The 288358-nt window shown below is 40.7% G+C and overlaps 1 protein-coding gene across 2 annotated transcripts; it reads right to left on the reverse strand.

Annotated features, from left to right (window-relative positions):
- Positions 1-7907: 7907 nt before the first annotated feature.
- Positions 7908-225302, reverse strand: SEMA3A (semaphorin 3A). 2 transcript variants are annotated; one of them, XM_050936850.1, is made up of 17 exons: positions 224693-225302; positions 162148-162305; positions 158265-158327; positions 134182-134301; positions 100671-100764; positions 92297-92416; positions 56496-56638; positions 55183-55297; positions 55008-55077; positions 53468-53612; positions 44980-45199; positions 38536-38627; positions 35620-35661; positions 29517-29674; positions 25235-25302; positions 18173-18315; positions 7908-12359 (listed from the first exon to the last, which is right to left on the reverse strand). In XM_050936850.1, exons 1-17 carry the CDS (start codon positions 224928-224930, stop codon positions 11904-11906), a joined length of 2445 nt encoding a protein of 814 aa, XP_050792807.1. In that variant the 5' UTR covers positions 224931-225302; the 3' UTR covers positions 7908-11903. The 2 variants fall into 2 exon arrangements, with proteins under 2 accessions (XP_050792807.1, XP_050792808.1); XM_050936851.1 differs by lacking the exons at positions 158265-158327; positions 162148-162305; positions 224693-225302 and adding an exon at positions 144805-144882.
- Positions 225303-288358: the final 63056 nt, after the last annotated feature.

Consider the following 288358-nt stretch of genomic DNA (forward strand, 5'->3'; position numbering starts at 1 on the left):
TTGGTATTTGCATGAATATAAGTGCTGGAGTGCTTTGATTTGTATTCTTTTGGAATAAGGCTGTTTATTCAATATTCTTTTAAGCAATTGACCCTGTGTTGTATCATCTAATACAGAGAGAACATTTGTACTTATTTTTCTTTCTTTTTATATAAAGCTTTCTTTTAAGACCTGTTGGAGTTTTTCTTTACTTCAGGGAAATTGAGTCTGTACTCACCAGGGAATTGGTGGGAGGAAGGAATCGGGGAGATCTGTGTGTTGGATTGCTAGCCTGATGTTGCATTCCCTCTGAGGGAATAGGAAAATACTTTTTGTTTCCAGGATTGGGAACAGAGAGGGAGATTCACTCTGTTTGGATTCACAGAGCTGGTGTCTGTGTATCTCTCCAGGAGCACCTGGAGGGGGGAAGGGAAAAAGGATTATTTCCCTTTGTTGTGAGACTCAAGGGATTTGGGTCTTGGGGTCCCCAGGGAAGGTTTTTCAGAGGGACCAGAGTGCCCCAAAACACTCTAATTTTTTGGGTGGTGGCAGCAGGTACCAGGTCCAAGCTGGTAACTAAGCTTGGAGGTTTTCATGCTAACCCCCATATTTTGGACGCTAAGGTCCAAATCTGGGACCAAGGTTATTACACAGGGCCAGAAGGATAATATGATAAATAGAACTGTTTTAGTCGAACCAACATGTACAAGGTGAGAGGCGGCACCTTACTGCATAGAGGGGTTGTACCTTGCTGTGTAGCAGGGTTGCACTTCAATAGGTCAGGAGTGATATGTAACTTGTTTGTACCTCTGTATAAGAATGCACCTCTGAGTGAATGTTTTTGTCCAGCTTAGGGGGCAGTGGAAAGTCCTGCCACTGACTGAGCTGAGTCCATTGTCAGGGAGCACATTATGTACTGGCTAGCAGCACTTTAGCAGCACCTTGGACTTTGTTTGTGCAGGAGCTGGAGACTGTGTTTCTCTTCGACAATAAACCTGGCCGACGTGCCTTCGTACCTTACTAGAGTCTGTGGTCATTGAGGGTTCTTTCAGGATCTGCTGTGTCAGCTATCTGCGCAGAGCTGGGGCAGCACACAGATGGAACACACGCACGCAGCTGATTGATATCAACATTGAACAGAGCAGAGCACCACACCAGTAGCGTCTGACAACAGTTATCAAAAAAGGGGTCTTGATAATCATTTGCCAGCAATTCTCTACTTTATCTGCAAAATATGTCTGACGGTTACCTGAATGTTAGTAACACAAGCAAACCATGAAGGAGGGGAAGGTTCAATCATTGGCATAGTATTTACCGTATATAGTATGAATGTTTTAAATGTTGCCATCAGCAAGTCCTAACCGCAGAGTCTTTATTTGGCACCAAAGAGTTTGGGCTACCTGTCAAACTGCACATTTGGTATTTGAAAAATATATGTTGGGAGAGGTGTTATGTTTTTTACTTTAGCTGCAGAGGATGATTGCAAATGATCGCATCACAAGCCTCTATTTTGCCCTGGCGCACTAAGCGTAGACTCGTTTATCAGCCATCCCTTCTCACAAAGAAGGGCTCCAGGTGTTGTGGCTCCATCTGGCAGGGAGAACAGGGATTATTTTTTATCATTTTGATCACATGCATAGTAAGCAGCAATTTTCATAGACTCATAGACTCATAGGTCAGAAAGGACCAATATGATCATCTAGTCTGACCTCCTGCACAAGGCAGGCCACAGAACCCTACCCATCCACTTTTATAACAACCCCTAACCCAGGACTGAGTTATTGAAATCCTCAAAATTGGTTTGAAGACCTCAAGCTGCAGAGAATCCACCAGCAAGCGACTCATGCCCCACGCTGCAGAGGAAGGCGAAAAACCTCCAGGGCCCCTGCCAATCCGCCCTGGAGGAAAATTCCTTCCCGACCCCAAATATGGCGATCAGCTAAACCCTGAGCATGTGGGCAAGACTCACCAGCCAGCACCCAAGAAGGAATTCTCTGCAGTAACTCAGTTCCATTCCCATCCAACATCTCCCCGCAGACCATTGAGCAGACTTATCTGGTGATAATCCAAGATCAATTGCCCAAATTAAACTATCCTATCATAACATCCCCTCCATATACTTATCAAGCTTAGTCTTAAAGCCAGATAAGTCTTTGCCCCCACTACTTCCCTCGGAAGGCTGTTCCAGAACTTCACTTCCCTAATGGTTAGAAACCTTCGTCTAATTTCAAGTCTAAACTTCCTAATATCCAGTTTGTACCCATTCGTCCTAGTGCCTACATTAGTACTAAACTTAAATAATTCCTCTCCCTCCCTAACGTTAACCCCCCTGATATATTTATATAGAGCAAGCATATCCCCCCGCAGCCTTCTTTTGGCCAGGCTAAACAAGCCAAGCTCTTTGAGTCTCCTTTCATAAGGCAGGTTTTCCATTCCTTGGATCATCCTAGTAGCCCGTCTCTGGACCTGTTCCAGTTTGAATTCATCCTTCTTGAACATGGGACACCAGAACTGCACACAATATTCCAGATGGGGTCTCACCAGCGCCTTATATAATGGTACTAACACCTCCTTATCCTTGCTGGAAATACCTCGCCTGATGCATCCTAAAATCGCATTTGCTTTTTTAACAGCCATATCACATTGGCGGCTCATAGTCATCCTGCTATCAACCAATACCCCAAGGTCCTTCTCCTCCTCTGTTGCTTCCAACTGATGCGTCCCCAACGTATATCTAAAATTCGTATTATTAATCCCTAAGTGCATGACCTTGCACTTTTTACTATTGTCTTTCATCCTATTACTATTACTCCAGTTTACAAGGTGGTCCAGATCTTCCTGAATAGTATCCCTGTCCTTCTCCGTGTTAGCAATACCCCCCAGCTTTGTGTCATCCGCAAACTTTATTAGCACATTCCCGCTCTTTGTGCCACGGTCAGTAATAAAAAGGTTAAATAAGATCGGTCCCAAAACCGATCCTTGAGGGACTCCACTAGTGACCTCCTTCCAGCCTGACAGTTCACCCTTCAATACGACCCGCTGGAGTCTCCCCTTTAACCAGTTCCTTATCCACCTTACAACTTTCATATTCATCCCCATCGTTTCCAATTTAACTAACAGTTCCCCATGTGGAACTGTGTCAAACGCCTTACTGAAATCGAGGTAAATTAGATCTACCACATTTCCTTTATCTAAGTAATCCGTCACCTTCTCAAAGAAGGAGATCAGATTGGTTTGGCACGATCTACCTTTAGTAAATCCATGTTGCAATTCGTCCCAATTACCATTGGCCTCTATGTCCTTAACTACTTTCTCCCTTAAAATTTTTTCCAAGACCTTACATACTACAGACGTCAAGCTAACAGGCCTATAATTACCTGGGTCACTTTTATTCCCTTTCTTAAAAATAGGAACTACGTTAGCAATCCTCCAGTAGTACGGCACAACCCCCGAGTTAATCGATTGCTTAAAAATTCTCGCTAACAGGCTCGCAATTTCATGCGCCAGTTCCTTTAATATCCTCGGATGGAGATTGTCCGGGCCCTCCGATTTTGTCCCATTAAGCTGTTCAAGTTTGGCCTCTACCTCAGTTGCGGTAATATCCACCTCCATATCCACATTCCCGTTTATCATCCCTCCATCATCGCTAAACTCCTCACTAGTCTTATTAAAAACTGAGGCAAAGTACTTATTTAGATATTGGGCCATGCCTAGGTTATCCTTAACCTCCATTGCACTTAAAAGGCTCTCATCAGTCAGAATGCTGCGCCCAGTTCTGGCGTTCATGCTATAAAAACGGATGCTGAAAAACTAAAAAAGTTTCAGAGAAGAGCTACAGGAATGATTTGGGGTCTGGAAACCTGATTTATGATGAGAGACTCAAGGATCTCAACCTGTTTAGATTACACAAGAGAAAGTTAAAAGGTGGCTTGATCAAAGTCTGCAAATACCTACACAGGAAAAAATAGTAGAAGAGATCTGTATAATAGACAAAGGCATAACAAGGGGCATATAAGTAAGCACAGCCAGTTATGGAAAGAAGCATGTCTTATATTTCTTTGTAGCCTGGCAATCCAGAGGTTTAAGAAACTGGGGACTTTCCATTGATAGCCACCAGAGGGCACTGTAGGCTAACTGTTGAAAAACACACCAATGGCAGTAAAATGGGTAGACAGTATAATAGGTCTTTCCTTTCTCTCTCTATTCCATACCCAATTCACTTGTCTGGCTCCTTGTTAAACAATCTGATGCAATGGGCCTTCCATAATTGAGTGCATCTCCCTGACAGGACGTTCTGCACTGGTGACTAGAACACTTGAAACACCATTGAGCTATTCCAATTCTAGGCCAAATTACTTTCCCTCTGGATGAACTCTTGGGTTTATCACTGTCATTCATGCTTTATAAACAGTTTCAATATACACAATAGCCAATGTTTAAAAACAATAATTGACTAAAATTACACTCCTAATTCCATATTTAGGCACCTAAACAAATGGCTCGTTTTTCAAATACTTACCAAAGCAATGTTAACTCATTCCCAAAAAATCATGTTCATCTATGTGTCTAATACTGTTTTTCCTTACTAGGGTTTCAACCAGTTTGCCTGGCACTGAGAGCCCCAGGAATGTACATAGCTGGTCCAGGGTCAGCAACGAGTTCCAGAGGCGACAAACAGTGGCCTGAGTAAACTGTCAGGGCCTGTAATGTGGGTTGTCTGCACTACCGGTTGGAGCCTGGAGCCTGGAGTAGAGTTGCTGTTGTGATTCGGAGTGACACCAAGAATCACAGCTGGAGTGAAAGTCCGAAGCCACCCGAAGGTTAAACCAGAGTCCAAGTTACACGAAGCATCAAGCTGGAGTCAGTAACTGGAGTTAGCACAAGGAAGCAGGACTAGGAACAAGGAACAAGGTGAGGTGACAAGAATAAGGAGGAGGAACCAGGCAAGAAGCAGCAACTTAGTCTCAGCAGCAGGCCTAGTGTTGCTCAGACAAGGGTATGGCAGGAACAGGAAACTTTATGCTAAGAGGTGGCCAATCCGCAGTCTGTGGCTAGTCAGTTGATCCCACTGAGTCCGTGGGTGTAGCCCCGGTTTGTGGGGTGTCAGCTGCAACTCCCTTGTCCGGCCTTGCAGCACACTGGCACAGACCCACAGCTCCTGACACTATGTAGGGCTCTCACAGTTCTTGATTTGAGGTCTCTACAGATTGGAAACTGGTTGGATGGTGTCCTGACTTGCAAGGCCTTCTGACTGCTGTCACTGCGCGTGATGCTTAAATGAGAGATTCATTACCAAGTCTTGTGGTGGATTCTCCATCCCTGACAATTTTAAACTCAAGAATGGGTGATTTTCTAAAAGAGCTGCTCTAGGAATTATTTTGGGGCAGTTCTATGGCCTGCATTAGACAGGAGGTCAGACTAGATGATCCCAGTGATTCCCATCTGGTCTTGGGATCTATGAATTTGGGAGAAATAATCTTTTCAGTTTCTGCTCTGCAGCAAGCTAGGATAAATTAGCTGGGCTCTTACACTGCATGTAGGCACTTGATGGGGAGTTCAGTGAATATAACCAGGAAGGAAACCGCAAATTGTGTTTCTGTCTTCATAAAGGAAAAATGGCCAAATAGATCAAACACATGTTCTTCAGAGAGAGGTGCCCTGGAATTACATCACGCATTGGCAATAAATCCCCAGGATAATCTTGGAAACAGGACATTTCATATCCATAGAAACAGTTAAATCTTTTAAAGAATATTAATAATAAGCATTAAAACCAAACCCTTCCCTCTTCTTGATGGGAATGGAAGGCATCCCTAAGTACTGCATGGGATGATGCCAGGAGGCTATGTAGAGAGGCTGGATTTCTCCATGTGTTACGGAACACAACTCCATGGTGGTACTGCAAGAATTTTTATCTCTCTAGGCCGATCTGATCAGAAGATCTCAGGGAGCCTTACAGTTTACCTCCCGCTGAGTCCAGTTTTTAAACCCATCTATCCGAGCTGACCCCAAATGAATAACACACGCACAAATGTAAAACAACCAACAACGCTTTATTTGCTAAGGGGAGAGGAAGGAAGGGAAAGGGGAATGGATTAATGATTCTGGAGATTCGGAATAACACACAGACACGCACGCACTTATAATTCATGATGTTTTTCCACCTTTACAGACGCCACCAGGGAAGAGGCTGCAGGATTTGGATTACTGAAGCCAGCAACGGACACCGACGATGATGACAGATGTAACACACGGGTAAGTAACCCTAACTTAACTCCCATCGTATCCCGCTGTCGTCTGTGGGTGCACGATTGATCTAACTAATCGGACCAGGTCTGTGTATGCAAGTTTGTTTCCCAAAACAACAAACAAACAACCCCAACTTAATTAGTAAGTAACTATTGCAGGCCAGTAGTCTGTGCCAAGATTGTACCACACTACGAGAGAGAGCGAGACACCTGAACCTCTGACAGTTCAAAAGCTCAAGAGCCAGTGCCCCTGGCCCCTCCCCTCATTGGTCTTTATAGGGAGCTGTTGCTGGGTAAGGTCAGATTCCTGCTCTTTCCATTTTCCCGCCTTTTCTGAGAAACAAGAACCTGACCCAAAGTGGAGGTCGCCTTGTCCTTTTACTAAAACAAAATGGTCTTTTGATTTACAGAACTTATTTTAACTTTTATAAATAATAATTTGGCAAACATGTAAACTGAAATTAACAGTACCAAGGGCTGTGGTGCACAGTTGCTCTGCGTGAGGAAGGCAGGCAGGAGATAGGGCAAATACACTGATCTTCCACCCCACAGTGGAATGGCACAAGCCCTGAAGAGGCCACTGCAGCCCTTAGATTGGAGAAGCGGCTGCAATGTGGATACACTGTAGCTCTGCTGCCTTCTCCTCTCCCATTGTGTCTGTAGAGATTCACAGCCTGTAGCTGCGTTATTTGATGTGGGAAGGCAGGTAGGAGGTGGGCACTGGGGCTTATGTGGGGTTTCAGCTTCAACAGGCTTTACTGACATTAAAAAATCTTCAGCATCCCTGTGAAGTGGGTGACTGATTCTCTGCCTACTTCACAGATGGGAAAACAGAAGCAGTGTGCTTCAGACAGAAAGGTGTGGACTCAGGAGGTCTGAGTTCAGTTCCTGATTCTGCTACAGACTTCTGTTTGATCTTGGGCAAGTTTCTTATCTTCTCTATAACTCAGTTGCCTATCTGTAAAATGGGGCTAATGACACTTTCCTTCCCTCATCTTTTGTCTTGTCTACTTAGGGCTTGTTTACACTTAAAATGCTACAGCCCCACAGCTGCACCTGCACCTCTGTTGTGCTTCAGATTAGACACTATTTACACCAATGGAAGGGGCTTCTTCTGTCAGCATAGGTAATCTACATCTCCAAGAGGCGGTAGCAAGGTCGACTGTCTGCATGGGAACTTAGGTCGGCTTAACTACATCACTCTGGGGTGTGGATTTTTTGCACCTCTGACCAATGTAGTTCAACTGACCGAATTGTCTAGTGTAGACCAGACTTCAGACTGTAAGATCTTCAGAATAGTTCAGGTCTCTTACTATGTTTGTGCAGTGTTTAGTACAATGGGAACATGATCCTGGTTAGTACCTGTAAGCCCTACTGCAAAACTTCTCTAAGCCAGCAGAGGGAGACAGAATGAGGCTAAGAGTTCTTGGCTCTTGTTTCATCATTACTAGACCTCTAAGCAGAATCAATATACACCTTAAAAACAAAAAATGGTTCTAGCCTGGAAAACAGAGTTAATATAATATGATAGCATTCTGCTGCCAATAATTCATTCCATACCTCCGTGAAGTTTACAAGGAACATATCATGTAAACAGTAAAGACAGCCAATGTCAACTCTTTTGAAGAAATGTTTATTTAACAACTGAATACATGCTAAAAGAAATAATTTACAGCAGCAGTTTCATTACATTTTTCTCTCCAGTTTTCTAGTTCCCGTCTGAATTGCAGTGATAAATACGGAAGTAGAATTATTTACTACCCAGTGAGGAATGTGCTTACGAAGTGGCACATAACTTTGGCACCGAAATAGCAAATAAACCACCCTATAAACTGTGTGACAAAACCTTGCATTTTAGTCTTGTGTTGAACATATTGAAATGGAGTACCTCTAGATAGCAGTACTTTATACTGTACCTCCTTACCCTAGTCAAAAATATTTACATCTCTCTTGGCTAATGTGTAGGAAGCAAAAACTGAACTATTAAACACATACCATTGATATTCACTAAATAATACATATAAAAGGATCCATAAATGCGCATTCACATGCATTTTAATTTTTTTTTACATAGTGACTTCATTTGGGCCATCAAAGGTTAACTCTGTTCTGCAAATATGCAGTTTCTTAGCTTGATACTGTAGTTTAACCTAACCATACAGTCATTATGGGCTATTGAACTCCCATCTGCAGCAGTCCATGCAAATGCCAAGGGTAGTTTAGTAAGATGATATTCAAAAAAAAAAATCTTGCAAATTTCTATTTTTAAACATATTTCAGTGGTGTTTCCTGGTTATAAACAAAATCCTTTATTTCTCTCCACCTTAAATATAACCTTCTACTTGGTTCACCTAAAGCTTTGAACTGGAGGTTTAGAGATGTTTTTGTTGGTGATTTGAAGTGATGGTTTCCTTTTATTTGCAACATTGTGACATATTAAGAAAAAATATAAACAGGATGTGTGAGCTATACCGAAATTGTAGGTCATCCTTCTAAGCACAAATTTGTCACAGCCTATGGTCTTTGAAATCAGTTAATTTCAAATAGTATCAGATGCTGTTGTAACTCAGACAAATTCCTGTTTGTGGGCACTCTGGTTAACATCAACTGAAAATCAACTGTTTCATCTTTGGGTCTGATCGTTTCAGCCTTTCCTTATGCGAGTAGATGCACAGACTTAAGCGGACTGATTATGTCAGGAGTGTATGTGTAAGCTGAAATCTGCAGGGGCTGACCCTTTTATTTGTATAGTAAAACATTTATCATATGGCAAAACCGCATGGCTGCTGTAATTTTGCTCTTACAGAATGAATGATGTTTTACAGAGATTTTTTTTTCTGTGAAGGAATGCCAGTTTTCAAATGTAGTCTCTAATGAATCTTCTTTTCAATAGGCTGCTATAAAAGGGAACACAGTTGAGGGGAAAATAATAAGTGACAGTAACCATTAAACATACAAAGCAGCAGATTGGATAATTTGGGGCCTATTTAAGTCAGAGTTTTTTCCTCCTTTGGAAGTCCTCTTTGCTAAAGGGGAAAATGTTTAAAATAATTTTAATGACTTGGTGATACAAAGTAGCCTTAATAGGCTGAACAATGATCTATAAGTACAACAAAATACTTCAGCTGGTAGGCTGTGATGAATTTCAAACACTTAGCTGAGAAATTAATGCTCATGTAGGGTCCTGATACAAGAGAGCTTGTAAGTACATGCTTAAACACCTGCTTAAGTTCATCATATTCAGCACAGCATTTGCACATGTTGCTTAATTTTAAGCATGCTTAAGTCCCATAGAAGTCAAGTTAAGCATATACTTCAGTGCTATGCTTAAAAGAGAAGGATTTAAGTGCATACTTTCAAGTTTAACACATCAGTTCTTTGCTGAATCTGGGATTTAAATAGTTAAATAGTAGCAAATTTGGATGCTTTAGTACATTTAGCTCCAATGAGCCCTCCATGTTCACAACGTCTCTGAAACTGATTCAAGTTCCACACAGAAGGCTTTTAGGATCTGGCCCTTAATGAAAACCTCATTGCTATACATGTTAGAAACTATACTTCACTAATTAGGAAGAAGAATTACGTTTTTTTGTTTTGTTTTTTACTGAGTGGTAAAGAGACTTGGATCACACTGTGAGAGAGGCTGTGCCACAGCAGGTTGTGTTGCACTGTATGCGTGAATGCAGATAATATTGTGAATCATAAATGCAGCAGTGAGTAACAGTAAAAGAGGCTGGTTATTAACCTCAGAATAAGGGGAACTCTTTTATAAAGCTCTTATAGCAAACCAAGGATATCACATGGCCTCTAGTAATCTCCTCACCGACATGAATCAAAGTTATGGGGAGGGGAGGGATAGCTCAGTGGTTTGAGGATTGGCTTGCTAAATCCAGGGTTGTGCAGTTTAATCCTTGAGGGGGCCATTTAGGGATCAGGGGCAAAAATCTGTCTGGGGATTGGTCCTGCTTTGAGCAGGGGGTTGGACTAGATGACCTCCTGTGGTCCCCTCCAACCATAATATTCTATGATTCTATATGCCATGAGGAGTTTACAGACCATAGTGGGGTGAAATAAGAGAGAGAGGACAGCTGATAATGGACTTCAACAAAACTGGGACATATCTATACTGAGGTGAACCAAAACCATTATTCATAGATCCTTAAAATGGAGATACTTATAGTACAATTACACTGTATCTGACTTTATCCTGCAGCCCCATTGAATAGATACTGGTCCAAATTCTCCACTGCTGTAACCTCATATACTTCAATATGCCAATTTACAACAGCAGGGGACTCAACCCACAGGTGAAATGGACCCCTAGGGCCCCATGCAGAGAGGGCCTAAGAATCAGTTTTGGACAATATCCTACCACTTAGTTGTGAGTAAAGGTCCTTCTGAACTGAACAGGAGTTTTGCTCATGGATTAATGGCCGTGTATGAGCTACAGTATTTAGATGATTTTCTCTTCATTGGTTCAATCTATTCGTATCAAGATATTATTCAAGCCGAATTTTTTCATGTACACGGACCTCACTAGAACATGTGTCTATATAGCGCGAATTTGCATATAACATGGTTGCAGCCATGGATCCCAAATTTAATTACTTTAATTGCAATTAATGTTAACATAGTCCCCTCTATAACGCTGTCCCTGCATTAATGCGGTACCATGCATGGATCCCAAATCCCGCATTCTAGTGTGGGTCCGGTGTACTATATTTTTGGGGAGAGAGAATCCAAAAACTTCCATGCTATACAGAGACTTTCATGTTAAATAGCATAGAAGTTACTTGTCAAAAAGAATGTCAGGGGAGAGGCAAGAGGGTTAGCTGCAGTGTTACTGCCGTGAAAGAATTTCCAAACAAGAGAATAAAGCAGCTTGTCATTGGCTGTTGGTTTTTCTTCCCTTTAAACCAATAATTAGAAAGTACAATATTTCTAAGACAAAAAGCCTATTCTATTTTAGAAAAGAGCTAACGTTTACTGCATATTCGTCATGGTACATTTAAATTATAGTTTTAATAAAATACATCTTTAAATCAAAGATGAAAGAAGTCATCAGTAGTAGGCCAGTGTACTCCACTCTTTTTTTTCTTTTTTTCCCTCTGGATGCTGGCTGGTTCGTGCTGTTCAGATTTCCACAGACCATCTCATTCAGTATTGTTTTTACCTTTCCAGTACATATAAGCAAGAGACCTGGTAGGCCATAAAATAAAAAAAAGCCTTGCATCCATCTAAATGTTGGGATGGTGATCAGCTTAGCTAGTCCATGCAGTTTTTTCAGTTAAGTTCAGGAAAGGTAGCGCAGCTGATGAAAGGTGGGTTTTCTTTTATTTTCTTTTTAAATGGCAGCATGAAATATGACACTTTTCTATCTTGAGCAAAGGAGAAAGCAAAACCTTTCTGATGAATTCTTTGCAGAACTCGTTGAGCAATAAGCTAGGTCCAGGGTGAGTTTTCATCCTTGAAACTCTGTCTGGGGATTGGTGGGGGAAGGTCTGCTAGGAAAGTTAGAAATTGATTTTATTTAAATCTGGTGGAAATTGTTTGAACTTCCCACCCTTGTAAACATCCACATAATGCCATGAAAAAGTTCATGTATATTGCATTTTTTTTCCAGTTATCTGTCTATACAAGTTTTTACTTGGATGAGGTTCCTAGAGGTAATGCAGCTCAGACACTCCGTGGTGCCCTCTCAAATTCGTGGGTCCTCCTATTCCTACCTTTCTTATTTTCTTGTAGGTGCTTCCACTTATTAGTATTCACCTGGGCGTTGGCGGGTCTTTGCCGACGTTGTTTGCGGTCCCTTTTCCAAACCTGTTCGCAGAACTCATCCATTGTATTGAGGTTGGGGTGGTTGATTAACTGCATGAAGTCTCTATACCAGACTTTCTGACTAGGGGTCATGCTGTTGGAAATCTCTTTGACCTTGGAGCCATCACCATCGTCTTCTTTATGAAGCAGCTCTTCCAGGTGTTCAGTATCAATTACTTCCAGAGTCACTTTGAGCAGGGTTTGCAAGAAGCCATGCTCCACGGCATGACAAAAGTAAATGCCGGAGTCTTTCCGCTGAAGGGTCCGTAGCAGAAGGCCTTGTTCTGTCCTGATGAAATGATCATCCACTTTTATCTATGTTGGAGAAAAGGAAACATTTCAACAATTATCTCTTATAAATGTTCAGAACTATTCCCTAACCATCCCTAGTTCCCTGGCATATTACAGTAAAATTTGGCATAAAAAAGCATATTACAGGGAACGAGCACCTGGTCCCTCTTTAGCTGTGAAAGGTTCCCCAAACACATGGAAACACTATAGATCTGCTGCTCAGGAAGCCAGGGAGGAAGAAAGTTTATTCCACAATCCTGTGTGCTGCGAAGCTCTGTGTGCAGTGGAACCTCTGTTAGTGGGGTTTGTGAGCAGGCTATGGGAGATGCAAACTGTGCAGAATCAACAGACCTACCATGGATGATACTAGCCACCATGGACCAGGTGAACCATGGTCTCTGCTCTATGCCATTCCTCCAGGTTGGGAAGGTGAAATCTGACCCTTTAGCCCCCACCCTGGTGCTCCCTAGTACAAAGCCCTCAGGCAGAGGGAAGTGTGCTGCTAGAAGAGAGGAAGGTATGAGAAAAGAACTAGATATGAAGCTTAAAATTACAAAGTACAATAAGCAGGCTTGCAAAAACTCACATTTGTGCAAATGATTCGATAGGTATACAATTTGTGCATGTGTGTGTATGTGCGCGTGCAAGCACATGTACATGTGCCCATGCAGTTGTTAGAGAAAGTGTATCACACCCATTGTGTCATCCACTAAAATTGGATACTAAAGAATTAAATACTTAACCAGCTAAGCAAACAAAGCAAAGCAAACAATATAAAGCTTCTAATGTGACCAGATAGTCAGCATGCAGTTTGAAAATGTATAGTCCTTGGCTTCCTTGTTTGACTCAGGTTCTAAGTTGCCTATAATTTTCATTCTTCAAAAAAATGCACTGGAAGACATTATTTTTGTTCTCCAGCTTCAGTCAGAGCTGTCTAGTCAGCAGGGTAAAGGTTATTCCCTTAAAAATGATGTGATGATATGATCTGACTGTCTAAGAGGATGTCTGTGTTTCTACTAATCCCCTTGAGCACCTGGGCGTACTATATACTGTATATGAAACAATGTAATGTAGGTAACTACAGAAGGAGAAAAAACTCACTTTAAAAATGTCAGTGTTGTGTAGGAAGGGTTAGTCAACTCTTTGCCTCTGTGGACATTTCTTTAGGTGTGAAAAATGATATATTGAGCACCATAGTTTTTGTGAAAAAGCAAACTGCCAATGTAGTGGTCTCCATAAAGGCAACTGTTTTGAGATTCGTGGATAGTATGTGTTATGGAGGTCTAAACTAATGGCAATGCATTGTTTATTATTATTAATTATTATTATTCAGAAAGCTTCACAATTACTGTTATGTAGTTTGGATTCATGACCTGTTTTGTCTAATCATTTCTATTATGTATTAATTTATGAGCGCCAAAGAGAAGCCCACCAAATGTTAAGATGGTTGGAATAGATACAGTTTGAACCCAGCCTTCTGGTGAAATGTTAGTCAAGTGTAGTCAAGTGAGCAAAGAGGAGACATGTTTGAGAGCATCTAGGAAGGCAATTGGAATTTTGGAAAAGTTAAGGAAGCAGCTTGGGGAAGATAACTTCAGGAGGTAGCTTTGGAATTAGATCCAAAGTGCAGTTGGAAGAGTTTCCAAAGTTCTATCCACTCTGGTAAAAAAAACCCAACCTTTTAATAACAGTGACAATATAGAATAATATCTAGCACTGTTTCTTTATTTTTATGGACTCGGTTTTCCCTCAAAACTCCCATTGCTCTCAATAACAGTTCAGCACACAAAATGATGGCAGGACTGGGTAACATTTAGCTATTTGGTTGTTCTGCCGATGGAACATGAGCAGGTCTGTGCCTGTACATCCACAATATGAATTTATTGCATAATGATTACTATCGCTGTTGACAAACACTGATATTTTTTTTTGCATACTAATGGTAACGCATCTCTGATCTACTTAAACTCTACTGTTTGTGTACAAGTCTGTGCTATGGTTCTTAATGAAAAAACATTATGCTTTCCTAGCTAACATTATGCTTTCCTAGTCCACTAACAGGCTTCTGGTCCCTCTTCCTGACTCTCCATCTTACCTACTTCTAAAGAGCCTCACAAGATCCAACAAGTCTGATAATGTTCCTATTGGGTTGCCTGAATGCTGATCCAGTCAGATACTCTATGGGGACTCTGTATTTAGAGGAACACAATGAAGTCTTGGTGAAATTCACCCCTGTGGAGAGGGCAAGTACCAGACCGCTTCACAATCTTATTACCAATGAAGACTTATTGGATGGTATAAGTGGGGTTTAGGTGTGAACATGCTTTGTGCTTGCCTTCTTCTTCATAATGTTTTTTCATTAAGAACCATAGCACAGACTTGTACACAAACAGTAGAGTTTAAGTAGATCTGAGATGCGTTACCATTAGTATGCAAAAAAAAAAATCAGTGTTTGTCAACAGCGACAAATCATTAATATTGCCACCCTCTCAGGAACGAATCTGACTGGAAAAACTGACAGTGTGGTGAATGCACAAGCAGTGAGTGTTAGGAATCTGCAATATCTTGAAAGGTACTGATGCCTTCAAGAGGGGGTGTCTCTGAAGGGGAAACAAAGAGACAAAGTTCATCTCCTGATCTGAGCTCTTCCAAGGCTCAAGAGGGTTCAAAGCCAGGATGTCTGTTCAGCCCCATCTTGAGCTGGCAGTGTCTGCAGTAAGGACTGCAGGAGGAGGGATCTGGGAGGGCACTTTGGTCATTTAGGGTAAGCTATGTGGTGGGAGGGAAGAGACTGTGAAGGTTTCCTGTTGAGAAGCCAGAACAATCTTTTGAGGATTCATGGAATGAGGATAGCCTGGGGTAATAGAAGAGATGAGATATTTTGTTAGAGTGGGCTGAGAGACAGGGAAAGAGGCAAGGCTCCATTTGCAAATTAAAACAAAGGCTGGTCTTGTTTAGGTAAAGGGCTGGAATTCAGGTGGATTGTTATCTTCAATAACTCATGGAGGACAGGTGAGGTTTCAGAGGCCTGGAGAAGGGCAAACATAGTATCTAGCTTTAAAAAGGGAAACAAAAAGGACACAGGGAATTATCAACCCTACTCTGATGCCTTGAAAGATTCTGGAACAAATGATTAAATAATCAGGTTGCAAGCACCTACAGGATAATAGAGTTAGAAGTAATAGCCAACATGGATTTGTCAAGAACAAATCATGCCAAACCCAAGCTGTTTCCCTCCTATGACAGGGTTACTGGCTTAGTAGATAGAGGGCAAGCTATAAACGTGATATATCTTATTGTGGGTTTTTTTTTAGTATGGCTTTTGACACAGTCCCACGGAATATTCTCATAAGCAAAGTAGTGAAATGTGGTCTAGATAAAATTACTAAAATGTTGGTAGAAAAACTGCTTAAAAGACCATACTCAAAGGTTAGTTATCAGTGGTTCACTGTCAAATTGCGATTGCATATCTGGAATCCCAGAGGGATCTGTCCTGGATCTGATACTAATCAATATTTTCTTTAATGACACGGATAATAGATTGGAGAGCAGGATTATAAAAATTGCAAATGACGAGAACAAGCTGGAAGGGGTTGCAAGCACTTTGGAGGGCAACACTGGAGTTCAAAACAACTTTGACAAATTGGATAATTGGTCTAAAATTAACAAGATGAAATTCAATAATGACAAGTGCAAAGTTCTACACTTTGCAAGAAAAAATTAAACGTAAAACTACCAAATGGAGACTAACTGTCTAGGCAGTAGTACCGATTAAAAGAATCTGGGGGTTACAGTGGATCACAAACTGAATGAGTCTGAAGTGTGAAGTTGTGGCAAAAAATGCAAATATCATTTTGGGATGTATTAAGCAAAGTGTCATATTTGAGACACAGTAGGTAACTGTCCTGCTCTAGTAGGCATTGGTGAGTCCTCAACTAGAGTACTGTGTCCAGTTCTGAGTGCCACACTTTAAGAAAGATGAGGACAAATTGAGAGAATCCACAGGAGAGCAACAAAAATGATAAAGGTTTAGAAAACCTGGCCTATGAGGGAGGGCTAGCTTTAGGAACTGCAGGGCCCGATTCGAATACCCGGCAGCTGTCTGGGTCTTCGGCGGCACTTCGGTGGTGGGGGGTCCTTCACTCGTTCTGGATCTTCCGTGGCACTGAAGGACACCCTGCCACCAAAATCCTCCGAAGACCTGGAGCAAGTAAAGGACCCCTCGCCGCTGAAGTGCCGCCGAAGACCCGGACTGCCGCTGGGTGATTAAAAAAAGTTTAAAAGGCACCTAAGGCGTGGGGCCCAATTCAGGGGAATCAGCCTAAAGCTGGCCCTGCTATGAGGAAAGGGTTAAAAAACCCAGGCATGTTTAGTCTTCAGAAAAGAAGATGAGGGGAACCTGATAACAGTCTTCAAATATGGTAAGGGCTGTTATAAAGGAGATGGTGATCAATTGTTCTTGATATCTACCTAAGGTACTACAAGAAGTAATCAGCTTAAACTGCAGCAAGGGAGATTTAGGTTAGATATTACAAAATAAATGTCTAACTTTAAGGATAGTTAAGCACTGGAATAAGCTTCTAATGAAAGTTGTGGAGTCCCCATCACCAGAGATTTTTAAGAGCCAGTTAGACAGCCATATATCAGGGATGGTCTAAATATACTTGATGCAGGGAGCTGGACTAGATGACCTCTCAAGGTCCCTTCCAGCCGTATATTTCTATGATTCTATATTGCATGCTGTGATGCTGTATGATTGAAACACGACCATTTATATCATTAATATTGCCACTATTTGACAATTGCAAGAAATCTGCTACAAAGTATGTCATGTAAGTTATTAATGGACAAGTTACAATCTATCAAATTTATCTAATATGATTATCCCGTTTAAATCCATGTAACATCACTGTATCTGAAGTTATGAATATTGACTATATACCTGTATTTCAAAAGTGTTTGCTCTTGGCGTAACACCCATAAGGAAGTTTACATCCAATCTAGCTAGCACATTGTGAATGGACCATTCAAGTTGATGTCCCATTAAAGAACACTTAACTCTCTCATAGAAGAAGCTTGGCCCCACTCGATGAGCTTTCCAGTGGACACTTTAACCAGAATATTATGGCTGGTCCAAAGAGTCATCAAGCCATGTAAGGACACGTGACTTGCTCATGTGAACCTGGATTCCATTTTGTGCCTGTTATTTTCCACAAACCAAGACTGAGAGCACCTCGCCCACATGGGAGAAGGTATAAAGGATCTGGAAGCATCTCTATTTTGCCTCTTTCCTGCTCTGATCTCTGGCCTATGGATTTACACTAAAAGGAGCATATTGACTATGGACTGAGGACCAGAGACCGCACAAGCCAACCTGATCCAAGAACTTTGCAATGATTGTGTGTATATGATTTCTTTGACCATTTTAACGCTCCCCTCTTTGTTTTCTTTTATAATAAAACCTTTAGATATTAAGTATTAAAGGACTGGCAATAGCATGATTATTGGGTAAGATCTGAGTTATTGACCTGGCTATGTGGCTGATCTCTATGTGATGAAATTGGTTTTCAGAAACTACTCATCACAGAATCCAGTGTCTGGGTGATGAGACACATTCTGGAATGCCTAAGGAGATGGCATTTTTTACTTCTTTTTAACCAGTGTGGCGAGATAGAAGTTTACTTTTGTTACTGACTTAGTATAAGCTCATGATAGAATAACCACCAGTTTGGGGGTGAGTCTGCCCTATTTCTCAGCAATTTGACCTGAGTCTGGTATTTGCAGCTGTGACTTACTGGGGCATGGTGACACATGTATTTGAGTTCATGCTACCATACCTCTTCTTTTCGGTCCTCATTTTGCTTCTGGAATTGCCAGTAAACTCGAGCACGCTGAGATTTTGGACTGCACTCCAAGAAAGTGCTGCTGTTCTCTACTCCATAGATAATCTTTTCTTCCAGGCTCTGCCCACTTGGGTTATCTATAAGGCAAGAAAAGATGGAATAAAAGCCAATGCAAAAGAAAATGGTCAGCAAAGAAAATCCCAATTGCCATATTTATTTGCTCTTTTGGTAAATAATTTCACTGCTCCATCTTGGAAAGGTATTCCAGATTAGTAGATTGGTATAGGTGGCAACAATTAACCTGATCCTCCACAACTGAGCATCTTTCACAGATATTTACACTTATGTCTGGAATAAGAAAGCTTGTTGGGTTTGTATTAAGAGCTATAGCTCTGAACTGCAACATAATCTATGGTGTATAAGGATGCCAACATTTTGTGCCCACTTTGCATGGTGTAAATGACTATACAAGTTCCCCAGACAGCGGAGAATCAGATGCTATGACTGAATTAGAACTGGGTGTTAAACGTACAGCAAACAGCACTTGCACTCTGAAAATCAAGTCCCCTTATGGTGTCTCAAGTAGGCACCCTAAATCAATATCAGTTTGGAAAATATCACTGCATTTTATTTATTTATTTTTTAGTTGAGCCAAGTGTAAAAACCTCAGCATTTGAAGTTAAGAAATTTCACTGTGAATATTTTGCACAACCCTAGTTTTCAGACATTAAGAAAAAACATCTAGGTCACGACAAGCATTTTTTATGACAAAACTTATGTGATGAGAACATTTGGGGTGTAGTTTTAGAATGTATATAATGATGCCTCTTGGGCTTTATGATCACAATTCTTTGGAGCAAAGTAATAAAACATGAGACTTTTTACAAGTACTAATAATGTGTTTAGATTATATAGCATTGCAGTTTGTTGCAGCTGTTAATGACCAGGAATAATGTTTTTGAGGAAACAATCTTCAGTTAATCATTTCCTCTGGTGGTATAATTTATGGAAATGTAATGAGATGAATAAAACAGACATTATAGAAAAGGGGGAGAGAAAGAGAAAAGTTAAATAAATTACTTCCTTCTGTAACAATAATACTCCGTGATATCCACCAACTTGCTGGAAATATTACATTGCTATAGGACTTATATAGCATTTGATTCTCCTCCAATACCACAGAGGCAGTAAGGCATCATATTTCAATGCGCCACCTTAGCTCTTTAAAACGGCAATAGTACAATCATAATGGAGAATATATGGGGAGAAAGGGATTGATAAGCTATTTAACACCGTTGATCTCATGGGGTTTCCTGTCTTTTTTGCCATTGTTTGTGGTGGTTTCCATATTACCCTTTTGATCCTTAGTATAGCAAATCTTTACAGAATCTGATTTTTTTTTTAACCAGGGAAGAATGTATAATTAAAAACCTCTGCAGAGCAATCCTATGTCAAGGGTTGTTTGATTTCACAATATCTTTATCATGTTGGCTGTTTTATTTAGCAAACACAGTTTGTTTGAGGAACTGCTGAGCCAAAGGGAAGAAAGAAAACCATGGTCGGGGGGGCTTATGTTGATAACAGTAATCATATGTTTTTCCTTAATGACATTCAGCCCTCAAAATCCAAGTGGGGTAGGAGAGGAATTGATGTCTACCTAACTCTTCATAATGAAACATCAAATGGTCTATAAACACTAAACAGCTAAAAAGTGTATTGCTTTGCTTTTCTCTGCTGGATTGTGAACTTTTAGAGCAAGCAAATGGGATGCTATGTAAATACACGAGTGAGTGAAGCAACTTTTTGGCTTCATCTGGAAACTGCAGCATTATGGAGACTGTCAGATAGGCTTTGGGCTGGAGTGGTGGGGGATCACGATGTGAGAAAGCAAAGAAAAGGAAGGACTGGAAAAATCAAAGACAGCCAAAAACACTGTTGCAGAGCATTGGGTTGAATCTGGGAGAAGTATGTCAAGAAAGGGGAGGAATGAGTAGTCAAGTAGTACTGGGATAGACTGAATACAAGAAGGTGGGTGAAATGGTGGAGTAGCCAAGAAAGCAGGATGGAGGCCTAGAAGTGATGGAAAAGCCTGGAGAGAAGCTGGGAAGAAAAAATTAAAGGCTGGAAAGGTCAGAGGAGCAGTTAAAAGAATTGGAAGGCTTTGGAAGTCATGAAGTTGGCCATGAAATTCAAAGCCAAATCCTGTCAGAATGTCGCAAATCCCAGGGTGACTCTAATGACAGGATCGATTTACTATCCTGATAAATTGCCTTTAAATACATTACCTCTGACATAACAGAAGTGCTTAGAATGGGAAACTACTTACACAAAGGAGACTTTTCTGTATACTGATGCTTCTCTACATAATGATATTCCATGAGGTGCTGTGAGCCCCTGCAACTAGTATGAGGAAAATGCAGATCTTTGTGCCCATTTAATGGCAAATAATAATAAAAAAGAGATTAATGAATCCACTACAGATACCATTGCGGGACTTGTCCTTTAGCTCAAGCAGAAAGGTTCATGCGTTTAGAACTGTGAATCTGGATTCATACCTTAATATTTGACCAAGAGTGACTGGTTACATTGAGCATTAACAACTCCTTTTAATGAAAATGTTTTTTGTGGGTGTTTGGCATTTTTCAATATTTCGCTTACAGTGCTCATGTTCTATTGTGACTCTGAAATCAATTTCTCTATACACCCAAAAGATAAGGTTGGTGCATAAGCTATTTGTATCCTGCTCTACGCACATTCAAATGCCTAAAACACTAAGGGCTTGTCTACACTACCCACTAGATCGACAAGCAGCGATCAATTCAGCGGGGGTCAATTTATCGCGTCTAGTCTAGACATGATAAATTGACCACCAAGTTATCTCCCGTCGACTCCGGTACTCCACTGGGGTGAGAGGTGCAGGCGGAGTCAACGGGAAAGAGTCAGCTGTCAACTTACTGCAGTGAAGACACTGCGGTAAGCAGATCTAAATACGTCGACTTCAGCTACATGAATAACGTAGCTGAACTTGCGTAATTTATTTTTATTCCCCCTCCCCCAGTGTAGACCAGGCCTCAGAGGCCTCTTGGTGAAAGTTGCTCTGTACTGTCTTTGAAAAAGGGTAAAAGACTGTCCTTTTTAACACACACAAACATGTATCTCTTTGTGCAGTTCCCTGGCACAAGGAGGGAGAATGAACCAGTAGTGAATGCACAGGAATTCCTAGAGGTGCGACTGGGTGGAAGGACCACCAAAGCATGCAACTGCCATGCAGAAGAACCCCATCTGCATCTGAAACCCACCAGACTGCCATGTGCCACATGGAAAACAGCTTAGAAGGATTTTCCATAGGATCAAGTAGCTCAGTTGTACACTGTGTGACACGTTTCCAGCTGAAATAGTGAGTGCATCTGGTAACATTCCATAGTTTAAATTCAATGTGATTTTGTAATGTGACAACCTAAACGGAGTCAGAATTCAGGTGGAAGAAATTTCACTTTAGATCAAACAACTGAAGCTATCCAGTATGTGCATTATTTTGAACTCAGTGTCTTTAAGCTCTAATGCCTTGTGGAACTAAAGCTGGAGGGCATTGTCAAGACATTGCAACTGTTCTCTGAGTTAAAGGTGTTTCTAAGCACTTTCCACTTTGGTTTCTCATTGAATTTGACTTCATCAAGGGTATCTTGCCATCAGCCTTTATGCGTCTCCTGTTGATGTATTTGAAAAAGTGTTTATTAATTTGGCTTTGGATGATTAGAGTAGGTTTTCCAAATGAAAAATACAGAACCACATGATTGGTTTCTAGTAGGCTGCTAGAATGGAAACTTAGATGGTGTTTGCTAATGCCTTAGTTCACCATCTGGTAAAATGCATATCATAAAAAGTTACAAACCGTTATTGTCCATATAGTCTTGTGGACTAGGGGAAGTGTTGATGTGGTATATCTTGACTTGAGCAAGGTTTTAGATACTGTCTCACATGACAGTCTCATAAACAAACTAGGGAAATACAACCTAGATGGCGCTATACGGTGGGTGCATAACTGGTTGGAAAAACATTCCAAGAGAGTAATTATCAGTGGTTCACAGTCAAGCTGGAAGGGCATATTGAGTGGAGTCCCACAGGGATTCGTTCTGGTTCTGGTTCTGGTCAATATCTTCATCAATGATATAGATACTGGCATAGAGGGTACACTCATAAAGCCTGTGGAGGATATCAAGCTCAGAGGATATCAATCAGGCCTTAAATTCAGGTGGAGCTGTCCACAGTGGAGCTCCAGTAAAAATTTTCAACCCCTCCGTAGCTTTTATGGCATGTTAGAGGTGGTTTTGGAGGGGGCTCCGGAAAGTACTCTATTTAAGCCTGGGTTGCAAGAGCTTTGGAGGATAGAATAAACATTCAAAAAGATCTGGAGAAACTGGAGACATGGTCTGAAGTAAATAGGATGAAATTCAATAAGGACAAATGCAAAGTACTACACTTAGGAAGGAACACTCAATTGCCGGCATACAAAATGGGAAGTGACTACCTAGAAAGGAGTATTGCAGAAAGGGATCTGGGGGTCATAGTGGATCAAAAGCTAAATATGAGTCAAAAGTGTAACACTCTTGCAAAAAAAAAGTAAACATAATTCTGGGATGTATTAGCAAGAGTGTTGTAAGGAAGACACAAGTAATTCTTCTGCATTACTCCATGCTGATATGGCCTCAGCTGGAGTATTGTGTCCAGCCTGGGCACCACATTTCAGGAAAGGTGTGGACAAACTGGAGAAAGTCCAGAGGAGAGCAACAACAATGATTAAAATTCTAGAAAACATGACCTATGAGAAAAGATTGAAAAAACTCAGTTTGTTCAGTCTGTAGAAGAGAAGACTGAAGGGGGATCTGATAACAGGTTTTAAATACATAAAAGGTTGTTACAAGGAGGAGGAAGAAAAATTGTTCTCTTAAACCTCTGAGGATAGGAGAAGAAGCACTGGGATTAAACTGCAGCAAGGGAGATTTAGGTTGGACATTAGGAAAAACTTCCTAACTGTTAGGGTAGTTAAGCACAGGAATAAATTGCCTTACAAATGTGGTCTTGTGGGCGCTGAAGTTTTCCATTGTTTCATTTTTACTGCACTTTCATGATAAAGAGATTTAACTACAATACTTTTGTTCATCTTTTTTACAGTGCAAATATTTGTAATAAAAATAATATAAAGTGAGCATTGTACACTATGTATTCTGTGTTATAATTGAAATCAATGTATCTGAAAATGTAGAAAACATCCAAAATTATTTAAATAAATGGTATTCTAATATGAACAGTGAGATTAAAACTGTGATTAATCAAGATTTTTTAAAATCTTATGATTAATCACGATTGTTTTTATTGTTTGACAGTCCTAGAAATAAGCAGTGTTACTGAAATGTAATACAGCAATGTGAGCATAGATTAGTTGCTGTTATTATAAGGAGTTGAAGATACGTGGGATCCCAGGTATCTCCCTGTTCAGCCATCTCCACTTTGTATATCCCTGCAGTCTATTAATTGGTTTAACCAACAACAGCATCACTTATGTCACAAACCAACAGTGGTCAATTTTCTCCAGCAGAGGGAAGTATTGTCTTTGTGTTCTTTTTCATGTAGAGCAAAAAGTAAAGTTCTCATTCTCTGAATGAGAATGCTGTGAAGCATGTGACAGAAAATTGGGTTCCTGTGGGAAGACAGGTTTGTCTTCTGACATATAACCAGTTACTAAAACAAAAATCTGACCCCGGCAGAGGGAGAAGATTGGGGTAGAAATATCTGGGGGATAGGGTTAGGGACTGGAGTTAGGTGGATCAAAGGGAATGGAGGATGAGTCACAAAATTGAACTGCTGGGTGAGGTTGGTGCTTTTCTGTCCCACTCGCCCCTCCTCTATGTGCTAGCCCACCCTGGTGGCCAGGTTGGCCCCTTTGCCCCTGGGACTGAGCCAGCCCAACCTCACCCACACTGTTATGAAGAGATGGTGGTGGATTCGGGCTGCTGGGTGGGGACTACACAGGCTGCAGTGAAAAAGGCCTGGCAGTGGTAACACTGTTCCCCAGGTCACTATGGCACCCTCCCCAGAACCAGCTCCTTGGCATCCTCCCTTCCCCCCACAGTACCCCCAGAGCCAGAGCTCCTTGGTTTCCCCTGTCCCCCACAGGCAACATGCAGAGAGCCCTGGAAAGGCAGAATCACCCCCATGGGCTGGCAGCATTATCAGCCTGAGTTCTAGCACTGCTGCCATTGTCTATGGAAGGGGTCAGCAACCTTCGGCATGCGGCCCATTGGGTTAATCCATTGGTGGGCTGTGAGACATTTTGTTTACATTGACCATTCACAGGCACGCCCCCCACAGCTCTCAGTGGCCGTGGTTCACTGTTCCCGGCCAATGGGAGCTGCAGGAAGTAGCAGCCAGCATGTTCCAGTTGGGGGACAAAATTATACCAAATGTGTTCAGATGGGGAGGAGGGAGGGATTTGCCCATCTCTGTCTCCCCCTTGTGGCGCCTCTACAACCAGGAACAAAATAGAGGGATAAAGAAGTATAGGAATCTTATTCCATTTAAAAGTAGACCAGTCTGTTTATATTACAGGAAACAATCCTTGTCCCAAGAATGAACTAGCTGATATAACAGTTCTTTCCCACTACAAGCATATACAATTTTGTGCCAATATGTTTAGTTACATCACTCTATATAGCAGTGAGTTATGGTGTCACCTCTATGTAAAGCAACAGGTACATTGATGATAGCAATGATGATGGCCAACATGATAATTTCCCATACAATATGTAAAGCTTATTCCTATGTTACAATGTCAGGTGCATCAGAAACTTTAAAAAAGTTTGAATGTGTTATTAGCTTGCAAATAAGAGTATACTGAATCCTTGATCTGATTCTTACAGGCAATCAAAATTAGCTTAACAACCAAAGGCAAGTTAACTTTTCATGAGTGGGCAATACTTTTGCTTCCCATGGCAATCATGCACAGTCAGAACATGACATGCCTGCTGGTTGTATTGAAACAAAATATCTATTACTTACCATGATGCTGCAGGTCAGAACAGTGAGTGAGAGGATCTCCATTTCGGATATCTTGTCGTCTAGTACGCCTAAGAAAATCACATCAGAAAATGTTATACACTTTCTCAGAGATGAAATTAAGTATTTGTGTTAGATAAGCCAAAAACGAACGGCACTGTTATTTACTGTTACATAAGGCATGCAACATCACCTAGAACACAACAGGGTAAGGGAACTCATACTTCACTGTATTCTATAGCATTGTAGATAATAAACTTCTTCATGCTTCCAAATTAAGGCTTCAGTCATTGATAAATGCATGTGAACATATAGTAATCCCTCCTAAAAATACTGATTATGAGTAAATTCATCGGTCTTTTGAAATGTATATTAATAAGAGTCCAACATGTACAAAAAGTGCAGCCTGTTTAATGTTTATTGAAAATACAAGGAATTTAAAATGGCACCATCTTGCCTACAAAGTGAGATTACATTAAATAGCCTAGCTTTGTCGTTAGATTCTTCTAGATTATAGGCAAGAGGCTTATTTGGCAAACTAAAATGTTACTACTAGGGCTTAATATATTTAGAGATGGATAGAATAATGTTTAACTCAACTTTCTTCTGGTTTGACCACAACCTTGGATCTAAATCCATATGCAAGTTTTTGCAAGTGGCTTTCATCTTTAGTATGGGCTGAATTAAAATTCTGAATCAGAACATCCTTGAAAAATGGTCTATTCGAAGTCCAGATCTAAATTGTGTAGCTTGAGTCCCTCTCTAGTTCTTATCACAGTCCCATTTAATATAATTTTATATTCCCCTCCAATTTGCTCTGCACCTCTTCTCTTTGACAAAGCATTGATCTATTTGAAAAATGTTGTGTTTTACAGAAAAACAAAACATATTTTTCTATACAGTTCTCTTTGGTTTGCATTTGTTGTGCTTGCTTTGTCTGTTTCTTTTCTTACCTAAACAGCTGTGATACAAAACCCAATTCAGTCCATGAAAAGAAGTTTTATTTAAAAAAGAAGAAAAGAACAGGGCAAACAAAGATGTGTTTTGAGAACAAGCACTTTACTTGGGGAATAGGAGAAAACCAGAGGGAATGCAAAGTCAGGAGAGAGCAAAAAGGATTAGGTGGCCGAACAATATTGAGATGTCAGATTATGGCATCTATTGACGCACACACAAAAGTGAAGTATCCTTGTAAGAGCCACACTTGATCTCACTCTTCAGTTACAATGGTACAAATTAAGCCAATATAATGGTTTCTGCAATACAGAGATCATCTCTTACCCCTCCCATTGTTAGAGTGAAAATCAATTGGAACACAATTCATTAACAGCCCCAGAACTGATGGGGGAGACATGCAGTGGGTTCTCCATTAAGGGTTATCAGCTGTGGAATTTGATTCTGGATCTGAGTGGGAATTTTTTGACAATCTCTATGAAAAAATGCTGATTTGTTGAAATCAAAATTGTTTGTTAGAAGAAGGCAATTTCCACAAAATTCCCATTTTGGAAAGAACACCTAAATATCATTTTCAAAAGTGATTTAGTCAGAGAGAAGCCTAAGTTTCATTTATTTTTGAAAATGGGACTTATGAGCTATTGAACATTTCACCCAGCACTTATATAACTCTCTTCATCCATAGATTTCATGGTGCATCTCCTCACTATCTCCCGCCATGGGCATATCCAATTTTCACAATGCCCTGAATGAATAGATAGTCTCCTGGGTATGCTGCATAGCTTAACAAACTTTGACTGACGGGAGAAATGGGCTGGAAAATGGCTTTCCCATTCCATAATTCTTTTTTTTTCAGAAACGGGAATTTTGTGGAAATTGCCATCTTCTCACAGTTTTGATTTCAACAAATCATCATTTTTTTCTTGGAGAGATTGTCAAAAAATTCACATCCAGATCCAGAATCAAATTCCACAGCTGATACCCCTTAAGTCCCATTTTCAAAAGTGATTTTTAGGCACCGAGGAGACTAAGCTTCAATGTATTTCTGAAAATGGGATTTATGCAGTTTTGAATACTTCACCCTGGGTACATGAATTCCACTGTGGGACTTACATGCCTTAGACACTTCTGTCTACCACTATTACTATTATGTTTTCCAGTATAATGACACAACAAGATGCATGAAAGCATTTTAATAGAAGGCACCCTTCTGTGTTGAGGTGGAAGTTCTAAAGATACACTTCATCTCTCTCACGCTAGGCGTTTGCACTGTATTTTCCCCATGGAAAGCTAGTTGCAATATGGGTGACTCAGAACCACACCCAGACCCAAATGAGCTGCAAATGCAATTTTTGTCACTCCCTTCATAAATTCCACAGGCCAACTTATTTATAAAATTCTATTTGTAGGAATTAGGCCTAATTAGACTCCCATTAATGTCAGTGGATTTTGGATCAAGCATTTAGTTAGGATATCAAGCAAATGTCACACATTTCAGCATTAAGCCAGCATGGTGATCTATGAAACATGAGCTCCAAAGCATCTGCACAAGGCTGAGTCAAATGGTCATACTATAGGCTTTCTAAACTGTCATTTAGGCTCCTTAAAGATACACTGAGTGGGAAATATATAAAAGACAGAGAAATAAAGAAAATGACTATAAGCAAATCATCTCTACCCATGCACCAAGCCACAGCATTCCCAACACTTTTGGAATCTGGACTTGTAGAGATGCATTTAGTGGGAGGCCATGACATTTGAGTTCTTTCCAGGAATGCTCATTTTGTGACTGGTGTATTTAGTTTATCTTCTTTATCTACCCCGGGAAGAATTATTTTGTCTCAAATTATTTCAATATTCTGGTGCAAAAATAAGACTGCATGTTTCATAAGCAGCTTTCCCCCTCCTCCCCCAAGGGTTTGCTTAGGCTACACTGAGGTACAAAGCTTGACATTTCAATCCTCTCCAGCTGAAATATCTGTGGAGGAAACTCTCCCTATTGTCCCTTACATTATCTCATTCCTTCCAGCAGCCAGCCAGCCAACCAACACCCCGCCAACCGGAGTTAAATACATTTTGGAAGCATGAAATTCCTAACTGAAGTATTTGTAAACTTTAGCTTCAGAATGAAGTTTGCCTTTTCTGTACATAAATGCTTGGATCTCTCATGTCTTCTTTGGTGTAAGACACCTATGGCATATTCCCTTTTACATTATCACCATCTGCGCAAATTTTTTTTTTTTTTGCAATAATTTGTCTAAAATACTGATACTTAGAAGGTGATGATATGTTGACCATGGGCCAAATTCTGATCTGATTTGCAGCAATGTTTATCAATTAAGTTATTCCAGATTTAAACCTGAGTAATTAAGTATCGGGGGTAGCTGTGTTAGTCTGTATCCAAAAAAAGAACAAGAAGTCCAGTGGCACCTTAAAGACTAACGGATTTATTTGAGCATAAGCTTTTGTGGGTAAAAAAACCTCACTTCTTCAGATGAATGGAGTCTGAAGAAGTGAGGTTTTTTACCCACGAAAGCTTATGCCCAAATAAAACTGTTAGTCTTTAAAATGCCACCGGACTCCTTGTTGTTTATATCTGAGTAACTGACAGCAGATTATAGAACCAGGCCCAAAGTCAATTCTTAATATCGATAGACTTAAAGTTTATTTGGAGGCAGAAAATGCATGTTTTAAAAACGTTAAGCCAAACAGCTACTCTACAGTACTTAGAAACAATATAAATTTTTATTTTTCATGTACAGGGACTGATACTGCTTCACAATGCATCTCGTGTAATCATTTACATCCATGCAAAGAGAGTGTAAAATGCTACCAAATCAGAATGGCTACACCATTTTTTCACAAGTTGTGGTATCAATCTGTCAGTTTTCATTAAGCCCCAAATGTTTTCTCATTCAGTTAGCATCACAACAACTTTTGAAAGTGTAGGGCAATGATGTTACAGTTGTTAAATACCTGTATTCATAAGTGTGTAATGATTGCAGGACTGAGCTCTCGATGAATTTTCTCTCCATTTTTTTATTGTTGACATTTCTCATTGTATAACACAGCAGATTTCCATTTCAGAGATGGCACCGTTCTGAATGTTTGTTTGTTTTCTATCATGGACTTTCCAAGCCATCCCCAAAAGTAGCCATGTTAACTTACCAAGACTTGATATTGCTTGCAACTTTCACAAATATGTTTTCTTTGAAATAGAAAGGGCTCCAGTTAACCATCCCATGAAAAACCTCAAAACTCCACAGGTCACCTTTCAGATCATCAATTAAGGCAAGTAGTATATAATGCAGACATCTGCAATTATCCCTACCTCTTAGCAGTGGGGAAGTAACGTGAGCACGAAGAGCCGTCCCAAGCACAGTAAGGGTCTCTAGCAAGGCAGCATTCAGCACATGCTTTTCCGTAAACATCGCAGCGGTGCAAAGGAAGCTGTGAAACTCCAGCAGCTGAGCCAATGTAGAGTTGTTGCTGTGAAATAAGTGCAAGTTGGGAAATAATCAGGTTTCACTGGAAAGACATGCACAATACATCAAAAACATATACAATGAGGGCTGATTCTGATCTCATTTACATGGGTTTTACACCAGTGTGTCTAGAGTGACTTCAGTGATATTGCTCCTGATTTAGACACGTGAGCGAGAAGCAAATCAATCCCAATATTTTTTCAAAAAGTCCAAGAAAATTATTTCCTGTTTCTATGGGACAAATTCTGATGCTGATTTTTGAATGAAACCTTCACGGACGTCAATGGAATTGCCATAAGTGAAGCGAGGTAGACTATATTTCTAAGTTCCTATCTTTCAATACCATAAAAATGGCAAAATTGGGTCAGACCAAAGGACAATGTAGCCTAGTATCCTGTCTTCTGACAGCGGCCAGTGCCAGAGGCTTCAGCAGACGTGAACAGAACAAAGCAACTATCAAGTGACCCATCCCCGGTCATCCATTCCTAGCTTCTGGCAGTCAGAGGTTTAGGAACATCCAGAACATATGTTGCATCCTTGACCATCTTGGCTAACATCCATTGATGGACCTATTCTCCGTGCATCTATCTACCGGTAATTCTTTTTTTAATCCTGTTATACATTTGGCCTTCACAGCATCCCCTGGCAACAAGTTCCACATATTGATAGTGTGTTGTGTGAAGAAGTAGTTCCTTATATGTTTTCAGTCCTGCTGCCTATTAATTTCATCATGTGATCCCTGGTTCTTGTATTATGTGAAGGGGTAAATAACACTTCCCTATTCACTTTCTCCACCCATGAAGAGCCGGACTGACCTCAGTGGTAGAGCTAGTTGGAAAATCTGATTTTTAAGTTGAAATTTTTGAAGAAAACAACAAAATTTAATTTTTGTCAAACTTTTTCACAGAAAAGTTAGCCTTTTAGGTGGAATATCAATAATCAAAATATTTTCACTTGGAAGTGTTGGCCATGGTATCTCATGGGAGTTGTAGTTTGGGTGCCTCATACTCCTCTTTTCTATAGAACATGCTCCCTGGACAGACTACATCTTCTATAACTCACAACAGTCTCCCATCATGATGAAGGGTGGCGGCTGATTATAGTCCTTGGCTACAGTGCATCATGGGAGATGTAGTTTGGTTTCCTCATATCCCCATTTTCCTCTCTGGGCCCGGCTTCACAGCCAGACTGCAATTCTTAAGAAACCCTATAGCAGGATATCCAAATGAAAACAGTTTGGTTTTAGACTCCCCTTCCAATAATACCAACTGCTATGATGCAACACAGGAAATGTAATCCACCAGGGAAACCTGGTCCATAGAGGGTAATGGAGACAAGAGGAAGCAGAGTTACAACTCCCAAGAGGCATTATGGGAGCCTATCAAATAAAAATGTTTTTGTTTTAGGCTCTCCTCATGATAAAAAAATTCCTGACACATGTACAAAGTCACTGAAATGTAATTATCTGTGGGGTGGAAAACTCATGTTACAAAACTGAGGAAGCACAAAGACTTCAGGGCTATATCCCTCTCATTTTGAAAATGCCATGGGACTCTTAAAATCCCAAGTAAAGTAGCCAGGATCACAGTTTTTAAGGGCTCATGAAACAGATTTTCATTAGTTTTTCTGTTTCAGAGGATGAAAGGTTTGCATAAGAAGTTGTATTACTAGGGAGCCCATGGACCTAATTCACCTCCTGTGTTGTGATTCCATAAAGGTAAAGCTCATATGGGATTCAGTAATGCAAGCTGGCTGCAGTCACTACTTTGTTGAGATGCCCACAGCTGGCCAGTACAATCCCAAAAGGTGGCAGGGACAGATCACTTGCGCTATGTTAACACCTTTCCCAAGGAAACTTCCAACTCTTATGATGTCCTGGGTGGGATATAAAAGCTGCAGTGTCCTGGAGAAACCCCTTGATCACACAGGGATGTACATAGTACTATATGGGAAGCCTTAAGCTTACACAACTGCCATCAGCTAGGGGTATAGGTCAATTGCATGGAACAAGTGACTGGCAGCAGATATGACTGACTTTGAGTGATTAATCAGAAGTGTAATATATTACCGTAAAGTAGTAGGAATGTATATAACTGGGGCACTATTATATATAAACAATGTGGCATGTACCTTACTGCACATAGCATGTAACAATTAATTCAAGGATGTATATTGAAAAATCAACATCCAAACTGTAATAGGTTTCAAGTACAGCAATGTACCCATTTTTGATTAGTCAAAAATGATTTCTAATAAATCTCCCTAGAATGAGAGGCTCTGAACTGAAGCACAGAGAGTCATAGGAAATATTAAATAAATTAACTAAGATCAAAAGAAAGTTGCTTAAAGATTTTACTTCTTATGGGACAGTTCAGAATGTTCAATTGGTTAAGTATAATATATGATTTAGGAATCCTATAATCAAGAGGGTTTCCAAATCACTCTACTTGATTCTCTTTAAAGCAATATATTTAGAACCCAGCTGTTGACCATTATGCTGGACACTAATAATAAATAATTCCAGCCAATATGAAACTCAAAAAATGGTAATGGAGTCATCTCCACGAATGGCCTGACACTGCACCCTCAGAGGACAATTTGTGTATAATACATCAGCTGATTATGAGATCAAAATACAGCAAGAGACGCTGGCCATTGAAGAGATCTTTTCAAATTGCTAAGAGTCAAAATACATGGAAGCGGTCTCCATTTGCCATCACTTACCACACATTCATGTCTGAGATACAACTGTTTTTGCTATGGTTTGGAATAACAGATGTAAAATGCATCCCTGTACAGCAAGCCAGCACAAGGCCGGAAAAGTGGGGCATAGGTTTTGTATGGCTCTTCAGCACAGGACTGAATGTTATCCAGTATGAAAATATGCAGGAGCAGAAAGAGTGAGAACTGAATAAGATATAGTACTTCATACATGTATGCAAATAGACTGTAAGTTCTTTTTGAAGATTTAAGGGATTGTCTCTCTCTCTCTCCCCTCCCCTCCTCACCTTGAATGGAAATGTGGGTGGTGGGAACACAGAAATTCTTTGTCTCAGACAAAAAGTTTGTCAGTATCTACCCGTGATCTCCGTGCCCCATCTCACCCGTGGCTTCTATGAGCATAGGTGTTCATAAAACCCATAAATCTGAGCTGAAGAGGTACAAGGGGTGAGGGCTTGCACCACAGAATGCTACTTCCAGCTCCCCTACTCTGTTCTGTGAGTATTCGTAGCAGCAGCTGGGGAGGGGGATAGGTATGGGGGTACAAGGGATTTTCTGTGGTCTGTTCCTCCTCCTAAACTCAGGGAGCAATGAGGAGAAAGTTATTGTAGATTGAATCTGGGTAACTTTTCAGGTTTTTCCTCTGTACTCTGGAGCCCCATCTGAGGGAATTTCTGGGGGCAGTGCTGGCTCCTGCAGTAACAGTGGTTTTAAGGACCTGCAGGGAGTCGGAGGGGGGGCAAGGGGCTCTGCTCAGATGGCCTCCTGTTGCTGATCCACCAAGAACAGTGCAGATCTCAGGTATCAGTGGATTTAGGGGATGGAACACACGAGAGCCTTAGTGATGAACGCAAGATTTAACCTCTGTGAGCTAGAGAGGGACAGGAGGCACATCAAGGCTCACTCTGAATGCATTGTTAAGGGCTGATTAAGGGGTAAAATTCACCCCTGTGCGGAGGGCCAGCCAGCACTAGGCCTTAGCTAGACACCTAGTGGGGAATGCCAATTGAGTTGGCAAGACCGCCAGAGAGGTAGCAATGGTAAAGTTTGAAGTACGAGTAGATGGGACCCAGAGACCTAGTAAAGTATGCAAGAGTAAGCAGAATGGTCTGTATGCAGGGTTGTATGAATCACATCAACGCACTCCTAGTTTATATATATAGTGATGATTGCACTGAAACTATTGATAAAGCATGCTGATATTGTTTACATTTACACTTTTGCACTGTGCAGTGCCTAGAACAGGGGTGGGCAAACATTTTGGCCTGAGGGCCACATCTGGGAATAGAAATTGTATGGCAGGCCATGAATGCTCACAAAATTGGGGTTGGGGTGCAGGGGAGTGAGATCTCCAGTTGGGGTGTAGGAGAGTGCTCTGGGCTGGGATCGAGGGGTTTGGAGGGCAGGAGGGGGATCAGGGCTGGGGTAGGGGGTTGGGGCATGGGGAAAGGTTCAGTGGTGCAGGGTCCAGGCGGCACTTACCTCAAGCGGCTCCTGGAAGCAGCAGCATGTCCCTTCTCTGGCTCCTACGTGGAGGTGCAGCCAGCTGGCTCTGTATGCTGCCCCTTCCGCAGGCACCGCCCCTGCAGCTCCCATTGACAATAGTTCCTGGCCACTGGGAGCTGCGGGGTGGCACTTGGGGCAGGGGCAGCGTGCAGAGTGGACCCTTGGGCTACAACTATGTGTAGGAACCAGGAGGGGGGCCATCCTGCTGCTTCCAGGAGCCACGTGGAGCTGCCCTCATCTCTGCTCCTCGTCTGGAGGGCCAGAGAGGGGCAAACCCCAGACCCTGCTCCCCAGCGGGAGCTCAAGGGCTGGATTTAAATGGCTGACGGGCCAAATATGGTCCATGGGCTATAGTTTGCCCACCCTGGCCTAGAATTATTATGCTATTATGATGTTTATGTGAAACCCCACAACTTAAACACAATGAGTAATGTGTTTGAGATGGAAAACCTAGAATATCTTTTAATCATAACTATAGTGTTGAAGTATGCTGCCAAATACTTCTTTGGTACAAAGTCTCTGTGCCAAAAGCTTGTCATGCTGAATCATGAGTCTGTCATTTTTAATCCAAGGCTGGCTGATATTTCAAAAGCTTAATTTTGCCTGAATAACTCATACGGTGCTCTTTCCAGTTTTAGACAACATTAATATTGTAATTTGTTTTCTAATGACTTGGGGGAAATTGTAATCCCTTCTAAGTAAATAAAGATGCTTTGAAGAAGAAGTTATACTAAAATGCACAGTACAATCAGCTGTCTTAAAAGAATGTTCTTGTAAAAATAATCTAAAGCAGAGCATTTTGGTATGATGTGAACATATACACCACTTGACAGGTTTGTTTGTAAATGGTACATTCTTTTAAGCCACCGTTTTTGTTGATTTGGGAGATATGTCAGGGAAGTGGCCCCAAACAAAATGCTTTGTGTCAAATACTGCACTTTTTCAGGCAGGTTTCCAATATACAATGGATTCCTAGTTGCATTTTCACCATTTGAAATGGAGAGTTGAGCTTTGTTCATTAGAAAATACAATTTAGCCCTTTGAAGGATGCCCTCACAAAACCAATGCACCACTTAAGACCTATTTCAACAGGGCATAGGCCTCATTGTGACTCTTCCCTGAGAGGTGTTGTACACCATTATTAACGAACCCAATCCTGCAACAACTTACTATCAGCTATTACTACCAGAACTTCAATGGGAATACTCATGTTAGTAAGCAAGATACTTGTTTGTATTTTCAGAATCAGGCTCAAAAATCACTCTCTATTTTTATATATCTATAATATAAGGTATTATAAAGAATACCAGGGGTGACTGTGCTTCCACTTAAATCAATGAAGGGTTTTGTCACTAACTTCACAGGAAACAGCACTGAGTCCATATGTGTTTAGGGCCAAATTCAGACATGTTGTAAGTCAGTGCAATGTCTCTAAACTCAATAGCTTCTCAGTCACTGGAGCATTTAGTAATGTGGAATTTTTCTACAAGCAGCTGGTTAGTTTGTGTTTAGTTTACACCTTGCCAGTAAAGCACAAAACTAACTTTTTCCTTTCTCCACTGCCTGACACATTTTCCTTGAGAAACTGCTGATGTTTATGTAAAGGGATGGGATGTTGCTGGTATAATTAATATGCCTCTCCTAAGTGCCAAGTTACTGTCTCTGAAATATACAGGCCAATAAATATTTTAAAAAGTGATTTAAAGCTTGTGCATACAGTACCTGCTTTGTGGAAATCTTCATGGCCGAAATAACAGTAGGTTCCTAGAAAAAACATTAAAATGGGTTAAAGCATAAAACATGTTTTTTATAAACATGAAACTAGTACTAGAGGGTCATCTACCAGCTAAGAAACTCTTTGGATCCTTTGATGGCATTTCTTGCTGACTATTAAAATGAAATGTTTTTATTGTTATAGGTGAATTAGAATGCATATGCATTTGTGCCTGTGCATGTCTAAATTCAACATCACAATGTATCAATCATTTCTCATACTTCATTATTCCAGAGTTATTGGTTTTGTTGTTTGTTTCACTTTTTGAAATTTATTTCTGCTCATACTGTTAATTTAAATTTACAGGAATGTATCCACCTAGCACGCATAGAGAAAAGCCTAAGAATAAATATTAATATGATAAGGTACAAGTGATGGAACCCAAATGATCACTTGATCATTACCTGTTAGGTTCACTCCCTCTGGGACACCTGGCAGTGGCCACTGTAGGCAGATAGGATACTGGGCTGGATGGACCTTTGGTCTGACCCAGTATGGCTGTTCTTATGTAAATAAACCAATTACTTTTATAATACCTAGATGAAGACCCCAGTCCTGTAAACACTTATTCATGTGACTAGCTCTCCTCACCTAAGTAGTCCTCTTGAGTGTATTGGGATTTCTCATGCTTATGTTTATGGAATGTGGAGCTCATACTGGTAGTACGTTTTTATATGCTGAAGTATTTAATCAATATAATGGGCAAATTCTGCTCACCTTACTCAGGCACTGACTTCTATGGAACATTATGCCTGAGTAAAGTTAGCAGATTTTGGACCAATACATAGCTGTTTATATAAATTATTGTAGCTTTATAATCACATTAATAAAATAATGGATTTAGTCTTGAACCTAAAGCGTTTTTTGTTTTATTTTACATTGGTGGGGTAGTCCCAGTAACTTCAGTGGGATTAGTTATGTAAGTAAAAGCTACAGGACTGAGCCTTTAATGAGTAATTCTAACAAAGTTTAAGTTTCAGTGCAGTGTAAAACCTTATTACATGTCATGCGAAAGAGTACTACTAACTGACCCTCTGCATCATGTTTTTAGCAAGGTATATTAATATAGTTCACATTAAGCTTTCAACCTGCTGATCCTGGGAGAATTTGATATGGCTGAGTGGATGCTAAGCATGTGGACTCCTTTACAAATGGGTTAATAGACCTAGTATTAGAAAGCATCAATTACGAGTTACATTTGAATGAAAATTGAACTCATTTGCTTGTTTGCTCAGCTGTTCTGGGGAATATTTCACAATTCGGGTTAAAAAAGGCATTTGTTATCAAGGTAACAGATCTGGAAGGTTTTCGGTTTGGTGGATTTATAAATGAAAACCATTGTATTCATCATACTGTGACTCAAACAGGGAAATACATTCTTCATGACACAGAGGTAGCCTCTTCTGTAGCCAGTAAAAACTCAGATATAGTAGGTTCTGTTTAAAATTTATTGCAAAATTTCTATTCAAAGATCTAATTCTTGTTTACTTCAAGGCCTCCCTAAATATTAAACTAAGGAGGCTTTAATGTAAATGAGAATCAGGCCTAAACTATTTTTATATAATACAAAAGATGCACCAGGAAATTTAAAACCCAAATCCTAATCTGCCATTTAGTGTAGTGGTGCTGCAAATCCAGTGTGAAAAATAACATTGATTCAGTTTTTCCTAATTTACTGTCCTATTTCTTTGATCTCTTGGCAGTTCTGCTTTATTTAAGGAAGAAACTCCTATGCTATCAAAGTTGCCAGATTACCCTGCGGAGTACAGTACATAATAATCTTGCTACATGTTAAAGAGAGAAAAGCCAGAAGCCACAAATTACACTTCTTATTTTCCCTTCATAGCGTCTAATTTACATTTGTGTTAAAAAACCCCAAAACAACAAAAAACCCAAACCCACAAAAAATAAAACACAGCCTGACAATGACCAATATCTGGGCGGTGATTCTTGGGCAAACTTTGCCTGTGAAGCATAGAATGCTGAAAGTAAACATTTCTATAAGACCTGCCCAAATATGTTGTGTCTTCTGTCAAACCAAAGATATAGAGATGGTAACATAGGATGAAGAGAAGAATAATTCAGGAAACTCAAATGTTTTATTGCAGCACAGAAAACATGGAACATCCCCGGGGATCTATCTGACATGATTCAGAAAAAAGTTTGATTTATTTGAGCTAGATTTTCATAAAATGCTGAGCTCCCATACTCTTAAAATCAGGCCTTTTTAAGTGATCTTACATCAAGCATCTAACAATGGAGACACCCAAAGTTACTTCTGAAAATTTAGGCCCTCTGTTCCTTTTGGTTTTAAAGGCAACCGTAAATGGTACCAGACTTTAAAAAAAACAAAAACAAAAACAAAAAACAACTCTGGAAGCTAACATTTTGCCTAAGAGAGGTAAAATGTATATTTCATGTGTATTTGTTATGTTTTCACTGAGGTGTCACGGAAGCTCAGGGAATAAGACTGAAGAATCTCCTCCTACCCTGATAATCTGAATTGTTTCTAACAGCCACATATGTAGTTATTATTTTGTATAACCTTCTGGGAGAGGATGGGTGGGGAGATTCCAGAAAATACACATTGTTTAACTGTAACTGACAAGCACTTAAAGATTTAGTGATTCTAATTTACCATTGAAACAGCACAACAAAAATCAGGAATGTTATTTCTTTTATCATTAACCTCCAACTAGCATTGGAAGCTTCAAGGTTTATTTTGACTAGTGTCTGGGTGTATAATGGACAAGCTAATTAGAAGAGTATGCCAGGCTACTCCTTGGCTATCCTGCAACAAGTTAGGCTTGCAGCTGTCCTCAGAAAAATCTACAACCTGACACTTGAAATTCAGCAGCACTTACCCGAAAGACTGCCATTTCTTCCAGCAGGACTTCTTCTAAATCATGCCAAGTCTCCTTAGGAATTGAAACCACTTTAAGAACTGTCCCAATATCTTTAAAAGAAAAAAAAATGTTTTCAGGTGCTTAATAAGTAGACTCAATTTAAGGGCAACCAGAATTTCTTGATCTCTTGCAATATGCAATTATTTCCATACAAGGGTCCTGACACTACATATTGCTGAGAACTGAGTCCACACAATACCCACTGACATTTGAAATGAACTAGCAGGGTTTTGAATTTCTATAAGGCATTGTTCTGAAATTTCTTAATTGTGGAAGTTCAACAGAAAAATGATTCATTACTCTGCTTCAGCTGTTAAAGAATGAACAGGACAGCACAATATTATTAGATTGGTGTCATGAAATGTCAGCTGCCTCAGAGGTATTATTATAGATGGGAATGTGCTAAATTTACTCAGCCACATTTTATTAGCCATTCTGAAGTAGGAAGTTTTTCATACTTGTTTTAAAATACACGTGCAGATGTTATTAGAAGGCTCATTGTGGACACAGGGACAGCTGGAAGAATGTTGTCAAACTGATGAAGTTGTCAGTTCTTTTAAGTACATGCTGTCTTGGTGTCAAGCAAAAGTTCTAAGACTTATATGTCCCTAAAGACATCTGTATTTCTATTATGTGATGAATAGCATTAGCCTTGTTTCAGGATAAAACAACAATGGCCCAGTACAACTTGTATCTTTTAATTAGAGATAAGTTTGCACAAGGGCTCGATTCTACACCCATTTAGGTTACTGAGAGTTTTTCCACTGTCGTTAATGTGAGCAGGTCCAGGTTTCAAAACCCCAGCACTAAACACCCCCTCAAAGATGTGTGGAAGTCTGGCTTTGGAACTGAACTTTCTAACTTATGACCATCTCTCTATTTAAATTTTGAAGCATATATCTGTGCTTCATTTTGCATAAACCAGCGTTTCTGAAACAGTTGCGATTTTGCCAGCTTAATCCAAAACCTAGCATTTCTGGTTTGTCAAAGATTACCAAAGACTTTTAGCAGTAACAAGAAATGTGCATTATAATTTAATGTTTGAGGTCTGCTGAGCATGATGCAATACAATCACATTGTAGAAAGCTGCACCCTCTGAAAATCAAGCCCCTTTAGGGTGTCTCAAGATCAGCACCCACAATCACTAGTCACTTCGGAAAATTTAGGCTATTTTTAAAGCCATGCAGTAAAGGCATTAAGCATAATAAAAATAAAGAGAGTCAACATTCTTCCTAACACAAGGATTTCCCAAGAATAACTAGCAGATATGGTAAAAAATGCTCTGTTGGAAAATTCTCCATTTTTCCATCAGAAAATGCTGATTCAACTAAATCAAAATGTTTAGCAGGCAAGTATCTATTTTGACCAAAAAATTTCCACAGAAAAATATTGAAATAGTTTGTTTTGATAAGGTTGGAATGTTTCATTTCTACTTTATCATTTTGACATTATCATTCTGAATGTTATATTACATGTTACTTTACCATATCATATAAAAGTAGAAACAATAAAAGTCAAAATAAAACATTTGGATCCTACTGAAACAAAATATTTTGATTTCTATAGAAATGAAATGTTTTGATAAAGTAAAAACTATTTTTTTGCAATATTACATTCTGTAAAAATATTATAGTTATCAAGTTTGTATCTTGAATTGAGACAAAACAAAATTTCAAATTCTCATAAATTCCCATGAGACAGAAGTGCTCTTTCTTAACCAACTCTAATAATTGTCGTATGAAAAGGCTGAAATCTAAATATCTATGGCGAGGAGGTTTTTTCTTTTTTTTTTAAACAGAACATCTTTGTTTAATTTTTCCACAAAATGTCAATTGCAATCTAATCTCTTTCATGAACTCCAAATTTAGAGATGCAATTTTTAAAGGAAAATGAAAATAAAATAAACCTCTTAAAAGGAAGTTTTGCCTTTTATTTACAATACTGCACGTATGATTTTGTCTCATGAAAAATACTAGATGGACAGTTATGAAATCTTTGGTTAGTCACTATTATTATTACTATTATTTATAAATATTTACTTTGAGCAATATACTTAGAAGTCGCTTTACAGAACATCATAGAAAGAACAGAACATAAACTTAAAACAAAAACTCCTGAGCTTTCCAGAAAAACTAATAATTCATTATTAAGGTTATTAGCAATATGAGAATTGGAAACTGCCCTAGTTAACCTGGCTCCAATTTGGTAATTGTGGTTTGGAGAAAAACCTGCAAACATCAGAGAGAGGACTTCAAGCTCTCTCTTATTCAAGCTAATGAACATAACAGGGTGTCATGGTTTGTAGGGCTTTATACGGTATTAGTACAGGACTGTCATCAGTACCACATTTATAGTCTATTGAATGCTACATTTTGGAACGGCATAAATGGAGTTTTGATAAAGAGAAGCAAGTGGAGTTGTAGAATCTGAGCAGGGCAGATAGACACTGTAGCTCTAAGCATCACATTTTTTTAAATAAATGCGTTTCTTTTAAGAAGACCCTGCAATGATTATGGTAGCTTGGTACTGCAGAAAGCCCTTGAGGTCAAAGGTATAATATGTTAATCACTATGGCGACTCTGATCAGGCCTCAGGTACCAAAGTGGTGTTTTATCTGATTTCTAGATCAAGCTTTACAGAGTAGTATTTCAAACAATTTCACACAAATTGAATTGGGCTTCTCTTTTTGGATCAATGGGCTTTGGTGAGTAACTCAGTTTAGAAGATAAGATTACTGTTATTAATTCACTTTACTGACAGATGTACCTAGACTGTGCCAAATAATCCCCCACATCAGATATTCGGGATACACTTTAAATGGATACATTGGGATCTGTTTTTTCACAGACATATTTTCGGGCATTCCAATATAATTTTGTTTCCACTGTTGAGTAGCTAGGGGATAGTTATTGTTACAGTGACAATGAGAAAGAAACTGCTTGGAAGAAGATTTCACCAACAGGAAAGGAAAATATGACCATGCTGGATGGCCTGCTAATTATCCTGGGGTTAACTAGCACCAGTTATGTCAATACCAAAAAATGTCCTATTTTACTGAAGTTCTGCAGCCTGATTGCTACAATGCTAACGGCTATATATAATCCGATGGCACAGAACTGCAGAGAAATCCAGTCACACCATACAGGGCTAAATCATGGCATTGTCTCAAGTCCTGCTCAACAAGCCATAAATTAGATTGTGATGTGAGTCCACAATCTGATTCCTAGTATCAGAGGGGTAGCTGTGTTAGTCTGGATCTGTAAAAGCAGCAAAGAATCCTGTGGCACCTTATAGACTAACAGAAGTTTTGGAGCATGAGTTTTCGTGGTTGAATACCCACTTCGTCAGATGCATGTAGTGGAAATTTCCAGGGGCAGGTATATATATGCAGGCAAGCTAGAGATAATGAGGTAGTTCAATCAGGGAGGATGAGGCCCTGTTCTAGCAGTTGAGGTGTGAAAACCAAGGGAGGAGAAACTGGTTTTGTAATTGGCAAGCCATTCACAGTCTTTGTTTAATCCTGAGCTGATGGTGTCAAATTTGCAGATGAACTGAAGCTCAGCAGTTTCTCTTTGAAGTCTGGTCCTGAAGTTTTTTTGCTGCAGGATGGCCACCTTAAGGTCTGCTATAGTGTGGCCAGGGAGGCTGAAGTGTTCTCCTACAGAAATGGCAATATACAAAAAACTGTAGGAGAACACTTCAACCTCCCTGGCCACACTATAGCAGACCTTAAGGTGGCCATCCTGCAGCAAAAAGCTTCAGGACCAGACTTCAAAGAGAAACTGCTGAGCTTCAGTTCATCTGCAAATTTGACACCATCAGCTCAGGATTAAACAAAGACTGTGAATGGCTTGCCAATTACAAAACCAGTTTCTCCTCCCTTGGTTTTCACACCTCAACTGCTAGAAAGGGCCTCATCCTCCCTGATTGAACTACCTCATTATCTCTAGCTTGCCTGCATATATATACCTGCCCCTGGAAATTTCCACTATATGCATCTGACGAAGTGGGTATTCACCCACGAAAGCTCATGCTCCAAAACTTCTGTTAGTCTATAAGGTGCCACAGGATTCTTTGCTTCTTTCAATCTGATTCCTGGTTCCTTCTTTGCTCTGGGGATGGAGACAGAGGTGTCATGCCCTGTACCAGTCCCATCCATGGTGCTGATTCTTAATCCCAGTATGCTGGTTTAGCTGTGCTTGCAGGTATGATGAGGGAGAGCCTTGGTTGCCCATCTATTCCCTATCTGTGTGGAAATGAGATTAGCAGCTCCACAGAAGATTTTCTTCCCCCATATTACTAACCACATTCTAGCGAGTGCAGATGAGCAAGTGGGCACCTTACATCCCCTTACTCTCCTGCGCGTCCCTCATTTACTGTCCTTGTTGAGCAGCAGTTATCTTAGTCTGACAAACATAATATTGCAGAAAATAATAGCAATACTTTACAGTTACAGGGCTGCATTTTCAGTGCTGAGTTCTGTTTGGCAGGTGCATATTTTTGCTCACAATTTGTGGACACAAATATCTGCATTGCCTGTCTAACCACTGCACCTGTTTTCACCTAGAAATCTGAAATTTGCATCTGTAGTGAACAGCAGGGAGGAAATTGCTCCCCCCAAAATGGAGGTCAAGGTGAGGTCAGGTTTAAAACCAGACCCTCAGTATACAAGACCTCTCCTGAGGACCTCTAAGGGTTTTTCAAAAGTTAATTCAGCAAGTCTCGCAATATCCCTCTCTGATTGGCAGTTATATATCCACTTCACAAAGAGGTAAACTGAAGCACTGAGAAATTAAAGTCTTGTTCATGTACCACTAAATTCAATGAGTTTTACATCCATACCAGCAAGATCAGGATCAAATCATAAATGACTTGCAGACAGTCATATACTAGTGTGGCCTAATAGGCAGAGCAGTAACTGGAAACTCAGATGATTTGGGTTATATTCCTGGTTTAGTCTCTAAGTTGCTGAGTGACTGTAGGCAAGTTATTTAATTTCTCTGTGCCTCAGTTTCCCCATCAGTAAAATGGGCATAATGATGTTTCCTGCCTTTGTAAAGCCCTTTGAGGTCTACAGATGAAAAGTGCTGTATAAGAGCCATCTTTTTATTGCATCTGTCATTGCAAGATAGGCATACATTATCCAATTTTCCTTATGTGATGTAAAATATTTGTGGCACATAAAAGCAGATTTAAATATTGCTCCGAGTTTTAAACAATAACCCGTTATAGCACAAGCATGTCATAATTCTGGTCACAATTTCAAAGAGCTGGAGCACTTTCTTTATGGCTGCATTTTCTGCAGTAAATGTTTGGTACACATGCAATGCGTTTAGTATACAAAGCTTCAGCACAGGTCTCAGTTTACTCATGATTTATGTTAGGCATCAACATGAAGAGAGCCTTGAGATTTATTGCTTTGGAATCTGACTCCCAGCTATGGAGCTGTAGATTTGTAACTGGTGCCATTCAGAAACAGTATTCTTATGAGAAAGAAAGAGAAACAGACAGACAGAGAACCTGTTCATTTTTTAGAGCACTGCAGTGATGCAGTGGGAAAGTTCTTTGGTTTCTTTGATTTAACTTCCTAAGGCTAGTAATAAAATCACTATATTCAATACAAGATTGAAACATTAGTCAATCTAGTGGAAAATCATCAAAGATGAAAGGCCAGCTCTTCAGATGGTGCTAATCAATGTAGTTCCATGATGTCAATGGAGAAACAGGGCTGAGTGTCTGGCCCCTGGTGCTTTCATGTAAAACTTTTAGCAGTAGTAAAAATTGCTTTATTTACAAGAAAATCCCCCCTTTTGCCTGCTGGAAGAAAGATATAAAGCCCAAGCCATAAGATAGTACAAACACATTACCAGCAGCATTGTGCTTTAGCATAACTTTTTGTCCTTCCTAGGACCTCTTATAGATATCAGAAAACTGGGTGTGTGGAGGTAATGAAGCATTCTTGTGGCTGGTGGCCAGTTTAGATTAGCAAAATATGTTGTAAGAGGACACAAGAAATATCCCACAACTCAGACAAATACTGCTCGTTTTACTCATGTGACTAGTTCCTATGGAGTGAACTAAAAACAAAATTATAATTACAAGTGGGAAGATGCTTCTAATTAAAAAAACCCCCTCAATAATCAAGGTCTGTTCCTACTCCAACTGAAGTCAAAGGCAAAGCACCCACTGATGTCAAGTCCTACTCAAACAACATGTAACCCTTAAGTAACAACAAAGAAAAGAGCCTTGTGTTGTGTTGACCCTTGCCCTAAAGAATTGCACGGATATACTCCATAGTACACAAAAATAAGCTTGCTTTCTACCAATAACGAAAACCACTAATCTACTCTACTTCTCCATACTCCTTGTGAGAACATCAGATGTAGCGTGAAAGATTCTTACCTGTTCCAATGAACATGACATCATACTGGCCATCTTCTGCATCGACCCGGTCTACTACTATCTGTGTGAACTGATAATCCACATCTGTTTTGATCGTGATTGGACGATTATTGATAGGAAATACAGGGTTGTACATTGCTGGATGACTTCTTGCAAATGTGATGACTTCATCAGGAAGGTCCTTGGTAGAGTCAAAGCCTCCAAATGTTTTACTGGGACACTGAGAACAAGAAAGAGAATATTTTGCACCTTATAACTGAGCAATTAGATATATTAGTTTCTTTGAACTCCGTGTGAGTCTTCAATCCATAATAAAGCACAACCCAGGATATAATTGCTCCATGATGGACAATAACTGTACAGAGAGTTAATACTGGCACCAAAAGTCTTTGGAGAAATATTTTTCCTCATTGAAATCAATATAGCTCATACTATAGAATATTACCGTTTGTATACATTATCTTTCTTATCACTGTGCTGTGCAAATAATTGATTGTCAGTAATTTACTGACTACTATTATCTTTTTAATTGGCAGTACAAGACCATAGAGATGCTGAATATGCTAAAAATTACCGTACAAAAGACCCAGATTAAAGCATTCAGTTATCTATACAGTAGAAAACTAATTATCTGTAACAATCACCCCACTATCTAAGCATCTTCTTCTGGGACTCAAGTCAAAACTCATTCACTTCAAAGGACCTTGGATTAGGCTCCTAATGAGCTGCCAGTGTGACTCCCTGTTCTGTTTACCCCTGATTATCTAAACTGCTGATTATCTGGACATATCTGGCGTCATCCAAATGGTTCTGATGATGGGACTCCTGTTGTGTTGAATTATTCGTAGTGCGGGTGGTGAATAAAGTGCTTGTAGTGAGTTCAGGTTAGTTGCCTCAATATCCACTTGCAGTGAGCAGAGGGGAACAATACTTTCCATATAGAACTAGGCTGTCGCTAGGCCTCACACAGCAGCACAGGGGAGTAAAGATTCCATGTTCCATCTCATGTGGTCATGTTAGGACTAATTAGTCTTGGTTCTGGGTCCCATGCAATGAACAGGGGCTACACAGACACTGCTCCCTCTACCCATGAGTAAGTGGGTGAGGATGAGGGAAAGAGTGGGGAGGACAGCAGGCAAAGCCATGACTCATTCCCCCCCACAAGCATTCCCCTCTGCTTTCCCCACCCACAATACCTCCTGAGGGAAGTGCACTTATGCATCAGGACATGCTAAAGACTAGCCCTTACCTAATGAATTCTCTCTCAAAAACTCAAAATACTTTATGAACATCAGAGATTTTGACCTAACAACATCTCTCTGTAAACTGGGGAATTATTATTAGCCCCATTTTACGGATGAGGAGACTGAGGCATAAGGAACTTAAATGACTTGTCCTAGGTTTCACAGGAATTTTGAGAAGCCAATTTCAGGTGCCTGACCCTAACCCCTTAAACACAAGACATCCATCTCAGACATACAAAGCTATGAGGCAGATTTCACTATGCTTATGATTATGTTCACTGCATTTGATCTTGAAATATAAACACTCCCGTGATATAAAGCCAGAGGTAATGCATCTTTTATTCACATTGATAGAATATCCACCACTTAGAGTAAAAACTTTGAAACCAAAAAGTAATTAAACAGAAATCTGGATCTTGCTGGATTCTCAGTAGAAGAAATCAATTGTCTTTGACATCACCTTGATCCAGATTATTAATAATTCATCAGAAATGACATAAAGAAATCAATCTGGCCAAAAAGAGCAGTTGTTATTTGCAGCGGAGGGACACTTCAATGCAGTGGGAACATGGGGGGGTGTGAGAGATAGGTTTTCACTTTTTTGCATGTTTTCAAGGAAGCAAATTCCAGTATTCTCTTTCATTATATATTAGAGAAAGAAATAATTACTGATTAAAGCCCAATTAGCCAAATAAACAATAATTGTAAATATAGCAAGTTAGTCACCTATTCTTATCATCTCTACAGTCTAGCCTTAATTATTATTTCATATCCATATGTTCTTTTACTTGCAATTAGAAAAATACAATATACAACTAATACTAACCCTTTTATGATCTTTAGTGTTGCTGGAGTTAATCTGAAATTTTGAGTTTCTGCAGTGCAGTTCCAAAGTTTTCTTTATGCTTGGATTAATATTCCAACTAGAGTGCGATACTGATTACTTACATTAATCAACGCTTAATTAGATAATGTATGTAAAGTGCTTTGAACAGGAAAATCATTATATAAGTACTAAGTATTGTTAATTGCAGCTGGGCAAATACTGCAAAAATAAAATAAGATCCATGTATATTCATTTCAATTTTTATATTTCAGCTGTCCTTCAATCCTGTTTTTATTTATTTTCTACCAATATTTTAGCAAAGGAGTTTACTGGTAGCAATGTTCATCAAGACAACACATGTTAGGCATAATATTTACAGAAAGCCAATTTTAGATTTGTAATCATGAGCATTTGTTAGAGAAACCTAATTCCAAGGGTTAGGTTATGACTTGTACTCCATACTTGCACAGAGCAGTAAAAGAAAGTAAGAATCTCCCCTTTACACCTCTATGTGGGTTACCTGGACCTAGTGCTTGGGCATGCAAGAATACATGGAGATACATTCCTTCTCATTCCTTCCCCAGTGTAAGTGGGTAGGAAATGGATGGAGCCATGAATCCATATTCCCTGCTCGCTGGCCAGTGCAGCTGAGCCAGCACAGCATAAAAGTATACCAATTTGTTGCTGCTCTATACCCTCAGTAAATCTCTAACCCTCATGAGCAAGGGGGAAGAGATGGTGGAATTATGCTTTCCAGAGATATGTCTGCTTTATCCTGCATCCCCCAAGCTACTCCTGACGTGGGGCTGCTTCTGCCCCACCTCATGTTCAGAGCTCTGTCTAAAATCAAAACCTAGCCCTAAGAGTTACAATACAGGATAGAGAACACTGGATATCATGCAACCTCTGTGTACACTCAGTGCAGCCTGAATTTCAAATACTGAATTCTTACAATGAAGTCTCCCCTAATTGATTACAGACAAGCAATTATTTACAGAAATTACTGAGTGAATAAATCTGAGTCACAAAAAATGCAAATAATTCACATTCAGAAAAGGAAGTGAAACTTGTTGAATTTATTATTGGCCCAGGCCTACTGATATTTTTTTAAATAGTTTTTTCAAGAGTGTGGATTTAGAGAAATACATTCTGATTTGAAATTACTCAAAAATATTGCAGCCAGTGGCAGGGTCAGTTCCAGGTTTTCTGCCACCCCAAGCAGCGGGGGAAAAGAAAAAACGGCGATCGGCGGCGCTTCGCGGCAGCTCAATCAATAGTGAACAGAATACCGCCCCTTTGTATGGGCCGCCCCAAGCAACTGCTTCCTTAGTGGAAAAGTTGTCACTTTTACACATGTATTTATGTTGGATTTTTTTGCAGAGACTTCCAACTTCATAATGGCAGTACACAAAACAAAGACAGGGCCCAATACTCCTTAGAAGTTAATGGCAAGAATCTTTCTGACTTGGGAGGCCCTGATCCAACAATGCAGCCCAACAAAACATTTAAGCAAGCACCTGAGTAGTCCACAATGGGACTACTCGGATGCTTAAAGTTAAGTGCATGTTAGAGTGACTAGATGTCCAGATTTTATAGGGACAGTCCAGATATTCAGTGCTTTGTCTTATATAGGCATATATTACACCCCACCTCCTATCTCAATTTTTCACACTTGTTGTCTGGTCACCCTAGTGCATGTCTTTGTGATTTGCCGGTTGGGGGGAGCCATACTTCAGAACTACACCTAGTCAAGAGATTCTTCATCAGTGAAGAAAAATTCTAGGTCTCATCCTGGAGCTATCTATCTAGAGAGCCCAGTCTAGATGTACTGAACATCTCAATTCCCTTTGACTTCACTAGGAGTTGAAAATGTTCAGAGTCTTGCTGAATGCAAGCCAAAGACAGCAATAAAACTGGGATTTTGTAGTTCGAATATTTAAGGGTAAGATATGAATCAATTAGAAGGAACCTTTACTTTTCAGTGTAAAGAACTAAAGGTATGCTCTGTAATGTTTTCATATAGGTAAATTTCAAAACTGTGGATATGGAAAATATGAGAACAAAATCTTTGATTTTGTTGGGGAATCTGTATTTAGTCATGCTTTAGTGAAACTCTAGCTCAAAGGTTGAAATTCACCCCTGAGCGGAAGGACAGCACAAGACCTATGTAACATTTAAGCTCCATCTTCCTGTGGGGTGTACCTGTGGTTAGAGCACTGGCCTAGGCACTGGGAGATCTTAGTTCAAGTCACTGCTTTACTAAAGACTTCCTTTGTAACCTTTGGCAAGCCGCTTAGCTTCTCTTTACTTTAGTTCCCCATCTGTAAAACAGGGATAATAGCACTTTTCTGTCTCACAGAGTGTTGTGAAGATTGATACATTAAAGATTGCAAGGCACTCAGACACAATGTATTTGGGGCCACATAAGTACCTAAAACAGAGAAAGATTTTGACAGCTTCACTAGGATTGCAGGGCTGTTGTGCAGGTCCCCTACTCACCACTATTACAACAGGACTATTATGAAAAAGTGTCATTGTTCAGTATAATTTATTTTCATCGTGAAAACATCCAATGGTTTCTGATTTTTAATATTGCTATATTCATTCCTGTCAAAAAGAAGCTAATCAATCCTAAGACCAAATAGGAGTTCAAAAGAAATGTATTAAATTCAGAATAACATATTAAAAAGCCTACAGGGCTGGGATGGAGTTGTCATGAGTGGAGTTAGACAACAAATTCATTTGATTCTATATGAGGATGAGGATTTTCACCTAGGAACTACCAGGGTTACTCGGTGAAATACAAGACTAACCCTTTTCTCTCCCAATTTATCAAGCAGGCATATAGGGAAAATGACATTTTGCAACCTATCTCATACTGATACAGCTGGGTATATCTGTTGATTCTATCTTCCCAAAACGGATTAGAATAGAACAATTCTTTCTTCTGGACTTTTGGTTTATGATTTTTTTTGATCTTTTGACTTTTCATCTCAATTCATAATAGGAAAAATTTTCAAAATCTTGAAAAATTTCATAACATGTGAAAACTGTTTTCCATCCAACTCTAGAGTAAAACTATGCATTCTGTTAAAATAATCTATGATTCCATCCTGGGATTTTTTTAATTGCTTTCATCACCATCTCAGGAACAATATTCCCCTAAACACTGCAGCGCTTGAGACTTTTCTGTGAAGAAATCTGGTTATTCCTTAGCAATCACATCCACTGAATGAGGAGAATTATACAATCCCTTTGCTGAGAAATCATTCTTTTCTTTAACATAGGAAGCAGTTTTTGTTAGGCCAGACATTTATATCATTTAACCATTGTTTCACACATTTATCATGGAAGCCAGTTTTGAGAACAAGATAGAAAAGGTAGTTTAAAGGTTACTAACAATTAAAGAACAATTTATATGATAATAGAATCATAGAAATGCTCACATATGAATAATGCTCATGTGCTAGTCTTGTTTTTTTACTGCGCATTTGCTTGGATCTTTATAGTTTATTTGAGGCATAGATATATCTGAATAGGCTAAATCCTCAGCCTAGTGTACACAGGAGTCTCAATGGAACTAACCCGATTTATACTATCTGAAGATCTATCCTGATAGGTACAACCCAAACCTTTTCCTCTAACACATTCTACTGGAGAAAAGGCAGATGTATAGACAAAACTCAGCATCATTTCTGGGCTCTGACAATAACTGAGGTGGATGGGAAGTCATAAATAGTAGTTTCATATCAGGTATCAGAGGGGTAGCCGTGTTAGTCTGGATCTGTAAAAGCAGCAAAGAATCCTGTGGCACCTTATAGACTAACAGACGTTTTGGAGCATGAGCTTTCGTGGGTGAATACCCACTTCCTCAGATGCATGTAATGGAAATTTCCAGGGGCAGGTATATATATGCTAGCAAGCAAGCTAGAGATAACGAGGTCAGTTCAATCAGGGAGGATGAGGCCCTGTTCTAGCAGTTGAGGTGTGAAAACCAAGAGAGGAGAAACTGGTTCTGTAATTGGCAAGCCATTCACAGTCTTTGTTCAATCCTGAGCTGATGGTGTCAAATTTGCAGATGAACTGAAGCTCAGCAGTTTCTCTTTGAAGTCTGGTCCTGAATTTTTTTTGCTGCAGGATGGCCACCTTAAGGTCTGCTATAGTGTGGCCAGGGAGGTTGAAGTGCTGTCCTACAGGTTTTTGTATATTGCCATTCCTAATGTCTGATTTGTGTCCATTTATCCTTTTCCGTAGAGACTGTCCAGTTTGGCCGATGTACATAGCAGAGGGGCATTGCTGGCATATGATGGCATATATTACATTGGTGGATGTGCAAGTGAATGAACCAGTGATGGTGTGGCTGATCTGGTTAGGTCCTGTGATGGTGTCGCTGGTGTAGATATGTGGGCAGAGTTGGCATCGAGGTTTGTTGCATGGATTGGTTCCTGAGCTAGAGTTATTATGGTGCGGTGTGCAGTTACTGGTGAGAATATGTTTCAAGTTGGCAGGTTGTCTGTGGGCAAGGACTGGCCTGCCACCCAAGGCCTGTGAAAGTGTGGGATCATTGTCCAGGATGGGTTGTAGATCCTTGATGATGCGTTGGAGGGGTTTCAGCTGGGGGCTGTATGTGATGGCCAGTGGAGTCCTGTTGGTTTCTTTCTTGGGTTTGTCTTGCAGTAGGAGGCTTCTGGGTACACGTCTGGCTGTGTTGATCTGTTTCCTTATTTCCTCGTGCGGGTATTGTAGTTTTGAGAATGCTTGGTGGAGATTTTGTAGGTGTTGGTCTCTGTCTGAGGGGTTAGAGCAGATGCGGTTGTACCTCAGTGCTTGGCTGTAGACAATGGATCGTGTGATGTGCCCGGGATGGAAGCTGGAGGCATGAAGGTAGGCATAGCGGTCGGTAGGTTTTCGATATAGGGTGGTGTTAATGTGACCATCACTTATTTGCACCGTGGTGTCAAGAAAGTGGACCTCCCGTGTAGATTGGTCCAGGCTGAGGTTGATGGTGGGGTGGAAGCTGTTGAAATCGTGGTGGAATTTTTCCAGAGTCTCCTTCCCATGGGTCCAGATGATGATGATGTCATCAATGTAGCGTAGGTAGAGAAGGGGCGTGAGTGGACGAGAGCTGAGGAAGCGTTGTTCCAGGTCGGCCATAAAGATATTGGCATATTGTGGGGCCATGCGGGTGCCCATAGCAGTGCCACTGATCTGGAGATATATATTGTCATCAAATTTGAAATAGTTGTGTGTAAGTATAAAGGCACAGAGCTCAGCAGCCAGTTGTGCTGTGGCATCATCAGGGATAGTGTTTCTGACAGCTTGTATTCCATCTGTGTGTGGGATGTTTGTGTAGAGAGCCTCTACATCCATGGTGGCTAGGATGGTGTTTTCTGGAAGGTCACCAATGCATTGTAGTTTCCTCAGGAAATCAGTGGTGTCACGGAGATAGCTGGGAATGCTGGTGGCATAGGGTCTGAGTAGAGAGTCCATATATCCAGACCGTCCTTCAGTGAGAGTGCCAATGCCCGAGATGATGGGGCGTCCGGGATTTCCGGGTTTGTGGATCTTGGGTAGTAGATAGAATAACCCTGGTCGGGGCTCTAGGGGTATGTTGATTTCTTCTGGTGTTAGTGTAGGGAGTGTCCTGAGCAGATGCTGTAGTTTCTTAGTGTACTCCTCAATGGGATCTGAGGGAAGTGGCCTGTAGAATTTGGTATTGGAGAGTTGTCTGGCTGCCTCCTTTTGGTAGTCAGACCTGTTCATGATGACAACGGCACCTCCTTTATCAGCCTCTTTGATGATAATGTCAGGGTGGTTTCTGAGGCTGTGGATGGCATTGCGTTCTGCACGACTTAGGTTGTGAGGCAAGCGATGTGGAAGTGGGTATTCACCCACGAAAGCTCATGCTCCAAAACGTCTGTTAGTCTATAAGGTGCCACAGGATTCTTTGCTGCTTTTAGTAGTTTCATAGACACCACAGTGACTGAGGCATTAGAAAGAGACAAGAAAGTAGAATAACAGTTTAAAAATGCCTTTTGGAATTGGAAATTATTCCACTGGCTTCCCCGTCCATTGTGGAAATTGTTACCTTAAAGCTCTAAAGCGATGCAAATTATGAAAGGAAAGCTGCATTATTCCTTAACTACTTTACAAATACTCAGCAAAATCCTGCATGCCTGCTCCAGTCAAACTTCTCCTGAAGTCAACATGTTTTTTGCCTGACTGAGATTTACAGGATTAGGCTCACTGACAAGCCAGCTGCACATTGCAAATCAAGACAGCGAATTCTGAATTTGCAGCAACAGCTAGTTTGCTCTTACATTAGCCTGTCTTTCCCACTCATTCAGCTTCTTTTGCGTTATAAGTTCAAGTACAATGTAATGAGTGAAATCAGTATCAGATTTCCCAGTGCACTTACAGTTCCTGGCCGTGGATATGGTACACGTCCTTGGTAAGGCACCCATTGATAGTTGGGACCATCTCTATGAGCATATGGACCAAGGAACACCCTCCTTACATCTGTCATGCTGTACATACACACTGCTGACCCCTTGAAGATGTTGCTAAAAATGAGGCAGAGGGAAGAAAAATAAGTCAATTTCTTTAAATTATTTGTCAGTTTAAACACAGGAGACTGGTGGGATTAAAGGCTCTTTAATTAATTACATGCATTGATTTTCCAAACTCTAAACTGCTGTCTCAGCAAACCCAAACACGGTCCTTAGAAAGTTCAGTTTAACTGACACAAATCTCTCAGATGTTTTTCTAAACAGAATGGCTGCTGGCTACTACTTAAAACATATTGTTTATATATGTCCAGATCAGATTTCAGTGGGACTTTTCTTAGAGTAGGTACTACTCTATATGAGTAATACTTAGGATGGTTGAATCTGGCTCTTAATAGATAATAAGTGTTTTTCAGTTTTCCATCCCTGATTTTGAAACTGAACTGCTTCATAAATAAGGCAGGGGTGGAAACCTATTTGTAATAGCTGTCATTCGGCAAATGCAATTTATTGGTATAAATATGAAATAAAGAGGTCTCACGTGTTTTTCATAATGGTGACCTTCATGCAAAAGGGTCTGTAACCCATTACTCATCCTGTAGCTAACTAATCACTTAATATACCCTTGCTAATAGTCAGCATATCTGTTTTAGTTTTGCCCTTTCTTTCTCTCCCTCATTTCCCCCTTTTGACAACACACACTGAAACTGCATCGCTGTGCATTTCCTTGGGGTTTCTACAAGGATAGTAGATGCCACATGAGCCTCATTCTTGTGATGCCTAGAAACTTAAATTTAAAAACATATGCCTCCCTCCACGGTCATAGGTGGCTTTTCCCTCAGAGGCAAATTCAGTCCTTCATGAGACAAAAGCCTAGAGACAATTCCATCCTTGGTGTAAGCCCATTTGAGGGAAGCTCTACGGACTGAGTTATGCATGAGATCAAACTAGATGACCACAGTGATCCATTCTAGCTTTAGAATCTATGAGCTTATGAAGCCAATGGATTTACACCAAGGATGTACTGGACTCAGTTGAGGAGCGGTGGAAAAAATGTTCGCTGTTTTTTCTTAAAAAGCTTATTGATTGTCCAGAAGTTTTCCAAAATTCTAAATTTTGCTGATATTTATTTATTATTATTTTTAAAATTTTTCCTGCATTACTTTACCAGCTTTATCTGGCAAGAGATTTGACATTTCACCATCTTTAAAGCCAATTTTTCAGCAGGAAGAGGCTGAGAAACTGACACATTCTTTCAAACTTGCGTCAGGGCAATGATGTACATTGCTCATAAGAAAAGAAATTTAATTCATTACTTCTCACTTACACTGCCTTCGTGCAGTTCAAAGGTTAAGAAAACGCAGTGTTTTTTAAGAACATTTTAGCAAAGAGAACTCTTTAAAGCAACCAGCTACACAAGTTTCCATACAAGTAAAATGATATATTCTGTACCTGGAAGTTGTAAACACTCCATAGACTATTGGATTTTTAGGGTCTTTTGAGTTCATTAGAAACACATCCTCTGTAACAAAAACAACAAAAAAGGAAAAAAAGAAAACACATGGTCATTTCAGTAATGAAAATACCAGAACATGATTCTCCATTCAAATTCATTGTGGCTACTTACGTAGTTCATCAAAATGAGTATCAATGCCATTGGGCCCTGGCACAGAACAAATCAGGCGTGCTTTAAGGAAAGTTGTCCATTTATTAACAAGGCTTCTGTGTCCACCAAAGTCATTCTAATAGGAGAAATAGTGTATGTTAGTACATGATCATATTCCTGTTTGAGATGGGAATTGATATGAAAAAACTGACAGAACAGTGTATTAAATGTAACATCATAATCCACAGTTTTACATATTATCCTTTTTATTGTTTAGGAAATTATAAAATCCACCTCATTTTTCAAATATACCAATACTGAATCAATTTAAATTTGTCATGGTCATTACTATGAATTTAATATCATTTTCAGAAGAACTTATTCCTCGAAAAGCTTGAAATAGATTAAATAAGAAAAAGAAAGAAAGAAAGAAAGAAAGAAAGCATGCAAGCAATTGAGCAGATTGACAGTGTTTTGCTTCTGTGCAAGCTTACATGTTGCCAAGACTCAATAAAATTTAAACAGCTCATTATTCTTTACTGAATATCAACAAAGTAGCCCCACAAGTTGTACAAGATCAAAGTATAAAAGATGTTGTGGGGGGGTGGAATCAGATGTTTAATAGCAGGGCTGAGAGTGGGGGCAGATCAACGTCTCCGTAAGGGTGGGGCTATAATTCTCCAAGCTGCTATCTCATTTTTCAGAGATGGTGACTTGGAGTCCTGCCTACAGGAATAATGTGAAATTCTACTCTAAACATTATATTTACCAAAGCTATCAACGTTCATGGTGATCACTTAATTCATAGATATTTTCTCAAGGTCCCTCAGGAAAATATTTGGATATTTGTTGGGATGGATGAACCCGGTTGAGACCCTAGACACTGTTCATTTATAAAACTTAGCCTAACCAATTATTTTCATTTTTATATGCCTTTGCCTTTAGAAGTTTTACCTGGAATGGGAACCTTAGATGTCAAAAATAACCAAAGAAAGAAAATTTCTACAGAACATCTGGTCCACCTGGAAGCAGGAAGTACCATGTTTCTTGCACAAGACTCTTTCTCTCAGCCGCATTTTAAAACTCAGGAGATTCTGATCATTTTTGGATGATGCATTGTAAATTTGGGGTACTACTCCAAACAGAACAGAACAGAATATTGTACCTCTTTGATGTTTTCTCTTGACTATTGGTCATTCTAGAAGACCTCGGCATCACTACATTGCCAGTGTTACCACAGACTAATGTACAGCCAAGAAAGAGTAGTTGCTAATATCACTTTTATAGCTTTAACTGAGGGTATTCATTCTCATAAAATTAAGTCACCATATTACCTTACAGATCTGCCCTATTCTGGCATGGGTGGCTTTTCCAGAGTGCTCTCCATCAATTGCATTTTCACGGAAGAAGAAATAGATTTTGTCATCTTCTGGGTTATCACTCTCCGGTATTAGGTGGGCACTAACAAACCTGGGATCTGAGAAGAAAATGCCAATGTACATGTTACTACACAGCAAGTAAAATTTACATGAAAGGATTCTTCCATTCTGACTCGCACACATGAACTAATCCTTTCATCAAATAAGCAAATTTTCAACTTTTCTTCCTGGTGCTCCCACCCAAAGGAAATCCCTATCACAACTTGTTTCTGCTCTTTCAAGCTAGTACTAGGACAACACACACACACACACACATTCCCAACACTGCACACCAGCACACATCTATAGTTTATTTATCTAGTATATAGCAGTGCTTGCTATTCATACTCTGTAGTGATTCAGAAAAGCATATGAAGTAAAATAATACATATGAAATTGCTCTTTTAACTATAGTGTAACATTATAGCATAGCTTCCTAATTCCATGCATGGATTGTTCAGAGTTTCTTTCACATTCAGTCTTGCCCACTTCTCATTTCCTTGTTTATTTTGACTTTCTATACAGCAGAAATGAAAACTGCATAGGAAATCTAAAATAGAGGAAGAAGATGGTTTGTTCAGTAGCTAGGGTGTTTGGCTGAGAATTGGGAGAGATGTGTTCAAATCCCTGAACTGCATATATGTCCTCTGTGACCTTAATCAAGTCATTTAACCACTCTGTGTCTTAGTCCCCAGTGTATAAAATATAAGGGTGCTGTGAAGATAAATACACTAAAATTGGGAGGCCCTAAGCTTCTGTAGTAATAGGAACTATAGACAGAACACTCAAGAACAGGTTAAAAGTCATTCTATAAAACATTTTTGGATGAAAAATGGCCATTTTGTTTGAAATTTTCCATTGTTTTTCATCTACTAAAAACAAAAACAAAACAATGTTTTGAAAACCATTTTTTAATGGAAAAACAAAATCCATTTAGGTGGGAATGATTTTTAAAATGAGTTTTTCATTTTTATAGAAAATTTAACGAAAAATACTATTTTCTGACCAGCTCTATTGACATCATTATTCAGAGTACAAATTCCCCTTCCACACATATGTCTATATCTAGACAGTGATACAGTAGATATATAAAGCCTCAAGAGAGATTGATAAAACAAACAGTGGGCAAAGAAATTAGGACATATACTCAGGGGTGTAAATCAGCATAGCTTTACTGACTTCAATGAGGCTGTGCCAGTTTACACCAGAGGAAGATCTAGCCCAATATTGCATTTTTCATTCAAGTATTTCCGTTGGCCTTTTTGATCAGGGAAAAGGAGGTAAATCAAACAGAATTACCAAGCTGTTGTTCTTCCTACGACATTTGACATCCTGCTGGGATAATTCAGTGTGAACTATATTTAACTATTCAAAGAATCCTATCCCTATGTCAAATTATAAGCTGTTCTTGTATCATATATTAAAGTGTCATCTTAACACATCACCACATACTTAGGGAGGTAATGAGCCAGATTGCGCTATGCTGATTTTCACCAACTGAGGATCTGGCTTATTAAGATCACTACTTTATTTACTAAGGATCCTCCTCAGTTTATATGCTAACTAACTGCATACACTGTGTGTGATGAGCACTGTGTCATCAACTAATAGCACTTCTCATATAAGCAGATGTTTGACTTTGCTTTTTGCTTGAAGACATGCAAGGTTGAAGAGTTTTCCAACTGATCTTGCATGGAGATGTCCACACTTGGTGCTAGATGAGAAAACACGATGGTGCAGCAAAGAGAAAAATAAACTGAAGAGTGCTGGTGCCAAAACACATCCTTGTCCAACATCACTGTGAATTTCAAAGCTGTCAGATTGATCACACCATATTGAACAATAGCCTTCATGCCATTATGGAAGGATTGAATCAGACTGAGGATGATTGAGAGGCAATTAGTTCTCTCTCACTCACTCACTCATGCCCATCACCCCAATCGGGATATGGGCCGCCAACCACAGATCTCCAGAGTCCTCTATCCTGGGCCATTCGCTCTAGCTGGTTTCAGGTATTACCCATTTTTTGCTATCAGCCTGCAGGTCGCATCGCCAGGTGTTTCTTGGACGGCCTCTTTTCCGCTTGCCACCGCAGTGCCTGTCTGGTGATGTTAGTTGGCTGCTTACATAGTGTATGTCCTATCCAAACCCACCTTCTCCTTCTGATTTCTTCCTCTGCTGGGAGTTGACAGGTCCTCTCCAAGAAGTGGATGTTACTGATGGTGTCTGGCTAGCGGATCTGGAGAATCCTTCTGAGGTAGCTATTAATGAAGGTCTGGATCTTCCTGATGGTTGTTTTGGTTGTCCTCCAGGTTTCAGCTCCATACAGTAGGACTGATTTCACATTGGAGTTGAACAGTCGAATTTTTATTGCCAAAGACAGCTCTCTGGAGCTCCAGATGTTCTTGAGCTGTAAGAAGGCTGCTCTTGCCTTACCAATCCTTACTTTGATGTCTGAGTCTGTGCCACCCTGCTGGTCGATGATGCTACCTAGGTAGGTGAAGGACTGCACTTCTTCCAGGGGGCTTCCATTCAGTGTGACTGGGTCATTGCTGATGGAGTTAATCCTAAGGATCTTGGTCTTGTCCTTGTGAATGTTGAGGCCAACCTGTGATGACGTGGCTGCCACTACGTTGGTCTTCTCTTGCATCTGCTGTTTACTGTGCGAAAGGAGCACAAGGTCATCAGCAAAGTCCAGGTCATCAAGCTGGGTCCACAACATCCACTGGATTCCGTTCCTACGCTCGTAAGTGGATGTCTTCATAATCCAATCAATGACGAGCAGAAAGAGAAGTGGTGACAACAAGCATCCTTGCCTGACTCCAGTTTGCACCTGGAAGCTGTTAGTAAGCTGCCCTCCATGGATCACTCTACAGTGTATACCATCATATGAGTTCTTGATCAGGTTGACCACCTTTGCTGGGATGCCATAGTGCCGAAAGAGCTTCCAGAGGGTCTCTCGATCCAAGCTATCGAAAGCTTTCTCATAATCAACAAAGTTGATGTACAACGAGGAGTTCCACTCCATAGACTGCTCGACTATGATGCGAAGCGTTGCTATCTGGTCCGTGCATGATCTATTCTGCCGAAAACCTGCCTGTTCATCTTGTAGCTGTGGATCAATGGCATCCTTCATTCTCTCTAAGAGGACTCGGTTGAAGACCTTCCCTGGCACCGACAGGTGTGTGATTCCTCTATAATTGGCACAGTTGCTAAGATCTCCTTTCTTGGGGATTTTGATGAGATATCCCTCTTTCCAGTCTACCGGAATCACTTCTTCTTCAATTTGAAGATGCATGACACTGGGTGGTAAAAGCCGTGAGGAAGCCACTAAGCCGATTACCCTTCTTGCAACCAGGAGGATTACCATAGGCACATGGAACGTGAGGACCATGTACGAGTCAGGAAAGACGGTGCAGGTTGCAGCAGAGATGAGGAGCAACAACCTGACCCTATTAGGCATTAGCGAGACAAGATGGACGCAAGCGGGACAGAGACGACTGCTGACAGGAAAGCTGTTGCTGTATTCAGGACGTGAAGAGAGCGACGCACCCCACACACAGGGAGTAGGCTTCATGTTGTCCAAGCAGGCACAGAGAGCACTGATTGGTTGGGAGGCACATGGTCCCAGGATCATCACAGCATCCTTCAGAACTAAAATGAAGAGGATTAAGATGAATGTTGTTCAGTGCTGCGCTCCAACTAATGACAGCGAAGAGGAAGACAAAGATTATTTTTACAACAGACTCCAGAAAATATTAGAGATTCTCCCAGACAAAGACATCATCATCCTTATGGGAGACTTTAATGCCAAAATTGGACCTGACAACACAGGATACGAACAAGTCATGGGGACCCACGCTCTGGGAGAGATGAGTGAGAATGGAGAGAGATTTGTGGATCTGTGTGCACTTAACAACCTGGTCATAGGAAGTAGCATCTTTCCTCACAAGCGGATCCACAAGAGTACCTGGGTATCACCAGCAGGCACAACAGAAAATCAGATCGATCATGTCTGCATTAGCAAGAAGTTCAGAAGATCCTTGCAGGACGTTAGAGTTAGAAGAGGAGCAGACGCGGCGTCCGACCATCACTTAGTGGTGGCCAGATTGAAGCTGAAACTGAAAAAGAACTGGATAGACGCGTCAGACAGAAGAGTGAAGTACAACGTCAGACTTCTGAAGGACCATAAGACCAAGGAAGATTTTGGACTGACGCTGAAGAATAAGTTTTCAGTATTATAGGATCGGTCTGAGGAAGAGGAAGACAGTGTACTAAACAGATGGCAGAAAGTGAGAGAGACACTTAGGTCAGTATGCCAGGATGTGCTTGGAATTAAGAAACACCAGCAGAAAGAGTGGATCACAGCAGAGACCTTGATCAAGATAGAAGATAGAAAGAAGAAGAAGGCAGCAGTCAATAACAGCAGGACTAGAGCAGCAAAGGCCAAAGCTCAAAAAGAGTATGCTGAAGCCCATAGAGCAGTGAAGAGGAATATCAGGAAGGACAAGAGAAAGTATGTGGATGAACTGGCAGTAGAAGCAGAGCAGGCAGCATACAGCGGTAATACGAAACAGCTGTATGATACTACCAAGCGACTGTCTGGAAAGTTCAGCAAGCCAGAACGTCCCGTTAAAGACAAGCAGGGAAAGTCTATAACAGGAATAGAACACCAGATGAACAGATGGGCGGAGCACTTTGAGGAACTTCTGAACAGACCAGCACCACCAAATCCACCAGATATCAACCCAGCCAACAAGGACCTCCCAATTAATTGCAATAAACCGGCCAGAGATGAGATCAGAAAAGCCATCACCATGATGAAGAATAGGAAGGCGGCTGGACCTGATGACATCCCAGCAGAGGCCCTGAAAGCAGACCTGGATGCTTCAGTGGAAATGCTGAACCAGTTCTCTCTAGCAATTGAAAAAGATCCTTTCTGTTAAACAGGTCAAAAGCTTTTGTAAGATCTATGAAGGCCATGTATATAGGTTATCCTTATTTTTGAGACTTTTCTTGCAGTTGCTTTTGTGCAAAAATCATGTTGATGGTAGATCTACTAGCACAGAAGCCACACTGGCTCTCTGGATATGCACATTCAGCAAGAAGTTGCAGTCTTTTAAAAAATGACCCATGTAGCACTCATGAGAGGGATTCCTCTGTAGTTAAAATCACTCTAATCTTCTTTGTTTTTGTACAGTATTATGAAGTTGGCATCCTTCATGTTTTGTGGTACCCCCCTTCTCTCCAGCAGGCAAGCAAGACATTGTGCAAATATTTAAGCATTACCTGTCCTCCTTTTTTCAGTACTTCAGCTGGAATTCCATCTCTTTCTGCAGCCTTTCCTGGTGCTAGAAAGTGGTTTGTCTTTATAGATGGTTCTTTACCAAGCTCTTTGATGGTCTAGAGCCCCGAGGTCACAATTAGCACTATTTCAGAAACAGTGGATTCACATGAATAGAGTTTGTGATAGTGTTCCAACCAGTGTTTGCTTCTGTCAATGATGATGTCTCCATTATGATAGTTGAGTGGGATAGTCTTCTTAGATGAAGGATCTATTGCTTTCTTAATTGCATTAATCAGACCTCTTAGATCTCCATTCTCAAAGGACATTTGTATCTTTAGCACAGATCAAGCCAGTATAGTTGGCCACTCTTGGCCACTTTGAGGTTAGCATATGTCTCAGGAGAGTGGTGAATGCTGTGATGGAAATCTGAGGGTGCATTTTGTTTCAATAAGTGGAACTATTTCTTCAGGGTATGTTGCAAACTAGTTGTTATACTGTGTTCACTAAAAGCAAATGTTTCAGCTATATGGATATTCTGAATGTCTTCTATGCTGCATAAGCATTCAGGGTAGGTACAATCGCTTCCCTAAGATAAGTACTAAATTGGAAACACCTTCCTTGGTCTTTTGTGTTATTGATGTTAATGTGTGGGCAACAGTTCTGTTTGGTATGATGACATTTCCTTAATGAAAGCCTTATTTTGCAGCATACAAGTGTATAGTCTATATCACAGTCTCCACTGAGAAAATTGCAAGTATAGAGAGAAAACTTTAGGTCAGGGGTAGGCAACATGTGAGTTGATTTTCAGTGGCACTCACACTGCACCAATATGGGCGGGGGATCTGCATTTTAAATTTAATTTTTAATGAAACTTCTTAAACATTTTAAAAACCTTATTTACTTTACATACGGCAATACTTTAGTTATAAATTATAGACTTCTAGAAAGAGACCTTCTAAAAACATTAAAATGCATTGCTGGCAAGCGAAACCTTAAATTAGGGTGAACAAATGAAGACTCGGCACAGCACTTCTGAAAGGTTGCTGACCTCTGCTTTAGGTGTTTTCTACAGGTGACAATTAAATCTAGTTGGTGCTAGTATCCAGATCAGGGGTGTCTCCAGGAGACTTTCTGGTAATGCATGTGTTAGTAATACACAGTTGCTGGTGGGTGAAGAGCTCAAGTACTCTTTGACCATTGTTGTTAATTTTTCCCAGTCCATGGTGACCAGTGATTAGCAGCCACATCTCATGATGTGAGCTGACTTTAGCATTAAAGTCTCTCAACAGATAGAGTTTCTTGTCTGGTGGTAGCTTGCTGACGACACAGTGGAATTTCTGATAGAACAAGTCCTTCTCTACAGAGGTGAAGAAAAGTGTTGGCACATATGTACTAATGATGTTGGTAAATCCACCTGTGGTAGATATTCTTACTAATACGATACATTCTGATGTTGCAATGGGACATTCAACTAGAGATGTGAATGAATTTTTCACTGCAAAACCCACTCTGTCCTCCCAACTGTCTTGTTTGCTTTCTCTATGCCAAAAGAAGCAACATTGCATCTGAACTAAATCTGTAATTTAGTCCAGTCTCAGAGAGAGAGAGGCTATGTCAATGTTAAACCTCCCCGGCTCTCTGTCGATGATGGCAGTCTTCCTACAGTAATTGACTTCCTCAAGGTTGTTTGACATACCAGTCCATGTTGTCCTCATATTCCAACAAGCAAGTTTGAAGAGGGAGACCATCAAACCCAAATCTTTGGTGTTTACACCTATGCAGAAAAAAATAAGGAGGCAGAGGTTGAGCTTAGGATCACAGTCTCCCTCTTTGTGGTATTATCCAGGCCCAAAGACTCAGAAAATCAAGATGTTTAGAAGCCAGCGCAGTTGCAGGAGATGCTGGAAGGCAGAGCTGAATTGCAATGCCAACCACCTGACGCTTTCTTCACAGTGGGTTTAGTTCAAGGTTGTCTTCCCAAGTCTTTGCTCAACCAAGAGCAGGGCAGCAGTGCCACCTGGAATAACTCCTTTGTGGATATTATTTTTCATTCCAATGGGTATCTGGCATACCCTTCCCACCACTCAGTGGCGTGATTCCCAGTTTAGTCGATGAGCGCCCAACTTGTGGCTTGTTGTACGGGGTTATGTGATACCAGTAGCAGCCATGCACACTTTACCTGATCTGAGGAGTTTCAGCAACTTTGCAATAGTCTTGCCCTAGGTTGTGATGAATGTCTTGCCTGATGTCTGGAGCCTATTGCCCAAGAACTCTTGGGGGCCTGAGTTTGCCTAAATCCAGTCCTTCGGGGCCATGGTGATCCAGCCAGATAGTCACCTGTCAATCAACTTAGCACTCTCTGCAACCCTGGGTTGCAATTCTGTCTTTCTCTTCTTTCGGGGAAGGAGTGGCGATGATGCCTAAAAGTCAGGCACTTCATATACCCTGTTTTCCTACTAGTACACTCGTACAGCAAAAGGAAGTATGTTCCCCAGCATATCTGTTCAGCTGTTGAGACCAGGGATATAGCATCACCCTGAAAATTTTAGCTAGTTCAGTAACTTATCTTATTATCAAGAGTTCCAAAGGGAGAGTTTAAGATAATTCAGGCAGCACTGACATACTTCATATGTTCAGCACAGATACATAAGGAAGTTGATGACATATAGGAGAGAGGCTATGCTGGAATGAGCTAAAAGAACTTCCGTTGAATGGGAAGTGGAAGCAGGAGCCAAAAGGAGTAGAACCCACGATAGTACTCTGCAAGCTATTATCGATGGATATGACTACCTCAGATTGCCATGTACAAATTACTGGAGTCTATGTGATGCCAAAATGCGTCTACAACTATTAAGAAATACATGGTTCTTCTAATAATATAAGCAGTCACAACACCCTGTGGATCATATTCGTTTCCACATTCCAGGCCCATAAAACACCATTAGTGAAAAGGATTTAAGAAACACTTTGGGTTTAAACAGTTTACAAGGATTCCTTATGTTCAAAACTCAAGCAATCAATGTCAAAATGTGTTTTAAAAAGAAAACAAACATCAAAAGAACATGTCAGAAGTATATTTAAGCATGATCAAAGGAGGAATGAAACCACAATGTATATATGATAAACATTAATGGCAGAAACATTTCTCTAATCTCATAGCCAGTCCAAGCAGGTTAAAAATAGAAACGATGATTTAAAACAATCAGTGTCAAGAAGCAAATAATTAAGAAATGCATTTCAACTTTTTTCAATCTCCTTTTCTCAAGTCTCTTGACACTGGGCTACTTCTCATACCCTAACTGACACCTTCTGCTAGCTCCAATTTTGTATGGCCCTCTGGGATTACCAGTTCTATAGCAACTTCACTGGAAGCAGCCCATTAAACTGTCCTTCATGAGAAATCTACCACTTTATGAAAAAGACACCTTGGTCCAGCTGCCTTTATGATTAATATGCCATTGTTTGCTTAGTTAAGTAATGGAAACATGTTTTGCTTGTCTCAGCACTTTAGGTTCAGATAAAGCTAAAGAAAAATCAATCTTTATTTGCTCCTTCACAAGCATTATTCTTTAGCAATAATGACAAAAGAACAACAGCAAAAACAATAAAAGAAAGGAGATTGGATTCCTGAATGAATCATATTAGCATTTTAATGATGATCCATAAAGGAAACGGCACCAAAATTGCCTTTAGATATCAAGATGCACTAACTAAGCTGAGCAAACAGAAGTTAGGGTCATTCCTTCATAGAATCATAGAATCAGAGGGCTGGAAGGGACCTCGAGAGGTCATCTAGTCCAGTTCCCTGCACTCACTGCAGGACTAGACCATCCCTGACAAGCATTTGTCTAATCTTCTCTTAAAAATCTCCAATGATAGAGATTCGTCATTTCAAAGAAGAAAAAGGACAGTTCTCACAGGAGGCATTCTGTAAGAGGTTGAATCAGATGCTCCCGTTACAGGAGATTTGTGGTCAGAATGACAAATTTCCCCAGCTCACACCTAGAATATTCGAGGAAACTGTAGGGAAATGTTACACTCAGTAAGGTTGCAGTTGCTGTAATTTAATGAAAATTACTGAAGGGTAACTAGAACCCTGCGAAGAGGTAACGAGACAAGGGAATCTTACATTAAAAATTTAACAATAACAAAAATAGACAGCTTTTCAGACTTCATAAACACACAGTGCTTGTCAACAGAGACCCAGCACGTACAAAACAGCACGAACTGTCCTCAGAAAATCTGAACTTGAAAATCATAGCTAGCTTCATTGCCTTCTCAGAGGAAGACTTATAGCCTCAATCACAAATGTGCACAGCAAAGCTCGAAGTCCTCACTGCTTTCTGTAAGGTCAACAGGGGACAAAGCTTTTAATATGTGATGACAAGAGAGCTCACTTGTCTTATGCTCTTACGCACTTTACCATATTTTACAAACCTCATAATCTTTTAATGGTGTGCTTCTAAATCTCCCTCATTTAATCCTCACCTGTCAAACACCTTCTTTTGCCACTGAGTCAGTCAAACTTTGGACCTGAGTCTCACTTACAGGTAAGCCCCTTTGTGACCCTGGAAGCCCGTCAGTGCCAAATGGAAGAGGGTCCTCCATCCTGTAACTCAGGCCTGACACAACCATTGCCCCAATGCTTTGTTGCCATAATATGTATCTCAGAGGGGTCCTCTGAGGTATTCTATGTAAACTGGAGACACGCTGGTCCCAAAAATTATTGTGTGATGTAAGGACTAGTTGTGTACAAAGCATAGATGTGTGCTGAAACTATGTTCTTCACATGCACTTGGGAGACAATGCATAAATCTAGCCTGTCCTAGAAAAAGGAATATGTATTTACTTGTCTGATCAGCTTGCAGAATTCCTGACAGTGGACAATGAACATACATTTACATATATGGTAAACCGAGCCCCGAAGCTAAACAAGCAGGAGAGAAAACTGTTTAATAATCACACCAGGGGACAGAAGCTGCACCCCAAGAAGCCTCCCTGCCTCTTGAGGCACAGACAATGGACTTTGAGTAATACAACAGGAGCAAAAAGGCCTTTTAGTTATCCATCACCGACGGGACACAGGGTAAACCACTCTCTGAGCCTGTGAAAGTTGGATCCCCAATCTAGCAGGCTAGGGATGATGTGAACTAGCAGTAAGTAAGAAAACTGCTTAGGCAAAGATCATAACTAGCTAAAATTAAGTTTTAGTCACTAGAAGGCATGTTTTATTTTACTGTTTGTAACCATACCTGTCTCTTTTTTCTTTACTTAGTATCACTTATTTCTTGTTAAAGCAGCGAAGAGTCCTGTGGCACCTTATAGACTAACAGACGTATTGGAGCATGAGCTTTCGTGGGTGAATACCCACTTCATCGGATGACATGCATCTGACAAAGTGGGTATTCACTCACGAAAGCTCATGCTCCAATACGTCTGTTAGTTTATAAGGTGCCACAGAACTCTTCGCTGCTTTTACAGATCCAGACTAACACGGTTACCCCTCTGATACTATTTCTTGTTAATAAACCTATTCTGGTTTTATTACAAAACTATCTGAGTGCTGGGTATGAAGTGTGAGTCTCCAGCAAACCTTAGAGGCTAATCTGTGCTCTGTCTCTTTGGAGGCAGTGAACTTAATAATTTCTCTGAGCATCCCATGAGAGGGACTGGACAATGCAGGGAGACGTCTGTGGGGAACTCAGGAACTGGGGTTCACTGGTTGTTTCCTGCAAGGAAAGGTTTAGATTGGCAGAGTCCCGAAGAGCTTGCTGGCAGGGCAGACAAGTTGGTGTGTCAGGGAACTGATACAGTTTAGGAGCAGCAAAGCCCTTGCTCTTGCTAAGGCACAGGGTAACACAGTGGCTCACATTTCTGGGTGTCCTGAGCATGACATCACACCTTTTACAGCTCTCTGCTGGCATAAAGATTCCTCCAAGATGGTGAAAATGGCTCCCTGAGAATATCCCCTATACAAGGGAACTCCCTGGCTGTTAAAAGATAGTGTAAGGGTGTTATACCAGTCCTGTTCCCAGCCCTTAGCACAGGAGCTGTGTCAGGGCAGGCCCAGAGACAAAGAAAGAGTGTGGCTGAAGTGTGTTCTCGCTATTCTTTGTTTCTCAAGAGCCGTAGAGGACCTTGGGAAGCTTAGAGCAGAAGTAAAAGCAGCTGTGAGCCATCCATACTATTTCTGTATTCATATCATATCTGGTTGTGATATTAGCTGTTCTTGCAAGATAAGCAGAACTGGTTTTGGTCATTCATACTTTAATGGGAATCCTGCTCCTGGGAAAAATCAAGAATTCTCAAGATAATGGTACTTATGATTTGGTAGTTGGCACTTTTGTCTCTGAATTATTACTAAATCAGTACTCCAGAATGATCAGTACTTCTATGGTTTTATATGTAGTGCTTGTTGGATGTGAAATTAAACTAGGGTCTGATAAGAAATTAGAGATCTCATCATATTTTTTCAAAGTCTAGTGATACTGGCCTTAGTGTCATAGTGAAATTATAATACTGGATCATGTGTATTTAGTTTATCTAAAATCCTCCTGCAATTTCAATTGCATACAATATTTTTCACTTTTTGGACTAAAAACTTAGACTCATAGACTCATAGACTCTAGGACTGGAAGGGACCTCAAGAGGTCATCGAGTCCAGTCCCCTGCCCTCATGGCAGGACCAAATACTGTCTAAACCATCCCTAATAGACATTTATCTAACCTACTCTTAAATATCTCCAGAGAGGGAGATTCCACAACTTCCCTAGGCAATCTATTCCAGTGTTTAACTACCCTGACAGTTAGGAACTTTTTCCTAATGTCCAACCTAAATCTCCCTTGCTGCAGTTTAAGCCCATTGCTTCTTGTTCTATCATTGGAGGCTAAGGCGAACAAGTTTTCTCCCTCCTCCTGATGACACCCTTTTAGCAACAACTTGTGTAATGTTGCTCTGTGCTGTTAAATACCCACACTATTTCACTGTACAGGTGCCTGCATTTTGTCCATGAGTGAAGCAAAGTGTTTTGGGACATTTAAGGATGAAAGATGCTCCACGTGATATTAAGCTAGCACCTTTTTCAACGTTCCAATACAAGAAGATAGCACAGGAAGAAGGAAACACCTAGCAGAGGATGCTAATGAACTCACAATACTCTTCCACATCCAGCTTCTGTCCAGACCTCAATACTACTGTCACGCAATTGGCAACAGGAATCGAATCATACTAGGCAAGGATTTGCAATATTTTGGTTATCATCATCATCTAAGAGTAATTCTTATTGTAAGAAACCTTAAAACAAATCTGTCTTCTTTATTCAGGCTCTTTAGATCTGTGGGTTGAGGATGGACAAAAAAAGAAATGCTTGATTCTCATAACTATTCTGACACTTAGACTTCTGAAATAAAAACATCTCTGTACCTCAGGGTCTAAGCTGATGGTTGTGGGTTATATCTTTACATCTTTAGTTCTGTGGAATCTAGTTTGCCTTCTGATTAAAACTGCTCTCTGGATAAGAAGGAAAAAAAACCATTTTTTCTCTCTCTCCGTTTATACAAACTCCAAATGAACCAGAAGGGATGTTGTGGGCTCCAGCCCTGTGGACAGAATCTATTGGTTTAGGTGTGTGAAACTCACGCAGACTGAAACCAAACCCCCAACGGGGTTGTCACATATTGGCAAAGAAATGGCTCAGCATCAGTTCAGATTAGTTGAACAGCACCATTTGTATTCCAAGAACAGCATTCACCATAGGAAATCAGAAAATTAAAAAAGAAGAAAAAAAATCAACAACTGCAGGGATAGTTATAGGGAACGAAGAGATATTTAGGCTTGGTTGTGATTTGGCCCACAACAAGTGCTAAATGGTGCAAAGGGACCTTAGGATGAATGAGAGTCAGGCCCTAAGCTTCAGGGCATGTCTGCATTGCAATCATGGGAGGAGGAGGGGAGTGCATTTTGTGTAGACATACCTAAGCTAGCTCTAACCTAGCTCAGGTTTTGCAGCAGAGAAGCTGTGGCAATGTGCACTTCACTACAGGGTAGCCCCACAAGTAACTACCAGGATTTCAGGAAGGCTTGCATCCCACTCTGAAATGCACACTGCTGCAGCCTCACTGTTCTGGTACAGTAACTCCTCACTTAAAGTCATCCCGGTTAATTGCAGATCAATTAGAGAATATGCTTATTTAAAGTTGTGCAATGCTCCCTTATAACGTTGTCGTTTGGCAGCCGCCTGCTTTGTCCACTGTTTGTAGGAAGAGAAGCCCGTTGGAGTTAGCTGGTGGGGGCTTGGAACCAGGGTGGACCAGCAGCCCCTCTATCAGGTCGCTGCTCCCCAAAGTTCCCTGTGCAGCAGCTGCCAAGTAGCTATCAATTGCTGGCAGGTCAGCTGTCCCTCTCCCCCACTGCCATGTGCTGCTCCTGCTCTCTGCCTTGGAGCTGCTCCTGGGAGCCTCCTGCTTGCTGTGTGCGGGGAGGGAGAAAGGGGAGCTACTGTCAGGGTCTCCAACTCCCCCTGCTCCTGCACGCCGCTAACTCCATTTCCATAGAGCAGGGGACACACACGACAGGGCTCAGGACGGAGGGAGCTTCCTGGCAGCAGCTGCTGTCTCAGCTTGCTGATCAACTTAAAAAGGCAGTGTACTTGGAGTGTGGTCAGCATACTTAAAGGAGCAATGTATGTCTCTCTCTCACACACAGGGTGCATGTCTCTGTCTGCCATGCTGTCTCCCCTCCCTCCATTCATGCTGCCTTGTAGACTGTGAGGCTACATTAATAATGATGTGTTAACCTTTGTTCATCATTTAGCAGTAAGGCATTCCCTGGGAAATATTCCACCCTCTGACTTTACCACCTCAACCAAGCTTCACAATCATTATCACTGTGTACTAGTATTAAATTGTTTGTTTAAAACTTATACTCTCTCTCTCTCTCTCTGTGTATATAATATAGTCTTCTTGTCTGGTGAAAAAAATTTCCCTTATGGGGAAATTGTATTCACTTAACATCGTTTTGCTTAAAGTTGCATTTTTCAGGAACATAATTACAATGTTCATTAAGCGAGGCGTTACTGTACGTGAATTAGCTAGATTAAAGCTAGCTCAAGTACGTCTACACAAGCTGCAATCACATCCTGTGATTGCAATGTAGACATGCCCTTAGGCTTAGGGCCTGACTTTCATTTACCCTAAGGTTCCTTTACACCATTCCTCCAGTGTAAAGGAGTTTTAAAATGACAGTGAATTAAATGTATGCTTTCTTCAAGGCCACTTTTCACTGCCAAAGCAGTGAAAGTGGGCTTTAATGCCAATGAGAACCAGATCCAGGGTGCCTCTACAGATGCTGTGCAGGAGTATGATGAGAGATAGCTCTTGTTACCCCTTTAAAATTTGTAACAAGCTCCCCTCAGTCCCACATAACTTACTTCTTTGCATACGAGTGTGTGGTGTTGTCCTCTAGTGCATGAGCAACAGAAAGGATGCAAGACCTGCTGATTCTGTGATTGCAATAAAGACATACCCACAATCTCCAGGCACTGCCACTAGGGTGGAGTCGATCTTCCCCTCCCCTAGACTTTAGTTCTTAGTCTGAACATTTCTAATGAGCAATATTGTAGGCTGCATGGGAAGGAGAAAGAAAAAAAAATGTTGATCTGTGGAATAATTATCAGTTTCTGAGGCCTTTGTTCTTAAAGAGACAACAATAATTTTGATTCTCTATAATGAATAATTATATGGTGAAGAAAAGTGAACACAAAGGTTCAGTCAAATTATAGCATAATTCACAAAGTAAATTAGATTTCCCACAAAACAGACCTTCTGATCTACCCATCCTATTTAATCTGAAAGAGGTGATTATTATCTCTTTAAAGAACAACCACCAACATTTATGGGATGTCATTAGCACCTCTTTTCTGTGGCTGCCTATATCTGGAGGTGTTATATTTCTATCACCACTGTGTTAATTTTAAGATGATTAGGTTATTCCTGAAAGTCTAGCAGCCAGAAGACTGATGTCCTCCAAAAAAAAGAAATCTATATGATCTTATAGTTTGCAGCACACATATGATGGGGATTTGGAGAGGGAAATTACATGGATCAGGCATTAACAGCACGGTTAATGAAGGATACGTGCTGCCAAGGGAGGCCGTGGGATCTCCACCGTTGGAGGTTTTTAAGAACAGGTTAGACAAACACCTATCAAGGATGGTCTAATAACACTTAGGGGACTGGATTAGATGACATACCGAGGTTCCTGCCAGTCCTACATTTCTCTGATTCTATGAAGCTGTGAGCTGAGCAGCAGTGCAGAGGGTGCTGGATGGTGATCTGAGCCCTCCCCTCAAGCATCTCCTGAGATCTACGCATTTAGGATCCCCTAGTCAATTTTACAGGGAACACAAACACCTCACTGGCCAGACAAATTTTCTACTCATGTTGTTTCCTGTCACCTGTGTGTATTTTTTCTGCATAGCGGAGAATATGGCCCTTACCTCTGGGGTCTCAGTTCATCCATTTGCAAACTAGGAAGTATAATATTTATCTATTGTACCTCATAGGGGTGCGGTCAGGCTTAATCTATCAATGTCAGTGAACTGGTTAGAAGGTGCTACGTATAAGTACAAAAAGAACTGGATTGAGCCCCTCAATTCATTTCTTCGGGAATACTCATCAGATGATGATCACCAAACCAGTCCTATTCCAAAGTAGTGATCCAGCAGACAAACAATCCTGCAGAGATTCCCTAACCTTTCTAATCCTTGCACAATAATTTAATTCCTTTGCCAAGTCCTTCTGATGCAGCCACAAAGCTAGGTCATTTTGTCAGACTATGTAAAATAGCTTTGTTATTATAATTAACTTTTACAGCCAGTGTACAACAACTCGACACAAAATCCATTAAGGCAAGCTTAAAAAATGAAGGCAGTAGAGACTGAAATAAGCACCGGGTGAATGACGGTTTTTAACTAATCTCTCAATTTAGTGAAATAATGCAAAATCCAGCAAGGCATTTCAGCAACACTTGGGAGTGGAGACACAAATCCTCATTACTACTTTTGATATTCAGTGTGACAACATCAATTATGATGACCTCATTTAGTAGTCACATGGACATAATATGTAATTCCAACTTAATTTAGCATCAATCAGCACAAAAAGAATTACTAGGAGTTATAGCTCAATGGAAATAATTTACAGGCCTATCACTGATATGATATATTAACTCTGTTGGTATAAAAATAAAAAAAGGGGGAGGGATATTGGCATACGCTGTGACTACAATCGTGGATTCACTAGAGATGGAAAAGACCTACTAGGTTACCTGGTCCATCTCCCTGTTAATAGAGGATTGCTCATCGTCAATTATGTTTTAAGGGTCAAATCTTGCTCATTGTAGTCACACAAAGCATCTACTTCCATGTCTGCATACAGAGGTTCAGAAAGCTTTGAGGCATAATTACTGTAACTCCAGATTCTAAGAAGTTTTTGGGAATATTTTCAAGTCGTTGTCAGAAAGGGTTGTTCACCTGTATTTTAATGCTATTTTTCAGTGGGTATGGTGGGGTGCCTACAAGCACACATAAATACTGGAGGAGCTTAAACACCAAAGAGAGAAAATGATTTGGTCAGTGACAGAGGATAAAGGTATGAAATTTTAAAAAAATGAAAACTCAGGAAAAATATTCTCTCAGTAAAATGTATTCAGCTGTGGAACACTCTCTCAGGAGAAGCTTTCCACAGACAAGATTCTGGCAATTATGTCAAAAAATATAACTGAGCTATTCAAATTGCATATCACAGGGCTGGGTAGCAACAATACCAATCCCTATACACAGGCCAGTAAAAATCACTCACTGATTCACAGTGCAGCTCTCTGTTGCATAGTCTATACTCAGTCCATGTTCAGAGCTCTCATTGACCTCAATGGGAGTTCTGCACACAGAAATAGGGCAGAGTATACAACTGAGACCTGAAATGCAGATGAATGAAGAGAATTTTGCCTTTTCAGTGTTGATATCTGCTGTGGTACCACTGAGGAAACAGACATTGCCAATGAAAACGTCTTTTAAATTTCAGCTTTTAGAAGGTACAGAAACATTTTATTTCATTAAATTATATTATATGCAAGAACAAAACAGTGACTGCTTTCTCTTTCTAATGGGCCCACATCTGGAGTATCTAGGTATCATAAGGAAGCAAGTAAAGCATAATTCTGGCAAAAGGGACGGCACTCCCTTTCCTTCTCACATTTTATTCTTTAGTTTTTCTTGTTGCATGTATCTTGGATGCTGTACAGAATACAGATGATAGGTTATCCATCAAATTATGAAAGATCCGTAGTGATCAGGGTCAGCTGTCACCAGGCTTTCTATTTACAGTTCATCCATCTTACTGTTCAGTAATTGAAGATACATTTTAAAATATTAAGACAAACTGCACATAAGGAAATCACATATAATTCTCGCAAAGGTTTTACTAGACTCCTTTTTTGGCCTCTGTAGCAAATCTGTAAGCATCATTTTAAACACTTGCCTGGTTCTGTTGCTAGTTTTTGTTGACTCTCTCTTTTCTCCATGCTTGTAGATCTAATTTTAAACTCATTTTAAGAGACCTTTATTTGCTAGCTTTACAACACACTGTGTCTGCCTACTCCACAACTCCTCTTTTTACAGTTACAGTTTTTACAGTTATCTTTTAAAGTTTACTATTTCCTGTCTTGTAGTCTATGAAATCAAATCCTTCTTTCATCTCCTTTATTCCCAGGATTTTGCTTTCTTGCTTCAAACTTTTATGGGAAACTTCCACTCTCCCACCCCATCAAATAACATTCTTTAAATATTCACAAAGCATGTTAGCTCCAGTAAATGTCTCTACTACTTCCAGTGCCCACTATTCCCCAGTTACTTTGCTACAGCTTCCTTGGAGGTTCCATGGTTTCAGTAGCTTCATTTGAACTACTCTATAATTTTTCTTTGCATTAGCAATTCACTGCTCATGAACACATGCACATTCACAAAGACCCAAATCCTGATCCTATTGAAATCAATGGGAGTTTTGCAATTATTACAGTAGAACATGGATTTTACTCAAAGATAATTTAGTAACCAGTAAACACCAGGGATAATATAAGGACTACATACTCTGATTCCAATGTTGGCACATTTTTGCCAGTTTAAAGGAAAAGCCAAGCCAAGCCATGGCTTTGTCCTTGTTTATCTGAACCAAACCTTTACTAAACTACCGACAGGAAATTCAAGATTTATTTGTATGCTTATGTTATGAAAAGCACCTTCTCCATATCTTAGAGAGTGCCACTAATCTAATAAAAATACATACCAACCTGTCTCTAAAAAAAAAAGGAAAAGGAAACTTTTTTTGTATTGTTTATTTATTATCTGTTCTGTGGCAGCACTAGAAGCCCCAATTGTGGCCCAGGACACCATTGTGCTAGGCTTTGTACAATACAGAACAAAAATATGATCCCGGCCCCAAAAAACTTACAGTCTAAGACACTCTTCTACAGCAAATTATTCCTCCTCTGCCACTTTGTTGCACCTCAACTTCCTATGTGCAAAATGTCCACCATGCTACCATGGGGTGGGCAAATTTTTTGGCCCTAGGGCCACACTGGGGTTGCAAAACTGTATGGAGGGCCGGGTGGGGAAGTCTGTGCCTCCCCAAACAGCCTGGCCCTCACCCTCTATCTGCCCCCTCCCATTTCCCACTCCCCTGACTGCCCCCCTCAGAAACTTGCTCCTTCTACCCTAACCATCCCCCTCCTGGGACCCCACCTTGTATCCAACACCCCTGCTCCCAGTCCCCTAACTGCCCCAACTCCTATCCACACCCCCATTCCCTGGGACTCCCATGCTTATCCAACCCCCCGTTCTCTGTCCCTGACTGCCCCCCCCCAAACCTCCACCTCATCCAACTGCCTCCTGCTCCCGGTCCCTTAACTGCCACTCCCCCGGGATCCCCTACCCCTTATCCAACCCCCTACCATACCACTCAGAGCCTGGCTGCAGCTAGATATGCTGCCGCTCTGCTCAGCCAGAAATACACAGCCCGCCCCCACTCCCCCCAGCCAGAGTGCTGCCCATGCTGCCTGCGTGGCTGTGGCGGAGGGGGGACAGGAGGGGAAGGGCCGGGGACTAGCATCCCCAGTCAGGAGCTCAAGGGCCGGGCAGGATGGTCCTGCAGGCCGGATATGGCCCACGGGCTGTAGTTTGCCCACCTCTGTGCTACTACCTGCTACACTGACCAGACAATGGGATCATTTATGGTATAGAATGAGACCAGCCAACTGCAATCCAACTCTGGGACACTGCCAGTAAAATGGGAATGGAATGGGACTCCAAATTAGGTTTGGATAAAGTTGGCAGTTCAATTTTTGTGGCTTGTCCACACCTTTCAAGCTCTCAATAACCTTTTAGATACTGATATACAATATCCTGCATGCACAGATGAAACAGATAAATGACTTGAGTTATACCACTGGAAATACAGTTCCTGCAGGAAAGCTTCCTAAAAGAAATTTTGTTATCAGCTTTCCTGTTATATTGTGGTTATTGAACTATACCATATCACAATTCATAATACATTAATTGCTCTTTTCTGATTATCAATTGTTGGCATAGGAAGCCATTATATCTTGATGTTTCTTAAACTGTACGATAAATTTGTAATTATGTGATAGATTCTTTATTATATAGTGTATAACAACACTGTCTCTCTGGGTATATGTAAGAACCTATACATTAAGATCTATTCCAATATATAGTTGTACAAGTATGTTAAGTATTGAATCTATGGGCAAGTCTCTGAATTAGTGCAAGCTGACATAGCTCCACTGAAGCCTATGGACCTATGCTGACTTACACCGGTTTAGGATCTGGACCTGTATCCTTCTACACATTCTATTCTTCTAGTGTTAGTAGCAGTATAAGTCCATATTTCCAGGGGCTTTTTACTTCGCATGCAAGATCTGAGAACAAACCAGCTAAAATGGAATTTCTGTTATATTAAAATTTTTTGGCATTTTATAAGATTCAAAAGTACAAAAACAATAACACATGGGCCAGAAACTTTGGATTTTTGTCAGCTTCTGTTTAACTGAAAAATCAGCTATATTTAGTAAATAAAATATCATGAGATTTTAGAGAGACGAAGTGGGTGAGGTGATATTTTTTTTCTTGGATCAACCTTGGATGGTGAAAGAGACAAGCTTTCCAGTTACACAAAGCTTTTCTTCAGGTCTGGAAAAGGTACTCGGATTTTAGTCTGCAGGGTGTTAAGGATTTTTTTTAAAAATACACATAGCTATGGAATACACTGTACAAGAATATTTTTAACTGAACATAATAATGTTTACATGGACAACTGCATTCCTTCCATCTCCTCTGAATAATCTACTATGTGTTTGTATATCTAAGCTTCACTCAGCAGCTAAGAAAAAAAACTACAAGACCCTCAGCTACTGATTATCATGGAATATGTGCTTGAGGTTTGTCATAATATGGTAACAAACACTGAAAGAAATAGTCTGTGTCCATAGTTGTATACCTGGCCTGGATAATTTAAAAAGCTGCTTGTTACAGCATCGATAGAAATGGGAATTCTGAAGCAAAGCAGGATGCATGCAGGACTCAAAGGCATCACACTGGGGATACAACTACGTTCTTTTACTGTGTCTTCCCCATGGTACCTGACAACAGTGATTCTTTGAAAAAAAAACTCTGTGCAGTTTCATGTTTATTGTCTCAGTGATTTCCAGTCAAATGTGCTAAGCAAGCTTACAAGTAAACAGAAGGGGTTGTTTTTTCCCTCTTACTTCCAGAGGTGCAAACTCAACCTAGGGTCTGAGTGAGAGTGTAGCTGGCTTCTCTCCACTTGTGCATCGCCAGTGATAAAGTTGTGCAGGCCAGATTAGGCCCTCCATGACACTTATACAACCCCCTTGCCTTCAGGGTTTGCACAGGTGTTGCATATTGGAACTTAGGAAAAAATTCAGTTGAAGAAGTTTAAGAAGGCATAGACTGCTGTGACTGTGCTGGCTTTGAAGAGTTAATAGGAATGAAAACCACTAAACTCCAATTTTTTTCCACTAAAATGGACAGCTGTGATTCTGAATATAGATGGGGATCTGTTGAGGAATAAGGTACTACAACAGATTGAATGTTCAAATTCTCATTGGATCCTTATTAAGTATTCTTCCTCAAATATTTAGAGGAAATGCAACTATGGTAATGAAAGATTTTCAGTATATACTATTACTCCTGAGCAGACAAACAAAACCCTTGAAAAAAAAAAACAGATATTGGGCTTGTTTTTGGCTTAATTGGCTTGTGAGTTGTTTGTTGGCTAGTTTTTGGCTTGCACCTTTTTGCTTGTTTGGCTTGTAGCTTCTTTTTTTTTGATCGGCTCCCGGCAAGCAAGGGCAAGGGGCAAACAGGGGTAAAGGGGGTAGAGAGTCAGGGTGAACGGTGGGCCAACCACAGTCCCAGATTGAATGCTGGATGGATCTAGTCACATAGAGTGTTGGGGTTCTTAGGCATTGGCTTGTTTTGGCCTTGTTTTGAAATGGGATTAGCTTGATTTTTGGCTTATTGTGAAAGTTGGGGGTGCTTATTTACCTCGTGAAAGTTGGCAACTGTGCTCCTAGGGCATTTTGCACGAAAAACAATAACAATTCTGTGCCAAAAAATTTAAAATTCTGCACACAATATATTTAAATGCTGCAAAATTCTGTGAGTTTTATTTGTCAATAAATAAATGCAGAGGCTGTAGCATCACAGTGAGGAGCAGAGACCACTGGCTGCATGAAGGTGGGACATGGACTCAGTGATGAGGTTTCACCCAACCCTGACACAAGCACAAGGCCTGGGCCTGCTCCAGAAACACCCTGGAGCCCAGCCCCTCTGCACTAGGGGCACCACGTGTGGGGCAGGCAGGCTCAACCAGACAGGATCTAAGTGTGGAGTGGCTTGGTATGGGGTGAGAGGATTCTGTGTGGGATAATTTGGGTGTAGGCAATTCCTGGTAGGAGAAGAGGAAGTCCCATTCTCTCCTGCCTCCGGCCCAGCTGGTGTGGGGGGATCTGGATGCACAGAGGCTTGTTGGGGGGTTCCAGGTGCGGGGTAATGGGACTCTGCAGGGGCTTCCAGATGAAGTGGTTTGGGCTCAGGATAGGGTCCTGGGTATGGGGGGCTCCTCTGGGGGCTCTGTGTGCTGGGTGAGTGGGGCTTCGTGTGATGGGGGTCTAGGTGCAGCTAGTTGGGAGTCAGTGGCATGGGGGTCTGGAGGTGGCGCTCAGGGTGGTGTAGGGAATGGGGTATCAGGGTGGGGATTTGAGTGCAGGGATCTCAGAGGGAGGTGGTCTGGGTGCAGGGCTGGGAGTCCAGAAGCAGGGGGTCTGGGTGAAGGAGTTTTTCAGATGCAGAATTTGAGGTTCAGTTGGGTGGGGTTGGGTATGGAGGGCTAGCAGGTTCTGGATGTACCGGGTGAGGCTCGGCAGGAATGTCTTAGTATGGGAGGTCCAGATGCATGGTGGTTGGGTAGATGGGGGAGCAGCTCCCCATACAGTTACCCCTGTCCCCACAGCTGAGGAGTAATGGGGGCAGGAAGCAGGGGAGGATGATGAGCTTCCGGCAGCTGGGGCAGGTTTCTGGGGATGGGTCTGATACAGCCCCTGCCACTCCTTGCAGGGGAAGAGGAAGTCCCATCCTTTCCTGCCTCCAGCCCAGCTGGGATGAGCAGCTGATCCCAGCTCAGGGTAGGAGCCAGTGGATTTACCTCTCCTCCAGCTGTTCCAGGTGCCTGAAACAATGTACCTGCGCAGCTAGGGAGTGCTGCGTGACTGGTCTTTCAGCTTCACTTTGATTCCCTGTCAGAAAGTCATTTTTCTGTGGGGAGCCAAAGAAATCTGCTGGGACATGAATTCTGCACATGTGCCGTGGTGCAGAATTCCCCCAGGAGTAATCCTATCTGATACAGTTTAGTATTTAAAAATAATTAAACCACGATATTCTACAAGGTTTTTAGTTAACTGCCTATTGTGTTTAGATAAGGAAACAAACAAACAAAACAAAACAAAACAAAAGAAACCTATCCTACAATATTTCTTGATCTTACATACCGTTTGTGCTGCAATACTTAGGCACAATGTGGTGAGTTGGGGCCCAAAGCTGTTCCATTGAAGTCAATAGTCATACCTCTATTAACTTTACTGGAAAGAGGAGCAGACTTTTAACAACAGAGCTTAGTATTGCCTTTACAATTCTTTCTTGTTGTAACTTTTAAATCAAGCTCTTGAAATTAGCTGAACATATTTTCTATGGTTTTCATACACAGATATTTCTACTGCACTGTAAAAATAGGCTTTTAATACAAGAGAGTACTTAAGCAACCTAGTACCAGCCATCAGTTTGATATCAGCCCTGACATTATTTAATTTTGAGAATCACAGAGGTTAAATCTCACTGAACTATAAACAGATGGAAACATGCAGTGGAATCCCAAGGCACAGTTCTGCACAAGCTGTAATTTAAATCATATTGCATGCTAAGATGAAAAGGCAGCGGGGTCCCAGAGGGCATGAATAAATGTGCAGTCACTGATTTGCCACACAAATTCATGTTGAGATTCTATAACTTTGCAACTGTGATGTCTATCATTAGTGTGAGGACCTATCATTTATTGAACTTTGTGTATTTATATTAAATAAACCAAAGAACAAAAGCAATTACTTAGCCTTACAACCTGAATTTTTAGAATGCAGACTGGAATTTTTAGAAATTCATTAACAGAGAAAAGGGGGAGTGATAAACACAAGCAGTGAGAGGAAGGTCTTAAGTCTACAGGACAATTCACCTATGTCTAATGCTAATTAGGATTTTAATGTATGCACCAAGTATTCTGTTTAACTCAAATGCAATTTTAACTCAAATTGCATCCATAATTGTTGTAGTGCAAACACCAATCTGGAGCTGGTATTTGCACATGTGAAGGCCAATTATGGTTTTTTGCCTGATCGGATCCCTGATATGCGCATTCATTTGTGGTAATTGCATGCAATGGTGCATGGTTTTTTGTACAAACAGTTCAAAGTTTAGCAGTGTTCATATGTGGGGTTTTGGTTCGGCCCATTATATACAGAAAACCATCCACAAAGTTTGGATCAGGAAACAAACTCCCAAAAGTCAGTGACTATTCGGATCCGGGTCCACTGGACTCCCATATAAAATATTTCAGGACACTGGTTTAAGGCCACTTAAAATTCCCATATGGTACAGTTCTCATTTAGCTGTGTTTTTTTTCCTGAACTTATTTAACACAGCTAAAAGGTTTGTCTAGGCATTGTTTGATGTAAATGAAAGATTTTAAGGGAATTCAACAGGTATATAATGGGGTGACAGAAATAATCTGAATCCCATGAAAGGTAACTAAAGTGAAGTTTCATCTTTAAGAGAAACAGCTATCATTTTTTGCTATTAAAGAAATTAATCACATTGATAATGTATTGATAGTAAAGTATGTCATCAGTGATATGACCCAAGCTCCTCAGCTAATGTAAACCAGTACAGCTACCCTGATTTCAACGTAGCTATGCCAATTAACCCCAGCTAAGGATCCAGACCATGAGATCTTTTAGGTACAATAGAAACATAGGCCTGTAGTCTTTCTGTTAGCTAGTTTACCTATTTAATCTATGTATCTTCCAATGCATTTGCCTTATGAAATATCTTCAATACTTTTTAAGAGGAGGACCTGATCAATTACATGTGAATCCAGATCCCAACTTTAGGGGTTGAATCTAAGGTTTGGACTGCAGCACTATAGAGCTAAGGGGTCATTTACAAAGTGTGGATCCTAATCTAAATTTCCACAAAATTTTGAGGTAGTTGAATCCAAGGGTAAGATCTGGGCCCATCTCTAATGTCCCCCATCGCCACAGTCAATAGCATTTCCCTTGACTATATTAACAAAAATTCTAATAAAAAGGCCAGCTTATGTCTCCCTCTAACCAAGACTAAAACACACCCAATGACTTTGTGTCTAATGCTGTGAATGGCATTAAATTCAATGAAACTTGCTTAATACCATCCAGCTTTGTGTGGCTGAAACCCTCTAATTCTCCATCCCCTCATGACCAGCATGCCTAGTCACATCACACTTAACCTTTGGCTTGGCTTCTCAAAAAAGAATTTATTTCACTCCATTCACAGCCTCAACAGTTTGGCAAACCATACTCAAGTGCCGCACTGGGCCTTTATATTGAACACACTAAGCTAATTGTTTTTCCAGTCTACAAACTTTGGGTCAACAATCAAGCCACTGCCAGAAACTAATTAATTTGCAAACAGGCCCTATTTTCACAGAGGGAGAGCTTTTGAGAGCTATGTCAGCAGAGCCAGTCACACCATGGTGACATGCATTGTCATGGCATCCACTTTGCTGGGTAATTTTCCTCACTAATTTTTCACCACACACATGAACTCAAATTACCCAGTCAACAGTAAATCTCTATTGAACGCCCACCAGACTCTGAACGTGGTGGCCTGAGAAGAGGAAATTGGTACTGACAGGGTCAACATGAATTAAACTGATGGCTAGAGCAGAAAGGGAAAAAACAAGGAAAGAAAAAAGCAAATTCAGACATTTGTCATATTCAAAGTAGAGGGAAATGTTACAGACTCGATCCTGCTCCCACTGAAGTCAATTAGAGTTTTGCCAGGGGATTCACTAGAAATATTTTTTTTCTTTAAAATGCTGGTTAGTCACCTCCGTTAACAGTAATTGCAAAACTCTCCAAGGGTCAGATGCTGACACCCTTACTCTGGGCTTGTCTACATGGAGACTTAATGTGTAGCAAGCCAGGGTGTAAATCCACAGTGCACTAGCTTGCCATGCACTAACTGGCCATGTGGACCCTGCTACCATGCCACAGGAGAAGTATGTCCACGCATGTTGCAGATCTTTAGTGTACAGTGGCCAGTTACTGGGTGGCAGGCATGTGCATTGTAGATTCACAACCTAGTTCACAATAAAATAAAAACATAAATATCTGAGAATCCATCTTAATAAATAAAAGACACAATAAAAAACGTTTTCATGGAAAACTTATTTCAGAACATTCATATCACCTTGATAACGCATGATCAGAACGGTTACAATGAACATTGATGTAGGAGAACTATTTCTCTGTGTAGACAAGCCCATCTTACTCACAATAACAATTGCGTTTGTCTCTATTCATACTGACATCAAGGGACTACTCGTGGATCATGGTAACACTCAGCCTGAGCAAGAATGGCATAAATAGCCCTAAATAAGGATGTTCTTCAAGGACTTTACTTTACCATTTCCAAAATCATGATTAGCCAACCTAGTCTTAACAGATCATTATGTGAAGAAATTAAGGGAATCTTATGAACATCAGCAGCATGTAAACCTCTTGAACTATCTCTTGCAAAGCCAGCCTGCACACACAGGAATTGTCTTGAATTAGTAGCCTGCCATTTAAACCCATGTTTCTTTTCTGATGGTGATTCAATTCTTTGTAAAGCACCCACACTGTATCATTTAAAGAGAAACCTGTTCCAGAGACAGAAGAAAAGCTACAGTCTCAGGCCACGTCCAGACTAGGAATTAAAATCGATTTTAGATACGCAACTTCAGCTACGAGAATAACGTAGCTGAAGTCGAATTTCTAAAATCGAGGTACTCACCAGTCTGGACGGCGCGGCATCGATGTCCGCGGCTCTCCGCGTCGATTCCGGAACTCCGTTCGGATTGATGGAGTTCCGGAATCGATGTAAGCGCGCTCGGGGATCGATACACCGCGTCCAGACTAGACGCGATATATCGATCCCCGAGCAATCGATTTTAACCCGCCGATGCCGCGGGTTAGTCTGGACGAGGGCTCAGAGTGTTAACATGCCACCTGTCCTGCAGAAAGGAGTGTCTTTTTTACTTGAACTCAGCATTATTCAATGTAATTCACTCTAGTGGGGAGAAGAGTCTGGCAAGGCTACACAACTGTAAACTAGTGAATATGGGTGGTTTTTATGTCATATATATATTTTATATACACACACACACACTGTATTAGGATGACCAGATGGGATGAAGGAAATATTAGGACACATGGGGGTGGGAGGGGAGAGTTCCACCGGTGGAGCGAAAAAAAACCAACCAAAAAACCAGGAGTGCAAACATCGGTCGGGACGCGAGACACCAAACGCCTAAATATCGGGACTTCTGGTCACTCTACACTCTATTGATAAAATATTCTTTCAAAAAAATAATTGAAATGAATATACAGGGAGTAGCATAGAGATTGCTGTTAACAGCTACCTGGACTTCAATTATAGACCATTATCTGGCTACCCTTCCTTATGAGGAATAGAGCCTTACTCCACATTACGCTACAAGCACTTCCATTGAAATCAATAATGTAATGATTAATAAACCAACAACTCATAAATACAATTTCGAGACATGTTTCTTACTCAGCTGTAGAAAGGGTACAGGACGGATCCCTAGGACCCGATCATGACCCGAGTAGTGCGCACCTGCAGGTAAACACTCATGCCCTAGAGCTAAAATATGGTGGCTGAATTCTGGGCTGTGTCTTTAAGAGACATAGCGTAACCCACACAGTGTCTGGGTGTGGTGTTCTGTCCCATCAAGTGGCACTTAGACCACTTAAAGAGAGAGAGTTAAATGAGTCTGCTCTAAAATGGGTCGGTTGGTGTTACAATAGCACAGTGCCTTCATAATGGGGGGTGCCCTGTGAGCCTGTCTAAATTACAGCAGCCTCTCCATGCTGCCTATGGGCCATAGCACTGGCCAGAATCTCTGCAGCAGTGCATGCTGCACCCTCCCTTTGCATGCCTGCTAAGAGGGGGTCTTCAGAAGGTAGTCTTACGGCTGTCTTTCACAGTGCCTCCAACAGAAATCCCTCTTCCCCCTAAAAAACCCAAAACACCACAGATCTGGGGTTGTCACACAGCTTTGTGCTACTCTGACCATTCTACCCAGCATAAAAGGGCCAGAGTGAGGGTGAGGAGCTTGTATAGTGGATAAAAACCCTTTTGAAAGAAAATGACCCAGTGCTGTATTATTAAGTATTGGAATGAGAAAATAGGGTCTAGTTGCTGAAAAGATTTCCAATAATTCCATTCAGACATTTGATGTGAGAGAGCAATTTTTTTCTGGTGGAGGGAACTTTGAGAGTGCTTTCTCCCTGCATGCACATGTGTCTCCTGAAAGTGGAGGAACCTTAAAGAAATCCCTCATTTCCTAATTGCTACTGGCCTTCAGTTCCTGGCTGGAATGGCTTCTTATATTTCATTAAAAATACCCCAAGTACCCAGACGGGATGTGTGAACTGCGTCAGACCTAAGGCTTCCCGTACCACATTCCCTTAAATCAGTAGCTGTTTAAACATCAAGTAACAACAGCAGCAAAGAAGAGAATGTTTGTGCTTCGAGTAATATAACATTTACTCCAATAATTAAGTTTTAATTGCAGTAAAATGGCTGTAACACTCTGGGAAGGGAATGAGCACAGGAAGGAGCTGTGATAGAAGACAGGCGTATACAGATTAGGGAGCTGATGGAGAGCAAGAAATAACATTTTAAATCACGTTCAACATCTTAGGTTTGGAGCAAGAGATGAAAGAGAAAAATCTTAAAATCCTATTTGGATTCTAGTCTATTCAGGGTTTTATATCACCCTTATCACCACAGTATCTGAGCACCATTAAGTGACATCATGAACATCTGTCACATGTGGAATTTGTCACATGGGAAATTAATATTACTATTCTTTTTTAGTAAAGAAGAACATGAAGGGGGGTGGGGAGGGATATGTTCAAGAGGAGATGGATTCTTCCTGTTTATATGGGCACACGTTTGTTATGTCTGCAGGAGTGACAGTGTCCATGACATTGTGTCTACAAAAGGAAAGTGTGGTTCTTTGTCTCTCTCTAGTGCTAGTCCACATAAGAGAATATCAATCTGCTACTACTTTCCGCTAATGGACATAGTCCTTGGGCTCAAACAGCAGATGTGCAGGTTTCAAGTGTAAGAGGTCCTTGGAACAAACCCTACTGTTGGCTTAAGCAGAGCTGGTAATATCTAGGCTTGGCAGAATTTGATTTTGATAGATAATATTGATATTTGTATGTGTTTTTTTTAGATATTTATCAATTCAAATTTTCCAAATGATGAGGTGTCAGACCACGGGGGTGCTCAGCCAGGGGGGTGGTGGCAAGTGGAGCAATTTGCCCCAGACCCCGAGCCCTGCGAGCCCTCCAGGTTTTTGGCAACACTTCAGCGGCAGGCCTTTCACTCGCTCCGGGTCTTCAGCAGTGCGCCCTTCAGTGCAGCGGAAGCCTCGGAGTGAGTGAAGGACCCACCACTGAAGTGCTGCGGAAGCCTCGGAGCGCTGCCTAGTGAGTACAAGCGCTGCAAGTGGTGGGGGAAAAAAAGAAAAAGCTGCGATCGGTGGCACTTAGGCTGCTCCACGACCTCTGCTTCATTCTTTGGCTGCATTCGGCGGCGGGTCCTTCACTCCGAGAGGGACCCGCCACTGAATTGCGATGAAGACCCGGCCCTGCCCCAGACCCCCTGAATCCTCTGGGCGGCCCTGGGGCTCAGACAATAATTATTTAATGACAATTGATGGTTATTCAAAAAGTAAAAGCTTTATAACCATTAAAACACAAATTGCCAGCATCGTATGTCAAAATGTACAAAGTAAAGATCCTTAAATCAAACTATAACAAATTCTCTACTAGCATTTTTCGTACTTTGCTTATCTGTAAGTTTTGCTTATTACTGATGCAAACATTGTTTTTCATTAGCTTGCTTGTGTGTGGTGAAATCAGTCTTCACTGACATTTACCAATAGATGTCTAATCCTTCCAAGCCCAGTTCTATCTAGATTAATAAATATATCACACTTGTCCCAAGTAGTACTCAACCCTGGTTTGTGAAATAATGCTGACCATATTTTGCACCAATTCAGCTGCACTATTTGTTGCCACGTGGGAGGTTTGCATGAAAGTGGGAGGTAGGGAAGGTATTTAAGAACATTCAGGGTAAGGGAAGTATGCAGAAGTGAGAGTGGTATGGAGAAATGCTGCATATGTGGAAAGAGAGAGGAATTAGTGTGGCTAACCAAAGAAGACTCATAGAGTCAAATACAGTAGAAAATCAGCACATTCGAGCCTCAGCAGAAGTTGGAAAGGAACAATAGTTCACTTCTAAATGTCTTCACACATTTCATATGACCTTTTTAGAAAAGAAAATACCTGAAAATATTGAGAATCTTGTCTTTCTGATTCTACTCACCACGCTACACAGTGAGATATGCTAATATGCAAAGATATTTGCACATCATCAGCACTGAGGCATCTTGTAATCTGTCATAAAGGGAAACTGTGTACAATGATGGCTATAAAGGACTGCACAAATGTCATGAGAGGATCAAGTCCATGTTCCCTGTCTCAGAGCCTGTGAAATTTAAGAGGGCATTTTCTTTTTTATTGAACATTCGCTCAGCTTCTATAATACTCAGCTGTTTATGTAACCGTAAAGTAAAGATTATCAAGGACAATGTCTCCAGGGGACTATGCGCAGCTACTATCCCACTTTAAATATTAAACCACAGAAAGGATTCTAAAATCACATCATGGGGCTGGTTTAAACCCACAGAAAGCAAGGAAATTCCAAGTTAAGACTGGAAATCCAGCCTGACATTCTGTCTTTAACTCAAACTGTTAGCAGGAGGGTGTTTCGGGCTTGCATTGCCTTGCTTTTGTGGGTGAAAAACAGATGCATAATGCTCCTTTAATGTCCCTTTCGTGGTTTAATTTCCTTTCAAACTGTCTGCAGCCCAACTCTGAATATTTTCTCTTAAAATAAACATTTATGGACTATTCATTTTTCAAATCTGATTTTTTTTTAACTTTAAAGATGTCAGACTGGAGCCCCTCTGCTCAGGTCAGAACCAGGGAGGGTGCGGGGAAAATTGGCCTTAAGCCATCTTTCCACTCCCCTAATCCTACACCCAAACAGAGGCTTTTCTGCATTTCTGTGTTGCTTAGCATTTGCTTCAGCACACTGCACTGCAACGTTCCCCCCTCCTCTCTCTTCCCCTGCTCACCCCCACTTCCATCCATGCCTTCAACCCATCCAGGAATTCCCCTGTGCCAGGGGATGGGAGTGGGTGGTATAGAACTGCATATGCTGTCTTTAGATCACCCAAGAATTCCCACTACATCAGTCAGGGAAATCACAGGCACTGGCTTTCTCCTTTGCCTGGCACTGCTCAACCTCCATCCAGCCCCAGGCCCTGCCCCCACTCCACCCTTTCTCCTAAACCCCAACCCCCACCCTGCTTCTTCCCTCCCAGTTCCACCTCCTCCCCCAAGTGCGCCCCGTCCCTGCTTCTCCCCACTAGCACCTCCTGCCCACCGCGGAACATCTGATCACGGTGGATGGGTGTTGCTGGAAGAGAGGGGGAGGAGTCAAGTGGTGGGGCTGCCGGCGGTGGGAGGCACTGGGGGGGAGGGGAGGGGAAGAGCTGGCTGCCAGGGGGTGCTAAGCACCTGCTAATTTTTTTCCATCTGTGCTCCAGCCCTGAAGCACCGATGGAATTGGTGTTTATGAGGGAAATCCACAGCTAGGACATTCCTCTATCCCCTTTGCACTGAAGAAGCAGTAACCTATGCATGCTCAAAATACCACCTTTCTGTCACTAATTTCAGATGTTCCCAAACCACTGCAAGTGACTGATTGGCCCAAGACATAGGGAGCCTTTCAGTTGTAGTTTAGCAGTTAGAATCAGGTCCACGTGTGTAATGACAAAACCATTATTACTGAACATATCTTTTTAGTGGTCCTGCGATAACTCCAATAGAGCTGCCCACAACATAAGAAACTGGTACTTGGCTGATATTCCCTTATTGAAAGTCTCAGCAGAGGGTGATGGGAAGGAACTGGAAAGCTTTCACTTCTAGTGTATACAGAGCTCTGTGTATATAGATCACATCTCATCCTTCAATGCTGGCATATTGCATTGGAAATGTATTTATTTAAAAAAAAAAATCTGAAACCCGGAAATTTATTTTGTAATTACACATAAAAAAGGCAAATAGAAAAAGAAAAGCCAAAGGATCCATGTGTCTGTATAGTTTCAGCCTCAGATGATTATTTTTGGACTTCTCTATTGGTCACAGAGAATTCAACAGAAGTGCAGGCAGGACCTCATTAATGAAAATGTACTGGAAAAAGCCCTGTAGCCTTTAATAAGGAGAAATAATTCTCTAATAGAATTCTCAAATCAACCTTTTGCAGGGATCTAACTCTAGTAAATCACACAGGATCAATCTCTAATCCCTTATATAGGTTTTTGAGAACAATTTCTTACGTTAGTAAATTCAACAGGACTTTGCCATGCAGGAATGCAATTTTAAGGACTGTAATTAAATCCCAAACTCATGTATATTCTGTAAAAGGTTGAAATTGTCTCCAGTTTGTGTTAGTTCAAGAATATTTCATTTGAGAGGGGTCAGGGTTTGCAAGATCTTTGTGTGCACTCTCATACTTCTCTCCATCTTCAGCACGAAGCAGTTCTGGTTTCCGCACCCTCTCAGATGTTAACTCAGTGCTAATTTGGGAAAAGCAGTTTTCACATTCAGCACGGAAAGACTGATAACTGAATCCACAAAGGAATGACACATTTTCAGGGATGAAGTGCAGGGGATGTGGACAATGGCTGTGCTTTCCCACTGCATAAATCCTCCTGACTCATCTGTCATTGTGTGAATCTACTGCACAAAAGCAGCTTTTACTTGCATGATTGGGCTTTATTTCACCAAGGCCATCACCATGGGCATGGGTCCTGTGCTATTCTTAGTATTAATCTACCCCACAGCAACATACTCTCCTGGCAGAATTTATCTATACAGATCAGTGACAAACTCTCACTTCCGCTTCAATGTTCCCTGAAGTCCAGATACCCTGTTTATCATCAGAACAACAAGAAATCAATGAGCAATATTTCTGTACTATCAGGCGAAACTAACTGCAAAAGCAATACCCAGTTGATGCAAACCTGTTCTCTCTGTCGCCCATGGGAGTTTTGCCACTGATTTCAATGGGAGCAGAATCAGACCTAATGTGTTTATAATTATTATTATATCCATGTTATCTGTATTACATTAACATCTAGAGATCTCAGTTAGGGATCCATTGTGTTAGGCACCATCCAGGCATCTAATAAAAAATAAATCCCTTCCCAAGAGATCTTGTAGTTTAAACAAAATAATGCTAACCTGATACCAGGAAATCTTGGCAATAGCCAATATGCTTGCCCATTAAAAGTCATGTTTCAAAAGATACCTTCCCTTTTGCCCTTGAAAAATTTGCGTCTGTATTTTTGCACCTGCACTGAATTGTGGATGCAAATATGACTACCTGACCCTCACGGTAGGTGCAAACATTTGAACATATTTTGGGGGTTCAGAAATAGGAATGCAAATACAAACTGTATCTACAGAAAGAGAAGCTGTCAGCCCTTTACAAAATTTAGCCCTAAGGGCTTGTCTACATCAGAAAGTTGCAGCGCTGGTGAGGGAGTTACAGCGCTGCAACTTAGGAGGTGTACACATCTGCAGGGCACCACCAGCGCTGCAACTCCCTGTTTGCAGCGCTGGCCGTACTCCCGTTTTGTCTCGGGTGTAGAGGATCCAGCGCTGGTGATCCAGCGCTGGTAATCAAGTATAGTCACTTACCAGCGCTTTTCTTGACCTCCGTGGAATAAGCAGGTATTCCAGCATACCTGAGGAAGCCTCTGGTAATCAAGCTGGTCTCCTTCCCCGGCTTGCTCTCGCGTTCCCCCGAACCCCGAGCAAGCAGGTCTCCTTCCCTGAGGTTTGCTGGGTGGTTCCGGGAAGGCGAGAGCAAACCGGGGACGGAGACCAGCTTCGCCGCGGTTTGCTCTCGCGTTCCGCGAACCACCCTGCAAACCGCAGGGAAGGAGACCTGCTTGCTCGGGGGTTCGGGGAACGCGAGAGCAAACCGCGGCGAAGCTGGTCTCCTTCCCCGGTTTGCTCTCGCGTTCGCCGAACCCCCGAGCAAGCAGGTCTCCTTCCCTGCGGTTTGCAGGGTGGTTCGCGGAACGCGAGAGCAAACCGCGGCGAAGCTGGTCTCCTTCCCCGGTTTGCTCTCGCATTCGCCGAACCCCCGAGCAAGCAGGTCTCCTTCCCTGCGGTTTGCAGGGTGGTTCGCGGAACGCGAGAGCAAACCGCGGCGAAGCTGGTCTCCTTCCCCGGTTTGCTCTCGCCTTCCCCAAAACCCCTTGAAGCCGCCCAACAGCGCTGCAGTGTGGCCACATCTAACACCACTTGCAGCGCTGGTTGCTGTAAGTGTGGCCACTCTGCAGCGCTGGCCCTATACAGCTGTACTAATACAGCTGTAACAACCAGCGCTGCAAAATTTTAGATGTAGACATGGCCTCAGTCTTTTAAATATCAATATGAGGTTGTCCGGAGTGTCTTCAATTACTTTAAACAAGCTATTGGAACCAGTTAGCTTTTTAAATCTGTGAATGCATGAATATGTTAATGGACAAAAACAGATGTACATTTGTGCGCCTATCCAAATCCCATTGGAGTTAGTAGAAACTGACTTCACTTGGAATTAGATCAGACCTTTATTTGCATGTGCAAATTCTTTGCTAACACCTGTAGCTGTGGCATTTGCACTGGCAAACGAGCACTTCTGAGTCTAACTGGTTAACTGCACATTGTAAGTGAAGTTACTCTGCCCTGTGAAAACAACAAAGATTCCAGTGATGGAGGAAGCTCTAGGGCACCCAGGGCTCCTTTGACACCCTAACATATTGGGAGCTAAGGCATGTTTGAGGGCTCCTGTTATCTAATTTCCCTTCTCCTCTTTCTCCTCCTGGGGAGTCTGGAGGGCCAATGTCAGAACTGCACCTCAGAGATGACCCGGCTGCATTATGAATTGGCCTGTAGCGGGTACGACTCCAGTCAACAGTCTCTCTAGCATCTGTGCTCAGACTTTCCTGCTGGTACTTCCTCAGGCCTAGAAGTCCTGTTTAACATATATGTACAACAGTCTGCTCCTGCCACATGATACTGCTTTAGCTGCTGCCTCTGGATATGGTTTAAATTTAATCACACTCCACAAATCTCAATATAATTAAAAACCAAAAAGCGCTCCTTTATAAATCAGTCTTGATTAGTTTAACTGGTTTAAGACAAAATTCTGCTCCATATCAAGAAGAGGTAAACATGTCATGGGTGTTACTGCAAAGGAACTGTTTGCGGTATGCTAGACTTTAAGAGCTACATGAATATAATACTGGAAAAAATGTACGTCTCTCGTACCATTCAGCCAACGGGAATCATGCTGCTCTGTCCTGATTGGATGATGGTGCCCCAGAGTTCGGAAAATGGCAAAATCTCTACCCATGAAGTCTGCTGCTGTCCCAGAGTACAATTCTCCATCTGTGGAATGATATGAGATAACTGTAAACATTCTGTTGAGACGTGAACACATATTGCTACCTGTTACACTATTCTCAAATCATTCAGTGATCATGAGTAGGCTCCAAAATCATGAGATTGGCTTAAAAGTTGAGGTTTTAAAATGTGATTGGTGGTGGTACTCTTTATTTGCCATCTGGTTTCTGAGCCTTTGGGATGCACTGGGGTCACATTTTCAGGATTTTCTCTGCAACCACGAGGGCTAGAAATTTAATAGTTTTTTTTTTAATTAAAGCTGAGTTTCTCACATAATCACTTGCCTCAAGAAACTGGGGCATTTAAGAAAAGTACCAAATATTGCAATACTTGTGATAAAATAGCAAGATTTGGCAACCTTGCTTTTATGTTATATTGATGGGATATAGAGACCCAGGCAGATCAGTGATATCATAGTGAAACTTTATTCCTCCTGTTGAACATGCATGCAGTTCCAGCTTTTATATCCTAGTGTTAATCTTGACATGTTTCTGATACATGTCTGCGGTTGTCTTTTCGGTACCCGCTAAAGCAGCCACTTGAAGATATTAGACCCTGATTCTCAAGTAAGACTGGCAGTGATTTACACCTCACTTTGCACCACTGCAAATGGTTACACATGGTTTCAAGCTGTGGAGAATCAGGCCCATTGGTTCCCAGTTCAGAAAGTTGCTGAATTCTTTCCTTGAATTGTTTACATGTGAACTGCTTTCTCATATCAGATTTTAATGATGAATTCTTTGGAAGCACTTTCATGAGCATCCTCCCTTGCTTGGGAATTAGAACATTTTTTGTTTCCTTTTTGTGAACTTTCTGCTTGCAAGACTGTCACTCAGTGGCACACATTTCTCTCAGCATAGGTAGTAGGGAAGGAGGATAAACCTTTCTGTGGCATCCAGCCCATAAGCAGTATACAGGTGGTCAAGTCTGAACTCAAACTCACATAATAACATAGACCCAGAAATGCCACTGCTAATCCAACCAGAAGGGTTACCAGGGACAAAGAATGATGTGGTCCCAATTCAAAAGGCAAAGCTCAAATCTCACAATAGATCCTTACATTGTGCCACTGTTCACAGTAGTCCTAGATCACTTGGTGAAGAGGTGAATTCCAAGAAAAAGAATTAGATACACAATTAGTATTTTATCCACAAGCAGTTTCAAGGTGCCAGATATACAGCCAAATGATGGTGCCAATTTTGCTAGGAGTAAATGCAGAGTTATTCCATGGAGTTACTCTGGATTTAGGAAGCTGAGAGTACACTTTGCAGGATTTGGCCCTTATAGTGCATATATAAGCAGATCCAGCCCAGATTTTCCCTGGGAAATTAAAATAAAAGTATGTCATTCCTCTCAACCAATATCGTCGTTAGACAGAAGGATAAATCTGAGGATGAAGCAACAGTTTTTTAAAGCTCCAGTGATAGATTTTTCTGGTCAGGCTGAATCCCACCATAGACTGATTTTCAAACACCTTTTGGAACAAGCGTATGGTTCTCACGCCAATTTTAGATATTTCCATGGGGGGACAGCCATGTCCAACATGCCTATTGGATAACATTAGCGTCCTTCCCCTGAAACACTGATAGCATAAAATTATCAATTGATGCTACAGTGACTGGGTACCATATGGTATTGATGAAAGTCAGGAAGGGTGAAAACATGATAGCAGAAAGGTGTGGAATTGAATGAATTCACAGCAGAGATTATAAGCAAATAGACCAGTCGTGCCCAGCAGGAGATGTAATCAGAAGTGAAACAGAACAGAATATCATTAATTAACAATTTCTCATTCTTCTGTTTCATTTTCTACTTTTTTTTTCAAACAGGAGACAATCACTTAATTATAGTCCTTATTATGTACAGCATATGCAGCTGAGATTTTTAAGAACAACAACCCCTTTGGCTTGTGAAAAATGACTTTGATGCTCCTCTTAACCTTTCCTTAACCTTATCCTCATTTTCTTTTCATCCACTCCCAATCAAGTCAGAATAAATCAATATAAATCAACAAAACCAGTTTTTTATTTCTAAGCTGTCAACAGATGGGAAAGTCACTCGAGGAAAAAAAGGATTCCAAATTTAATAATAGACTATTACAATTAAGCAAATAGTTCAACAACTTATTAAGATTTTTGTAATATTTTGCATTTTTGGGTCTCTCAGTGCTTGAGGATCTCATTCAACACACGAAGAACTGTAAAACTGTTGAGGTGCAGTCACCTCAAGAATGCAACATGGCTTCCTGTTTTGTGCCAGTTCATCACATGACAATTTAACATTATTGTGATCTGATCTGATCTGATGGAGATTGTCTTTGCCAGTAGTCATAGGTGGGGTGGGAATCTCACCAACAAGAAGCTGAAGGATACATTTTACGTAGAGTTCTGAACTGGGCTTGAACGTAGCTTTTGGAGGTCAAAAGGCAAGTTTTTGCTTTCTATTACAGCTACCTCTAAGTAGGGATGGGTAAGTATGTTTCAAGAAAATAACTATTTGACTCTTGGTCTACAACTTGAACTGATTCACTGAGATATGCAAAAATTCTGACAGGGTTCAATCCAGTGCCCACTGAGGTCAACAGACATTAGATGAGGTCCTTATTGTGGGTACGAGTGAGAAATTGGGCTTTCATGGGTAAGAATTACAGGACTGAATCCATTGTGTTTTAAAAATCATTTCTAATTTTTTGTACACCTGTGTCTCCTTGTTCCAGTTAGCATTAGATGCACAGGACTGCAGGAAGAGGTGTTCTTACTCTATTTCCAGCTCAACCAGGAGCAAGAAGTACCAGGAAACTCACACGAGGGGTGAACCTCTTTCTGTGCAATTTTTCAGATTCAGGATAACCCCAAATGATTTCCCAGAACTTGAGTTTGAAATCTAGATCAAAATTTTGTCCCTTAGGTATAAGCATTAAGCACGTGAGAATCACTCATGGCTACTATAAATTTAAAAGGGTTTCTCATGCCATTGCTAAGCCCTCCAACCTCCGATTAATGCCTAAATGGACAGTATTTTCACTAGCAGCTTTAAAAAATATTGAAATTTACAGTTCAAAAAATTTACAATAATTTCTGAAGCTGAAAAAAACCAAATTGTCATTTTTCATTTATGTCCAGACAGCATAAAGAAATGGATATCGCTCCCTATACTGAGCAAATACATCATTTTCTTTCATCAGCATGCAGAGAGCTGTGTAAGGAGCTAGGTGTTGTGAAAACAAATCTCTTTGGCCAAAAGAACTGGTGTTGACACATGTGCACAAACAGATATATTGTATATTAACTTTCCAAATACAGAGGTGACTATTACAGTGCACAACCACTCTGTTTCTCACTGTAAATCTTTTGAACAGAACAGTTTTTCCTGATCCATTGAACTTCAAGAACAATTTTCAGATTTTCTTAGACACCAAGATGCCTGAAATTAAACAATGTTCATGTATCTTTTGTACTTTTTTGTCTTCAGCTCTTAACGATAAAAGAGTTGCTTAGTTCTTGGACATTACTGAAGTTTGAGGTTCTTGTTTTAAGGTCAGGATCAAATTTAGCTGTCCAAGGATGAAGATAAATTTAATGCTGGAATGGGCAGGTTACTGCAACAGGTTGGAAAGAGTTCACTAATGAAATCTGGTACCAAGTGGACAGAGGACTGCCTCAGACTATTAAGGCTAGGTGTGACAGAATGTTAGCAGGAGCACCCTGATCACTTATGTTGCTGCAGCATGAAGAAGGCTGAAGACTCAGCGGTGAGCAATTAAATAATTTTTGATGGGGGATTATGAGCACCTGGGCTAATGATGTAATTGGGAGCATACAAGTAGAAGAAACAGGAAGTAAAGTGGGGCTCAGTGAGGGAGGTGTGCTGATGAGGGAGGCTGTGTGGCAAACACCTGCTATAAGATCTCTGTGTTATGTTCTGTGTGTAAAACTGTGGAGAAATAAAAGATAACATGGTGAATGGAAAACAACTTGGACATCTTTATGATTGTTAGGTACCAGGAACAGGCTGGACAGTGCAGCACACCGGGTAACATCGGAGGCACCCTATGACACATGGACACTCAACAATGGCTTGACTTGGTTCCCACTGAATTCAATGGCAAAACTTCCATTGACTTCAATGGGACCAGTTGGGCCAAATACGAAGAGATTTTTGAAAATCCCATCTGGGATTTTCAGAGGAACTTAATGATTCCAATACTATTGATAGTCAATGCAACTGGACTGTCTAACTCCTTGACATATCTTTGAAAATCCGTAAAGCCTAAGTGTCTCCGACTAATTCGTTAGTTAACAATCTTCTCTTAGAATCATAGAATAGTAGGACTGGAAGGGACCTCAAGAGGTCATCTAGTTCAGTCTCCTGCACTCAATGCAGGACTAAGTATTATCTAGACCATCCCCGACAGGGGTTTGTCTAACCTGCTCTTGCGATTTTCATAGTTGAAATGCACCCTACCTTTCCCTTTTCCTCCTGTCCTGTAATAGATGAAAGCAGTGCCTTGGGAGTAGATACTCCTAACACTTTCATGTATTAACATGCTCACATGCCGGTTGTTTAGTTAGCAACATACAGATAAGGAATGATGGGTAAAGAATGGCTTGGATTCTTGAGAGCATGTTCACAACTGGCATCTACTCAGAGCAGAGTAGTAATAGCTACCTTTACTGAACATTAACAAATAATGAATAATGTTTGCAAGTGGATGGAGTGAGAAACATATTTTGAAAATATACTAGAACAATTTAATAATGATGAAATGTTTCTTTAAAACACGATTGAATTTTATCAGGAAATCCTTTCATATTTCTTTCAGATGAGACAAAAATGGAATACCCTGAATACTAATGGCTATTAAATATCGTAGGGCACTTTTTGCGTATTAATCTTGGTCTCCTGCTGAAATTCCAACTTGGGCAATCACATTCTACTCATCTAAAATTTGCCTTGTTGTTTCTGAGTCAAGAATTTATTCTTTGCCTTCACTCTTAAAAAAAGTCATTGTTTAGGGTTGCTGGTAGTATAGAAGCTATGTTACACCTCAGAGGTGGCTGCATTTTAGTGACAGTTGAGTGATCATTTTAAATATCGACAGAAAAAACCTTGTGAGTATGTGTGAGTGCAAATTGCAATCCCTGGCCTTGAAGAAGGCAGCTGCAGTAAAGATGATATTCACTTATAGGAAAAGGCACGAGAAAGTACAGCTGTTTCCTTCCAAAGAGCTTTACTATGGCAGTGGTCCCCAAACTGCAAGGTGCACTGCCCCCTCGGGAAGCACAGAGGAACGTTCAGGTGTGTGTGGCAGGGTCCGGGCCAGCCCCCCATGGAGGGCGGGGAATGAGCGTCACCCAGCCCTGCTCTGCCCCAGTCACAGCTGCAGATCTGGCCCCAGCCTCGGGCCCTGGCTGCTGCCCCACTCCAGGCCCCCAACTCCTGGCCCTGACCACAGTTCTGCTCCCGGCCCCACCCTCTGACTGCGTTTCCTGCGTGGCGTGGGCTGGTTCCATTACGGGTAAGGGGGAGTGTGACAGAAAAAGTTTTGGGACCACTGTACTATGGGGAAGGAGTTGTGGCTCAATCAGCTCATCTCCCAGCCAGCCTGGCTCCACCCTCTTCTGGGTCAACCCCACCCACTTGGAATGTTGTATCTGCTGCCTCAGAGACCACATAGGTGTAGTGGGGGTTGTGCTTCCCACCAGACCAACTTTCTGCCGGAGGGCCACTGGCAGAGTAAGCCATTGGAAACCAGTGAGTGATTCTGCCCCCCACTTCATAAAGTACTTAGGGAACTTTTTTAGTAAAATGTAGCATTATAATGTAGACCAGGGGTAGGCAACCTGTGGCACGCGTGCTGAAGGTGGCACGCGCGCTGACTTTCAGTGTCACTCACACTGCCCGGGTCCTGGTCACTGGTCCGGGGGGCTTTGCATTTTAATTTAGTTTTAAATGAAGCTTCTTATACATTTTAAAGACCTTATTTACTTTACATACAACAACAATAGTTTAGTTATATATTATAGACTTATAGAAAGAGACCTTCTAAAAATTTTAAAATGTATTACTGGCACATGAAACCTTAAATTAGAGTGAATAAATGAAGACTTAGCACATCACTTCTGAACGCTTGCCGACCCCTTGATGTAGCCCAAAGCACAGTGTGGCAATAAGGAAACCAATAAGAAGCCTTAGAGAGGCAAAAATTGTCCTGTGGTTTAAAAAAGAAAAAAAAAATCAATCTGCCTGATTTTCAAGAGTACAAGTAAGCACACTACTTGAAGCCTGAGTCAAAACCAAATAAGATGCTCAGGATAATGATCTATAGCAAGGAAATATATATTTAAGACAAAGGAAAAAAATACTGAGCAGCAAGAATGTGACTAACCTGACAAAGGCAAAGATTTGTTAAAAACATTGAAAGCAAAGCCAAAGGAAATAAAATAATCATATTTGTGCAGGACTGGGTAAAAAAAGGAATGTGAAAGGTTAGACTCTTGACTTTGTGTGGTTGCATACCGTGTGTATCACGTAATACTGGCTTGTCATCATCCCTTTTCTTTATTGAATATTAAAGTAAATAGTCAAGTCAATCCCAGGGGAGCAGCTCCATCACAAATTAAAGTTGCCCCAGGCATTAATTTATACACCAGCCTTTTAGGCACATGGTTCTTTCCTTTTCATTTGAGGTAAGTACAGGGTGCAAGTTGAAGCAAGATATGTGCTTCTTTCTTGTTTACGAAACTGTGTGGCCCCAGGGCAGCTCATCACCTGTGACCATTAGGGCTACCTCAGGACTAAGTATTTTTGCTGTCTTTTATGAGCAAATGCAGTGTAAATGGAGCATGAATATTTATTGGGTAAAGACCTACAATTACCAATGTTTGAAAAGTAATAGAGAATATAACTCACGCTACACTAGTTTTTATCTTCTGGAGTGTTTTGAGGGGACACAGAACAGTGAACTTTTGAAAGCCCATTGATGCCTCCTTGACGCTGATGCAGCATCAGACAATTGGATCTTGAGTTATAACTATTGATCTTGATCCACAAAGTCATATATCAAGGACAAAGCTACTGTAGCAAAACCCATGAAATTTTAACTGCTCAGGTAAGGGGAAAGGGAAAAAATGCCTTTTTATTTCCTTCTCACACAACACTCCTGTGCTTTGTTATAAGAACAAGGTAAGAAAAAGGAGAAGAAAAAATTAGACATTAAAATAAAAAGGAAAGCTGAGATTTTTAATGCAGTGTAGGGGGTTTTGACACACATCTTCCATTAATTTAGCAACTCTTGATTTAATAACCGTTAATTCAATGAAAGATTGGGGGAGGGATAGCACAGTGGTTTGAGTATTGGCCTGCTAAACCCAGGGTTGTGAGTTCAATCCTTGAGGGGTCCATTTAGGGAACTGGGGTAAAAATCTGACTGGGGATTGGTCCTGCTTTGAGCAGGGGGTTGGACTAGATGACCTCCTGAGGTCCCTTCCAACCTTGATATTCTATGATTCTAATGTGTGTCTAACTCTCCTAGGCTGCTTTGCAAAACTCAGCCAGAAAATCTAAACAGGCTCAATGAAGCAATAGTAACTTTGGGCCTGATTTTGTAAAAGTATTTAGGCACAAAGAAGGGTCTGATGTGGCAGTAGCAGCAGAAGGTCAGCACAGTTGTTCAGACAGCCCAGCTGGCTCAAGTAGAAGGAGTAAGCCAATCAGACAGCTGCAGGCCTTGGATGCTCCAAGAGAATGTCCTCTGGGGTTTGACCTTCCAGGTTTAGTGAGAGGCTACTTCACCCATCTCCCTTGGTGCTGATGAATGAGAGTCAGCATTCCAGAGACCCCACAAGCCCAGATTCTAGACCCTAGCACACACAGACAGTCAGCTGGAGAATCAGGTTCTTAGAGTTCATATGTAGAAATTCCTGAGTATCCCTTGTTCCCACTGACTTCAGCTGAAATTAAGAGTGCAACACTTGCCATCTCAAGCTTTCAATGGGGAAACAAGCAAAACTGCTGATATTTGAGGCATCTTTTATATAGTCACTTTATTTTCAAAACACTTGGATAAACCATCTGCCAAATAATCAACCTGGAATTATTTTAACATAGAACCCTCACCCCAAAAACAACAACAACAAACTCACAACCATTGAGAAATAGTGTGAAAGGGAAAATGTAGCAAACTTGTATTTCTCTATAGAGAAAGTAGGTCTCATTCATTTTACACTGCCACACGTACCTATTAAAAGAGAAGCTGTCAGCAATTTGGGGTCATAGGGGCTTTTTCCTCGTCCATTTTCAAAATGTGAATCCTCCAGTTTAAAAATGATGTCCTGTTGAGGAAAAGAAAAAAATAATACAATTATCTGACAAAAGGACACTAATATTGAGTCTGATACAATACAGTGTTGCATCCAAGATAGCCACAGAGGACCAGATCCTCAGTTGGTGCAAATTGGAATATCACCAGTGAGGTCAATGAAGCTACACCTACCTGCAGCGGCTAAGAATCTGGCCCAGACTGTCTGTCTAACAACTAGAATGACATTGCTGAACATTAGTCAAAAATCATTCAGACAACTCCTGAGATCTAGTCTAATCCTCATATATTTGTAATAACTTTGCATTGCTTTCACTGGGAGTTTGCCTGAGTAAGGACTGAGTAAAGATCTTGGTTTCTGGACTTTGTATCTGGAATTAAAAAAGGTGAAGCATGTTTCACTGATCACGATAGCCACATTTCCCAAGGAGAAATCTTGGCATAAATTGCAGTGTTGCATCCTGCTCCAGCCAACTTGGGCTTTTAAAGACCAGCATTTCCCTTATCCCCAGACTCTGTTCATTCACATGATTAGTAGTCATTTCTGTCAGTACTTTTCAGTGCATTACTTTTTAGTTCTATGAACTGGGGGAACAGCATGATGAGATATAAATGAGATCAAATAAAACCTCAGCCAATTCTAAACAAATCCAGGCCAATAAATACAAAACAATGGGATTTCAGTACATCTAATTATTTTTCATTGGCTCAGGGCCATATTTGCCAATCAAATTAAGCACAACATTTCTAGTTTTTGCAAGTGGGTAAAATCCACATCTCCCATGTAAAGCCAGAATATATGCTGGGGAGAGATTTCCTTCTCATCCGTACATGCCATGGACAGGGCCACCCAGAGGGGGGCGCAAGTGGGGCAATTTGCCCCAGGCCCCGGGCCTCACAAGGGCCCAATGAGCAGCTCTGGATTTTCGGCGGCACTTCGGCGGCGAGCCCTTCACTCGCTCCAGGTCTTCGGCGGCAGGTGCTTCAGTGCAGCGGAAGCCTCAGAGTGAATGAAGGACCCGCCGCTGAAGTGCTGCCGAAGCATCTGTAACTATAGTTACAGATGCAGTTTACTATAACCCTCTTTTTCCCCTTCCTTGCCCACTGGATTATAGTTGGGGTCCCATTGTGTTAGGTGCTGTACAGATGCATACAAAGAAACAGTCCTGTATTTTAGGCCTAACACAATATTAGTAGTTTAAAGCAACTAAGGCACATGATATTTTTCTTCCAATATCTTAACAACCTGCCTCCATATTTTCTCTCATCTTCCTTTTCTCATTCCCTTCATTCACACCTTGCCATTTACCTAGTCACCTCCTGTAAGGACTCTATGCCTTCTCTTATGCTATCTCCCTATGCCTGAGGATCCTCTCTGTTCTGCATCATGGCATCTCTCTCTTCTCCTTCAACCTCTTTTTTCGTTTAGTCTTCAAACTATGATCTTCATTCCACCACCCTAATTCTATTTCCTGACTTTGCTCCCTCAAATAATTAATTGTAGCATATTAATTTACAAAAAATGAAAACTTGATCTGAACTTTAGCTGCACATCCCAAATCTAGTTCTTGCATAATAAATTAAAGGAATAAGTGGATGACATTATTTATGCTGGACAATAGTAATAGAAAATGGCGCTAATGCTATAAGCCATTTTTAATAAAAATGTTATCATCAATATATATTTCCTTGGGATTCTTTCATTAATTCAGATAATTGCTCAACCTGTACCCCAATGGATACTTGATAATGTTACAAGTTACTGCCATGACTGTTTTAATATCATCCCAAGGTAATCCAGCGTGCCATTATGAGACAAATAAGAAACAGATGTGGAGAATTATTCGATAGATGAAGGCCTTGATTTTAGACTCCATTGTAGCAGTTTGATGACACTGTGATTCCATTAACAATGGTTTATGACTGGCATAGCGGAGTGGAAAATCTGGCCAACAGAATATACGGATGATATATTCATATCTCTTGTGATATATTCATATCATTCAAAGCTCTTGGGTTTGGGGGAATAACCCCTTTGAAATAAAAGGAAAAATAGAGAAATCCCACAGTGTTTCAATATTTGAGTTTAAATACTATGTAAATATGTTAATTAAGTTCTCAAATCTATCAGCAAGAAATAATAATAATAAATGTATAATTGTTAGGTGACCCATAAATATATCATTGTTAGTCTGAAAGCCTCTGGAAGCATGCTGCCCTGGAAGCATAACCTACTACAAGTAGGGCAACTTGCCCAAATACATTTAAGTGCAGAAGTCACAGTAAAACCTCACCCCCTTAGATAACAAACAAGCAGTAAACAGAGCAAATTATTAAGAAGATCTTGCACACACTCAGAAATAAGAGCAAGAAGCAATAAACAAGGAATCTGATTAGAAACAAGCATTTGGTTACGTGTTTCTGTACTTTGTGGCATTTAGGTCCAAATTCTGCTCTCAGAGGAGATCATCAGTAGGAGATTGGGATCTCCATGCATTAATCTGAGGGCAGCATTTAGTCCTTAAAGTTTCTATAAAAATGTGCACTTGATCATTTTCAAGAGTGCTGGACATAGATCCAAAATGGAAACTCAGTTCAAATAATAAATAAAGGCAAGAAGCTTTTAGCGAGACAGTATGCAAGCTATTTGCCCTTGGAAAAGTGCTTGAACATATAATTTGGAAACCTCCTGGGCTTTATAATTTGAATGCAAAGCATCACATCTCAGAGAATCAGCAAATCCCCTATCCATAAATAGCAAGAAGTACATAGTGGGCTCACAAACTGCTCCCTGTTTCAAAATTGTTTGAAGTCTATTATATAATCAGAGATTGGCATTCATGAAAAAGCAAGCTGGTAGCAAGATGAAATAAAAATCAGATAGATTTCAAAGAAAGGTTATTGCAACAAAATGACCCATGGACCTGATTCTCATTTACATTAAGGCCGCTCCCTCGGCTATGCCTGGCTAGAGCAAAGAAACCTAAAAATGGAGGGAAATGTAATGTATCCCCACTTTAAGGCCCCTTCATATCCTTAGTGTAAATGAAATTCTGGCGCCAATATGCTAAACATACAATAGCTTCATTTATTCGCTATGTGAATTATAAAAGTCTTTAGGTTTGGTTTCCTATAGATGCTCCCAAGTAATTCAAGTCAACCCTAATGTAAAAGAGGGAAGAAGGATAATCCTGGAGGTAAAGCCTGAGAGACAGAAGGTGCAAAGCTTAGTTGTACTTATATTTTCCCAATGTTTTGGAGCATGAGCTTTTGTGGATGAATACCCGTTTCGTCGGATGCATGACGAACTGACGAAGGGGGTATTCACCCACGAAAGCTACTGCTCCAATACGTCTGTTAGTCTATAAGGTGCCACAGGACTCTTTGCTGCTTTTACAGATCCAGACTAGCACGGCTACGCCTCTGATACTTATATTTTCCCATTGACTTAAGCTGAATCAGGATTGGGCCCTGGGCTTCTATTCCTGGTTTTGCCACAGATTTTTAGTATGTCACTTAGGCCAAACTTTTCTAAAGTGGATTCATACAGCTAGGTACTTAGGGTCAAATTTTCAAAGGTATTTAGGTCTCTAACGAAGCAGGTAAGAGCTTAGTAACTCCCATTAACTTAAACAGGCGTTAGGTGCCTAAACCGCTTAGGTACTTTTGAAAATCTCACTAGACACCTATCTGCATCTTTAAGTGGCTAAATAGCTTTGAAAATCTGGTTCTTAGACTTTGGTAGAATTTGGGCAACTAACTCCATTAGGCTCCTTTGAAAATCCCACTCATAATTCAGGCCTCAATTTTTAGGCCCTGTTGATTTAAATGGGAACTGTGATTGCTCAGGACCTCTAAAAATCAGGCCATCTTTACTTAGGGCTGAACTTCAGAGACCCAATTTTAAAAGTTTGACTTTAATTTCTCAGTGGCTCAGATACACCTGGTTAGACTCAAAACACTCCTCTAGTATCCAGGGTTGTTTTGAGTCTGAATGATTTAATAGTTATAAGGGATTTAAGATCTGCAGAAGAGCATTGCTTATATATACAAATGCAAATGATGATTAAATACATGCAATTCAAATGGGCTGTTCACAAATAGTTGCCTTTACTTATTTGCTATTCATTATTTCTGATGTGTGAGTGGTCATCTAAGTCACACAGTATGCTTCTCTTCCGTGATTGGATGAAAAAGCTGTTAAAACAGTTTGTCAATGTCAATTACCAAATACTCTTGTTCACACATAAATATCTTTGTTTGCATGGTAATACTGATGTTCTTAGGAAGAACAGGCACTCCCCAAATCTCGGTGCAACATAAGTGAATAAAGAGGGACACAAGCACGATCAAAGTGAACAGTTGTTTGAAATAAGAATAAATGTTTGTGAACATTTGTTTTTGCAATATTTGACAAGCTTTAGTTGGCAGACTAGTTTGTGTGTCTTTCTCAGAAAGGTTGTAGGGTCAGTATTGAACCCTCACTCACTCTACCTGTTCTATAACTCTGCCTAAATCCTGACTGTATTAAATACAAGAAGAAGAACTTGTTTTAAATAAATGAAATGACTATAGAAACCCCAAATAATTTCATTATACTATTTTCTCTGTACAAGATGACCTAGCAAAAGTAGCATAATCAGAAAAAATGCACGACATGAATGTCATGTTAACCTTGATTGATTAGTAATGACACCAAAAAATCCCATCTCAGTGACATACCAGACATTAGATAGCATCAAGAATATTGAACAATTCTCAGGGACACTGAGAATTAGAATCCCTTTGTATAGCAACATTCTGGGGTGTCAAGTGTAATATATCACGTACATCACTGTCTGGCTCTAACAGGATGACCTCTGGAAACATAAGTGCTATACAATGATTGTCTGTTCTAGCTGAGCTATTAAGTAGACAGCATATGTAAGCAATAAGAAACACACTCCTAAAACCGATACATACAATTGAACTATACAATTTAAAAGTCTCAGTTCTTTGAGTGATTCCCTCCCCAGGCTCCTTATTTTCCATAATAAATTTAGAACAGGAATAATGGATTCCAATTGTTTTAGCAGATTCTACTACTATGTTAAATAAATTACAGGGCCATACTTTATTAGATGATTGTGCTAGTTTTCTATGGTTATTTTTAGCAATCAAGACCACTGCTTTCCCCCTTTGTCTTCTGGATTTCCTGTATGTTATTAGACTGTGGTGAGGTCAGGCATCAGAGGAAATAACAGCAGTGTTAACTCCTAGACCCAGTGTTTTATGAATTACTAAACATCAGTGATGTCATAGTAATAAATCTTGCCCCGTCTCAGTCTTGTCCCATTGTAAGTAAATGAAATTAGCAAAGGTGTTGTTATATGCAAGAGGCTTTCTGATGAGAAAGAAAATGGTAGCTCCGGGGGAATGTTTGTAAAATTGGCTTCTATAATCAGGGTTCAGTTTAGCAAGAGTAAGATTCTGCAGTTGTTCTGGGGAATTTTCACATCTGATTTGGGTGTTGAATGTATCCTCCACACGTGTGTACACACACACAAATGGTGATCAAGCATTTGTATAGCAATATGTAGACAGGAATTAAGTAGAGTTGGCATAAGGCCAAGCTTTTCAAATGTAGCTGGTAATTTTGCATGTTTCAACTTGAAATCCCTTGAAGAGCTCTGATTTTCAGAAAGTTCTTAGCACCCTCTGAAATCACCCTCTTCTACAGCGTGCCTAACTGAACACTTTAAAACTGAGGTACCGAAAATCATTAGCCACATGTCTCCATTATGTTTAGCTTGTTTGCTTCATTCTTATTTTTAAATTACATGGTATAAAGAAGAAAATTCTGAACTACCAACAAAAGGGAGGCCCAATTAAATCAACTGCTTGACTGCTTTCCTGAATCAGGGTCTAAGTGGGTGATAAAATGATCAACAAAGGTCCAGAAGACACATTGTAAGAATTCCCCTCAAAGTGTTCCAGGGTAGGGCTCTGTGGAGGTGCAGGAGATGCCACTGATTTCACAATACCACAAGTCTAATGAGCAGGAAATCCCAGTAGGGATTGTGATATCTGTTCCATCCCATGAGTCTGATGCACCACCCCCATGAGCGGGTGGGATTTGAATCCTTGTGGACTATCTTTGTTTTGGGGATGAATTCCATGCACCACAACCCCTGCTTGGTTTACTCAGACTTTGTGTGGGGAGGTTGAAATTCACCTTTGCAGAAAGTGTTTATCTTTAAGTACACTTTAATATAACTGCACTGTGTGTAGAGTTGGGAAATTATAGAGCTCGATCCATCTATGCTTAAGTCAATGCAAGGCTTTCCATTGACTTCAACATCTGTTAGACTGGGCCCTGAAACACGATTCCTGGATTTTAATCCCAGCTCTACCACTCACTTCCTGTGTGACCTTGGGCAAGTCTCTTAACCATTTTGTGTCTCAGTGTTAACATCTGCAAAACGGGGATAATAGTATTTACTTCACTCAAACGGCCATTGAGAGAGTCAACTGTTTGAAAAGGCTGGAATGCAAGATACCATGTGGAAGATTATCACAATTTTAACTCTGACAATTTTGCAATCATAGCTTATCTTCAGTCTTCATTCCCTACAGTGACTTGTCATATGAAACCACACGGTCATACCATGGTCTACTTTTATCTTTCTTTATAATGGAAGAATTAGGTCCTCAACACATTAAAAACTGATATTGCAAGGGGGAAAAATACCTTTGAAATGATTAATTCTATTGTGTGCATGGAAACGTAAGTAATGTTAGATATAATTATAACTTCTCTCTGTCAAAAGTTACAATTACTCCTCACAGCAGTATTTTTAAGAACAATGCAGTTTTCTAGTACAGGTTGGATTTTTTTGTAATAACAAATATAAAGAATGTTTGTTTTTTCTCTCACTGAAACCAAAATGTTAAGGACACAGAAACAGATGTATTTTAGCGTACTTGATTCAATGTTATTTAAAAAGAAAGTTCACATTAAAAGACAACTTTTCTGTTCAGGATCTCACCTGAATTTCCATTATTCTTGACTCCCCCATACAGAAAAGGTCATTGAGGCTGGAAAAACTATGTAATGCACTTTCTCTACATATCTATATCTATATAAACACACACATATATATATGTAAAGCAATCCACAGCATCAGTGGCTCAGATCAGTACCAAACCAGATTATTCCCTTTGCTGATATGTAAAGATGCCATATTTTAGAGTGGAAACACTCCCAGTCATTTCATGAGCTTTAGATCAGGGCCCTACGAGCCCTTGTTTCAGCTAGGCAAAGCATAATAGCGACAGTCAATTATTTTATTAAAAAGTTCTTCAACACGGGGATTGTTTTCTATTAAAGTCTATGGGTTTCTAGAGTAATTCTTGAACTATATAGAATTCATGGCTTCACTGCTCCATACCTAACTTTATCTATTGTGGGGTAGCCAAGGTCACTAGTTAGGCAATAGAGGATCAATCCATGTGCTCAGGAGAGCACAAGGACTTCAGTCATGGCTGGCTGCTGTGCCAAGTGCCACATCATCAAAAGTTGGATAAGATCCTTGTGTACTTCCTCCCCTTGCATAGCCACCCAGGTGCCAGGCACAGTCTGGCTCTACATTGGAGCCTGATTTCAAAGCCCATTGAAGTCAACAAAAAGATTTCCATCAAGTCCAGGGGGGTATGGATGAATCTCTTTCCTAGTCCTTTGCCATGTTTACATATTAAGACAAGGTCTCTGCATGGTCTCTAAATGGCTATAAATTAAAACAGCTATTCTTCCTCACCACCAATTTATGAGGCTTTAACTTATTGGCATGTCACTCCCAAAACCTGCATCCATGACATATTGCTTCTGCTTTTTGTCATGATTACATCTAATGGTAATGAACACAGGAAAAAAGAACAGCATCTGTGTTATTCTGCACTGTATATGTTTTTAAAATCTTACATTGAAACATAAGCTTAATTTGAATGTCTGCAGAGACCACAAGTCATAGTTATAATTGTTTAGCCCTGGTTTGCTGTTGACCCCTGAAATATATATTTACACTTAAAGCGTGTGTGTGTGTGTGTGTGTGTGTGTGTGTGTGTGTGTGTATACACACACACAGAAGAGTATATACACACACACACACACACACAGAGCGCTACAAATGAACAGTTCTAGGACTTCAAATACTAAGCACCTCAGCCACAAATCCTTCTTATAATATGTTGTCCATGAACAACAGTAGATTTAGACGAGAGGCCAAAGGAGTTGCATAAATGTAACTGAAGGAAGAATTTGGTCTTCTGTGCATGCAAATAGCATGGGTATCTGAATAGTCCACTTGCTGTTTGCATAGGTCCACCTGAAATGCCATATAAAAGTCAGAGGATCATTCCAAAGTCCTTCTTCTCTTAGTTTTACAAATGCCTTATTTGTTGAGTATAAACTTACTGTTGGGTACAGTGACTAGTTTGATCCTATTCAGCAGGGAACAAATTGTGCCATTTTATTTATTTATTCAAGTCTGTCTGGAACATCTGTGAGGTTATCCTGCTGAGTATTCTGTCACCTCGGATGTAAACATGTCAACAGGATGAGGTGACTGTCCTGTAAGAGGAACCTTCTGAACTCTGCTGTTATCCTTTCTTTATACTGAAACTTTGCTAACTTACAATTTGGAGATGGATAAGAAATCAATAAAGAGTAAGACACAAATTTTTGGGAATACATTGTCTATAAATGTCTTTGTCAATGAGAAAGACCCTTCTAGTGAAGGGAAGAACTTACTAAGAAGTGCTGGGGCTCACATTTAATCAGGAAGTTAAAAGGGAGGCAAGGTTAGCTGGCCCTTACTGCATATTCAGAGGTCCAGGAGATGTACAGTGTGGGAATGAAACATCTTTTCCCCTTTCTTTGTTTTTACTTGCAGATGTCAAAATTAACATTTGCAACTGAAGTTTGAAAAATAAAACCCCAGCTGTCTTTCTGGCTCTAGCTGTGTTTGTATTAGCAGGGAAGTCAAGTTGCAGGGTTTGACATTTGTGCTTGCAGCATTGGCTAAACATCTGCTCCAAAGCCCATAGAAGTCAATGGGAGTTTTTCCATTGACTTCTATGTCCTATGAATGAGGCCTGAAAAGATTGGAAGCATCGCTGTACTCACATGCAGGAGGCAGTGAGACCTGTCGGTCAAAGAACATCTGGTTTGCTGACCATTTGAACTCTCCTTGTAGCCTAGGTTAATTAACTCATCAGCTCTCTCCACAATACTTGACTTCACCTGTATTGAGGGATCCAGTGTCTTTGCTCCAAGGTTCTGGACATTGGTCTTCTTATATGAGACATTCAACCCCATAGTGTGGGTGGTATCTTGGAGACCTTGGAGGTCACAGCTGAAATTCTCTGACTTCTCCACAAGCTAGGCAACAGCATTGGCTTAGTCTTGGTTAGTGAACACTTCACGACAACCATGATTCTAATGTGCAGAGCAGCATCTCCTCAAATCCACTCAATAGTTTGACAGAATATTGGCAAGAAAGCATCACTGCTGCACACTTGAGGTTGTCGCAACACAGCAAAAGCGGTGAACCAGTGCGCACTCACACACTGGTACTGAATAGATCTTGCTGCTTCTTGCATGAAGTTGCAAAAACTTATGAAAAATATGTAAAAAAAAAAAAGCATGGACACAAAAATGTCTTTGCACTAAAACAAAGTTCAGGATCTATCAAACCTGTGTACACTTGTATTGCTACAGGGGTCAAAAACTTGGACCTTTTTTCAAGAAGATTTGGAGCAACTAGAGACATTCCATATACACTGTAAGCACCAAATCATGAGCATAAAGTGGTTTGACTGTATGCAAAGTGTCATAATTTTGCAGAGATCTCGCATTCCTTCAATCACTCATTATATTCAAAAGTGGCATTGCAAACTCATTGACTATGTCACCAAGATGGGCAAAAACAGCTCAGCACACCGTATTTTCAAACTCTCCAGTGATGTGCAAAGGGGTGCAAACCCTCTTCCTACCTGGCTCTGCCTATGGCACCACCTTATACATCTGTGGATTTGCAGGATTCAGTCAAAAGTGGGAAATTCACTATACAAAGGCTGGAGTTATGCCATCAACCGTGGTCCCTCTGGTTGATGCAGTGGTCTTCACTAGTCTATATATGATGATGATGATTTTACTCACAGATGGATTGGATTATACTTTCACTGACATAATTTAAAAATAAAAATAAAAATAAATATTTTTTTAAATTAAAAAAAATATTTTACCTGCTGTTGTTACAGATTACTGAACTTCAAATTACTGACATAGATGACAGTAAAAAAATCCTTCTCTTTACTTTTTTCACTGTGGGCATTTGACAACACTTCGTACATAGCTGGCTTCATTATTTTCTCCATTGTAGAAAGTTAGAGGCAATCCTGCAAGCACTCTACTCCAATAACTTGTATGGGAAATGTTATCCTCATTTTTAGATCAGGGAACTGAGACTACGTGACTTGCCCTATCTCACAGAGGAAGTATGAGGAAAAGCTGTGATGTTATGCCGTATATCCCGAGTCCTAGTTTTGTGGCTTAACCACAACACCGTGCTTCCTTCTCAAATGTCACCGAAGTAAATGACAACTCAATCCAATGGACACCTCTGAAAAGGTATCTGGTACCTGCAGGGCTAAACCTCATTTCCAGGGATTACCTTGAGACACTGAATGTAAACCAGGCTCCATGCCCATTCAGCTTTTGTGGGGGGGGTTTTCTGAGACAGCCAGAAAATATGCCAGTTGTGTCCACAGAATACTGAATACCCATCAGGTGATAATATTCAGTTGCTATTGACCTGGGTTGAATCTGAACCAACAACACACATAGCAAAAATCTTTCTAGACAATTTCCTGGCACACAAAGTGCCTAGTGTTATTGTGTTTAAAAAAAAAAGCAGAAGTCACAGAAAGTCATTTATAGGACTCAGAATGAAGATGGCTTGTCTGATTGCATCATGTGACACGTAGAGGTACATTTTCAAATTATTGTCACTGGCATTTGTGACTTAGATTCATTTAGTGGAGATCAACATACTGCACTACACTGAATTTTTTCTCCTCAGTGTCCAATATTTATTCAAATAATCTAATCTTCTTAAATGTATGGGGGAAGTGGAGGAGGGGAGGGAAGAACAGCTAAAACATAATTATCTCTTTCCCATAATTGTTCTTTGATTGTGTTTCAAGGTTTAAGGATCCACCCAGCTTTTGTGTTCTGATAGTTGACACGGAGGCCACTGGGTGAAGCAGAACAGAAGGTAGAAGTTGAAATGAGAGATAAATCAAACAAAACCATTAATGACTGCTGGATAAGAAAAGGAAACAAACATGCAGCAAGTCCATCTCCTTTAATTAGTTCTTCCTCACCTACTTGATACATCACAGTAGTCTTCTATCCTCTGATTTGTCATGCAGATACACAGCTGTATTTTAAACATTTTTGACTCTCTGCTTCAATTGCCTTACTTGACACCATATGCCATATATTTTCCTTTCTTTAATGAAATGGCTCTGAATCAAACAATTTGACCTTATTTCCGTATGGTCTCGTGTTATTGTTTGACAAATGACACCAGCTGAGAATCTGCCTCCATATAGAATCATTTCTACAGGAATTTTGGAATTGCAACTCTGGACCAGACCAGTGTTCCTTGTAGAGCAAAAAGAACAGGAGTAGTTGTGGCACCTTAGAGACTAACAAATTTATTTGAGCATAAGCTTTCATGGGCTACACGCATCATCGGATGCATAGAATGGAAAATATAGTAAGGAGATATATATACACATACAGAGAACATGAAAAGGTGTGAGTCTTTGACAGTGACTAACACCACACGTTACAGAGGGAAGTGAATGAATCCTATAGCTGACAGTTATGGAATAACTGTCCTAAATGTCATAAAATCCTTAGCTCTTAGTAACTGGTTTATACCCTGATGCATATAGTGATTATATCCCTTATGTAGTTTTATCCTAAAAAAAATGGCTGTGGATGTTCTCATCATTATAAATGCCTCATAGTTTTTAAACCGTTAAGCTATTGGCCTCAATTTGCTGTGATTGAATGTTTGCTGTTCTCAGTCCAGTTTTCCATCCAAAATAATATAAACCACTGTATATTCTTCTGACTCACTGGGCAAAAAATGCAGAGATAATGTAAATGGAAGTGCAAGTTGCATATTGGTAAATTGGGGAGTGTAACTACAATACAGAGAAGGAGGAAGGTTGAATTAGTAACAAGAAAAGCAACCAACAAGGGAACCCTGCTTTATCTTACATCTTCTTTCATCCTGCTTTAGCGAGACGATGGTTACACCAGAGAGCTTACAGCTGTGCAGCTGCACTGATGCAGGTGTGCCACTGTAAACTCTTTAATGTAGCCCCTCTAAGCAAAGAGGAGAGAGCTCTCCTGTTGACTTAACTACACTAGCCCTCGCCAGCGGGAATAGCCATGTCAGCAAGAGAAACCCTCATGCCGACATAGTGCAGTCAGCATAAATTATGTCGCTCAGTGGGGTGTGGCTCATTCACACCCTTGAGTAACATGAGCTGTACGGACATACACAGTTGTGTAGCCATCACTTTACACAATCTTTACACAATCTGGCTCCTGCCATCTCAGCACTGAATTTACACCAATTTACAGTCATTTACATCCACTTTCCAAGCTACAACTTACAGTATCTGTTATATCCCCTATGCATTTGGGCCATTGTATTACAAAACAATATTTGAGGAAGAACTTTATCAAATGTTTTTTGAACATCTGCATATATATGTGCTATGTTCCATTCGAGTCTGTGGATGAAAATCCATGTGTGTATGAGAGTATGTTTCTAAGTATGTGTTTTTCTGAAGACTGATGTGGATTGCAGGCTACCATTGACTTTAGTGGGATAAGAATATGTCTTTAATTGCTTCACAATGAAGTTGAGATAACTGGTCTATAATTAGGACATCTGATTTAGGTTTTAACTGTTAAACATTAACAAAACACCCCCTATTTAAAAAAAATAAGAGGAAAAAAGAAATTGATGTTTGTCCAATAAACACCAGAAAAAAACACCAGAAATGATTACTTATATCTAAGGGCTTTCTACACAGATCAGTAATGTGAACTACGGGGGTGTGACTTCTAATGCATACTAATATTTTGCACATTAGTTAGTTTAGGTAGTCCTGCAGGTGTACACTAAAGGTACAGTAAAGTCCTGCTGGTGCATTTTAATGTAGTGCTGTTTGAAACAGTACTACGTTAAAGCACACTAGGGAATATTACAAGGAGATTACTCATTATAATATACAGTTGTCATTACAGTATATACAAAAAGAAACAATCCCATTTTTGTGGACATCTACATAAAACTCAAAAAATATTAAAAATAAACCCTGAATATTAAATGAATAAACCCCTCGAACAAGAAGCCCTATGTCCAATTTCATTCTACAGTCTGAGGCCTCTTTTTGGATAAATGTAACACATTCCAATCCTCGAGAGCTTGACTTAATATTAAGGAATTTCTGAAAATATTGTTTCTGACTTCTTGCCTCATTCATTTCCTTTCAAACATGTAGCTATATGTATGCTCTATCTGAGCTGGACACACGCACATTACTTGTTTCCCTTCAGAGGGCCAAACTTCTCATGGGCATTTTTGTCGTTATCGACACCATAGTGTCACCTCTACTCCTTGACTACTTTATTGAGAAATATGATCACAGCTTTGGCATTCTCCACTCTCCGTCTCCTCACTATGGCCCTGATTTAGCAAGGTACTCAGCTTTATGCTTCAAGGTTTAATCTCTATTACCTAGTTATCCGTATATCTAGTTGCCTACAGATCAGCATGGGAGCTAAGGTGGAAACTGATTATCCCACATTTGTTTACTGTGGAGTTTTATGGCTTACACTGGAGCATCTACCTAGTGGTGGAGATGAGCAGGACCTCAGGTCTGGCCCAGTATAGTGATTCCTACCTTCTTTTAACCATACACGTAGTCCCACTGGGATTAATTTATATGCTTAAAGGCAGTCCCATGCTTAAATTCCTTGCTGAATCAGGGCCTAAGGTCTCTTCCCAGCAAAGAACATTAAGTATATGCTTAGCTTGCAGCCTATGACTATTACTATTGACTTCAAATTTAAACATGTGCTTCAGTGCTCTGCCTGATTGGCACTTATGGCCCTGATCCTGCACCCAATGAGCTTTGTCATTGACTTCAATAGATTTAGGATTATGCCTTAGATAAAGACAGACAATTTTTAACACAAACAAATGTGCCATTTAAATTTTCTTTCTCCTGTCTTTCATTGTAATTTCATTTTTCTTCATGAAAAATGTTTTACCTTCATTTACTACCAGGTATTTGAACATTTCCTCATAACAGAAATAGCTCTGGAATTCAGCATTCAGGCTCCCCTCCCCCAACTAGATTGTTCAGTTATTTATGCTTGTTTTTATAGCTCCTCTGATATTTTTTTTCTTATCAGATTGCTGATACTTTTAAAAGCTTTCTGCTCATGGTAGAGATTAACCTTTACATCTCACCTTTATAGCCCTCCTTGACATATTGACCCGTGTTATAACACTGCTGTTTAGAGTTAAGCAGAATGAATTTTGGTTACAGTTTCTTCAACTCTTCCTTTCTATTATCTACTTTGGATTCCAAGGCAAAATTTTCAAGCTTTGAGGTAAAATCCCCCAAAGTGCTCAACACTTAGAAGTCTAAATCCCATTTTCAAAAGTGACGTAAGGCCACTAAGGCCATGGCTATACTACCATTTATAGCTGCAAAACTTATGTTGCTCGGAGTGTGAAAAAACATCCCCCCTCCAGTGACATATATTTTGCCAACCTAAGTCGTAGTGTGCACAGCTGTAAGGTCTCTTGTGTAGACATAACCTGACTTTCAATGATGCTTCCTCGCTGTAACTTTATTATTTGTCAGTTTAAAATAATTTCTGAGAACTAGGTCCAGAATTGCTTTTGACCACATCAGTTATTCAGAAAACTGCATAAGAAAAGGATCCTGTAGTATCTCTAAAAAACCATCCTCCTTTTTTTTTTCCCCCCCTCAGGTTCATAACTATAGGCCAGATTCTCTCTCCCTTACTCATATTAAGTAGCATATTATTATTTGAGTAGCCTCATAGATTTCAATGGGAGTAAGGCAGTGCCCAACATAAGTAAAGATGTCAGGCGGGCTTCATACAAATAATTTAAACTCCCAACCTTTTGTCTTCCTGACAACTCTCTATCACCTCTTTAAAAGTATTTCTTTATTTATTATCACAGAACCATAGAAGATTAGGATTGGAAGAGACCTCAGGAGGTCATCTAGTCCAACCCCTTGCTCAAAGCAAGACCAACCCCAACTAAATCATCCCAACCAGGGCTTTGTCAAGCCGAGCGTTAAAAACCTCTAAGGAAGGAGATTCCACCACCTCCCTAGGTAACCCATTCCAGTGCTTCGCCACACTCCTAGAGAACTAGCTTTTCCTAATATCCAACCTAGACCTCCCCCATTGCAACTTGAGACCATTGCTTCTGTCATCTGTCACCAGTGAGAACAGCCTAGTTCCAACTTCTTTGGAACCCCCCTTCAGGTAGTTGAAGGCTGCTATCAAATCCCCCCTCACTCTTCTATTCTGCAGACTAAATAAGCCCAGTTCCCTCATCCTCTCCTCGTAAGTCATGTGCCCAAGGCCCCTAATCATTTTTGTTGCCCTCCGCTGGACTCTCTCCAATTTGCCCATATCCTTTCTGTAGTGGCAGGTCCAAAACTGGATGCAATACTCCAGATGTGGCCTCACCAGTCCAAATAGAGAGGAATAATTACTTCCCGCAATTTGCTGGCAGTGGTCCTACTAATGCAGCCCAATATGCCATTAGACTTCTTGGCAACAAGGGCACACTGTTGACTCATATCCAGCTTCTCATCCTCTGTAATCCCCAGGTCCTTTTCTGCAGAACTGCCGCTTAGCCAGTCGGTCCCCAGCCTGTAGCAGTGCATGTAGTCTTCCATCCAAAACACAGGACTCTCCACTTGTTCTTGTTGAACCTTATCCAATTTCTTTTGGGACCAATCCTCCAATTTGTCTAGGTCACTCTGGCCCTGTCCCTACCCTCCAGCATATCTGCCTCTCCCCGCAGCTTAAAGTCATCTGCGAACTTGCTGAGGGTGAAGATATTGAACAAAACCAAGGTATTATCTTTAATATTCCTTGAGATATACAAAACCTAAAATATCATCAAATCTCTAACTGTTATCCAAACTAGTTTCTGCTAAAGCAGGAGAAATAAGTTCTCTCTTTGCAGATTCAGAATTTTCCTTCAACAAAACTCACACATATTTGTCTGCAATTTTTAAATTTTGTTTATTTATATTTGCATCCCTCTTTCTTGGTACAGATGCCCCCCAGGTTACGCAAACTCGACTTACACAAATCTGCACTTACAGAAAAAGTTCTGTAAGCTAGAAATAGGAGGATTATTTGTTTTGTTTTGTTTTGTTTTTTGCGTAATGGTTGGGTATACATTTCTGACTTACACAACATTCGAGTTACACAAGGCATTCTGGGATATAAATCGGGGAGCCTCTGCATTTAAATACCCTATTTCCTTCTTCTGACATATCACTATTTTTTAAATAATATCATACACAATAACTTCAATTTAGCAAACTTATTACAGGATAATCTTTGTACAGAAGATATTTAGCTTTTCTTTCTTAGCCTTCCTCCACATTATAGGCTTACTATAGCTCTACCAGTTAACCCTATTGACAATGAGTCATGGATTTTGAATGTATACATCCAACATGTATACAGAAAGGAATAAAAGACAAAATCACCAGCTTGCAAATGACAAATAGAAAAGAGCTATTTTCCACACTGCTCTCCTGCAAATTCTTTTGAAAGGCTAAACAACGTTCTCAGTCTAAGGCTTGTCTACACAATTGCACCAGTTTACTAAAAAGTGGGAATTTAAACTAATTTAGTTGAACCTGTGTGGACATTCTAGGTTTGGTTTAAGAGTGACTTATTTCAGGTTAACTTAAGGCAATTGGAAACACACTTAAGCTAACTCAAAATAAGCCACTCTTAAATCAAACTAGTGTCCAAACAGGGATTTGCATCCACTTTAATTAGTCAGCTGCAACAAGTTTGTTTGCAGACAAATAGAGCTGGATGAATAACCAATATTTTGGTTTGGTGGCTGAACTGAAAAATTAAAAAAAAAATCATTTCTGATTGAATTTTTTTTAATTTCTCAGTAAAATAAAAGAGTTGGAAAAATTAATTTGGGGTCAGGTGAAATTTTTCATTTCCAGTGGGTTTTGGAAATGAAATTGAGGGAAATTCTGAAACAAATTTTCTTGCTCAAACAAAGTCAAAACTCTTTGTTTCAGAAATACCAGTGTAAATTGTTTCAAAATCTCTGATTTTTTTAACTGAAATTATTTGCTAAAATTAACCCAAATAGGTTTAATTGCCTCAAATCTGCATTTTTCAGCACAAAAAAATTTGCACAATTCTGTTGACAATGCCCAAGCCCTGCATAGCTTCCATACTCAAAACTCCCACTAACGTGTCAAGAGTTTCTTCTTTCACTCCCTTTCCTGGGTAAGGTTACACAAAGTCAGATTTTGTTTTTTTCTATTTGACTTGCCCATTCAATACTTTCAGAGGAAAAATTGATCTTGTACAGGATATCTGAATTAATTAATATTATTATAGTAACTCTGCTTACTTGTAGTACCTTTGCAGCTCCACATTAATGCAGCACTCAGTTCATTTGCCTGCATGCACTGAATGCAGTATTAATTTCAAAGCTCTTTGGGTAAGATCCTACACTCATTATTTAGAAAAACTCCAGCTGGCTTCAAGGGAATTTATCCTCATTAAGGAGTCCAGGATTAGGCCCTCAGTGGGGAAACAACAGCCTGCTGGACTTTGTCTACATAAACAGAAAACCATAGCCTGAAGTAATAAAAACCAAGTCACAGAGTCTTATAACACAAGAAGATGGACCTTAGAAGTCTAAGGTATATGGTAAAGTACATTTTGCAATATAAAATCACACTCAGACAGAAATATTGGAAGAACTTAAAGACCTAGACCAGATATAATTAGACTGAAATATTTTCTGCCTCCACGGCTATACTTAACACAACACTTGACTGAGCACTGATGCTTAGCTAAATGAAAATCTAAATTTGGAACAAGTCAAGGGGAAAAAACCATGACTGCAGGGGCACTTATTTACTACACTTAACACATGGTTTGTATTGTAGGTACAATCATATTCTTCATGAAACCTGTTGCAAGCTTGTAAATAAATATTAGCTACAGAGCATAATTTCTGCTTAAACACACAGTAAAATGCTTGCAGATTTCAGTGTTGGTCCCATGCTTCAAACACCATGTTAAGGTAGTAGTATAAAAAGAAATAATTAACGATATATTGCTTTGAAAAAAAAAAATGCCATTTCATTAAGATGCAACATTTATTAGCCTTGTTTTAAACAAACCTCAAACTAAAGCAAACAATTCACACTTCCAATCAAAAGAACCTAGTGAAAGGGTAAATCTACCAGATTGCTGCAAGATTCATCTCATATTATTCCCTTCCAATTCTCTGCTCAAAGTGGCTTCTAGTTCTAACATCATGCTGGGGCAGTTGTATAGATTTTTTCATTTTCTCCAAAAAAGACGCTGAGACCTCACAAATTGTCGTGTTACTGTGTTACTGTGGAGAGTGATTCCCTCCCTTCGAAGATCTGGTGCCATTGTTTCTTCTATGTCTATGTCATATATCCTTATCTCCAAGCCAGTTTGCAGGTGCAAGAAGTTGAATTCATTTTAGAGTGACTGCTTCCCTAGCTCCATCAGTTTATACCCTGATACACTCATGCCCAATCTTTGGAGCCTCAACCCTCTTGCCTCTCTGAAGAAGCTCATCTTTGCACCTCCAAAGAGCATCCCAATGAGCTATGGCTCCATCCCATCTATGTCAGACCGTCCCATATACTGCATTTTGCATCTTGTGCAGCTAATCCATTCCCAGTTATGCTGTGGGCAAGGCTTTTTGCAGTGTGGAGGAAGGGGAAGGTTTTGTGTTTCAGTTTATCAAAGGCCGTGATCCAGCAAAAACATTTAAGTAGGAACGTAACTTTTAAATACATGAATAGTCCCATTGACTGAATCAAGGCCTATGTCTGGATGGCAATGCTGATCTGAACTTTAGGTGTTATGATTATTTAATAAAGAATCCAGATTTAAAAAATTATCATTTAAAAAAATACAAAAAGAAGTGAAATATACAGGGGGATGTTTATGCTGTTGGTTTCTCTAATGCTCATATAAAATGCCGTAAAGTAAAAAGACAATGCGTGAAATCAGTTCTCAAGCCAGCATAGAAACGGTGAGGAAAAATCTATTTGTCTCATGGCTTTAATACTTTGCTTTGCCAGAAGTTCGATGCATGTTATCTTCCCATTTAAAGGGCTCAAGGGGAATATTTATGCTCGGATCAACTGTTTGCTCAACCTTTCCTGCTGTGGTTTATATTAAGTGCAGAAGAAGGCACCAAGGTACTAAACCTTGTGAGAATAGTCCAGATGAGTCAGATAGAGCTGCTAGCAAAACCTTTGTCATTCATTACCAATCTTTCAACTCCATGTGGCATATAGGTGTGAAAAAGGATTGAATTAATGTTAAGACTTATTTCAGACTAACTGTGTTGTTTGAGCTGTACACTAGAATAGCACATGGATCAGAACCATGATATTTCTCCTACTCTGCTCTCTTAAGCTCTTTTGTCATGGTTCTCTTACAACCTACAGTATAAATGTTATTTCATATACGAAAGTAACAAGGAGTATATCCTAGGCTTTCTGCCACCTACTTATCTAATGTATTTATATGCCAGCTATTCTGTGCAGAAAATAGATTACTACAGCCTTGGTATTTAATTTCCTTAATTAATTACACTGTGAAGGCATGTTTCAAGCCACATTATTGAAGGATTCCTCCAAGGTAACCATTTAACAGCTAAGTAACCTTTAATTACTTTACCAAAATGATACATATCTAAGACATATATTGTATTATTGTAGTCTGAGATTATCTGAGCACGTCAACCTAAAGGTAGTTATTAGAACTTGCATGATGCATTCATTACGGGGCACATTTAATTAATGGAGTGTGTTGGGTTCTTGTCTGATTACGCTCTTGCAAGGAATTAGTCAATCTCTCTCCCTAAATCAGTTCATGCTGTAACTTAAAGGAATCCATAGCTTTCACATGTAATTCTGTATTTATTAATTAAAATGTATGCAATTACATAAAGATGAGGTATGTGACAGTACTCCTACTGAAAGCTATAAACCCCAAGAAGGTGAAAAAATGTTTAGGGTTGAACAATGGGTATAACTACACTTAATGGCATGTTATTTTAAAAAAATTAAAATTAAAGCTGGGAACACTTACTAGACCTGATTTAGATCAGTATAGGTGAAAGGACAACCATGTCTTTTAGAACAAAGTACTAGAAGATGTCCATAGACTAGGGGCAGGTCTTCACTACCAGCCGGATCGGCGGGTAGAGATCGATCTATCGGGGATCGATCTATTGTGTCTCGTCTAGACGTGGATAAATCGATCCTCCAACGCACTCCACATCGACTCCAGAACTCTAGCTCACGAGAGGAGGAAGTGGAGTCAACGGTGGAGCGGCCAGGTAAGTCGACCTAAGATATGCTGACTTCAACTACACTATTCACATAACTGAAGTTGCGTATCTTAGATCGACTACCCACACACAGTGTACACCAGGGCTAGGACAGCCCAAATGATTCAGTAAGTCATTTCTAACTCTTATCTATATGAGTTCATGACATACTTGCTCATACTGTGTGATTTTTCTCACCTCTCCTTAAATAAATTAGCCAGCAACAACTGGATCCTTCTCCAGTAATTCTTTCTCATTCTTTTCTCTAGACCTCCAAAAGTCAAACAAACAAACAAACAAAAAACACCAATAAGACTTTCCCCTAGAAATAAATATATCAACTCCAGAACTGAACAGAAGCTGTAATAGTCTGATAGTTCTTATCTTACATAATTGTTATCATCCTGCTTCTGAGTTGCTTTTTTTCTTTGTAACACTACATTTCAAACAAGTCTGGTTAAGGGATAACTTTTCCCTCACCCCATAGGCACAAAGAAACAGATTTGTAATAGTCTGAATAAAAAACAGATATGAACTTCTCTTTCTTTCCTTTTCCAAGCAATGGTGGAAAGTTGTTCACTTTTTCCAATATAGAACTTTTGGAATTATTGGAAAAGCAAGGTACTTGATAGTCCATAAAGTCAGGTGAGAGATCATAGAATACAGATTATTCTATGATTATGCCCTGTATTTCGGACTTGTTTGAAATGTAGTGTTACAAAGAAAAAAGCAACTCAGAAGCAGGATGATAACAATTATGTAAGATAAGAACATAGAACGGAGAGAATGAGTGAAAATTGTGCCATTGATTTCATTGGGGGCCAGGATTTCAGCTATAGATATTAAGCCCTGAAGGTAATATTCTGATTATCTGACTCCTGTATAACATAGGCCATATAATTTTACCCAGTAATTCCTACATCAGACCCATAACTGCTTACTGGGTTAGAGCATATTTTTAGAATATACTTAAAACAGATAGAGATAGATGGACAGATGTGTAATACAGGATATATGGGACTAAAACAAACACTTTGAAGTTCTGGTCCTCTTCAACACCAAAGCTGACTTCCCTTATCTCTTTAGCAATACATTAATAAACTCCTCATAGTAAACCAATATATAAAGTCAATTATATTGGAAATATTTATTTCTGATTTCTGATTGTAAAGCCAATTGCACACTCTTCATTTATTTTTATATAATTTTGTGCTCCACCTTAAAAAATAAACAAATCCCAAAAAATAAAAGAAACCCAACCCAACTCAAACTAAACAAAAAAATAGCAATAACTCACAATGTCTGCCACTTCTGCGCTCCACCCTTTAAATTGGATTACTTTGCTGCTGATGGGCATTGCAGCAGTGATCAAACATGCAGTATTACCTTGGCTCTTACGTTCACAGGAAAGTATTGTTTAAAGAAGGATGGTGGAATTTAGCTTCCTGTCAGGCTCCCTTATTCTTGAAATACCTGATTGTTAATGTAGCTGTGTCATCTTATGCCAGATAAAACCCTGATGCAGAGAGATGAAAGGGTCTATTTTGATAAAAAGCTGTTTCCTTTATCCTCTGTGAGGTATTTAACAACGTTAAACCTCACACAACGGTTATTTGTCCTTGCTAATACAGCTTCCTTCTGTTAGCAGCAACCTTCTCTTTATGTATATATGTTGCATGTATTGCTAAAAATTATGTTTGGAGTTTCAGGCATTTAGATTTTTGCTTCTCCTCATTCTCCTTGTCAAAAAGAAGGGTGGAAGGGTGCCAACTATTAATCACAGCATCACACTTTAGTGCTCTCTGCTTTTCAAACCATATTGTGAATTAATAGTAGACTTGTAGGGAGTAGAACATTCTACTCTCTTAGAGCTAGTGACAATATATGAATATTTTGTGTACAAAAAGAATAAAGCAGAAACTCTAAAGGACCTGGAGGCTTTGTGCAGGCAAGAATTGCAGCTGGGAGGTATTATTTATACCATGAAACTGTGGAGATGACATCAGACCATCAATATCCAATATGCAGTCCCACCACAATCCATATGAAAAAAAGGTTGTGATCCAAGTAGTGAAAGAAGAGCTCAATTAAACATTGTTCAATTTGCCAATTGGTGGGAATACCTGTGGAAGTTAGCTCTGCTCACAAGAGTAACTCCACCTGCTCACAGCAATAACATCACAACATATCTCACAAAACTGGGTGACTTGACAACAAAATGGCAGATGAAATTCAATGTTGATCAATGCAAAGTAGTGTACAATGGACAGAATAATCCCAGCTATACATATAAAATGATGGGGTCAAAATCAGCTGTTACCACTCAAGAAAGAGATCTTGGAGTCATTGTGGATAGTTCTCTGAAAACATCCATGCAATGTGCAGTGGAAGTCAAAAAAACTAACAATGTTAGGAACAATTAGGAAAGGGATAGATAAGATAGAAAATATCATAATGCCTCTATATAAATCCTTGGTACACCTACATCTTGAATACTGCTTGCAGATCTGGTTGTCCCCATCTCAAAAAAAGACATATTAGAATTGGCAAAAGGGACAGAGAAGGGCAACAAAAATTATTATGGTATGGAATAGCTTCCATATGAGTAGAAATTGAAAAGACCAGGATTTTTCGGTTTGAAAAAAGAGATGACTAAGGGGGGATGTGATAGAGGTCTATAAGATATTGACTAGTTTGGAGAAAATGAATAAGGAAATATTATTTACTTCTTCACTTAACACTAGAACTAGAGGTCACCCAATCAAATTAATAGGCAGCAGGTTTAAAACAAACAAAAGGAAGTACTTCTTCACCCAATGCACAGTCAACCTATGGAACTCATTGCCAGGGGATGTTGTGAAGGCCAGGGCCGGCTCCAGCACTTTTGCCACCCCAAGTGGCAAAAAAAAAAAAAAAGAAGCCACAATTGGGGCAGCTCTATCGCCTCCGCTTCATTCTTCGGCGGCAATGGGTGGCAGGTCCTTCTCTCCGAGAGGGACTGAGGGATCCACTGCTGAATTGTCTCCGAAGACCAGGACGTGCCACTCCTTTCAGTTGGCCAGGACCGGCTCTACAGTTTTCGCCGCCCCAAGCAGCGCACCGAATTGCCGCCGCAGACAGCGGGGGCAGTCCCTGTGCCCTTAGGGTGGCAGGCGCATTTCCACAACGACAGCAATTCGGCGGCAGCTCTATGTTTAGTTGAAGCCGCTGCGGACAGCTAAATATAGAAGCTGCTGCCGAATTGCCACCACTGTGGAAACGCACATGCCGCCCTAAAAGCATACGGACTGCCCCCGCCACTGGTGGCAGCAATTCGGCGTATTGCTGGGGACAAAACAACAGGGAATGACGCCCCTTGAAGATTGCCGCCCCAAGCACCAGCTTGGAATGCTGGTGCCTGGAGCCGGCCCTGCCGTAGGCTGCCCCAAGCACCCGCTTGCTGTGCGGGTGCCTGGAGCCAGCCCTGGTGAAGGCCAAAACTATAATGGGTTTCAAAAAAGAACTAGATAAGTTATTGGAGGATAGGTTCATTGAATGGTATTATCCAGGATGGTCAGAGATGCAGCCCCATGATCTGAGCTGTGACTGAAAATCAGGGAATAGGCAACAAGAGCCCTGAAATGATGAATTGGCTCTCACAGGGCTTGATTCAATGCCCATTGAAGTCTATGGGAAGACTGCTGCTGACTTCACTATGCTTCAGATTAGGCCCTTACTCCCCAAACCCAATAAAAGCCCCAGTAATGTTTGCAGCTTTCCACATTTTACAACTTCATGGCTTAAATGTAGAACATCAGCCACAGCTGAAATCTGTTGTTTCATTGCCCCAAATGTTTAGAGCGTATTTGACAAGATGTTTGTACTGGGCTATCAAACATAATACAGGCACTTCCTTCAGCTGTAAAATTACATTTAAAATGTGATTCTTCTATCTGAGGTCAGTTCCTGTCAACCAGGTTTTGTGACATGGATTCTGACTATGAATAATACAGCCTTGATTCTGATCTACTCAATTATGTACTATATAGCTTTCTGTTGCTATTTTTCTGTATCCTATAGTACTATATCATGTATTACTTTATTCCATCTATTTTAAAGTCATTTCCTCAGTTAAGTCAGGGAATGTACTGTACTCCAGTATCCACCCTTTTCATTAAATTTGTTTCCCAACAGATGGTGGTTGCTTGTTTTATTTTTTTCCATGTTCATATGGAGATCAAAGGGTTCAGTCATTCTTGTCCATTGTAACTGGAGGTGTGTGGATGAAACTTTGCATATGTTTCATGAGTATGAAGCTGGGTTAATGTTTTCAGTTATTTTCTCTAATAAGACAAGATGTGCTGAATGTTCTGGCTACTAGAAACATTATAGTCTCTGAATGAATGGAGATAAATCTCCCCAATATGAGCACAGTGCCACAGCGTTAGTCTGTGAACCAACTCTTTTTAAAATATGATCTCTATAGATCTGACTCTGAGAGGTCAATGAGACTTGAGGGCTCTCAGTACTTGGCAGGATTGCGCCCCCTACCTTTGAAATGAATCAGGTAGTGAGTTGTGTTACACCATATTATGTCAGGCTCTGTTTGTCTCATATGATGAGGTCACCATGCTGACAGTGTGACTATTCATATCCGGGAAGTAAATAATTCTCCTAAACATCCTTTTACTGAAAGAAGATATAATTAACATCCAAATGCAAACAGTGGGAGTATTCCCGGCACTAGCAAGAAAAGATCATTAGAATTCATGCTCCTAAAAGCTATGGCAAAATTATCTGACACATCAAACATGAGGTGCTAGAAATTCATGCTGTTTCTGTGACAGTACAGAAAAAAAAAGAGACTTGAGTCTCCTCTCTGTTACACTGGTGTAAATCAAAGAAAACTCCATTAAAGGCAGTTGCAACAATGTAAAATCAATGTAAGTGACAGACAAATCAGTCCCAGATTCTAAGAACTGCCTAAAAAGCTTGACTACTTCAGTTACCAATGTGCTGCACCTATTCTCTGTGAAATGCCTTGGGATAGTTTTGAGCCATGGACTCAAACAAATATGGCATTACCTGCAATCTAAATGAAAATTCTGTCTACTACTCTCTGTGTGTGATCCACTCCATGAATTTGCTTTTGTGGCAGTATCTCTCTTTCTTTCTTTTTTCCCTCTTCAGTAGCATAAACAAAAGTTTTCCCACAGTTCTGAGGCTCATTTCTTTGAACCTAATGAATATGTCGACTGGCTTTAGTTTCCCATTCATGGAAGTCATTCAACTGTGGCATACTGTATACAGTTCTTCACTGTAATCAACAAGCATTTCTCAGCAACAAAGGGCCGAAAGTAATGTACATTTTAAAGAAAAATCGTGTTCCTAGTTATGGTCATGAAATAGTGCTAGCACATAGATTCTACTCATTAGAAGGCGAAGGATCCAGATTTGACACAGCCTAGAATCTTACCACACTAAACAAAGCCAAGCATTTGTGATCTTGATGGTTCCTGTTTGTGCGTATGTGCTATTTTTAGAAGGTAATATGCAGGATATCTGCCCACAAACCAAATAAAGTTTTATGTTTTTGCATCTCTCCTGTGATCAGTCTTTAAGGAGAGGAATTGAGTCCATAATGCCACCCAGAATTTTCTCCAGAGCACACGCCTATCAGTAAATATCTTAAAGGAGTTTTCAGTTAAAACAAAAGCTGCTAAGTATGACAGAACGTCATGCTGCAGAGCTACTTCAGTTAAATAATTCCTTGCAAATATATCTATAGGTGAGATGATTCTAAGGTTTAGCCTTTTTTTTTCAAGAGGGAGCTTCAGAGTAGTACTGCAGCAATTTGGATATGCTTATCAAGTTGTTGAATAGCTGAATTGATCAGATTAGAAGTATAAAACAGGGATTCATTAGGGGCTTCTACAGTGCAACAAATAGCCCCTGCTGTTGTAAGCTACAAGGGCTTCCTCTGCTCATCATCATATGTTAGATCTTCTCCTATTATGATTTGCTAAGCAACTACTATTCCATTAAATCAGGTTAAGTTGCTGGACTGGAGAATAAAGACCATGAAAAAAAGAAAAAAAACCAAAACAATACAAAAGTCAAACTTCCTGTTTTGACCTCGGACAGTTCAAAACTTGATTTTGTTTTCTACATGTAAATGCTCAATTTGTGAATTTCAAAGCCAAGCTCAGACATAATTACCCACTTACATTTCCGTCACTTTAGATATAGATTCCAAGCTACCAATGTGTAATTACGAAATATACAAGGGCAGAACTGAACGTGCTAAATGATAGCTGAAGGCCTAAGATGTTCTCATTCCCTGGCAATGATTAAAGCTTGACCCCTTTGCTAAACACTTTTGTCCCAAAAAATATATTTGTAGCACAATCAAATTTTAATGTAATGGGCCAGATCTTCTGTTGGTATAAAATGGCATAGCTCCATTCTTTTTTCATATAACTTTACACCCTGTAGGTAGGAGACCAAATGGATCAATCTACCATAAAATATTATCACAAATATTTAGAGGTAAATTTTCAGGTGGCATAAGGACCTGCCTTCCTTTCTGAGCGTGCCATACAATGAATTGTATCTACAAATCTAAGTAGTTGTGCTTGCAGCTACCTGATTTATATCAGAAATTAGATAGCTAGAGTCACAAATGTCCTGATTTGTGTACACAACTCAATTGTTGGTGTAAAATGTGAGTCCAAATCTTGCAAAAGAGACACTCTTAAAAAAGAAGTTCTATGTGTATATGTAGCGAGACCTGAAGGTGCCTGCCACTGCTATTTAGACATCATCTATGATATATAGTGTAGACAAATTGTTGTCAGAAATAAACTATTGACACCACCTAAAATATCAAAATAAATGCACTAAGAACTCAACACAAAGAGGCTACTTAGGAAATGGACTTCAGTTGGAGTTTTCCTGAGTAAAGAAGTCAGGAATGAGCCTTGAAAAGTATCAGTAGAATTATCTTTTGTAGTACTAAAGTAAATGCAGCTAAAAATAACACAAGCTCTGTAATACATCAGAAAAAGTGATTAAAACTTGAGCCTGATTCATATCTTTATATTTTTTAAGTGGGTTATGGAGTTTTTCAAAAAATCTTGCATATGGGACTCAAATTACATATTTATGTTGACCTACTATTTCTGTAACTTTACAACAAGACAGAGCAATGTAACTAAAGGTACTCAATGGAAACATAACGTTGGACTCCTAGGAAATACATGCTGATGTGAGATGATGCTTAAAAATGCACAGAGATTCCAACTACCCACCTTTTGCTTCTTTATTAAAATGATTTGCAGGGTTTACCAAAGACAAGCTGTTCAGTTTGCAAATGTTTGCAGTTACGAATCACCACATGGTAGATTGCCATGCTTATATTGTTCTGTGTGATGCCCATTCACCTGTTGTAAATGATTGCCTATGCTCATTGAAAGGCTTACTTTACATACCTGTGCCTAACTGATATCAATAGTAGTTGTACACATAACCTGAAAAGAGAACAGGCCCTAAAATGCTTGCAATGTTTTGAGTATGTCAAGATTTATTCTTCTTAGAAGCTGAAGCCAAATCTGACTTCTGTGCAAAGCTGGGCTTAATCAAATTTCTGCACATGGGACAACATGGGATCATGTGAAATTCACCTAGCTGGCACAGAGTGCCAGCAGAGCTGTTCCATGCATTCTAAGGACTACACTGGAATCAATAGTCCCCGTGTCTCTGCCACATCAGGTAGTCTTGTGAAATCACTGGCTAGATCTGGCCACCATCCTGACTCATATCATTTTCCCCACACATTTACACAGGGAGCTATTCCTACAGCTTTGCTTAACATAATATAAGAGGAATAGAGTTTCTCTGTGGCTAGGAGCCCCCCCAGCGTAGAAGAACACAACTTTTAAGCCTTTCCATATGCCACAGGATTCACCTTTGGAACATTCAAGGTGGAGATCACCCTGTACAATTCACTGCAGTAGCAAAGACAACCTTGGCAAATGAAGACAGTGCTCCAGGGGAGCAATGCCACTTTACATCAGCTGAGCATCTGGCCTCTTATGTTTTACTATCACAAGAGTAATGTGATAGTTCCTAGCGTTTAAATGGCATCACTATATTAAAAGTAATTGCTCCAATTTTTTAGTAAAACTACAGCTTCCTTTGCCAGTATCTCCCAGTAACCATAATTATGACTAGAACTCTAATATCATGGAGGTGCTTCAGATCCTATTCTTTTGCATTTGTTATATATATATATATATATATATATAAATAACTCTGTTTTTCCAATAATTGGAGAGCACTATGAATGTCATATAAACATACTTTTAATTGGACAGAAAGCAAGTTCGAAAGTTTACGCTCAGATGAGCCTTAATTTACAATTGAAAACATCGCTTGCTCAAATGTTTCACTTAAAAACCACAGGCCAGATCCTGAGCTGATATAAACTTGGCAACTCCATGGTCTTCAACGGAGCTATGCCATTGATGCCACATCTGCTCCCAGTGAAGTCATTTTATTGCCCCATGCTTTGTATTATATGATGAAACATCATGTTTGCTTTTCTACCAACAGTAACTCACATTTCTCAATCATTGTGTGCTCCTTGGAGTGTGTCTACACTGAGATGTGACTGCAGCATGCGTAGGCATTCCTGAGCTAGCTTTGATCAGCTGTGAAAAATAGCAGGGAAGCTCCAACAGCACAGTTGGAGGCCTGGGCTAGGTGCCCGGGACCCTGGGTACATACCTAGATGGAGAGCTTGTCCTGTTGTGGCTTCACTGTGATATTGAGCAAGCTAGTTTGATCAAAGGTAGCTTAGGTATGCCTACATGTGCTACAATCACCTCTGCCAATGCCATTAGACACTCTCCTTAGGAGCAGGGCTGGTGCAAGGAAGTTTCACGCCCTAGGCAAAACTTCCACCTTGCACACCCCCCCAGCCCTGCGGCAGCTCCCCGCCACCCCCCTCTGCCCTGAGGTGCCCCCCCCATGGCAGCCCCCTTATGTCCTGAGGAACCCCCCCATCACAACCCCCCCCCCCCGGGAGCTGTGCGGCACCTCCCCACCCTAGCTCACCTCTGCTCTGCCTCCTTCCTGAGCACGCCACCCCCACTCTAATTCTCCTCCCAGGCTTCTGGCACCAAACAGCTGACTGGCGCTGCAAGCCCGGGAGGCAGGAGAAGTGGAGCAGCAACCGCACGCTCGGGGAGAAACGCTGTAAAAAAAAATTGGGGGCATCGCTTTTTGGCGCCCCCAAGTCTTGGCCCTAGGCAACCGCCTAGTTCGACTTAATGGTAGCACCGGCCCTGCTCAGGAAAGGGGTGGTCCTCCATTGCTGTGGGGAAAAAAATGATTTAAATGTATCCTAACAGGAGGTCCATTACTTGGAAAAGTGCACTCTGGACTTATTCTAATGAGATGTATTGTGAGGAGAAGGGGAACAGAGTGGAAGGTATAATTTAACAACATTTTATGAGTTGTACCAAAGGTTTTTTAAATGCACAGAAACCGGACAAACCAAATATGTTACAGGTGGTAGCATTATATAATTTCAGATGCAATAACTTAAAGTTTTATATATATCATAAATCTGAACTAAATGTAGAGCTCCTTTATCGAGTAAGGATGAGAAATGAACTGCAAAACAAAGTGATCCCAGATCTTTTTACTGTTAATTGGATGAATGATCACAAGAGATTTGGGAGGAGACAATTAAGGATGCTGGGGATGGCTGGTGTAAATCAGCTTTTCTCTGATGAAGTCAATAATGCTTCATCTATTTACACCCCAGTTGTGGATCTGGCTCACTATTTTGTACCGCCTGTCTGAGTGCGCAAGAATTCGAGGAGGGTGCAGGGAGACATCTCGCGCCTTCCACCACTAATGCAAGGACCAGGTAGAATTGTTTCCTGCATCTTCTGAGCACAGTACTGCTCCTGTTTGCACCCTGTGAGGCACAAGCTACCCCGAAAAGGACAGTGAGAAGGCCAACTCTTGCTCTCCCCCTCCACTGCAGCAAGCCAGACATGCATCCTGGGTTAGTGCCGCTCTGTGCCTCCCTGTGCTTTTGGTTTGTTCCTTCACAGCACTGTCTGACTCACAGTGATTTATAATAATAAGGGTAATACTACTAAGAGGTTGATCCTGCTCCCACTGGAGTCAAAGGGAAATTTGCCATTTGTTTTAATGGGAGCAAGACAGAGGCCTAAGTTTCTCTCTAGAAACCTTTATAAAAGAGTTGTGGGGAGAATGTTGCCTCTTTGGGTCTCTCTTTTTATTGTCTCTGGCTCGAATCTTGGCATTTTAAAGTGAGTCCTTTCAGAAATCAGTGTTATTTTTCTCTCTAAGTGCTTCAACTATTCCTTTCCAAATCTGGAACAGGTTTAAACAAGATCCTGCCTTTCCCAGGAAACTGGTATAACTCACAATGTATTTATTAGATTATGTATGTTTGTGGGTAGCATGTTCAGTCTGATGAATTAAACTGTGAGAGTCAATGTCTTGCTTCTGAGGCAGCACAGTTACATGCCACTAGTACTGGAACAATTTGCGTGGTGGAGGTGTTGAGATCCGTTGAACTAAACTGTAAACCCTGTATACAATGGAAACCACTTCAAGCCAGGGGGTGCATTAGCACCTCTAGTACCCCTACTTTCAGCACTGATGCTACATGCTCCCCTTACTCTGACTGGATTGTGAGGTTACAGCCTGAGAACGGTGTTCAGGGTCAGGAGGACCAAATGACAGCAAACTCAAGGATTTAGACCATCTTGGTAATTACAGTTCATCAGAAAGAAGCAAATGCAAAGAAGTGGCTACAGTTCTAGGGACAAATTCATCCCAATGTCAAAGTCCGTGGTGTTACACCAAGGTTGGATCTGGTCCCTAGTCTCTGATCATCCTTTCCATAAATCCTTGATAAAGTGTGTGAGTTTTACTGTATGCTCATAAAACAGCCAAATGTAAAAGTAAATGACCTCATACTTGTATCTCTCCACAGATAGCTAGAATTGGCAGATAGCCAAGAATTGATTGACACACATCTTACGGAACTAGAGTTAATTAATATGTCTACCAATTCCCAAATGGATCTCAGGAAGCAAAGAATCTGCTTAATGCAGTAAGCAATGGCATACTGTGTGTGGTCAAAAGACAATCACTAATTGCCAAGACTACAAGCCTTAAAGAGCCCAAAATCCTTCCACTAAGCACTCCCTTCATCTCTCCCAAAACCTTATGCTTGGAACACTAAGAAGGATGCATGTTTTGAATATTAAAAGACATTTTTGTAGGGAAAAATCACTCCCAGACTGCTAAGTCATCACTCAAAGAATCTGTTATTTTTTCTATAAGAAGCAGAATCCAATTTTTAAATGATGGAGGGTCATTCATTAAACAAAGATGTCTTTATTTTCCTGGCAATCTACAATTCTGAATGTCAACTCCATGAGGTGACTCTAATAATTTTGCTTCAGTGATCAGAGCAAGTCAATGTAACACAACTATGGATTCTCCCCCGACCCCACAGAAACAACAGCACCTCCCCCCTCAGCTCCATAAATTAAACAAGTGAAGGCTGAGAACACATCAAGAGAATTTATTCTATGAATTGAAAGGATCCAAAAAGCAATAGCCACATAAGCCACATAAAGAACAAAGGCAAAGTGGCTTCACTTATATTATAGACTTATGCTAATATTATAATAAAAGTTTAACCTTTTAGGAAAGAAAAAAGCAGAAAATGGATCAAATCTAAGACACCACGTGCATCCCCGAAGGCCTAAGCTATGTAAACAGCACAGCTCCATTGATTTTAGTGGAGCAACACTGATTTACACCAGCGGGGATCTGGCCCAGCAGTTTTATATTTAGTTAAAAAGAGGAATGAGCTCTTCTGAGTCTATTTCATGTTTTCTGCAACATAGAGCACAATATGGGCTTTCAACAAATAAACAGCAAAAGCAAGGGGAGGGGTAGCGGGGCGAGGGTAAGAAAAAGAAAACCAGGCCTCATTTGAACCAGCAAAACTGTCAGTGTGTCAGGACAAATTGGAGAGCTGAGAAATATGCTTGTGTGGCATTGTATCTTAATTCCCAGATGGGAGAAAGCTGCTGCAGTGTCAGACTCTACTGACTAGGAAGAGACCTGGAGGACAAAGCTGGCACTAGAACAAAGGTGTTGATAATATTGTATCCTCAGATAGCTGATATCTATCAAAACTAAAAAAGGAAGCACATTTGATTTTATAAACCAGACAAAGCGGGTGTGGTTTTATTTGCTTAATTTTGGGGGGCAGGTAATAAACATAAGAATGGCCATACTGGGTCAGACAAAAGGTCCATCTAGCCCAGTATCCTGTCTTCTAACAATGGCCAATGCCAGGTGCCCCAGAGAGAATGAACAGAAAAGGTAATCATAAATCATCCCCTGTCGCGCATTCCCAGCTTCTGGTTTAATACTGTGTAAATCAGAACACACTGGAATCAGAAGTTGGACCTATGCACTGCAGAAATTAGTAATGATCCATTTTGGCTGGAAGAGGTCATGGCTAAACATCAATAAAGGTGGGGGGGGAGTTGGGTTTTTTTTAAAGAAAAAGTATTAAAAAATCTTGTTACCTCAGGATGTCGTCCAATTTCAATATAGGTGCAAACTGGATGAAAAGCCCCAGTTCCGCAGGCATACAAGTGAGTCTGGTTGTAAGCTTTAAGCACTTTGATGAAATTAGCACATTCTTTCTGTGAAGGAAAGAAAACATATTTGCAAAGTGAATTCTAGCAGGGAGCATGACTAACGGACTAGAGTTACCAACTTTTTAATTGTACAAAACTGAACACCCTGCTCCTTCCCCCTAAGCCATGCCCCTCCCCTGCCCCTTCTTCAAGGCCCTGCTCTTCCATCCGTCACTCACTCCATCCCCCCTTACTGGGCTAGGACAGAGGGCTGGGGTTCAGGTGGGGGTGAGGGCTCCAACTGGGGATGTGGGCTTTGGGTGGGGCCAGAAATGAGGGGTTTGGGGTGTGGAAGGGGGCTCAGGGCTGGGGAAGAGGGTTGGGGTGTGGGATGGGGTAAGGGTTCTGGCTGGAGGTGCGGGCTCTGGGCTTGGGCTAAGGATGTGGGGTTTAAGGTGCAGAGGGGGCTCTGGGATAGGGCTGAGGTGTTTGGAGTGCAGGAGGGGACTCAGGGCTGGGGCAGAGGGTTGGGGTGCGGGAAGGGGTGAGGGGTGCGGGCTCTGGCCAGGCAGCACTTACCTCAGGCAGCTCCTGGAAGCTGTGGCATCTCCCGCTGGCTCCTAGGCTCAGGGGCAGCCAGGTGGCTCCACATGCGGCCCCTGCCTACAGGCACCATGGTTCCTGGCCAACGGGAGCTGCGGAGCTGCCGCTTGGTGCTGGGGCAGCATGTGGAGCCCCCTGGCTGCCCCTGCACCTAGGAGCCAGACATGCTGGCTGCTTCCGGAAGCTGCATGGAGCCAGGGCAGGTAAGGATCCTGCCTTAGCCCCACTACGCCACTGACCGGACTTTTAAAAGCCTATTAAAATCTTCAGGATTTCTTTCAATAGTCACCAGAAAATCAATGCCAATTCTGGTAGACTCCAGGCCAATCTGGTAGGGTTGGCAACCCTACAATGGACGCTCCAGTGCGTCAGGCATGTTTGGCAGAATGAACGGATTTTACAGTTATGGTCCTTTCGTGGTGTTTGTAAGGCTTATTTATTATTGGAAATTTCATTTCATTTTGAGTTAGGGTCTACACTACCTAGCTAAAAAAATACATAGAGACAATTTCCCTTCTTTCTGTATGAGGTAGTCTCTGCCTTTGTGATGTAGGTTATTTATCCATTCACAAAACAAATCTCATGTATAGAAACATGGCCGCCCAGAATAAAATAATTAAGAGAAATGTCTTCTGGTATTTAATTAACTAATGATTTGAAAAAAAGATGCGCAGATGGGATGAACTGATACAAAATAAATCACTGATATAACATTTAAAATAATAATATGCATAGTAGCTGTAATTCATAACCTCTTCAACTCTACTGTAGTCACTTAGGCCTTGATTCTGCAAAGATTATGCACATGCTTAACTTTACTCACCGCAAAGTCAGTTGGACTACTCACAGTACAGAAAGTTAAGCATGTTCACAAGTCTTTGCAGGACTCAGGCCTTAAATTATATACTTTAAGTAAATAACAAACTGTAAACAATTCCATTTATCTTTAACAAAAAATAAGTATAGTAATAATCACTTATAAAATTCTTCACCTGTATTGCTAGTGATGCCTTATGCTATTAAAAAGGAAACCAATTTTAAAATCTAATTTGCTCATCAATATGTACATGGTATCTATTCATTTACTTTTTTGCATTTCCTTCAGTTCGAGCCATGACAATGAGTATGTCACTGTCACTTTCTGATATCTCGTGCTCTGACATCATGTTGCAAAGCCTGGATTGCAAACACTGCAGAGAAACATTTAAATACAAAACAAAATAAAAACTTTTTTTCACTGAATGTTAATTTTTACAAAATTATTGGAAATATTTGTATTGCTATTTGGTTGTATGCAACTTTTGAACAAGATCTAGAATGTGGGGCCTAAATTAACAGTTTTTCCTCCTAAATAGTGTTCTTAAAATCTAATTTACCTTTATTTGTGGAACAAAAATTGCAATCAACAGCAAACAATACAATGTCAGAGTGGAAACAAATGAGGAACAGTGAAATTCTATTGCCCCACCACTGGGAACAGGTAGAGATTATGACCTTAGTCCTGCAAATTGATTCATGAGATATTGCCGCATGGAGACCCATTAATTTTCGTGAGGCTCCATGCAGGTGCAGTCTCCACTCATATGGATAGCTTGCAGGATCAGGAAATAGTGGCCCAATGCTTAAATCACTGCCTATATAGAATTCCCATTGACTTCAGTGGATTGCAGCCTCAGTCCCTGTGACTTGTTCATGACAAGAGAATGAAAGAGACTCTCAAGCACAAACCATGGCTCTGTGAGAGCAGGTGAGACTACTATCCCTAGGACTGCTATAGGCCACCACACAGGCAAGCTATAAAAAATTCAACAGAGAGAGAATAGTAATGCCACTCTGATGTATTATAATGTAAGATACACATGATATTGATCTTCAGATTTTTTTTTTGCTTATGCATATTTGCATAAAATATACTGACATTATATTAAAAAGAACATCCCAGGAGACACACATGCAGAGTCTTACAACATTCTTGGCTCCAGTGCTGACCAGACAAATACACAAGTTATCCTTCCAACTGAGATGGAAGAGAAAACACGGAGGTAGTTAAGACAATCCAGCAGGAAATTGAAAGAACTGGAGATGTATGTTTTGCAAGTGTTCTCTCTTAATTTTTTTTCAGTTTGACCTCTCTTAATAAAAACACAAAGACATTGTAGACAGATATACAAACACAAACACACATGCACACACACACACACAGACATATATTGTTTTACCTAGACAGACAGATGCCACAGTGATAGGGGTTAAATGATTAAATATAATAAATGATTGTAGTTTCATTAGAGGTAGTATATTGTTCCTCAATTCTCTCAATTTTTATTTTTAATGTTGCATATAAGAAAGAAAGGAAAATCTCTCTTGAAAGTGCCTGAGTACTGACATAGCATAAAGCCAACACATGCAATATTAGAGATGAGCAAAAGCTGAAACTATCTATTTAAGCTCTTTCATATTTGGGGGTTTGGCTGAACGGATCGAGCTATGAAGTATGCTTGATTTGGCTGTGTAAAATCTGTAACTGACTGATGAGATTTTGCTCACTTGCAAACATCCTAGGCCAAATTCAACTCCACTGTAACATCACTCAGCATCACAGAGGACTAGGCTTGTAATAATTTAAAACAAGTTTTCAAGTTTTTTAAGAAAAGTCAGGTAAACACTGTACACAATATGTTAGGAGCTGAGGACAGACAAACATTCAGTTTAGCAATTTTCATGGTATATGGGCTGATCCCCATATGGTGTAAATCAGTGCAACTATATTGAAATCAATGTAGTTACATTGATTTATACCAGCTGAGTATCTGGCCCATATGTACTCACATGCTAAACAAGAACAATCAAATACTGCTTATCTGCAGTATAGAGTGAGAAGGTATGAAATTGCTAAATGCATTGAGGGATAGATCCAAAGCCCAATAAATCTGGAGTCAGATTCTGTTCTCATTTATATGGGCGGAAATCAGGAATAATTCCATTGACTTCAGCGCCGTTACTCCAAATTAAACCAGTGGAAATGAGAGCAGAATTGAATTCTTTCCATGTCATTATATGCCATAGTTGGCCCTCAGTTAATCTGAATTTATAGCAGTGTAACTTCATTAATGTCAATAGAGGTACTTCAGATTTACACAACCATAACTGAAAGCAGAATATAGCTTCCTCTCTCCAACTTTTAATTCTTTCTTTAACCCCGGTGGAACAGATTTTAACCATAGATGTCTGAGAAATACAAGAGCTAATTAAACACTAGGAGGGAGATACTTAGAGCTATAAACCTTTGACTATAATAAATATATTTATATAACATTTAAAGTTTCTAGTCTAGGTAAAATGGCTAATATAGCTTCTCTGTGTTTTACAGCTGCATAAAGTATCCTTTAAAATCTGTAAGAGTAAATTCTCATACACCTCCCTAACAGATTAGGTTTCTTTATATATTTTACACGACTGTAAAAAAATAAATAAAAGAGGGTATTAGACTACAATAAATGACATAAAAATAAAGTTACGATTCTGATTTAAGCCCTCATCTAGTGAATAAGTTCATAGTGAAGTTTCCTGCTCTGTCACCAGGTCAATCCTGCTTGCACTTACGACGATGGCAAGATGCTCCTTCATTTCTTAAACTGTTGTGGTGTTTAGATGTTGCTTGTAATTATTAGAACTGGGAGCACTGGCTGGTGGGAGTCTGAAAGGACAGGAAACAGGAAGGAGCGGGAGGAGTGGAGGAGGCAGAGTGAGAATTACAGAGGTGCAGCAGCAGCTTGGTAAAGAGGTTTCCACTGTAAAAATAAAGTCCTGTTGAAGTTTGTTAGTACTTTGCCTGGCTGATACAACATTTTGGCAACAAGGATGGATCTTCTGCCTCTGAACCCACCTGCACAGCCCAGGTGAGTCTCCAATTGCTTTTATTGCCAGGATCCATATGTTTGAGACTTATCTGCTTGCAATCAGTGCTACAGAGATTTCTGAAGTAAGAAAGCATGCTCTGCTAATCCACTGCCTTAGAGCACACGGGCAGCATATATTTTACACTTTCCCCCTTGCAGATGATAAATAGGAGACTGCACTCACTGCATTAAATAACTTTTTTGTGCCAAAAGTGAATGTAGTAGCTAATCACTACAGATTTCGCCAGTGTGAGCAGAAACCAGGGGAGACTGTAATGCAGTATATTGCTTCCCTGAGGAATCTGATTGTAACTTGTGACTTTGGCAATATGGCAGATGAGATGATTAGATACCAGCTTATTGAGAAAACAACCATGCTTAGTGTAAGAGAACGCTTACTTCTAGAACCACAACTTACACTAGAAAAAGCAATAACCATTGCTACTCAGAGTGAGTCAGCTACAGCTGAAGCCAAAATAATGAGCAGGGATACAGGAGGCACAGTCCAGGCTGTGACTCCTTTGCACAAAAGTTCACTATTGCTGTAGACAAACAATTGCAGGAGGAAAACTAATGAAAAGCCACTGAATCAGCAAATTCAAAATACAGTAAAAGCATGCTTTCACTGTGGATCCCCACAACACCTTGTAAGCTACACAGGATGTCCAGCAAAAGTAGCTCAGTGCAATCATTGCAAAAAGATTGGGTATTTTGCTAAAGTATGTCACAATAGCCAGTTCAATCAACAGGTGCATGCAGTTACAATACCAGATGTTACTGTGCTGAGCACAAACAAAGAAAACCACTATTGCATATACTCCAGAACAGATAAAGAGCACTGTAAACATTTCTGCCATACCCTCACGCAAATCACACTCTATTCAGCTAATGTTGGACACTAGCTCAGCAGTATCTATACTACCTGATTCCCTCTATTTGCATTACTTTAAAGATGTGCCTCATACTGTACCCAAACTTCAGTTGGTGTGCTATTTGAAAAACCATATTCCAGTACGTCTGCCTGCCAGCAACAGTTAGTTTTGGTGACTGCTTTTTAACTGTAGAGTTCTACATTGTCCACAAAGGCACTCCTATCCTTGGCAGACCCAGACGACCACCTGTCTGCACTAGAGACTATGTCATGTAGTATCTACAGTGTTTTCAGTGTAATATTTCTGCCAATAGTATAGTGTCTTATTTCCTATTTGTTCCTGTGGTTAGAACAACGTTTATTTTAATTGGGAGAGTTTCTTAAAAGAGGAGGGAATGTGGTGTTCAGATGTTGCTTGTAATTATTAGAACTGGGAGCACTGGCTGTTGGGAGTCTGAAAGGACAGGAAACAGGAAGGAGAGGGGAGGAGTTAAGGAGGTAGAGTGAGAGTTACAGAGAGTGCAGCAACAGCTTGGTAAAGAGGTTTCAACTTTAAAAATAAAGTTCTCTTGAAGTTTGTTAGTACCTTGCCTGGTTGATACAACAACTGTACACTCTTTAGGGTTCTTTTTGTTTCACGTTTGTACACTGCTTAGTACAAATGGGGTCCTGGTCCAGCATTGGAACTCCTAGATGCTACTGGGATGACAACGATGATTATAACAATTAAGAAATAATAATAATAATACTAATGGGAGTGCACTCAGGCTCTGCACTGCTGCAATGCAATGTATAGCAGTGTTGTGAGTCACCAGTATTATCTGTGCATTATGGAGTGAACCTTTTGACTTTTCGTACCTTTGTGGGCTTCAGGGAAAGAAGAATCTGTAATGTAACAGTTTGCATAGCTTCATATGAATTCCTGCAGGCTCAACATGTCAACACATGTTGACACCAAGGAATCTACTACAATAAGGGAAGGCGTGGTATATATTGGTTAGATCAGTGTTCAGGGTACTGGGTTCAGGACTAGTCTACACTACTGTGAAGCCGCGTTGCTATAGCGGGTCTGGAGCAGACGTGCTATGCCTATGGGAGAACGCTCTCCCATTAGCATAATTATTCCACTTCAATGAGAGGCAGAAGCTATGTCGGCAGAAGAGCATCTCCTGATGACCTAGTGCCGGTGTGGACATCACTTTAAGTCGATGTAACTTATGTCATTCAGGGGCATGGCTTTTTCACACCTCTGAGCGACGTAACTTACATCACTTAAGCAGTAGTGTAGACAAGCTCTCAGACTGTTAGTTCAGACTGCTGGGTTCTGCCACTGGTTTGCTATATGTAACTTTGGACAACCCACTTAACCTCTCTGTGTCTATCAAACAGGGATGACAATAATTACCTATCTCACAGATACTGTAAAGTTTAATTAATTAATGTGTATAAGACAAATGCAGAGTCTTAGATGAAAGTTTCCATCCAAGTACAAAGGCCCAGAGCCTTAAAGGTACTTACCTTTGAGGTTCTAGGCCAAAGTATATGGTTGTCAGTCTAGTCAGGATTTAAAGGCTCCACCAGTTTTATTAGAGTTCTACTTTCCTATCCCTTCCTAATGAGGCTGGTATGCTGGCGTTCACATACCTCTCACTGTGAAACCTGGCATATACTCCTTCTTCTTGAAATTGGTGACTGTGTGTCAATTTCACTACAAAGAATCCATCCCGCCCTCCTGGCGCCAGGCCTGGAATGACTTAGTCTGTCTCAAACTGGGCTTGTCCCACTTGGCAGCAGGACATACTGTCATGCCCTCAGGCCAGCAGGATATTGGTAATATGAAGGACAATGCCAGCACAGTGGAGTATTTAAGTACATGAGCTCAAAGTGTAAGACACTGGAAACAAAACAAAGACAAAAGAAGAAATATAGTATGTCAGTTAAATATAGAAGATGGGAGAATATATCTACAGGAGCGGCAGGAACAGAATGAACAGGAAGTAACCAAAAGCCAGAAATGTTAATGAGCATATTGTCAGGGAATTGTAAATGCTGCATGTGCATTACTTTTAGCCTCATTGTTCGTTTGTCATGGGTTTTGACTTATATTATTTTGACTATATTAATATTTTTTTAATTATGGACATTTTTGCATCAGGGCACTTTCAATATTATTCATTTTCAAGAGCAATAATGGAAAAAGGCCATTTAACATTTTGTTGCTTTGGAACCGGGTATCACAAACTTTTGCATGTGTGTGAGAGCAAGGTAGATCCATTCAAATTATTTTGAATCTACTACTACTACGTAGCATGTTTCAGCCTACTAGTGTGTTACTAACATTAATTTATATTAGCATCACAAAACCCCAGTGAGGCAAGAAAGCATCATTATCTTATATTAAATGTGGGGAACACTGGAATTGCCACAGTGAATCAGACTTCTAGACCAGTCTCCTGTCCCTGAAAATGGCCACTATCAGATACTTGACAGGAAGGGTCCAGGAAAAAACTGCACAAGGCAGTTAAGGAATAACAGGCCCAATGGGGAAGTTTCTTCTTAGGCCACGTCCAGACTAGGAATTAAAATCGATTTTAGATACGCAACTTCAGCTACGTGAATAACGTAGCTGAAGTCGAATTTCTAAAATCGAGGTACTCACCAGTCTGGACGGCGCGGCATCGATGTCCGCGGCTCTCCGCGTCGATTCCGGAACTCCGTTCGGATTGATGGAGTTCCGGAATCGATGTAAGCGTGCTCGGGGATCGATACACCGCGTCCAGACTAGACGCGATATATCGATCCCCGAGCAATCGATTTTAACCCGCCGATGCCGCGGGTTAGTCTGGACGAGGGCTTAGTCTGCATCACACTGGAGGATGGTTTATCCCCTGAGGCATGAGAGTTTATATCGACATGAGGCACAAAGCCACAGAGTGATTCAGTGTATTAGATATCTGGCGTTCTTGGCTCCCACTTTTGTGCTCATGCCCCATATTTTTCATCATGGGCCCGATCCTGCTCCCACTAAAGTCAATGGAAATTAAGCTGCTACATACACTGGCTCCAAGACCCTCAGCTGCTGTATATTGCTGTAGATCATTGAAGTCAAAGTAGCTATGACAATTACATCAGCTGAGGATCTGTCCCAGAGTAAGATAAGGGCCAGTGACACCCCTCCTTGCAGACAAATACTGTAGTTCAGCTGCAGATCTTCATTATAATGTGAGAAGGCATTGAATTGTCAAATGTGTTATGGGCCAGATCCACAGCCTGGTAGGCTCAATACACTTTGTTACAGTCCCTAATTTGTCACTCCTCCTCCATGCAAATATGCATGCATACTTTAAAAAGAGCAAGGGAACTATCCTGAAAAGGAGATAAAGTGATCCACCTGAGGATCAATATGTCTGTCTCACTAACAAAACATTTACATTTATTTTAAGAGGTTTCCAATATTTGTGTATCAAATTGATAGAAGGGACTGTGCAGAGAGAGATTAGCCTAAAAAATAAATTACAAAGAAAATGTCTGCAAGCAAAAGCATAGGAGCCAAATGAAGTATGATTGAAAAACAAACACTACAGATATGTAACACTGATTAGGCTGTGTTATGCAGACTTTTCCCGGACAGTTACAAAAATAAAGTCCATCCATCTGTCAAAACATCTGCTCTGTGTATGAAAATTAAAACAGAATTTAGGTATTTTTCCACTGGTTTCTAGTAATTGTCTTTCCTTCAGAAGCTTGGAGCTTGCATGCTTAGATCTGAATTAACAGAGTAATGCTTTTTAATGGCATTTTAACTGAAAACCTAAAATGTAAATCTCTACTATTCTAACCAATTTCTAGACTTTTTCTCCTTATTCTAAAGTGTAAAAAGGTTCGTAATTGGTTCCCAGATATTACAGTGAGTGGTAATATTAGAAATATGCAGTTAGGCAATCTTGCAGGGCCAGATCTTCATCTGATGTAAATATGCTGTGAGGCTGCAGTCTTTCTGGTTTTATAAAAATAGGCTAATAAGTGAATATAATGTAATTGGAATATGCTTCATGCAAAAGGTCTTTTGTAAATTATGATTACAAAGCTTGTAATCTACAGAGTGTGATCATCCTATTTGTATAAATGTACCACTCGTGTTTCTGAAACTAGGAATATGAAATATAACTCTGAAGGCCTATTGTAATTATGTAAAGAGTGGGCCATTAATGGTGGTTTGGAATCTTGATGACTCCCATTAACCAGGACAATTGTCTGCAGATGGCTGTTTTACCTGTAAGTCTTCCTGTGTACCTGTGTGCTGGCAAGTGGATAATGAAGTGATGTGATCATGTCACCTGAACTGAAAATCAACTTTAACCTAGTGTCTTTCCATTGAGAATGACAGGGTGGGAACCCAGAGAGGGACAAAGGATTCCCACCTTATGCAAAAGATATATAAAGGGTTGGAACAGAACAAAGTGAGAGGAGCCATCATGAAGAATCCCCTAGCTACCACCTGAGCTGGAACAAGAGCTGTACCAGGGGAAAGAATTGTGCCCAGGCCTGGAAGGTGTCCAGTCTGAGGAAAAAACTTACTAAAGCATCTCTGAGGGTGAGATTATCTGTATTCAGTTTGATTAGACATTGATTTGCGCATTTTATTTTATTTTGCTTGGTGACTTACTTTGTTCTGTCTGTTACTACTTGGAACCACTTAAATCCTACTTTCTGTATTTAATAAAATCACTTTTTACTTATTAATTGACCCAGAGTATGTATTAATACCTGGAGGAGCAAGCAGCCGTGCATATCTCTCTACCAGTGTTATAGAGGGCAAACAATTTATGAGTTTTCCCTGCATAAGCTTTATACAGGGTAAAACGGATTTATTTGGGTTTTAGACCCCATTGGGAGTTGGGCATCTGAGTTTTAAAGACAAGAACACTTCTGTAAGCTGCTTTCAGGTAAACCTGCAGTTTTGGGGCAAGTAATTCAGACCCTGGGTCTTTGTTGGAGCAGACGGGAGTGTCTGGCTCAGCAAGACAGGGTGCTGAGGCCCCAAGCTGGCAGGGAAGGCAGGGGTAAAAGTAGTCTTGGCACATCGGGTGGCAGCTCCCAGGGGGTTTCTGGGATCCAACCCGTCACATATGCATCTCCATTAACTCCAACAGATTTATACCGATTTACTCCAGATGAGCACTGAAAGAACCTTACTCTATTCCAGCTCTCCACAATTACAATATCAGGAGTTTTGTCCAAAGTGGATGTGCAAGAGGCTTTAAAGGTATCATCGCACAGCTGGAAAAACAAAACAAATTCATCATGTGTTTCAAATCAAATTGGGTGGACAGTTTCTATATATATAAACCTGTAGGTTCCATCTTCACAGTTAGTGAATATGTTTACTTTCCCTCCCTTCTACTTAATTAGTTGATTTCTGGAATAGCAGGGTCAGGGATATCCATAAAGAATAAATAATCCCTAACATTATTGCTGTCATTCAATTTATTCCACTGTTGAAAGACGTTCTCTAGTAATCTTGGAGTTTATTTTGTTCTTTCTTATACCAGAGCATTACTGCCAGCTGTGATCAGTTCAATCTTAACAGGGTGGGTTTCCCTTTCAGAGTGCAATAGTATTAATTGAAGAAAAAGGTTGCTTAAATGTCATGAAATAAAGGTATGCAGTGGTGTGTAGCTGTGTCGATCCCAGGATGTTAGAGAGAGTAGGTGGGTGAGGTAATATCTTGTTTTGACCAATTTCTGTTGGTGGGAGAGACAAGCTTGTAGCTCAACAGCTTCTCTCTCTGACCAATGGAAATTGGTTCAATAAAAGATATTACCTCACCCACCTTGTCTCTCTGTTGAAATAAATATTATTTCCTAATAGTTGGTGACACACACAACCAGTTCAGCCCTTAGTTTAAGCTATGCTGACGTTCCATAGGAGAAACTGAAGATGAAACTTAGCCTCTGACCCTGCAAATATTTTGGAACTTAAGTAACTCTATGTATGTGAGTAGTCCCATTGAGCACTTCATGATGGTGAAATGCACTCTACATGCTATAATGGCACTATCTGCATGCGTGCAATTGTTTGTAGGATCTTTGTTCTCATTCCTGTTCATGTGTAATAATATCGTTTAAGAACTATAGTCCTTGTGTTTTGCATTTGCATTATGGCAGTGCCTTCTAAGCCCAGTCTAAGAGCAGGGTCCATTGTACTAGGTAAGTAACACAGATAACAACCTCAGCTACACTGTAAAGTTCTGTTTTATTGTAATGTTGTTGTTCAGTTATTATTGTAAATATTACCTAGGTACTAAGGGGAAATTCACTTAGTACAAGACCCTCCACACCATTTAAGACCCACTAAAGGGCTGTGCAAAAAGAGAAAATAGGAGGAACAGCTATACAGGGGCATCTGCACACTGCAATAGGATCTTCACGAAGGCCCTGCATAGGCTAGTGCAGAATTCCATAACGGGAAAAGCACCCTCTGCAACTACCATGGAGGGATAAACCTAGAATAGCAACTGTAGTCACTCCCATTGGCTCTGTGTAGGAGGAATGGATTTTCACCACCCTTGTGGATTCCACCCATATTAATCAGGCTCTATGCAGAGGAAGGGATTTCACCACAAGAGGAGTGTGCTTACTACTGTATTTATATGTGGGCATAAATAAATGATATAACTGGTCCATATCATAAATCTATGTCCTTCGCTTTATTTAATAGTTTTAGTGATAACTATACTTTTGAATGCTGGTCTTGGTCTCTACGCTTTGAAAAAGCAGCTGGAATCTGAAACATAATCAATACTCATTACATCGTCTTCTGATAAGAATGACTTGAAACTTTCAGACTATGTCAGGAACAGCATTACTCATACGCAGGATGGGCAGAACAGGAAGTGCAAAAGCAGCAGTGATAATCACAAAATTGGATTCCTCTCTGCTGTTGAGAGGGGACCTGAGAACTTTCAGAATGAAGCTGCTGATGGGGAGTAGACGTTGATAAGACTTTTTTTGGGAGTCGGACACATCCCACTTTAGTCCCAGTTATCTTCCTGATTAAGTGTTTAATGATTAGAGTCATATCTACCTGATTTCTTGACATGACAGAGTGCTTGAGAATTTTGAAAATACACAATAAAGACGTGCCCTAGGATGTGTCCTCTGAATTTTCTTTATCCATTATACACAACTGATAAAAGAAAAGGAAGCCAATTTACAAAGCAGATTAGAAAAATCAAGCACTGGAAAAAACAAATATATCTTAACACTTTCAAGCCTCAAAGGGATATGTTGTTTTTAGCAAATAGTTTTATTGAAAGCACACTTGTGCACCATATTCCTACTGAGGCTTCATTTGGTCTCAGCCTTGTGTCAGTAGGAGAGGCATAAAAGACCGTACATACCTTCCTTCTCCTCTGGGCAGCAAGTGGGCACAATGAGGGTATATCTACACTACGGGATTATCCGATTTTACAGAAACCATTTTTTAAAAACAGATTGTATAAAGTCGAGTGCACACGGACACACTAAGCATATTAATTCGACGGTGTGCGTCCATGTACTGAGGCTAGCGTCAATTTCTGGAGCGTTGCACTGTGGCTAGCTATCCCATAGCTATCCCATAGTTCCCGCAGTCTCCCTTGCCCATTGGAATTCTGGGTTGAGATTCAAATGCATGATGGGGTCAAAACAGTGTTGCGGGTGATTCTGGGTAAATGTCATCACTCAATCCTTCCTCCGTGAAAGCAATGGCAGACAATCATTTCACGCCCTTTTTCCCTGGATTCCCCTGGCAGACGCCATAGCATGGCAACCATGGAGCCTGTTTAGCCTTTTGTCACTGTCACCGTATGTGTACTGGATGCTGCTGATAGATGCGGTACTGCAGTGCTACACAGCAGCATTCATTTGCCTTTGTAAGGTAGCAGAGACGGTTACCAGCCCTATATCACCATCTGCAATTGGAAATTGGCAATGACGGTTATCAATCCTTTTGTACTGTCTGCAATTAGAAATTGGCGATGATGGTTATCAATCTTTTGTACCGTCTGCTGCTGTCATGGGTGCTCCTGGCTGGCCTTGCTGAGGTCGGCCGGGGGCGCATGGACAAAAATGGGAATGACTCCCCAGGTCATTCTCTTCTTTATGTTTTGTCTAAAAATAGAGTCAGTCCTGCCTAGAATATGGGGCAAGTCTACTAGAGAACCAGAGAGCACAGCCGCTCTGGGTCAGGGCCCCAGATATCCTGCAAAAATGATGAGCTGCATGCCATTCTAGGGGGTGCCCCTGCAATAACTCCACCCGTTGCTTCCCTCCTCCCACACCCCTCCTGGGCTACCATGGCAGTGTCCCCCCATTTGTGTGATGAAGTAATAAAGAATGCAGGAATAAGAAACAACACTGACTTTTTAGTGAGATAAAATGAGGTGGAGGCAGCCTCCCACTGCTATTATAGTCCAGACAGTACAGAATTTTCATTAGACATGAAAGTGTGGGGGTGGGAGTTCAGACCCCAGTTGCTATGATGAGGACAGTTTTCAATCCTTTTGCACCATCTGCCAGGAATGACCAGGAGTCATTTCCATTTTTGCCCAGGCGCCCCTGGCCGACCTCACCGAGGCCAGCCAGGAGCACTCATGGGATGATGATGATGGTTTCCAAGCCTTTTGTACCATCTACCATCAGGAAAGGAAGGGGAGGGGATGCTGCTGTTCAGCGCCGCAGCACCGCGTCTACCAGCAGCATGCAGTAGACATACGGTGACATTGAAAAAAGGCGAGAAACGATTTGTTTCCCTTTTCTTTCACGGGGGGGAGGGGGGTAAATTGACGACATATACCCTGAACCACCTGGGACAATGCTTTTTACCCTTCAGGCATTGGGAGCTCAGCCAAGAATGCAAATGCTTTTCGGAGACAGTGGGGACTGTGGAATAGTTGGAGTCCTCAGTCTCCCCTCCCTCCCTTCATGAGCGTCCATTTGATTCTTTGGCTTTCCATTACATTTATCACACAGCACTGTGCTGAGTCCCTGCTGTGGCATCTGTCTGGAGATTTTTTCAAATGCTTTGGCATTTCAACTTCTTGAACGGAGCTCTGATAGAACAGATTTGTCTCTCTATACAGCGATCAGATCCAGTATCTCCCGTACGGTCCATGCTGATCAGCGCTCCACTCTGGGCAAACAGGAAATGAAATTCTAAAGTTCGAGGGGCTTTTCCTGTCTACCTGGCCAGTGCATCCGACTCCAGATTGCTGTCCAGAGTGGTCACAATGGTGCACTGTGGGATTGCTCCCAGAGGCCAATACCGTTGAATTGCGGCCACACTAACCCTAATCAGAAATGGCAATACCGATTTGAGCACTACTTCCCTCGTCGGGGAGGAGTACAGATATCAATATTAAGAGCCCTTTATATCGAAATAAATGGCTTCGTTGTGTGGACAGGTGCAGGGTTAAATCGGTGTAACGCTGCTAAACTCGGTATAAACACGTAGTGTAGACCAGGCCTGAAAGTTCCTGTGCTCTGGGACTACTCAGTCTGATCACTTTTGTCATCACGACCACTGAACTCTAACCTGACACTAGCCCAAGATATGGAAATGTAAAGTCCTTTAGAACAGCTTTGTTTCCATTTCTGTTTTTTCTTCCTTCCAATTCTATTAAAATTCAAATCAAAGAATTTTTCAAGGCTGCAAATGACAAATCGGCATTCAACGGATGCAGCTAATAATTGTTTTGGGCTCATAAACAACTACAGAGAGGCCAAGAAAAAACTGTGGTCCTAAAGACCTCTTTTAATGACCCCCTTATATGTTTGTACATCTGGCTAAAGCAAAGACTATGAGACAAACTGAAGCTTTGTGTGGACACATTCCAGCAAACAAGTGGGATTTCAGAATGTGTAAACTGAAATGCTGAGTTGAAGTACAGCCCTATAAGTGGGTGTCCCTAAGCTTCTTTTTCTCTAGGTTATTAATAATGTTTTTATAACATATTAAGAATCAGTTTAATCAAGGAAGCAAATAATATTCCAAGAATAACTTGAATAAGCCCAAAAGAAACAGCAGCCTTGATAGTGGCATATGAGAAAGTTCTTTTTCCAACCAGCTCTAAAACAAACTCCATATACTTTCTTCAATGGAAAACGCTCCCTTATCTTGGGATTTGGTTTTATTAACCAAGAAATTAACAATGCCATACAGTTCAGCTCAAGTCTCCCCTTGAAGCCTGTCTGCTTTCTGAGTTCCTTCCTTGGGGTTGCTCAACCCACACTCTAGAACAGGGGTTTTCAAACTTCATTGCACTGCCAGTCCCTTCTGAGAGAAAACATTCCTACATAACCCCAGGAGAGGGACGGAAGCCTGGCACTGCCTGAGCCCCGCTGCCCCAGGTGTGAGGACCAAAGCCCAAGCCCCACTGCCCTGGGCGAGGAAGCCAAAGCTGAAGGTCTTCAGCCCCAGGCAGGGGGCCTGTAACCTGAGACTCCCTGCCCAGGGCTGAAGCTCCAAGCAGAGGGACTCCAGCGTCGAGCAGAGGGACTCAGGCTTCCACTCTGGCCTCGGGCCCTGGCAAGTCTAAGCCAGCCCTGGTGACCCCATTAAAATGAGGTCCCGACCCACAGTTTGAGAACTGCTGCTCTAGAACTTCTAGAGAGTCTCTCCCATCTCCCTTATATCTGGATGTGGGTATAAACCACACGCCTCATTGAATCAGCAGGTCTCACTCCACATTCCCTAGCAGGATTAACCCCTGTTAGCAGGGTGGGGTGTTTCAGACATATGCCATCAGTCCCTTACATGCATATAAAGCACGTAGAAGCGGTAACAGTCACTCTTTTCTATTCTGCTTTATGCACATCCTGAAATGATTTCCAGACACAGTCATCTAAGATAAATATACCTAAACGTCTGAGATGAAAGTGACAAAGTAATGCATGAAGTGCTGAAAGCAAGCAACAGAATGCTAGATCTATAGGATGCAGTTGCTTAGCAATACGTACACACGTAAATAAACATATCCTATAAGCTTGACTATGAAGTTACATGCTCCATAACATGGGAGTCCTGTTTTGAGGGTGTGGACATAAAGCTATTCGGAGTTCCATGAGAGAAACTAGACAGAAAATCCTTAACTGATGGAAGCCTAAAATTCCCATTCAATTAAAATTTGGCACGTACTGAATCAGGAGTTGTCAAATTATGTTTCCTGCAAGATTCACGACACCCTTATAGGGACCTACAGCTTTAGAAGCAGTTAATCAGGAAGAGATTGTCTAAAATAGAAAGGAAGTAATAGGTGATCTGTTCCAACAGAGATCAGATTGTTTCTCCCCATAAATAAGTATCCCTTTACTTATTGGCCTGAATATTGTGGCCCCATCATATTTAGAATACAAATTTTCCTCTAATCTGCAAAGCTCTCTCTTTCTCTTTCTTCTTTAATTATCTTGAACTGGTTTTTTAACAGTTGTGGAACAAAGAAAAGAAAGTATAGTTTTAACTTTAAAATCATTCTACACAATTTTGGAGGGTATTTTAAGAACTTTCTCTTTGACCAATCGTTTGGTTATTTTTACACATTTCAAAGGAAAATGGACATTAGGTCTGCAAACAGTTGAGAGGCATTTAGAAGGCTAGCTGTTTGGCATGCGGTGCCAGCAGTATCATAGAAAGAGATGATCAGGTGTGGACTAATGCAAGTGGCGAATTCTGAGCTATGCTGCAAGTGTATGGAGAAAGAGAGAAATGTGCTTTTGGAAACAAGCTTGCTTGAGACTGTGAAGTGAAACCAAGCCTTCCTTCCATTAAAACAATAATTTATCTGCCCAAACAGAAAGAATCTGAGGCAGGACTAGAAATGGATAGATGAGTCCTTCAGAAATGAACTGCTACAAGACTTGAGTCTGAAGACAGAACTCCTGAGAGAATTCAGGGAGTGAAACACACCCATCATTTTTACTAGTTATTCAAGTGAGCATGTTGCTTGAAAGATATAAGGGGTACACTTACCCTGTCCACCTATGGAGACAAGATAAATCATAACAAGGAATCTGTTTAGAGGAGTCCCAAAACAGCAATCGCTGGTGGCACAGTAGCATATAAAAAGAACCCTCAATCTTTGTCAAAGCCAAACTCGGACTCAGAGGAAAACTCCATCAGCAGAAATCTGAAAACCATCATTTTGTGAAACAGTTTTGTTTCCCTTTTTTTCCTCCCACTAATAATTCAAAATAATTTGTACATTTCTAAAAACAAAAGTGCTATTTGTGCAGGGCTCATAATTCAAGGCAGGAGTTGAGAAAATCCGGCACTGGATTTGATGAATGTAAGGTTTCCCTCAGAAGCAAATCTCTCTAATCACTCCTATAATAGAAACATAATCCATGGATAGGAAAATTTAGCTCTTATCTTTGATCCAGATTAATTTATTCATCATAATCTGAAGTTTACAAGAATCTCACAATACAAGAATGAGTAAGAAACTATATTTATCATAGTAAAAAACTATACAATCATATTATTTTCCTTAATGTATGGCACTTAACTATTGTTTGCCATCATTTCAAGGATATTTAATTATGTTCCTATATTTTGAAATTACCAGTCAAACTGTGTAGTACTAGATAGGATACAGTACTTGAATTGCCATTGCTAACTTAATTCTTCCTCTACTCAAGTGCTCAAGGCACTACCTTGCAGTAATTGATTTGCCTTGGCTAGTTTACAAACAGCATCATATGCCAACTCCTAAATGAAAGCAAACTCCAGTATTGGCATCTGACCTGACTGATTACAGCACATACTGTATCTTAAAGCCACTGGCTGCATTGTAGGGGGTCCATGGAGGAACTGTCCTAACTCAGCCAGAATTCCCCTGGGGAGGAAACATATGTTACAGTGATAGCTCTGCAGTCCTCTGAAAGGCTCCAGTGTTCGACTCTCCTCCTCAGCATGCTAGCTCACCTCCACTGGCCAGTGGTGAGGAATTATACAGCCTTCATCTCCACCCTTCCCCATGTGCTTTGTGGAGCCTATGCAATGCGGTTTCACATACTGGTGAGATTACATTAGCACAGTGCTTGCTTGCATCCCCGCTTAACTGGAGCTCACCCCTGTGGGGGGGGACATAAAGTGGGAAAGGGCCAGATATTACCTGGCCTGATCTTTTCTGGTTAATTTATGAACAGGCTATCTATTTTCAATTGGTATTCTATAATTAATTTTCAGTCTCCCTCCTCAGTTCTTCATTTACAATAGCACATGAAATGAATTACAGGTACTTTTATGTTCTGCCTTTATGTTTTCGCTAAGGCTAGAAGGGTAATAAAAAGAAGTTGAAGGGAATCAACAATATTTTTTTTTTGCTAACTTCATTTTCCAAAATGTCATCAAAAATGGTTTTGGGAAGGAGAGGCAACTTGGTAAATTGCACCCTTTTGAAATCACAGATTTGAACCAGCTGACAATCATTCCAAATGCACAGCTGTAGTGGTCTTTAGAATTGAGCAGTCTCATGATTCAGGGAGGGGTTTGGAAACTGAACTTTGCCATCTCATGGAGATAGTCTTAGGCGGTGTATTTGGCTTGAATATGTCTTATTTAAACTCAAAGGACTGTGATCTAATTTACACCCATGCAATCCTCAAAAAATGAGCTGAACAACACTTCTTGAAATGCAAAGATGCATAAATGGAACGTATCCACAAAGTACTTAACATGAGCATCTACTGATGCTGCTCAGCTGCAGACTTTTTTTTTTTAATTTTGATTTGACTCCAAATCATCATCAGCACTGGAGTAAAATAGGCAGATATATATTTTATCTATTCATGTAAATAAACACACTTTGAATTCCTGTGGCCATTGATGATCGGACAAACCTCCTAGGGCTCACAGGCTGTCGGTGGCCAAAGTACAGTTACAAGCAGACAAATGTCTACATTACAAAAACTATGACACAGTGAGCACTAATTGCGACCTAGTTTTGGCTGGGGTTGTTTAGAAGTCAAGGAATTAATGACATGAAGACTGAACTACTTTTAAAGAGTAATCTTTTAACGAGAACAGGTTTGAGGCACATAGCTGAGACAATGTGCTTGCAATATGGCTGACTGTGATGAATTGCACCAGATTGATGGATAAATACAAGACCATAATCCTGGTGCTGACAATTTTCACAATTCACTAACAATAAATTTCTCCTAAAAAAGCTAAGAGACGATTTGGAATGTTCCTGTAACGCTGACAGACCCCAGTTGTTGGCGGATGGGATCGAACCAGGGACCTCTAGAGCTTATTGCATGAGTCTCTACCATGAATTAAAAGCCGACTGGCTGTTAGCTAAGGTCGTAGAGCAGACTCATTTTCTCTCTCTCTTTAAGTGATCTCAGTGCCACTAAATGGAAAAGAACACCACACCCAGGAGGTGTGTGGGTTACATTCCAGTGGTGTTCCAAAGCTTTCACAAATTTACTTGATTCTATGTGGTCCAGACACCTTGTGAGAACAAACACTCCAGGCAGATTTTTTAAAATATTTCCAGGCATGTTTTGGGTAGATTGGAAAGTCAAAGATTCATAGATGTTAAGGCCAAAAGGGAGCATTATGATCATCTAGTCTGACATCTTGTATAACACAGGCATAAAACAAGTAATTGCTGCATTTAGCCTACCAACTTGATTTAGATTCAGAGAGGGATTTTCATAAGGAGTTAGGCATCCAATTCCCACTAGAAGTCAGCACCCTTAGATGCTTTATTAAAACTCATCCTTAAAGACTTCAAATCATGGAGAACTTACCATATCCCATAGTTAAATCCCATAATTAAATACCACAAGAACTACTCCTTTGATGTCTTGGCACTTCCATTTCCTGTGCATCACAAAATTAGGAAGTGCAGAGATGCACCAAGTAGAGGGGAAGGGGGAAGTTAATCAAACCTTTTCATACTGTAACAAAATAACGGTTTGAATTCTAGGTGGAGTTTCTGCTCAGCTCCAGCTTATGCACTGGTTTTCCTGTCCCCAGTTACAGGTCCACGTTCGGGTTCCAGTGACTACATAAATCACTCAAACCACACTCTGATGGTTTATGACATAACTGGAACCCCAGGATGGAATTATAATCATATTTTTTCTTGTTTGCCTATTATTTAATCCATATGGAATGCATAAATTGTCATGTGTTACCATTGTGTCCCAGATGACTGTGAGCTCTTTAAATCAAAATACTGAAACTCAATAGTGAGTTATATCAGTAGGCACTTTATTGATCATGTCTGCACTGTGTGTGTCAGTGTAAAACCTGAGATGTAATCTATAGGGACAATTAATTCTTTGATTGTTCCAAACTCCTGATCAGGAATCTACAGGGGAAGGTTTCAGGATGTAACCACAGTAGATCCAGGCTGAGGTTCAGAGCAATAAGAAACATTTTGTCTCCTTTTATTGGGCTATCACATTTGCTTGTTTAGCTTGGTCATAAAAGCAAATACCTTGGTTGCTATTAAATATTTACAATTTTGCCTTTTTCACTAATAACATTACTTTGCTATGTGTAGTATTCCCTATACTAAGCATCGAGAAATATCACAGCAACTCTAACTGCTAATAAAGAGTTTAATGGCAACTTCTCTATATCTGATGAGAAAGTCTACTAGATCATTTTGTTTATGAAAAAAATGGCTTCTGCTGTAAGCACTGTGTAATCTTGTGGGAGGACGTTTAATCTCCTACTGTCTCAGTTTACCTATATGTAAAAGGAAATCAAGCATATTTTTAAAAATTTGCCTACCTATAAAATGGACAAAATACAACAGGGGTATTGCAAAGCTTCACCAAGTAACATTTATAAAGTGCTTTAAACACACAAATGAAAACTGCTCCATAAGTAATAAAGAATTATCATTAGATTTACAATATCATAATATGCTGCCCTCAGCATTATCCCATGCAAACTGAAATTTCACCGATTTGCTATGCCTAGATTGGCATGACTGGCAGTGTGGATTTAAGGAATCCTTTGGACTCAGACAGAATAAAAGCTACAGTAAATTATTTCTTTTAATTATGAGGGAAAATCTCTCAGGTCATGTTTCAGGTTACCACTGGGGCAATATTAGGGAAAAACTTTCATTGCAGCTGCTGAACTGCACCTGGCTTATTAGTGGGGACTTGAATTTTCAGTATTGGCTGCCCCCCTTGAGATCAATAATTACAAATGTTAAAAATGAGAACTGTCATAAAAGATACAGAACCTCATATAGGAAAGTGTGGGCAATCACAAAGGAGAAATATCTAATATCTTAGCAATGGTCCACGTTGATAGCAACATTAAATCAAATGTGCTTTATACTCCATTTTAAGTGTCCTCTCTCTGTTTAATGAGAGCACGTTGAGTTATTTTTATGGTCATTATATTTCACATTTCCTAGGTATTGACAACAGCTATAAGGAATATAGGAGGGAAGGATGCTAAGTTTCTTTAATGATGTGCAATCTTTAATGTTATTACATCTAGAATTGTTATATGATGTTACACCATTTAGTACTTTGTTTCTAGTGGCAAGAGCAGGACTGGAGAGAAACCTGTGACTCAGGTACTTTTGAGTATTTACCAACAGAGAACTAGACACACTGAGAGTTAATCCTGCTTCAGATTTCTAACTCACCTACCAAAACCCAGTGCTGACCTGGACCCACATAAAATATTACTAGCCATTCTTTCTTTATATTTAAATATATAGAATGAACTCTTTGCCGCTTATCTCATACATTTGTAGGGCTGATGGAAAATAGAAAATAAAATTTGCAATATGTTTTCTGTTGTTTACCAACATTTTTCTTCTTTCAAAATTTTTTGACGAGACCCGTATAACTTGTAACATTGTTACCCTCACTTTGGGTTAGATTGTTGTATGTCTTGCGCACCGTACTCCAGGTTATACCTTCTTATGCCCTGGTGCCAGCACACCATACTGAAGCTTCCAGTGCATGGGGATACCCAGTGCAGGTAGATAGAAAATAACAGGATGGGACTGAGCCATGGGTCTACTCCACATTCATGCCTAGTGGAGTAGCTACCTTGACATGTCAGCAAGTACACACTCTGCAGGATATAGACTTGTTGTGTAATGCACACACATACACACAGATGGTGACTCCCGGAGTCATAATCTTCTTTCTGGACTATTCCAGAGGCAGCACAACAAAATACGGCCACTTACTATGAGTATATTGGAAACTGACTTTCTACAATGTCTGAAACTTTCTCTCTCCTCCTCCACTTTATTATTTTGAATTTTTAAAAGAAAATGTTTTTTTAAAAAAAGTAAAGGAAGCAATTTTGTTCTCAGTGCTGTAGATTTCTGAGTTTCTCTTCAAGGCATGGTATTGTTGCTTACTGTACTATAACAATACTTAGTACAATGCTGGACAGCCACTGTTAGTTAATTTCTTCAGGTACTTCAAACCAACCAGCTCTTTCTGGGTTACCTAGCAGGTTAGATTTTGTGATCTCCAGCTCACAGAATATTTCCAAGGGAAGTGCTTGTGAATACATACGTGGTTTTAGTAAAAAATATTTGTAGTGATTTAAAATCAGGGGACTACAAAGTGGCTAGAGACACTCATACTATAGCCAGGCACATGAAAATCGTGAGCTCACTCTCCACATATACAGCTCTGGTTATATATGTCAGTCCTGACCTAAACCACCTCTGCTGTTCCAAAAATGATTTTTTGACGTAGACAACAGTCCTCTAAGGACTAGGTTAAGCCTAGTGAACCCACTTTCACTTCTGACCTAAGATAGTACTAGAACATAGTTCTTCAGAGGCATAAGATTGGCATTATGAATATTTTAGTGAACCATCTCTGAAATTCAGGCCAGTATGTATACACATGGGGCCAAATTCCACTCTCAGTCATACCCTTGCAACTTCACTGATCTCCCATTTGGTCCACTGTGCATGTGTCCGTTTGACTAATTGTGTATATGTATGCTCTTTTGCTCTCTGCTCCTATAATGGAAGACAGGGCTAAACTATCAATATACACTCAGAGAACTGTTAGGACCTGTGCCCAAATCTCTCTCACTCTCATATGTACGAAGATGGAGATATGTGAGTGAGAGAGAGTGAGAAGGTAAGTAAAGCAGTTATTATATAACTGTTTCTTTCCTGAGGCGCCAGAACTAATGCAAAAAGTTAAAACCACTTAGGCCTCAATCTTGCAATAAACAGGCAGAACCCAAGGAAACCCTGCATGGAGACCCGCTTCAGTGAAGTGCCATGTGGGCACAAGGGTTTATATGGAGCTTATTGCATGATCAGGGGCTAAATCAGTGCACAATTAATAAAATCAGAAGAAAATTAAATAAGAATCAATGATTCTCACTTCAGTGGGTGCTTTTTTAACAAATACTTTTTCTTCAATTTGCATGATTTTCATCCTCTTATGCATTTAAACTCAGTGTCCATTTCTTTGGACCAAAATACCCAACCAACCAAAAAACCTGATGTGACCCAAATCTCATGTTAGAGTAAGAAGAGTAATCTTAGGAAAAATATGTGCTTTAAAAATTAACACTAGACTTCATGAAATATTCAAATTCTTCACACACAAGAACAAAACACCATTATAAAGATTTGTACTTACCAGAATATCTTTTCCAGCCCACTTACACTCATCCCTTCGGGTATGAGACACAGGCCAAAAAATCTAAAGAAATAAAATAAAAATCACTTTATGCCATTTCATGCTTCAATAATCACGAATTGTATACCAAGTGCTATATATAGTCTCTTCACCCAGTTCTTTTGCTTTTCTCTTTGTTCCTTTCACTGAAAAAAACCCAAACATAAGCAGAATAAAGTGTATATAATGGGAATCATGGCAAAGAAGATTATAAATACAGGTGAACAATGCGGATCTCTGCTACAGACTTTGAAAAATATGGAAGCAAAGGGCTTGATTTTCCATTCAGTTATACTGGTATATCAATATTGATTTTAATGTATTTACAACACTGGTTAAAAAATGGAATGGAGACCCAAGCCCAAAGCTTGTATCTTCCTGACATCACTGAATATAACAGATATCTATTACTATGTACCATTTAATTGGGTTTGGGAATATTGTAACATAAATGGGACTCTTGACTGTTTAGTTTATGTAGTAATTCACTTTTGTTTCCTGCTCTTCAATTAAATGAATAAAAATGGCTATGTTAATTTGATGCTATTATTCCATTCGGCACTAATGCTGATGCTGATTTGGATAAGTGTCTTTGCAAATATCTATAATCTTCCAGTAATACTCCTTAAGCCTGCTGTAGTATTACTTCTGGTAGAAGAAGTATCTTACTTCCTACAGAGAAAACCCAGAGACCATTTTAGTCAATTATTCATGTCTGTTGAAAATCTTTTAGGAATTACATATAGAATAAAACATGATCTTCACATAATGCCAGGTTACGATTCAGTTGGTAACTTCAGATAATGCAATATGAATGGCGACAAGACTGGATTATAACCTTGGTATTCAATACATTATTTATAAAGTAAAGGGGAAAGTATTAGGAAAATAGGATGATTGCAGGTGACAAAAAAGAATTAAGGACATATTGTTAGTGATGTTTTGAGGTCTAGGGTGGACCTCAACCAACACCCAAAAATTCAGAATTTTCTTTAATAAATATAATATAATATGATCCAAACAGAATTTGAACCTCTTGAGTCTCTAAAATTGGGCTGAAAATTTCATGAGAACACAGTCTCTCAAAGAATTCTTCCTGCTTCTATTCCTGGCTTAAGAAGTTCAGAGAAAAGTGAAAATGAAAATTTACTAAGTTGAAAAAAAAAATAACCAAATTTTTTAGAGCTCCCAAAAGGTTCAGTTCAGGATCAATTCAAGTTTTGGAGAAAGGTTCCTATACAATCTTAACCAGTTTTTCATATCTCTAGTATAGGCAGGTCAAATTGTCCTCTGACAATGCTGCAATTCTGTTGACTTGATGTGAAAGTCAGTGAATTTGCACCATTGTAATGACAAGGTGAATTTGGCCTTATTTGTGCTATTTTACTGAGACCATAACTTACTTCCAGTGTTTAGGTAGAAATCCTCACTGATATCAGTGGAGATGCCTGCTCAAAAAATGATGGGATGATGTGATAATTGATAATAATAAGAGATGAACCTGAACCACAACCTGAGATTCAAACACATCTAAGACTTTAGAAAAGTTTTGGTTTGGATCTAAATTTCTTCAGTGACCATGGTCTTTATATTAGGCTAATCCAAAAATTCTCTAAATCTTTGGGAACATTCAAATCCCACTTTGAATCTGCAGTTTTGAGCCATCAATTATAATTATCTTTCTTTCATATAATAATGTCTGTTTATTATTTCACACATTGTTCCAGAAGTGTTTGAAGACTGAAAAACAGAAGATACAATTCCCTTTATGTCAGAGAGCAGTTTTCTACTGTGGAAACACCATCCTTTCTTTTAATTATTCCAGATGTTTTGTGCATTAAACTATGAATCCCTCAGAGGATACAAATAAATAGCCAGTTTCCTTTATAGCTGCTCTAAAGAGAATAGAAAAGAAAATAGTCAGTTTCCCTTTTATCTTTTTCCTTGGAGAATACACATGAATGGCCTGTCTTCCTTCAGAATACAGAACACAAGGTATTTATTGCTATCATCTTAGGAAGCTAATAGGCAAATGGGCAAAAGGTCAGGAATACCAAGAAAAAATCCACTGGTACTGACGCAAAATATCTTTCATAAAAGTTGAATCTAAAATGCATCATAAAAGTTGTGGGATTTTAAATGCTTGAACATAACGTAAATCAAACCTCCATCTCTGTGTTTACCTTCTTACTCTTTGGCAAAGCTCATTAGAATAAATGAAAAGATATAACAACTTGTTAGACTCAAGCAGAAGCATACCCAAAAGCACCATTGAACTTGTACATCAGCTTTTAATTTTAGTCAACAACTTTTACCAAAAGTAATGTCCTCCATTAAGGGCAAAGAGCTTTTACCAATCTGTCACTCTTCTATTAGTATCCAATCTATTATGGTTTATTAGTAGCAGAAACACACTTCTTTAAAGCACTCCATGCTAAGGAAAAGAAATCAACACTCACCCTCACAAACACTGAAGTGGCCCTACTCTCAAAAGAAGTGAATGGTAATGTGACCTTTTTGTGAGAGCTGTCATAACAGTCATCTTCGTTTTATTGAGCAGTAAACATAAAATTATGGACTGTTTGGTGAATAGCTGGCTTGACGTAAAGTGCATTCATTTACTGGAGCTACTGCTACTACGTTACTACTTTTCAATCAACTCTTCCTTATTATGAGATGTAAAAAGGACTGTAGTACTGTGGATACAGTGGACATGGACCAGAAGAAAGACACACAGAAAAAGGGAGCTGTGTAGATATTAGCACCATAGCTTTATAAAACCTGAAAGCTTGATTGCTTAAATATAAGCATGTAAAATCCCACGGTTTTAAGCTTCATTTTAGGATCTAGGGATTAACCTTTTATGATACTTTCAATATGTTATATGAAATAATTACATAATACCACTATAGAAATATACTAGAGCTTTAACTGTTCTGCTCAGGATCCTAACACATGACAGGCACAAATCATTACAGAACATTAAAATGAGGTTTACCCTATGTTCTCTATAATTAGTAGCTAAAAATCATACATGCTATATTCCTGATCTTGCTGACTTGCGGCTTGTCTGCACAAAAAAGCTTTCTCATGGCAAGCTGGGATGTGAATGTACCCTGCACTAGCATGCTGAGCATTACCTGTCCACCTGGAACCTGCTGACACACACTAACAGTTTGTTAGTGTCCCCTGATCTGCCCCACTTTGAAATACGAGTAGACTAAGGCCTGATCTACCCTAGTGGGGGAGATCGATCTAAATTATGCAACTTTATCTACATGAATAACGTAGCTGAAGTCAACATACTTAGACTCACTCACCGCGGTGTCTTCACTGCGGTGAGTCAATTGCTACACTCCCCCGTCAACTCTGCTGCGCCTCTCGCGGTGATGGAGTACAGGAGTCGACGGGAGAGCACTCGGGGGTCGATTTATCGTGTCTAGATTAATTTAGACACTATAAATGGACCCCCGCTGGATCATACCCTAAAGCACACTAACTGTTAGTGTGTGTCAGCAGGGTCTACATGGACAACTAGCACAGCAAGCTAGCATGAAGTAGAATCATATCCCAGCTAGCTGCTCATTAAATGTTCATGTAGACAAGCACTTGCATTGTTTATAACCATTTAAACCAGGTCCAAATTTGGCCTATTATTTTTCCCCCTTGTAGCTGCAACAATTTTCTTTTTGGGGGGGTGGGTGAGAAATTAGCTGTCATAAGCTGTCATGGCAATTTAAATGTAGTTTATATCTACTGTCAAGTTATACATTATACCTCTGCATAACAAGATTTGTACCACAGGTTTTGTTAAAAAAAACAATTATAGTAGGATTGAAGATACCTTTTGATATTCCTTGATGTTAACCAGGTTGAAAGAAAATATGTGATCCTTTGCTCCAACATATAGTCTACTCCGTTCCTCATCCAAAAGGAAAGTGTGGTAATTGGAGCTATTGGCTAGTCCATTGAAAGTGATTACATTGTTGGTTTCCAACATCTCTGCAAGATAAAGTTAAGATTTTTTTTTGTTAATTTGATGAAGATTGCAGGCTAATGTCCTGATCCTGTAAAGACTTCACTTTAAGCATATGTGCAGCCCCATTGACTTTATGGGAACAGTTAGGTGCATAAAGGTAAGCATATTTGCAAGTTTGTGGAGGATGAAAGCCCAAGCTCACTGTTACACAAACGCTGAACTATGAATGAAATTCTGCACAAGGCCACAACACCACTTAAGTTCCACTGAAATCCTATTTTGAGAACTTATTTGGGGTGTGGGAAATTTTACCCCAGGGAACTAACCAGGAGTGGGCCAAATTTTGTTCTTCTACAGTCAATGAGAGTTGCAGGCGTATACCTGAGGATGAATCTGGCCAACTGAGGTAAATTAAATGCAGAGGCTAACTCTTCCATCTTATTATAATGTTTGTGGGCACGTATATGCCATTTCACACAGGCCATTAAAATATGGGGGAAAGGAGACAAACGTGACAAGCTGTTGAGATAAAAGCCACATGTTAAACAAGATCCTTACTTGTATTACTAATAACATCTGCGACTGCTGAAACAGGAAGAATTTGAAAAAAAAAGCCAATTAACTTTTTGCCATTTACAAGCTAGCATGCTTATTGTATTATACTCAGCAATCAGAATAATAAAATTAGATGGGTCAGTGTCACTTATGTTTATAGGCACTTTCATTTTCCAGTTCTCACTCACTTCCGCACAGCTGTTGTGTTTAACCAAGAGTGAGCTCCTTCTTCAGTCCAGGTGTTCACAGACCCATCTCAGCTACTCCCAGATATAAGCACAGACTTTCACAAAAGTTGTCATAAAAGTAATTTGCATTAAAACATTCAGACTGCATTTATATTAGGTTTTGTAAACATACCTTTCATTCATCTTTCTCTCTATATATACATATTTTATTCTAAATCTTTTATTCAGCCTTTCAAGACATGTCTACACTAGCAATTCATACTGAAAATATTTTTAGTACTATGGGCCAAATTCTGCTCTGGGCTGTACACATTCTAGCAGGACCCTGGAAACATGGGGGACATCTTCCATAAAATCTAGGCAGGATTCCAGTCTAGTGCTTTAGGCCCTGAATCTAGAAAGCACTGAAGCACACATTTAAAGCGTATGAGGAGTTCCACTGAATCCAGAGGAACTCCTCACATGCTGGTTCATGGCCCAAGATGACAGTTGGGAAAGGGAATGGCGGTATGTTGACTTCCACACCCAGGGGTGTGGTGGCTAGTGGGCATGCTCAGGTTTAAGACAGCTAATCTGTTTGGTGTCTCCAGAACATGATGCCCAGGACAACTTTCAATGAGGCTGAGATTTTCAGACCCTGCCTCATAGTGCACCTGTCTGCCTTGATTCATCATACCCTGCCTGGACAGGATGACACATGTAATGCACAGGCAGACTATGCTGTGCCATATGATTGAAGGCTAGATGTCACCTGTCCCTGTAACTATCAATGTGCTCACATAATCCAAGGCAAAACCATTTTATGAAAAATGTGCGCCATACTTCTCTTTCTTCCTGTAGTTTATGAAACAAACAAATACATTGATCTAAAACATGGACCACTTGAGATGTATGTTTTTAGTTTGATATCATGCTAGTTTTTATAGCTTTTCAGGATTGGAGCAGCACCCATTTTTGTAGTAACCTGTAAGCAAAATGATTTTTTTTAAAATAAAAGTAATAAACTTTATAATAAGCTGAACAAGATACATTTGAAAATAGATTCCTGCCTAATTTCTGTGTAGTGGAAAGAAGTAATATATGTGCATATCTCAGGAGAACTAAAAACAAAATTAAGGAGGTGTAATACAATATGCATCAAGGCAAATCCTAAAGTCTTCCTTAGATTTTGCTCAATATTCACTGTTCTTATTCAGGCAAACTCTCACTGGTATGAAGTGGAGCGTGCATGAATAGGGACTGAGCCGAAAATTAATAAGGAACTCAGGATGTGCACCCTACTTTTTACTGTCCTCTACGTTCCTTCTGGAGGCAAGATGATACACAAAAGTATATTATATGATGTTACACTTTTAAAAATCATTCTACCTAAGACTTAACTTCTCAAATTTCTGCATAACAAGAAGAAACCAAATTTTCCCACGTTGGCCTGATGAAATAATTCTGGATTCTTGTCAAGTTTTAAAATTCAATTGCATTGCCCTCCAGTTCATTTATCTGCATTTTGTGTGAAACTTTACTAATTTCTCTTTTTCATTGTAATGACTGATTCAGATGCTGAATCTCTTTACTGAATGGTGAGTGATACAAATGATTGATAGCTTAACTTGTCTTAGGACTCTCCTGGTTAGAAATGCATTGATGTTATTTTTATCTGATAATTCTCCACATAATATAGCTGTCAAAAGCCTTTATACTTTTTCTCTCATGTGCTTTTTCTGTTTAAATTCTCAAGGGTGCGATTCTGCTCTTGGTTACTCTGGTGTAATCAGGAGTAACACCACTGAATTCCATGGAGTTACACAAATGTGAAACCAGTATAAATGAGATGAGAATCCATCATCCACCATCTCTGCTTGGTAGAGAACTGAAATGAGGGCATTACCACTTATTTCTAATTATTTCACATGTACTGTTTCTGCTTTGTGTGTTACTTTGTTTTCTAATTTAATGTCTACTGACAGTGTCAAGTTATAGCACTATTATCTGATGTTCTCATTAAGGAGAAGAGGTACAGCATAGTCAAGAGCAATTACATCTTCTTTAATACTGCCCTGCAAATATGAGTCTATTTCGAGCTGAAAGGGTATGCAGAGATAGTTCATTTTCCCTGCCCATTCAATTGTTGGCTTCTTTGCAGAACATATAAAGGTGTTAAATGCGATACCACCTACAGTGAAATTCTGCCTCCAGTGAAGTCAATGGCAATCTTCCAACTGACTTCAATAGAGCTAGGATTTCACCCCTTGGGTCCAATCCAATGCCCATCAAAGTATCCCACTGACTTTAGTTGGCATTGGATCAGGCTTCCGGGGCTTGATTCTAATCATATTTATACCATTGTAAATCAGAACTCACAATATTGGAGCCATAATATTGCAAAACCTGATGTGAAATCAAAAACAGCCTTCTATTCACTAGGAACTGACAACTGAGTCTGAGGACATGAAACAAAGCTCAAGAGTCAATAAGTCTCCCTCACTACTGATTTCTAGTAGGGTGGGGTTGAGACAGAGAGGCTACAGATTGTCCAAAGTTACATTGCTTGTTTTTCAAACATTGCAGTTATTACTTTGGCAAAGAATATAACCATGCACTGCCTGCTATGATATTCTGTAAAGGGCTGCTGAAGAGCAGAGCAATGGCACTTGCATAATCAATACAAATTAACTGTTCTACCTCCTCAGATTAATAAGTTTCCAAGTGCTTTTCATCCAACACTTTTTTTTTAGTATTCAGCCAGTAGCCACAGAAGAGATTATGACAGAAGTAGCAATGAAAGGACACATTCCTGGAAGAGCAATGATGCCGATTAATTCTTTACACTGTCAGATTGTCATGCGGGCTAGCTACTGTGTTGATCAGCTTTAAAATAAACCCACATTTACAACAAAGGTTGAATTAAAATGACAGAGGCAACATGATGAATGCCTTCACAAACTCAATGTAATTAATACTGAGGTCTACAATGCAAGACCCTCATTCATTATTTTTTCATATTGAAGGGTGAAAGCCTGCTTTGCACATGACCTATGAAGATGCACAATAGTTACCTGTTGTTGTAATCGTTGGTTGACTTCCTCTATGCTTTCTCCAATAATTTTATTGAAAAGATGGTAACAGTACTCCACCACTTGCTGTAGCTTGACAAATTCCCTTTCTTGAGTAATTGTTTGGAGACCATTTTCTTATTTCCATTTTATATGTCTTCAGCCTGTACCCAGTCCTGTCATTTTGATCATTTCTTTGTAAAGCTATAATGACTGAGCTGTGACCTTAATATCATCTATAAAAGGTAGATTTATAGTGGATGGAAATACTTCAAATGTAATAAAGATTTTATCACTTTTGGTGCTGCTATTCCCAACTGACCTTCAATAGGATTGATGCAGATGACCAAAGCTAATACTTGGAAACGCACCATATGCTGTAAAAGTTTCTAATGATGATAAGTTTTCACTTTTTCCTCTCACTGAAGCTACATGGAGTTTGAATTGTTTAAGAGATAGCAGGCCAAATTCTGCTCTCAACTCCACCACTGTAATCCCCTTTAAGGCTGTGGTCCATAGTATGGTCTCTACTCTTTATTTTATTCGCTCTTTCTAACATTTCCAATCCCTAAATATTTGCATTTGCTTTAATCTTTCTGCTTTAGAGGCCATAAAACATTTTTAATGGATTGATGTTTTTGTTCAACCAATGCAGGGATGAAAATAGGTCAGGATGGGACGGGACAGTACCGGCCCGTACATAGCTGATGTTAAAGTGCTGCCGTGGCAGAGCTTTAATGTTATTGTCCCTTTTGCCCTCCCTGGGCTGCTGACAGGGGAGGGGGGCAAAAGGGGCAGCTCCCCCAGGACTGGTGATTTAAAAGGACTTTCGCAGCAGCAGCCAGAGCCCCAGGTCCTTTTAAATCACTGCTGGAGCCCCGGGCAGCGCAGGCCAGGCAGCGCTGACGAGTTGGCTGGGGTAGGCTGACCCCCAGCCCCACCCCTTCTGCTCGAGGCCCTGCCCCTTCCAGGGGTCCGGGGCTGGGCCCCCATACCGGTAAGTGTTTCATTTTACTTTCACCCCTGATCTAATGTGTCTTTCACTTGAATCTGAATGCTGGGTTTGTCAAAGCACCTTGGTAGAATCACTCTCAATACCCCTTTCAATATATGTTTATTTTATTTCTTAATGGAATTTCAGTCCAGTCATACATACGGAGGTTAAGGATCAGATTCTTCCCCGTGAAGTCAATAGAAGTTTTGCGTGCACAAGGAATGCAAGTCTGCTTTATTTTTACTACACTTTTTCTTTCATTTCAGAATGAAGTAGACAATCATAAATGTAACTAATATGAATGCAGTGAGTCAAACCCTGGGGTCCTTACCCAGGGCTTGATAATCCACTCTGTTATGCTAACTTTATGCCAGTTTAACTTTACTGGCTTTGTGGAGTTTGCAGAGAAGAACCTGTAACAGAGAAGAGACTCAGGCTTTTGGGATCAGTATTTACTCACTCCTAATTCAGGCAAACTCTTCTTGGAGTTAATGGAAGTTTGTCTGAATGAAAATGTAAGATTTAGCCCAACATTCCCTTTAAAGTCTTTACAATAATGTTGGGCTAAATCTTACTGGAGCAGACCCAAGCCCATTACTGGTGACTATACAGATGTATTATAAATTCAGAATCGTGTGTCAGAACTTGCTTGCTAACCAAATGAGTGGGCTGTTGCTTTCAGAAATTTCCCAGCCTCCGCTGCTTTTCCTCAAGTGATATTGTCTCATTGTATCTCCTAGTGATAGATAAAAGATGAATCAAAAAGTATTTTAGCCATCATAAGGATATTTTTCTGAAATGTTAAAGATGCTTCCCACAACATCTTGCTAGAACATTTCTTTCTTGTATCGCCAGGCTTTTGTCAGCCACAGTGCATTGAGTAGGCACTTGCTCACTTGCAAGATACGTATCTTGCTCTAACTGATTAATATCTTTCTTGTTCGGTACTTTCTGAAATAGCTCTAAGTCAGACATAACTGTATGTCTGACCATTTGCTTAAAGGAAGCTGTGCAGGGGAAAAAAGATGTAAGCTCTCCTAACCCCAACTTCTGTTCAGGGAGACAGAGGAAGAGTTATAGGGCTCTCCCCACTTTGCTACCCATATGCAGAGGACAGTGCAGGCACTATGGGGCCACTACACCCTGCCAATAAACAAGTAGGGAGAAGAGGGCAGAGACTCTCAGACAGTGAGCAGAGCCCCTCATAATACACCGAACAGCAGAGTTTAGCTGGTAAAAGAGGTAAACTGCATCCAGCACACGGCTCCAGTGACTTAATTCTCCCATCTGAAACAAGTGAAAAAGCAGACAAGGAATTGTGACTCACGATCCCTACACAAAGTTGTTTCATCTACATGTCTAGAAGTTGCATCTCAGCCTAGACCCAAATGTGGTCAGTGTCCTTTATTTTGTTCTGAGAAGCAGATCGACAATTTCAATTTTAATTAATTGTACTGGATTGCCTAGATGAATACCATCCCATGAGGTGATTCTGAAACCCTTACTCCCAGTGAGCAGCCCCTTCTAACTTAAGTACTAGTGTGACATCTCAATGTGAGCAAAGGAAGCAGAATCTGGCCTTCAGTGAAGAGAATGTATTAAAAGGGAGTGCAATAATCCCCTATAAGAAATGCCCCATCAGAAAACAAATCAATTATCAGAACAGCTAAGGGAAATCTTTTGTTGTGATATCGTTCAAACCATCACTATCCATCACAGCTTCCTCAGAGCAGGACTCTGTGTTGAGGTTTTCTTCAAATTAATTAATTTTGCATCACTTATTCCAACGTCCATTAAAAAAAATCTCAGAATTCTCTGATTAGATTTTGGACGTGAATGCTCTGTAAATAATGAAGATATTAGTGAGGCTTGAGGCAGCATTTGTCTTATGGCACATATATTGGACTTTAACAATTATCCTTCACTTTCGAGATAAGCTCAGCTGAAGAAAGGAAAGAAAAATGGTAACTTCTATGGGTAAATGGTTACACAATGATGACTCTAACTGGGAATATCACCAAGTGATCATTTTTTATTCCAGATGTAGCACAAGCCAAATTTATACAAGAATATGATCTTTAACAGCACTATGAAGGCCATATCCATTTTTGTTGTTCTAAAACTGGAAAACTTTTGCAATCAGGAACTTTGCTTTCTCCTACATTATGAGTTAGATAAGTCTGAAACTGCACTTTATGCCTTGTTGATGGCAATTCTCTGTTATTGTAATTTGAATGTAACAAATCATTGGGGGAATTACCTTATCAGTAATCTAAATACAATTGGACCAGCATCTCCTTCACAGCTGTTCAATCAATCCTAGCTTTCATCCTTTTCTATTACCTTATCATAACAGTCGCCAAACACTGAATTCTATTGACCTCTACTGAAAAAAAATCCCAAATAACATTTGCTTAGCTTTGCACTGATATAAACCATTTGGTTTTGAGAGATGAAAAGTAAAGGAATAACGTTTTAATTAAAATTTTATCAATTAAAAATCTGGATGTCCAGAGGCACAATATATGACCTTTCTTGGATTTGTGTTTTAAGGTAAATATTCTAAATGAAACACCTATCAGATTTTAGCAAAAAAGATTTCAATGCCACAAGTATACCTTGACTAAAAACAGACATTCTGTCATTAGGCATGCTGGTCCAAGTTTTGGTTTCAGTTACATTGGTATGAGCATGGAGTAACTCAATATACTGTAGACTTCAATATACCGTAGAATGTATATGAATGTTTTTTATACTGTGAAACTGAGTGTAGAGTTTGGCCCACTAGTATTCAGTTGTATAGCAGTTCTTGAAGTGTTCTCTGTCTTAATAATTGAAAGAGTCACATGATATTTTAAAGACATAAAACATTTAAATTTTTAAAACCAATCTGTTTTCTTTTATTATGTGTCTATTTGGTCTCTGAAATGGATCCAGATTATCCCTATTGGGCAATCTTTACCTTATAACAACATGAACATTATTAACCTTTGAACTAAACATGATGCTTTTTAAGATATATTTCATGTATATGTAACTATTACCCGTTAGACTTGGCAAGTCCACTATATAGTTTACTATGGATTTCATATATCTTTGAAACTCTAGGTCCTGTTACAGAAATGGAGACAATGGGAATTCTTTAAACTATGTATTTTTGATGACTAAAAAGCATTTAGGAAAATTAGAATATATGCACTTCACTACCAGCCCTCAAACTGTATATGCAAAGCGGAGATCAAGGATTCTTCAGAGTCCCAAAAGGAGTAATCATCAGACTACATACGACTTCTTCTTTGTAGGAATTCTGTACAACAGACATTTGGAGCCAGATTCTTTCCCCCTATCCAGCCCCTCCCTCTTTGTGTTGCACCAGTGGCACAATGGGGCCAAGATCTGGCCATAGCTAGCAAGATCTGGCCATAGCTAGCAAGGTGAGAATTCCCTCACCGTGGGGGAGTTCCCACCTGGCATAAAGCCAGCATAGCTGGCTCCTAGGCCACCTGTCCTTCTTGTTCCTGGTATAGTGGGCATGGAGGGTATCTGAGGGGCAGGAAAGCATATGAAAGGTGTGTGTCCATAGTGCACTGAACTCTGTCAATCCCCAGCTTTTAAGGACTATTGCTATAGCCCTCAGTGTGCTCTAAACCACACCATGGCCTGAGATGACACAGAAATGGCCAGAGACTTAGTGAGCCATAACCAGCTGTCCGGCACAGCCTCCACTCCAATGCGCTAAATGCTTGTTAGTACAGCAGAAAAATCGGGCCTTTTCCCACTGGGCCTTATTAAAGACTAGGAAGTTGCAGAAATGCCAGTAGAACTGAAGAGAAATGCTTTGTCTCTTCCTATATACATCAGCTTAATACTGATTCTGGTATTGCTATTTCCAGATTCTGGCAATAAAAAATTGTTTCCTCCATAAACCTATCAGGAATTAGTTAAGAAGTTAATAGCTATTAAAAAGACACCCCAACCCCCACCCTCCCAAAAATTAACCCCTTGCCTTATTCTGGACATCTCCATCAAAAAATGCAATTAAACCCACTCATCAGGGAAGGCAGTTTGTCAAGCCCTGAAAGGGAACTTTATTATTGCTCAAGCCCCATAAGTGATATTGCTGTGAAAGTCAGTCTTCAACAAGGGAAAAAGGTACAAGTTATCATGAAATGGAAGTGTAGACAGTGTCCACTGGGGAAATCACATTATCTATAAACAGTGCCATGTCAATCTCATGAAATGTCATGCCACCGAGGCATATACAGGCTTTAAACATCTAACATTAGCATTCACAAATTGATTTAATTAACATAGCCAGGGAGTCTCCATAGTCATGTTTAGAACTTGTATGCAGTGAATGTGTTTATACAAACTAGACAGAAAGCTTAATGTTGTATTGCTAGCAATAGACTGTGCCTTTGCGTGGCTCAGCCACACAAGGGAGTGACAGGGAATAAGGCCAACCCCAGAGTTAGTGAGGTGCAAAGGGGAAATTAATATGAAAGATTGCAGTAATTTACTTCCCCCCGAAGTCCTATTTTCAAATGTGACTTTGGAATTTAGGAGCCTAAGTGCCACTGTCTTTCAGTGAGCCCTTTGTTCCTAAATGCCTAAATCTATTCTGAAAATGGGATTTAGGTTCCTAAATTCCAAAGTCACATTTGAATGTAGAACTTAGGGCTTCTCTGTACTAGGACACTCAGGAAAATTATTGCAAATTAACGAAAGGTGTGAATTTAAAGTGGATTAGTTAAAATGCATTAAACCTCTGTGTAGACACACTCATTCAGAATTAAAGTGGCCTTAATTCAGTATATTTTAAAAGGCAAACATTAATCCCCAAATGCAACAAGTCCCTCTTTTTGTTATAATGTTAAATGGAGTTTAGGTACTGAGCTGGAAATATAAAAATGCAAAGAAAATATTTAATATCTAATGCAGGGTGGGCTAATTAATGTACAGAATTGGGACAAAGATTTGGAATCATTACTAGAAACTCAATCAAATCCTCAGAGCTGAAAAATAAAACCAATTTAGATTTTTTTACATAAGGAATAGATTTTTAAGGGAAAATATATTTGTCTCGTTACTGTTGACTTATTTCAAGGAAGACAATATTTTCATGATGGAGAGCTATGCATGAAAATTTGTGTCTATCTGTCCAACACCCTTAAGAGCTCTGTGATTCACAAAATGAAAGTAGCCACCAGTTATTCTGCTTGTAGGCAAATCTTTATATCGTATAAAGGAGTTAGTTAGATGGACTCTGTCCAGGTTTCCTTATGAGGGTGCAAACCACTAACCTGATACTTCCAATTCAAGACCTAGCAATCAAGAGTCTTTCCCCTAAATCCAGTTTTTATTCAGTTGGATCCACCCTAGTCTCTGATCACATACCCAGTACTTTGAGAAAGTGTCCTTTCAAATTAGAATAAAGGATAATTAAAGCTTAGCTGAGATTTACATCTTCTCCAATCTCTTGATAGCCCCTGTTTCCTCTAATCCACAGGGGAGGATTTGAATTAATTTCAAGGAGAGACTGAAAGCAGTGGTTGGAGTAAAAAGAAAACGTCTGGGCAGGTGACATGAAAACTTTCCCACACAGCTCTGCTAATGCACTTTGATCACAATATAGAAAAAAGATTACTTTTTCAATTGCAGACCTCCCCTGCGTAGACTATAGTGCCAAATTACACGTGAGATGGGACCCAATTCTATTCCCAGTTACACCCATGAAAATCAAGAGTAACAGAAGTAAATGGAGTTACATCAGTCAGATTGAAATCAAGCTCTGTGGTTCTGGGATGTGAGATACTTCTCATTTACTCGGTATTTCTCAAATGTGATATGACTCAACTTGTTATTGTTATTTATCAAAGGTTTCCAGTCATACCCACAATGTCATAGGTGCCGTACAAACATTGAGGAGGGCATGGTTCCTGTCCCAAGAAATTATAGTCATGAGTGTACAACTCACACAACCCACAACACTGTTTTCAGTTCAGAGTGAGTTTTTTATGGTGTGCAAAACCCTATGTCAAAACCTTCAATGCACTTCAGGCCATACTAACCAAACCTGCTTTTTCTGGTCCTGCCCTTCTTTTTCTTCCTTATACTCGTGTAATTATAATTCACTCTAGTACAAAAGGTTCCTAATCAACAGTTAAAGTCAAACATGGAAAGTAAGCACTAAACATGCTATTGCTGTCATGTTTCGTGTTTTCATTGCTTTATCATCCCAGAATGCGGATGGGATGAGAGCTGTTCCATCTAAACAATTATGTCCTACAAAAAATGTCAATGAATTTGGGAAACTATGGCATCTAAATGCCAGGCCCCAGATCCTCAAGTACACCTCAGTTCTATTCAACACACCTTAAGAAAATGGTGAAGAGGGGACAAAAGTGATGTTAGAGTTGTTTGGCCCCAAGCACATGTTAGAGCAGCCTCAGAGCTGATCTAAATTGTGCTGTCTTTTAACGGTCCCTGTGTGCTGTTAAACCACTTGGCACAGCCAGAGTGCAGTGCACTCCAGCCATGGTGCCTCCCTCCTTCTGTGCCAAGTGGGGAATACAATAGAGGTGGCATAGAACAGGTTATGTTGGCTCTGTACAAATTGGGAACTCCCTTTTGCAAGGGAAATCCCCACCTGGTTTGTTAAGGCAGCTTTGCAACAGATATTAAGGATCTGGCATTGAATCCATGTTGGATGGTACCTGCTCCCCTTCTTCATTTCGGCCTCTTCACTGTACGACCTGACCTTATTTTTCCTATGTCTAAAACATGCTCGTCAATGACAACCAAGACAGTGAAAACACTGCTTTGGAAGTAGTTATTTGAACTGAGGAATTTTTTTTAAATTAAAATTAAGGGAGAAAGAGCCCATACAGCTAACTACAAAGCTTCAAATTAAAGTATTTCTGGCTATTTTTGTGAATAAAGTAATTGGTGTATTGCAGACAGACAACCCTGCTTTAGAATCAGCAATGAGGTTCAACAGATATTTATATGAAGAAGTGAATGGTTTATATTCTTGGAGGCCTCTGTAGTATACCAGGAGATAACTTCTTCTATGAAAGCTACCCTTTGCCCATTTAGACAGAGATCAAATGAATATCTTCCGCCTGTGTACTCTATCACAACAGAAGTCTTTAGGAAATGCTCTCCCCTGACATGAAGGTGGGAGGACCATGAAATCAATATAGGCCTGATTCAGAGCCCATGGAAATTGATGGAGAGACTCCGAGGCCCAGATCCTCAAAGGTATTTAAGCAAGTTCTGTTCCCTGCCCTGCCTGAGTGTCTCTATTAGGTATATACTACCTAGAGGCCTATATAACCTGGTTCTTCCACCTCCCAGATATGTGCCCTAATCACTAGGCTAGGGACCATCCTGGGGTGACTCTCTCCCTCTCTCTTTATTCCATCCTGGAACTAAGAAAAATTTCCAAGTCAATATTTATCAGAAACAATATATTTGCATGAAAAGTTTCAGTTTTGATCAATCGTCCATTTCCAAGAAAAAAAGCATTTTGTAAAATAATTCCTGACCAACTCTAAATGCAGGAGACACATCCTTTTATTCTTCCAGACCCAACGATCCTATTCATTCACAATGGTGCCACTAGTTATGGTACAAATTTCTCTTCAAAAGCATTTTTTTTTGCATGAAATATTTGTGTGTTAGTCAACTATACCTCAAGTTTCAAAATGCCCACACTGACCTAAGCTACTTTCCTTTATCATTGACAGATGAGAAACATCTGGAAAGCTGTAGACAGCGTCTGCTGAAAGGTAAGGGAGAACTCATGTTTTTCTTGATGGTCACACATGGACTAACACATCATGATTAAATGGTACTCTTGAGGACTTGCACCCAAAAAAAAAAAAAAGTTGCATATGACCTAAAATTGAACAGGACACTGATGCAGTGTTTTCTGAGTAAGGGAACTCTGCTTGGTATTGAACACCTCCAACTAAACACAAAAGGCCAGATCTTCAGCTAATATAAATTAGTAGCTCCACTGACTTTAATGGAGCTGTTTTGATTTACCCCAGATGAGGGTCTGGCCCAAAGTTGAGTGAGCTCAGCATCTCTGAGAAGCCACCTATCACTTAAGAGGACTGGGGCCATTGGGCCAACTATATCACAAGACAATGTCAAGCAATAATGAAGCCTCTGTGCTTTAGCCTGCTTTGCAATATAATACTTATTGACTAAACAATATCTGTGGCAAAGAAGTTATAAAATACTACTGTGGCATCCTGTGGCCAAATGCACCAGGCTTCTAAAATAGCTGGGAAAATGACTCTTTGACTTTATGTAGACATCAATTTATGTCTAATTGTTTAAGGGCACAAGTTGGTTGTTTCCAAAACATCTGCAAATAGTTCAGCTAAAACAATGTATAAGGATGCTAATGGAGAGATATCTAGAACATAAATGGAAGTTAGCCACCTAACTATCCTCTGTGCTTTTGAAAACCTCCCTCTTAATGCATTATTTACCCATGCATCCAACAACAGCAAGCCCCTCAAGTGGGATATTGTCACCTGCATATTCTTGATGCCAATGAGCACTAAGGCTCCTGCACTGTCAATGAGTGTATATATACACCGCTATATTTTTTTTTTTTAAAAATGCTAATCTATCTTTCAGTCTATCTTAGCCATAGCTTGCATACCTATCACAGTGGCAGCCAGCCATAAACCCAAAGTGGAGCTAGACTTTAAATTTTTTGATTTAGAATTAAGGCATGACCCAAACCCCTATGGAAAAAACAACAACAAAAAATGCTCCTTTTAGATACATCATCTTTGAGCCTTAAAATGATCATTACAATCATAATGGGCCCTTTTGATCTTAAATCCGATGACTCTATTACAAATTTTCAGCTAACTATTGTTTCTAGAGATTAGACGAAGGTGTCTAACTATTAGAGGAGTGAAGTTCTGGAACCGCCTTCCAAGGGGAGTGGTGGGGGCAAAAGACATATCTGGCTCTAAGCCTAAGCTTGATAAGTTTATGAAGGGGATGGTATGATGGGATAGCCTAATTTTGGCAATTAATCAAAGATCAATTGCCAAATTATCAGCAGGTAAGTATGCTCAGTGGTCTGGGATGGGATGTTAGATGGGATGGGATCTGAGTTACTTCAGATAATTCTTTCCTGGGTGCTGGCTGATGAATCTTGCCCACATGCTCAGGGTTTAACTGATCGCCATATTTGGAGTCGGGAAGGTATTTTCCTCCAGGGCAGATTGGAAGGCTTTTTCACCTTCCTCTTCAGCATGGGGCACAGGTCACTTGCTGGAAGATTCTCTGCAGCTTGAGGTCTTCAAACCACTATTTGAGGACTTCAATAACTCAGACATAGGTTAGGGGTTTGTTATAGAAGTGGATGGGTGAGATTGTAAGGCCTGCATTGTGCAGGAGGTCAGACTAGATGATCATAATGGTCCCTTCTGACCTTAAAGTCTATGAGTCTACAGATGTATATTCAAGAATACAATCCTGAGATACAGATGCTGACAAGTTGAAAAAGAAATCTGGTAGGAAGAGCCACAGTTGAGGAAGTCTGCATCTGCTTTACTACTCACCCCCATGGGCCTCGGTGGCCTCATACAAAGCCAACTGAAAGCAATGGGATTCTGCAGATTTCATAGAACAAAGGATCAAGCCCCTGGAGAGCATGGCCCCTAGAGGGGCTGTGTATTCTGGTACTCCCCCAACCGTGGCTGCTTTTATAACTCAATAAATATAGTTCAAAGGATTAAATTTATATAGGTAAACATTGGCTTCACCATACACACACAAACCAATGATAGAATACGTTCATTAATAATAATCAAAATGCACAGATAGGCAAAGTATATTTGGATACGTGATGCTGGACAATTTGTGTTTTAAAGGTTATAAAGTTTTAACTTTTTTAAATCTCAAAGTCTCCTGTCATTAAATTATTATTATCTGTCCTCCCAGTTGTCTCACCTCCCAAAACATTTCCTATGACTATGCAAATTTACATATTTTTGTAAAAAACATTCTTATACCTCACAATTTTTCACAACTATGAACATGTGCATTGATAAAATATAAAAATGCTTATAGATAAACATTGATGTTATCTGTCAAAATTATATTTTAAAAAAATGAATTCTGCCAAGCCTATCTAGAAATGTGCAGATTTCAAGCAAAAATATTATGTTCTGGCAGGTATCACGAGAAACTGCTCTTACACGCCACCTTTTTCTTGGCCTCTGAGTAAAAGTTCAGTCTTCAGGAAAATATGCTGTGTTGTTGGTTTTGATATCCAACGTTCTGTGTATAGGTAGCCGTGGGAGCATCAGGAGGGTATGCTCTCTTGCCTTGGCCTCTGATTAGAGTAAATTCTTGAAGTTGGGCTGCTCTTGGGAATAGGGCATCGATGCTGGCCAAAGATTCCTGGAAGAAGGGATTGCCCTGCATGTCGCTTGACAATCTCTATTCCAGTATTGGTGCAAATGTATAAATAAAATAAATTACACTTATAATACAACCAGACTCTGTTTGGCTGATTTCTTCTCCACTGTGAAGCTGACCTGCAAGGCCCGGACATCAGCTACCACTTGGCAGAGGGTGTCAGAATGGGACATTGTTGTTGGAAGAAGAGGCAAGAATTACTTTCTCTGATGAGTTTGAAAAGGAGCAAATCCAGAGAATTGCAGACGAAAATCCACCTCACCTCTTCCTGTCCCTTCCTCTATCCCCAGAGAGTCTTTTCACAACCGTGGCTGAGCCCTCACAGAGAGGCATTCTGCAAAGACAATTCTTCAGTAACAAGGACTAAAACCTCTATTCTTCCCTTATAGAAAATGTTAACAAAAGAGACAATAATGAGAGATAGAGCATGTGAGAGAGAATCATGTGCTGTTCTTTGTATTCCATCCCCTTTTGCTTGTTGTCTACTTAAACCGTAAGCTCTTTGGAGCATGTTCCTTGTCTTCATATTTACCTACTACACTCACAAAAATGATGCTAAGAACGCTATTAAGGTTGCAAAGTCAAGTATTCAAAAGTTAGGAAATGGGAGTGCAGGTCTCTGGGGGCCCCACACAGCCCCCTCCAGCACACCCAACTGGAACTGGGTTGTTGTAGGGGTTTCTTTAATTCTCTGCTCCTGGGGGAATCATTTTTGCTGTTATCTGTGTTGTTGACACACTTGTTGACAGGTATTTTGAAATAACGTAGCAAAATAATTGAAACTGGAGTGATTATATTTTGTTACTGTGACAAATAAAGTATGCAGGATTTTAAAATATTGTGTACAGAATTTTTAAATTTTTGGCACAGAATTCCCCGAGGATAATGTTCAAAATGCTATTCTCATTGGCTTCACTGCAGATGAGAGCTCAGCACATCTGCAAAGCAGACTCCAAGGTATCAAGCTGAGCATCCAGAAACTGAGGAACAGAAAATTAGTGACTACCAGTGAAAAGTCTGGTTTAAATGCCTTGCCTGACATCACACAGAAACTCTGTGGAATGGAAAGGGACAGAATCAAATTCTCCAGCATAGCATTCAACACCTTAACCACAAGACCATCCTTTCTCTTTCTGCAATCCCCTTCCTCAATCACTGCACATCTTCCAACTTCTGAATCAAATGAGGCAAGGGTCCAACAGTCTCCTTTATTACACAACCCTGATTCAAGACCCTAAAAGTTCAAGATTTTTTTAAAATGGGCAGAACAATATATTTTTCTCTAGCCTCATTCTTGGAAACTGTCAAACTGTTTGGCTGAAATTCCACCCTCCCACCCCCCAAATGAGCCTGAGATAGAACACCTGACATAAAATTTCAGCCCAAAAAGTTAATTTGACTAAGTTATGAACAACCAAAACCAGGGTCTTAAAATGGAAAGTGTTGGACAACTTTAACAATAGACAGTACTACCAGTCTCACCTATAATAAAACTCCCAGTACAAATTTAGCACCCAGGTAAATAATATCATAGTTCAGATGGAAAAAAAAATTATCACCCACACAAATGTGAATTTTGTAAAATGTGTGACATACCCATTCACATTTGTGAGGGCAATTATTTTGTGCATGATTAAGATTGAAGTTCAGGAAAACACTTAAATATGTGCTTAACTCCCACTGAAATCAATGGGATTTGAGCATGTTTCTAATGTTTTAAATGTTCTTAAGTGCTTTCATGAATCGGGGTCTTAAGCTATTTTCTAGGTAAAATGACTAATTTATATTTTATGGAGAGTGAGGAAGAGTCACATGAAATGGACAATCTGAGGTTTCCACACATCAGAAAACTGCATAACTGCAAGTGATATCTGCATCTACATCCTAATTCCTGCCTAATCCTGAGTGGTTTACTTCTTAAAATAAACAGTCTGTACCTTATGTTCTTACTGGATTACTGTGAGTAGGATGTTTACATAATGGATATAGCTAAGTATTCACCGAAAATAACAGGAAAGCAATTCCTTCCCAAGTGCTAGGACCTAGTGTAATTTGGTAGATCTATTTCAATATACCAGTAGATGCTGTCTAGTGATAGTACTCTGACTGTGTCACAGCCTTCCCTACAGAGTGTCAAGTATCAGAGGGTAGCCGTGTTAGTCTGGATCTGTAAAAGCAGCAAAGAATCCTGTGTTAGTCTATAAGGTGCCACAGGATTCTTTGCTGCTTCCCTACAGAGTTCAGCTCACTGAAATGTTGCTTTGCATGACTATTTTCCAGTGGGTACAAACATGGAGGCAAACCCTTCATTCAGTATAAGTAAGCATACTTTACTTTTTTATGCAAAACAGATCCTAATATACTAAATGTTACTAACAGTACTGCTAATAACAACATTATACTTGCATCTTTCATACAAAGATCTAAGAGCACTTTTAAAAATCAGTAGGACTTGAGTCTCATTTACTGGTAAATGTCTCTTAAAGTGAGTGAAAATTATTTTGACACTCCCTTTAAGGCCCCTTCACACAGCCAGAGTGGTGTAAATGTCCCTAGTGTCAATGAGAATGAGGCCCAATAAGGTTCCAACAACATTGTAAGGTGAGTATGAGCTACTGTACCCAGTTTACAAATGGGTAATTAGAAGCACAGATGGGGTAACTGACTTGCCCAAGGTTACACAATGAATAAATAAAAGCAGCAAAGAGTCCTGTGGCACCTCATAGACTAACAGACATATTGGAGCATGAGCTCATGCTCCAATACGTCTGTTAGTCCATAAGGTGCCACAGGACTCTCTGCTGCTTTTACAGATCCAGACTAACAAGGCTACCCCTCTGATACTTGACAATGAATAAATGTTTACATAGCTGAAAATTGAAGAAAGGAGTCCTCACTTCCAGTCCCATGCTCTAACCACTGGACATATTGCTTTATTAATTCACACTTTTATATTAATTGATTTAGTCATGTTAGGTTAACATCCATCATAGCACAGGCATAACAGGTTCCTTCCTGTAGGAGAACAATTCAGAATCCCTTGAAGCTAAATCCCTTCAGTGTCAGAATTTTCTTATTCTAAGTAGCAGCATGAAGTGGCCAATGTCAGCAGTGGATGTGATGTAAGCTCATGGCAAACAATTGAGAGAGGTGGTGGAGTCATGACCACTACAACCAACATGCCACAGAGTAAACCAGGATTCAGAGATTGCACAGAAATCTCAAATACTGTGTCACGGAACATATATCAGACATAGAGAACCATATATATACATTTCTGGTCATATCCTCAGTTGGTGGAAATCAGAAAATCTCTATTGAAATGGAACGATATTGATTTACACAGGTTGATGATGTTTTCTTTCTTAAATCCCCTCTTCATATTCTCAGGCATAATCAGTATAAAAACACAGCTAAAGGGCACACAAACTTGAATAGGCAAGAATCTATTTATTCATATCTTTGGGATTTATACTACTCTACAATAGTCATCTAATCCTATAATATGACCAACAAGACTATTTTAATCTTTTAATATGGAAAATATCTTATCTTATCTTATATTAAATACTGTACATTAACAATAGCAGCAGCAGCAGCTCTTAGAGACCCAGATTGGGGATCAGGACCCCGTTGTGCAAAGAGAAACAACAATAATAAATAAATAGAGGGTGGACAAGGGAGACGATCATGGTGAAGTAGTAATCTCAGCATACCAAGGCTGAAATCCTGGTCCCCCTGATGTCAATGGCAAAACTCCCATTGATTCCAGTAGAGCCAGTGTTTCACCCCAACTGTCCAGCCAACTTCAATATTGCAGGCATCAAGACAGAGGTGAGTTTTAAGAAGCAATTTGAAGAACCACAATTTAGTAAGTTTATTGCTAATTTTGTGGAGTTCCTTGATGTGTAGGCATAGCCTGGGGAAAAGTATGAAGGTGCGTGTGGGAAAGCTGAGCTAAAAGGGTGAGTTCAGACTACAGTAAAATAATGTTTCATGCTAATACAAAAATAAACTATAGTGATTTAAGGAAACAAGGTGCTGTTATACAAAAGGGTGAAAGAACTCTAATGTTTGAAGATTAACTAGCTTTCCATTTATAGATTGTTATTGCACGATTGAAGCATTGCCACTAACTTTGTTTTCAGAATATACTGAATTTAAGGAAACTCTTTTGTTCTATTTGCAGCCCACATGCTGACAAAGCATCTCATCTCCTATTGTTCTGACTTCTAACTATTGTCTGATACATTTGATGTGCTAAAAGATAATAGCACAGTGACTCAAGTTACCTTAGAAATTACAGAGGAATGGTTACTTACCCTACAGAACCTGTGCTTCTTTGAGATGCGCATCAGTGCTCTGCATGCCCTCACACCCCTAAGTGTGATGCAAAAAGGTAGGAGCAGACCAATCATCCCTCATTTCCTTCACCAATACAGAATCCAGACAATATAGACTGTGTGATAACTTCCTCCCAGTTTCAGCAGAATAGATCTGGCTAACCTTTCGGGAGCACCAGATACACCTGAGTCGGCCACCCTCCTTCAGGGGGACAACCAAGCGCCCTAAAGGCCTTTGTCATCCAGCTGACCTCAGAGAACCTGGTATTGTAGGAGCAAATCATGCAACTGTGTGCTAAAATGCCACACTCCAGACACAGCTCACACAGGTCTATTCTCTGATATCACTGTCAGAATAGACTGATGGTAATCACCAGGGTTTCTGGAGTTTTATAAACCAGTGCAGCCTCCTGTTTATGATGCACCTTCAGTCCTATACTAGGTGAGCCTTGTTATCAGCCTGCTGTGTAGGGAAGCCTTAGACTGGGCCTCCCCCTTCTGGAGTGTGACAACCCAGTTCTGTCAAGCAAGGAGGTCTTCCTCCATGGCATCTCAGTATTATCTGATGATCCGCATTCAGCTTAAACAGTGGACGCTGCCCTAAGGAAGCACCAAAAGGGGCAGGGCACTGTAGCCTCCTATGCTCTGCAATTCCACTGCCTCAGGGCTGATACAGACTAGAACAAGGTGGCACAGATGCACCAGTTCCAGTGAGGCCTGAAAGAGGAAATTAAATATGAATTATCCTAGGTAGAGACATCCATGAGTCTGGTTGCTCTTGTGGCTCTTGCTATCAATGTAGATAATCAGCTACAGGAAAGAAGAGAGGGAAAAACTGGGGTTGTGAAACTCTCCAATCCGGGTACTGTGCCTCCTGGCGAGTGAATGCAGGTGCATGTGGGCCATGGATGGCTTACCTCTATAGAAATGGAACGACGACACCAGCATTATCTCTGCTTCTACTGTGGTGAGTCACATCACTCCATTTCTGCCTCGTACGAACTCCGAGGAATCAGAGAAAAGAGCTCCCCTGCACTTTGCTCTTGACTGGAATGAAGCCTGAGCCCTGCCCCAGGGCTCCTCACTTGCAGGTGCCAATCCACTTCCAAATACCTGGGGTGCCCCTGCAAAATCCCATCTGATCAGCCCTCATCAACTCAGGTGCAGCTGACTGCTTCATCAATGCCAGGAGCAAAACAACCCTTCAGATGAATTTATGCCATATTAGAACCTGAGATGACGGCGCTCCGAGAAGACCTCCAGGAGAATCTGGCCTGAGGGTTTATCTGCAAGTCAACCTCACTGGCTGGCACATGAGTACTTTTTGTCAGGCAGAAAGATAGCAGTCTCCAACTCTGTGTTGATTACCATGCACTGAATCAGATAACTATCAGGAATTGTTACCTGCTACCCCTGATTCCCAAGTTGCTGTATCATGTGGGATCTGTCTATATATTCACTAAATTGGACCTCTGGGGGAAGTACAGCATCATGTGAATCAGGAAAGGGGACAAGTGGAAGACTACCTTCCAAACCCGCTCTGTCTACTATGAATATCTCGCAGTGCCTTTGGGGTTTACCAATGCCCCAACCATCTTCCATCATTTTGTAAATGATGTGTTCCAAGACATATTTTACAAGTATGTACTAGTCTATCTAGACAACAATTTCACTTTGTCCAACTATCCTGAACAGCATATTGCTCACATCTGAATTGTCTTCAAATGCTTATGGCAGCACGGCCTTTATGCCAAGCTCAAGATATGTGTGCCTTCAGTCAGGCCTCCACAGAGTTCCTGGGCTTCATCTTATTCCTAGTTGGGATTCAAATGGATGTACATGAGGTCCAAGCCATCTAACATTGGCCAACTCCCTACACGGTATGTGACCTGCAATGCTTCCCAGGGTTCCCCTGTTTTTATTGATGATTTATCCTGAACTTTTCAAAACAAATTGAGCCCTTCACCGTTCTCCTCAGGAAAAATGGCCAATTCCATTGGTCTTCTGGGCCAAGCATGCCATTCAATCAGCCAAAATGCACTTTTACAACAGCATCCATGTTGGCTTATCCTGATTCATACAAGCCTTCATTGTAGAAGCTGACACCCCTAGTACAGCACTTAGGACTGTCCTCTCTCAGAAACTTGGTCCCAAACAAATGGTACACCAAGCACTTATTACTCAAGGAAGCTCACCTCCACAGTACTAAACTACAAAACACTTGATAAGGAACTCTTGGCAACAAAAACTGCCTTTGTAGAATAGAGGCACTACCTGGAAAGATCTCACCACCTGGTCCAGTTATTCACTGACCTTAAAAACCTGGAATATCTATGTAGGATGAAATCTTTAAACCAACAGCAGCTTTGTTGTGCCCTATTTTTCTCATGCTTCAATTTCTTTATCACCTACCACCTCAGATCCAAAAATGGTAAGACAGACACCCTGTCCCGATGCTATGGTATCAACCCAGAAGGCCCTGTCCAGGAACCAACCCTCTTTCTCAAATCCTGTAACTTTCACAGTGCAGCTTTTCACCAGGATATACTCAGACTGATATGCTCTGACTCTGCCTTAGGAATTTCACCTGACAAACAAGCTATTATCCACAAGCAGCTGCATGATTCCTGGGAAGCAGGGCCAGATTTAGGGTCAGGCCACCGAAGCAACTGCCTGGCATGGCAGACCTGGGGGGCACTTGGCTCAGGGTGCTGTTTTTGTTGTTAGCAACAAAAAGGAAAATAGAATGTTTGAAGTAAAATATTTCAGGTATTTTGTATGTGGATTCATTTTTCACTAACCTCCTAGAATGTTCTGGACCTTTGTGATTGAGGAGTAAAGCATAAATGATGGAAGTCCTATTACTAAGGAATTAACAGATTTATCTGAAGGTAAGGAATGGAAATGTGAGGAAAGGAATGGAGAATCATCCAGTTTTCTTGGTGGTGTAAAGGAGAGTCATGACAAAGAAAAATCTGGTTTACATTAAAAGGAGAGAAATGATAAAGAAGAATCAGCCTTACATGATGACGGACACAGCAATGCAAAAAATTGCACACCATCAGTACACCAGATACTGCTTTATAGACAGCAATCCTAAACTCTGCGGATATTGACTGTACAATTTTGAATGGACGAGGCAAAATCAAAGATATGACATTTCCAGTAAGTGAGCAGAAGCAACACTTCTCAAAGTCACACTGCAAAACAGTGCTCAAGAATGGTGAGATACTGAGTCGGTGCTGGCTAGTTTACTTGAAATCAACTGACAAAGTGTTCTGGTTTCATTGCAAACTATTTGATGAGAATGCCAAATCACTGATTGTGCTTTCCAGGTACAATTACTGGCAGAACTTAGCTGATGCTCTGAAGCAACATGAAAAGTCACCAGGTCATTTTACGGCTCTACTTCCAATGGATGGAGGTCGAGTCCAACTCAAGTTGAATAAATGCACTGACATAGAAAACCAGCGCATTAATAATGTAAAAACCCAGCACTGGAGGAACGGGCTTGAGCATCTGATCTTAATTACCCTCTTCCTTGCAAAGAAAAATTTGTGTTTCTGGGGCTCATTGGATATGTTGTTCACTGAACATAATGGTGATTTCCTCAGTTTGGTAGAGTTCCATTGGAAATCCAACAATTGCATGCATGAGCACCTATGTTGAGTAGTTCGTAAAGAAGCCATGGACCATTACTGCAGCAAAACAATTTAAAACGAATTGACTGACATTATGGCAAGGAAAGTACTTGATAACATATTGATGTGGCTCGGCAAAGGGAACTACTACACCATAATAATGGACGGTACTCTGAACATTAATAACAATGAAAAGATGTAATTTAAGGTAAGATTTGTTGACAATGAGGATGGTTGTATCCAAGTAATGGAACTCTTTGTTTCCGGTTTATGAATGATTCTAATGGAAAAGGCTTACCAGGACTGTTTATGAACATTTTGAATGAGTATAAAATAAAGCTTAAAGACTGCCAAGGCTACAACAATGGCCAGAACATGAAGGTTAGAAACCGTGGTGTCCAGGCAAGGATCTTTGTGCTGAATCCAAGAGCTTTCTTTGTGCCTTGTGACTGCCATTTCCATCAATGATAAAGACCTCTATGTCAAACTGGACAACATGTGTCACTTTTTGCCACATGGGATACACTCTCCACTCCAAGTTCTTCAATTAATTCATGATGCAGTGCTGAAGGATCCTTTTCCTAATATGTGGATAGCTTTGAGGATTTGGCTCATGCTGCCAGTTACAGTTGTGAGTGGTGGTGGTGAGCACAGCATTTCAAAGCTCAGATTCATTAAAACATATCTTCAGTTGACGATGGCTGATGAGAAACTGAAATCACTTACTATTTTGTCGCTTGAAAATGCCATTGGCCAGTCTTTGAATCTCTCTGATGCTGTACTTCAGTTCACGAGGGCAACGACTTGAGAAGTAACCTTTTGAACAAAAGGTTAACATTCTAAGGCTGTCAACTAATGTAACACTATTTAACACTGATCCACCCAATGCTGGTGCACACTTCAATTTCTTCATGTTAGTACATTTCAGTTATTCTTAAATTAAAAAGTTTCTATAAGCTTAGAGGAAATGATTTTTTTTATTTGGTTATGTATGACATGAATAAATAGATGTACAGATCCTAGCATGCAAATTTATCCTCTAACATGACAGGAATAAATCATGCATGCAAATTGTGCATCAAAGTCGTGACATGGTTTACAAATACAATAAAAAATAACATATTCAAAAGTTTAACAAATGGATGGGGGGACACTGAAGAGGATCTTTTTCTGGGGCAACATTTAGTCTCGGGCTGGCCCTGCCAGGAAGGGATCACATATGTAAGGCTCTGCATCTGTGTTCCCCCGGGACTCAGAAGAGTTGCAGTCCTACAACTATGCCATGATTTTCCCCTACCAAGACATGTGGGGTGCTTCAAGACCCAACGACTAATATCCCACTCCTTTTTGTGTCCCCAGAAGTGCCTGACAATACAGTCATTCATTGCCTCCTGTGAGGTTTGTGCCTGTCATAAACAGATAGTTAAGGGTTAATGTCTCTTTTACCTGTAAAGGGTTAACAAGCTCAGTGAACCTGGCAGACACCTGACCAAAGGACCAAGCGGGGGACAAGATACTTTCAAATCTTGGTGGAGGGGAGTCTTTGTTTGTGCTTTTTGGGTTGTTTGTTGTTCTCTCTTAGGGCTAAGAGAGGCCAGATGTGCAACCAGGTTTCTCCAATCTTTCTGAAACAGTCTCTCATGTTCAAAAATAATAAGTACTAGATAGAAGGCGGATTAGTCTTTATGGTTGTTTTCTTTATTTGCAAATGTGTATTTTGCTGGAAGGATATTTTACCTCTGTTTACTGTAACTTGTACTTAGGCTAGGGGGGAAGGAGTCCCTCTAGTCTACATAAGCTGAAGCCTTGTAAACATTGTCCATGCTGGTTTTACAGAGAGAGTTTTTACTTTTTCTTTCTTGTATTAAAAGCTTTCTTTTTTTAAGAATCTGATTGATTTTTTTCTCCTTGTGCAAGACCCAGGGGAATTGGGTCTGGACTCACCAGGGATTGGTGGGGGAAAAACAGGGAGGGGGAAAGGTTGATTCCTCTCTGTTTTAAGATTCAAGGAGTTTGAATCACAGTGATCTCTCAGGGTAACCCAGGGAGGGGAAAATCTGGGAGGGGGAAAGGAGGGGGAATGGTTTATTCCTCTTTGTTTTAAGACCCAAGGGGGTTGGGTCTTGGGCTCCCCAGGGAAGGCTTTGGGGGGACAGGGAGTGTACCAGACACTGGAACTTCTGGTCGGTGGCAGCACTATCAGATCTAAGCTAGGAATTAAGTTTAGAGGGGTACATGCAGGTCCCCACTTTCTGGACGCTAAAGTTCAAAGTGGGAATAAGACCTTGACAGTGCCCATGCCAAGACATCATGCCACAAGACTCACAGTCTCCTCTATCCCTTGGACATCCCATCTTGACCCTGAGAAACTATCACGATAGATTTTATTGTAGAATTTCCAGAGTATGACAATTTTACAATAATATTCACAGTAATGGACCACATTACCAAAATGAGCTATTTCACCCATGCACTGGCCTCCCCTCTGCTGAAGAGACAGCCCAGCTATGGATTAGCAATGTAGTCTGCTCCCACAGCCTTCCAGAATGCATTACCTCTGACTGGGGGGTCTCACTTCATGTATTCGGTTTTGGTGCAAGGCACTGTACCTGCTGGGAGGCTGAAAATGTCTTTCCTCCATTTAACATCCCTAGTCCAACAGCCAAACAGAAAGGGCCAACCAAACTCCTGACCAGTATCTATGCTGCTATATCAATCACCACCAGGAGGATTGGTCTTCACCTCTCCCCTACATAGAATGTGCCTACAACAACATAGACCATGCATCTATTGGGAAAACTATGGTACAAAGCAGACCATGCACCTACAAGGCAGACTATGGGTACCACCCCCCAATTCCACCTACAATTATCTGGGTCCTCTCTCAACCTGGCCACCTCAGACCTGATCTAGGAGCTTCATCAGGACCAGGAAGCAGTGAAGGGACACCTGGAAAAAACAAGAGCAGACTATAAATGGCATGTGGACTAGCATTGACAGCAAGGCATCACCTATCCGTGGAACAAAAGGTATGGCTCTCCATGGAGTATCTCCACACAGACAGACCTGTGCGTAAACTGGACTTGTGAGATGTTGGACCTTTCATGATCTTGCAGCAACTTAATTCAGTCACCTTTGAACTACCACTATCCTGCTCTCTGAAGAGTCACCTGGTAGTTCACGTATAACATTTGAAACCCTACACAGAAAACCCTTTCCTTCACAGGACCCAGTCACCATCTTCATTAGTACAGGGACAAGACCATCAGCAATAAGTGGTTCATGAGACCCTGGAATCTAAACGTGGCAGACTCTGGTACCTTGTTGACTGGGAAGGTATGTTCCCTCATCTGCCCAACCCGCGTGCATCCAGACCCTCTCATACCCAGATCCTCCCACTGAGCCTCTCCCCCACACTCAGAACTCCCCAATGAGCCTCACTCTCCCTGCATCTGGACCACCACGACGAACCACCTGGACCCCAATCCCCACCCCACCGAGCACCAGCCAGCTGCACCTGGATCCCCACTCCACTGAGCTCCCCACACCCAGACATTCCTGCCAAGCTCTAGCCCCCCAATACCCCATGCAGAGCCCCAACCATTTTCACCTGGACCCCACTGCAGAGTCCCATTACCATTGCACCCAGAACCCCCCAACAAGCCCCTGTGCATCCAGATCCCCCCTGAGCCGCCCGCACCCAGATTGCCTGACACAGAACCCCCTCAACCCATACCTGGATCCCCCCATACTAAGCCCCTCCATGCTTAGATTCTGCCTTGCTGAGCCTGCCTGCCCACTTGGTGCACCTGGCATGGAGTGGCAGGGTTCTGGGGTAGTTTCTGAGACAGGCCCGGTCCTTGAGCTGTGTCCTCACCACTGGGTCCATATCCCAGGGGGGAGCTGCACAGTGATCTCCAACCTCTGTGCAGCCAATGGCCTGTGTTCCCCAGTGTCATGCTGGAGCCTCTCCATTTCTTTTAACAAATAAAATTTGCAGAATTTAAAAATATTGTGTGCAGAATTTTTATATTTTTGCAAAGAATTTTATTTTTTTGGTGCAGAATGCCCTCAGGAATACAGGTTGCAGCCTTCGAAAGGAAGGTTCTCTATCATTTGGACCATCTCTGGTATTCCTAAAGCTTGGATCCATGAATCCCTGTACCTATAGATGGAGGTAGCCACTGAGTGTTCTGCAGTATCTGATGCCTCTTACACCGCTTGTAGTGATATTTGAGTTACCAGCTGTCCCTGAGATAAAGTAGATGTTTAGTTCCTCCCTCTGTTTTTTGTTTGTTTTTTGTTTTTTTGAGGGATTTTCTCTATAAACTGTGATACCTTGCCCCAATTCAGGTAATTATACTTTCCCAGGAGTGCCTAGTAACTTGAGAGGCACATCTGCAGACTTGATGATGGTAAATTTTCCTGCCATATAAACTGCTTTAACTGAGTCATGTTGGAGGTCCCTACTGTCTGGACCTTTCACGCACTGCTGCTGCTACCAGAGACCCTGAAACTCAGTGCATGTAGCAACTTGATAGCTGCTACCTGCCTTCATAGACATAGGTGCCACAGATGCTGAGTCAGCCTTTTTTATTTTTGGCTTGTTCCAATAGCCCCACAGTAATAGGCATGACAAGCTTTCCATGCATGGAGTAATGCAATAGCTTCCTGCACTAAGTCCACAGACATTTCTCAGGCATGCCATGTGATGCAAAAGTTCCTGAAATATTTTTAAATTGCCTTGCTCAGTGGGAGTGGCAGGCATTACTGCATTGTCTGGTGAGGAAAAGGAGATCATTGCTGAGATCAAATGCTCTTCAGTCTCCCATAGCTATTCTTCCTCAGTTTCCTGTCCTGGTGAGCAAGGTCAGCCTGTGACAGCTGTCCCTCTTGAGTGATGCCATAGAGTTTGTTAGGGGAGGGAGATCTCACTCTGGGGAAGGGTCATCAGTAAAGGTAGGCCTCCTGTGTGGTTGCATAGTGTAGGAGTAAGGGTATGTGGGCTGAGAGTGTGGATACAAAGGTGAGTGCTCTCACATGGCTCTGTGTTTACAGTGGTGGCTCTTGGTTTCTCTGTCAAATAGTAGGGGTCATATGAATGGGAACGAGGTGAATGGAAGCAGAGATACCTGCCTGCTGTGCCCTGAAAAGGAGGAAGTAAGTGGGTATGGCTCCTCTAGTGGAAGGGTTACCCCATCTAGCTTTCTAACTGAACTTGCATTACCCCTCTTTCTCCCCCACTCAACCGAGCTGACTGGTACTGTAGCAAAACTGGTAGCTGGTTCTGAAGTAAAAGGTGCTGTAATGGCTCATGACAGTAATGGTGAGAGAGACTATGTGGTCACCACAAGGTCACTTTGTACCGAAAATAACTTTGATCTCTGGAAAGCATCTGTGCTGCAGGGATCAGCACAATAGTAACAGGCTCCAGGTCCTCGGCACTGTGCCAACACCTACAAGTGGTGAAGTGTGGGCTGCTGTCTGAGATGGTACTGAAGGTGCCCAGTGACCAAAAGTTCCCAGTTTGACCATTGAACTATCCTTTTGCTAAATGGCCTAAGAAGACCATGACCTATTTTACTGGGTTGCAGGCAAGGTAACTTAGGTCTGTGCTCTTTAGGAATGATGTTCCTTTCTACCCGTTTCAGATGAGTGGATGGAGGACCTCCTTTGATACTGCTAAAGATTTATAGCCAGGGCTGACCTTACAGGTGGGTGATGTGGGTGACCACCCAGTGCACTATGGTCAGGGGGGTGCCGTGGTCAAGAGCAGCATTTCTCAAACTGAGGGTCCCAACTCAAAAAGGGGTTGCAAGAGTGGCAGCTCCTGGCCAGGTGCCCAGCTCTGCAGGCTGGGCTGCCAGTAGTAGCATCACACAAGTAAGTGTGGCATGGTATAGCAAAGAAAGAGCACCAAAATACAAGTTTTCCCAGGGCACCATTTTCCTTAATGCCAGGCTGCTGAAGCCAGGAAGCCATGATAATGGGGACGATCACGCAGTGTGCAGCTATACCCAATCCATCTAACGTGGTCATTGCGGGGAGGGAGGGGGACTGAAGAATTCCAGTCAAATGGAGAGCTTGTAATAGGACAGAGGAGGAAAGGCTGCCTCCAAGGTAATCACAAGACCCAGATCCTTTGGGGCTCTGTCATTAATAACCAGCACATTGAATTTCAGCCAGAAGTCAAGGTAACATAGGTGTGGTTCAATTCCTGGTTCTACTATAGACTTTCTGTGCGACATGAGGTCACCTAAACTCTGTGTCTCAGTTCCCCATCTATCCCATGGGATAACAAGTCTTCCTTTGCCTGTCTTGTCTATTGAGACTGTAAACTCCTCAAGGCAGGGACGGTTTCTTCGTGTGTTTGTACAGGGCCTTGCACAGGGGTTCTCAAACTAGGGTCATGAAGCTATTCCATGAGGGTCGTGAACTGTCAGTTTCCACGCCTAAACCCCGCTTCACGTCCAGCATTTATAACAGTGTTATAAATTAAAAACACATTTTTTATATTTAAGTGGGGTCATACTCATGCTTCCTGCATGAAGGGGGTCACCAATGCAAAAGTTTGAGAGCCCCTGGCCTAGCCCAATAGGTGATATTGTCATACAAGTAGCAAATAAATGCAATTTTACTGGATGAATACTTTTATCTTTACCATGCATAATTACTCTATCTGTTCTAATATTTAATTGCTATTTTGTTTATTATATTTGTATTGAAGACAACAAATATTTTGGTTCTTGTCCTTAGCCAGTATATCCACAAACCACTGATCCTTCCGTTTGTAGGGATAAGAAATACTATTTATTTTGCACATGAAGGACCAGTTTAAAGGATGTCAGAGTACAAGGACAGTGCAGAGAAACAGCATGAGATTTTTCACTATATAACTTCATGGGAACAGCAGAGAGCAGTGAACAGTTCCTGTTAGTCTGATCATATATTTGGCTCATAATTGGGGTGACTGGAGCTGTGGACACAACTACAACTTAAGTAGTAACAGCACATTTTTGCACAATATCTCATGGAGACGTTATGAAAACTGAAATAAGTAACTAGTGCACCCCACCACAGCTCGCCAGCGTTGGGTATTTGCCAAAATTAGATAATTAACACTATTTTAATGCCTCTCAGAGGTCATTTATCCCTCCAGTTTGATTTCTGTCTAACTGATTAGGTGGTAGGATTTGGTTACTAGGCATATCTCTGTGGAAAACGAGCCATCCCAGTTTGCCAAGCATCTCTATAATAGGAATTAGTCTTGTACACACTACAACGCAGGAACCACTGGTATAGAGAAGAATAAAATCCAGTCAAAGCACTTCAAAAATGCTGTATAATTCCCCTTTTTTTTTTTACAGTCTCAGCATGAATATTTGTATTTGCTTGGTACAATAATTACTGACACAATGCTACTCCTCCTGTCCTTATTATCCAGCAGGAGGGTCAGGAGGTTACCTAATAAAACAGAATAGAAATCCCATTAAATGGACTGCATGAAATGGTTTCTCAGGGGGGTCACTCAATTACATGGACATCCCCATTGTCCAGTTCCTGATTAATGCTACCAACAGTTTTTTAAACAGTAAATATTATTTTGACACAGGCACTCAAGCATCTCATTGAACTATTTGACTTACTCCTATGTATCTATTGAGTGTGACCCATATCTACCATCTGCAGTACACCTCCATAGCAGTGATCTGCCTGAAGCAGAATAGCATGCAAGGAATATATTGTTAAACACTTTGGTGATGAAAAATGAAATTTTTCAATATGACATATAAGTACCCAATGCAGTGATGCCAAGGTACCAATAACAATGCATGCTCAAGTCCAGCAGATCACTTTAGTATACAGGTGGTGCTATGGGCTGCATACCCAAGGTCAGAATCAGATTTGTGATATTGTCTAGAACTGAGGCCTAGTAGTTCAGAAAGAAGTATTGCTACTTCTCAGGGAGGGAAACTCAAACCACTATGTATTCTCTTTCTCCCCCGCCCATCCCCATTTCTAGCAGCTAAAGCTAAAATATTGGTTTCTGATTCTTTGAAACCAAAAGAGATGAAGAAAATAAGAATATTGTGGGGGTGGATAAAGATAAAAGACAGTCCCACACACAACTTCAAAAAAAGTATGTTGGAACTTTAACGATCTGTCTGGGAAGATGAATGAGACTTCAAGCAAAAACAGCATTGTTAGCATGACCCTGGTGTTAGGTGTGGAAGGCAAATGCACTTGGTGATGAATCACTGTCTGACAAAAGGATGCATCTTATAATAACAGCAAAAAGCAGTATTACATTTTCATTGCTAGATGCTTGTCTTTCATCTCATCCATTTGCCATCTTGAAAGCTTGTTCCTTCCACCAACAGAATTTGGTCCTATAAAAGATATTACTTCACCCACCTTGTCTCATTATTTGAGCTCTCAATTACATTTAATTTAACAATTCTATTATTTCCACTGCTCTTTTTCAGTCTCAGGGTTCTTAATGTGCATACCTTACTTCTGTAGATAGTTTAGATTACCAACACTTTTTGGTGAGTATTCTTTTTCATTGCATTTCCATGGCAGCTCTTCTCTATAACATAACTTTGTCTAATTATCAGTCTCCGTGAAAATATTAATCATTATGTCAACTAGGCTTTCAGGGATGTCTACACTGTGGTAAAAAGATCCTAGAGCACTGAGTCTTAGAGGTTGGGTCAGCTGACTGTGGCTCTAAAAAGTGCAGTGTGGACTTCTGGCTTGGGTTGGAGCCTGAGCTGTGGGACCCTCCCTATAACAGGGTTTCAGAGCTCGGTCTCCGTCCCAAGCCTGAATATCTACACTGCAGATTCAGAGCCTTGTAAGCCCAAGTCATACAGTCACAGAAATGGAGGGCTGGAAAAGACCTTGAAATCATCAAGTCCAGCCCCCTGTGCATAACCAAATAAACCTAGGCCTTCCCTGACGGATGTGTATCCAACTTGTTTTTAAAAGCTTCCAATGATGGGGACTCTATGACCTCCCTTGGAAGCCTATTCCAGAGTTTAACTCCCCTTATAGTTAGAAAGCTTTTTCTAATATCTAACCTAAATCTCCCTTGCCACAGATTAAGCCCATTATTTCTTGTCAGAACTTCAAAGGACATGGAGAACAATTGGTCACTGTCCTCTTTATAACAGCCCTTAGTATATTGAAGACTGTAATCATAGCCCCTCAATCTTCTTTTCTCAAGATGAACATTCCCAATTTTTTCAATCTTTCCCCATAGGTAAAATTTTCTAAAATTTTCATCATTTTGTTGCTCTTCTCTGGACACTGTACAGTTTGTCCACATCTTTCCTAAATTATGGTGCCCAGAACTGGACACAGTACTCCAGCTGGAGTCTCACCAGGGCTGAGTAAAGCGGGATAATAACCTCCTGTGGCTTATCTACAACATTCCTGTTAATACACCCTGGAATCATATTAGCCTTTTTTTGAAGCTGCATGACATTGATGACTCATTCCATTTGTGGTTCCCAGATCCTTTTTAGCAGCCCCACCACCTAGCCAGGTATTCTCCATTTTGTAGTTGTGCATTTGATTGTTTTTCCTTCCTATGTGATGTATTTGTCTTTATTGAATTTCTTCTTGTTGAGTTCAGATCAATTCTCTGAACTGTCAAGATCATTTTTTAAAATCTTAATCCTGTTCTTCAAAGTGCTTGCGCCCCTCCCAGCTTGGTGTCATCTGAAAATTTTATAAACACACTCTCTGCTCCATTAACCAAATCATTAATGAAAATATTGAATAGTACCTGGGACTGACCCCTGTGGAATCCCCACTAGATACATCATCCGAATTTGACAGCAAACCACTGATCACTACTCTTTGAGTATGGTTTTTCAACCAGTTATGTAACCACCTTATAGTAATTTCATCTAGAGCACATTTCCTGATTTGTTCATGAGAATGTCATGAGGAACTGTGTCATAGGCTTTACTAAATTCAAGGGACATTACATCTACTGGTTCCCTCCCCACACCCCCAATCCACTAGGTCCAGTGCTTAATTTATAAAGAAAGAGGTGCCAAGGCTCAAACAATTGCTTTATTTCATAACTAACATGGCAAGCCCAGAGGTGCTAGGGCTGTTAAGACTAGAAGTGCTGGGGCTCAGCCCTGGCAAGCCCCAGCACAAACTAAGCACTGAGTTGGTCAGTCATCCTATCAAATAAGGGAATTCAATTGGTTTGGCATGATTTGTTCTTGACCAATCCATGCTGACTATTCCTTATAACACTATTATCCTCCAGGTGCTTACAAATTGATTGTTTAATAATTCGCTCCAGTGTCTTTCCAGGTATTGAAGTTAGGCTGACTTGTCTACAATTCCCTGGGTCCTCTTTGTTCCAATTTTAAAGATAGGTACAGTATTATGTTTGCTCTTCTCCGGTTTTCGTCCTCCAAGAGTTCTCAAAGATGATTGCTAACAGTTCTGAGATTGCTTCAGTTAGTTCCTTAAGTAGCCTAGGACGAACATTGTCAGGCTCTGCTGACTTGAAAATATCTAATTTATCTAAATATTTTTAATCTGGTCTTTCACTATTTTGACTTTCATTTTTCCCTCTGATTGTCAATACTAATTGTGTCATTAACCTTTTTAGTGAAGACTGAAACAAAATAGGCACAAGCATGTCAGCTTTCTTGATGTCACTAGTTATTAGCTCTCCTTCTCCACTAAGCAGAGGACCTACACTTTCCTTCAAGGTTCTCTTTTTCCTAATGTATTAAAGAATCTCTTTTAATTGTCTTTTATGTCTTTTGCCAGGTGTAACTCATTCTGTGCCTTAGTCTTTCTGGTTTTGTCCCTACACACTTGTGCTGTTCTTTTGTTCTCCTCCTTATGAATTTGGCTATGTTTCCACTTTTTGGAGGATTCCTTTTTGATTTTAAGGTCACTATGCAGTCATATTGGCCTCTTACTATCCTTCCTGTCTTTCCTTTGCATTGGAACAGTTTGCAGTTGTGCCTTGAATATTGTCTCCTTCAGGAACTGCCAGTTCTCTTGAACTCTGCCAACTGACCTGGGCTAGTTGTAGTCATGTCACTGATCTTTTATCACAGTGTGGACATATGCTCAGAAAGACCTGCCTCAAGTTTTTTTCTAAATGGTGGTCCTATTTATCTTAGCCACAGTTAGAATAAAATGATGCAGAAAAGCAGGTCTCAAGTACATCCTGCACTGTACACATAGGATGTGAGCCTTAAATCGAGCATAGTTCCTTGCATTGTTACATTAATAACAGTCAATATGAATAAAGAATTGCAGTAGTGTGTGTGGAGGGAACCAATTTAAATATGTGTAACTAAATACATTTTCTGTGGTAACATACTTATCACAATTACTGATTTCTCATAAAGCCTGATCCTGCTTCATTGAAGTCAATCAAAGCTTTGCTATTAACTTGAATGAGAGTATGACCAGGGCCTTTGGGTGCCATTCAGACACACAACACAACATTTTTGTGGGGCATTGGGAGGTTGCAATCCATAACCCCCAACTCAGAGGAAGACCACAGAGTGGCAACCTATTCCCACCTATTCCATCCTATAGGCCAGAAGAATGATTGTAGCCGCTCTGTATCTCCAGTGCAAGAATTCTAGGCTCTGGTGTCCATATACATGCAAACACATTAATTCCTCTCCTAGTCTGCCTCTAGCAATGCCTATTTACACTTAACTCTGTTTGGGACTATCAGACCCGTCTTCCTCTTTTGGATGAACAATTTACAGCATGAGGGGCCTTATGCAAGCTCTCCACATCTGGGTAATATCAGCCTTAGGATCTGTGATCTATGGTTCTCTAAAACTGCAGAAGTATTGTGCAGGCATGGAAGGGATATTACGGGATATGCCTGGGGTAAGGACAATCTTTGTGAAAGAGGATAGTCCTTAACCACAGTTCTCCATATTTGTGCAGGCTGTTCTTGCTGCCCCTGGCAGTGATAATCTGCATGGATCGGTGACCAAGATACAGATCCATATTACTAGGCTTTTGCTATTGTCTACAGCTAAAAGCCTGAATTATGGCTCATAAAGTCTGGGTCGCAATGATGGTAGCATGGACTGGTTACAATACGCTTGGTATTTACAGTTTCTTCTGTACAATTTTATTCACCAAAGGGCTTGTTAATTAAATTAAACCAATGTAAAAACCAGGTCAATATCTTCTGAACAACAACAACAACAAGCCGCTAGATTACTGAACAGCTCAGTTTTGCTCATTGAGTGCTATTGATTTTTTGGCAGAGAGAAAGAAAAAGAACAGATGGTAAAAGAAATAAATTAAGCTGCTGGTGATGGAATACAATATCACACTGAATTATAAAGAATGATGATCTCCAATCCCTTTAAATAGGTATTTGCATACAGTACAAGAAGCTTGTATTGTACAAGCCCTTAGCTGATTGTTTCAGAACCTCACAATAAATGGCTTATTTTCCAGTCACTGGAAATTTTGCATTTCATTTTATTCCCAAACTGAAATCAGAATGCTAATCCAAAGCAATTTTCAGGGGGTGAGATGGGTGCATTGTGCAGTGGTCTCATCAAAAGGCAAAAGCTTTTAGCATGTTAAAAAAAACACACCCAAAACCTCACTATATTTCTTTACTGATAGCTTCATTACTGAAGAGCCCAGGTATATTCTAAAGTGGAGAGCTGGGTTATTAAAAAACATGGATTCAAATTTTAATAAAGGTTTTTATATTAGTCCTTGTCCATAGCCTGAAGAACTTGTAAATTTAATAAAACCCAGTACATTTTGGAAAGAAATGTAAAAGATGCTAATGAAGGCAAGGGGCCAGTGTAATTCTATACAGGCCGCAGAACAGACTTAAATTCTACATGTAGGATTGCAGCAAATAAAGAAGAAGGGGGGGGCAGGGAGAGGAACCTCAGTCCTAGTGTAACTGAAACACTATTCATCTTGTTCCTCCAGATCTCAGTTTGAGCCTTCAGTATGAACACAGTTCTTTTAAATGTGATTTAATCAGCATTTGGAATTGTACAGAGAAGAAGCGTGCACTGAGATACCAAGAGCTAGGTGTCTTACAACATATGATACACTATTTTTACATATGGTATAAGATTATTCTTTTTTCTTGTTTAAGACACAAGTTACTGACCATGGTTTAATGTGCCCCGAAACCAGAACATCACACAGGAGACATAAGACATGTAGTTTATTTGAATGAAAGTGCTTGAATAGAATTTTCACTTAGTCCAAGCTCAAAGCATTTTACAAAGGTGGTTAAGTATCAAAATCGCCACTGTAGAGATGGGGTATGGAGATGTTCAATAATCTGTACAAGGCCACAGAATAAGTCAGTGGCAAAACTGGACTAAACTCATCTTTTCTGAAAGCCAGTTCTGTATCTTATTAGAGTTGAGTGAACTTAAAAAAAATACATTTGGTGTTGATTTGGAGAAGCACCCAAAACCCTGAAATCCTTGCACCATCTAAGTCAATGACAACCATCCAATTGACTTAAATGGAGCCAGGATTCCACCCTGAATATTTAGCTTATCTGAGATACTGGTACCCCAATGCAAAAGTGGCCTGAAAATCTCATACATACAAAATGAAGAGACATCTGGTCCTTCTTGCTTCTAATTAATTAATAAATACTGCAAGAATAGCTTACCTTGTGGGTAGTTTTATTTCCAGTCCCTAAAGAAAAACAGAGGGGCACAAGAGTGAAATATAGTTTAGAGGGAATGCTAGTCAGAATATTTTCACGACGCAAAAGATCTGACATAAAGCTCGGGCAATGGTTCAAGCTTTTTTTTTCTGTTATCCAAGCCAGTTCATCTCTTCTTAGTCTCTAGAATATATCTCTATTCATAACATCCTTGATTTGACTCTAATTCACCTTATGTCATAAATCAGAAAGCACAGTAAATATCTCAAAACTTGACTGAATGTGATGACACAAGCCCAGTGAGATTTCAAAACAACATATAGAATTTATTGGGGTGGGCAGACCACAAAACACGTAGATCAGAGATTGGCCAACTTGTTTTGACTTGGCATCAATGCTTAGATTCAAGGGGCATGACTCTCCAGGGTGCTAAACATCCAGAGTTCCCACTGATTTCAGCTGGCGTTGAGCACCTTCAAATCCTGTGAAAAATCAGACCCAAAGATAAAAGGTGCCTCAGAAATACCAAAGACTAGATTAGAGTGATTAGATAGACACAGGGACTATTTGGTATCAATTATTCACAGGTTCTAAAGTTAGTTATCACTTCATCCTGGTTCTGCTTAGGAGAAACTATCAAAAAAGCAGCAGCGGTGGGATGGAGGAAAATAAAAATCCAATGAAAATGGGGACAGAACTGTGGAGCTCGCAGGTTAACAAGGCATGGCAAATCCTACCCTACTTTCGTCACCACTGTCAGACCACAGTTTGCCTAGGGGTGGGGAGAACATACGCTTCCCCTGTCACAGTGTGTAGCAATTACGGCTCCATCAGGTACCCCCCAGCACAACCGGCACCATTCTGACTGCCCCTCTGCTATTTACACAGCCTGACTTTAGCATATCCCAGCACCCCCACACAAAGAGACTTTTCTGTAATAGTACCTAGAAATACTCCCCTACTGCTGCTAGATTTCAGACAGCCCACAGAGCACTGTGGCAGAGTTTCAGTTGTCGGCTCTCAGATGCATTCGCTCTCAGTTACATTCACTCTCATTCCTGGTTTGTAAAATACAATGTGCTGATGTTCTCTTAGACTTAGCAACATGAAAATTTTTAACTTTAATTGTCTTCACTTTGCTTTTAACCTCAGATGTAACTGTTAAAGTGCCTTGTAAAGCTACTATTTTCACTCCCAAAAATGTCTCCTGTAAAAGCTGAAAAATTATCAGTAATTGTTAGTTTAGTCCCCAAAGTGTGCTAGGTGACTTATAGAGGTACTGCAGAAAAGAACACGGTCTCTTAATTCTTGATATGCCAAGTTCCCCTGGAATAGTGCAACTCCCCACTCCACTAATACTCTGCATTGTGCCTAAATGATACAGTCAAGCCCTATTGTGTATATCCATGCCATGTCTCCTAAGGCCTTGATTCAGCCAGGCACTTAAATATATGTTTAGCTGTAAGCACATGCTTACAACTCATTGAAGTCAATGGGACTGAAGCACATAGACCATGATTCAGCCAAGCCTGATCAAGCTTTTCAGGGTAGGGGCTATGTGTTTGTATAGGGTCCAGCACAATGGGCTGGCAGTTCTTCAAGAAGAATAAGGACCTCTAGATTCTGTAATACAAACAATAATACAAATGAACAACAATAAAAGAAACATGACAAAAGAAATAATTAAAAACAAGCTGAAATTTGTTTTCATTGCCCTGAAGTCTGTGCGTTACCTTTTCATAATAACCTGCTTCTGTTTGTGATATTATCTTTCTGCTGGAGAGAACTCCAAAATATTACCTTGACAACCAATAAATACATTAATTCATGTGAGATTTTTCCCTTGAAATACTTTCTATATTGGAAGTGTTATGTAGGAGGTAAAATTCAGCTGAAACTGGAAGGGTTGTGCTGAAGATGTTATCATTTTTTTCCCCGAATTTTGCAGCACAAGCAAATTGCGAACTTTTGTGCATATACAAGCAAATTCACTGCTGCATTAAATGGGTACAGCTTCTGTGCCCATTTGCACCAATGAGAATTTGGCCCAGAGTTTCACCTGCCCTTTGGACACCCTTAGCACCGTATAGAGAAGTTAGCCCAACATTAAAGTCTGTGCAAAAGTGTAAATAACATTTGCAGCAGTGTATACTTTGTTATTTTTACACTATTGGTTCTGACTCTCAATAGCCTTATAAATTTAAATCACGCAATTCAGAAAAAAAAAGCACAAACTCAACAATTAAATTAAAATACATCTTATCTGGAAAACACCTGTGCAAAAGTTGGACCTTGAATCTTCCCCTACAACTCAAAAGACTTGAGCTCTGACAACCATTAGGAATAGCAAATTCCAGACTGAATGACCCTCCATTGGAAAGGTTCTGACAGCAAGTCCCAGACAAAAAAAATATTGTGACACTAAGGCTTGGTCTACATTGGGGGGGAGAGGGCAATGTAAGATACCCAACTTCAGCTATATGAATAGCATAGCTGAAAGCGACGTATCTTATTTCGACTCACCTCCCATCCTCAAGGCGCGAGATTAACGGCCGCGGCTCCCCCATCAACTCCGCTTCCGCCTCTTGCCCTGGTAGAGTTCTGGAGTCGATGGGAGCACGTTCGGGGATCAATATATCACATCTAGACAAGACGGGATATATTGGTCCCCAATAGATCGATCGCTACCCACCAATCCGGCAGGAAGTCTGGACGTACTCTTAGCTTCATAACCCCATTTGACCTCAGTTGTTGTGGCTGAGCTTGGGTAGAGAATTGGTCCCTAAGTTAGTTATACCCAAAGTCATGTAGTGATTGATGTCCTGATTCAAAATCCATGGAAGTCAGCCGAAAGACTCTCATTGAATTAAATGGGATTTGGATGAGCTCATTCTAGATCATTACCAGTGACTTGAATAACCCAGAAACTAGTAGGGAACAAGTGCAGTAGCAAGCAGGACATCAGATTCCGCAGGCATCACCTGTTACAAGAATAATCCAAAACTCACTGAAGTCAATGGGTGGCTTTCCGTAGACTTTGGATCAGAGTGCAGAACAGTAATCCAATATGGAGGTGACAAAGGTTAGAATGACTACAGCAAGGTCCACATCCAGGTTTTGTTGTTCTAAGCACAGTTGAAAATAGTTACATACATTATATTTTATCCATAAGGGCAAACACTTCTGAGCATTTGTCCACGTGAAATAACCCATTGCTTGGGTCTCTTAAGACATGAAATGAACCATAATGTGTGTTATTTCACAATAACACATAGTTTGTCACTTAATATTATGAACTATGCTGCATTTGAATAAAGCAACAATGGAAATAAATACTTAAACCAAGGAAAGAGAAATTCAAGTGAAGGAGAAATTCTCCTTTTGCAGTCTTTAGGGAAAATAAAGGAAACCTTTTGTAAATATGGACCTTTGTGCCAGATTTAACTCCTGAAAAAGGTTATACTCCTTGGAACAAGTGGATATCTTTTCTCTAACACTTATACACAGCATGGGATTAACTTTTCAGAAATGTTTTCCATGCCTAGCAACACTCATCATAGTCAGGTATGCCAGAACCTAGAGGATTACACAGCTTGTTTTGGAAAACAGTCATTCTTCTTTTATGACATCTTGAAGTCTCCTTGGTAATCTGCAGTCTATTGACACTGCTAAACACACCTGAATTCATAGATTACAAAAAAGGGAGAATGTAAAACATGTTTACAGACAAAGAGTTTCAGGATAAAACATAATAGAAATGATACCATTACTGCTTCAGAGTAATGTATGATAATGAGGAACTGTGTCCTTTTCATATTGACTTTATTAAATAGAAACATCAAAACTGGTAGCAGTCTCTGTACATCGAATCCTACACAACATCCAGCATTCACTTGAGTTTGCAAAGTTAGGCTGGAGCTTTATCCCAACTGAAATGCTCACTTTTTTTTTTTTATAGTTTATAATTCTTGTCTCAATGGAAATATAACAAGAATAGTTTTTTGGTGTTTTTCATCGTATTTAGGGAAAGTTTGGGCCCAGATGAAATCTGGTATTATTAATATATATAATTTGAATTACAGGAGTGCTTAGTGGCCCAACTGAGGTCAATACCTCATTGTGTTAGATGCTGTACATACACATAATAAAAGTCCATGCCCCAAAAAACATACACAGACCAGGCAAAAAAAGTAAAGTATTATTATCCTTAATTACAGATGGGAAACTCTGTCACAGAGTGATTACCTAAAATCACACAGAAAGTCACAAGAGCCTAGAATTTAACCAAGATCTCCTAAACCTCAATCCAGCACCCTAACCATAGGAGCAGTCTGCTTGAGATTGTAAACTTGCGTGAAAATGAAAAAAAAAATTATAAAAATAAAATAAAATAAACCAAACTTCATATATTTAAATCTTTCAGTGTTTCCAAGGTTTGGTTGTAAAACTAGAGGAGAAATCAAAGTTTAAGTGGAGTTTATTTTATCTAAAGTATTCGCTCATCCCTAGATTCTATCTAGGGGGAAAAAAATCTGACAAATCGAATCATGAAGGCCTCATTTAAATGATACTTCTATAAAATATGAACTATGACTAAATTTACTAACAGTATTTCCTTAAATAATTTACTGAATTTTCTGCTACAGAAGCTGACATCAATTTTTAATTCTGCCTTCGTTACAATACACATTCAGGACCACATATACGCATATATACTAAGGTGCGGCCCTGTGTTACAAAGTGGTATGGAGATGAACAACCCCAGTGGGAGCTTCATAAACCATCGTGCCTTCTGAGGCATAGCTTCAGAGTAGAAAGAGATAGAACTGAGTGAAAATTGGAACTTCTGAACTGTGAGGATGAAATGAGGGTGAAAAGTCAAAATAAGAAACTGTTTTCACAGAATGAAAAGTTCCAAAAAAATTCAATTCAGAAATGTGAAAACATTTCCAATCAGTTTAACATTAAACTGCATCTGACTAAGGTGCTCTGGTGTCTCATGGGAATTGTAGTTCAGCTACCTCATGTCTTTATTCTTCCATGTGGGCCAGAATCCTTGTCCAGGGCACATCTTTCATGTGGCACTGCGCCTCTCATGACAAAGCATGTGGCTCAGTGAGGGCAAATTGCCTCATGGGAGATGTTCTACAGCCAAAGAGCCTGGCAAATAAGAGAGAATGGGGGCATGAAGTGCCCAAGCTATATCTCCCGTCAGTCATGGTGGCACAGTAGGCAGATGCCATTTGGTGTCAAAATAGCTGAAACTGAACATTTTTATTTGTTCAATAAATTGAAATGTGTCAGTTTCGGTGCATCCCATGGAAAATTTCAATTTATTGGTGTCATAACCTTAGTCCCAGATTTGGACCTTAGCGTCCAAAATATGGGGGTTAGCATGAAAACCTCCAAGCTTAGTTACCAGCTTGGACCTGGTACTTGCTGCCACCACCCAAAAAATTAGAGTGTTTTGGGGCACTCTGGTCCCTCTGAAAAACCTTCCCTGGGGACCCCAAGACCCAAATCCCTTGAGTCTCACAACAAAGGGAAATAATCCTTTTTCCCTTCCCCCCTCCAGGTGCTCCTGGAGAGATACACAGACACAAGCTCTGTGAAACTACACAGAGTGACTCCCCCTCTCCATTCCCAATCCTGGAAACCAAAAGCACTTTCCTATTCCCCCAGAGGGAATGCAAAATCAGGCTAGCAAATCCAACACACAGATCTCCCCTGATTTTTTCCTCCCACCAATTCCCTGGTGAGTACAGACTCAATTTCCCTGAAGTAAAGAAAAAACTCCAACAGGTCTTAAAAGAAAGCTTTATATAAAAAGAAAGAAAAATACATACAAATGGTCTCTCTGTATTAAGATGATACAATACAGGGTCAATTGCTTAAAAGAAATATTGAATAAACAGCCTTATTCAAAAAGAATACAAATCAAAGCACTCCAGCACTTATATTCATGCAAATACCAAAGAAAAGAAACCATATAACTTACTATCTGATCTCTTTGTCCTTACACTTAGAAACAGAAGACTAGAAAGTAGAAACTACTTCTCCAAAGCTCAGAGAAAGCAGGCAGACAGAAAACAAAGACTCAGACACAAACTTCCCTCCACCCAGAGTTGAAAAAATCCGGTTTCCTGATTGGTCCTCTGGTCAGGTGCTTCAGGTGAAAGAGACATTAACCCTTAGCTATCTGTTTATGACAATTGGAAACTACTTTTCTGCTGAAAAATCATTTATATGGAAAATTCCCAACCGGCTCTAGGGAATCAGAATGTCAGTCTGGATGACAAGTCCTCTGTCAACATGACCCATAAAGCATGCATAGCAGCAGTTATGACAAGTTCAACTCTACTCCAGTGTGGTACAACCCTGACCGACATGTGAGAGGGCAGTTCAGTGGCCATGCCACTTTCATCCTGCAGTGCCAGTTAGTGACTCTTGTGGTGGTTAATTTAATAAAGTGAACTGGGCAGGAAGCTCATTTTCACATTGGCCACAGAACGATTTTTGGACGATGGTGGCTTTCAGTCACTACAGACTCTGACCTCCATTTGACCTGATGGTGAAAGGCTCTATTTACTATTGCCAGTCACTTCAGAAATGCAATCCCCATTCTCTGCTGAGTTACGAATGGGTAGATTGTATACAGTAATCACCCAGAGTTTGCATCTACGCCAATAAATATAAGGTCAGGGCTACAATACTGTTATGAGTAATATTATTATAATATTATTATAACTCCATCATTTTTAAGCATACCTAAGGATAACATTCACTTATTTTTTAGTTTGAAAGCAGGAGAATTCTGAAAATACTTTTTGTTTCTGGTCATCTTGTTCTTCATGGACAAGGGTTTGCCTGGCTCTGCACGGGTATGGTTGGGAAGGAGAAAGTGCATGGAGACTAACCCAGCTCCTTAGTCCTTTGCATAATGAATGGGCAGAATGAGAGTTTTGAAGTCAGGGAGCAAAGGGTGCTCTGGGGGAGTGCAGACACTTTTGCACCTTTAAAAAGGGTGCAGAATGCACTCTCTTCCATACCCGGCCAACTCTGCAGACCAGTGTGCCGGGGTCAGATCATGGCATAGTGTTAACAGTGGTACTAGCCTTGCAGACCGTTTGTGTCCCTGATATATAATTAGCATAGAGTCAGAGGCCAGTGGCCTGATTTTCAGAGGTTCTGAATGTGACACTGCATCTCATATTCATCATAGAAATATTATTATATGATTGTGAAATAATTATGATGCATTTTGTACAAGATAAGTCATGTGAGGTGTCATTGGAAAAGTTATGATTTGCTGAATATGATTATCCTATTTCTATGCATGTATCTTTTTTACCTGAGGCTATAAATACTGACTATGTAGCTGTACTTCAAATGTAGTTACACCTGGGTAACGCCCACTAGACAAGATGCTTTCAGTCTAGATAGCTGGAGATACTTCCTCTTCACACTGAGGGGGAGGCGAACTGGATAATAAATTCATACTGGTTGTGGTTTGGACCAGGGCAGGATGGTACAGCTCTGAGGTCCCAGGCTGGAAAGCTGGGGGTCATTTTGGCTGTAGCCTCTCTATTGTTAGTTCACATGCAGTGGCTGGTCACAGAGCCTGCATGTAACTGCAGCTGGGTGTGTCCCTACCTGTGTGTATGCTGGTGGAAGTGTAAAACGGGGAGCGCATCTGCAGCTTGTCACAGAAGCAGAGTGTGAAAGGGAGCCTAGGCTGGTGGGTCAGAGTGCCCAGTTCCAAGTGGCACCCTGGGGGGAACCCGTCACACTGAACACCTTCAGTTGCCACTGAACTCAGGCCATTAGTCCCTTCTGATTGTGCATGCATATGTCCCATTAACCTTTGAAAATGCACACTGGCATATGAAATAATTATTTGTCTCTTTGCGCAAGTGTAAAGGACAGAGTGGACCCCCCGTCCCTATATACAGATTTAGAAATGCAGGCTTATCATGTCACAAACATCTGCTATGCCATGCAAATATCTACCCACTGAGGCTAACAAATGTACTGGCATTTATTAACGAGAGTGGGAACTAGCTGCAGGGCTGCTCAGAGGAGGGGACAAGAGGGGCAATTTTTCCGAGGCCCCGGGCTCCGCAGGGGCCCCCACGAAAGTTTTCCGGGCTCCTGGAGCGGGGTCCTTCACACCCCTGCGGATGCTCCACTGGAGCCGCGGGACCAGCGGACCCTCCGCAGGCACGCTGGTGGGAGCTCTACTGGAGCCGCCTGCCACCGACAGCCCAGGCCCCCAGAATCCTCTGGGAGGCCCTGATTAGTTGTGTGCACTGAGAAGTAACTAAACTATTAGCATTCTATAGACTCTGGTGGTCAAGAACACATGAGTTTGGGTGCAATGTGGTGCTGCAAATAATTGTGTGTGTGCACATACTGTATGTAGGTATTTGCATGCCTGGCCTATGGAAAATCCTTGGGCCTCGAGCATCCAGGGTGCAAAGAATGCTACAGAGCTGAGGCACCACGTAGACAATGGTAGAGACCAAACTGATCTTGAAGGGGGAAAGGCCAATGTCAAGAGCAGTTATACAGGTGCCTAGCAGAAGCAAACTTACAATTTATGGAGGCTGGATTAAGAGCTGTGGAGGGCTAATTTACATGGTCTTCCCCATTCCCGTCCTAAGAAACTACATATTGCTCCCACAGAGCAAGTACAATTCTCTGTCCGCCATTTTGCATACTGGACCTGTCTAGCTCAGCACTGATTGGTCCCATGCAATCATTTTAGGCAGCTGTCTGGTATTTTTATATGTCCCCTAGCTGCCATGATGGCAGGGATAATAGACCTTGGTATAGAAATTGGGGTTCCTGACATATGTGGATGTTTAGTGCACTAACAGCAGCATCTGAGAGCAATTTTTATGTGCACATGCACCACACACAGAACACAGTTTTGCCCTTTCAACACAAAAATTCACCCTTCTCTGGCATCACACTGGGTGTGGGATGCATCCCCTGCAACACATCCTTGTCCTGGCATGAGATATCTATTAGAGAGTTACTCTGTGGTTTGCTGTCAGATTCCTAAAACTATTTAAGTAACAGCACAAATCAGTTGAACAGCTATGGACTCTTAGGGCAGGGAAACAGCCAAGTGAAAAAATTAGCATCTAAACTGCATGAGACATCAGAGGTGGTACAAATGTGTTTCCTATTGAGGTTTATGCCACAAATGGTTTCCACTCCAAAGTTTAATAAAAAACACTCCTATTGTTTCCTTCTTTGGATGTATACCTGTCATAAAATGTGAAATCTTTTATTGCCTGTCCATCCTATATTGCATAAGAGATTTTCTGCATTTTATTCACATGTGAAATAGAACATAATAAATTTTCAGATAATAGATATGTCTCCACAAGTGGCTACCCATTTGAGGGGCTGCAATATGAGATTTCTCTTGCTGTTTTGCATAGAGCACGGAGGAACTATTGACAAGATGCGTGGAGTGAATGAGCACATGGTGCTGTGCTTGCTGTCCCATTTTGTCAAGGTGATATTTGAAAAGGAAGAGGAATTTCCTTGCTCGCCTGCTTGCTTTCTAGTTTTGAGACTTTGGAGTCTCCAGAAAGCCAACTCTGGAGCGCTCCTGCTGTGGAGAGAGTTCCTGAGCTGCTCTCTGATGAGTTCATCTGAGAAACTGGCACTAACAACTTTCAGTCAAAGAAAGTAAATATTGCTGCCTGGAGCCCCAACTTTGGTAACTAACGCTGCAACCGTGGAGAAAAGTTTCCATAGGACGTTGTTCTATTTTGATAGTTAAGAGAATGGTTATTGAAACGGAATAATTGCATTACGGAAACTCTATCCCACTATTGCAGTATTGAAAGGATACATATCTGTTTGTCTGTACCATGGAATACACATTAGGCCCGGTTCATTCCTGGTGTAACTTTACAGATTCTAGATCTGTGAATTGGGCTCAGGGTCTATTCAGTGTTACACACAAACAGATATAAATTTAAACAGAACTTTTAAAGCATAGACCTATTAACCTGTTAACAAGGGATGGAATGAAAAAGACTGAATAAAATAAGAACCATCTTTAAAAAACTCAAAAACTCTATCCAAATCTATTTTCACATTCAAAAACACCTGATTAATTGTTTGCACTGCCAGAGTTCCTGGCCAGGGGCTCAGCCAGCACCCACTGCAGTCAATGTGTATCTTTCCCATTACTGTTGTGGTATTTCCAACCACATTCAAATCAGGAAGTAACCAAGAACAAGACAGACTATTCCTGCAAGATGTTCAATGTGATTTCAATTTGGGGATGATGTAAAACTCCACAATTTTGCCTAGGTTTTTACCCTATTCTGATCAAAACTGAACAATTTCAGATGCAGTTCTGTGAATGGCTTGGCTTTGTTGGATCATTACTTAAAAAGGGAAACTATTTTCTGAGTGCCAGCTTTCTCTCTTCTTATTTAGAACAATGGTATTTATAATCACATCAAACACAATTTTACAAAAAGGCCATTTCATCCAAACACTTAGTCATGAGAATATTGGCTTAATCATGCCTGTAGTTCCATTGACAGTGAAATCAATGGAACTACTCACATGAGGATGAATTTGCAAGATCAAACCATTTTTTTAAAAAAAACTCATAAATATCAAGACACAATCACATTTCATTACAAGAATATTAACCCGAGTGAGCAAATCCCATAGCCATTGACTTTGTCTCAGTGAGTCCTTTTTAGAATAATTTGACCAAATCAAATTAGCACACAGAAGCATTTCTGAGAAGGAAAATGAGTTCTGTAAATGATTATTGAAGTGACATGAGCTATTCACTGAATTATGAAGCTTGCATGAAATACACCATGGTATTCTGAGGACATAGATGGAAACTATAGACTAACACCAGTGAAAATTATTATTACATGGTAAACTCCTGTAGTGATACCATGTTATCTCATGATTATGGGGGTAGGTATGTAACTCATATCACACCCCTATAAGTGAACTTTGCATTGGAAACATTCTCTAGATTTGATGCCTAAATAATCAGTTTTTGGAGTTGCTTCAGCCTTGAATAACTTGGTAAATCTCTCTCTCTCTTTCTCTCTCTCTTACATATATATCCATGCCAACCAGTTCCAAATCTAAGCAGTAGAGTTGTACTGTAAAATATGTACAAAACTAGCTGGCTCAAAGCCTATTCAGATTTTTCTTATATTCTCTGTTCTTTGCTTTTCTACTGTAGATGTTTACCTCCGCTTTTTTAGAAGCATTTTATCTGAAGGATTGAATAACTTTTAAACCAGAGAATCTTTATACTACATATAGCCAAACGAATTGCTAATATGCAACAAAGGAAAATGTGGACATACGGGGTATTAATGTGATGATTAATCTGAGCATATAATGGGCTAGATTTCTCAGCATCCAGGTAAATCAGCGTCACACTATTTGACCCACTGTGTACATCCCCACTCAAGATGCACCTGTTCAACTGTTACACATGGAGTGTCAGATGTTCTACTGATGTAACTCCAATGGAGCTACACTAATCTACACCAGTTTAGGATCTAGCCTTGATACTTCTGTGGATTTGTTTTTGCCTTTATTTAGTTTTGGAAATATTTAAAACCCGGGCTAGTTCTCACCTCTTCCCATAAAGGGGTGAGTTTAAAGTGACAGAGAAGCTCTGACACTGCATTATAAGGCTTGCTGACTGCAAGTGGTCATTATATAGGAGATACATATATATAATGTTTTCACCTCTCTTAGCCAAAAGGCCGAGAAGCGATCTACATAGATCTGCAGAACTGATAAAGGTATGAAAGTTTCAATACCTCTGAGTTCATATGTTCAGATGCTAATTTCCAGAATGGTTTGGAATGCAGCAATTCATAGCAGAAGCTGGTGGAAGATAAGGGCAGATCTATCCTTCTGCTTCTGAATGCTGCTCATATGGAAGCTTGAGCTTTTGCAGCTTTTCTAAAAGAGTAGGAGGATAAACCCAGTTGCCTTGGACAATCCCTCTCAGAATAAAAAATGTGCTAATGCCCAGATAACCAGAAATACGACTGCTCCCATTGACATCAGTGGGCTTTGTATCAGGCCCTTATTATCATCCTGAATCTTAGTGAGATTTTCAGAATGGAAATGTGTAAGAGCACAGTGGGTGCAAGATCAGGTTCAATGTAAATACAAATTATTTTGTGCTAGACTGAAATCCCTTACTCGCATTAGTGAGCAGTTACTCACATGAATAGTCCCAATGAGGAGAAACGGATTACTCCAGTTCCCCATTCTGCGGAACGAGTTCACAATCTGGTCCCTCTCTCTAGATTCCAGTGTCCAAAAGAGCTAATTGAATGGTTTAGTTCAGTACCATATTGTGCTTTCATGCTGAGTTATGTTTTAATCATTGTTGTTTTAACCATTTTCCATTCATTATTTTGAAAGAAAAGGTGCCTCAAAATGTAAAGTCTCTCTCTCTCTTTTGGTGTGGCTTCAAAGTCTTATAACCAGAAACAAGTGCACATTTCCAAGCTATACCTCCCTTTCTTTTCTGGTAATTTACATACACTGATCACTTCCATATGTCTGGTTTAAGGTAAAATACTTTGTGTGCATAGTACTGAGGGTGAATGTACAGCAAAATAAAATTCAGCTTTTGTCATATTTTTTCATGCCGATAGAAAACATTTTTAAAAGAATTTTAGCTCTCAGATATTTCCTTTTAAAGGCCTTCTGTGGCAAGTCTCGGCTAGGGAATAATTCTTAATAAATAAAACCTGCAAAAACAGTGAGGGATCCTTGTGGCACCTTAAAACTAACAAATTTATTTGGGCATAAGCTTTTGTGGGCTATAACCCACTTCATCAGATGCATGATAACATGATCAGATAACATCCCTCTGTTAATATTCACCCCTTCTTGTCAACTGTTGAGAATAGGCCACTTCTACCTTAATTGAATTGGCCTCATTAGCACTGACCCCTCACTTGGTAAGGCAATTCCTGTCTTTTCATGTGCTGTAATATATATACTGCTTACTGTATTTTTCACTCCATGCATCTGATGAAGTGGGTTTTAGCCCATGAAAGCTTATTCCCAAATAAATTTGTTAGTCTCTAAGGTGCCACAAGGACACCTCGTTGTTTTTGCTGATACAGACTAATACGGCTACCACTCTGAAAAAAAACCTGTGCTGCTCAATCTTGCTTCCAGGACCTTCTATCCAATAAAAATTAAAAATAGTAAGTCTCTGATTTCACTCCAATTTATACCAGACTTACTCCTACATAGTTCTATTGACTTTAATGGAATTGCTCCTGATTTATGCTAGGATAAATGAGAGGAGAATCAGATCCCAAGAAACAAAGAAACGAAGAAACACTTATGAGGATCAATATTGCTACATGTGAAGCAAAATGCAAAAATCCCACTGATTTCAATGGAAGTAGGGTTGAACCCTTCATGTCTGTTTCAACTGACTTTTCATTCTGTTTACTAGCTGTTATCATCTGGTTTAGCTTCTCTGATGCTTGCATATCTGCATAGAAACCAGCTAATAAGTGACTCACAGAGGCTAAAAGGAGACCTCAGTGACATCTTGTTAGTTTTAGTTCAGAGCAAGAGATTTTTTTTTCAAATACAGCAATATTTGTGTCAGTTATTGTGCTGATTCAGTGTTTCTTTGTCAGTCTGTCATTAAAGTTGATATATCATTATGGAACAAAATGATACTCAGAACAGCCCTGCCATCACATGAGGGGACAGGAAGTAAGTATAAAAGCAAATAGAAGTCATTTCCTGAGTTAATTCATGAAATGTCATATGGTTGCATTGAAAACATGTGGAAGATGTGAACTGGAACTTATATTTTAAAAGATCAAGGCAATCTCCAGTTTAAGAAACAGGTGCTTCTTTACTTAGTCTAGAAGCAAAGTGTATTAAAACAAGAGACCTGCAGAATCCCACTTCTGACTTTATCTTGTTAGCTATTCCTTGTCATTAGTTTTAAACATGAATAAACCAAGGCCCTAATCCTGTAAATACTTGTGTAACTTTAGTAGTCATCAAATACAAGAATACCAATAATAAACACTCATTCAGGGCACAGTTCCCACCACTCAGAACACTTACTGCATATGTGGAGAGCAAAATGTACAAGGGTATATGAAAAAGGTTAGAGAGTTCCTGTCTGGATTAGCTGAAATATCCAAATGATCAGTGAGATATTTCCAGTATTATAGCAACATAAATTGTGCCATCTCAGTACACAACTACTGTTACTTTTACAGTAAGCACCTTTTTTCAGCTCTTTGTATGATGAGCATAAAAAACGACTCCTGGCTGAAATTTGAATTTGCAAATCTATAGGATTAGTCTGATAGCTAGAAGACCACACAGTGAGTCAATAGCAGAGAAGGATTTTGCACTTAGGAATTCCATGCTCAGGTGAATAGACCACATAACCTTGGACGTCACGTGAAAAGCATTGACAGAGCTCTTTAAATATACAAAACAACCAGCATCAAGCTGAAAAATAACATTAGATGTTTACGATCATTTTAGTTGCAATGATCTAAGCTGCAGGTAAAGAAAATGTTTTAAATATCTAATACACCTATATTTTAGCTTCATAATGTACTTTCTAAGAAAGACCCTTTTAAAAAAGACCAAAAAGACTTTTCTCTTTTTCTTTTCTCCATAGAGTAAATCCTGTATGCCGAATTTCAGCGAGTCCACTGTTATGACTAGAATATAAAAACCCCAGGATAGATGCTATAATAGCAATATTGACAGTTGGATCTGTACTGGCACAAGCTGCGTAGCTATAATGTTGGAAACAATATCCTGCTGATGATTAGAACATTTCAGCCAGTGTGGACAGGAGCTCTTTAAAATCACTTCATGCTACCTTCCTACATTTCTTTCTTGATGCATGTAGACTCTTGGCAGATGGACTCTGACATCTCTTGGAAGAACAGAAATGCTGGAATTCACTTTTCTGGGAGAAAAAACAACATTTTTGCAGGTAGTTCAGGAGTTCATTTAATATCTGTTTTTGCCATGGAGACTCTTCAGAACAATGGTCCTGGTGCTCCTTTTTCATCTCCTCAAGCTAAGGGGAACAAGAGAGGTCAAAAGAAGGCAGCTCAGAAGATAAGACCAAGCCTCATCCGTTCTCTCGAAGTCCTGGTTATAGATACTGTTAGGTCAACAGACGAATTCTTCTATTGACCTAACTACTGCCTTTTGAGGGGGTGGATTTACTACAGCAGTGGAAAGATCCCTTCCGTCACTTTAGGAAGTGTCTACAGTAAAGCACTACAGTGGTAGGGTTGTGCTCTGCTTTCCCCAAGCCTGTTCTGGATCTGAAATGTTTGCAGGCTGCACCCGCTTTCAGTCTCCCCAGGGCTGTGAACCCTTCCCCTTCCATGTTATTGGAATCCCTTTCCTACATCGTGCAGAAGCTTCCATACAAGCTAAGATGGCACATAGGAGCCAATATGGTCTTTACTTCATTAGAAAATAGGGAAAGAGGACTTTCTTTTTCTTGTGCTTGCACGGTAGATACAAAGCAAAGAACTACACCATTCCTCTGACTGTTCTCTGCAAGATCCAAGTTTGCACAAAAATATTTATAAAGGAAGGGAATGTTATTTGACTGTTTGGTTATACAGTTCCTATAACATTCAGCTGGAGAGATAAGCAAGCAGCCCAACAAATGCCAAACAATTCTGAAGCATTAGAGGAATGGCAAACACTTTTGACTGTTTAGTATTTGGCTATCAAACACCAAGGGATGAAAAACAGGGATGACGCATAGCAGAATGGAGCCCACACATTTCAGAGACCGCTGCAGGTGATTTTTAATTCACAGAAAATATGTAAATGTCAGGGTGGGAAAAGGATCACTCAAAATTTTATCATGTGGAATATTCAGAATTAATCTGAAATCAGGGTCTAATTCTGCTCCTGTTCCACCAGTGTAAATTTGGAGTGACTCCAGTAAAGTTAATGCAACTAAACTCTACCAAGATAATTGAGAGGAAAATCAGGTCCAGGATCTGCATATCTCCTTAGATTTGCACAGATGCATATGCATACTTATGTGCAAGTCATATTATATGAAACTGGGTCATGGAAATATTTAGAAACTAAAAGTAATATATGCCATTTGAATTAGAAGACTTAGGTAACTCACACAGGGTAACAGACATGATTTAGAATCCCAGCCTATTTAAAGCCTATTACGAAAGGCTCTGCAGCTGCAGCCAGTCACCACCAGTGGGTGTAATTGGGTTTGGAAGAACTTGTTTGGGCAATGAAGGTAGATACAGGAGAGGTGAACTGGAGCAAAGTATTTAAGAAAATGCTAAACTTAATGGTACTGTATATTTACTTTTCTGGGCCAAATTCTGATTTCAGTAACTGCAGTGTAAATCCAGACGAACTCAGTTGACTTCAGAAGAGTGACTTGAGATTCAGAAAAGCATATAATCACAAACTTAACTTTAATCAGTGGAACTTAACCATGTACTTCAGTGCTTCCATGAATAGGGATGCTTTCCCAAATTGGAGCCTTAGATGAGCATACCTGAGATTAGAATTGGCTCCCATGGAAGTACATGAAAAGTATGTAATGGCACTGTCTTCCTAAGACACATGTCCCACTTTGGGAGGTAAAATTGCCAGTGCCTTGTGTGTGCCAAACTTGCATAGTAGATGGTGACAACTGTGCCAAAAGTTACATTATGTATTCAGAAGCCTGATGTTATAAGTTAAGGCAACACTTGTCAGAGGCGACTCAGTGGAAACAAAAACCTCATAGGCCATTAAAACTGAAAGCACGTGAACAAAGGCCCACTGGGTTGTAACTCTTCATGGCAAGGTTTAAGATACTCTCTCCTCTATCTTCATCTGGGCAGCGCCTAGCTCATCCTGAGTGCTACTATAAAGTATATAGAGTATAAAGCTATAAAGTAATAATAATAAATAATAACGATAACAAGGAGATGACTAAACTGGCGAGTGCTACCAAAAGGCATTACTATAACGAATCCAAGCCCAACTCCAGCTCCATGAGGTTCGCCTAGTTGAGAGTCAAAAGTACAGAAATGTTTATGAGAGAGAGAGAGAGAGAGAGCTGTAACAGGGAGCACTTTTGAGTAGTTAGGGAGCCTACAGCACTTTTAAAAAGGTTTGTGTCCTCAACAGCGAAGGTGAGCTCCCCTCTGACGCTTTCACTGGGGGGCAATGCGGTTCTGCACTAGTCAAAAAAATTAGGAAAATAAAAGTGAATTTACCATCACCAGAGTTATGCTCACCATTCACAGCTGTTACTGGACGAGGAGAGCTAGCCCACATGAAGGCTGCATAGGGCAGGTCCCTGTGACTGCACAGCGTACATGTGCACATTCCAGAAGGGGCTTTAATGCTACAGTAGAAGGAATTCACTGAATAGCCAACCAGCCACAGCAGAACACTGAAGGAAACATCCACAAATGACCTTAATTAATAAGCACACTAAGGCAAATTACAGAGCCTCATCTACAATTTTGACCTAGAGCTGCCACTGTCCACTAGTTTAAAAATAAGCATGTGGGATCCTGAGAAAGATTTTACCCTTTTTTAACTTTGAAACTTGGAAGTAGAATGTCACAGTCCTTCACATCACTTACAGGGATTTGTTTTCATCTCCCTCACTCAGGGACCGCCTCAGGTAGAGATCTTACTTTGCTTCAAATTGAATTGAGGTCAAGTCAGACTCTGGCTGATATGGGAGCTATTCAAAACATTGGTGCATCTTTACATGATTATTGCTTCCATTACAAATTTTCAGGGATGAACATGAGAGCAATGAAGAGAGAGCCTGCAGCCTAGAAAAGACAAATAGAAAGAAGACTCTCTTAACACCAACTGCAGAAGAGGTTGCATGTTAAAATGATCACTGATGATTCAAGGACATAGTCAAACCAAAACCACAAGTGAAGGGAACAGAGTATGGCGATATATTAAATGAAACCTGAAAAACAAATCTTCTTTTAGGAAAGTCAAAAATAGGAGTCATTTAGTGATTTCCTCTCTGATATAATTCCATGTATTCATGTACTATACATGTGTAATATTGGATTGGTGTTAGTAGATCATGAACACTGGAATAACCCTGTACATACTGATTTCCCTATTTTAAACTTTTTTTTGGTCAGGTGTTGGTACCAACATGTACCTAGACATGTTCCAAGCACTCAGAGATGCATCTATGTCCCAATCCAGGAAAGCACTGAAACGCATGCTAGATTTTAATCATGATGTGCATAGTTCCGCTGAGTTCAATGGGATCATTGATCTGATTAAATTCTTTGCTGGATCAGGGTTTTAAGTATGACGCAACAAGCAGCAAGCGTAAGCTGCTCCATAGACAAAGAGAAGAGCACCGTTTCCATTATTATCAACCCAGCACCTTTTATGAACAAAAAACTGTATAGCTGGCCGAGTTACATGGAAATAGTCAGCCCTCTAAGAAAGGGAGCGTTTTGTAATTCTGAAACCACGTTTTCTTTACTAGCATTTAATGGGAAAATTGGGAAGATAAAATAAAAATGTAGAGCCAGCTTCTCTTCCTCCTTGTTCTGGTCACTTTGACTCTTTTGTGCTAAATGGCCAGATGAGAATTCCCCCACACAGGCAAGATCTCAGCTGATGTAAAGCATTTTAACTAGTCTCTACACCAACTTCCCCTCTCTCCAGTGTAGAGGGTATGCTGGGAGCAGAAAGGTTGTGTCACAGTGGGCCTCTGTTCTGTTCTGACAATTCTTATCTGCAGGACCGGCTCCAGGGTTTCTCGTGCCCTAAGGGCACGGCCATTTCGCCGCCCCCCGCGCTGATCCCGCGGCTCCGGTGGAGCTGCTGCAGTCATTCCTGCAGAGGGTCCGTTGGTCCGTGGCTCCGGTGGAGCTGCCGCGGGCATGCCTGCGGGCGGTCCACCAGAGCCGCGCGAGCAGCCGACCATCCGCAGGCATGACTGCGGCAGCTCCACCAGAGCCGCGGACCAACGGACCCTCCGCAGGCATGCCTGCGGCAGGTCAACCGGAGCCGCCTGCCGCCCCCCCGGCAAAATGCCGCCCCCCGAATAATCCTGGCGCCCTAGGCGATTGCCTAGGCTGCCTAAATGGTAGTGCCGGCCCTGCTTATCTGGTATCTGGCCTTCTTGGGGATCACAGTCAGCTAATGTTAGTGAGATCAGCATCTAAACTACTCTAACATACTCCAGGATCAGGATCAAGGCTGCCTGAAAATCTTGTGGCTGCATCTAAGTCCTGTACTTCCAACTCCTGTACCAAATGGATATTGACATAAGAAGAGCCTTGTAGCGAGGCGGTGGGATACCCCACAGCCCTGCTGAGAGACAGACCTCCCCTAACACCAACATGGGCAGAGTCACTGGGTCCTGCGCCCACCCCTCAGAGGTCACGGCACAGGCCCGGAAGTATAAAAGCTCACCAGCAGAGCTCAGTTGGAAACCAGCTGCCGGAGAGGCCAGACGTCTGTGACCGAGCTCACTCTGGGGAGACAGCAGAAGGCTGCAGCCGGCCTGAGGTCACACCGGGCTGGCCAAGCCTACCCCGCGCTCATTTCCCCAGCGAGGAAAGACCGAGCCTACCCCGCGCTCATTTCCCCGGCAAGGACTGGCTGAGCCTACCCCGTCCTCATTTCCCCGGCGAGGACTGGCCGAGCCTGCCCCGCCTCATTTCCCCGGCGAGGACTGGCCGAGCCTACCCCGCGCTCGTTACCCCGAGGAGGACTGGCCGAGACTACCCCGCTCCAGCTACCCCGAAGAGGAGCCGAGCCTGCCTCTTGCCCACTACCCCGAGGAGGAGTCGAGCCTGCCATCTGCTACTTACTCAGAGGAACCGATGGTGTTTGAGACCACCGGCAACGCTACCACGCCTCAGATACCCTACGAGGGGGAGTGTGGAAGTAGCCCGGGGCAGCTGACCACAGTCGGGCTGCAACACTGCCAGAGCTGATGTCAGTGTGTTGCGGCCAGGATCCCCACTGACAGCAGCGAGTCTTTGCCGCTGCTAGGGCCCCGGTCTGGGACGCAGTGGAGTTGGAGTGGGAGTCTGCGTCCCCCCTGTCACCCACTCCTTGGGTGGCAAACTTCCCCTTTTCCCTGGCCTGGAGAGGCTGGTACCTCCTGCTATGTGGAACTATTGACTCAGCTCCTGCTGAAAGGCCTGAGTCCCTGTCTGTTTGTTTGTGGCTCAGCTCTGACCCGGGGCCTGGGCTGCTATTGAGCTGCTGACTCAGCCCCTGCCCAAGGGCCTGAGTCTCTGACCGTGTGATTGCTGCCCCGCCCCAACCAAGGGCCTGGGCTGCGCTTTGCTATTGAACTACTGACTCCACCCCGCCTAAGGGCCTGAGTCTCTGACTGTTTGCTGGCTGCCCCGCCCTGACCTAGGGCCTGGGCCGCCATATGACTATCGACTCAGACCCGCTCCAAGGACCTGAGCCCCTAACTGAGTGTGCGTTATTTCCCACGACTGCAGAGCCTACGGACGGCAAGCTAGAGCGAGGCGGTGGGATACCCCACAGCCCCGCTGAAGGACGAACCGCGGCAAAGCTGCCCTACAAGCCTGAATTGTAGATCTTTTTGCAATCTACTGAGAACAAGGGCTGGAGAATCTTACAAGTCCTTGCTTATGTCCATAAACACTTGTTTTTCCTACCTCCCTGCTCCTCTTTCCAAGTTTTCAGTTCCCTTATCTTCTTCCCAATGAGACTGAAAAGAGAGGTTTTCAGAGAGGACGATGTATGCATAATGTAATTTAATTATAAGACCCTGTAAACGGGTATCTTGCATCTTGAGATAAACTGGGATATTAAGTGAGGAGAGACATGTCTCCAATCAGGCCCTGTACATTATTCATGCTCTTACTAAAATACTGTCTGGGTTTTTTTGTTTTGTTTTGTAGTGGTATTATGGGCTGGCTATAGAATTATGGAGAAAAAACACCTGCAAGTTATCAAGTGCAAGTAGGACAAGTTGATAAACTACCTTACCAATTAAATATCATACGTAGACTCACGTGCACCCAGATAGTTCAGTGCTACTTGTCTATAAGAGAGTGAATGAAATTCTGGCACATTTATAGGTTGATCATATACAGAGTCTGAGGGCAGCTCTTATTTTCATTCCAATTTCAGGCAAAATATCTATTCTTACTATGGCTTGAATGCAAACCAGGGAGTAGTACAACTGAATCTACATGCAATCTTTATCCAGTTACTTATTCTTAAGTAACGTGCATCCAATTGGCAATTGGGCAACAATAAAAAACACCACATATGTACTTTTACCAAACATACTAAGAGGATTTAGAAATTTTCAATAAACAAATAGGATGAAACATATGTATATGAGAAACTTTGAGTTCACAAGATTTACTCATGACAAAAATCAGAGTTGCCTTGGGGAGAGATTTATGAAACAAGGTATTTTAATGGGAATTCTTTTTAGTAATAACAAAAACAAAATTTCTTGTAGCTAGATCTAGCATTTGTTTATGCTGTTGGTTCACTGCATAAAAGAAAAAGAGAGAGATGGAGCAGATGGAAAAAAAGGGAAGGAAAGAAAGGAAAAATCCATGTGGAGCTAAGACTATATTTATTGTTTTAAACTTTGCACTCACAACTTGATCACCATCACACAGAGAACTCTATATAATAGATGCTTTCTGAACAGAACCTACAACCTAATAACACAGTAGAGCTCATTACACTGTTCATTGAAACACAAGTCATTGGGATAAAAAGAAACTTTAAGAACATATTATTTCCTCACTATTTAACAGTTGTTTTATTAAAGGCTTTCTTTGCATCTTGGAAATTAAATTTATTTTTGTTATTTCACCAGATGCAGCCTTAAAAAGCTGCAAAAGGGAAGTGGAGGTGGTGGGGATAAGTTAAACCTGCAATAGTTTTAAGCTAATTTTTTTCCATATTTAAGACATGATCCAAAGCCCACAGAAGTCAATTAAAAGAATCGGAAAGAAATATTGTCTGGGCCAATCTCTTTCCATTCACGGACCCACGTGAAATGTTTGTGTTTGAGATTTATGGGATGAAATCCTGACTTCTACTGAAGTCAATGTGAGTTTTGCGAGTACTGATTTCCATAAGGACAGGATGTCATCTCTGTTCGCCCCATATTTGCTTTCCCTGGGGAGCTGCCCAAATCTGACTGCTACAAAGCCAAGAGACCCCATTTTTCTAACATGACACTTCTGCAATGAACCTGAAAGCATCTTTTTGGTCCCTCTTCCATAAAGGTGGTCTAATTTATAATATAATTATTACATTGACTCCCTCCCTTGCCCTACACAAAATCTGCTCAATATGATACTTCTAATCTACTGTGAGACTGAGCGACGGGAAGTCAAGAGAAAGTAAGAATGGGAGTTCACTGAAACATCTATCTGGCAACCTGAGAAATGACAGAGCTAAATAGCGGACCTTTGAAAACAAGTGACCATAGGAAATTAAGGTTGGCAGGGATTTAACCCTTCATGAATCACTTTGGAAATTTTAAAGCCAAATGCCTGCATGTTTTAACTATGTTTGACACCTAATTAGTCAGAAAAAAACAAGAAGCTATAATAAATCCCTATTGTTCTTTAGAAACAAAACAATGACAACTGGCTACAAGGCATTTGCTTAGGCAAAAATCAAGTGTACATTCAAAAACAAAAACACAATGACTGTGAGTAAAACAGCAGAAGAAAATTGTTTGACACATTCTTTTTTACTCTGCATGTTCTCATTCATTTCACAGTTTATTTTATTAAACTGCCAGGCTCTCTATGCAGAAATAGAACTGCTAGGTAATTGGAGGAGTGGGATGTTATTTGTCCTAATTGCTAGTAGTTTTAATACCCATTAGTCCCACTGGTAAGAAAATGGTCTATGGTATCTTCACATGAGATCCACATTGATATGTAATATATTCTTTCATTGCCCACAAAGTATATTTTCACTATGCACAGCTCTTAAAGCAGCATACTCACAAAGTACTGTGCCTATATATCCGCACGACCTTTTATCAGAAGGATAATTAGCCATCTGAAAAGCACCAGCTGATAAGTCTTACTTTTCTCTATTTTATAATAACTAGAAACGTATGAGTCCATCCTGCAACATGCTGAACACTTTGGCCTCAGTCCAGCAGAACTCTTAAGCGTGTGTTCAACTGTAAGCATGTTAGTAGACCAAGGCAGTCAGCAGGACTACCCAAATGTTTAAAGTTAAGCACATGCGTAAGTGTTTTGGTAGACTGGCCTAATGTGCTCAGCATCTTGCAGGATAGAGCTTTTATTTCTCACATGCTTAAAATTAAGCACGCTCTTCAGTGTTTTGTAGGATTGGAGCTAGAGTACTCATTGTCCTGCGATCATTCCATTTTTACAGCTTGTTCAGTCAATTACACAAACAGCACCAAGGAGTCTGTCAGTTTCCTGAGTTACTATTGTGAAAAACTTTGCCCTAGAAGCTGGTGATTATTAAATTAAACTGTGAGAATTAGATTCTTGTTCCCAACAGAAGCAGAAGTTAAAAACAACCAGCCAGCAGAATAATCAAGTGTTGTGAAGCTGGTTATATGTTTGGATATCATATCAATGTATACAAACTATGGGCCAGATCCTGCCACCGTTCCTCAGACCAAAGTATCTCTTTATTACACAGCTAGTCCCACCGATTTCAATGAGAAGTTTCAGTGTTAGTATGAGTGGCAGAATTGAGCCCTCAATAAACTTTAATGGGGTGAAAAATAGCAAATAATTATTAATTAACCATTAAACACTTCAGTGGAGCACTTTCAAGCAACACTTGAAGTTAAACTCCTATATAATAATTTAATTGAGTTTTACAGTTGGGTCATTAAAGTTTGGAAGTTAGATCACAAACAATTAAAGTGGTATTTAAAGAGTTTTATAACATGGCACATGCATCAGGTTGTCTCTCAGATTAAATTATTTAAAATAACCACTTTGTATTTATTAAATATAAAATAATTTTTTCAGAAAGTGACACATTTTGAGAACCACCAAGCGTTCTTTTCATATATAAAGTGGTGCTTACACACATGCATGTTATTTTTAAAATATACACATTCATTTATGTCACAATGAAGTCAAAACACACCCAAGTTTTATAGGTGTTTAATTTTCTGATTTAAAGTGTGAAAATAACGACTGCCTGGAATCACTTAGGTGTTTTTTTCTTCACACTTGTGCCACCAGAAAGACAGATTCTGCCTGTTATGCAAAAAGTAGAGAACATACTTCTCGTGGCATAAGCTATATAGACTATACAGCAGACAGAGATTGACATCTATGACCAGAAACACACGTTCACTTTTTTCCATTGTAAAAATGGTACATTTCTCCCCTCCACCACACACACACTCACACACTTTCTCTCTCTCAGTTTGAACTGAAGCTACTTTCCTCCATCTCCCTGCCACAAATCATCTGGGATTATAAGAAGTCAACTTTTAGGGGTGGAAACCTCTTTTAGTAATAATAATACCTAGCTCTTACAGTTTAATTTTCTGTCCCATTTGTATACTGTCCAGCTTTTATTTTTTTCTCTCTACAATGTACATATATAGAATCTTTAATGAAATGTCCTGCAATGATAATGGAGAGGGTATTTTTGGTTCTTCAGAATCCTGACTTTTAATAATAGCAATAATTTTACTAAAGTTAATTACTGACAATGCATTGTGTCTAACACCATGCAATTTCCATAGGTAAGTGTAATATCATGGTTATCTTCCCTAAATAACACATTCTCTGTAAGGATTACTGAAATATACTCAAAGTACGTATGATACAATTTCATTTAAGAAAAAAAATTGCATTGCATTGAAGATCCACATACAATATTTCTAGTACATTATTCCTTTTTCTGGAGCTGATCTGTTCCTTTCAGTTTATACTTTCTTGGCAAACCCACCATCTACTGCTTATGTGAGGCATCTGATTGTCAGATCTGTGCAAACTGAATATTCATGACTGAGATTTAACCACTTCATGCATAAAAAAACCCAACATAAATCTCCCTCTATTCCATCGTGTTTGAACTAGATAAATACTCTGTTGCAGCTGTACAACATGCCCAGAGCAGCACAAAGATTTATTGGGTGGTCAAAGATGTCTAATCATTTTTAAAGAGTAAAGTCCTATGAAATAATTCAATATTCTTACAAAAATCAGCATATTCTAGAATCTTTGTCTGCAAACGTAACTAACTCTTCTTTGTTTGCATTTAAACTGAGTAGTATTGAACATAAAATGGGTTTTTAAGTGTTTGAAAATATTTTCTATAACACAAATCTCCAATTTAGTTATAAGGAAAAGCAGAAAAAATAGGAACAGATCGTAGGAAAAGAGAGAGAGAGGAAATAAAAGACAACAACAGATTTACCTTTATAGGATAATCTGAGTCTTGGCACGTTATTCTTCACATGCTGGCAGTTCACTCTTTCTGCTAGTAATACTCCCAAGAAAAGCAGTGCGATCCTGTTCAGCCAGCTCATGCTGCAGACTGTACTGTAGGGTCCTTGTATACTGGAGTCTCGGTGCCCTCGGTCCTGTAGGGTACAGCCGCAGAACTTCAAACAATCTAGAAACTGGAGGTAACAGGTGACTGAGGTCAGTTTCATTCATAAACGCAGAACAATCAGGACCTCATGGCCAGGCTATAGAACATCTCTCCTTCTTCTGCCACAGTGGTGGAGCAGGGGAAACTTCAAGCCCCTTCCAGTACACACCCGGGCACAAAAATTAAGCCAGGCAGTGGATAATGAGGCACAACTGTTGTGGGGAAGGGGGGAGATTACAAGGGTTGCTGCAGCAGTGGCGCTGAAGGAGCTGTGCCTTTTATCTACGCTCCTCTGATAGCCAGTGCCACGAGCTAATCCTGCTCCCTGCTTCAGTGCAAGCGAGAATGAAAGGGAAACAGAGAGGCACAGCGAGCAGCACTGACTTTTCCTGCACACATGTAGCGGGAGATGACACAGGATCCCGCAGACAGGTTTTTCCCAACACGCTCTTACACTGGCTGACAATGGGAGAAGAGAAAAGCACAGCCCACTCCCCTTCCCCTGCTGTCACACAACACATGCAAAAAACAGCTAGGCAGAGATTAGAGGAGGGAAGAGGAACCTCCACCAAGCTCGTGAAAGGCACGGAGCTATAAATTCACCTCCAAAGGCATGAGCGATTTTACAGCCAGTTGGGGATTTGATTTGATTTTACTACGTTGAATAAAAAAACACCCCCTGCAAAAAATAAACCCTGAATATCGCCACCCACATAAAGAACATCTCCTGCCCATAGTGTAATCCTGTGCGACTTGCTCTCAGTGAACAAGTAAGGGAGACTTCCATCAACATAACTTTACCACTGAAGCTTTTAAAGCCTTGTTAGGAAAAGTTCCTTTACTCTCCCGCCCCCCACCCCAATCCAGCAAAAGAAATTCCTAGTAAAGCTCACTTCAACAGTCAGTTCAAGACATGTATAGGTCCAGCGGGGCTTGTAAATTATACTAGGGGATTCTCCAAAGGATTCTTACAAATTTAAGGTGTCCACAATCTTCCAATTGCTTGGACACTTTGGTATTATTTTATGGGGGGTGCTTGTTTGTTTTAATAATTGGGTGAAACTCATTAATGAAGTAGAGTTTTTTTTCCCTCTTATCATAAAGAGTGAAAGAACACTGCAGGAAGACCCCAATGTCTGCGAAGTGTTAAGGAAAACTTTAAATACAAACACAAACCTGCCCACCCCTCACACACTCCTTTTTCAGTGCATGAAGAGTTACCAGAGTCCTCCAGCCACGCAGAATCGTCAGGCATTCAAGTGAGCATAAGAAGTCAACCTTAAATAAGCGTGTTGTCCAAGCAGTTTAGTATTTCCATCTATTTTGTTTTAAACTTTTCCAGAATGAAAAGATTGACAGATTTTAGGACAGTAGAAGCTAAGGGTCAAATTATGACTCTCTTACTCACATTGGTGAATAACTAATCATATAAATACTGTCAGGAAAGTCAGTGTAAAAGCATCATAATCTGGCCCCAGTAGAATACAACAACAGTTTTTTACACCTACACACAGGTACAAATTCACTCTTTAGAATATAAGGTTTACTCTATTCTGAGCTTCTAACAGAAGTACATATTTGAAAAGCTGCAGATGGTTTTTATTCTAATTAAAAATGTAAACACTTTTTAAAAAAGAGGATGGGGCTTAATACTGTTGTAAACTAGATCTAAACTTTCTGTCAACACTGGTTTCATTGCTTAACATTTGCGAAAGGGAAAAAAAGTTTTTTTTTTTCCCATCCCTCTTTAACAAATTCTTCTTCCTCCTGAGTTTAATTCCTTAATCCAAGGGCATTGTATCCGCCAGATTCAGCAATTCTACTGATCAGTGGCATTGTAAAGAAAATAAAATCCAAAAATAATGTTGATTTTGGTCATTCCCACACTTGTTATCCTGAGCATTTTCATGCTCCAGGCAGTGGATTAAAGCCCCAAAATGACAAGAGACGCCTGTCTGTTTTCCATGGATTACTTACTACAAACATTCACTCTGCAGAGGAATTCATGTCACTTTGAGATTATTTGGAGAATTGGCCTAATGAATTATCCTTTTGTGTAGAGCAAACAATAAGAAACAAAACACAAAAGATGCACCATATTCAGGACTTTATAAAAGCACATCATTTTACAATGACGTTGTTACACTCAATTTACTGCTAGTTGGATAAAAGAGATCTAGCTCCTTTTTTTCTCGTAAGTATAAAAGAATAAGTAGCTAAAAATGAATCTTTATACATACATATATATAAAGAGAGAGAGAGAGAATCACTCTGAACTATTTTCCAGGAAATGAAATAAATAAATCATTGTTTCTGACCAATATTGCACAAAAAATATGGATTGCATACCATGAGTAGTAAAGCTATTTAAGTCTTCATTTTGAGAAAGAAAACATAGACATGAGCCATAAGAGTATGAGAAACTTTCTCTCTTTCTCTCTAACTGAGATAGCAAGGTTTAGCTATCCTAAAGAGTGAGATTCCCAACCCCAAAAAGTGAGTTTCAAGGCCGGAGAGTGGTATGGTAGGTCATTGCTCAAAAAAGGGACTCTCATCTTTGGTCCTTGGCGACATCCAATAGTCCAGATTTTTAATCCAACAAGCACTTAATCATTTGTTTTAAAATGTACACTGCTTAATGGTGCATATGAAACACTTAAATGTCCTAACTCATATTGAAGTCTAAGGCTCGTGAGAATTCTATATGCAATAGAAACCAGTGGATTTTAATAAAAAATAATTATTTGCTGGCTGGAACAAAACCCTGGATGATTGAAGAACCCTGAGGACATGAATTTGTTCAGTGTGATTTAAATTTTGAACTGTATTTTGCAGAACCCAAAAACTTTCGATCAAGTCCTGCTTGGTTCTGGGGTGAACTCATACTTTTTTGAACATCAAGTATACATACACACACACACACACGCACCCTTCTCCCCCCACATAACCTCCTTTCTCCTTTTGCACATATATAGAACATGGGCCTGTTGTCTCCATGGTTACCACAGTACACAAATCTGAAAGCCACTCTCCAAGCTGTAAGCCCTCTTCCTGAGGTCTCTTTCAGTGCCTGAGTAAAAATAATTGACACCTGTATATAGTTACTCAAAATGAGTGAGATAAGCCTAGGAATGTGTGTGTGGGTGAGATAGCATGCTAATAAGTGACTCTCACACCAGTGAGTGAGATTTGACATGTCTCTGCCAACCCAAGAAGATGGGAAGAAATAGAAGGTGAGCCCATGGTCCTGCCCCCTGCTCTGCGCCAATAAGCAATGCTGGCCAGCCAATCAACACAGTAGATGCTGCTCACCTCCTCTGAAGAGTAGGGCAATGGCTACAGTTCCCCAGTTTTCAGGAGGCTTTGTGTCTGAAAGAAACCCAATGCCACATGTTGCTTCTGCTGGCACAGGGTGACTCCACACAGTCTCCCACAAAGGACTTTGCTTAGTAGGCACGAGCTGACCTATTCTTTTAAAGCAAGTCCCAGCAATGCAAAGTCTTATAATTCAGGGTGTTCAACAACTTACTTTCAAATTACAATTGATTCTTCTCCCACCCCCTCCCCGGTCAACACATCCATCTGCAAACAACCCTAATTGATTGTATTATAGATGGTGAGACCAGTTCAGAGAAAGTAAAATCCAGTTCAAATCTTCATCCATTCCTCAGTCAAATGAATTCCTTCTCCCAATGAAGTAAAGAAGAATTTTGTCATTGAATGTGAGGATTATGACATTGCTATTGGATATGCTGTATAACCGCTCCAGTTCAAGAAAAACAGCATTTCTTACACATTCTGTTTCCTGTCCTTGTTCCAGATTTTACACTTATCTGCCTTATCTTCCATAGTAACATGCATGCCTGGCTAGAATATGGCATCTCAAGCTCTGTGGTTGTACTTCTCAAAAGCGAGATAGGCGTAGTGGGTTCTGTTTAGCATTTCTGGCCTCCTGCTGTGTGGCATTATGAATCAATGTTCTTTATACAGCCTCTCACCATATGCAGTAATTTCACCTTGATAGTCCCCATAAAAGTTTATGCTTGAAAGTGTCTGGGCTTTTCCCATTGGCTATCCATCTAGAATTACCCTCTCAAGCTTTTGTAAATTGGGCTCATTTTGTGTTTCTCATTTGTCAATGTTGTTACAGAAATGAGTCTTACTTGAGTCACATTTATTTCAAACTCCTCTTGCTGCTGTTCCTTGCTTTTAGTACTTACAGGAGCTCCTGAAAGCTGTGCTGCTGTACAAAGCTCTTTCTCAGCTCTGTATTTAACCTCTTTTGCATTGTCATGATCATTTTGTGCTACTTCAGTACTACTTTACTTAGCTATGTTAACATTCCTATGAATCTCTGTAAGTCCTACTTCTTTTGGGGGGTCCTTACCCAGTTGTCTCCATCTTTCCTTCTCATTTGTCACTGAGAACTTGTCCTCTATAATTAATTTTGCTCAGCGTGATCTGGCATTTTTTCCTAATTTGATTAAAAGTCCTATACTTTGGCAAAGATAAGACATCTACTTTGATCAGAAGCTTGAGGATTTTTGTTTTTGTTTTATGCTTTAAAGGGTATTGTCTAGTTCAACCAAATTACTAACTATGTCACACAGGAGATCAGCCTAGACGATCATAGTGGTTCCTTCTGGCCTTATAATCAATTAATCTAAACTGCAGAATTTTATGCTGTCATCCCTTGTAGTGTTGATCACTGTCACCCTAAATCAACAATTACTTCCATACAGATCCTAAAAGGATCTAAGTCTCAATGCTGTGGTATATTTTAAGTATCCAGGCAATCAAAAAGAGAGGTTATTAAAACATGTACAGTATAATTCCAGTTCTCTGAATTCCCTTTATTCAAAAATCCTAGTTAGCCAAATTCACAGTGTGTCCCCCATATAGCCCTGTGCTACTTACACTTCTGTGTATCTGAATTTCCAGTTATCTGAAACTTTCGGATGTCCCCCAGATCATTTGGATAAATAGACGTGTACTATATCTACACAAAAGGGAGCTGAAAGGGTAGAATTGCACTTTAGCAGGCTGGATTTTCCAAAATCCTTGGCTTGCATCTAAATTTGAAAACACTCTTGCATTTTGAAGGCTAGACATGATGCCCGCAATGCTGTCTTGGCATGTCTTTGGCAGCCTTATTCAAATCTTTTGGATCTATACAAAAGCTTAACTTTTTTGGTATTATTATATGTGGTCATGCTGTTAACCAACTCAGTTAGTATCTGTATTCTCTCAATAACACTGAAACTTACCATCCTGTCAGATTCAGCTTTTATTTTATTTCTCTGGGCTATTGGGGTTATATATGATGCAGGTATTTTTGGCAGCACACTGGGATCTATATCAACGTGATGTGTTTTATTCACAATGCATTCAGGTCAGCTAAACACCTCATCACATTCTTTAAAAATATTCTCTGCATCCTGTTCTGTAGACAGACTATACACTCGTCATCAACTGCATTCAGACTGCTCTTCAAACCTAAGCAAACCTATTCCACTATTTCCGATTCTATGGCGTGGGGGGTCCAACATCATACACACCTGACCATGTAGTAAAAGTGGGACCCAAAGGCATGCCAGTAAGAAACTGATCTTTATAGCCTAGCCCCAATCACATGGCATGTACCATGGACACAAAAGGCTTATACCCTTGTCATATCGGATGGGTCATTAGCTACGGTTTCCAATGGATGCTGGAATAAGCTGTGGGGTGCTCTTCCAAACTGAAGAGAAGCATCAAATCTCTTAACTTTCAACTGCAGCTACTTCAGTCCCCCGGGCTGGTTAAGTGTATTGATTGATATACCTCAGCTGCAGAAATATTGGCAAAGATATATGCCCTTTATGGAGGAGAGGGGGAGGACAAATGTGAGAGTCAATTTACTAGCTCTTCACAGCAAAGCAGACATCAAGAAAATCAAGACAGAACAAAATAATACAATGACTCCTAAATCCTGACCCAGCCCCACAGCAAGCCCTAAGAGGCTAAGCTGTGCCCAAGGGACTCCTTGGAGCAGAAAGGTACCCTCCCAAATACCAACCCACAGAACAACTGATCCCCCATTGCCCTAATCCACAAGGATTAGGCAAACGGCTTGAAATGGTAAATGATCCACCAATCCTGTTCTTGAGCCTTCCCTAGCTGACTTCTGCCCTAGATGCTAAGACTCAGGCCACTGGAATATACATGAAGATGCTATAGAGGTGGGCTCTTTAGCACTCATATCTATCCATCTTATTCCATTCCCCTGATAACCATATTGTCAGAGCGCCAATCTTTAAAACATGTATAGTCACAACACCCCTGTGTGGTAGGTAAGTGCTTTTATCCCCATTTTACAGAAGGGAACTGAGGCACAAAGAGACCTAAAAAGTTACATATATGTGCCTAGTGGGTTTTTCAAAAATGTTTCAGGGCTACCTGCATCATTAGGCACCTAAATAAGTTTAAAAATCTAGTCATAAGTGACTTGCTCAAGATCACACAGGAGGTCTGTAGAAGGGAGGAGAATTGATACTGAGTCTCTCCAGTACCAGGCTAGCAAGTTAAGCACTGGACTAGCCTTCCTCATAGAGCATTAGCTCCCAATCAGGCCTAGAAAGCCATCTACTCTATGCAACTGACCCTCACCAGTCCTACTATGTCTGGGACCCATCACGGCCCTATGACAATTTTCTTAGTAACCTCTATTGAGGAGTGTCAAACACTTGAAAGAAATTAGCACCATTTTCCATGTCACTCATTCATCATTGGGCTTTTAAAAAACCTATGTGCATTGCACTTGAGTCATGTGCAAAAACCACAGAGTCTCTATGCAACATCTGCTATAATCATTGTTCTTTCCTGTTATTTTTTTCCCTACTGAATGGTTCATTAGTAGTATATGACAAAGACATCAGAGCAACAACATTAGAACAACTGCTTGTCATTGCCACGCATTGGTCCTAGCTGATTTCCCATGCTGAAAAAGTCTTTTTAATGAGGCTTTCCTTGTACAGGGAACGGGAAGCCTGATTCTGTTAAATAGAGTGTGTGGGTGCAAACATTCTTTGCAAGCTCAAAAGACATCACACAAAATGTAGGAGCTATATCATTGGTGCATGTTTATTTGAGACCAAAAACTGATGGCTATTTAATCACTACTGAGATACTCCATGGAAACTGGGGGTGGTAGGTAAACTGTGATAGAGCAGGAAAACTCAGCTGAACTTTCAATAATTTGACCTCTGTGAATGCTTTTAGTGGCAGCAATATGTAAAGTGTGTGTGTCGGAAGGGAGAGATGTGGGCCAGGGGTCGGAGGGAAGGCAAAGGAAAACAAACTCTAAGAAAGCATTTATTCTCTCTCGGATAAATGGAGATTTCAGAAAGGAGGGTAGGGGAAGAGAGGACATCATATCCCTCCTCTACGCTGAACATGAAACTATTTAAGAAAGGCTCACTGTATATTATTTTCCTGTGTGTTCCTGTGACTTCATTCTGATGATATTTGAAGCAGGTAAACACAGACACAGGAAAGACAGGATCTTTTTGTCTTTGGTGTAAAATGTTCAATTCCAAGGCAAAGTTAGATGGAGCGGGGCCAATTTAGTCACCTAACTCTTGGTTGTAAAAATTTAAGGATGTGTTAGACACATGAACATCCCAGGAATTCTTGATGAAAAACTAAAAATCCAGCTTGGTTTCTATTCCTCAGGCATTCTAAAAATCATCAGTGTATGCACAATAATTTCATGTGTTTCTTTTTGTGTGTGTACAGACAGAAAGAAAGTGACTCAGTTGTCTCCTGTGCTGAAATCTGATCTGCGCAGGAGGTGGCAGAGTGAAGGGAAAGGCATCAGGGAACAAGTTATATCTCCCTGATTCTCATGGTGTATTTTCGTTGACCTTGGCATGAGTTAGAGCTGTTAGGGGGCTATGGTCACTACGGGACCACATGTCAGTTGAGCATCACCGTGCACAGATGCATTCCCACCCCCTCAGCATGTCCCTGTCCCACCCCCTCTACCAGAATGGGAAGAATAGCCAGTGAAGGAGTTGGTAATGCCACTTTATGCCAGCTGAACTGGGAGGAATTCTCATTTGGCCATTTTGAACCAGAATCCACCATTTAGTAAGTGGCCAGAACAGGAAGAGAAAAATCTGGACCAATATATACTCTGTAGAGCCAGATCCTCAGCTCAATTAAATCGGTGTAACTCCATTAAAAACAATGGTGTTACACCAGTTTACATTAGCAGAAGATTGGGCACACACACATTGTATAACATATATGATATACGTTGTATAACGTAAGATTATTTTTTATCATAATCAGCCTCTCAAGTCCATCATTTTCCCCCAGCATTTCAGAATATGTTACTGATGGATAGATCCCTTGTTTTTTTCTTCACAGTGTAAAGCTTATATGCGTCCTAGAGTTACTTCATGGAACCCTCTCAAAAATTACTTAAGTATTCTGGAAAGCTTTATGTATTTTCCTTTTAAATGTCAATACCTGTCTGCAGCATTTTTTTCTAACATATTTATCTCTATCTTCAAGTGAAACGGAACAAGAATATGTTTGCAAGAGACAAAAATTCCATTGTATATAGTGATCAGTACAGACTAAGCAGTGAGGGGGAAAAATGAGGCCTCTGTTGAATACAAATGAAGGTGGCAGGTTGGTTTGTGAGTAATTACGTTTTGAAGCTACTAGTCATTTGCTTTCAGCAACCAGCAACCTTGCCCCACTCCCAATCCAAGGTGGGGGGAAGGGGGAGGTCAGACCATGAAAAACAGGGTGACTCCTAGAAAGTTATTTTACATCAGGCCCTAGGCAAAGCTGATACATATGACCCCTGTGTTTATCAATCTAAAGGGATGTTTTACCTAAGACACAACTTTACTGAAGCTTATTTTCATTCTAAACAGTTCCTTTTAACTATTGTTAAAGAGCCTTGAAACAACGTGCTTTACATGGTTAACAATAGGCAACAGTGTGCTGAAGCCCAGTAGTAGTCTCCTTAAAGGGTTTATTATGATGGCAAAACCAATTGTTTAAAGCGCTCCAGTGTGCCCAAAAGGTCTGTATTGTGTATCAGCAAAGGAGGCTTTCACAATAAATTGTGAAAACTGGAAGGAGAAGAAAGAAAGAAACAACCCACCAACCAAACTTCAAACAAAACTTGCTCTCCATTATTTTTCCCAAATGTGGAATGATATATGACATCTCTATTTTGAGGGGAAGAAGTGTGTTTAGGGTAAACAGATAGAAAGTGTAAAATATCGGGACAGGAGGTGGGGGGTAATAGGCGCCTATATAAGAAAAAGCCCTGAATATCAGAACATCTGGTCACCCTAAGTGTGTTCTGTTTCATAGCAATGCCTTAGAGCCAAAATCTACTTTCAGTTTAGGGTGTAAGCTCAGGGCTATAGAAATTCAATGCAGTTCCTCTGTATTTACACTGAGAGCAGAATGCGGTCTTTGCGAAAGCAGCTGTCACCTTATGGAAAACTTTGAAAAATATCTTATTTGGAAACATGTGTTCTTCTGTGTCACATATTTCCCCATCTTTCTCTTCCCTCATTCTTTCTTACTGAAGACAGTGCATTAAAACAGGATCTCCGTTGTTTCTTAAGAATTTATCTGCTTCTGCCACTTATTCCCCACCTGACATCATAATCCTCTGTTTGTGACATAATAATCATTTCCACAATGTTCAATTGTGATACCACAAGGAGGGTTTAAAATCTGATCCTAAAAATGCATTTTACTACAGTATCTTATATAATGTCATATCAACTTTCAATCCTGAAATATAATTTCAGCCAAGTGACATCAATTAAACTTTCATACATGGGAGTGATACACTTGAAATAACTCCCTAGAGATAATTCCCTCTGGATTTTATGGTTTTATGATTTGACCTTTCAGAAATGTTTCCACCCTCTTCCTAATGCTTGCTTAGGTAAGTCACAGTGACATTGCCGGATTAGAAAATATAGCACAATTTAGTCAATACAGTCCCCTACAGTGGTTAAAAGTCATAATGAGCAGAAGCCAAAGAAATATAACAAATGTCTCAGGCATTGTTCAGCAAAATTCATATACCATAGTGATAAACACAGTATAGGAATTTAAACAAAATAACATCTCTCTCTGCAGGTGCTTAGTAGAAACATCTTCATAGGATGGCCAATTTGAACTCAAAAAACCTCATTCTGATTCAAGAGATAATTTTGTCCCTTACTGCTGCCCTGAAACTCAGTAATTTAGTCTTTCACCTCTACCAACATTGTCAGATTTCATTGGGATTACTCCCATGGTCCAAATTAAGCACATGTTTTGCTGGATGTAGGGCTTACCTGCCACAAATAAATTGTTTGTTCTAAATAATTTACCCAAATCAATTCACAGTAACTGAAGGCTAGATTTGTTCTTCCTTAATTCACTTTGAAACTTGTTGAAAGACATTTTGGAGAAAGGCAAAAGTCAGGGAGAACAGTTTAACAAAAGCTGTACAGTTCCAACCTGTTCTTCCTGACAAACAGCTGCAAACCTCAGAAAAATGTCACCATATTACTAAAATGAGATTCTAGTGACTCACACAGCCAAATGTGAGACCAAGATTTCCAACCTTTCCCAGTTTACTGTACAAGTTGTGGAAGGTTTATAGATCATTAAGTCATGATTAGACCCCTAACGTATTTGATAACCATAACCAACATTAAACTCTGGATGTTTTTTAACAGGACTTCAACAAGTTTCACAGTTTAGTGAGTCTTTATGTTTCAGAGAAAATTATTTTCTAAGGCTTTGTGTCACGCTTTCTATGGAACACCTCAAAACGCAGGTCAACAGGTGAAACATCTGAACTATTGTTATGGGAATACTTCCTGTTTGACTCATGAGAACTCTGAAGAAGTTAATTTTCCTCTTGGTAGAATGTGTGACTGCAACAGCTTCATCTGGATTGTCCAGCTTCAAAAATGTATTACTTACAAAAAGAAACTCCTCTGTACTGTCCTCTCACCAAACCCCATGTGCTTAGAAGATGATTCTCTTGTAGCATACAGTGAATACTTGATGACATAAATTGGTGTATAGCATATCTTCCTTTTGCAAAACTATTTCTTTTCTAATACTGAATATTGCATGACACTCTCCAGTAATATTACATGACAAAGCTGATTATAAAAATACCAACCACCACAGTATGAATAAGGTTATCCTTTCTGTTTGCCACACAATGCCATATCATGGAAATGCATTCTAGATTTATTGGCTGCAAATTATTGTATATGTGAAACAGATTAGTCAGATAAAGAAGCATATCTTTATGGCTTTCTCAGCATCTCCTCAAGAAACAGCTTGAAAATACAAAACCTATTTCACTAATCTTTTCTGATACTTTATATTTGCAACAGCCATCTCCTAAAGATCTATATTTTCCTATGGTCCCATTCTCAAGCATTGTGAAACAAATCTTTTAAAAAATCAGTTCAGTGAAGGATCACTCAACATTTTCTTTACATAACATAGTGCTCAGCTATTGAAGGGGCAAGTCTGCCAGTTTTTCCTATTATAAAAATAAGGTCTAGACTATAAAAATATGTTACATTCTTCTTAAGATCGAGGTGCTCACATGAAAATTAAGAACCTTCTACTGAAATGTAGAGAAGGATTAAGTTATGTCTAACAAGTGGCAGGAAATAGCACTTTAGATATCAAATAGTGACTGAATGATTTGCTAACACAGCAGATATAACAAATGTTCTTTGCCTAACCCATTTTCAAGAGTATTTTTATTAAAAATAACATGATTGAGCACATTGCCCTGCGCACAATGAATATATGTTTCAATGTTTATATCAAAGCAATTACAGTGTGTTGTTTTAAAGCATTAGACATGGGTCTGTAATTGCCACATTTTCTCTACTGTCATTCTGAAGTCTGGAAACTAAAAAGTACCCTGTTAGCTTTTTGTGTAGGCAATTTCATCTTTAGCCATTTAACCTTTTGATTTTTTCTCCATCTGATTAGATGACAAGTTATAAATGTCTGCAATATATTTTTCCTGGAATTATGGCGCAATCAAAGGGGGGTTTGGAGTCCAAGGCTGGCAGTACTGCCAAATGGTGATACCCTGGAGTCTGCCATCCAGTAGCAAGAGTCAGCAGCAGCCTTGCCAAGTAGCTGGATTCAGTGGCCGGGTCACTCAGTGTGAAAGTCAGTGGCCACTTTGTCTAGCAGTGGGATTCTGTGGCTGTATCACTCAGCAGTGGGAGTCAGTGGATGCCTTGTCTAGAGGTGGGATTCAACAGCTATGCTTCCCAGTGATGAGAGTCAGTGGCCAAAGGTAGGAGAACCCAGGCCCTCCCTGGTCCACTAGGTACCAGCGCATGGCCCAAAGAAACAATCATTCAAATTGCATGGTGATGGTTGCCCCTAGGCTTGCTCCATGGGCCACTTCCAACCTTGGCTTCAGATGCTCTGTTGGTGTCACTGGTCTGTCTTGGGGTCCCCCCTGGAGTTCTTTTGGGCCATTTTCTGGAAGGTGTCCCTCTGTCTGTGCCGGTTCAGTGTCCTTGGGTTCTGCAGCTGAAGAGTTTGCGGCAACTTGACCATAAGACCTGATCCTGGCCTTTTGGAGCCTCCACAGCTTGTCTGCAGAAGGCTGTGGCACTCAACTGCTCTTCTGCTTGGTCAGTTCAGACTGAGCTGAATTGCTCCTTTTTGAACCTTCCTTCCACTGGGTGCGTCCCCAGCAGGAGTGAGGGGGTGTGGCTTCCTGTGTCCAGAGCAAATCCTTAAACCTTGCCTCACCAGTGTGGGGTTGGTACACCCCATCACAGGCACCTTTGTACCTCCTCTTTTCCAACAGTATGTACAAAGAAAGCCAGACTGGCAGTGGCATTTTATATCAGAGGCATAGCCGTGTTAGTCTGGATCTGTAAAAGCAGCAAAGAATCCTCCGGCACCTTATAGACTAACAGACATTTTGGAGCATGAGCTTTCGTGGGTGAATACCCACTTCATCAGATGCATGTAGTGGAAATTTCCAGGGGCAGGTATATATATGCAAGCAAGAACAAGGCTAGAGATAACGAGGTTAGTTCAATCAGGGAGGATGAGGCCCTCTTCCAGCAGCTGAGGTGTGAAAACCAAGGGAGGAGAAACTGGTTTTGTAGTTGGCAAGCCATTCACAGTCTTTGTTTAATCCTGATTTGATGGTGTCGAATTTGCAGATGAACTGAAGCTCAGCAGTTTCTCTTTGAAGTCTGGTCCTGACATTATTACATACATAGTACCATAGATGTGCTTGGAATGTGACAGAACAGATAAAGATGGGTTCCTTGTCCAGTTAAGTTAATAAACCTAAGCCACACTTAACAATTTGATGCAAATGGTTCTACTGACTCTTGAAAGCTGTCCCACAATGGACTTTACAATACACACCTGGTACAGTGGATCCGGGGCCAAGATTTACTTAAATGACTAGTGATTAGGGGTGCCTGAGACACCTTAAAGGTTCCTGATTTTCAGAGGATGAGTGCTTGACAAAGACCTGGAAGGTGTCTCAAGTTGTGTACACAAAAACTGAACTACCCAAAATCACTAGTGACTTTGGAAATCTCACACTCTGATCTTTATACAGAACGGATCTTATATATAAAGGGTTATTAGTGGTGGTGCAAGTGAAAAGGGAATCTATTTTAAAGTTTGTGCTTGTGATCCCCTGCTTCCCAGTTGACAACAAAGTAGGTAGTCTTTATTCCTCCATCTGAGATAGTTGAGAAAAAAAAATTCTCAGGTTCTTTTGTCTCTTCTAAGAAGACTTTGTTTTCATGTATATGTGGTTGGGTAGGAATACCAATGATGTATTGAAACAATCTGGTCAGCAATGCTTTGGTAACTGGATACAGAGATTTTCTCCTCTGCAGAAAGTTATTAACATCAGAGGGCTGTTCAGCAAGCTATCTGAAATGAATTAGTGGTCTCGGTCCTTTTCCAAAGGGACAGGTGTGCATATCACAAAAGCAATGACAACTGGCGCTAATGCTTTCTCTTCAAAGTCTCAGCAAACGAACCAAGTCCTCTGAATTCCTTGCTCACTTTGAGAGGAGGTCCATGAAGCACTGATGGGGCAACATGGTGTACCTGCACTACCACATCTACTTAACCTTCATTTTTAAGGCTGTCAATCAGACCTCTTTTGTAAATGCTGGCTTGTGTTTTGTTTTGTTTTTTTAAAAAGAACTAAAACAATCTGGTGATTTTAGTTGGCCACAATCTCAGTCAGAAAAAAAAGACCCTATTCCTGAAGATTGTTATAATTGTTAGTATTTAAGTAGCACCTCACAGCCCTTGCTGACAGCAGGACCTCATTACGCTATACATACAAAGTAAAGAGAGAGCATCTTCTCTGAAGAGAACTTATAATTTAAATAGGCAAAGGGTAACAGGGAAAGAGAGGCAGAGAGAAATGAAGTGACTCTTCCAAATTCATGACAGTGGCAGTGCCTGGAACTGAATCCTGTCAAAGCACATTATCCCCATTAAACCACACTGTGTGTCTAAGAGAATAAAACATAGTCAGGTAAGAGTATAATCTCAACATATAATAATGTCCCTGATGATAATGTTGTTTTTCATACTGCAGCAATGTAGACAATGTATATTTTATTGGCTAACCTATTACTTTGTAGACAATTTTAAAGCATACACCAGGCAATACTGTATACTCTACTTCTATCTCTCAAGTGCCCAGCTTATCCAGGGAAGACCTGATAGCAGATATCTATAGTCTGTATGACAGCAAATGGAGGGCTTTGAACTCCTTTGCTTTCACAAGATAAATAACTTTAAGAGACATGGTTAATGGCATACTTACTTTCTGCACAAGTGGAAGAGTTGGCTGTAATCCACTTCCGAATCTGAATTTTTACTACCACAGTACTGATAAAAGATGTTTTCAGGAACCAAGCAAATTGCGTTAGGGAGAACAGCAGGTTTCTCACCACTTCACTGCACTCAGGAGTCAGCAAAATGCAGTAATTTCATCTGAGCGATTCATGTTAGTAGGACACCAGACAACAAGGGAAAACTATATGTTATTTACACATAAACAATAATATCAGCAGTGGCAGTTGTAGAGAACAGGTTAATATCTCCCTGCTGATAAGAAAATAGCTCAAGATTCAGGCAACAGAATGGCTGACGGAATTGGTAATGGGATACAGAGCCTTTCACTGCTAGATCACTGGATGAATGAAAGTCATTACCATCTGAAGTTCATTCAGTGGTCTATATGTGCTGGTGGCATCAGCCAAGTTTGGTGGAGAAGCGTCAGTACTTCAAAAAACACCCCTATATCATACTGGTTGGCAGACTCAGCAGAGAGACCAAAAACTGATTGTGTATAGAGGCTAAACTATCCTCCATACCCAAAACATAGTCCATCCAGAAAAACATGGAAGCATATTGGAATGCCAGTGTGGGCCAGCTTCTCTGCTGGGCCATTCTTCTTCTGTGACTTACAAGAGGACTTTATTCTTCAAGCATCGTGACATTGCATCTTTCATGAGGAATACACTTGCTTTTTTTAAAAAGGGCTGTGTTTCTTTCTTAGTCTTTATTACCAATAATCATTAAACAGAAGCCAAGCTGTTCAATTTCATAGATTAAATATTTACCAGAGGAGGCGTATATGAGTTTGGAGTGTGGGGACAATCCACAGTCTAGGCCAAGGGAGGGGATGCAACCACCAAATCTTTGGGGAAGTGTGATTCTCTTTTCTTAGGAAGAGTTCATGTTCGATACAATTAAGAGTTGGACTGCAACTGATTCCAAACATAGACAATATGATCATCCCCACACTGCCTGAACCTGACCCCAATAGCCACTTGGGTTAAAAACTGAGACCATCCTATGCTAGTGACTCTGGGGGCTAGATTCACAAAGGGGTACTTAAGTGTTCCAGTGTCTAACTCCTAGGCACCCTGCCATCCACTGGAATTCACAGCCCTGAGTTAGGTGCCCATACTCTGCATCCATTGACCTAGTCCTCTGGGCACCTGACTGACAGGCTGGAAAGAGGGACTTATCTCCACTCAGGGTTCTCAGCTGTATACCCGCTCCTGAAGTTAGGCACCTAAGACAAGTCAGCTCTTTCTCACAGAAAAAGCAGAGAGACACCCAAATGTAGCCATTAGCTCCATTAGTAGGGCATGTGGAATGTGTGAGATCTGCTTCTAATCCCGGCTGTACCTGATTTTATGTAGACAATTGAACTGAGGTCTCTCACATCCTAAATGAGTGCCCTAATCAGCAGACTGGGGAGGGTGGAGCTCTCCATCTTTTCTTGTTCAAATATCTGGGGCAAATCAGGCAGAACATGATGTGGTCTCCCACATCCCAGGTGAGTGCCCTAACCTCTGGGCTGTTGAGTGTTCTGGGGCAGGCACCCACATCAGCCAGCCCTCAAAATTCCTGACCTGCTTGCCCATGACTGTCTTTGTGCAGGTGAGGCATGTTCTGATCTTGCCTATTGGATCAGGCCCTGAGGGTGAGAGAACACCTAATTTCAGAATCCTATCAGGTCTTATGCATGAGAAAGGGCTCCAGGGAAGCTTGTTAGTTGTGGGGTGGTGTCTGGGCTGAGGTGGCTTTGCACATTCATGCTGGCATAAACTTGGGCTCCTATGGAGTTTTGGCACCCACAGGGCCAGGCTGCAACTTAGTAGTGGTTGTGTGAACGTCAGTGGCGCCTAATGTCAAGAGGCAGTTAGGCACCTAAATCTCTTTGTGAATCTAGTCCTTGGTCACTAATGTAATGTCCACATTGCTAACAAAGGTTCCAGGACAAATTAAATAGATACCACATTAAAAGAATCCATCCCAGTTGCCAATCTGAGCCCAATGAATGCTGGGTTAAGATTTTTGGAGTTAGTTACTACAGTGCAGATAGTCATGCAGTACAGATGTAAGGCTAAACTGTGTCTGGCTTCTGTACCTAAATCAGTCACACCCTAAAACTTAGAAGTGTATTAAAATTTTTTAATTTAAACAGTGATATTCATATAACCTACATTTCTGAGAAGAAACGTGAGAGCAAAGATGATCTTGTACCCAGAAGACAGGTGTTTAATTGCTAGCTCTGCCATAGACTGCCTGTGTGACGTTGGGTAAATCACAAACTCTCTGTGCCTTAGTTCAGTATTTCCCAACCGGTGTGCCCTCAGGCCCAAACAGGTTTGCTGACATAAAAAAAAGCAAAACCAAAAACCAAAAAACTACATGCAAGAACAAGAGGTGGGGTGGGAAAGCTGCCTTCTGATTGGCCATCTGCCTCAGTGACCCACCTCCTCCAGGGGTGGAGCAACCAACCAGAGCTCAATCTTCATCCCTTCCCCCTCTCCTTTTCCTCCTGTGTAAGCAATGGGTAGGCTCCTCTGTCCCTCCCCAGCCCTCCAGCAACTGCCAGCTGGGAGTGGGAGGAAGAGCCCCTGAAGCTCAAGATGTGCCAAAGCAGAGAAAATGTCAGGAATCACTGCCTTAGTTTCCCATCTGTAAAATGGGGATAATATTTCCTGTCTCCCTCCTGTTGTCTTGCTTGTGTATTTGGACTGTAAGCTCTTTGGGTCTGGGATGTCTCTTGGGATGTAGACAACACTCAGCACAAAGGAGCACTATCTTTGGTTGGGGCCTCTAGACACTACTGAAATACAAATGAACACTAATAATATATCTGTAATAATATAATCCAGGCTATTTGAGTAGGAAGTTCACCCAAAGTTTAACTTTGCAATACAAATGGATACCCTGCCCATTCTTTTGCTTGTTGCAGTTTTATCATTACCCTAGCAAGGGGAGATGTGACTGATTAAGAGGATGTGAATAAAGACAGACTAGAGGGCTGATCTTGCTTTCATTTAAGTCATTGGGAGTAATGCAATAGACTTAAGCAAGAGCAGGATCAGGCCCTAATGAGGAGCTGAGCAGTCCTAGAAGAAGACATGACATCATCAGACAACTCCAAAGTGGTGACATAAATCTTTTTATGGGACCATCAATAAAAAGAAAAAAACCAAAACCTTTCACTTCTAATTTTCAGAGATGGAGATTTCATTCTGACCTCCAGAAGGACTAATCCCTCAGCTTTCATGAGCAGTTTTAAAAAAAAGTAAAAAGCCTCAGATGTGTAGGGGCCGACAAAACACATGCAATATTGGAGCAAAGTAGGTCTGGAATGACTGTGAATCAGTCTGAGCCAGCGCAGCAAGAGCTGATGGAAGTAGTTGAATAACAAATAGGTAAACTTCCAAAGCAGCAGTTTTTAATTTGGGTTCACACACAGTGTCCCCTCCAGCACACACAGAAACATAGGTCAGTTGAATCCAACTGTCTGGACTAGAGTACAAAGATATAGATAGATTGCATTTTTCAATATAAACTTTTAATAAAAAACATCAGTATGTTTAGCTTGTCTGGCAGAAACATAATCAATGGCATCTGAATGTAAGAACACGAGAACGGCAATACTGGGTCAGACCAATGGTGCATCTAGTCCAGTATTGTGTGTTCTGATAGTGGCTGGTGCCAGATGCTTCAAAGGAAATGAACAGAACTGGGCAAATTATCGAGTGATCCATCCCCTGTCATCCAGTCCCAGCTTCCAGCTGTCAGAGTTTTAGGGACACCCAGTGCCCAGAGATGTGTTCCTGATGATCTTGGCTAGTAGCCATTGATGGACCAAGCTTCCATGAACTTACCTAATTCTTTTTTGAACCCACTTATATGTTTGGCCTTTATGACATCCTCTGGCAACGAATTCCATGGATTGACTGTGTATTGTGTGAAGAAGTGCTTCTTTATGTTTGTTTTAAACCTGCTGCCTATTGATTTTGTCGGATGATCCCTGGTTCATGTGTTATCTAAAGGCGTAAATAGGACTTCCTTATTCACTTTCTCTACACTATTCATGATTTTATAGACCTCTATCATATCCCTGCTTCGCTGTCTCGTTTCTAAGCTGAACATTCCCAGGCTTTTTAATCTCTTCCCATATGGAAGCTGTTCCATACCCTTAATCATTTTTGTTGCCCTTCTCTGTACCTTTTCCAGTTTTAGTATATCCTTTTTAGATGGGGCAGCCAGAACAGCATGCAGTAGTTAAAGTTTGGCCATACCATAGATTTATATAGTGTCATTAAATAGTGAGGGGAGGGATAGCTCAGTGGTTTGAGCATTAGCCTGCTAAATCCAGGATTGTGAGCTCAATCCTTGAGGGGCCATTTAGGGATCTAGGGCAGAAATCTGTCTGGGGATTGGTCCTGTTTCAAGCAGGGGGTTGGACTAGATGACCTCCTGAGGTCTCTTCCAACCCTGATATTATATTTTCTGTCTTATTACCTATCCCCTTCCTGATGATTCCTAACACAGTTAGTTTTTTTGATTGGCACTCAACTTTGGAGCCTTTTTTAAAAATATTAAAAAAGATTTTAAAAAGATATTAGCTACCTTCCAGTCATCTTGTACAGCAGCTGATTTAACTGATAGGTTAAATACCACAGTTATTAGCGCTGCAGTTTCATATTTCAGTTCCTTCAGAACTCTTGGGTGAAAACTATCTGGTCCTGGTGACTTATTACTTTTTAATTTATCAATTTGTTCAAAAACCTCCTCTAAATACACCTCAATCTGGAACAGTTCCTCAGATTTATCACCTAAAAAGAATGGCTCAGGTGTGGGAATCGTCCACATTCTCCACAGTGAAGACCAATGCAAAGAATTCATTAGCTTCACTGCAATGGACTTGTCTTCCTTGGGTGTTCCTTTAGCACCTCAATCATCCAGTGGCTCCACTGATTGTTTGGCAGGCTTCCTGCTTCAGATGTACTTCTAAAAAATTGTTATTAATTGTTACATCTTTTGCTAGTTCCTCTTCAGATTATTATGACCTGTCTAATTATGCTTTTACACTTGACTTGCCAGAGTTTATGTTCCCTTCCATTTTGCTCAATAGGATTTGACTTCCAATTTTTAAAAGATATCTTTTCATCTCTAACTGCCTCTTTTACTCTGTTGTTTAGCCATGGTGGTATTTTTTGGGTCCTCTTACTGTTTTTCGATTGGGGTACACATTTAGTTTGAGCCACTATTATTGTGTTATTATTGTGTTTTTTAACTTTTCCATGTAGCTTGCAGACACTTCACTCTTGTGACTGTTCCTTTGAACTTCTATTTAAATAGCCTCCTCAGTTTTGTGTAGTTCCCCTTTTTGAAGTTCATTGCTACCGTGGTAGAATTTATATAGTACAATAGATCTGAAACCTGCCGTATGTGGCTGAGTCTCTTCTATATCTTTGTTGTGTTTTCCCAGTTCCTGCTTAGTTCAGCTCTGTGCTGCCAGTGTGCTATCTTATACTCATGTGCACTGGACAAGATCCTCAGCTGGGGTAAATTGCTTTAGCTCTTTTTCTTCAAGGAAGCAATACTAATGTTCAGATCTGAGGGTCTGGTCCTTATAGTTATCTTTCTAGATTCACATTGCTGTAAATATATGCTACACTTAAAATCTATTTCATCATAGAATCATAGAATATTAGGGTTGGAAGAGACTTCAGGAAGTCATCTAGTTCAATCCCCTGCTCAAAGTAGGACCAACACCAACTAAATCATCCCAGCCAAGGCTTTGTCAAGTCAGGCCTTAAAAACCTCTAAGGATGGAGATTCCACCACCCCAGGTAATCCATTCCAGTGCTTCACCACCCTCCTAGTGAAATAGTGTTTCCTATTATCCAACCTAGACCTCCCCCACTGCAACTTGAGACCATTGCTTCTTGTTCTGTCTTTGTTTCGTTAAAAGCTAATCCAAAGCCCATTGAAGTCAATGGGAATCTTTGACTCCAATGGGCTTTGGATCAGGCCCTAAATTAACATTCCAAAATGATAGTTATTAATGGGGAGCACACAGTTTTCACAGAGGGAAGGTGACGTAATCACAACAATTCACGGTATGCTTTTATAGATTTGCACATTCTTCTGATTTCAGTGGAAAGCCTTGGATCAGGCTTCTAGTCCATTACTCTGACAGTGCTGGTTTATAGTACATCCACTGGTGTTTCGCTCAGTCTAGTTTTAAACATCCCAAGCAATAGGGGCTTCCACTTTTTTTCAGATCCTGTCTATGGCTAGAATGTGAAGATGAACTAAACCTTGACAGCTGCCACTTTATTTTTAAATCTGTGTAGTGCCTAGGGTATCCTGGTGTGCATCTTTCTTGGTGCTTGTGTTAGCATCCATCGCTATAGTGGTGACCGGTGCTTTATGAATACAGAATAGATCCAGGTAGATTAGATGGGTAAAACAGATTAGACAGATAGTTTTTGTGGATAAAATATTACTTGAGGGCTGTAAGCCTCCCATGCAATCCCTGGCAGAATTACTGATACCTAACACACTGATCCTGTGAAGCTGAAACCAATGGTTATGGCTACACTACAAAGAAAAACCCCATGGCACCAAGTTTCAGAGACCGGGCCATTGACTTGGGTCTGCTGGGCTCAGGCTGCAGGGCTAAAAATATCCATGTAGACATTCCTGCTCAGGCTGGAGACTGGGCTTTGAGACACTCCCTGCTTGCCAAGTTTCAGAGCCCAGGCTCCAGCCCAAGCAGGAATGTGAACACTGCCATTTTCATCCCCACAGCCCAAGCCCCTGCCCCGTGAACCCGAGTCAATTGACCTAGGTTCTGAAACTTGGTGCCACAGGATTTTCTTTGCAGTTCAGAGCAGCAAGCAGGGTCAGAGTCTTAAAGAAGCATGAGGAATGCAGCTTCCTTCACTGTGCCAGTTGTTTGTGCCATCCTCCATTCACCCAGAGGAAACAGAATTTCTTCTGTTTTTCAGATCACCTTAGATGACCTGAAAATTTCCAGTTTTACCATAAAAAAAAAAAGTTTGGAGCTAAAACTAGCTAAAAGCTAAAAACGTCTCCCAGTTCCAACTATGTTTTTAACCACAGGAGCTTACAGCAGGCAGCTTGTTTACCCAGATTACTATCAAAGGCATTTTCCAACATAGCATCAGAAGAAGGAATAAAATATATACTTCATTTGTCATAAATTCATGGTTTTTGTATTGAATCAAGCTGAAGTGCTGCCTGCCCTTTGATGCCATGTTTTGCCATCAGCTTGTGTGTGTTTGTTTCACAGCACGGGCTCAAGCTCGTTTTTTAATCTGGTAGGTGATTTTGAGGGATCTGCACCAGTATCAGGCCCTAGAGGCATCCTAGTTGCTTCATGGTGCTGAGAGAGCGTGTGCCAGAATAACTACTGCTGCACCCTTTGAAAGGGTGCAGTGTGCACTCCTCCTGTGACATATATGGTCTGAAACCAGGCATAGGCCCTTCCGGGAGTCTAGGGACACTGATATTGTTGCAATACCACCCCCTCTTTGCACTCTGGTACACAAGAACTGGGACTGTGGGTACGTCTACACTACGGGATTATTCCGATTTTACATAAACCGGTTTTGTAAAACAGATTGTTTAAAGTCGAGTGCACGCGGTCACACTAAGCACATTAATTCGGCGGTGTTCGTCAATGGTCCGAGGCTAGCGTCTATTTCCGGAGCGTTGCACTGTGGGTAGCTATTCTGTAGCTATCCCATAGTTCCCGCAGTCTCCCCCGCCCCTTGGAATTCTGGGTTGAGATCCCAGTGCCTGATGGGGCAAAAATCATTGTTGCAGGTGGTTCTGGGTAAATGTCGTCACTCATTCCTTCCTCCAGGAAAACAACGGCAGACAATCATTTCACGTCCTTTTTCCCTGGATTGCCCTGGCAGACAGCATAGCACGGCAACCATGGAGCCCGTTCAGTTTTTTTTTTTACTGTCACCGTATGTGTACTGGATGCCGCGAACAGAGGCATTACTGCAGCACTACACAGCAGCATTCGTTTGCTTTTGCATGACAGCAGAGATGGTTATCAGTCATTCTGTACCATCTGCTGCCACTGTAAATTGGCAGTAAGATGATGGTTATCTGTCGTTCTGTATTGTCTGCTGCTATCATGGGTGCCCTTGGCTGAGGTTGGCTGGGGGCGCAAAGGCAAAACTAGGAATGACTCCTTTATGGTTTCTAAAAATAGAGTCAGTCCTGCCTAGAATATGGGGCAAGTGTACTAGAGAACCAGTGTATCAGAGAGCACAGCTGCTCCATGTCAGATCCCGCAGAAATGATGAGCTACATGCCATTCACGGGGGGTGCCCCTGCAACAAGCCCACCTGTTGCTTCCCTCCTCCCCCAACCTTCCTGGGCTACTGTTGCAGTGTCCCCTCCATTTGTGTCAGGAAGTTATAAAGAATGCAGGAATAAGAAACAGTGACTTGTTAGTGAGATAAAATGAGGGGGAGGCAGCCTCCCGGTGCTGTGACAGTCAAAGCAGAACATTAAGCAGTGCGGAGGAGAGGAGCCCAGCATCCTGCCGCTATGATAGTCCAGGCAGTACAGAATCTTTTCTTTACACATGAAAGGGAGCAGCCCCCAGTTGCTATGATGAGAATGTTACCAGCTGTTCTGTACCATCTACTGGGAATGACCGGGAATCATTCCTGTTTTTACCCAAGCGCTCCCGGCCAGCCTCACCTGAGGCCAGCCAGGAGCACTCACGGGCTCATGACAAGGACGGCTAGCAGTCCTACTGCACCATCTGCCACCAGGGAGGGGAGAGGAGCGGAGTAGATACTGCTCTTCACTACCGCAGCATCGCGTCTACCAGAGGCATTCAGTAGACATAGGGTGACATTCAAAGAAGTCAAGAAACGATTTCTTTCCCTTTTCTTTCACATGGGGGCGGAGGGAGTAAATTGTCGAGCTATATCCCGAACCACGCCGGACAATGTGTTTGAACCTACAGGCATTGGGAGCTCAGCCAAGAATGTAAATATTTTTCGGAGACTGCTGTGGACTGTGGGATAGCTGGAGTCCTCAGTACCCCCTCCCTCCCTTCATGAGCGTCCATTTGATTCTTTGGCTTTCGGTTATGCTTGTCACGCAGCACTGTCTAGCCTGGAGATTTTCTTCAAACGTTTTGGCATTTTGTCTTCTGTAACGGAGCTCTGATAGAACAGATTTGTCTCCCCATACAGCGATCAGATCCGGTATCTCCCGTACGGTCCATGCTGGAGCTCTTTTTGGATTTGGGACTGCATTGCCACCCGTGCTGATCAGAGCTCCATGCTGGGCAAACAGGAAATGAAATTCAAAAGTTTGTGGGGATTTTCCTGTTTACCTGGCCACTGCATCCGAGTTCAGATTGTTGTCCAGAGTGGTCACAGTGGTGCACTGTGGGATACCGCCCAGAGGCTAATACCCTCGATTTGCGGCCACACTAACCCTAATCCGATATGGTAAAACCGATTTTAGCGCTACTCCTCTCGTCGGGGAGGAGTACAGATATCGATTTAAAGAGCCCTTTATATCACTATAAAGGGCCTTGTAGTGTGGATGGGTAAGCGTTAAATCGGTTTAACGCTGCTAAAATCAGTTTAAAGGCGTAGTGTAGACCAGGCCTGTGTGACTCCCATTTATTGTGGTGCACACAGAAGCAATCTGCCACCGTAGGTAAAACTTCAATGTGCTGCCCCCCTCCTGCTCCTTAAGAAGTTGACAGAGACATTCAGCACCTCCCCAACTGCTACCACAGCCCCCCTCCCTAAATTTCAGGCAGCTGGGTCAGAGGCTGATGGGCCCTAGGGACAGACCCAAGGGATGGGAACAGTCTGACACCTGAGTGGGTTCAGCCGGGCTAGGTCAGGATGAAAGTTCCCCAGCCTCTTCCCTGAGCCCTGCAGTGGCCACAACTCCCTCCCTAGATGGCTGATACCCCCAGCCTGGGCCAACTTCCCAGTGGCCCATTCTGGGTGAGTTGGCCCCAGCTCCCCAGGGCTGAAGATGGGAGCAAAGCCCAGCTCAGCAGTTCTGGAAAACAGCAACTCCTTCTTCCTAGAGCTGCTCAACTGAACCATAATGGAAACTAAGCAATGTCAGGGGGAAGTTCCCAGCCCATAAGGCCCCAGTTAATGGGCATCATGGACCCCCTGCCTTTCACAAAGTCACTCAGACTGCGGACACACATTCTCTCGCATAAAGGGTGGCAGGCTCCTTCCCACTGGAAAGAGAAGGGGTCTCCACACCTCCACACATTGGCCCCTGCACTGCCAGTCCTCTGCCTAACCCCTGAGACTTTGCACCCTCCAGCCTGCACCCCTGCCTGATCCCAGAAAACCCTACACCCCAATGGCCCACTCCCATCACCCTATCTTTTCTGAGAAGCTCATCATCCTTTGGAATGTAGGCTGTACAGTGGAAGCACCTCCAGAGCCTGGACATGGTGGAGTTGAAATGGGGGCTGCAATATGACTCCAGAGCAGTGGCTGGGGGCTGCCTGGGCAGCAGGGCCTGCGTGCAGAGAGGCAGGTGGCAGCTGAGTGGCAACATGGAGGCAGGCAGGTCTCTGCTGTTGGCTGAAGCCCCAGCAGTGCTCACAATGCCACTAGATGCAGCCCTGAGCTTCTTGTCACCTGAGTGATGGCCACAACCTTACCTGTGCCAGGGGCAGGGAGTGGCTGGGGAGAGAGAAGCAGCAGTTCCCCAGCAGCTCGTCTGAGGGTTGCTTTCTGCTGCTCAGAACCCCAGCTTGTCACCACCTGCTTCACAGGGCAGCCCTGCCAGCCTCCTCCCTTGCTGCTGCTGCTGGAAGGTACTGGAGCAAGTCTGCTGTCCCAGAAATCTGTCACCCAGTAGCTGTCTAGTCTGCCTATAACAAGAGAGGCCCCTGGGTTGCACAAGATGGGAGGGACTGCTCTGTGTTCCTAGTCCACACTAAGCCAATCACATCACGCCCTACATGCATATTTGTAACTAGATCCATGGTGCCAAGCCAAAGGTTTGAGAAAATCATGCTGCTCTTTAGTTATGTTGGTAGATCAATGGCTTGTCTACATGGTGGGATAACATGCCCTACAGAGTTGGGAATTATAAAGTGCACTGATGAGTTTCACATTAATTGGTCCATGTGGACCTTGCTGGTGTGCACTAACGGTTCCCTAGTGCACTTTAATATAGCCCTGTTTCAAACAGCACTGTATTAAAGCGCACTAGTTAATTAATGCATAACATGATAATGCACTTTAGAACTCCCCTGCCTCCAGTAAAGCGTGTTACCCCACTGTACAGACAAGCCCCTAGTTTTCAGAGTACAGGTGTACAGATCATGAACACCACCACTGCCAGTTAACATTAATTACATTCTCAACCCTTAGGACCTGTCTTCACTGAAAAGTTAATACAAATGATAATTTAACTGTTGCCCCTAACTTGAGTCCTGACCACACAGAGAAACCATAACTCAAGTGTCATAGTGCTTTTAACTCGAATTGATTGGCCCAAGAGGCTACGCTTGAGTGAGCACAACTGGTCAGCTGCTTATATGACCACTCTGTAGTCTGGATGCAGGCCAGTAACTCTGGAGTGCTGCTAGTCTGCCAGTGCCTTCCCACAATTCCCTCTGTGTGCCCAAAAAGGACAGACAAGTTTTTCCACAAGCCACAGAGAAAGAATTCATAAAGCAGCTCAGCTTACTGCAGTGCAAAGCATCATGGGATGTTCCCCCAGAAGTCTTAGTGCCACACAAGAATGAGTGCAACACCACAATAACTTGAGCGTTATTTCACAGGGTGGCTGCTCTCACTCAGGCTAGACTATCTTTAGAGATGTAACTTCACAGTGAATGCATACCTTTAGAGTTGGTTCAGGACCACAATCCAGGTGAGGACTAAACAGCACTGTTGCTCCCATGCCAAATTTATTCTTGATAGCTTCTAATCTCCCACCTTTCACAAGCATTAAACTTTTCAGGAACAAAAAGTATTTTAAAAGTTATGATCGCAAAGAAAATCTATTGCACCCACTTAAGCAGCCTTTTGAAATATGGAGGAACTGAGATCAGACACATACACCTGAGCTATGTTGAAAGGTATTGCAAATGGCTGATTGATTATATTGTAGCCTCGAAGTCTCTTAATTCACGATGGAGTCCAGGAACATGCTTGGCATTCACGGACACTCAGTTGACAAAACTCTTCAGCAAACTTCCAGAATTAGAATCCAACTCTCTCAGCTGGTAGCAGACATTTACTAAGTAAGATGTCCTAGTCACTTATAGGCCAGCACACAAAATATCCCTTATGCCTTAATGTTTGACATTACATTGTGTGTTATTATGGGACAATGGAACATGACGTGACTCAAAATGTAGTCATGACTCTTTTTTTAAATATCCATTTGGAAAGTAGTGGGCATGTCATTCACATTAATTGTGCCAGAACAGCAGCAGCATGAATGCTAAATTATTCTCCATGTTCACAAACTGTCAAGTGGGGCAGATAGCCAGCTATTCAAAATGACTGCAAAGAGATCTGCACAGCTGTAACGTATTTTCAGCTTGTACTCTAGATACTACTGAAACCAAGGATCTCTTTGATGGAACTGGGCTTGGAGTCACATTTCCTCTTTGCTTTAAATAAGATGAAGATGATAAAAATATAATTAGTTAATTTGCTCTATAATTTCCTCCTCTGCAATGATGTAAAACTGTCAAATGCCCGGAAAGCAATAATAAATGATGAGGACAATAAACAATGGATGTATAATGATACGTGGATAACATGAGCTGATGAAGAGCCTGAACTAATTATGAAAGAAAAAAAGGAAAGAAAGATTACAATGATAACACTCAGTCAAATTCTCCTCTTGTTGTCTCCTACTTCTTTGAAGTCTATGAGGTTGAACCAGTATTACCAAGAGGAGATTATGGATGACTACTTCAGCCTGTGAAGCCACCTTAGCAGCTTTCCATCAAACCTTTGGGCTGGTCGACACTGGGGTGGGGGATAGTGAGAATACTGTAGCTGAAGTTGACGTATTTTATTTTGACTTACCTCCCGTCCTCACAGCGCGGGATCGACGGCTGCGGCTCCCCCATTGACTCCGCTTCTGCCTCTCACCCTGGTGGAGTTCCAGAGTCAACAGGGAGCACGGCGGGGATCAATTTATTGCGTCTAGACGAGATGCGATAAATCGATCCCCGATAAATCGATCGCTAACCAGCAATCTGGGTTTCCCTAGCCAGTATATAGCAGGGCCTAATCTTACTGGAAATATCACATGGTACTTTGTAACTGCAATGTGAGTACACTGGCAATATGTAATAACTCAGTGCAACACAACTGTGTTATCAATCACTTGTAAAAAAGGTATTATTTATTTGGATTGATATACCCCCTAGAGGACCTAGATAAGTATCAACCCTTTGCTAGGTGCTGAACATACACATGATGAAAAGACAACCCCACCATGGGTCAACAGGGCACCAAGCCTCCCAGCCTGGTTCGACAGACTCAGGTTCACACTACCACTTTCAAAATAGCAGTGCACATGGCACTTTGAAGTTACAGCTCTGGCTGGAGCTCAAGCTCTGAAGCCCACACCCCACCCTAGATGCCAGAACTCAAGCTACAATGTCTACACAGCTATTTTTAGCATTGTATACCTAGGAGCCTCAATCTGTCAACCTGGGCTGGGATGCTCACTGCCATGGGCTGTGCAGAGGTACCCAAAGATCATACAGTTTAAGTATATGACAAGAGACAATAAACAGATACAACAGATGGGAAGAGCTCAAGGTAACAGTGGAATGATTATGATTAATGTAATAAGCAATGGGTATTAAGACTGCCGCCTCTGCAAAATGCTGAACATTTTATGAGAGGCCTGCTACAGAAGTAAAGAGAGATTCCTTTATTCCTCTACAAAGGGCCGCCTATGCCATTGAGGACTCAGAAGATCAGCGTAATGATGTAATTAACAGAATAATTGATGTTAGAGCCACAAAAGACATAGCAAGTCAATAGACATAGGCAGAGGCAGCACGGAATTGTTTCCTACGAAGTGTTTTTAACGCTGTGTCCAGTGTGGTTTTAAAAGGAGCTATAGAAAGCACTAAAAAATAGAACAACTAATTGTAATACTATAGGGCCGGATTCTGCATTGTCCTTATGCATGTACGCAGTAGATGGGCACAGAGTCAAGAGCTTAAGCCATTTGCATGGGCAAGCAGAATTACTTCCGCACTTCTCTCAACAGAGCACATGGCATGCGAAAGGGGGCAGGATAAGGCAAAGCAGCCGGAGTTGTGGCTCAGAACACTTCCTCCCCACCAGTGGTTTCCCCAGGAATTGAAATTGGGGGGGGGGTGTTTGAATTTACCGGGGGGGGAGGGTGTCAGGGCCAATGAAGGGTGAGACTGTGAGGGTGTAGATGGACTATATGGCACCATAATAAAAATTGAAAAATGTTTCATGACCGTTTTATTAGATTTAACTCATGTTTTAAAATCAGACAAATTAAAGTTGGCTACTCAAGCCTTCTATGAAGCACTGTGTCTACATCCCTCTTGGTTTCTTGTTATAATTTTGCACAACTCTGTTAATGAATTTCTTGAATGCAGTGCGTTCATCTTCGGTGGATTCTCGTGTGTCTGGTACTTTCATTCCTTCAATTGATATGCTCATTAGTTCATTCACATGATCAGGCAGAAGGCAACTTCTTTTAGAACACAAAATTCTATTCAGTGATGAAAAAGAATGCTCAACTGTAGCTGTCGTGACTGGGAGTAGCAAGAGATGAACTCCTACTTCTTTCATCCCAGGAAACAGAACACAAAGATCAGGTTGAGCCTCTAGTGATGATAAAAAAGAAGTTGAAGTCAAATCTTCATTCATTCATTGTATGATATTCCACTCTTTGTTCAAATTCTCTGTTCTGTCCTGATCACATGGCAGCCCCATTGCTGGTAGTGCCTCACTCCACTCAACTGTTGGTGTTTTACAGGACAGGGATCTGTAAAAGCTACGTAGAGATTGAGTAGAATCTAGAAGTCGCTGTTGTAGATTTTTAAGAATCAAATCTGTGTACTTTTTCAGTTGTCTTAACAAACACTTCTTGTCTTCTTCACTTAGGGATTCAATATAAATGCCTTCATTAGTCAACTTCTGGACTGAAGTCTTTGCTTCTTTCAGTACTTTTTCAATGGATAGGTCTCTGATCCAAATGTAGCTTCTATTGCTGGACAGAGGTCTACTACTGTTGTAGCAGATGCCTAGATGGCATTGTTTAATGACCCAAGTGGTTTCAGCAATAGACTTACAAGAGAGAGAATGGCAATAGTCTTCTCTGAACGTAGTAGAAAAAGTAATCCACCAGTCTCACTACTTAGATCCATCTCATCTTAGTAGATACTTTCCAAAGCCAGTAATAATAGCTGAAGTAATTTTAAGACAACAGCCAAAGATCGCTCATAAGAAAGCCAGCGGGTTTTCCCAGGTTAGACTAATTTGAACTTCAGTCCCAGAGTATCTTCTATATTTTCCAAGATATTCAGTCTTTTTGGACTCTTGCTGAAAAAAGAATATAATGAAGACATTCAGTTTATAGCTTTTTTAATGTCTTTTGAAGATTCTGCAGCTCATACTAGTGCTAGTTGAAGTAGATGGCCTCTGCAGTGTGTATAGGAGAGATCAGGGTTACACTTTTCTCTGAGCAAAGCTTGTACTCCACCATGTCTTCCAGAGAAGTTTGCAGCTCCATCAAATGCACAAGCAGCCATCTGTTTGGGGTCCAACTGACAAGCATTTAACTCTTCTAAGATGTGGGTTGTCACAGATGCAGCCGATGTGTCTTCTATAACTTGAACATCTAGAAATGCATCTACTGGCCTACCTCTGACATCAAGATAACGTACACAATGACTTCATACTTGATGCCCATTTGCATCGGTGCATTCATCAGCCATGTATGCAAATTTTTTGAATGTGGTGAGAGAGTTCTTCACTTTTTCAACTGTTGAGTCTTTCACTGTTTGCACCACATGCTTCTAGCCAGTCAGTTGAGTTTCTTGCAGAAAGATAGTGAGCATTTGCTGGTCTTGTTTGGAACCCGTGTTCCACTTCAGGATGAACAAGTGACAATGCACTTAACATTGGCCTCCAGTTTGTAGTGTGTGGTATCTCTTGCTTAAATAGAAAGTAGGATGCCACAGCCATGTTTGTTCGCATGAACTGTGTTGTGTCTCCAGCATTCTTAACAGCCTCATTAAGTACTTCTAAAATTGGCTTTGAAAGTGGGCTTATAAGGCTTTCTGCATGTTGATGCAGTTCAGAGGCCTGGTGTTTTGCAGGCTTTTCACGTAGTTTGTTAGCATTGGCTTTGCTGATCGGTTTGATAAACCAAGCTCCTCCACTTTTACCATTTACAGCACTGGGAAGCTTTCCTTCTTTGTAAGCTTTTTTGCAAGAGGTGCACCAGTAGCCATCTTTTGCAACTTCAATAAATGGGAACACTTTGATCGACAAACATCGGGAACTGCCTTTAGGTTTTGGAGACACTGTTTCTTCAGTAGGTAGCTATATTTGTGCTTCAGACTGGTCGGATGTAGATATACCACTTGAACCTTCAGATGACATGTTGATATATTCTTGGTTCTTGATGTGTTCTTCACCTTGGTTAGTTTTTGAGGCCTTTGAGTGGAAAAATTGTTGTATTGTTTTTTGTCTTTTCATTTTCACTTTGACCTGCAAAATATAAAAGAGACATGAATAAAGTAAATGTTTTGTTAGGATAATGCAAATTTAACATAAGGAAAATGCAAGTTACACCAAAACACATAACAGATCTAGATTTCTAAAAAATATATAATTAAAAAAAATGTGTTTAATTTAAATTGACTTTTGAAAAGTAAGCCATCATGAGATAAGAGGGCAGTCCTCTCATGGATCAATAACTGGTTAAAAGATGGGAAACAAAGGGTAGGAATAAATTAGCAGTTTTCAGAATGGAGAGAGATAAATAGTGGTACCCCTGAGGGGTCAGCACTGGGACTAGTACTGTTCAACATATTCATCTGGAAAAATGGGTAAACAGTGAGGTGGCAAAATTTGCAGATGATACAAAACTATTCAGGATAGTTAAGTCCCAGGCAGACTGCGATGAGTTACAAAGGGATCTCACAAAACTGGGTGACTGGGCAACAAAATGGCAAATGAAATTCAATGTTGATAAATGCAAAGTAATGCACATTGGAAAACAATCTCAACTATACATAGAAAATGATGGCATCTGAATTAGCTGTTAGCACTCAAGAAAGAGATCTTGGAGTCATTGTGGATAGTTCTCGGTAAACATCCACTCAGTGTGCAGCAGCAGTCACAAAAGCAAACAGAATGTTGGGAATCATTAAGAAAGGGATAGCTAATAAGACAGAAAATATCATATTGTCTCTATATAATACTACGGTATGTGCACACCTTGAATAGTGTGTGCAGATCTGGTCACGCATCCTAAAAAATATATATTGGAATTGGAAAAGGTACAGAGATGGGCAACTAAAATGATCAGGGGTATGAAACAGGAGGAGAGATTAAAATGACTGGGAATTTTCATCTTAGAAAAGAGATGACTATGGGGGATATGATAGAGGTCTACAAAATCTTGACTGGTGTGAAGAAAGTGAGTAAGGAAATGTTATTTAATCCTTCACATAACAGAAGAACTAGCAGTCACTCAATGAAATTAATAGGCAGCAGGTTTTAAAAAAAACAAAAGGAAGTATTTCTTCACACAATATAAAGTCAGCCCAGGGAACTCTTTGCCAGAGGATGCTGTGAAGACCAAAACTATAACAGGATTATAAAAAGAACTAGATAAATTCCTGGAGAACAGGTCCATCTGTGGCTATTAGCTAGGATGGGGAGGGATGCAATACCATGCTATGAGTGTCCCTAGCCTGTTTGCCAGAAGCTGAGAATGGGCAACAGGGGATGGTCACTTGATGATTACTTGTTCTGTTTATTCCCTCTGAAGCACCTGGCCTTGACCACTGTTGCAAGACAGGATACTGGGCTATATGGACCATTGGTCTGACCCAGTATGACCATTCTTATGTAAAAATTAATTATAATAATAAAAATGTTTAGTACAGAAACTCCCCAACATAATGACCTCTCAAGATAGCAACAATGTGAGATAACAACCTTGGCAAATAATGCATTTTAAAAATCTTGGCCTACTAGGAAACATATTTATATAAGTTTCCATTCCCAGTCACAAATCTAGCATTCTGGGGCAAAGTGACTAAAATATAGTCCAACAAACAAATACTTATTTAACTTTTCCCTCCCCCGCACCCCACTCACCGGTGTTGTCCTTGGTCAATGGAGAGTAGACTCAGAGTTCAGAGGTGCTTTCATGTGAGTACACCTTCCAGGTGGGGGACAAGAAGGCACCTTGCTCGTTCCTCCAGCTGCTCACTGTTTGCTCTGGCCATGGCTGTTCATTGTGCCACCATTCACTCCACCGCTCTGTTGCCAATGGCCCTGCGCAGTCACCTTCTGCTGCCACCTGCCACTGTGACCTCTGCGTGTTGGTCTCTTGAGGTTGCACCAGCTCTGTGATTTCAGCTGAGCTATCAGTGTGGGAACCTTGCTGCTAGTGCAGTCTGGGCTGACTCTTACACAAAAACACTCTACCCACAGGAACACTGTCCCCACAACAGGACTAAACACTTAGACCTGATTGTCAGTGATTTCAGCTGTGGTGGTCACTTAACAGAACAAAAGACTCTCTATGGAGCCTAATCAGCTCTGTCTTTAAACAGTGGAGAGGGACAGATCCCCACCCTCTCTCTTGATGCCTTCAAATCATCACAGGCTAAGTACAGTTCTACTGCCATTTACTCATACAATAAGAACAACATTTCATCCCCTCCCGCCCCCACATTCAAGTGGTTTGTAACCGAACCCCAGCCAAAATCTATCACTTGGACAACACAGCTCTGTTTGCTGGATACCTGGGTAGATTAGGTATGAATGTAAATATAATCTGGCCCCACAGCCCCAGCTTATCACTAGCTGTCAGGGAGAGCTCATTTAGACTTTGCTTACAAATCATAATTTGATATTATTAGGTTGGCCAAAATCATGAATGCACTGACATAAAAAAAAAAACAGCTGTATAAGGAAGCAAAGAAGCTAGTCTATGTTCATACTTTTCAAATCTAGTATACTTTTTCAGATACACATATTTTATCATACACTGTATAAGCTTTTAAAGTGTGTATTAATGTTTCAGTTTAAATTCAGATTTCCAAACAGTCACTAAATTGGTATGTAATTAGCTCACAAAACTAGGGGGGGTGTTGGGGAAATTTGGGGGTGTGTGGGGAAATCACTGCTCCCCACCCACTCATCAGCCATGCTACAGGAAGTATGCTGAGCTCCATGCAGTGGTGTCGCAGTGCACATGCACCCTCTGTGAACCAAGGAGGTGTGAGAGGATCCTTGGAGAAAGAGTGCATCCCATTTCTCCAAGCTCTTCAACACTAATGCAGTCCTATGTCTAAATAGTACGATTGAACTCTTAATAAGCATGATTTGTGAACTCCCTTTATTTTTGAAATGGTACCATGATTACAACTGAACTACTGAAAAAGTATTTATTTATTCTCCTGAAGATTTAATTGTCATGATGAACTAAGTTCATCACTCTTCTTATTCTGTGTGTGTAATACACCGCTACCTCGATATAATGCCACTCGATATAACATGAATTTGGATATAACGCGGTAAAGCAGTGCTCCAGGATTGGGGCGGGACTGCGGACTCCGGTGGATCAAAGCAAGTTCAGTATAACACGGTTTCACCTATAATGCGGTAAGATTTTTTGGCTCCCAAGCACAGCGTTATATCAAGGGAGAGGTGTATAATGAGTTTGCTAGAGCTGTTTGACTAATGAGGGTTTTCAGAGTGTCCATATAACGTAATCTCATTGGCTGGAATCTATTAGCTTCTATAATGTCTTCCCACCAATGTGCTACATCCATGAATTAATGTGGGTGGGGTGGGGAACAAAAAGCCTAGCCTGAAAATATATCTCCTTATTTTCCTTGCAATGTTGTGGTATCTTATTTTGTTGAATCATCTTTCTTTTATACAGATACTCTACACACATTTGCATGCACACACACACTTAGCAGGTTTTAAGTTCTGCTGGAGCTTACCACAAAGACCACAGAAGTCAATCCAAAGTTCATTAAAATCAATGGACGGACTCTCATTTACTCCAGTGGGTTGTGGATCAAAGCTTGGGACCCTAACTTTTCAGGAAATCAGACAATTTAGCAATAGCTGTGTCCACTTAGAGAGTAGACCATATGGAGACATCCCAGTTTGAGAAATGCCACTTCCCTTCTTGTAATGCATTTAGGATTGCTCATGCTTGAACACAAATACATATTTTCAAGCCTTATGATCATGATCTAAAAGCTTTTGACACACATTCAAATAAAAACGCCAGATAGAAAATTACTAAAGAAAAATAGCAGCAAAACATCTTTATTTTATGATTTCCCAAAGTATTAATTAATTTAAAAGAGCTATTTTTCTGTGGCATATTGACACACTGCATAAAAGCATAACATTTTTTTCAAAATAAATACACAGCTTTTATCCTGTGTCTTTATTCACTCAACATACAGAAGCCAATTCTAAGTATAAATACCTTCTCCAAATTGTATAGACTTTGGGCCTTATCTTTTAACTCTTTTCCAAGGATTGCAATACCAATAACATGATCAGATATTGTAACTGGATCCAATTAATCATATGTAAAACCACTGAAGGCAATCATAAGAACATAAGAATGGCTATACTGGGTCAGACCAAAGGTCCATCTAGCCCAGTATCCTGTCTACCAATGACAGGTGCCCCAGAGCAGGGGAGGGATAGCTTAGTGGTTTGAGTATTGGTCTGCTAAACCCAGGGTTGTGAGCTTAATCCTTGAGGGGGCCACTTAGAGATCTGGGGCAAAATCAGTAGTTGGTCCTGCTAGCAAAGGCAGGGGGCTGGACTTGATAACCTTTCAAGGTCCCTTCCAGTTCTAGGAGATAGGCTACCTCCATTTAAAAAAAACTAACAGGTAATGATCAAGTGATCACTCTCCTGTTATCCATCTCCACCCTCTGACAAACAGAGGCTAGGGACACCATTCCTTACCCATCCTGGCTAATAGCCATTAATGGACTTAACCTCCATGAATTTATCCAGTTTTCTTTTAAATCCTGTTATAGTCCTAGGCTTCACAACCTCCTCAGGCAAGGAGTTCCACAAGTTGACTGTGCACTGTGTGTAGAAGAACTTCCTTTTATTTGTTTTAAACCTGCTGTCCATTAATTTCATTTGGTGGCCCCTAGTTCTTGTATTATGGGAATAAGTAAATAACTTTTCCTTATCTACTTTCTCCACATCATTCATGATTTTATATACCTCTATCATATCCCCTACTTTGACTCCTCTTTTCCAAGCTGAAAAGTTCTAGCCTCTTTAATCTCTCCTCATATGGGACCCATTCCAAACCCCTAATAATTTTAGTTGCCATTTTCTGAACCTTTTCTAGTGCCAGTATATCTTTTTTGAGATGAGACCATATCTGTACGCAGTATTCAAGATGTGGGAGTATCATCGATTTATATAAGGGTAATAATATATTCTCCGTCTTATTCTCTATCCCCCTTTTTTTTTAGATTACATAGGAATGACTTTGACTCATATATGTTGGAAGCAACTGGCCTTTAAATTAGTGCTTCATGAGGCACAGATGGGGTGCACCTTTTCCATTGCAATTGGATGTACATGTTTGTATTGTTATTAACAACTAGTGACTGGACCAGGCCCTAAAACCAATGCCCACTGAAATCAGTGGAATGACTGCACTGCTGTAGGCTTCTCAGCTTGGTTAAACATGAAGCATGAAAATTTATATAGAATAACATAGCCATAGCACCAACCTAAGCAGTTTTGTAGTAAGGAACAGGAAAATGGGGGGAAGTTATTAGGAAAATCAAATCTGATCATTTGCACTGTTTAATTTTTTTTAAGTGATTAGTTTATATTTTCCCATGCTCCTTTTCCCATCTGCAAACCAGCTAATCATCTTCTGTGAAATCTAAACCACCTGTGCTTTATGTTTTATTCAACATTTATCCTAAGGTGCTTAATTTATACCAAAGGACAGCAGAGAGGCTAAGAGTTGCTTGTGTAAGGGGGGATGCTTTAAGCCCATTATTCATGCCCTTTGATCTTAAGTTTTCACTTAGGAAACTTTGGTTCTGTGCATAATTAAAGGCTATCACTATATAAATTAAAATAAAATTGAATAAAGCCAACATCTTTTGAGATTGTACTGATACTTCAATATCAACAACTGCAGAGCAATTATAAATATATTCTACAGCTCCAAAGTTAATCCTGATTCAATTTGTGATTGTTGTTGGGGGAGGGGTATAAACCAGACCAGTTTCATGGTATATACAAATGTTTACCCTTTTATACCGCTTAGGTTAGTACATAAAAAAGCATGATGGATGAACAATGACACTAAACTTAAACTTTCCTATGGAAATATATATTATGAACTACATACAATCAATTAGTTCAAACAAAGCCCATACTGTTTCCACTTCTCCTAAAACAGTGGTATATATTTAAGTTTTCCAATCAAATGCCCACTTTGGCACCACTAGTGAAACAACTTATGTTTGTTGTCAGGTCTCCCACTGGGTGGCGCGTCGTTCCTCATGTATATTCATTTGTCATCCTCAAATAGCTTAATGCCTCCTGAATGGCCTTCAAGCAGATAACTTCTTAAGTGGAAGTTAATTAAGTCATCGATTCACTTCATTCTGGAGAATTTTAAGACATCAACACTGCATGTGATACATACAGTATAATAGTCCAGACTTATCCACCGTAAACACCATTTTTTGTTCCCACAGTACATAAGGAACAGGGAATTTTTCGCATATCCATCAAGACACTGTGAAAAACCTGGGGGTACACTTTCAAAAGGAAGCATCAAGATTTAGCTACTGACTGCAACAGCCAAATCCTACAGATTTTATGCATGCACAAGTTTCCTTGAAGCCCAATGGGAATTTTGCCCCAAGTATTGATAACCCTTAGGAATTTGATCAAGTAACAAGGGAAATGTTGACCTTTTGATAGAATATTTTACCATGACCATAAGAGAATATTCTTTTGCAAAGTAAAGCTGATCCAGGGGTACCAGATGGCTCAAATCAATGGAAATGGACTCTACTGCCTTTCTAGTCTAGGGTGCTGATTTACAATCAACCTGCATCATCACTCAATGGAAGTGGTACTATGATCTGGTGGCTGTGCAGTGGCCTATTTCTAATGTGTTTGATGGTATTTATCTAGTCTCAATTTGAAAGGGTCCTCATGTCACAAAAGTCACTGCTCCACTTGGCAATCTCAGCAGAGAGACTGCAAAGAGAACAGGCATTCACCTTTAGTGGCAGGTGTTTTGGCAGTGGCAGGAGCCAAACTTGCCACTTTTCTGTGGAGACATAGAGGTCTTTGTTCTGAAAGGCTGGCCGATAATTCATATACATACACAACTGAGGGAAAGAGTGTGAAGCCAGAGTAAGCGTATCTATGCAGTCAGATATATTCTAGCAAGGTGAAGGGGACTTATTCAGACTAGCCTACTGCTAAAGTCAGTGCGACCTGTGGATGCTCATCACTTCTCAGTCAGTCTGTTTATGTAGCTACCTAACTTCAGACCCCCATATTTGAAAATATTGTCTGTCAAAATTATCATATTGTCTGTCAAAATTATCATATTCAAGTCAAAATGTCAGTAAATTACACACATTGGTGTAGCCAGACTTTTGAATATTTGGGGATGAGTGGCAAGATATCTTAATGCTTTTGCACAGACTTTAAGCATCTTAGCAACAGTGAATCTGTGACATCAAAACAGTGTTTCATGGCAAAAAGTTAAAAACTGATGAAACTAAAATATAAGTTCATATTATGGAGGCATCAGAGCAAGGTAAATCCAGATCTGAATATTCCCACCGCAGATTTAAGCTTCAATCACAAAATTCAGTGGCAGGTTGGATCCAGGACTTTGCCTGGACCCATGTCCAACACTAACATGGCATGTTACTGTGCAGCAAGCCAGATTTACAGTGCACCAGCTTGCTGCACAATAACATCCTACATGGATGCTTCTACAGTGTAGTGAAAGTCCCAGAGAGCTAGTTAGTGGTTATGCTTTCAAAAAGTAGCAGCTAAGCCACACTCCAGGACTTTAACTGTGCTGCAGCAGTGTCCACCAGAGACGTTATTGTGTGGCAAGCTGGTGCATTGTAAATTCACACCCTGGCCTACCACACAGTAACTTACTGCATAGATAAGCCTTAACTGAGGGCCAGATTCCGTAACCCTTATTCACAGTGAATAGTAGATTACTCCATGTGTAGACACATTGAACTCAGTGGAGCTACTCATGGAGTAAGGTGCTACCTAATGTAAGGGTGGCAGAATTTAGTTTTTACAGACTAGCTCATAAGAACTTGAAGAAGCCAGATTGTGGGCAACCCTGGCATGAGCAAAGGTGCAAGAGTGGGGAGAGGAGCCTTCCCACACCAGGTACACCCTCCACACTAGGTACGACCTCCACACAGGGCCAAGGAAAAACAAAAGTTCCTGTGCTCTCCTCAGTCCAGGAAATACTTACTCTGGGAGCACCTCCTGGAGTAGATATCATCCAAAATGATGCAAAGTTCTGGGGCCAGACTAGTCTGTGGGTTTGGAGGGCCATGGTGGGAAGCAGAAACTACCTGCTCCGAAGGGAGTAATTCAATGGATGTGTTCCCCCAAGTGCTGGGAGGAATAGTGCCTCCAGAGGTTCCTCTGTGGCAATGCAGCTGCATTACAGCCTATGCCTTTATAGTGCAATCCAACTGAAGGTATCTCAGTAACCAAGAGGTATGATCATCTTCTGGTTAAAGCACTGGACTAGAACTTAGGAAGGTTGCATTCAGTTCCTAGCTCTGCCCCAGACTTCCCGGGTGACCTAGGGCAAGCCTAAATACCTTTAAAAATCTGGACCTCAATCTCTCTGTGCCTCAGTTACCTATCTGTAAAATGAGGATGATATTTCCTGTCTGTCTTGTCCATTTAGGCTCTTCACGGAAAGAACTGACTCTTATTCAGGGCCGGTGCTACCATTTAGGCCAACTAGGCAGGTGCCTAGGGCATCAAGATTTGTGGGCTCCAAAAAGTGGTGACCCCAACTTTTTTTTAAAGTGTTTCAGCGGCTGCTGCGCTGGGAGGGAGAGGGAGTCTGAGCTGCCGCTGGCAGCCTAGGGGTTCTCCTGAGTCAGTCACTGCTGGCAGCCCGGGGGTTCCAGCGCGCAGTAGCTGCTCCACTTCTCCCGCCTCCCAGGCTTGTGACGCCAATCACCTGTTTGGCACCGCAAGCCTGGGAGGGGAGGAGAATTAGAGCGGGGGCGGGCGGCGTGCTCAGGGAGGACACAGAGCAGAGGTGAGCTGGGGTGGGGAAGTGCTGCATGGCTCCCCGGTGGGAGAAGCTGCTGCGGGGGGGGGCCCTCTAGGTGGAGGGGGGGTGGAGAGCTGCCACAGGGCTTGTGGGGGGGCGCAAGGTGGAAGTTTCGCCTAGGGCGCAAAACTTCCTTGCACCGGCCCTGCTCTTATTATATGCAGGCACAGTGCCTATCACAGTGGGACTCCAGTCAATGTTTGAGCCAGTAGTTAGCTGCTACTGTCACACACATGATAAATAATAATGTGTGGTTGTAACACAGTAGAACTTCTCACACAAGCGTGTAATGATAGCCCTAAAATGAAAGATACATTTTATGGTGTATTCTCCTAAATATGTTTTCAAACCTTTTCCAGGAAGGATTTCACGATGGCTATTTATTCATGATTAAATCAATTCCCTAAAGGAAGAGTATTTATAGACAAAAAGTTATAGTGAAATAAAATGTAATGCAAACCAACCAGAAGAGACACCCTGCATCCTTACCTCAGACCTCTGTACTTTGATCCACAGTACTAGGAGTTGAGGACTACACAAGAGATTTGATCAGCCTCAGTTAACTTTGAATTAAGTCTATATCTGAGAACTGTTTATAATATCTTGGCTGCAACTAAAGAGTTAAACTAACATATTTCGCAAAAAATACTGAAAACAAAGTTTGACTTGCTGGAGTAATGCTATGCCTGCTAGGTGTCAACAACGAAACATAACATATAGGCTTAAATTCATAGGCTTAATATACTTTCCATGTACAGTGTTTCCACTGACAAGAATGATGGGAAGTCCCTGGTGCCAGGGTGTGCCTGGAAACTACTCCTGGACACGACTCTCAAATTCTGAAACTCCAGTTTGTTTTTAGAAGCTGCCTGTGGGTTAGTGGGTTTCTTCCCAGCTGGCATCTTCTCATGTCTTTTGGGTGAGACCACCACTGGCTGCCTTTGGCAGTTCAAAAGTTGCCCGAGACTAGGCCAACATCATCTTACTGGTGTGCTTCGCTGACCGAATGCTGCTTTAATTTTCACTCATATTCATGTGTAAGGAGTTTGCTTTCTCTCTTGCTATATAAATACACAGGCAATATACATGCCATACCCTAAGTCCTTCACTTTGCAGGTGCAGAGCCCAGCCACAGATCCAAACCCTGATTCAGAGTTGCACCCACAAACACTAGGCAAGTCCAGAGGGGCAGGTTTCTGCATGAAAGGACAAAGTCTCCCTGGCTGTTTCACAATGGAGGAAAACAGCAAAGAAGACGACAACTGGACATCTTCCTCCAAGCACAACAACTGGCTGACATCCCTATGTGGGTTGTCAAAAACCAGTCTTTTAATAATGGATGTTACAGCTTCCTATTCATAAAGTGTCATAGGCATCCAAACAAATACAAGTGCTAGGTCCCTACTCACAGGGAGTTTATAGTCCGGATAAATAAATGAAATAAGGCAAGAGATGAGAGAGAACCTCAAATAAACCAAAAGGAAGTATCCATCAGAAGCCTCATTTTTGCTTTTGCAAGTGTTATAACCAAAACTTGTTTTACTTAGACCTGATTACTGCAAATTTCTGTGTTTCCTCCGTCCTTCCAGCATGATACTTCAGACTTTGACCAATTAACCAAAAGGGTCACACATGAAATCCCATGAAGAAGCCCTCTAGATGGGGCATCCTGTCCTCCTAGGCAGGACAAATGCCATTGACCAATCTCTCCTGCCCCAGTGAAGGTCAGGAACTGGCTTAGACTTCACAGTGCTGCCACTAGAGCAGCTCAAAACCTGGAATTTCAATTCCACAGGAAAGTCACATTTCAAGATACCTCTTCACCTCAAATCTGAACCCAAAATCAAAATTTTGAAGTTTCCTGCAAAACAAAACACCCAGAAAATGTATTTTCAGAAATTTTGAAATGACCGCATCAGAACATTTTGTTTCAACATTACTGAAATGGAGCATTTTGATAAGGTTGAAGGGCTTCATTTTGACTTTATCATTTCAACTGTTAGAAAGCCTACCCAGTCATCCTACCTGCGCAGGATTGTTCTCTATAGCCAGTCCTCCTGATTATATGGAACACATAATTACAGAGGAGAAAAACAAGTAAATTTAACCTTTTTTTCCCAATGGAAAATGTCCTTGTTTCAGATGAAAAAATTCCCTGGTTTCAGTTTTTCCCCACAATTTTTGAATTTTTTTAAAACAGACAAACCTAAAGGCAAAAAAAATGAGTATTTGAAGTTTTTTGAAATCAAAAAAAAAAAATCAGCAAAACACACTGACTATTTTCTGACCAAGTGGGATTTTGCGTACAATAGTGTTGGCGAATAGATGTACGATTCATGAATACCCTTAATGGCATGCCACTAAGGATGTTTACATATTAAAAAGTGCATTCTCTACTAGCTACTGTGGTAGTTTATCTGTTTAAAAAGTTTCAGTCATCTCCAACCATGGCACAGAAACAATACCATGTGACCAATCACGCAACAAACAATGAACAGCAAAATGGTAGGCAGCTGAAGTAAATGCTCCATGAAGACCCCATAGGCTGAAATTTGTTTGGATAAATTGACTAATTACTACTAAATTAATTTAAAAAAAGTCAGCTTTGCAAACAGTTCATGAACAGGAATAAGGACTAAGGCACTGATCCAAAGCCCATTGAAATCAATGGAAAAAATCCCATTTACTTCAGTGGACCTTGGATTAGGCCCTTACATCCTAAACAAACATATTCCCTGCAATCTGTAATTTGTTCAGCTCAACCTACCATTCAAGCAAAGAGACCATCCCCTCAAAATACGTAAAATATGTGTATGCCCAAGGGGAAGGAAGGGCAGTCTGAAGAAAGGTGTCACCACATGAAAAAAAAAAAGCCATTCTTTTCTTCGTGCCCCTGTAGAGCAAGATACATGACAGAGAACATAAATTTAGGCCTGAGTTGCAGGGATCAGGAGAGGTGTCAGAAATCACACATTTTGCAGTGTGTTCCTCGACAAGAAAGTCCTTTTAAGAGAAAAGCCTCTAAGTGTGCGCGAACAGAGCCCATAAAACTTTACAAAAAAAAAAAAAAGAGTAGGGGGCAAGTCTAGCATCCAAATCTGCTACAGAAATCTTGACCCTTCCTTTAAATTTGTCTGCAATGCTTTTACAAGGCATAACTTGAAAGAGGCTTCATGTTTAATATAAGGAGTTACATCTATAGTGCCTTTCATTAGAGAAAGCTGTTTGTGTCAGATGCCAAGACATTGTTTTCCTCCTCCACAATAATATATGTGTGTGATTTTAAAATAAAGTACAATAGCTCCATACATATTCTGACCATACAACACGCTGTTTATAAAATCCCTCATGTCAAAAATCATGTTGAGAGCCAAAGAAATGGAACATACCATTTTAAAATCATTTTGCATTACTACTGTGTATGTATTCAAGGCTGAACTTTTTTTTCATTGAAGATCCAACCTGATTGAAAGCAATTATGATGCTGGCATGAGGCACTGCACAATATTTAGCACAAATTACATTTCATTCTATTATTAATAGATCTGGTATGTGGGAAATGAAGATGTATGGTTTCTTATCTTTGCTTGTAATTATAGTGATGCCATTCAGAGTTACCTTCTTCACATTACATATGCTCTTTCGGCTGGATTTCTACGTGTTTGCAATCTCTTATCCAAAGGGCTAAATGACAATGAAAATAAGAGCAGCTATCCTGTTACAAGGTTAATTTGTGAATGATAAATGAGTGTTTTTAGAATGAACTACATAGGCTACCATTTAAACAGGTCTTGGCAACAAACCAGCTCTTCCCTTCAGCAGAAAAAAGAGAAAAAAACGTAGAGAATGTACAAATGAGTTGATTGCCCCAGGATGTCTCTCTCAAGAGGGATTAGAGAAACCCACCGGGGCATTTCCAGTCCCAACAAAAGCATGATTTGAGCTACAAAAGTTTGCCCTGATAATCATGTTACTGCCAAAAAAAAAAAAGAAAGAAAGATTTTCTGCCCCTGTATAAGCTCTTGTTGTAAGACATTTGGAAATAAACAGTAGGTGCCAGTGAGCCAGATGCATTAGGGAGGCTCAGCCTATCCAAATGCTGAATGAGAGCAATGCCTCTCAAATATTCCTTTGCTGAGCCAGTGCAAACCAACCTTTATATTTGCCTGCAAATGTTAAATAAAGTGTTGTGGACTCAAGCTCCACAATAAGGAAGGAATATCACAGGAGCGCTATGAATTTTACTTAGGGTTTCAACTATAATCTGACATCCTGCTGAGGCTGGGGTTGGCTCCACATGTATATTTAATACAAAAATGTGTTTAAGGGCAGCTTCCGATCACGCTCATTCCCATTCCAACTCACAAAGCTGAATTTCCCAATCATGAGGCAGGGCTTCTTGAAGGGCCCAATCAGTTCTGAGTGAGCCCCCAGCATGGCTTAGTGCCAGCCCAGATCGACTTTTGATGAGATGGGACATCTGTGTTTCACTTTGGGCTCTTTACAAGAAATTCCTTGGCAGAACAAGGCTAATGCCTTGTCTGGACTTTACTCCTTCCATGTGACTAGACAACTGGATGATTTTGAGTTGAGTCCCATGATTTCCCCTTCCCTTTATCCTACAGTATTTCTTCCTGTTATTTGTTATTTTACAGGCCACTTCCCTCAGATCCCACTGAGGAATACACTAAGAAACTGCAACATCTACTCAGGACACTCCCTACACTAACACCGGAACAAATCAACATACCCTTAGAGCCTCGACCAGGGTTATTCTATCTACTACCCAAGATCCACAAACCCGGAAATCCTGGACGCCCCATCATCTCGGGCATTGGCACTCTCACTGAAGGACAGTCTGGATATGTGGACTCTCTACTCAGACCCTATGCCACCAGCACTCCCAGCTATCTCCGTGACATTACTGATTTCCTGAGGAAACTACAATGCATTGATGACCTTCCAGAAAACACCATCCTAGCCACCATAGATGTAGAGGCTCTCTACACAAACATCCCACACACAGATGGAATACAAGCTGTCAGGAACAGTATCCCTGATGATGCCACAGCACAACTGGCTGCTGATCTCTGTGCCTTTATCCTCACACACAACTATTTCAAATTTGATGACAATATATATCTCCAGATCAGTGGTACCGCTATGGGCCCCCGCATGGCCCCACAATGTGCCAATATTTTTATGGCCGACCTGGAACAATGCTTCCTCAGCTCTCATCCACTCACGCCCCTTCTCTACCTACGCTACATTGATGACAGGCTGGGTAAAAAAGCAACTAGAGCTTCCCCTGAGATAGTGCTTGGGGTGTGCTACAGACCGCCGGGATCGGATTGGGATATGGATAGAGACCTCTTTAATGTCTTCAATGAAGTAAACACAAAGGGGAAATGTGTGATTATGGGGGACTTCAACTTCCCGGATATAGACTGGAGGACGAGTACTTGCACAAATAATAGGGGTCAGATTTTTCTGGATGTGATAGCGGATGGATTTCTTCATCAAGTAGTTGAAGCACCTACGAGAGGGGATGCCATTTTAGACTTGGTGTTGGTGAGCAGTGAGGACCTCGTAGAAGAAATGGTGGTAGGGGACAACCTTGGTACGAGTGATCATGAGCTGATTCAGTTCAAACTAGATGGAAGGATAAACAAATGTAGATCTGTGATTAGGGTTTTCGACTTCTCGAGGGCTAATTTTAAAGAGTTAAGGAAATTAGTTAGGGAAGTGGATTGGACGGAGGAATTAGTGGATTTAAATGTGGAGGAGGCCTGGAATTACTTTAAGTCACAGCTGCGGAGACTGTCGGAAGCCTGCATCCCGAGAAAGGGGAAAAGAACCATGGGCAGGAGTTGCAGGCCAAACTGGATGAGCAAGCAACTCAGAGAGGGGATTAGACAAAAGCAGAAAGCTTACAGGGAGTGGAAGGAAGGCAGGATCAGTAAAGAAAGCTACCTTGCTGAGGTCAGAACATGTAGGGATAAAGTGAGGAAGGCTAAAAGCCGCATTGAACTGGAACTTGCAAAGGGAATCAAAACCAATAGTAAAAGGTTCTACAGCCACATAAATAAGAAGAAAACAAAGAAAGAAGAAGTGGGGCCGCTATACACTGAGGATGGAATGGAGGTTAAGGATAACCTAGGCATGGCCCAACATCTAAACAAGTACTTTGCCTCGGTTTTTAATAAGACTAGTGAGGAACCTTGCGATGATGGAGGGATGATAAACGGGAATGTGGATATGGAAGTGGATATTACTGCAACTGAGGTAGAGGCCGTACTTGAACAGCTCGATGGGTCGAAGTCGGAGTGCCCGGACAATCTCCACCCGAGGTTATTAAAGGAACTGGCGCGTGAAATTGCGAGCCCGTTAGCGAGAATTTTTAAGCAATCTATAATCTCGGGTGTTGTGCCGTATGACTGGAGGATTGCTAATGTAGTTCCTATTTTTAAGAAAGGGAAAAAGAGTGATCCGGGTAATTATAGGCCTGTTAGCTTGACGTCTGTAGTATGTAAGGTCTTGGAAAAAATTTTAAGGGAGAAAGTAGTTAAGGACATAGAGGTCAATGGTAATTGGGACGAATTGCAACACGGATTTACTAAAGGTAGATCGTGCCAAACCAATCTGATCTCCTTCTTTGAGAAGGTGACGGATTACTTAGATAAAGGAAATGCGGTAGATATAATTTACCTAGATTTCAGTAAGGCGTTCGACACGGTTCCGCACGGGGAGCTGTTAGTTAAATTGGAAAAGCTGGGAGTGAATATGAAAGTTGTAAGGTGGATAAGGAACTGGTTAAAGGGGAGACTCCAGAGGGTCGTATTGAAAGGTGAACTGTCGGACTGGAAGGAGGTCACCAGTGGAGTCCCTCAAGGATCGGTTTTGGGACCGATCTTATTTAACCTTTTTATTACTGACCTTGGCACAAAGAGCGGGAATGTGCTAATAAAGTTCGCGGATGACACGAAGCTGGGGGGTATTGCTAACACGGAGAAGGACAGGGATACTATTCAAGAAGATCTGAACCACCTTGTAAACTGGAGTAATAGAAATAGGATGAAATACAATAGTGAAAAGTGCAAGGTCATGCATTTAGGAATTAATAATAAGAATTTTGGATATACGTTGGGGGCGCATCAGTTGGAAGCGATGGAGGAAGAGAAGGACCTTGGGGTACTGGTTGATAGCAGGATGACTATGAGTCGCCAATGTGATACGGCTGTTAAAAAAGCAAATGCGATTTTGGGATGCATCAGGCGGGGTATTTCCTGCAAGGATAAGGAGGTGTTAGTACCGTTGTATACGGCGTTGGTGAGACCCCATCTGGAATACTGTGTGCAGTTCTGGTGTCCCATGTTCAAGAAGGATGAATTCAAACTGGAACAGGTTCAGAGACGGGCTACGAGGATGATCCGAGGAATGGAAAAACTGCCTTATGAAAGGAGACTCAAAGAGCTTGGCTTGTTTAGCCTGGCCAAAAGAAGGCTGAGGGGGGATATGCTCGCCCTATATAAATATATCAAGGGGGTTAACGTTAGGGAGGGAGAGGAATTATTTAAGTTTAGTACTAATGTAGCCACAAGGACGAATGGGTATAAACTGGATATTAGGAAGTTTAGACTTGAAATTAGACGAAGGTTTCTGACCATTAGGGGAGTGAAGTTCTGGAATAGCCTTCCGAGGGAAGTAGTAGGGGCTAAAGACTTTCCTGGCTTTAAGACAAAGCTTGATAAGTATATGGAGGGGATGTTATGATAGGATCGTTAATTTGGGCAATTGATCTTGAATTACCACCAGACAGGTCTGCTCAATGGTCTGCGGGGTGATGTTGCATGCGATGGGTACTGAGTTGCTGCGGAGAACTCCTTCTTGGGTGCTGGCTGGTGACTCTTGCCCACATGCTCAGGGTTTAGCTGATCGCCATATTTGGGGTCGGGAAGGAATTTTCCTCCAGGGCGGATTGGCAGGTGCCCTGGAGGTTTTTCGCCTTCCCCTGCAGCGTGGGGCACGGGTCGCTTGCTGGTGATGTCTCTGCAGCTTGAGGTCTTCAAACCATTTTTGAGGATTTCAACAACTCGGTCCTGGGATAGGGGTTGTACAAAATTGGATGGGTGGGGTTCTGTGGCCTGCCTTGTGCAGGAGGTCAGACTAGATGATCAGATTGGTCCCTTCTGACCTATGAGTCTATGAGTCTATGAGACATTTTCATCATCTGGATCCATGGGAAGGAGACTCTGGAAAAATTCCACCACGATTTCAACAGCTTCCACCCCACCATCAACCTCAGCCTGGACCAATCTACACGGGAGGTCCACTTCCTAGACACCACGGTGCAAATAAGTGATGGTCACATTAACACCACCCTATACCGAAAACTTACAAACCGCTATGCCTACCTTCATGCCTCCAGCTTCCATCACGGGCACATCACACGATCCATTGTCTACAGTCAAGCACTGAGGTACAACAGCATCTGCTCTAATCCCTCAGACAGAGACTAACACCTACAAAATCTCCACCAAGCATTCTCAGAACTACAATACCTGCACGAGGAAATAAGGAAACAGATCAACAGAGCCAGACGTGTACCCAGAAGCCTCCTACTGCAAGACAAACCCAAGAAAGAAACCAACAGGACTCCACTGGCCATCACATACAGTCCCCAGCTAAAACCCCTCCAACGCATCATCAGGGATCTACAACCCATCCTGGACAATGATCTCACACTTTCACAGGCCTTGGGTGGCAGGCCAGTCCTAGCCCACAGACAACTTGACAACCTGAAGCATATTCTCACCAGTAACTGCACACCGCACCATAGTAACTCTAGCTCAGGAACCAATCCATGCAACAAACCTCGATGCCAACTCTGCCCACATATCTATACCAGCGACACCATCACAGAACCTAACTAGATCAGCCACACCATCACCGGTTCATTCACCTGCACGTCCACCAATGTAATATAAGCCGTCATATGCCAGCAATGCCCCTCTGCTATGTACATCGGACAAACTGGACAGTCTCTACGGAAAAGGATAAATGAACACAAATCAGATATTAGGAATGGCAATATACAAAAACTTGTAGGAGAACACTTCAACCTCCCTGGCCACACTAGAGCAGACCTTAAGGTGGCCATCCTGCAGCAAAAAAACTTCAGGACCAGCCTTCAAAGAGAAACTGCTGAGTTTCAGTTCGTCTGAAAATTTGACACCATCAGCTCAGGATTAAACAAAGACTGTGAATGGCTTGCCAACTACAAAACCAGTTTCTCCTCCCTTGGTTTTCACACCTCAACTGCTAGAACAGGGCCTCATCCTCCCTGATTGAACTAATCTCATTATCTCTAGCTAGCTTGCATTTATACCTGCCCCTGGAAATTTCCACTACATACATCTGATGAAGTGGGTATTCACCCATGAAAGCTCATGCTCCAAAACGTCTTTTAGTCTATAAGGTGTCACAGGATTCTTTGCTGCTGTTATTTGATGGATTACTTAGTGATAATGGAACACCTTCCCCACCTTAATTAGCGCATTCATTTACAATAATGAAGTAGGTGTTTTCCTACTTGAAAAAAAGGAGAAATGGGGAAAAATAAAGACACATTGAGTGTAATGAGAAAGGGCCTGGAAAAAAGACAAAGAAAAGGAGGGACTGGCACATTTTGAAAATTCAAAGCGGTAATTGGGCCATGATCAGAGAGCTGGAAATAGGTCTGAATGCTAGTCCTGTGTTTTAATCACTAGATCATATTCCATCCAGATATTTTACTGAGGGTAGTCCATTAAAACACACACAAACACAAAACAACAACCAACCAAAACAATTCAATGTTGATGTAAAGCAGACAAGAGTCTCTCACTGGCCCCAGCTGTTGGTATTTATTTTCACTTGGCAAAAGTTTGAAAGAGTTTCTAGCTGATCAGTTCATTAGAATTTGGGGGAGAGGAAGTGGGAATGGACCCTGGCTATATTCAGACTGAGATAGTGGTATGATTAATGTCAATCACAACTTAGACAGGGACAATGCTACATTGTTATTATTCTTTGTTTTGGCTGCATGATAGTTTTATGTGATGTAAAGGACAAGAATATGACTTTAAGCCATTATCTGCCTTACAAGTGTTTGTAAAGGGATCCTGGATCAGTGGCCTCTCTCAGCAGCAGTGTCTCTGAGACAGGCATGCTGCATCAGGAGCACTGATAGAGTGGATGCCTTAGTGGCCATGCAGTGCTCTGCTCTTCCTAGTATCATCCCAGGCAGACTGGTTTGTGCCAAAAGGGCAGGTCCATAGATCTGCCCACTCCTTGATCATTCCTTGATTCTTCCCACACTGCTGTCTGAGTTAGATTTCTTCACAATATTTGCACACTAACATGCAAGGGCAGGTCTGGGTTCAGATGACATGAAGGAATGGGAAGGCTTGGGCTGCGGAAGGGCAGAGGGAAGGCTCCTTGCACTCTCCCTTCCATATGGTTCTGGCACTGTATCTCCACTGTAGGGCTGAGTGAACTTGGGCTTGGCTAAAAGCAAAAACCATCAGGAACCATTGCTCAAAGCTCAACCCAAACTAGGTTCAAAACTTTTCTGAGGTCTGAAAGAATTCAGTTTGAAAACAAACAAGCGTGATTCTGTTCCTTTTGGATTTTGGGGAGACAGGCAGCAGACAGACCAAACTACCATGGTACAAAACTACTCTTGTGGCAATTACAAAGTAGCCAAAAACTGGCAGTGTGGCAAAATTCCCAAAATAGCATGTTCCAGTAAGATTACAAATCTGACTTGGATTGTTTGAATTAGAGTTGGGTCTCATTAAAAACCATGTGATTATCAGTTGTTTTTATTATTTGTATTACAGTTAATACCAAGGCCCTGCTCCAAAGCCGGTTCAAACTAATAGGAATCTTTTGCTGATTTAAATGAACATTGGATCAGGTACAGTTGCCTCAACAGGGACTTAGGTCTGATCTACACTACAGACCTATATTGGTATAAATATGTCTCTCAAGGGTGTGAAAAATCCAACCTCAGAGTTAGGTAGTTATATTGACTTAACCTGTGTAGACAGAGCTATGCTGGCAGGACAGCTTCTCCCACTGACATAGCTACCACATCCCAGGGAGGTGGATTAACTACACCAAAGGGAGAGCTCTCTTCCATCGTCATTGGTGCAGTTGTGGTGAAGCAGCATTTTAAGTGTAGATTTGCCCTCAGGTGCTCTACATACTCAACAAGATACAGTCCCTACTCAAGAGAATTTAAAAACTAAGTCCCTGATCCTGAAAAAAACGTATGCCCTTGTTTAATTTTAGGTAACCGGATTCGTACCAATGGAGCTGAGAGAACTACTCACTGTGTATAAAGTTAAGTGTAAGTTTTTGCAAGATAATGGACTTACTAGACAAGTCAGACAAATGAAGGATTATCCCCATTTTACAGATTTTAACCAGAGATATGAACACTATCAAACTTGGATATTCGTAATCTACATCCAAATCTGAATTTTCCACTTCAGACCTAGCTCAGATTCAGATACATTAGCCTTTAAATTTTTGAGTGCTCAAAATAGAATCACATGTGAAATTTACTACGCCATGTCACGCAGTCAGTTACACTGCATGATATCCGTAAGAGGTTCAAAGTTTAAAATGTTATACCTTTTAATATGTAAAGAAGTATGAACCACCAAAGCATTTACATTGATCCACATCACCTTCCATTGCCAGCATTGCTGTGGCACATCTGTTCAGAAGGCTTAAGACTGGGGCAGTCCAAAAAACCTAGAAATCTCTGCCATGAACATTTTTGAGGTTTTGCCATTTGATGTCATTTTGTATGATTGTGAAAACTAGATCTTTCAAAAACATTGTGAAGAGAGAGAGAGAGAAATATCAGAATAGTCAATAGCTCAGTAGTTATGTCACTCACGTGGACTACAGACTTGAACATGAGTCTTATAGCCACCATGCTATTTATTTTTTTTTGAGGGGGGAGGATAAGGCATCTCGTTTTCTAACCAGAAATTCCATCCTTGACCTGAGAAATCTTTAAGACAAATCAGCATTTTCTAATGAAAAAAATGTTCACTGAAAAATTCCTGATCAGCTCTAGTTAAGAACCAATGAATGTAAAAACACAGAATAATATCCTTACTTGAACATTTTAATGATGTCGTGCTTTACTGATATTTTTAAGTTACTGTCTTTGTGGCACAGAGAATGTATATTGCTCAGGTAGTTACCACATTCAAGAAATGCCACACACACTACTGCCAGTTCAAAATGTGGTACAGACTTCCTTTTTCTTTTTACTAGCTGTGACAGGTTGTCACCCCTGGGGTGCAGTCTGCGAGCTGTGGAAACCGCTGAGCCCCTCTATGACACACAACTGGACTGTGTCCCCAACCCAATTGTGTTTCGTAGAGGGGTGCAGCAGTTCCAATAGCTGGCTGGGAAGGGCCTATTCAACGTAATGGGCCATTATGAAAAACAATAGGACTTAGGAGAAGCTTATCCTCCACTGGGTGAGCCTTTCTGAGAACACTCCAGATGGGTTGTAAGTAATGGCTGCTATTCCTCAGCAAGAGCATGTGACCAAGCTACATGAGTTTGGACTCCATTTTGGGGTGTCTGTATTTTTGCACAAACTGGTCTGGAAACCAAGTTTGAAACAAAGGGCTCCTGCCATATTATAAAGCTATATAAGGCAGGGAGTAACATCATTGGTTGTTCTTCACTCCTGACACAAGAGGACTCCTGAAAACACATGAGAAACAAAAACTGAATTGGGGGAAACGCTGGACCCACGCTAAAAGGATTTCTAGCCTGTGTATGGAAGACCAGGGGATCCCAAGCTGCAAAGCAAATGCAGCTCGTGTCTTAAGAATCTGCAGCCGCTTATATCATCAGTCAGAGTGAGAGATTGTTAATTCAAATCATAGTCGTCTAGTATGTTAAGCTCAGTTTGCATTTTTGTTTATTTGCTAGGTAATCTGCTTTGATCTGTTTGTTATCACTTATAATCACTTAAAATCTATCTTATGTAATTAATAAACTTTTTATGCTTTATCTAAATCAGTAAGTTTGAAGCGAAGTGCTTGGAAATTTTAGCTCAAGGGGGTGGGGCTGCTGAATTTCCTCTCCTCATTGAGGGAGGGGCAAACTTTATGAGTGTACTTTGTACAAATCTCTGTGCAGTGTAAGACAGTACAATTTTGGGTTTTCGCTCCAGAGAGGTGGGTGCATTCCTGGGGAGCTGGGAAATTGGTTGGTGTCTGCTGGTTGCATTCACGTAGCCCAGTTTGAGTGAGTGGGGCCACCTGCTGTTGTATTCGGTGATAACAGGGCCTTGGAGAGGCTGTTGTTTTTCCAACCTCAGGAAGCAGTGTGAACAGGGCCAGCCCAACTGAGTGGTTAGAGGGGTGCAGCAGTTTCTCACAGCTCCCAAACTACACCCCAGGGGTGACAACCATCACACTATCAATTCTGCCTTTTATAATGCCCCTCTGATTGCTGGTGTCCTGGAACTTCAGTCCCCGGAAAACAAAAGGTTCTGATTTATCTGCATTGTTACAAAATGCTTGTGTTTTTTTCAGTCACAGTTAAAGTTCATCCAAGAGGTTGCCAACCCAAGGTAACAATCTAAAAGCTGCTTTTGCATTCTTTCATTCCTGCATTTTCTGTTCTCGTTAAACAAAAAAAAATTTTTTCTCCATTCTGACAAGATTGCAAAACACACATTCTAGCCAACTCTGAACCTCCTAAAGAGACATATAAGATACATGTAAATTATCAATTAATAAGAAAGAAAGAATCCTGAAGGGTACAAATATATTGGAATTTTCTCTCATTCATCTTGCCAACTCCCTTAACTGCTTTGCTATATCCAAGAAGCAACAGTTGCAAAGAGTACTTCCTGTCATTTAGCAAGAGACTGAATCCTTGGTTTGGATGCAGAGGTTACAAAAGTTATCCATGCATTCATCGCCTTGAAGCTGGATCACTGCAGAGCACTCTGCATAGGACTGGGCCTTCCAACCATTCATAAATTGCTGCCAGTCAGTTTCACAAGAGTTATTTCAGGCAGAGAGCATATTGCATCTACTGTACTGGCTACCAGCTAATTACTAGGTTAAGTTTAAGGCACTGCTTTGACCTCAGTAGACCCAAATGGTTACCATCCAAGCCATTTGAAAGACTGCCTCTCTCCTTCTATGAGAAATATTGTGAAGGATGTAATCTTTTTTTAAAAAAGTTATTTTCTTATGTTAATTGATCTATTAAGAAATCTGAATGGGCACAAATGAATGAATGTTCCATCTACAGAACATTTTTAGGATGAGGCCCAATATTAGAAAAATAAAAGAAAATAATTAAATTAAAAGCTGATAGTGACATGATTATGTAGATAAATACAGCAGCTATTATGTGCTTCAGACACCTGAAAATGAGAAACCTTTTCATTGAGAGATGGGACAATGCACAAAACTTTGAAAGTTATCACATTAAAAAATGATTTTTAATTCCACCTGGACAGTCATTAGACACAAGTAGAAGGGGCCTCAGTTTAAGGCAAAGCATGATTCCTATTACAATGTAGCATTCCCTAGAGCTCCAGCCGAGATTTGCTTTTGGAGTGCCTGTTTCAAAAGCTATGCTTGGGGTGCAAGCTCACGCAAAACCAATGAAAAAAGTTATACAGACCCCTGTGAATCAAAACTGTGGGAATCCACGCAGTTCTACTTATGCAGCTAAGTCCTAGGAGGGCAAGACTGAGCGCAGGAGTTAAACTCATGACCTCTTAAGCCCTGAAAAAAGCATGTCACCAGCTCAGCAACATTAATGTGAAACAAGACGATGATTTCACTCAGCTTGTTGCTGCTTCTAAAAGTAAACATATTTACCCACACTATTTTCAGCTTAGATAACTAGACCACGCAGAATAATGTCTGTATTTCTGGCTGAGTTTTAGTGGATTGGGCAGGCACTCAAACCAAATCATATGAATTATCCACAGAAAAATTCAAAACCAGGAATATTTCATCACCCACAAATTTCTAATTTTTACTCAAGGAAATCAAGTACACAGGATCCAAGGGTTCTGTAAACATAAACAACATGATTCTCATCAGACTTGCACTGGCTTGACACTGTTGTAAATCCATTGACTTCAGTGATATTATTCCTGATTTACACTGCTTTTTTAAGTGCCTGGAGAATCAGAGCTATAACTGCTACTTCAAAGCCATACAAATTCTAAATATGGTGTTCTCGTAACTACTGCACTTATATATTTCATGCCCAGCCTGCTACACACACTTAATATCAAGATATTTTTTTAAAAAACGTGTATCTAACAAAAGATGTATTTGAAAAGGACTTGGGGATGAATCAAGGAGCAAAATTTACCAGAAAGATCTCAGCAGAAATAAAAATCATCTGTGGAAAAAACTTCATGCCCTTAAGGTGCCAAGAAACTTTTATAATTGCACCCATGTTTTTTTTTCAGCATCTGACTGTCACTAACTAAAATGCAGCTTCAATTATATTTTATTGGAAGCAATTTCATTTTTATAGTTCAAGAATCCTTTAGAATTGGACCATAAAAATAAAATAAAAAGTATCAGCTGAGGTTGGAACTTCTAAATGTGTTTGAATTACAGTAGAAAAAGATCAGAAGGAGCGAGTGAGACAGGTTGTGTTTAAAGAACTCACCAGAGAACACATCAGTTCAAACCAGTGCCTTGGAAATATCCGTCTTGGACAATCCACGGGGTGGGAATGAAATTCCAGGAGATTTTGAAGAAGGGAGAACTGCCACCTCTTCTTTCAGTGTAAGCTAGTAACGATCAAGCCCCAACCTATTCCTTCTCTTTATCTTGAGAGATTTAATCCCCACAGTTGATACTGGGAGAAGGAGAGGAAGATACTATTGCCTCTTCTAACACCACCGTTCCAGTCTGACCTTATGCTGAGAGAAATAATCGTCTCAGGCCTTAGAGGTTCCCGTTACAGTGGAAGAGTCATCAGTAATGCTAAATCTGGTTAACTTCAAAAAGGGGAACCCAAAAATGAGGAGGCTAGTTAAACGGAAATTAAAAGGAAGAGTCACAAGACTGAAATGCTGCATGGAACATTTTAATAACACCGTAATAGAGGCTCAAAATATATGTATACCCCAAATAAAAAAACTGTAAGAGGACCAAAAGACTGTCACCATCGTTAAACAGTACAGTAAAAGAGGTGTTGAGACACAAAGACATCTTTTAAAAATGCAATTCAAATCCCATTGCAGAAAATAGAAAAAAGCATAAACTTTGGCAAGTCAAGTGTAAAAGTATAATTAGACAGGCCAAAAGAATATGAAGAGCAACTAGCAAAAGACACAAAAAATGACAGTAATTTTTGTAAAGTACACCAGAAGCAAGAAGCCCACAAAACAATCAGTGGAGCCACTGGGCGATCAATGTGCTAAAAGAACACTCAAGAAATACAAGGTCATTGCAGAGTAGCTAAATGAATTCTTTGCTTTCGTCTTCATTGCAGAGGATGTGAGGTGGATTCCTATACCTGAGCCATTCTTTTTAGGTGACTAATCTGAGGACCTGTCTCAGATTGAGTTGTCAATAAAGGAGGATTTGGAACAAATTGATAAATTAAAGTCACCAGGACCAGATGGTAATCATCCAAGAGTTCAAAGGAACCCACATATAACATTTCAGAACTACTAAGTGTGTATGTAACCTATTGCTTAAAATCAGCCTCTGTACCAGATGGCTGGCGAATAGCTAATGTAACACTGATTTTTTTTAAAGGCTCCAGAGGCGATCCTGGCAATTAAGGGCTGGCTAGCCTAACTTCAGTACCAGACAAATTGGTTGAAATTATAGTAAGAACAGAATTATCAGACACATGGATGAACATGATATGTTGGGGAGCAGTTAACACAGCTTTTATAAAGGGAAATCATGCCTTGCCAATTTGTTAGAAGCATGTGGACAAGGGTGATTCAGCAGATATAGTGTACTGGGACTTTCAGAAAGCCCTCACCAAAGGCTCTTAAGCAAAGCAGGAAATCATGAGATAAGAGAGAAGGTCCTCTCTTTGTTCAGTAACTGGTTAAATTATAGGAAACAAAAGGTAGGAATAAATTATCAATTTTCACAGTGGAAAAGGTAAACAGTAAGGCCCTCCATGGATCTGTCCTGGGACCAGTGCTGTTTAACATATTCATAAATAATCTGGAAAAAGAAGTACACAGGGAGGTGACAAAATTTGCAGATGATACAAAATTACTTCAGATAGTTAAGTCTGAACCAGACTGCAAAGAGTTACAAAGGGATCTCACAAAACTGGGTGTATGGGCAAGAAAATGGCAGATGAAACTCAAGGTTGATAAATGCAAAGTAATGCACATGGAAAACATCATCCCAACTAAACATACAAAATGATGGGATCTAAATTAGCTGTTACCACTCAAGAAAGATCTTGGAGTCATTGTGTATCGTTCTCAGAAAACATCTGCTCAATGTTCAGTGGCAGTCAAAAAAGCTAAATGAATGTTAGGAACCATTAGGAAAGAGATAGATCATAAGAGAAAAATATCATAGTATCACTATATAAATCCATGGTACACCCAAACTTTGAATGCTGAATGCAGTTCACATCACCCCATCTCAAAAAAGATGTTAGAATTGGAAAAAATACAGATAAGGCAACAAAAACTATTAGGGGTACGAACAGCTTCCATGAGGAGAAATTAAAAAGATCAGGACTGTTCAGCTTAGAAAAGAGATGACGAAGAGGAGATATAATAGAGATCTATAAAATCTTGACAGGCATGGAGAAAGTCAATGTGCTATTTACCCCTTCACATAATAAATGAACTGGGGTCACCCAATGAAATTAACAGGGAATAGGTTTAAAACAAACATAAAGAAGTACTTCTTCACACAATGCACAGTCAACTTGTGAAACTTATTGCCATCGGATGTCATGAAGGCCAAAAGCATAAGTGGGTTCCAAAAATAATTAAATAAGTTTATGGAAGACAGCTATCAATGGCTAATAGCCAAGGTGGTAAGGGATGCAACTAAGATGGTAAGGGATGCTTTGGGTGTCCCTAAACCTCTGATTGCTAGAAGCTGGGACTGGATGACAGGGAATTGGTCACTCAATAAATTGTCCAGTTCTGTTCACTCCTTCTGAAGCATCTGGCACTGGCTACTGTCAGAAGACAAGATACTGGGTTAAATGGTCCACTGGTCTGATTCTTTATGACCATGCTTCTGTTCTTATAGGTATGTTCTAAATGTAACTTATACACCAATCCTGGAACAGAGGCAGTCAAACAGCACATAGGCAATCCCATCTTCCAAGAATCTCAGTCTCACCGTAGTGCCTGGTCCCCAGAGATCAACTTTGCCTCAGAAATTGACTCCAAACAGAGAGTAAGGCAGAGAGCAAACTCTCTTTCTATTCACACAGCTCTCTCCCCAAGGATCACTGCCTCTACACAGAACCTTGCATAACAGCTGCTAGCAACAACAGAGCATGTCTTCCCCCAGATTGAACATTTGCTTGCAAGTTTAAAAGAACTTGGAAGACTGTGTAACAGTGCCCTCTTACCAACCTGCTATGACAATACACACTAAGACCCAGCTTCTCCCTGAGCTAAGGAGTTACACCAGAGCCAGAAGGGAGTATGTCATATCAAAATCTGTTTTTCTGTTCTCATGCAACTATTAATTATCTGACATCTGCAGCCACTTGCATGAGAAGAAATACGTTTTTTACTGATTAATTCTATAGTCTTTACCATTTACAGAAATGGTTTGAGGACTAAGGCCCTGATTCATCACAGTGTTACTCCAGTTCTTTTCCAGTGTGACTCTATTAAGTCTTCTTTGCGTTTGGATAGTCTAGCTCAGTTGCAGAGGAGTGTTATTACTTCTCTATAAAGAGCCTTTTCTATTTCCAGCAGTAGATATTCCACATCACTGCAACTTCTTTTACAACTGTAAAAGCAAAATGCTCCCGCTCCCACCCACCCCCTGTGTTTCTGTCTTAATGCTTTATAACAAGCTTGAACAAGACAAACACCCTTCACAGGGATAAAGAAAACCCTTTGAAAGATTCACCTTTTGTTTGGAGTTTTGATGTAGGGTCAAAGAACTATTTCACCACAAACTTTCCAAGAACTCACAGCGTTACAGAAAACTACCTCAGTAATACAGATTTAGGCTACACTGGAGTCGGTCTGGAATAATTTTACCTAATGATAAAATTAAACATGCAACTCTTCAGTTGGGTTATCTATAGAAGCCCGCAGTGCTTTTTTCAGACAGACAAGTTTCAATAAACACCATGTCAGTTCTTGTTTATAGAATTAAAAGAACTTTCTTGCTATTCTTTCTTTAAACATAGCATTTTTAAAGGGCTCTTTGATGTGTTTTTCTGCTTAACAGCAAAGACCCTGGAGGGAATTCAATAAAGACTCCATTTAGATCTATAATGCGGCACTGTTCACACTGTAAGTGAAAGCTGTATATGCTACTACCTTCCATTTTCAGGGAACAAAAAAGTAGGCTTAATCAAGGACAGCTCTCCCCCATCACATGATATGGGTCACTGGAAGGCCAAGACTGACAATTCAGCCATGATACAAGTTTGCATGGGAGAGGGGAACAAATCCCCCACCTTGCTGTCTTAAGCTTGGAATGGGTCAGTTTTGCACTCCTGTTCCCAATGCACCTCCACATGCTCTCATGCACCTCTGCCTTTCCCTGTGAAGTCCCAAAGTAGAAATGCTAAGGCATAACTTTTGAAGGCACATCTCTGGCACAGTGTAAGAACTGCCTTGAGAAGTGGCTTGGAAACATAGTGTTGGTCGGATACTGTGTGGGCACTGTGCTAAGCCTAGCAAGGAGGATTTTCACTTAGCAAAGGAACTGACTGGCAACACTCCCAACAAGACATAGGTAAATGAGGTTTGTAGCTAACTTAATCAAAGGGACAAATGTATTTCATGACTGCAAAGATCCAGGGATCCTTTTTTATTATATTGTTTTGTCTGTAGGGGTAAAAAAAACCAGCCCTCTGCTATTCCACTGTGTAATTACTTCCCTTTTCTTTAAGCAACTTAACCTCACTTTAACCCCTCTGACTACTGTACAGGACGAACCAAATGACTTTGATGAGCTCAGTCCAGCAATAATAATCAGCTCTTTTGGGGCTGTAAACCTCTTTACCTTCGAGAGAGAGAGACGGATGGCTCCTCCAAACTGCTTGTGTTCTGTGATTGATAATGAGCACTCGCTCCCTTCCTCCTGCTTCTCTCTGTGTGCATGTGTGAAGGCTGACTCAACCCACTGGGAGGTGGAAGGAGATTGCCTCATAGCTCAGTAGGGTTCAAAGCCACAGTAAGGAAGAGCATTGTGTGGACAAACATTGGGGCAAAATGCCACCGTCAGTGTTTCAAAAACAGAAGACAGCATTTTGCCGGTTCATTAATCCCATGAATTTGGGGTCAGGTCTTCTGCTTGTGTAAATGATATCAATGGGTCTGTGCCTATTTACACTGGCCAAGATATCTTAGCTGTATTCAGATTTACATTTGGGTGATTTTAACCCTTTGGAATTTAGAGTTTTTCCATGCGAATTATCTGCTCCCCTGATGGTTTCTGAGAATTCTAAATCTTTGGAATACTCACCACTCCATCACCACATGTGGAGCATTTCAAGGAACAGAACATGCAGTTTCTTAATATCAAAGACAATTTTAAAAATAGATGCAGGTTAAGCCACAATAAGGATTCTTAATTGGCCTGTTTTACACTAACAAATTACATGTAGTTGATGTGAATATGCTACTGCCATTGGTTAAAGGTTGAATGAAGGCTTTTCAAATCGGTGCTCAGTACTGAAGTATGAATCTGGAAATGCACTTGTTCAATAAAGTTTTAAAATACAGGCATTGTTTACAGGTATACTGGGGTGGGGGTACCCTAGTACTCAGACACCAAGTAAAGAACTCCAATTTTTTTCTCTGAAAACTTAACAGTGACCCTATCCCCAGAGTGTATATCAGCTGAGCCAACTATACAATACAAGACATTAATGGGATCCTGGAGGGACTTCCCAGATCTTAACATGGCTTTTCAACAGAGAAGACAACAAAATATCAGGGAAAACATATTTTTCATAAACAAAAATGTAATGTGCTACAAAAAGCAAATGAACTAAATATTTCCTATGTCATAATCTACGCATGTTACTCTCTTGCTTTAATGACTCCTATGATAGGAGATGAATGAAACAATTTTCAGCATGGACTGTTTTCTCTGTCTCCCACAAATGGTGGATGGATCTGCAATAGGGTATGCATATAAAAATTGACTGCTGTCTTAGACTCTCATGACTTTTTAAGTCTTTTTATAAACCCATATATAAGGATTTTCATAGATTATTATTACTTTTTTGGCAGAAGAATCAGTGTGTTACACTATTTATGGTATTTACTGCTATCTTGATAATAAAAAACACATTTTTAAAAAGTGGGTATTGCAATTCCCAGAGAGTTCTGCAAGGTTTTTGGATGGAAGCCATGTGGGCATAAGAAGAACTGAAAGACTTGCAGGGTGCAAGGTATCCATCTCTCTCCACATAAATCTGAATCAGTAATTGTCCAGAGGTTAGACAAATTCATCTCTTGTATAACTCTGTAGTACTCAGTGGAGACACATCAGGGATGAATATGCCCCAAAATGTGGGTGTTCATAAAAGACAGAATTCCAGAAGAAGCACTCATGAGGTGCTCAAGGAACTAGAATTTTCCACTAATGAATACCTGGAAAATTAACCAGGATGTGAGATTTCTAAATAGTAATTTGGTTGCAACTGTCAACTGTCTTCAAAACATGGTGACACTTGATAAGTCCTTTGATCCTTATGGTACTAAACATAACCCATTCATGGATGTAATGTGTAGCAAGTTAGCATATTGGATGAAAAATAAATGTCTTTAAATTGCTATTAAAGTACAGCTTCTCCCAAATCCAGCATTTTAGGGTAAATGTTGTTCATGAACTGATCTGAGTGGGTTCACTTCAAATGTTTCTGGAATCCTTGGTCCAGTTCTCTTTTCTCGGGACATGATTACAATCCAGACAGTATGGTGGACAGCACATACCTATGGCCCGTGCCACTTCCCACAGCTCCCATGGGCTGGGAACGGCAAACCGTGGCCACTGGGAGCTGTGGGTGGCTGTGTAAATGTAAACAAACTATCTGGTGGCCCGCCATCAGATTACCCTGAGGGACCACTGATACAGAGACTGCAACTCTCTCTCCTCAACATTTTTTGGGGGACATTCATTTGACCTGTTCCCCTATTTGGTTAGCTGGGACTCTGGTAAATTTGCCTGCTGGGTCCTAATCCAATCAAGAGAATCTGCTAGGGCAAACAATGTTCCTCCTTCCACTGCTGCCTGATCCACACTGAACCTTACTCCATACTGCTTTATGTAATGTAACAGGGGTGAAAATTCTAAGATCTTACCCAGGGATTCAGGGATTTTCATAGCATCACTTGGTTGAGCTCTGCACAGACATGCAGAGGTATTTTAATGAGTCATTCTGATTGCCCGGTGGCTGAGGCAGGCTAGGGGGCAATCCAGAGCAGTAGTCAAGGATATGTGAGTGGTCGGGTAGCCAGCAGGTCAATCCATATCAGGCAACCTGGGCAATGGTTGGTGCTCTCGTAGGGGTCAGTAGCTGGAAGACCCAATCCACGGGGCTGAATCAGAGGGGTTTACTTTTGTGGTGGTGGCGGGGGGGAAAGCTAATAGTTGCCTATATAAGACAAAGTCTCTAATATCAGGATGGTCCCAATAATATCGGAATGTCTGGTCATTCTGTGGG

Source organism: Gopherus flavomarginatus, chromosome 1 (assembly GCF_025201925.1).
Source record: "Gopherus flavomarginatus isolate rGopFla2 chromosome 1, rGopFla2.mat.asm, whole genome shotgun sequence".
In the NCBI taxonomy this organism is placed as follows: Eukaryota; Metazoa; Chordata; order Testudines; family Testudinidae; genus Gopherus; species Gopherus flavomarginatus.

Excerpts from the sequence above, each read along its gene's own strand:
- SEMA3A (XM_050936850.1), bottom strand. The coding sequence starts at position 224,930 with ATGAAACTGACCTCAGTCACCTGTTACCTCCAGTTTCTAGATTGTTTG. Across the intron at positions 55,298-56,495 it reads GAATAGGGCAGATCTGTAAG|AATGACTTTGGTGGACACAG; the intron begins GTAATATGGTGA and ends TTCTCCTATTAG. Across the intron at positions 25,303-29,516 it reads TACTTCCCCACTGCTAAGAG|GCGTACTAGACGACAAGATA; the intron begins GTAGGGATAATT and ends TGATTTTCTTAG.